The 288358-nt window shown below is 46.0% G+C and overlaps 1 protein-coding gene across 1 annotated transcript; it reads right to left on the bottom strand.

Moving 5' to 3' along the window:
* Nucleotides 1–93227: 93227 nt before the first annotated feature.
* Nucleotides 93228–282222, bottom strand: LOC137304569 (mucin-5AC-like). Its single transcript, XM_067973216.1, has 6 exons — nt 282146–282222; nt 196796–196856; nt 196624–196689; nt 96399–97226; nt 94590–96294; nt 93228–94540 (listed from the first exon to the last, which is right to left on the bottom strand). Exons 1-6 carry the CDS (start codon nt 282220–282222, stop codon nt 93228–93230), a joined length of 4050 nt encoding a protein of 1349 aa, XP_067829317.1.
* Nucleotides 282223–288358: the final 6136 nt, after the last annotated feature.

Raw genomic sequence — 288358 nt, 5'->3', positions numbered from 1 at the left:
TTTTTCAGATTGCACTCTAATCAAAATCCCATCTACCTGCTCAGGTGAGTATAAAAGATCCTATGGAACTAGTCAACAATGAGCAGGGAGTTCTTCTAATGCCTTAGTCCTCCATTATCCAACGCCACCCACAAACAAACAGATTCATTGATTAATCATTTCATTTGCTGTTTGTGGGGTCTTGATAGGTGCAAATTGTCTGTTACATTTGCCTAGCTAACAGTGACTACACTTCTAAAGTAACTCATTGGATGTGATGAGGTCCAAGGTTCTTTCTTTACTTGCACCACTTGTCAAACTGAGAGTACCAGAGTGGGGAGTAATGTTACTCACACTGTGTCTGCACCATGGAAGTGGCAATCAGAAATCCATCTCCGTTAAACTATCCAGACTAGAAACAGGGGCAAAACCCCTTTATTAAGCCTCTGATTGACTACTTTATTGCACCCCTAAAGTAACATTTTATTTTTACCTCCTGGTTTGTCGAGTCAGAAGTTCATTTGTCAAGTAAGACCTAAAGGTGCCCAGAGCACCCAAGAACCATTGAGATAATTTTGTGTAAGTTTTAGTTTGGTATTGGCTTCTGGGAATTTAAAAACAGTTACACTCATTTTGTTACAATTTGTTGTAATAATTAATCGGTTTGTCTGCAAACAGGCCCAAGGGAGAGACCAAGCTACTCAATTCAAATACAAACATTCTGGTTGAATTGTTCAGATATGTTTCTGGATTGGCAGCGCTTTTTGAAGTTTACACAATTTTTCAAGGCACTCTACACCCAACAGTCTCCATTACAGAATTTTACTGATCTTTTCATTACCCTTACATGTCAAATTGAAAATTGAGAGAATACCTTCCACCATTGAAACAGGGAATAGATGGGAAGCACAAAGGGCCATCACCAGAGGTTTATCACCAGAGGACCATCACCAGAGGGTCATCACCAAGTGGGGTCATCACCAGAGGGCCAACACCAGAGGGCCATCACCAGAGGGCCATCACCAGAGGGCCATCACCAGAGGGTTATCACCAGAGGGCCATCACCAGAGGGGGGTCATCACCAGAGGGCCATCACCAGAGGGCCATCACCAGAGGGCCATCACCAAGGGGGGTCATCACCAGAGGGCCATCACCAGAGGGCCATCACCAAGGGGGGTCATCGCCAGAGGGCCATCACCAGAGGGCCATCACCAATGGGCTATCACCAGAGGGTCATCACCAAGGGGGGTCATCACCAGAGGGCCATTACCAGAGGGCCATCACCAAAAGGCTATCACCAGAGGGTCATCACCAGAGGGACATCACCAGAGGGTCATCACCAGAGAGTCATCATCAAAGAGCTATCACCAAGGGGGGCCATCACCAGAGGGCCATCACCAGAGGGCCATCACCAAAGGGGTCATCACCAGAGGGTCATCACCAAAGGGGTCATCACCAGAGGGTCATCACCGGAGGGCCATCACCAGAGGGCCATCACCAGGAGTCATCATCAGAGAGTCAACGCCAAAGGTGAGAAGCAAAACGTGAGTTCACTGAAGAAAACCACAAAATCCACACATTAGGCCTTAACTTCAGTTAAGAAGATATTATTTAATCATCCTTCACCCATGTAACCCCGTCAGCTGGCACGAGATTTACCAACTCTATTAACTTTAACTAGTTCAAATTTCCACTCATGTATCAATGGTTGTCACTACTGATGCCCCTCGTGCTTTGCATCATTCCCAGTGGCCTTGCAATCTCCCTGGGTTAATGTTGGATGAAATCATAGAATCATAGAAAGGCTACAGAATGGAAGGAGGCCATTTGGCCCATTGAGTCTGTGCCAAATTGGTCTTTATTAATTTGAGGGAGAAGGTTTGGCTTGCGGGTTGGGGTTTTGCTGAGGGCTGGGGCTTGGGCTGAGGTTTATGGCTAGGCTGAGGGTTTGCACTTGGGTCAAGGGTTAAAGGTCAGGCTAAGGGTTAGATCTTGGGCTGTGGTTCAGGGCTTGGGCTGAGGGTCGAAGGTCAGGTTGAAAGTTAGGAGTCAGAATGTGGATCAGCTCATGAGCTGAGAGTCAGGACTTAGGATGGTGGCTCGTACCTCAGAACCAGGGCAGTTTTCTTGGGTCACTTATGCAAGAGTTCCATCCCTGAGCTGGAACTTCCATCCACTGATGCAGTAAATTGCGGAGTTAGCTTATTTAAATATTTATTGCTATTTTGTTAGCCTAACATCCCTGCAACATGGGCATTGCCTACTGGGGCTTGAAATATTGGTGTGCAAACTTTAAATAGCCAAAAATGGCTAGAGATTGCAGCAGGTAGAGAGGAAAATGTTTGGCTCAGTGAGCTGACTGTCAGGTACATGTAACGGACGGATCACGTGAGAATTTGTGGCACTTTTAAAGCACATCTTCAAATGGAGAATGATCAGGAGGAAGAGGAGGAAGAGCAGAAGGAGCAGCACCAGAAACAGGAGAGAAGAACATTCTTCCTCATGGACTATGATGATAATGATGACAGGGAGGACGATGATTTGAAGGAAGAGGATGTAGAGGACAAGGCCTGAAGCCTGCCTTTTCTCAGGACAGCAGGAACTGGCCTGGCCTCTGTCCTTCTCGGGCACAAGCTCCAGAGATGCAGCCTGCAGCGGCTCTCCGCCAGAGGCAAGGTTCCATGAGAGGACCATGAGCCTATTACAACGCAGCAGCAGCCAACCACCACTCGTGATACCGGCCTTCAGGCTGCACCTGGGGAAGCACGAGGAAGAACGGCACGTTTATAGACCCTGGGGAAGCATGGTGTGAGGAAAGAGTGGCTCACCCTGTGCTCACTGACCTGCATTGGCTCCTGGTCTAGCAACATCTCAAATTTAAAATTCTCATCCTCGTTTTAAAATCCCTCCATGGCCTCACCCCTATCTCTGTAACCTCCTCCAGCCATACAGCTCTCCGAGATCTCTGCGCTCCTCCAATTCTGGCGTCTGGCAGCCATGCCTTCAACTGCCTAGGCCCTAAGCTCTGGAATTCCCTCCCTAAACCCCTCTCTCCTCCTTTAAGACCCTCCTTAAAACCTACCTATTGACCAAGCTTTTGGTCACCTGTCCTAATATCTCATGTGGCTCGGTGTCAAATTTTGTCTGATAACGCTCCTGTGAAGCACCTTGGGACGTTTTACTATGTTTAAGGTGCTATCCGAATGCTAGTTGTTGTTGGTTATAGTCACCTTTGAGTTCATTGTGCTCTGTTATTCATGGAGATTATAGTCATCAGGGAAAGGGTGCTCTTATTTCATGCTGACTTATTCAATGATTGAGATTTGCATGGTCATTTTGGGCCAAAGAAGTCTAATAGGATGTGATATTGTGTGATGAGTATTAGATTGAAGGATTTGTCATTTCTTTGACGGTGGAGGAGAAGGAATTAATGCCGAAGGAATGGATGCATTGGTGATCATCTTCCAAAATTCTATAGACTCTGGAACAGTTCCTGCAGATTGGAGGGTGACAAATGTAACCCCACTATTTAAAAAAGGAGGAAGAGAAAAAACAGGGAATTACAGACCAGTTAGTCTAACATCAGTAGTGGGGAAAATGCTAGAGTCTATTATAAAGGATGTGATAACAGAACACTTGACCGGATTAGACAAAGTCAGCATGGGTTTATGAAAGGGAAATCATGCTTAACAAATCTACTGGAGTTTTTTGAGGATGTAACTAGTAGAATAGATAGGGGAGAACCAGTGGATGTGGTGTATTTGGATTTTCAGAAGCGTTTTGATAAGGTTCCACACAAGAGGTTAGTGTGCAAAATTAAAGCACATGGGATTGGAGGGAATATACTGGCATGGATTGGTTGACAGACAGGAAACAGTAGGAATAAACGGGTCTTTTTCCGGGTGACAGGCAGTGACTAGTGGGGTACCGCAGGGATCAGTGCTTGGGCCCCAGCTATTCACAATATATATCAATGATTTGGATGAGGGAACTAAATGTAACATTTCCAAGTTTGCAGACGACACAAAGCTGGGGTGGAATGTGAGCTGTGAGGAGGATGCAAAGTGGCTCCAATGTGATTTAGACAAGTTGGGTGAGTGGGCAAGAACATGGCAGATGCAGTATAATGTGGATAAATGAGTGGTTATCCACTTTGGTTGTAAAAACGGAAAGGCAGATTATTATCTGAATGGTGATAGATTGGGAAAAGGGGAGGTACAACGAGACCTGAGTGTCCTTGTACACCAGTCGCTGAAAGCGAGCATTCAGGTGCAGCAAGCAGTTAGGAAGGTGAATGGTATGTTGGCCTTCATTGCAAGAGGATTTGAGTACAGGAACAGGGATGTCTTACTGCAATTATACAGGGCCTTGTGAGACCACATCTGGAGTATTGTGTGCAGTTTTGGTCTCCTTATCTGAGGAAGGATGTCCTTGCCATGGAGGGAGTGCAACAAAGGTTTACCAGACTGATTCCTGGGATGGCAGGACTGACGTATGAGGAGAGATTGGGTCGACTAGGCCTATATTCACTAGAGTTTAGAAGAATGAGAGGTGATCTCATCGAAACATATAAAATTCTAACAGGACTAGACAGATTTTACTAGAGCAGAGAGGATGTTCCCGATGGCTGGGGAGTCCAGAACCAGAGGTCACAGTCTCAGGATACGGGGTATGCCATTTAGAAACGAGATGAGGAGAAATTTTTTCACTCAGAGGGTGGTGAACCTGTGGAATTCTCTACCACAGAAGGCAGTGGAGGCCAAGTCATTAGATGTATTCAAGAAGGAGATAGATATATTTCTTAATGCTAAAGGGATCAAGGGATATGGGGAAAAAGCGGGAACAGGGTACTGAGTTAGACGATCAGCCATGATCATTTTGAATGGCAGAGCAGGCCCGAAGGGCCGAATGGCCTACTCTTGCTCCTATTTTCTATCTTTCTATGTTTAAACAGATGAGAACACCTCATTGATCAGTTGAGTTCTGATGCCCCTTGGAGTAGTCACTGAGCTCAGTCCCCTTGATTCTATCCTTCATGTTGCTGTGCCTCCAAAGCAGCTAGGATCACCTTATCTGGAATCTCCAGTTCCAGGTCTTTTTGGATGGCAAAGTTGTGCAGGGTTATGCAAGCTACAACTCTGTGAGATCCATGATCTGTAGCATATTGCGAATCTCATCAAGGCAGCGAACGCGCCCCTTTGCGTTATCAATGACCGCTCTGGTTGAGCTGTGTACCATGCTGCTGCGTTCCTCAGCTGCTGCTCTTGCAATTTGTAGCAGCGTCCATCTTGATGGTCGCAAGGGTTACGTCTCGTCGTTCACAAGCCATCCGTGAACTTTCTTCTTTGAAGAGCTCAGGAAGAGCAGAATTCCTGAGGATGAAGACATCATGGCCACTTCCAGCAAATCTGGCATCCAAATCTGGCCGTGCACAATCTGGACATTCAGCAAGTGACATCTCCTTCTTTTAAGAAAGTTGAGGGAGTTAGCAGTAGGAACATGCAGTGGGTGCCATCGATTGTACCTTGGGGAACCCAGCAACGTTGCCTTGCTGTAATGCCAAACTGGATGAATTCCCCAACTCTCTGATAAGGTATGTCAGTTACCTGATGAATAAATGTTCGAACGGCTTCCTGGGTGATATCACACCTTTCCCCATGACTGCTTGAAATGAGCCTGTGATATAAAGGTTCAGCTGTCTGGGCAGATGATCTTGGCCCCCTGTTGCCTCTTTGGTGAAGCGCACTCTTCTAACACGGAGACCTCACCGAGGTCTTCATAGGATCTGTGTGACCTGTAAATTCTATGGGAAGGGTAATATCGTAGACGGCACAGTCTCCTCAGATGCTGCCTCACTCCCCTTTCCTCCATCCTGCACAACTTTGGTTACACCCTTGTTCAAAAAAGGGTGTAAGGATAAACCCAGTAACTATAGGCCAGTCAGTTTAACCTCAGTGGTGGGGAAACTTTTAGAAACGATAATCTGGGACAGAATTAACAGTCACTTGGACGAATGTGGATTGATTAGGGAAAGCCAGTATGGATTTATTAAAGGCAAATTGTGTTTAACTAACCTGATAAACTTTTTTGATGAGGTAACAGAGAGGGTAGATGAAAGCAATGCAGTTGATGTGGTGTACATGGACTTTGAAAAGGTGTATTGATAAAGTGCCACATGGTAGGTTTATCATCAAGATTGCGGCCCATGGAATAAAGGGAGCAGTAGCAACATGGATACAAAATTTGGCTAAGTGACTGGAAACAGAGAGTAGTGGTGAACGGTTGTTTTTCGGACTGGAGGGAGGTGTACAGTGGTGTTCCCCAGGGGTCGGTGCTGGGACCAATGCTTTTCTTGATATATATTAATTACTCGGACTTGGGTGTACAGGGCACAATTTCAAAATTTGCAGATGACACAAAACTTGGAAGGGGAGTGAACAGTGAGGAGGATAGTGATAGAATTCAAGAGGATATAGACAGGCTGGTGGGATGGGCGGACACGTGGCAGATGAAATTTAACGTAGACAAATGTGAAGTGATACATTTCGGTTGGAAGAATGAGGAAAGGCAATATAAACTAGAGGGCACAACTCTAAAAGGGGTACAGGAACAGAGAGATCTGGGGGTGTATGTACACAAATTGTTGAAGGTGGCAGGGCAGGTTGAGAAAGCAATTTAAAAAGCATAAGGGGTCCTGGGCTTTATAAATAGAGGCGTAGAGTACAAAAGTATGGAAGTCATGATGAACCTTTATAAAACACTGGTTCGGCCACAGCTGGAGTATTGTGTCCAGTTCTGGGCACCGCACTTTTGGAAAGATGTGAAGGCAGAGAGGGTGCAGAAGAGATTTACTAGAATGATTCCAGGGATGAGGGACTTTAGTTACGTGGATAGACTGGAGAAGCTGGGGTTGTTCTCCTTGGAACAGAGAAGGTTGCGAGGAGATTTGATAGAGGTGTTCAAAATCATGAAGGGTCTAGACAGAGTAGATAGAGAGAAACTGTTCCCATTGGTGGAAGGGTCAAGAACCAGAGGACATAGATTTAAGGTGATTGGCAAAAGAACCAAAGGTGACATGAGAAAAAACTTTTTTACACAGCGAGTGGTTAGGATCTGGAATGCACTGCCCGATGGGGGTGGTGGAGGCAGATTCAATCATGGCCTTCAAAAGGGAACTGGATAAGTACTTGAAAGGAAAACATTTGCAGGACTATGGGGAAAAGGCGGAAGAGCTGGATTGCTCTTGCATAGAGCCGGCATGGACTTGATGGGTCGAATGGCCTCCTTCAGTGCTGTAACCTTTCTATGATTCTACTTTCCTTCCTCCTTCATTAAAATTGCATGCAAGGGAACGGCCATAGGGAATCCCAAAGGAACATAGGAACAGGCCATTCAGCCCCTCGAGCCTGTTCTGCCATTCAATTAGATCATGGCTGTTCCGTACTCAACTCCATTTACCTGCCTTTGATATCCCTTACCTAAAAAAAGTCTATCAATATCAGTCTTGAAAATTTCAATTGACCCCCAGCATCCACTGCCTTTTGGGGGAGTGAGTTCCAGATTTCCACTATCCTTTGTGTGAAGAAGTGCTTCCTGATTTCACTCCTAAATGACGTAGCTCTAATTTTAAGATTGTGCCCCCTTGTTCTGGATTCACTCACCAGAGAAATTAGTTTCTCAAGGGAATACAAACCAAATTTATGCAACCTATTCTCATAATTTAATCCTTTAAGCCCAGGTTTTGTTCTGGTGAATCTGCACTATACCCCCTTCCAACACCAGTATATCTTTCCTGAGGTTCACTGGCCAAAACTGAATGCAGTTCTCCAGATGGGGTCTGACCAAAGCTTTGTACAACTGAAGCATCACTTCCTCACTTTTATATTCCAACCCCATTGCGATAAAGGCCCACGTTCCATTAGCCGTTTTGATTACTTTTTGTACCTGTGCACTAGCTTTTAGTGATTTGTGTACATGGACAGCTACATCCCTTTGCTCCAACATAGCTCCTAATCTCCTTTATCTCTCTCAGATTTAAAGTGGGTGATCTCACACTTCCCCACACTGAACTCTAACTGCCACAGTCCAGGTCCCTTTGTAACTTCCTACTCCCATCTACACAACTTACTGTGCCTCCTAACTTAGTATCATCTGTATACTTGGATATACAATTCGCTTTTCCTTCATCCAAGTCATTGATAAATATGGTGAAAAGCTGAGGCCCCAGTACAGACCCCTGGGGAACACCATTTGTCACATCCCACCAAAAGGAGAACATTCCCTTTATCCCTACTCTGTCTCATGTCACAAGGTTCTCTCCAATTCCACGCATTTTCACTTTTGATAATAATCCCTTGTGCTAAACTTTGTCAAGTATCTTCTGGAAATCCATATAGACAACATCCATAAACACTCCCCTGTCCACCATGCTAGCGACCTCTTCAAAAAATTCAACTCGATTATTCAGGCATGACCTACCCTTCACAAATCCATGCTGGATCTCTTTGATCAGCTCATACCTGCTCAGTCACTCTGCCTTGTGATAGATTCCAGTAACTTCCCCACAACTAATGTTAAGCTGACGTGTCTGTAGTAACTTGGTTTCTCCCTCCCTTCTTAACTAATGGAGTGACAATTGCAATTTCCCAATCCAAAGGCACAATTTCTGAATCTAGACAGCTTTGGAAAATTATGACAAATGCATCTTTAATTATTTGTAAAAGAAAGACTTGCAATTATATAGCGACTTTCGCGACCTCAGGACGTTCCAAAGCACTTTAGTATCCCATATAGCTGGTACTCAGAACCTCTCACTGTAGGTGGGCGTAAGATTTCCTGATGGTTTCCAGAGAGCCTCACTCTCGGAGGCAAGTCCAACCATATTAAGGTCACAGTCATAAAAGATCTCAGTAAAAGCTTTCTGTAACTCCAGCAATCTCTCTTGAAAGTTTCTTCAGGCTGCAGACTCCAAAATAAAGCATTCCCGCAGCCTCAGCTGATATTGGGAACTGATATGATTCTCTTATTTAGAGTGAAAATTGGACTGCCCGTCACTGACACTCCGGGAGCAATTTTAACCTAATCCATCCGTTGGGAAATGGACGGGATCGTGTGGAACGCTGGTTTTACACCCATCTGATTTTACTCTCCATCGAAGTTAGTGGAGAATAATATCAGGCAGGGGTGTAACTGACGTTCCACCCAATCCCGTGGGTTTCCCGCCCAGTGAGTTCGGTTAAAATTACCCCCCGTCTCTGACGCTGTTCGTCTTCATTTTCATATATGGTAATGAGCTCCTAGCATCCTCGGAGAGCACACATGGAAGGCCTCAGATCACACCAGGCACTACTGTGCAACCAAACCTGGGAGAAACAGGTCCCATCGCCAGGAGCCACCCACCATGTGGCTGGTACACCAATTTTACTGCAGAAACTTGGCAAAACTGGCAGGTAAACTCGGGGCCATTACCTCACGCTTCTCCACATTAAATTGCATCTACAACCTATCTGCTAATTCCCTGAATCCATCTTTATCTTCCTCCCTGTTTGCTAAACCTTCTATTTTTGAGTCATCAACAGATTTTGACATTGTGTTTCAGCCCAAATCCTTTTTTTATACTGAGAACCAAAAAACGACCCAGCTCTGACCCTTGGGGAACGCCACTCCCAACCCTCCCCCTGTCTCAGCAATGTCCCGTTTACCCTAACTCTTTGTTTCCTGTGTGTCAACCAACTTTCTATCCATGCTGTTACATTTCCTCTTACACCATATGGCAGAATACTTTAAAGAGCCTCTTGTGAGGCACCTTATCGAATGCCTTCTGAAAATCCACACCAACTCCATCGACTGCATTCCCTTTATCTATCCAATCAATCACCTCTGCAAAGAGCTCAATCAAATTTGTTTAGCTTGGGTTTAGGGTTAAAGTTGGACATTTTTAGGATTACAGTTGAGTTTAGGATTAGAGTGAATTTATTTCAGTGGGCAATGTTATTATGTTTAAGATTTTTTTTATTTTGATAGAGAGGTTCTGTACTGGATGAATTTGTTGGGATGAGAGGGGACCTGACACAGGATTAATTGGAATTCACAGCATGAATTAGCAAGTTTTGAGCTGGATGTAGTTGATGTAAATGGTTCACTTCAGTACTTGAAAACTACAGCATGGCTGAAATCAATAAGACCTGATCGCCCAAAATGGCCTGATTCGGCCTTTATACAACAGTGCTAAGAAACTATTGTTTGCAGACGACGCAAAGCTGGGATAGAATGTGAGCTGTGAGGAGGATGCAAAGAGGCTCCAATGTGATTTAGACAAGTTGGGTGAGTGGGCAAGAACATGGCAGATGCAGTATAATGTGGATAAATGTGAGGTTATCCACTTTGGTTGTAAAAACAGAAAGGCAGATTATTATCTGAATGGTGATAGATTGGGAAAAGAGGAGGTGCAACGAGACCTGGGTGTCCTTGTACACCAGTCACTGAAAGCGAGCATTCAGGTGCAGCAAGCAGTTAGGAAGGCGAATGGTATGTTGGCCTTCATTGCAAGAGGATTTGAGTACAGGAACAGGGATGTCTTACTGCAGTTATACAGGACCTTGGTGAGACCACATCTGGAGTATTGTGTGCAGTTTTGGTCTCCTTATCTGAGGAAGGATGTCCTTGCCATGGAGGGAGTGCAACGAAGGTTTATCAGACTGATTCCTGGGATGGCAGGACTGACGTATAAGGAGAGATTGGGTCGACTAGGCCTATATTCATTAGAGTTTAGAAGAATGAGAGGTGATCTCATTGAAATGTATAATATTTTAACAGGACTAGACAGACTAGATGCAGGGAGGATGTTCCCGATGGCTGGGGAGTCCAGAACCAGGGGTCACAGTCTCAGGATATGGGGTATGCCATTTAGAACCGAGATGAGGAGAAATTTCTTCACTCAGAGGGTGGTGAACCTGTGGAATTCTCTACCACAGAAGGCAGTGGAGGCCAAGTCATTAGATGTATTCAAGAACATAAGAACATAAGAACATAAGAAATTGGAGCAGGAGTAGGCCAATCGGCCCCTCGAGCCTGCTCCGCCATTCAATAAGATCATGGCTGATCTGATCCCAACCACAAATCTAAAGAACACAAGAAGTCGGAGCAGGACCCGGCCACATAGCCCCTGGGCCCTCTCCGCCACCCACAGGGCATTGACCGATCCGAACTCAGCTTCATGTCCAATTTCCTGCCCGCTCCCCATAACCCCTAATTCCCTTTACTTCTAGGAAACTGTCTATTTCTGTTTTAAATTTATCTAATGATGTAGCTTCCACAGCTTCCTGGGGCAGCAAATTCCACAGACCTACCACCCTCTGAGTGAAGAAGTTTCTCCTCATCTCAGTTTTGAAAGAGCAGCCCCTTATTCTAAGATTATGCCCCCTAGTTCTAGTTTCACCCATCTTTGGGAACATCCTTACTGCATCCACCCGATCAAGACCCTTCACAATCTTATATGTTTCAATAAGATCGCCTCTCATTCTTCTGAACTCCAATGAGTAGAATCCCAATCTACTCAACCTCTCCTCATATGTCCGCCCCCTCATCCCCGGGATTAACCGAGTGAACCTTCTTTGTACTGCCTCGAGAGCAAGTATGTCTTTTCTTAAGTATGGAGACCAAAACTGTATGCAGTATTCCAGGTGCGGTCTCACCAATACCTTATATAACTGCAGCAATACCTCCTTGTTTTTATATTCTATCCCCCTAGCAATAAAAGCCAACATTCCGTTGGCTTTCTTGATCACCTGCTGCACCTGCATACCAACTTTTTGATTTTCTTGCACTAGGACCCCCAGATCCCTTTGTACTGCAGTACTTTCCAGTCTCTCGCCATTAAGAAAATAACTTGCTCTCTGATTTTTCCTGCCAAAGTGCATAACCTCACATTTTCCAATATTATATTGCATCTGCCAAATCTCCGCCCACTCACCCAGCCTGTCTATATCCCCTTGCAGGTTTTTTATGTCCTCCTCACTCTCTACTTTCCCTCCCATCTTTGTATCATCTGCAAATTTTGATATGTTGCACTCGGTCCCCTCCTCCAAATCGTTAATATAGATTGTAAAGAGTTGGGGACCCAGCACCGACCCCTGTGGAACACCACTGGTTACTGGTTGCCAGTCCGAAAATGAACCATTTATCCCAACTCTCTGCTTCCTGTTTGATAACCAATCCTCCACCCATGCCAGAATATTACCCCCAATCCCGTGATTTTTTAGAATCTTTCTTAAAAGAAGGAGATAGATATATTTCTTAATGCTAAAGGGATCAAGGGATATGGGGAAAAAGCGGGAACAGGGTACTGAGTTAGACGATCAGCCATGATCATTTTGAATGGCGGAGCAGGCCCGAAGGGCTGAATGGCCTACTCTTGCTCCTATTTTCTATGTTTCTATGATATTGCACTATTTTAAGCTTACCTCAAAATCTGACCCTTTTTTATTACGCTGGATTATCACAACCCATGGAATCTCGTCCCCATCATCAGTCCAACAGAAGGGCAGTGCTTTGTTTCCATAGAAATATATAGAAATACTTAGAAGTTCCAACATAGAAACAGGCCATTCGGCCCAATCAGTCCATGCCAGCGTTTATCCTCCACACAAGCAAATGGTCCTCATCACATTTACCCATCTATTCCCATGTCCCTTCATTCTTTTTCCTCCATCCAACTATCCAATCTAATCTGGAATGTTGACAGTTTCTGCCTTAACTACTCACCCTGGAAGTGAATTCCACGGCCTCACAACTCTCTGTGTGAAGAAGTTTCTCCTGCCCTCTGTTCTAAATCACTTACCTTTAATCTTGTATCTACGGCCCCTCGTCCTAGACCCCTCAACCACTGGAAACAATCTGCTTCTTTCAACCTTGTCCCATCCTTTCATAATTTTAAACACTTCTATGATATCGGCCTGTAATCTGCATTGTCCTAATGAAAGAAGACCCAACTTTACAAATACTGCAGACGCTGGAAATCTGAAATAAAAACAGAAAATGCTGGAAACACTCAGTAGGTCAGGCAGCATCTGTGGAGAGAGGGAAGTGGGGTTAACCTTTCAGGTCGATGAACTTTGCTGAGTGTTTCCAGCATTTTCTGTTTTGATTCCCAACTTTTCAAGTCTTTCTTCATATTTATATTTCCTCATACCAGGCAGTATCCTGGTGAATCTACATTGTACCCTCTCTAAAGCTTCAGTGTCCATCCTATGTGTGGAGCCCAATCCTGCACATGGTACTCTAACTGTGGTCTTATTTTATAGTCCCTTCCATTTCAAAAGGGAAGCCAAGCTTTCTTAATCCCTGGTAGTTTCCAGGTGTAATTTAGATGGGCCCCACATATATCAGTTCAATGTGAAGTTGTGTAACATTTAGTTGGCCAACAGCATCCTGAGTGAAGACACTGTTTCTTCCCTGCAATGATCTTTGGTTGCATTGTCATAGTTTGACTCTCAGACTACAGATCCATAGATAAGTTCAAAACCAGATGACATTTGCCAATAGACCAACAAATATAAACGTGTTGAGGTCATTTTGACATCCTAGTTATACAGTTTTCATAATTGTCCAGTAGGGGGATGTTTCTTTGTATTAGTGCGGCACTGAAAACTGTACAATAAGAAACAGGTCAAAATGATTGAGCTGCAGCAGGTGCTAGAAACAGCTGTTTAAATCAAACAGTAAGAATATCAGTGGCGTGTTCAAATTGAACTCACTTCTGGTTGTATGCTTTGGTTCACTTATCAAAACTGGGTAACTTTTTGACTTTTTATCATGAGGAAACTTTCACTGTCAGACCCGATGATTGATTTTACTTTGGCCGTATTTTCCACCCTTACCTCAGACAAGTCCTGGTATCTGTGCAGCTTCCTGCATATTATATCGACTTGAAATATTGTCTTCTGTAATAAAGAAGAAAAATGGTTTACCGGCACATTCCGTAGCTGTTGTCAGGATAATCAATCATTTTTAAATACAGGCAAAAATGAAGCACAGCCACATTACACCAAATCCTTCTTGTACTTGCAGGCTATGCATAGTAGTATAATATATTATAGTTGTTACATGATAACGTTCATTTTTAAATGGAGCCTTGCTTTTGCGTTTTATTGCAGGGAGCTGTTATTTCAAAAACTTACTTTTTTATTCCACCAACTGTTTTATAATATGCAATAAATCACAAACCTAGCTCGAGCCAAACTTCCCAATTTGGAAAAAAACAAATTGGTCATTTGTTTCTTTTACACTTTTTACAATGGGAGCCAGCAATAAAATCAGCATGGCCACAACAAACGTATTTCTGTGTAGTACAATCCCATTCAAACTAAAACGTCACACATAAACGTTAATGCAATAAAAAACAGAAAATGCTGGAAACACTCAGCGGGTCAATCAGCATCTGTGCAGAGAGCGGACAAGTTAACTCTCCATCCCATTCCCACTCTGACCTCTCTCTCCTCGGCCTCTTACACTGTTCCAATGAAGCTCAAGGGATATTCGAGGAACAGCACCTCATCTTTCGATCAGGCACTTTTCCTTACTGACTCGACATCGATTTCAACACTGTTTTCATATTTAATGTTTCAGATCCATCAGAACTGGTTGTTACCTCAAACCACCTTTCAAAACCAATGGCATTTATTTTTAACAAAAGACCATATAACAGACTAGGAAAACCTTTCAAAGACTGGGTTTCATTCTCATTTGCCAATTCCCCCACCCACCCCGTATGGAGTGGCGAGACCAGCAGTGAATTTCTGTCTGTTAGTAGTTTGGACACTGACCTATCAACATACGGGAAATCCAGTACTGGGCATGAAGTAGAAATGGGGGATGTGGACCATGATGCACTCTCTGAGTCAGAAGGTCATGGGTTCAAGTCCCACTCCTGAAACTTGAGCAGATAATCCAGGCTGACATTCCAGTGCAGCACTGAGGGAGTGCTGCTTTGTCAGAGGTGCCGTCTTTCAGACCAGAGGTTATACCGAAGTCCTGTCTGTACCCTCAGATGAATGTAAAAGATCCCATGATACTATTTTGAAGAAGAGCTGGGGAGATCTCCCCGGTTCCTGGCCAATATTTATCCCTCAACCAACATCACTAAAACAGATTATCTGCTCATTATCACATTGTTGTTTGTGGGATCTTGCTGTGCACAAATTGGCTGCCGAATCTCCTACATTATAACAGTGACTGCACTTCAAAAGTATTTCGTTGGCCATAAAGCATTTTGGGACATCCTGAGGTTGTGAAAGGTGCTATATAAATGCAAGTTATCTCTGTTCTTTCTTTCTTACTCAAATCTGCCCAGTTTCAATTCGTAAGTAATTCTGATTTTTATCTTTTATATGAATTTGTAGCTTGGCCAAGGCATGGGGGTGCTTTAAGCAAAAGCCATAGCTGCTGTGATAATTAAAAGCCCCTTTGTCTTAGCCTTAGCTGGAAGGTAAAGTGCAATATACACTCAGTCTGGGAGAACTGCATATTAATGACAAATTCAGACTGGCCTTCTTAGTGGCATTGGTTTTTTTATTCACTGTTGGGATCTGGGCATCACTGGCAAGGCCAGAATTTATTGCCCATCTCCAGTTACCCTGAGAAGGTAGTGATGGACTTTCTTCTTGAACTGCTGCTTTAGGCCACATTTTAGAGGGCAGTTAAGAGACATCCATGTTGGTGTGAGACTGGAGTCTCATATAGACCAGACTGGTTAAGGACGGCAGGTTTCCTTCCCTAAAGGACATTAGTGAACCAGTTGGGTTTTTACGGCAATCACTGGTACATTTACTAGCAGGTTTTTCTTCAACTGAATTCAAATTCCAAACTGTCATGGTGGGATTTGAACTCACATTGTCTGGATTATTAGCCCAGGACTTTGGATTACTAATGCAGTAGCATAACCACTACACTACCATACCCATGACCTATTGTTAAAAATAAGCAAAGGAAATAAACCATCAAACTGTCTGGGACCTTAATCTAATTAAGTTAAATCCTATTTGGTGAGTCATAGTGCTGGGTAAGGTTATTTACACCGGTCTCTGGTTTGCCACTGCAGGAAGCAATTCAAAGTGGGTCAGTTTTTGCAATCTTTCTGCTAGCTGGGGCATTAAAAAGCATATAAACTAGACTGGTGCCCAAAGTTCTTCAGTTTCCTACATCAATGTGACATGATAGGAATTTGGGGGTTTGTTGGACTCCATATGGCTTCTTCACCACAAGGTTTTTCATCGCTGATTCATATTCAAAAGTTATTGAGAACTGCTAAGACATTGCACTCTTTCATTGTTCTAGAGCAGATAGTATTAACTGTTGTGTTTGTTACATTTGTGTGCTGATTTAAAGCTTGATTTTGTATAATTTAATGTTCCATCTAAACTTGAATTAGTAGTTTTAGCCTGAACAATATGGTCAATCAGCATGGCATTGTCCACTTACTCACAGTTCTGGCAGACATGGTGAGTATGCCATGCTATTTTTGCTCCCTATTTCAATGATAAAAGGGTTCATTGTGCACCCTGTGCTAACTCATATACTTAAAGCATCTGGTCAAGTGTCTGTTCATAAAAAGCACAGGCTTACCTGTGGAAGCTGACTTTTCCAGTTCAACACAAGAAAAGTCTCGGGAAGAAATCTGAATTGACACAGATTTAACAGAGTGTAATGCTTTTCTGCCAGTGGGTGGAAAACAATAATTAAAGGCCATAGAGTGAGTTGATTCAATACAATGTAGCTATAAATTGACACACACGTCACTCTTAGAACAAGGACATAAACTAACAACAGACCCAGTGAGCGATTAGCAACATGGCATTTGGTCCTATTCTGGTGGATGCGATGGGATGGTAGGATTGAACATACAGAAAGACACTATCATGAAAGAGCAATGTTAGGAGAAGAGGGTAGGCCCAAGACCAGAATGTTTTATCAAAGCCTAACAGAAGAGCTGTGGACAAGGAGGTTGAGACAATCCAGAGAGACACTTAGAGGTTTATGAAATGGCACCAAATGACTCTAACTTGCACTGTTCTGCCTCCGGTTGTGAAAGTCACAGCAGATTTGCTACCGATCATTGCTGTCACCAGGAGAGGAGGGCAGATTTATGGACATTAGCTAAAGTGTTATGTCTGCCTGCATCCCACAGATGATTGGTGCTATGCTTCTTTCAATTCTTCAAAGACACAGGCTCTATCAAGGCTTAAGAAGTTAAATTATGAGGAGAGGGTGAATAAACTCGGTTTGTATTCCCCTGAGTTTGGAAGGTTGAGGGGTAATCTAATTGCGGTGTTTAAAATGATAAAAGTGTGATAAAAGCATTTAATAGGATAGATATGGAGAAACTAATTCCTCTTATGTTGATATTCTGAGGGATTTGAGTGTCCTTGTAAATGAACCACAGAAAGTTAACATGCAGGTACAGCAAGCAATTAGGAAGGCAGATGGTATGTTAGACTTTATTGCAAGGGGGTTGGAGTATGAGAGTAAGGAAGTCTTACTACAATTGTACAGGGCTTTGGTGAGACCACACCTGGAGTACTGTGTACAGTTTTGGTCTCCTTACCTAAGGAAGGATAAACTTGCCTTCGAGGCGGTGCAACAAAGTTTCACTAGATTGATTCCTGGGTTGAGAGGGTCATCCTATGAGGAGGGATTGAGTAGAATGGGCCTATAGTGTCTGGAGTTTAGAAGAATGAGAGGTGATCTCATTGAAACATATAAAATTCTTAGAGGGCTTGACAGGGTAGATGCTCAGAGGCTGTTTCCATGGCCGGAGAGACTAGAACTAGGGGTCATATTCTCAAGATAAAGGGGTCGGCTATTTAGGACTGAGATGAGGAAAAATTTCTTCACTCAGAGGGTTGTGAATCTTTGGAATTCTCTACCCCAGAGGGCTGTGGATGCTCAGTCATTGAGAATATTCAAGACTGAGATCGATAGATTTTTGGACACTAAGGGAATCAAGGGATATGGGGATCGGGCGGGAAAGTGGAGTTGAGATCGAAGATCAGCCAATGATCTGATTGAATGGCGGGGCAGGCTCGAGGGGCCATATGGCCTACTCCTGCTCCTATTTCTTATGTTATTATGTTCTGGTGGGGGAATCCAGAACAATCTTAAAATTAGAGCTAGGTCATTTGGGAGTGAAATCAGGAAGTATTTTTTAACAAAAAGGATAGTGGAAATCTGGAATTCTCTCTCCCAAAAGTCTATGGATGCTGGGACAATTGAAATTTTCAAGACTGAGATCGATGGATTTTTGTTGGGTAAGGATATCAAGTGATATGAAAAGGACTGAAGAATTTTAGCTATGAGGAAATATTGGATAGGCTGGGGTTGTTTTCTTTGGAACAGAGGAGGCTGAGGGGAGATTTAATTAATAAATTAAATAAAATTTAAAATATAATATAAAATTATGAGGGGCCCAGATATAATGGGTAGGAAGGATCTATTTCCCTTAGCAGAGAGGTCAATAACCAGGGAGCATAAATTTAAAGTAATTGGTAGAAGGGGAGTTGAGGAGAAATGTTTTCAACCAAAGGGTGGTGGGGGTCTGGAACTCACTGCCTGAAAGGGTGGTAGAGACAGAAACCCTCAACTCATTTAAAAAGTACTTGGATGTACACTTGAGGTGCCGTAACCTACAGGGCTACAGACCAAGAGCTGGAAAGTGGGATTAGACTGGATAGCTCTTTTTCAGCAGGCACAGACATGATGGGCCAAATGGCCTCCTTCTGCACCGTAAATTTCTATGATTCTATGAAAGGCGGGTAAATGGAGTCGAGGTCCATGGATCGGTGAATCTGGATCTCCTCCATGTTCAATTCAAATTAGGCTAATGGGCAAGAAGATTCATCATCTGATGAGAAAGGGGTGGGTGAAGGCAAAGCAGAGTTTCAGGTAGAGGTAGCACAATGCTTTGCGGGTAGAGATGCAAGGGATGCTCAATGGTTCAGGTGTCCAGCTCCGTCCGCTCCCAGCAAAAAAAAAACCCTTTGCAGTAACAGTCCTCGGCACCTCAGTCACCACTCCCTTAACCCTGCACTCAGCCCATTTTTACATCACTGGCTTACCGACAAGGCAGATTCATAAGCTGCCCTAGAAACACTCTGCAGACCAAAGTGTCAAAAGTGATGAAACTATTGAAGTGCATCCAAACACAACCGTTTGCATCAAATCATCAAATGTCCAAGTGTCAACCCATAGTGCTTTTCTTGTTAAAAGGTTTACTCAATTCAACTACTTCTACAAAGTGCTCCCACAGTAGCTTCAGCAGAGCTGGTGGTCGGCTGCTGTGGGACCCTTGAGATGCTTGTGACCAGCGGCCGGTGTCCACTAGGAGCCCGAGCCCATGAGGGCACGGCTGCAGACAGGGCTGTCTGGCCTAGCTGTCTTTCAGGAGCCCTGGGGGTTAAGGGTGTGGTGAGGGAGCAGATGTGGTGACATGTGAGAGATGGCAGCACTAGCCTGACACATAGCGCCACCATCACTCCCATGGAAGTGTGGCTCTTCACTCCCACTGATGTGAGGGAGAGCAAACTGCAGGAGATGAGGGAAGCCTTGAAAGCCCCGTCCATGTGACCCACCAGCCGAGCCATCTGGTGCACTCTCCAAGGTGGAGCAGATGGTTCCTCAGGAGGGATGTCGTCCTCTGAAGTGTCTTCTCTTGGATCTTGTTCAGGAGGTTCTTGCTGCTGTGAAGGACCTAGAGGAAAGAAGAAAGGGACAATAGTTATCATGTTTCCCCAGGGTTTGCTCAGATCTTCCCCCAAAGTTACGGCAGGTGATCGAGATAAACTCACGGAGATTAGCCTTCATGGGTAGTTAGTGGGGTATATTCCTGACAGGATGAAAATGTAAAGTCACAGCTCCTTCATATAAAGCTGCTTTTCACATCCCTTCTCTTTATAAACTACCTGAAGTCGAAGTCCCTATGGGAGGACGGTGGTACCAGAAAGTCTTGTGATACAACTCCAGATGTTCCATTGCTTTCACCCTGTCCAACGTGCATTGAACCAGGGCCTCTCCAGGCTAACTCACGGTGAAGAGTTAGACCAGTTGCTGATGGGCTGACACCCTCTCAGTTTTGAGACTAACGGCCTCATTTTAAGGAGGCCGGTTAGAATATTTCTAAAATGTATTCAGAATATTAATGGGTTGAAACCGTGCTGTGTTATATCAGTAACGAAAGCTCAATGCATTCAATTGAAATTCCTTCGCCCACCACTATAACTAAATCATCAATCCAATTATTTTAAATAAACAAATTAATTTTGATATAAACTGAATTTTATTTATTCGTTCATGGGATGTGGGCGTCGCTGGCGAGGCCGGCATTTATTGCCCATCCCTAATTGCCCTTGAGAAGGTGGTGGTGAGCCGCCTACTTGAACCACAGCAGTCCATGTGGTGAAGGTTCTCCCACAGTGCTGTTAGGTAGGGAGTTCCAGGATTTTGACCCAGCGACGATGATGGAACGGCGATATATTTCCAAGTCAGGATGGTGTGTGACTGGGAGGGGAACGTGCAGGTGGTGTTGTTCCCATGTACCTGCTGCTCTTGTCCTTCTAGGTGGTAGAGGTTGCGGGTTTGGGAGGTGCTGTCGAAGAAGCCTTGGCGAGTTGCTGCAGTGCATCCTGTGGATGGTACACACTGCAGCCACAGTGCGCCGGTGGTGAAGGGAGTGAATGTTTAGGGTGGTGGACGGGGTGCCAATCAAGTGGGCTGCTTTGTCCTGGATGGTGTCGAGCTTCTTAAGTGTTGTTGGAGCTGCACTCATCCAGGCAAGTGGAGAGTATTCCATCACACTCCTGACTTGAGCCTTGTAGATGGTGGAAAGGCTTTGGGGAGTCAGGAGGTGAGTCACTCGCCGCAGAATACCCAGCCTCTGACCTGCTCTTGTAGCCACAGTATTTATATGGCTGGTCCAGTTAAGTTTCTGGTCAATGGCAACCCCCAGGATGTTGATGGTGGGGGATTCGGCGATGGTAATGCATGAGGTCCAAGTGCTGGTTAAGTATCATTGATCTATCACTACGATTCACTGCAATATCCCGATGAACATTTAGAAGCGAAAGCCCAACTAATCGGTTTTCACCGGTCCAATTACAGAACTGACCAGCTCTGGAAGAACATCCGTTGTTTTCTGTATTTCCATCAAGTGATCTAAGGCAGAGTGGTCCAATAAAAAAAATCCTAGAAATTTCTGGGGATATTTTAACACCGTGAACATCCCTTCCTCCAGCCTACGTCCCCAAGTTGAATCTATTAAAATCCTTTTCATGTTAAGAACACAGGACCATTTCCCAGCTCTGCGTATTGCTCATTGGAAATGAGAATTTTAGTTTAAGTCATTCACAAAACTAACCATACTACAAAAGATGTGAATGCATTTCAATCTGAGTTACTATTACTGATCAGAAATACTACCCCTGATGGAGGTCAGATCACCATCTCATTGGAATGCTGGAACTATGTTTCTTGAATAGTGACCTCCCCAAAAAGGATCAGTGAGAATTCCTTTCTGTATTCATAGTATCATAGTAGGTACAACACAGGACGAGGCCATTTGGCCCATTGTGCCTGTGCCGACTCTATCAAAGAGCTATCCAATTCCCTTGCTCTTTCCCCAAAGCCCTGTAATTTTTTTCCCTTCAAGTATTTATCCAATTCCCTTTTGAAAGTTACTATTGAATCTGCTTCCACCACCCTTTCAGGCAGTGCATTCCAGATCATCACAACTCACTGCATTAAAAAAAATGTCTCCTCATGTCGCCTCTGAACTTTTGCCAATCACCTTAAATCTGTGTCTTCTGCCATTGGAAACAGTTTCTCCTTATTTACTCTATCAAAACCCTTCATGATTTTGAACACCTCCATCAAATCTCCCCTTAACCTTCTCTGCTCTGAGGAGAACAATCCCCAGCTTCTCCAGTCTCTGCACATAACTGAAGTCCCTCATCCCAGGCACCATCCTCGTAAATCTCCTCTGCACCCTCTCTAGTGCAATCACATCCTTCCTGTAACGTGGTGACAGACACCAGAGGGGTCATTTTAACCCCCAAGGACAGGTTGTTTGGGGGTGGGCTGGAAGGTAAAAATTGAAAAAAATGCAAAACCCGCCTCCTACCCACCCACTTCCGGTTTTAATGGGGGCGGGTCAGGGGGCAGGCGACCAATCAACTCTTAGAATGTGGGTCGGTCAGTGAAAGATTTAAAGGGAGCTGCGGGCCTCCATTTTAATAGCTTTTCTATTTTTAACTCCTGGGGGCCGGAATTCCTGTAGGAGGAGGCGAGAAGGCCCAGATCAGCAGGCTGCCTTTACTGCACTGCTTGTGGGTCCAGAAGGAGCAGGAGTGCTTCCTCCAGGCCCAACTAGCTTACCTGTCGCGATCCCACACACGCGATCAGCCGACCCCCTCCCCATGTCCAACCCCTCGATATCTCCAGCCCCCCTGATTTATCTACGGCCCCCCCTGTCTGACACCCAATATCTCCGAGCACCCCTGATGTCTGACCCCTCCCCGATGACTGACCCCTCCCCGATGACCGACCCCACATGATGACCCATCCCCCCCGATATCCAACACCCCTGATGTCCGACCTCCCCCGATGTCCGCCCCTCCCCACAATGTTTGACCCCCTCCACGATAACTGACCCCCCCACGTTGTCCCATCACCCCCCACCCCGGTGACTGACCCCTCCCCCCTCCCAACAATGTCAGACTTACCCTGCATCCACTCCACAGCTGCTTTCCCAGCCTGTCAATCTGTCTGTGCCATGCAAGAATAAAAAAAATTTAAAGAATCTTGATGTCAAATGGGCAGGATATGCGGGATACCCGTACTTCTGGATTTCCCATCCCCAAATTCTTCCTCCCCCTCCCCCCACCGGCTCTCTCCACGGCTCGGAGTAAAAATCCAGGCCCATGTGCAGCCCGAGGGCTGGGGGATAGGGGCAGCTGGAAGAGTTGCCAGGCTCCAGGCCACAGATGGGCACTGCCACATGGAGTGGGGACGGGTGCTGAGGCTGGCCTGAGGCCTTCGATGGGTTCTGTTCCATTATTTTAATTTCATTCCGATTTTCCCAAAACACTTCTCTTTCCTGTTTCGGGAAACAGTCTTTCTTTATCTCCGTGGTGCAACTGCTCGTGTAAATCCTGAATCAATTTAAATCAGCAGAACAATAAAAATGGTGTCAAATGATGCAGGTCCCTTTGGAGAGTGGGTGCTGACAATGAATGCAGGGTTCAGGGAGGGATCACCCAGTGACCCTGAACGAACAGTGCGTTATTGCTGAAACACGCTGGGAGAACGTTCCCCGGCAGCAGCAATCCCAGTCCAGGGATCAGCCAACTCGGGAGTGAGCTCTTCCTGTTTAGATATAAATTCCAAACAGAAGTTCAAAACGATTTGAAGGAAGAACGAAAGACTTGTATTTATATTGCTCTTTTCACAACCTCAGGATGTCCCAAAGCCAATGAAATGCTTTTTGAAGTGTATTCACTGTTGTGATGTAATGTATCAGAAACACAATCCATTGCTGTCCTGCACACACCTGAAGTTCTGTTTGATATGAAGTGTGTAATACCAAGAGTCCACAGGTTGCTGCACAAACAGGGCTCTGATGGTGGTCGTTACAGTAACTTCCCACAGGAGGCACCTGGGGAACTTAAATTTAGCCTGGATTGTAAATAATGCCTTGCAGACGGTTGGACTGAACTTGTATTGATTGGAAAGAGCTGCTCGTTAGAGGGTGTGAGGTGAGAAGTGATGGGGATACTGGGCAGTTTCCTCCTGGGGAAAGGTTCCTGGGAATGTCAAATGCAGACTCCTCCCATTTCTGATCTGCATTCTAAGCAAATGTCCAATGGCCTTCATTATTCATTCCTTAACTCATTTTCACCTGAAACTTGATATAAAGCAGCTGTTTAAAATATAGAATGTTTGAACATCCCTTCCCATCAGACATTTTGCTGCCTTTTCATCTGTGTAAACCTCCCATTTAATGTATTCACTTTGTATCCTAACTCGTACCAAGTCCCGTTCACCTATAACCCCCTGTGCTCGCTGACCTACATTGGCTCCCGGTCCAGCAACGCCTCGATTTTAAAATTCTCATCCTTGTTTTCAAATCCCTCCATGGCCTCGCCCCTCCCTATCTCTGTGACCTCCTCCAGCCCTGCAACCCTCCCAGATCTCTGCGTTCCTCCAATTCTGGCCTCTTGTGCATCCCTGATTTCCTTTGTTCGACCATTGGCGACCGTGCCTTCCACTGCCTAGGTCCTAAGCTCTGGAATTCCCTCCCTAAACCTCTCCGCCTCTCTACCTCTCTCTCCTCCTTTAAGATGCTCCTTAAACCCTACCTCTTGTCAGGTGTCCTAATATCTCCTTATGTTTGATTATCACTCCTGTGAAGCACCTTGGGACATTTTACTACGTTTAACGCACTATATAAATGCAAGTTGTTGCTTGTGTGTAAACATTTTCTTTACAAGTGAAAATCAGATATTGCAGCTAATTGTACTCTAGTCGTCCAAAAGGTGTGTTTTCAAATATCCTTTCTTAAGTACTGATAAACTTTGCAAGATGATCATGAGCATTCACTGGAATTAATCATTAAATCAGAGTGTGATTCTATCCTCTAGCCACAAGTGAGGGCTGTGGGATGGAGGAGCATTCATTAAGATAAAGGCATGAAGGGCCATCATCTGAGCATCCTAACACTGGCCCAAGACACGCCTTATAGACCAGGACAAATTCTGTCCTTTAATGAACTGCTTCTCAAGATCGCACATTCTGCAGTATAAAAATATAAGATGGGACTGTACGGGAATAATATGATAACCCTTAAACCCAGAATGGGCACTGCAATTCCCGATACAAACATTTTCAGATCTTTTTGTTAAAATGTTCTCTCTGGCACTACATTTTAGGGGCCTCTTATTTCATTGCCTTTTGGTCCTGATGGTATTCTTTGTTTAGAGGTTTAGATTTATCTGGAAGGTTTATAATTACTTGGTGTAAAAATTTCCTCCATCAATCAGTGAAAGAATCTGTGAGTCTGTGATGGAGTTTGCTGCAGTAATCTGATTTTGGACGTACAATGCAGAGTCTGGTGAAGGGAGCTGCAGTATGTTCTTTTAATCCTGATGTGTCAGGTTATCTTAACTCGAGTCTCCTGTCACCTGCCACACACAGCTGTCAGTTTCCAGGACAGGTACAGCTCATTTGCCCAAACTAATGCTCTAGATTAAAGACAGTATTGTCATTTTTCAAAAATTGCCTGGAGTATATGTATTTAACAGCAGGGAATCGTTACACGGCTATTAAAAATAGGATCATTTCAATCAGCGAAATGGACAGACACATGGCAGATGAAATAAACGCAGAGAAGTGTGAAGTGATGCATTTTGGAAGGATGAGGAGAGGCAATATAAACTAAATGGTACAATTTTAAAGGGGGTGGAGGAACTGGGGGTATATGTACACAAATCTTTGAAGGTGGCAGGACAAGTTGAGAAGCCTGTTAAAAAAGCATATGGGATCCTGGGCTTTATTAATAGGGGCATAGAGTACAAAAGCAAGGAAGTTATGCTAAACCTTTATAAAACACTGGTTAGGCCTCAGCTGGAGTATTGTGGCCAATTCTGGGCACCACACTTTAGGAAGGATGTCAAGGCCTTGGAGAGGGTGCAGAGGAGATTTACCAGAATGGTACCAGGGATGAGGGACTTCAGTTATGTGGAGAGACTGGAGAAGCTGGGATGGTTCTCCTTAGAGTAGAGAAGGTTAAGGGGAGATTTAATAGAGGTGTTTTAAAATTATGAAGGATTTTGATAGAGCAAATAGGGAGAAATTATTTCCACAGGCAGGAGGGTCAGTAACCAGAGGACACTGATTTAAGATATTTGACAACAGACCAGGGGGGAGATGAGAAGAATTTTTTTTACGCAGAGAGTTGTTATGCTCTGTAATGAATTACCAGAAGGGGCGGTGGAAGCAGATTCAATAGTAACTTTCAAAAAGGAATTGGATAAATACTAAAAAAGGAAAAAAATTCAGGGCGACAGGGGAAAGAGCAAAAGAGTGGGACAAATTGGATAGCTCTTTCAAAGAGCTGGCACAGGCACGATGAGCTGAATGGCCTCCTTCTATGCTGCACGATTCTATGATTCGATGATTTCAAAAGTACTTCAATGCCTGTAAAACACTTTGGGACATCCTGAGGTTGTGAAAGGTGTGATAGAAATTCAAGTTCTTTCTTTAATTAACATTAAGAGAAGGCTTTCCTTACACTATCATTATCAATAGGCTATCCTTACACTATCATTATCAGTAGGATATCCTTACACTACTGTTAATAATATGATATCCTTACACTATCATTATCAGTAGGCTATCCTTACACTATCATTTTCAGTAGGATATCCTTACACTACTGTTAATAATATGATATCCTTACACTATCATTATCAGTAGGCTATCCTTACACTATCATTTTCAGTAGGATATCCTTACACTACTGTTAATAATATGATATGCTTACACTATCATTATCAGTAGGATATCCTTACACTATCATTATCAGTAGGATATCCTTACACTACTGTTAATAATATCATATCCTTACACTATCATTATCAGTAGGATATCCTTACACTACTGTTAATAATATGATATCCTTACACTACTGTTAATAATATGATATCCTTACACTACCATTAACAGAAGGCTATCCTGACACTATCACTAACCATCAAGTGTCCTTACACTACCATTAAAACCAATATGAGCAGGGTATCCTTACACTACCATAAAGAGACAGGCATCTTTACACTACTATTAACCACAGTGTCCTTACTCTACCATTAACCACACAGTGTCCTTACTCTACCATTAACCACACAGTGTCCTTACTCTACCATTAACCACACAGTGTCCTTACTCTACCATTAACCGCACAGTGTCCTTACTCTATCATTAACCACACAGTGTCCTTACTCTACCATTAATCACACAGTGTCCTTACTCTACCATTAACCACACAGTGTCCTTACTCTACCATTAACCACACAGTGTCCTTACTCTACCATTAATCACACAGTGTCCTTACTCTACCATTAACCACACAGTGTCCTTACTCTATCATTAATCACACAGTGTCCTTACTCTACCATTAACCACACAGTGTCCTTACTCTATCATTAATCACACAGTGTCCTTACTCTATCATTAATCACACAGTGTCCTTACTCTACCATTAACCACACAGTGTCCTTACTCTACCATTAACCGCACAGTGTCCTTACTCTATCATTAACCACACAGTGTCCTTACTCTACCATTAACCACACAGTGTCCTTACTCTATCATTAATCACACAGTGTCCTTACTCTACCATTAACCACACAGTGTCCTTACTCTACCATTAACCACACAGTGTCCTTACTCTACCATTAATCACACAGTGTCCTTACTCTACCATTAACCACACAGTGTCCTTACTCTATCATTAATCACACAGTGTCCTTACTCTACCATTAACCACACAGTGTCCTTACTCTACCATTAACCACACAGTGTCCTTACTCTATAATTAACCACACAGTGTCCTTACTCTATCATTAATCACACAGTGTCCTTACTCTACCATTAATCACACAGTGTCCTTACTCTACCATTAACCACACAGTGTCCTTACTCTATCATTAACCACACTGTGTCCTTACTCTACCATTAATCACACAGTGTCCTTACTCTACCATTAACCACACAGTGTCCTTACTCTACCATTAACCACACAATGCCCTTACTCTATAATTAACCACCAAGTGTCCTTACTCTATAATAAACCATGATGTGGAGATGCCGGTGATGGACTGGGGTTGACAATTGTAAACAATTTTACAACACCAAGTTATAGTCCAACAAATTTATTTTTAATTCCACAAGCTTTCGGAGGCTTCCTCCTTCGTCAGGTGAACGGTGTGGAAATGAAATTTTCGAATTCTTCGCATTTGAAAATCACAGAACAATGCCTGGTGATTACTGCCCGTTGCCAAGGCAACCACAGTGAGCAGACAGAAAGGTGTCACCTAAAAGGCCACTGAATATACAAACCCACCAAAAAAAAGAGAGAGAGAGAGAAGGAAGACAGTCAATGACCCGTTATATTAAAAACAGATAACATTTGTTCACTGGTGGGGTTACGTGTAGTGTGACATGAACCCAAGATCCCGGTTGAGGCCGTCCTCATGGGTGCGGAACTTGGCTATCAATTTCTGCTCGACGATTTTGCGTTGTCGTGTGTCTCGAAGGCCGCCTTGGAGTATGCTTACCCGAAGGTCGGTGGCTGAATGTCCATGACTGCTGAAGTGTTCCCCGACAGGGAGAGAACCCTCCTGTTTGGCGATTGTTGCGCGGTGTCCGTTCATCCGTTGTCGCAGCATCTGCATGGTCTCGCCAATGTACCATGCTCTGGGGCATCCTTTCCTGCAACGTATGAGGTAGACAACGTTGGCCGAGTCACAGGAGTATGAACCGTGCACCTGGTGGGTGGTGTCCTCTCGTGTGATGGTGGTATCTGTGTCGATGATCTGGCATGTCTTGCAGAGGTTACCGTGGCAGGGTTGTGTGGTGTCGTGGACGCTGTTCTCCTGAAAGCTGGGTAATTTGCTGCGAACGATGGTTTGTTTGAGGTTGGGTGGCTGTTTAAAGGCGAGTAGTGGAGGTGTGGGGATGGCCATAGCGAGGTGTTCGTCATCATTGATGACTTGTTGAAGGTTGCGGAGAACATGGCGTAGTTTCTCCGCTCCGGGGAAGTACTGGACAACGAAGGGTACTCTGTTGGTTGCGTCCCGTGTTAGTCTTCTGAGGAGGTCTACGCGATTTTTCGCTGTGGCCCGTCGGAACTGTCGATCGATGAGTCGAGCATCATATCCCGTTCTTACTAGGGCGTCTTTCAGCGTCTGTAGGTGTCCATCGCGTTCCTCCTCGTCTGAGCAGACCCTGTGTATTCGCAGGGCCTGTCCATAGGGGATGGCCTCTTTGACGTGGTTAGGGTGGAAGCTGGAAAAGTGGAGCATCGTGGGGTTGTCCGTGGGGGGTTTGTATATTCAGTGGCCTTTTAGGTGACACCTTTCTGTCTGCTCACTGTGGTTGCCTTGGCAATGGGCAGTAATCACCAGGCATTGTTCTGTGAATTTCAAATGCGAAGAATTCGAAAATTTCATTTCCACACCGTTCACCTGACGAAGGAGGAAGCCTCCGAAAGCTTGTGGAATTTAAAATAAATTTGTTGGACTATAACTTGGTGTTGTAAAATTATTTATAATAAACCACGCAGTGTCCTTACTCTACCATTAAACACAAACGGGGTTATGTTGAATAACCCCCGAAACTGGGCACGGGGATCGCGGTTTGCGATTAACCCGTACCCGATCTTTGGATGCAGGCAGCACGTAACATTTGTGCTGCCTGGTGATTTACCTGATTGCTGCGTGCAGCCAGCGCTACCTGTACTGTTGAGTGGCTGCTCACCAGCAGGGGGCCCCGATATCGGGAGTGGCTCGCACCACTTAAAGGCAGCCTGCACCTCTGAATGGGAAGGTGCAATGTTGCTGCAGGAAGTGGTGGAAGTCAATGGGGAAGTGAATCTGAGCTGCAATATAGTGCAGCATGGTGATGATGGGACATCTGGAATTTTTAATGAGCAACAACTGGGCTGCTCAACGTTTGCAGGACTCTGATATTTGCAAAAAATAAGATACGGGTCCACATGGAGTCTGGACGGAGATCAGACATTGCATGCGTAAAACACAGATGCAGGTCCCGTCCCTATGTTTACAAACTGTTGAGTTATTTTAAAACAATGAATAAAGGTTGCGCACTATTAATTCCTACATCCTCCAATCTGCACACCAGACTCACCAATCTGCCGATCTGTGTTTTTTTTTATTTGTTCATGGGATGTGGGCGTCGCTGGAAAGGCCAGTTTGTACCAGGCCTGCGAGAGAGCTTGCACCAAGGTTCTCTGATGATGCACTAAAGGCCTTGGTGCAAGAGGTGGACTGAAGGAGGGACATCCTATATCTGCAATGGGAGTGGCGGGGGGGGGGGGGGGGGCAAGAGACCCTCCAGACATATACTCCTGAGGCAGTAGGGGATGAAGTCAATGCCAGGCGCACAGCACCACGAACATGGATGCAATGCAAGAAGAAGTTCAATGCCTTGACATGAGCGGGCAAGGTGAGTGAGGTCAACTGTCAAGTGGCGTCTCCTACCAACTGCACCACACACTACACCCCCCCATCACCCACATACCAATAAACTCTTTCCATCAGTACTCAACTCTTCCAATCAGATGCTTCCTCTCGCCCTCACACATTACCACTGTTACAAGCCGCACACCCACAACTCACAAGTCACGCACACTGGCAGCTATTCAACCATGACAGTCACGTCACCCAAACATCCTGTAGAACACTCACTGACACACATCCTGCTTTCTTGCAGGAGAAGGTGATGCATAACAGGAGGCAACAAGAGGCAGTGGCTCCATGGAGCATGAACCTGCTGTCCTCTCTCAGGATGACAGTATTCCTGTCCTACCCCTGCCACTGTGCCAGTGCCCTTGCTGTTGCCTGTCAGCTAGCCAGCCCACTCCCTGTAGAGTACTGAAACTTTATTATAGGAACACAAGAAGAAGGAACAGTAGTAGGCTATTTAGACCCTCGAGTCTGCTCCACCATTCAATGAGATCATGGTTGATCTGTGACCTAACTCCATATACCTGCCTTAGCCCCATATCCCTTGATACCTTTGGTTAACAAAAATCTATCAATCTCAGATTTAAAATGAACAATTGAGCTAGAATCAACTGCCGTTTAAGGAAGAGCGTTCCAAACTTCTCCCACCCTTTGCGTGTAGAAGCATTTCCTAACTTCACTCCTGCATGTCCTGGCTCTAATTTTTAGCTTATGTCCCCTAGTCCTAGTATTCATGTATAGGAGACAGGTCCAAATGCATCAGCAGCCAAAAGTAATAAGACAGCAACTAACCTGTAACTCCTGCATGATCCCGTTAAATAGCGCTGATGGGGGGTCCTCCAGGCTGTTTACGACTTGTTCAGCTGTGTGAGGTTAAGACAATGTGTTGGCTGGAGCGTGAAGTTCCAAAATCGCAACTGTCCCTTTAAATCAGCGTTGCATACTAATCTACCGCATATTCTCCCTACTTCACACCGTGCCGGCGTTCTTAATCTGTGCTTGCGCGAAATTTTGAGTGGAACCACTGCCCCAATGGGATGGAGGGTGTGCAGGCATCACCGTTACCCCCACCTGTTCAACTATGTAAGTGACAGGTCCCTCGCTGTGGGAGGCATTCCACTGGCCACTGATTCCTGACCTTAGTAGGCATGTGACATAACCCTCGTTATATTCCCAAAACCGGGACCAACATATTTCCTCGGTGTTCGTGCTGCCAGTGCTATTTGTTCCAGTGGGAATTCCTTGTACACCTTCCTCTTTCGTTCTCCCAGGTTTAGTTTTATCCGGGATGTGGTTATCACTAGGCCAGCCCCAAAAATGTACACGTGGTGCCCCCGAAAAGGTTGTGTCTTGACCAACACATGAACACTTAACACAAACTCCCGACGCTTCCTGGATCTGATAAGTCGTCACTTTGGTTACATTCAGCATAAAGTACATAAGCTTTCTGTCCCCGTGATATAGTCCCTGTAGTGGCTGGTCCAGTTCTGTGTTGTTGCCTTTCTGAACTCCATCTCGTGATGTTGCATGCTTGATTCGTTGACTGTGGACTCGCCCACAGTCCGAACAGTAGATTCCATCCAATTTCCATTTTCAGTTTTTTTGGTTCTGTAAATCTCAGTTTAAAACCTAATTTTTAACCCTCTATTTTAAATCGGTTAATATGATACCATCTGCTACTTTTGACATTATTCTTCCTGGTGCTCTGAATCAGGTATATTGACGGGCTAGCTTTATCGGTTATGGGGAAGGTCCCTTCCATCAAGGTGCAAAGGATGTTCCTTTTTTCCATAATCTATTACCATTACTGTGTCACTGATCTGATACTCTAAAGGTCGTACCTTTTTGTCAAAGTACCTTTTCATCTGTTTTTTTGATTTGCCCAATTGTTTAACCATGTACATGTTTGTGGTCCTGATTGATTCGTTCATTTGTTGTACCCAATTTTCATTAATTGCTCCCTGCAACATTGGTGTAACTGTTGGGGTTAACAAGTGACCAGGTGTCCTCATCAACCTTCTGGTCAGAGCCTGGTATGGTGATATGCCAGGTGGAGGGAAGGGGGCTCTGTTAGCCATTAAACACAAAGGAAGCATATTTGCCCATTGTCCAGGGCGATCTGCAGAAAATTTCCTGCATGTTGTTTTAGGGTTCGGTTAGCACGTTCCATCACACCTGAGGATTGTGGATGATGGGAAATGTGTAACTTCTGTTTGATTTCCATCATTGTCTGTAACTCGGAGAAAATTTTCCCCGTGAAATGTGACTCCTGATCACTGTCCACCTGTATTGGTACTGAGCTCTGATCACTGTCCGTCTGTATTGGTAATGAGCTCTGATCATTGTCCACCTGTATTGGTACTGAGCTCTGATCACTGTCCACCTGTATTGGTACAGAGCCCTGATCACTGTCCGTCTGTATTGGTACTGAGCTCTGATCACTGTCTGTCTGCATTGGTACTGAGCTCTGATCACTGTCTGTCTGCATTGGTACTGAGCTCTGATCACTGTTCACCTGTATTGGTACTGAGCTCTGATCACTGTCCACCTGTATTGGTACTGAGCTCTGATCACTGTCTGTCTGTATTGGTACTGAGCTCTGATCACTGTCTGTCTGCATTGGTACTGAGCTCTGATCACTGTCTGTCTGCATTGGTACTGAGCTCTGATCACTGTTCACCTGTATTGGTACTGAGCTCTGATGACTGTTCACCTGCATTGGTACTGAGCTCTGATCACTGTTCACCTGTATTGGTACTGAGCTCTGATCACTGTCTGTCTGTATTGGTACTGAGCTCTGATCACTGTTCACCTGCATTGGTACTGAGCTCTGATCACTGTTCACCTGTATTGGTACTGAGCTCTGATCACTGTTCACCTGTATTGGTACTGAGCTCTGATCACTGTCCGTCTGCATTGGTACTGAGCTCTGATCACTGTCTGTCTGTATTGGTACTGAGCTCTGATCACTGTCTGTCTGCATTGGTACTGAGCTCTGATCACTGTTCACCTGTATTGGTACTGAGCTCTGATCACTGTTCACCTGTATTGGTACTGAGCTCTGATCACTGTCCACCTGTATTGGTACTGAGCTCTGATCACTGTTCACCTGCATTGGTACTGAGCTCTGATCACTGTCCACCTGTATTGGTACTGAGCCCTGATCACTGTCCACCTGTATTGGTACTGAGCTCTGATCACTGTCCGTCTGTATTGGTAATGAGCTCTGATCACTGTCCACCTGTATTGGTACTGAGCTCTGATCACTGTTCACCTGTATTGGTACTGAGCTCTGATCACTGTTCACCTGTATTGGTACTGAGCTCTGATCACTGTCCATCTGTATTGGTACTGAGCTCTGATCACTGTCCACCTGTATTGGTACTGAGCTCTGATCACTGTCCACCTGTATTGGTACTGAGCTCTGATCACTGTCCGTCTGCATTGGTACTGAGCTCTGATCACTGTCCACCTGTATTGGTACTGAACCCTGATCACTGTCCGTCTTATGGGTACTGAGCTCTGATCACTGTCCGTCTGTTTTGGACTGAACCCTGATCACTGTCCACCTGTATTGGACTGAACCCTGATCACTGTATTGGTACAGGCCCTTCGAATATGAGGACCAAATGTGACTCGTGGATCAGCAGAGTCGTACGGTAGGCACACAGCATGTGGAAGAGGTTTCCCTTGGTCGTGCCACTCACAAATCTGGCAGTAGGGCTCATACACATTCTGTAAGGTGCAGGTCAACAGTAGGTTGGTTTGGAGAGTCCACCACTAACACCTGCTGCGTGGGAGGAGGTTCCCATGGTGCCCCGTGCTGTGCTGCCGCCTCAGCATGTTGATCAGCCAGCCAGTTTCCCTGGGCATGTGGGGACACCGTTTTACTATGAGCCCTGACTTTTCCAAGGTGGATAGGCACCTTCCTATCCTGTAGCGCCACCCAAAGTTGGGAGAGCATCTCTGCATGAACCAGCGGTTTCCGGTCTGCAGTCCAGAAGTTATTCCAGTAGTAGAGCAGCAACAATAGAACTGTGTTGACGGCATAGGCACTGTCTGAATAGATGTTGGTGTCTACATTGGATGTAATGTGAACGGCCGTTAGTAAAGCCGCTAATCCAGTATACAATGCAGAGTGTGTGTTATATTACTGGTACACTCACCTAGTGTAATCACCATCAATCCAGTATACTGTGCAGAGTGTGTGTTATATTACTGGTACACTCACCTAGTGTAATCACCATCAATCCAGTATACTGTGCAGAGTGTGTGTTATATTACTGGTACACCCACCTAGGGTAATCACCATCAATCCAGTATACTGTGCAGAGTGTGTGTTACATTACTGGTACACCCACTCAGGGTAATCACCATCAATCCAGTATACTATGCAGAGTGTGTGTTACATTACTGGTACGCCCACTCAGGGTAATCACCATCAATCCAGTATACTATGCAGAGTGCGTGTTACATTACTGGTACGCCCACTCAGGGTAATCACCATCAATCCAGTATACTATGCAGAGTGCGTGTTACATTACTGGTACACCCACTCAGGGGGAACCTCCGTCAATCCAGTATACTGTGCAGAGTGTGTGTTATATTACTGGTACACCCACTCGGTAATCAATGCTAATCCAGTATACTGTGCAGAGTGCGTGTTACATTACTGGTACACCCACTCAGGGTAATCACTGCCAGTCCAGTATGTGGTTTCTCATTAATGTGATAGGATGAGCCGTTAATGTCACTGCTTTGCATATCATCTATTGCGGTCTTTAGGACTGGGTGGTGATCAAACTGTAAGGTGGGCAAGGAACATGTGTGTGTCTCCCCTTGGAACAATAAAAGATGGGGAATGAGCATTGTCTTTTTGGGGTGACCTGAAGGTCACGTTCCATCAGCAGCAACGTCCAGTGGTTCAGTCGTTGCGATGAGACCAACGTGTTATCGAGCTTTAGTAGCAAGTTCAGAGGGGTGTGGGGAGAGTCCAACACCAGAGTCTGGAGCCTGGTGATAGAAGTTAAATGCTTTGACTGCCCAGAAGGTTGCTAGAAGGTGTCACTCACATGGGTTGAATGTCTTCTCAACTCCAGTCAGGATGCGGGATGCTTAAGTGATCGGTGTTAATCAGCTGTGCACCTCCCGGCATTATACAACTGCTACGCTTTCGGATGTGATCGCCATTTCCAGGTGAAACAGCTGATTTGGATCTGGAGAGATCAAATACGTAGTCTGTGCAAACGCTTGCTTCAGCTTGGCTCCTGCATCGTCCAATCCTGCTGGACTGAATCATCATTCTCTTTAAGTCGTACAGCGGCTTAGCGAGTTCTGCAAACTGTGGAATGAACGATCGTTGGTCCCCCACCAGCCCCAAAAACGACCGAAAGGCCGTCTTTGACATTGGCAATGGTAGCCTCTGTATAATCTCCACTTTGTGGGTGTCAGGCGCCTTTACTGATCCCCAAAAAAGATACCTCTGATTGTAGTAGCTGAGCTTTCTTGGGGATTAATCTTTAGACGGGCCGACCTTAGTCTGCCCAGAACATCCCGAAGTATTATCAGATGTTGTTCTCACACCCTGGTGGCAATCAAAATATCATCCACGTATTGTAGAACAGACTGTGAGTGAGAACATCCCTTCAGTATAAACACCCTACACTTGTGGAAGATCGTAGGGGAGTTATGGAAGCCGTGTGGCAAGCACGTCCAGGTAGATTGTTGGTCGTTGAAAGTAAAGGATAAATTATACTTTCCTCTGGGTGAACTGGAACACTCCAGGATCCATTGGAGATATCGAGGGTGGAAAAGATCTTGGCCGTCCTCGGAATCTGTGCCTGCAACATGGGTCAATCGCTCGCAACAGGTGCACACGAAGGTGTGACTCAGTTCAATTTCCTGTAATCAATTGTTAATCACCAACTACAATCGGGTTTCTTTACCGGCCAAATCGGTGAATTCACCGTGAATGATCCCTGACCGACCACATTTTGCTCTAACAGAGAGTCGACTGCAGCTTGTACATAAGGACGGCTCGCAGGGAATCAGATATTGTTTACATTTACTGTGCGGTGGGCCGTTAACCCTTTCCTTGTCTAGCCTACCACAATCATATTTATGTGCGGCTGTCACCTCATCCATCTGGTCCAAGATCGTTTGAACGCCTGGGTCAGAATGAATAAGCTTTCTTAATTGTATATATGGCAAAAACATCGGATATAAGACACATTACGCTGTTGTCCTGTTACATCATTTATCCACAAACATTTGTTAATATATTCAATCAATATCCCAGACCGGGTAAATGCATCAGATCCCAATAACCCCCTACCCATCGACAGAGTCATCTGATTACCATCCATACTCAGATCAACATGGGGCAATTGTATAGGTTCCTGTACAGAGCCTTACGGTGAATGAATAACCCCTGTGGCCCCTGCCCAGTCAGAGGGGTGTAAAGTATGTAAGAGAGTGATATTAGAACCAGTGTCAACTGATAACGTCTGCTGTCGGCCCCCTCTGATCAATGGAGTGACGAGAGGTCAATTGTCTCGTGTCCTCCGGAACCTCACTACCGGATAATTATGGAGGCCAGAACCCCATCATTGAGAGCCCGGACGAATTGGCTCACCCTCCACCACAGGTGCTGAGGCCTGGACCGAATGAACCTGAGGGAGGCCGTCCACAGTTAATTGCTCAGTAGCCAATAATGCAATTAATTTGTCCAATCTTTGATCTGAGGGGGACGGATGTGGGGGTCCGCAGGGAGGAGGGCGGTTGGACCTTGGTCCTGAACCTCCACCTTCCCTCCCCACCCCCGGATCGAGTGAGTACACTGAGGCAATCTCTCGCCCAGTGTCCCAGTTTACCATGGTCAAAACATCCTTCCTCACCAAGGCAATTTCCGTTCCCTGATCAGGCACCATAGCCCTGTTGTCTGACCCCCGACCCCTGCCGCAACCACTAGCCCCCCCAGGGTACGGACCCTCGACCATATGGACCTCAGACCTCCCCCTGGGCTTGGCTCGGGTATTATCCCCGGTCCAAAGGCTTGTACATTCTGATGTGCCTGAAGTACAGTGACCATGATTGCGGCCGAGGCACTGCCACTCCCAGGGCTATTTTTAACTCTCGGGGTCAATTTTGAGAGGAACAACTTTTTCTATCCCTCCTGATTGCGATGACCGGTCCCTGCTGGGGCCAGTGGCTGGGACAAAACATACATCTCATGCAATCTTTGCTCGAACACCTGTGAGTGCTCTTGCTGTCCCTGATTACATTTACCAATCGCACCATAAACATCAATCTGACCGATTCCCAACGCTGTAAGAATAGCAGTTTTGGCAGCTTGAGAATTAGTGGCGGCTGTAAAGACCATTGGGTCCAACAATTGACGTCCGGACTCGAGCCATACAACAAAACGGGCTTAAAATCCAGATCGCTAAGTTCAGGGTGACCCTAGAGGAAGTCCCTGAATGTCTGAGCGAGCTCTAATGGGTCCCTTCCGTCTTTAATTGGACCTTTCTCTTGCACCATCGCCTGCTGTTCTACATGGGCGATCGGGCGATCCTTCTCATAATTACTCAATCCTTGATCCTCCGGATTAGTCCGGACTGTCTGGTATACCAGATATACCCCGTACACCACCTCCACCCCGTACACCACATATACCCCGTACACCACCTCTACCCCGTACACCGCCTCTACCCCGTACACCGCCTCTACCCCGTACACCGCCTCTACCCCGTACACCGCCTCCACCCCGTACACCGCCTCCACCCCGTACACCGCCTCCACCCCGTACACCGCCTCCACCCCGTACACCGCCTCCACCCCGTACACCGCCTCCACCCCGTACACCGCCTCCACCCCGTACACCGCCTCCACCCCGTACACCGCCTCTACCCCGTACACCGCCTCCACCCCGTACACCGCCTCTACCCCGTACACCGCCTCTACCCCGTACACCGCCTCTACCCTGTACACCGCCTCTACCCCGTACACCACCTCCACCCCGTACACCACCTCCACCCCGTACACCACATCTACCCCGTACACCGCCTCTACCCCGTACACCGCCTCTACCCCGTACACCTCCAATACCCCGTACACCTCCTCTACCCCGTACACCACCTCCACCCCGTACACCACCTCCACCCCGTACACCACCTCCACCCCGTACACCGCCTCTACCCCGTACACCACCTCTACCCCGTACACCTCCTCTACCCCGTACACCTCCTCTACCCCGTACACCACCTCCACCCCGTACACCACCTCCACCCCGTACACCACCTCCACCCCGTACACCACCTCCACCCCGTACACCACCTCCACCCCGTACACCGCCTCCACCCCATACACCGCCTCCACCCCATACACCGCCTCCACCCCGTACACCGCCTCTACCCCGTACACCGCCTCCACCCCGTACACCACCTCTACCCCGTACACCACCTCTACCCCGTAGACCGCCTCTACCCCATACACCGCCTCTACCCCGTACACCGCCTCTACCCCGTACACCACCTCCACCCCGTACACCGCCTCTACCCCGTACATCGCCTCCACCCCATACACCGCCTCTACCCCGTACACCGCCTCCACCCCGTACACCGCCTCTACCCCGTACACCGCCTCCACCCCGTACACCGCCTCTACCCCGTACACCACCTCCACCCCGTACACCACCTCTACCCCGTACACCGCCTCTACCCCGTAGACCGCCTCTACCCCGTACACCGCCTCTACCCCGTACACCGCCTCTACCCCGTACACCACCTCTACCCCGTACACCGCCTCCACCCCGTACACCGCCTCTACCCCGTACACCGCCTCCACCCCGTACACCGCCTCTACCCCGTACACCGCCTCCACCCCGTACACCGCCTCTACCCCGTACACCACCTCCACCCCGTACACCACCTCTACCCCGTACACCGCCTCTACCCCGTAGACCGCCTCTACCCCGTACACCGCCTCTACCCCGTACACCGCCTCTACCCCGTACACCACCTCCACCCCGTACACCACCTCTACCCCGTACACCGCCTCTACCCCGTACACCGCCTCTACCCCGTAGACCGCCTCTACCCCGTACACCGCCTCCACCCCGTACACCGCCTCCACCCCGTACACCGCCTCCACCCCGTACACCGCCTCCACCCCGTACACCGCCTCCACCCCGTACACCACCTCTACCCCGTACACCACCTCTACCCCGTACACCGCCTCCACCCCGTACACCGCCTCCACCCCGTACACCGCCTCCACCCCGTACACCGCCTCTACCCCGTACACCGCCTCTACCCCGTACACCGCCTCTACCCCGTACACCGCCTCTACCCCGTACACCGCCTCTACCCCGTACACCGCCTCTACCCCGTACACCACCTCTACCCCGTACACCGCCTCTACCCCGTACACCGCCTCCACCCCGTACACCACCTCCACCCCGTACACCGCCTCCACCTCGTACACCACCTCTACCCCGTAGACCGCCTCTACCCCGTAGACCGCCTCTACCCCGTACACCACCTCTACCCCGTACACCGCCTCTACCCCGTACACCACCTCTACCCCGTACACCGCCTCTACCCCGTACACCGCCTCTACCCCGTACACCGCCTCCACCCCGTACACCACCTCCACCCCGTACACCACCTCTACCCCGTACACCGCCTCTACCCCGTACACCGCCTCTACCCCATACACCGCCTCCACCCCGTACACCACCTCTACCCCGTACACCACCTCTACCCCATACACCGCCTCCACCCCGTACACCGCCTCTACCCCGTACACCGCCTCTACCCCGTACACCGCCTCTACCCCGTACACCACCTCTACCCCGTACACCACCTCTACCCCGTACACCACCTCTACCCCATACACCACCTCTACCCCGTACACCGCCTCTACCCCGTACACCGCCTCTACCCCGTACACCACCTCTACCCCGTACACCGCCTCTACCCCGTACACCGCCTCTACCCCATACACCACCTCCACCCCGTACACCGCCTCCACCCCGTACACCACCTCTACCCCGTACACCACCTCTACCCCATACACCGCCTCCACCCCGTACACCGCCTCTACCCCGTACACCGCCTCTACCCCGTACACCGCCTCTACCCCGTACACCACCTCTACCCCGTACACCACCTCTACCCCGTACACCACCTCTACCCCATACACCACCTCTACCCCGTACACCGCCTCTACCCCGTACACCGCCTCTACCCCGTACACCACCTCTACCCCGTACACCGCCTCTACCCCGTACACCGCCTCCACCCCATACACCACCTCCACCCCGTACACCGCCTCCACCCCGTACACCGCCTCCACCCCGTACACCGCCTCCACCCCGTACACCGCCTCCACCCCGTACACCACCTCTACCCCGTACACCGCCTCTACCCCGTACACCGCCTCTACCCCGTACACCGCCTCTACCCCGTACACCGCCTCTACCCTGTACACCACCACTGTCTGGTTCTGGCTCCCTTAGGAGGACCATCATCATAGTAAAGATACGGTAGATCCTCCAACACTCCCTCATTTATCTCATCATCTTCATCACTTTTAAAACCACAACTTCCCCGGGTCACTGCATCAACCATCTCCGTTCTCCACCCTAACTGACTCCCGAGCGCTTGTATCTGCTTCTCACACTGTCGATGGTCGGGTTTACCCATCTCCTGATTCCTTTCTGACTCTTCCCTCAGCGCTCCTCTTGTATCCTCTAACTGCTGATTTAACTTTTCCACTTCTTTTTTTAGCTTCTTTCTCTCACACTCCTGTGCTGCTTGTTCCGACTCTTGTGCAACTGCTAAGTTCACTGGCGCTGATTGGTTTCCTAACTCAGTGACTCGCAAGCGAAAACTCTCAATTGATTGCTGTAAATCCTTTATCTCACAGTCGCTCTGACACTTACCCTCCATCATTTCCTCCTTTAAACTATTCACCCTAACTTCATTTTGATTTGCGTGGAACCACACTGCACATCTGCACAAATGCTCTGTTTGCTTGCCTGCCTTTATTTCCTTAGCCCCGACCTGTTCTCGTATTCAGGCACATGCCTCCTTGTACAGCTCGTCCCCTTTGGACATAACCAGGATCATTTCCTTACCTAACTTGACTGCACCATCTTCCCATTTATTACTTATGCTGCCTAATTGTTGGAGGCTGGCACACCACCCTTGCTCCTCATCTCTTCAACTAGTTTCCTCCGCCAGCAGTCAGGCTATGGCCCTTTATAACCGGAAGGGATTCTGTTTCTGTTATGTTTTCCTCGTTATGTCCCACCAGAGTTACCAATTTGTTGAGATAGGGTCCCCCTGTTTGTGGGCCATCAGCCTCAGGTTACCCTTCCAATAATTCACTGGACGGTCCCAATTGGATATAACAAGGCTTTATTATAACATCAGCAGAATCATCAACACACAGTATTTAAGCGACAACAACAGAATACAAGGTTGGCATTACCTGGTTCCAAGTCCCCTGGACAGTGCCGCATTCATCCCATTCACACATCTTGTGCAGATTACTGAGTTCTTGTTTAGAGTGAAGTGTGAATTCCCTGTACTTGATTGATCCTTCCCAGACTGATTGCCTTTCTTTGTTGTTTATCAAGTAACAAGGTCAAAGGCCGCTAAAGTAATTTAACAGTTTACGGGATTATCCCTATTTCCTTTGTTTGATAAGGCAGAGATGGTGAAACTTCTTAAATTATACTTTTCCTGGGCACACATGTGATCTCGAGTGACACCATTTGCATCTAAACAATAGAAAGTCAGTTGCTAGGCGGGGACATGTTTTGACTTCTTTCATCTGACCATTTCCTTCTACAGGACATACATTGCTGACAATTGCTGCGGACAGACTGACCGTCTCGGTGACATCTGTTCACTGATCAATAGAAATCTCTTACCAGCACAACTGTCACGTCTTGATTTTCACATTGCATTCTTCTATTTGACCCTTTGTGTCCTTACCACAGTGTCCTTACTCTATCATTAACCACAGTGTCCTTACTCTATCATTAACCACAGTGTCCTTACTCTACCATTAAACACAGTGTCCTTACTCTACCATTAAACACAGTGTCCTTACTCTACCATTAATCACACAGTGTCCTTACTCTACCATTAACCACACAGTGTCCTTACTCTACCATTAAACACAGTGTCCTTACTCTACCATTAACCACACAGTGTCCTTACTCTACCATTAAACACAGTGTCCTTACTCTACCATTAACCACACAGTGTCCTTACTCTACCATTAACCACACAGTGTCCTTACTCTACCATTAACCACACAGTGTCCTTACTCTACCATTAACCACACAGTGTCCTTACTCTACCATTAACCACACAGTGTCCTTACTCTACCATTAACCACACAGTGTCCTTACTCTACCATTAACCACACAGTGTCCTTACTCTATCATTAACCACACAGTGTCCTTACTCTACCATTAACCACACAGTATCCTTACTCTACCATTAACCACACAGTGTCCTTACTCTACCATTAATCACAGTGTCCTTACTCTACCATTAACCACACAGTGTCCTTACTCTACCATTAACCACACAGTGTCCTTACTCTACCATTAACCACACAGTGTCCTTACTCTACCATTAATCACAGTGTCCTTACTCTACCATTAACCACACAGTGTCCTTACTCTACCATTAACCACACAGTGTCCTTACTCTACCATTAACCACACAGTGTCCTTACTCTACCATTAACCACACAGTATCCTTACTCTACCATTAACCACACAGTGTCCTTACTCTACCATTAACCACACAGTGTCCTTACTCTACCATTAATCACAGTGTCCTTACTCTACCATTAACCACACAGTGTCCTTACTCTACCATTAACCACACAGTGTCCTTACTCTACCATTAACCACACAGTGTCCTTACTCTACCATTAACCACACAGTATCCTTACTCTACCATTAACCACACAGTGTCCTTACTCTACCATTAACCACACAGTGTCCTTACTCTACCATTAACCACACAGTGTCCTTACTCTACCATTAACCACACAGTCTCCTTACTCAACCATGAATCACACAGTGTCCTTACTCAACCATCTATCTTTAAACTCCCAGTGTTGTTACTATACCATTGTACATACTCTACCATTATCCACAATATCCTTACTCTACCATTAACCCTATAGTATCCTTACTCTACTATTACCGTAGTGTGTCTTTTTCAACCATTTACCACACTATGTCTAAACTACAGAGTGTCATGGAATCATAGAATCGTAGAATGGTTACAGCACGGAAGGAGACCATTTGGCCCATCAAGTCAATGCCAGCTCTCTGCAAGAGCAATCCAGCTAGTCCCACTCCCCCGCCCTATCCCCATAGCCCAGCGATTTCTTTTCCTTTCAAGTATTTATCCAATTCCCTTTTGAAAGGCACAATTGAATCTGCCTCCACCACCCACTCAGGCAGTGCATTCCAGATCCTAACCATTGTGTAAAAACCATCGCTGTGTAAAAAAGTTTTTCCTCATGTCGCCTTTAGTTCTTTTGCCAATCACCTTAAATCTATGTCCTCTGTTTCTTGACCCTTCCGCCAATGGGAACAGTTTCCCTCTACTCTGTCTAGACCCTTCATGATTTTGAATGCCTCTATCAAATCTCCTCGCAACCTTCTCTGTTCCAAGGAGAACAACCCCAGCTTCTCCAATCTATTCATGTAATAGATGTCCCTCATCCCAGGAATCATTCTGGTAAATCTCTTCTGCACCCTCTCTAAGGCCTTCACATCCTTCCTAAAGTGCAGTGCCCAAAACTGGACACAATACTCCAGTTGTGGTCGAACCAGTGTTTTATAAAGGTTCATCATAACCTCCTTGCTTTTGCACTCTATGCTTCTATTTATAAAGCCCAGGATCCCGTATGCTTTTTTAATTGCTTTCTCAACCTGCCCTCCCACCTTCAGTGATTTGTGCACATATACCCCCTGATCTCTCTGTTCCTGTATCCCTTTAAGAGTTGTTTCCTCTAGTTTATATTGCCTCTCCTCGTTGTTCCTACTGAAATGATTCACTTTGCATTTTTCTGCATTAAATTTCATCTGCCATCTGTCCGCCCATTCCACTATCCTCCTCATTGTTCACTACACTTAGAAACATAGAAACATAGAAAATAGGAGCAGGAGTAGGCCATTCGGCCCTTCGAGCCGGCTCCGACATTCAATATGATCATGGTTGATCCTCTATCTCAATACCATATTCCCACTCTCTCCCCATACCCCTTGATGCCTTTTGTGTCAAGAAATCTATCTAGCTCCTTCTTAAATATATTCAGTGACTTGGCCTCCACAGCCTTCTGTGGTAGAGAATTCCACAGGTTCACCGCCCTCTGAGTGAAGAAATTTCTCCTCATCTCAGTCCTAAATGTCCTACCCCGTATCCTGAGACTGTGACCCCTCGTTCTGGACCCCCCAGCCAGGGGAAACATCCTCCCTGCATCCAGTCTGTCTAGCCCTGTTAGAATTTTAAATGTTTCATTGAGATCCCCTCTCATTCTTCTAAACTTGAGAGAATACAGGCCGAGTCGACCCAATCTCTCCTCATACAACAGTCCTGCCATCCCAGGAATCAGTCTAGTGAACCTTCGCTGCACTCCCTCTAAGGCAAGTATATCCTTTCTTAGGTAAGGAGACCAAAACTGCACACAATACTCAAGGGGGTGTGGTCTCACCAAGGCCCTGTATAACTGCAGTAAGACATCCTTGCTCCTGTACTCAAATCCTCTTGCAATGAAGGCCAACATATCATTTGCCTTCCTAACTGCTTGCTGCACCTGCATGTTTGCTTTCAGTGACTGGTGTACAAGGACATCCAGGTCACTTTGTACATTAACATTTCCCAATCTAACACCATTTAAATAATACTCTGCCTTTCTGTTTTTCAACCAAAGTGGATAACTTCGCATTTATCCCATATTATACTGCATCTGCTATGTTTTTGCCCACTCACTCAACTTGTCTAAATCGTCTTGAAGCCTCTTTGCATCCTCCTCACAACTCACGATCCCACCTAGTTTTGTGTCATCAGCAAACTTGGAAATATTACATTTGGTTCCCTCATCCAAATCATTGATACATATTGTGAACAGCTGGGGCCCAAGCACTGATCCCTGCGGTACCCCACTAGTCACAGTCTGCCAACCTGAAAAAGACCCATTTATTCCTACTCTCTGTTTCCTGTCTGTTAATCAATTTTCAATCCATGCCAGTATATTACCCCCAATCCCATGTGCTTTAATTTTGCACACTAACCTCTTATGTGGGACTTTATCAAAGGCCTTCTGAAAATCCAAATACACCACATCCACTGGTTTTCCCTTATATATTCTACCAGTTACATCCTCAAAAAACTCCAGTAGGTTTGTCAAACATGATTTCCCTTTCATAAATCCATGTTGACTTTGTCTAATCCCATTGATATTTGCTAAGTGTCCTGTTATCACATCCTTCATAATAGACTCTAGCATTTTCCCGACTATTGATGTTCGGCTAACCGGTCTGTAGTTCCCTGTTTTCTATCTCCCTCCTTTTTTAAATAGTGGGGTTACATTTGCCACCTTCCAATCTGCAGGAACTGTTCCATAATCTATAGAATTTTGGAAGATGACAACTAATGCATCCGCTATTTCTATCGCTACCTCTTTTAGTACTCTGGGATGCAGATTATCAGGCCCTGGGGACTTATCAGGGAGACCGAGACCCATAGAGAGAGAGAGGCCCAGAGAGAGAGAGAGACATGCAGAGAGAGAGGGAGAGAGAGGGGTTGGGGGGGAGACCCAGAGAAAGAGAGAGTGGGGAACCCAGAGAGAGAAAGAGGGAGAGAGAGAGAGCGAGACCCAGAGAGAGAGAGAGAGAGTGTGAGACCCAAAGAGAGAGAATGAGACCCTGAGAGAGAGAGAGACTTCCAAGTTTTGTGTCATCTGCAAATTTTGAAATTGTGCCCTGTACACCCAAGTCCAAGTCATTAATATATACCAAGAAAAGCAATGGTTCTAGTACTGACTCCTGGGGAACACCACTGTACACCTCCCTCCAGTCCGGAAGACAACCGTTCACCACTACTCTTTGTTGCCTGTCACTTTACCAATTTTCTATCCATGCTGCCACTGCCCCTTTTGTTCCATGGGCTTCAATTTTGCTGGCAAGCCTATTATGGGGCACTTTATCAAACGCCTTTTGAAAGTCCATATAGACAACATCAACTGCATTACCCTCATCAACCCTCTCTGTTACTGCATCAAAAATTCAATCAAATTAGTTAAACATGATTTGCCTTTAACAAATCCGTGCTGGCTTTCCTTTATTAATCCACACTTGCCCAAGTGACTATTAATTCTGTCCTGGATTATCGTTTCTAAAAGCTTTCCTACCACCGAGGTTAAATTGACTGGCCTGTAGTTGTTGGGTTTATCCTTAAACCCATTTTTTGAACAAGGGTGTAACATTTGCAATTCTCCAGTCCTCTGGCACCACCCCCGTATCTAAGGACGTTTGGAAGATTATGGCCAGTACCTCCGCAATTTCCACCCTTACTTCCCTCAGCAGCCTCGGATGCATCCCATCCGGACCGGGTGACTTATCTACTTTAATTACAGCCAGCCTTTCTAGTACCTCTTCTTTATCAATTTTTAGCCCATCCAGTATCTCAACTATATCTTCCTTTATTGAAACTCTGGCAGCATCTTCTTCCTTGATAAAGACAGATGCAAAGTACTCATTTAGTACCTCAGCCATGCCCTCTGCCTCCATGAGTAGATCTCCTTTTTGATCCCTAATCGGCCCCACCCCTCCTCTTACTACCCGTTTACTGTTTACATGCCTATAGAAGGCTTTTGGATTCCTTTTTATTTTAGCTGCCGGTCTATTCTCAACTCTCTCTTTGCCCCTCTTATTTCCTTTTTCACTTCCTCTCTGAACTTTCTATATTCTGCCTGGTTCTTACTTGTGTTATCAACCTTACATCTGTCATACGCCCCTTTTTTCAGTTTCATCTTACTCACTATCTTTTTTATCATCCAGGGAGCTCTGGCTTTAGTTGCCCTACCTTTCTGCCTCATGGGAATGTGCCTAGACTGTACCCGACCCATCTCATCCTTAAAGGCCGCCCACTGTTCAATTACAGTTTTGCCTGCCAATCTTTGATTCCAATTTACCCGGGCCAGATCTGATCTCATCCCATTAAAATTGGCCCTCCTCCAATTGAGTATTTTTACTTTAGAGTGGTCCGTGTCCTTTTCCATAACTATTCTAAACCTTATGATACTATGATCACTGCTCCCTAAATGCTCTCCCACTGACACTTGCTCCACTTGGCCCATCTCATTCCCCAGAACCAAGTCCAGCAATGCCTCCTTCCTCGTTGGGCCAGAAATGTACTGGTCAAGAAAGTTCTCCTGAACACACTTCAAAAATTCCTCCCCGTCTTTGTCCCTTATTCTATCATTAACCACACAGTGTCCTCAATCTACCGTTAACCACACTGTTTCCTTACTCTACCATTAACCACTTAGTGTCCTTACTCTACTATTATCCATAGTGTGTCCTTACTCTACCATTAGTCACACTCCGTCCTAACTTGACCATTAACTACACAATGTCTGTACTCTACCATTAACCACAGTGTGTCCTTGTTCTCCCATTAACCACACAGTGTCCTCACTCTACCATTAACCACACCGTGTCCTTACTCTACCATTAACCATGATGTGGAGATGCCGGTGATGGACTGGGGTGGACAAATGTAAGGAATCTTACAACACCAGGTTATAGTCCAACAAATTTATTTTAAAATCACAAGCTTTCGGAGATTATCCCCTTCGTCAGATGAATGAGTGAAAAGGTTCTCAAATCGCATATCTTATACTATGTTGGGACAGCATCACACCAATCAAAAGGTGTCGTTGTTATTCAAACAGGCCAGTCACGGAGAACAGCACGTCCCAGTACACTGGATATACATTGTGTCGATTACACAGGCAGGCAGAAAGAAACTCAAAATGGCAGAGAGAGAGAGAGAGAGAGAGAATTTTAAAAAACATATAATTTTTTTCCCCCTTTTTGCTGGTGGGGTAACGTGTAGCGTGACATGAACCCAAGATCCCGGTTGAGGCCGTCCTCATGGGTGCGGAACTTGGCTATCAACTTCTGCTCGACGATTTTGCGTTGTCGTGTGTCTCGAAGGCCGCCTTGGAGAACGCTTACCCGAAGATCGGTGGCTGAATGTCCTTGACTGCTAAAGTGTTCCCCGACTGGGAGGGAACCCTCCTGTCTGGCGATTGTTGCGCGGTGTCCGTTCATCCGTTGTCGCAGTGTCTGCATGGTCTCGCCAATGTACCATGCTCTGGGGCATCCTTTCCTGCAACGTATGAGGTAAGCGTTCTTCGGGTAAGCATTCTCCAAGGCGGCCTTCGAGACACACGACAACGCAAAATTGTCGAGCAGAAGTTGATAGCCAAGTTCCGCACCCATGAGGACGGCCTCAACCGGGATCTTGGGTTCATGTCACGCTACACGTAACCCCACCAGCAAAAAGGGGGAAAAAAATTATATGTTTTTTAAAATTCTCTCTCTCTCTCTCTGCCATTTTGAGTTTCTTTCTGCCTGCCTGTGTAATCGACACAATGTATATCCAGTGTACTGGGACGTGCTGTTCTCCGTGACTGGCCTGTTTGAATAACAACGACACCTTTTGATTGGTGTGATGCTGTCCCAACATAGTATAAGATATGCGATTTGAGAACCTTTTCACTCATTCATCTGACGAAGGGGATAATCTCCGAAAGCTTGTGATTTTAAAATAAATTTGTTGGACTATAACCTGGTGTTGTAAGATTCCTACCATTAACCACACAGTGTCCTTACTCTATCATTAACCACACAGTGTCCTTACTCTACCATTAACCACACAGTGTCCTTACTCTACCATGAACCTCACAGTGTCCTTACTCTACCATTAACCACACAGTGTCCTTACTCTACCATTAACCACTTAGTGTCCTTACTCTATCATTAACCACACAGTGTCCTTACTCTACCATTAACCACTTAGTGTCCTTACTCTACCATTAACCTCACAGTGTCCTTACTCTACCATTAACCACACAGTGTCCTTACTCTACCATTAACCACTTAGTGTCCTTACTCTATCATTAACCACACAGTGTCCTTACTCTACCATTAACCTCACAGTGTCCTTACTCTATCATTAACCACTTAGTGTCCTTACTCTATCATTAACCACACAGTGTCCTTACTCTACCATTAACCACACAGTGTCCTTACTCTACCATTAACCTCACAGTGTCCTTACTCTACCATTAACCACTTAGTGTCCTTACTCTACCATTAACCACACAGTGTCCTTACTCTACCATTAACCTCACAGTGTCCTTACTCTACCATTAACCTCACAGTGTCCTTACTCTATCATTAACCACTTAGTGTCCTTACTCTACCATTAACCTCACAGTGTCCTTACTCTACCATTAACCTCACAGTGTCCTTACTCTACCATTAACCACTTAGTGTCCTTACTCTATCATTAACCACACATTGTCCTTACTCTACCATTAATCACACAGTGTCCTTACTCTACCATTAACCACACAGTGTCCTTACTCTACCATTAACCTCACAGTGTCCTTACTCTACCATTAACCACACAGTGTCCTTACTCTACCATTAACCACACAGTGTCCTTACTCTACCATTAACCTCTCAGTGTCCTTACTCTATCATTAACCACACAGTGTCCTTACTCTATCATTAACCACACAGTGTCCTTACTCTACCATTAACCTCACAGTGTCCTTACTCTACCATTAACCTCACAGTGTCCTTACTCTACCATTAACCTCACAGTGTCCTTACTCTACCATTAACCACACAGTATCCTTACTCTACCATTAACCACACAGTGTCCTTACTCTACCATTAATCACACAGTGTCCTTACTCTACCATTAACCTCACAGTGTCCTTACTCTATCATTAACCACACAGTGTCCTTACTCTACCATTAACCACACAGTGTCCTTACTCTACCATTAACCACACAGTATCCTTACTCTACCATTAACCACACAGTGTCCTTACTCTACCATTAACCACACAGTGTCCTTACTCTACCATTAACCACATTGTCCTTACTCTACCATTAACCTCACAGTGTCCTTACTCTACCATTAACCTCACAGTGTCCTTACTCTACCATTAACCTCACAGTGTCCTTACTCTACCATTAACCTCACAGTGTCCTTACTCTACCATTAACCACACTGTATCCTTACTCTACCATTAACCACATTGTCCTTACTACCCCTAAGCCCTGAAAATGGCATCCGAAATCCGTGTGGACACTTCCGACGCGAAGTACGCAGGATGCCATCTTGGTAAATGAGTTTGCGTACGTGCACCTACCGAGCGCCAGCATCATGTAAAGTAGGGAGATTACGACGTAGATCAGTGCGCAACACTGATTTGAAGGGACCTCTGCTATTTTGGAACTCCAAGCTCCAGCCCACACACTTGATCTCGCCGAGCTAAACAGGTCTTAAACAGCATGGAGGACCTCCCCACCCCACCAGGGCTATTTAAAGGGATCATGCAGGAGTTACAGGTGAGTTGCTGGATTAGTTATTCTGGTGCTGGTACAATTGTGGGTGTTTTTGGAAGTTTCCTATACTTGGAGAAAGTTTCAATATTCTGTAGAGAGCGGTCTGGCTGGTCATGCAGTACCGTTAGTGGCGTTTAAAATAGTGTGCTGAACAAAGTTGGTTCCAGACATGGGTGGCCTGATAGCGCTTCCTCTGGGAATTGAACATGAGTGGGAGCATGCAGAGAGGCCACGTAGAGTGGGACAAACTGCCAGAAGAGGATGGGGGAGCAGGAGGAGGAGGGAGAGATGGAGGATGAAGTGGAGGAGGAGGAGGAAGAGACAGAGGAGGAAGTGGAGGAGGAGGAGGAAGAGACAGAGGAGGAAGTGGAGGAGGAGGAGGAAGAGACAGAGGAGGAAGTGGAGGAGGATGAGGAAGAGATAGAGGAGGAAGTGGAGGAGGATGAGGAAGAGATAGAGGAGGAAGTGGAGGAGGATGAGGAAGAGATGGAGGAGGAAGTGGAGGAGGAGGAGGGAGAAGTGCAGCAGGAAGTGAAGGAAGAGATCGGGAGGCAACAAGGTCGACAGGCCCTGTCTACCAGGGCTCTGAGAGATCAGATGATCAATGAGTGATACCAGTAACCTCAAGGACACCTCCTCATTCACCAATAGTCCCACACTCTTTACCTTGCCTCTCACACATGACCATCAAATAATTACACATTGCTTCCTCCGTCAGCTCATCACAGAAATAAAAACCAACACCAAATACAAATTCAAATACACATTTATAAATTAACACATGAAATGATTCAAACAAACTGGTATTATTCCCCCTTGTGCATTCCCTCAGTACCTGTCGTTCGTGTGCCTTTACCTATCCTAGTGCTCCTACGAGGTGCATCCCCAGAGGCTGGAGCATGGGTGGTGGGAGGCTGTGGCCTTCAATGGAGGAGCATGCAGGTGGCCTTGGAGGACGACCTCGAGTAGCTCTGGGTCAGGAGGGCTCGGCTTCAGATTCGTCCATCTCGGCCTGGGCTGCAGCAGTCTGGCCTGGCTGGCTGACAGGGCACTGGCAAAATGGCAGGGGTGGGAGCAAAAATGCTGTCATCATGAGAGAGGACAGCAGGTTCCCCTTCCATGGTGCCACTGCCACTCTCCTGGGGCTGTGCCTCAGCAATACTGGTGATCTGTGGGAGAACAGATTGCTCAACTGCTGTGAAGCCCTGGAAGCTCCGTTCCACAGTGGAATCCAGGGCCACGATAGCAGCAGTCTGAGCTAGTAAGGCAGGAGTCTGAGCTCCAAACAAAACAGTCAGACCTTGGATGGCAGATGTTTGTGCTGCATTGGAAGCCGCGACATCGGTCATCAGACGCTGCATCAAAGTGGGTTCCACCGGTGCGCTGATGGAGGTGACCACCCGTTCCATGTTGGAAAGGATGGGCTCCAAGCTCTGTACAAAGCCCTGTGCCAAGTTGGAGCTGGACTCCTCCATGCCTCTTCTCATTGTACACAGGCTTCCTGGCAGGTTTTTCAGTGCTCCAAGCATTTGGTGGCATACGCCCATCAGCCGTCTTCTGTAGCCTGGCCCATCGAAGTCCTCATCTGACTCCTCGGCAGCAGAACTAGTGTGCGAGCTGGCACCTGTGGTATCCGTTCCCCCCGCCCCGGCTCCTGTGCATTTATGCCTGGTGTCTCACCATGTGCAGATCCCTCCTCTATCCTAACCTCTAAAGTACGCGACGTGTCAGTCAAACAATCGTAGAATAGAATCATAGGATCATTACAGCACAGAAGGAGGCCATTCAGCCCATTGAGCCTGTGCCTGGTCTTTGTAAGAGCAATCCAGTTAGTCCCATTCCCCCGCTCTTTCCCCATAGCCCTGCATCCACCACCCTTTCAGGCAGCCCGTTCCAGATCATAACTACTTGCTGCGTAAAAAAGTTTTTCCTCATGTCGCCTTTGATTCTTTAGCCAATCATCTTAAATTTATGTCCTCTGGTTCTCGACCCTTCTGCCAATGGGAACAGTTTCTCTTAATTTACTTTATCTAAACCCTTCATGATTTTGAACACTTCTATCAAATCTCCCTTCAACATTCTCTGCTCTAAGGAGAACAACCCCAGATTATCCAGTCTATCCACGTAACTGAAGTTCCTCATCCCTGGAACTGTTCTAGTAAATCTTTTCTGCACCCTCTCTAAGGAACTTCACATCCTTCCTAATGTGCAGTGCCCGGAATTGGACAGAATACTCCAGTTGTGGCCGAACCAGTGTTTTATTTACCTGAACCATCTCCTCTTTAAAGGCTGCCCATGGTTCGATTACAGTTTTGCCTGCCAATCTTTGATTCCAATTTACCCAGGCCAGATCCGTTCTCATCCCATTGAAATTGGCCTGCCTCCAATTAAGTATTTTTACTTTAGATTGCTCCTTGTCCTTTTCCATAACTAATCTAAACCTTATGATACTATGATCACTGTTCCCTAAATGTTCCCCCACTGACACTTGCTCCAAGGTTCAACATAACTTCCTTGTTTTTGTACTTTATGCCTCTATTTATAAAGCCCAGGATCCCGAATGCTTTTTTAATCACTTTCTCAACCGGTCCTGCCACTTTCAAAGATTTGTGCACATATATCCTCAGATCTCTCTGTTCCTGCACCCCCTTTAGAATTATACCATTTAGTTTATATTGCCTCTCCTCATTCTTCCTGACAAAATATATCGCTTCGCACTTCTCTGCATTAAATTTCATCTGCCATGTGTCCGCCCATTCCACCAGCCTGTCTATGTCCTCTTGAAGTCTATCACTATCCTCCTCTTGTTTACTACACTTCCAAATTTTGTGACATTTGCAAATTTTGAAATTGTGCCCTCCACACCCACGTCCAAGTTATTGATATATATCAAGAAAAGCAATGGGCCCAGCACTGACCCCTGGGGAACACTACTGTACACCTCCCTCCATTCTGAGAAACAACCGTTCACCACAACTCTGTGTTTCCTGTCACTTAGCCAATTTTGTATCCATGCTGCCACTGAATCTTTTATTCCATGGGCTTCACTTTTTCTGACAAGCCTATTATGGTGCACTTTATCAAAAGCCATTTGAAAGTCCATATACACAACATCAACCGCATTGCCCTCATCTACCCTCTCTGTTACCGCATCAAAAAACTCAATCAAGTTAGTTAAACATGATTTGCCTTTAACAAATCCGTGCTGGCTTTCCTTTATTAATCCACACTTGTCCAAGTGACTACTGATTTTGTCCTGGATTAACGGTTCTAAAAGTTTCCCCACCACCGATAAACTGGGTTTATCCTCACACTCTTTCTTGAACAAGAGTATAACATTTTCAATTCTCCAGTCCTCTGGCACCACCCCTGTATCTAAGGATGTTTGGAAGATTATGGCCAGTACCTCCACAATTTCCACCCTTACTTCCCTCAGCAACCTAGGATGCATCCCATCCGGACCGAGTGACTTATCTACTTTAAGTACAGCCAGCTTTTCCAGTACCTCTTCTTTATCAATTGTCACCCCATCCAGCATCTCAACTATCTTCCCTTTTTCTGTGACTTTGGCAGCATCTTCTTCCTTGGTAAAGACAGGTATAAAGTACTCATTTAGCACCTCAGCCATGCCCTCTGCCTACATGCGTAGATCTCCTTTTTGGTCCCTAATTGGCCCCACCCCTGCTCTTACTACCTGTTTACTGTTTACATGCCTTTTTTTACAAGACTTTTGGATTCCATTTATTCTAGCCGCCAGTCTATTCTCATACTCTCTCTTTGCCCCTCTTATTTCCTTTTTCACTTCTCCTCTGAACTTTCTATATTCAGCCTGCTTCTCACTTGTATTATCAACCTGACATCTGTCATACACCCCCTTTCTTCGTTTCATCTTACTCTCTATCTCTTTCACATCCAGCGACCTCTGTCTTTAGTTGCCCTACCTTTCCCCCTCATGGGAATGTACCTAGACTGTACCCGAACCATCTCCTCTTTAAAGGCAGCCCATTGTTCAATTACAGTTTTGCCTGCCAATCTTTGATTCCAGTTTACTCGGGCCAGATTCGTTCTTAACCCACTGAAATTGGCCCTCCTCCAATTAAGTATTTTTACTCCAATTGCTCTTTGTCCTTTTCCATAATAATCTAAACCTTATGATATTATGATCACTGTTCCCTCAATGTTCCCCCATTGACACTTGACCCACTTCATTCCCCGGAACCAGATCCAGCAATGCCTCCTTCCTCGTTGTGCTGGTCTCTGAGCTGGTCGCTGTGAGTGTAAGATCGAGTGATGGTGTGAGTGCGTCATCACTGTCATCTTCCTCTGCCTGCTCTGACTGGGCCTGTTCCAGTTGTTGGGTTACTGCAATGATAAAAGGGCACGGGTTGAGTTGTGGCGCAGGGAGAGGAGAAAGTAAGACATGCGTGCTCACACCATCTGCAACACGTGAGACAGAAAAGATTGTGGGATTAGGGAGAAGCAGTAAACGAGAAAGAAGGTATGTTATGCAGAGACCTTCATCATCTCATCAATACCTCCAGCACTGCCAGTGACCACGGCCTCAGCGATGACCCACCCAATGATGTCCATCACTGTCTCCTCCATGGGAGTGAGGATGAGTACGTGCACATCTCCTCCTCCAGTTCTTTTTTACTGCCTCCTGTTATGTGCCACCTTCTCCTGCAAGAAAGAGGGAAGTGTGTCAGTGAGTGTCCTGCAATGTGTTTGGGTGATGTTTTTTTTTATTATTCGTTCATGGGATGTGGGCGTTGCTGGCGAGGCCAGCATTTATTGCCCATCCCTAATTGCCCTTGAGAAGGTGGTGGTGAGCCACCTTCTTGAACCGCTGCAGTCCGTGTGGTGATGGTTCTCCCACAGTGCTGTTAGGAAGGGAGTTCCAGGATTTTGACCCAGCGACGATGAAGGAACGGCGATATATTTCCAAGTCGGGATGGTGTGTGACTTGGAGGGGAACGTGCAGGTGGTGTTGTTCCCATGTACCTGCTGCCCTTGTCCTTTTAGGTGATAGAGGTCATGGGTTTAGGAGGTGCTGTCGAAGAAGCCTTGGCGAGTTGCTGCAGTGCATCCTGTGGATGGTACACACTGCAGCCACAGTGCGCCGGTGGTGAAGGGAGTGAATGTTTAGGGTGGTGGATGGGGTGCCAATCAAACGGGCTGCTTTGTCCTGGATAGTGTCGAGCTTCTTGAGTGTTGTTGAAGCTGCACTCATCCAGGCAAGTGGAGAGTATTCCATCACACTCCTGACTTGTGCCATGTAGATGGTGGAAAGGCTTTGGGGAGTCAGGAGGTGAGTCACTCGCCACAGAATACCCAGCCTCTGACCTGCTCTTGTAGCCACAGTATTTATATGGCTGATCAATGGTGACCCCCAGGATGTTGATGGTGGGGGAATTCGGCGATGGTAATGCTGTTGAATGTCAAGGGGAGGTGGTTGTAATGTTTGAATAGCTGCCGGTGTGTGTGACCTGTGAGTTGTGGGTGTGCGGCTTGCAACAGTGGTAATGTATGAGGGTGAGACGCAGCATCTGATTCGAAGGGTTGTGTACTGTTTGAAAGAGTTTGTTGGTATGTGGGTGATGGGGGGTGTAGTGCGTGGAGCAGTGGATGTGACTAGTGGTGCAGCTGGTAGGAGATGCCACTTGATAGTTAAACTCACTCACCTTGACCACTCGTGTCTGATCTTTGAACTTCTTCCTACATTGCATCCATGTCCGTGGTGTGATGGTCCTGGCATTTACCTCATCCGCCACAGCCTCCCACTGCCTTGTCAGCATATTTCTGGTAGACCTCCTGCCCCCCTGCGGATAAAGGATACCCCTCCTTCTGTTCACCTCTAGGGCACCATCCGAGATCCTTGGCGCCCGCTCTCTCACAGGGCAGCCATTCTTCAATATCTTCCAGCACTTCCCAAAGGACTTCCTGCAGCCACAGTGCACCTCCCCTTTAAGAGGTGCAAGCTACCTTTAAATAGTGCCAGCCACTCCCTATATCGGGGCGCCTCTGTTGGTGCATGCAGCCAATCCACAGTGCAGGTAGCGCTGGCTGCACGGAGCAATCATTGAAATCATCAGGCAGCACGAATGTTACCTGCTGCCTGCATCGCAACTAATGGGCGCGGGTTAATCGCACACTGCAATCCCAGCACCCATTTTCAGAGATTATCCAATATAACTCCCATTGTGCTCCTTACTCTCCCGTGAACCACTCAGTGCCCTTAATCTATCATTAACCAAATAAAAATTGTTGGACTATAACTTGGTGTTGTAAAATTGTTTACAATTAAGCACACAGTATCCTTGGTCTATAATAAATCACATAGTGTCCTTTCTCTATCATTAACCAAACAGTGTATTTACTCTATCATTACTTCTTCACAGTAAAAGACACAAAAAACATACCACAAATAGTGGGGAACCAAGGGTCTAATGAGAGTGAGGAACTTAAAGCAATTAAGCAGACAGGAAACAGAGAGTAGGAATAAACGGATCTTTTTCAGGTTGGCAGACTGTGACTAGTGGGGTATCGCAGGGATCAGTGCTTGGGCCCCAGCTATTCACAATCTATATCAATGATTTGGATGAGTGGACCAAATGTAATATTTCCAAGTTTGCTGATGACACAAAACTAGGTGGGAAGTGAGTTGTGAGGAGGATGCAAAGAGACTTCAAATGGATACAGACAGACTAAGTGAGTGGGCAAGAACATGGCAGATGGAATATAATGTGTAAAAATGTGAAGTTATCCACTTTGATAAGAAAAACAGAAATGCAGAGTATTTTTTCAATGGTGAGAGATTGGGAAATGTTGATGTTCAAAGGGACCTGGGTGTCCTTGTACATGAGTCACTGAAAAGTAACATGCAGGTGCAGCAAGCAATCAGGAAGGCAAATGGTATGTTGGCCTTAAATACAAGAGGATTTGAGTACAGGAGTAAATATTACTTACTGCAATTATATGGGGCCTTGGTGAGACTGCACCTGGAGTTTTGTGTACAATTTTGGACTCCTTACCTAAGAAAGGATATACTTGCCATAGAGGGAGTGCAACGAAAGTTCACCAGACTGATTCCTGGGATGGCGGGATTGTCGTATGAGGAGAGATTGAGTAGACTAGGCCTGTATTCTCTAGAGTTCAGAAGAATGAGAGGTGATCTCATTGAAATATTCAAAATTCTTACAGAGCTCAACAGGGTAGATGCGGGGAGGATGTTTCCCCTGGCTGGGGAGTCTAGAACCAGGGGTCACAGTCTCAGAATAAGGGGTCGGCCATTTAGGACTGAGATGAGGAGAAATTTCTTCACTCAGAGGGTGGTGAATCTTTGGAATTCTCTACCCCAGAGGGCTGTGGAGGCTCAGTCATTGAGTACAATCAAAACAGAGATCGATAGATTTCTAGATATTAAAGGCATCAAGGGATATGGGGATGGTGCAGGAAAATGGTGTTGAGGTGGAAGATCAGCCATGATCTGATTGAATGGCGGAGCAGGCTCGAGGGGCCGGATGGCCTACTCCTGCTCCTATTTCTTATGTTCTTATGAGAGTGAGGAACTTAAAGTAATTAACATTAGTAAAGAAAAAGAACTGGAGAAATTAATGGGACTAAAAGGTGACAAATACCCTAGACCTGATGGCCTACGTCCTAGGGTTTTAAAAGAGGAGGCTGCAGGGATAGAGGATGCATTTGCTTTGATCTTCCAGAATTCCCTTGATTCTAGAATGGGCCCTGTGGATTGGAAGGTAGCAAATGTAACCCCGCTATTCAAGAAAGGAGGGAGAGAGAAAACAGGGAACTCCAGGCCAGTTAGCCTGACATCAGTAGTAGGAAAAATGCTAGAATCTATTATTAAGGACGTAGTAACAGGGCACTTGGTAAATCATTACATGATTAGGCAGAATCAACATGGTTTTATGAAAGGGAAATCGTGTTTCACAAATTTATTAGAGTTTTTGAGGGTGTAACTAGCAGGGTAGATAAAGGGGAACCAGTGGATGTAGTATATTTGGATTTTCAAAAGGCATTTGGTAAGGTGCCACACAAGATGTTGTAACACAAGATTAGGGCTCATGGGATTGGGGGTTATATATTATCATGGATTGAGGACTGGTTAACGGACAGAAAACAGAGGGTAGGAAAAAATGGGTCATTTTTGGGTTGGCAGCCTGTAACTCGTGGGGTACCGCAAGGATCAGTGCTTGGGCCTCAGCTATTTACAATCTATATTAATGATTTAGATGAAGGGACCGAGTGTAGTGTATCCAAGTTTGCTGATGATACAAAGCTAGGTGGGAAAGTAAGCTGTGAGGAGGAGGCAAAGAGTCTGCAAAGGGATAGAGACAGGTTAAGTGAGTGGGCGAGAAGATGGCAGATGGAATATAATGTGGGGAAATGTGAGGTTATTCACTTTAGTAAGAAGAATAGAAAAGCAGAATATTTTTTAAAAGGTGAAGGAGACGAGGAAATGTTTTTCAGAGGGATTTGGGGGCCCTTGTACACAAATCACAGAAAGTTAACATGTAGGTACAGCAAGCAATTCGGAAAGCAAATGATATGTTAGCCTTTATTGCAAGGGGGTTGGAGTATAAAAGTAAGGAAATCTTGCTGCAATTATATAGGGCTCTGGTGAGACCACACTTGGAGTACTGTAATAAAAACAGAAAATGCTGGAGAAGCTCAGCAAGTCAGGCAGCATCTCTGGAGAAAGAAACAGAGTTAACATTTCAGGTCGATGACCTTTCATCAGAACTGGAAGATGATAAAAGAGTTAAAGTATTTGAACAAGTACAGAGCCAGGGGAAGGTGGGGGGGGGAAGGAGGGGAGGAAAGAACAAAAGGGAAGATCTGTGATAGGATAGAGGGCAAATGTGATTCAATGACAAAAGGGATGATGCAAGGAGGGTGGTCATGGGACACGGTAAGAAACACAAGATTGGTCAGGAGTAGCTGTAAATGGCAGCAGCAGAACCATTACCAGCACTGGCTGACCTAAAAAATGGGAGCGGTGGGTATGGTCTGAAGTTATTGAAATTGTCCTTACTCTATCATTAACCACACAGTGTCCTTACTCTACCATTAACCACACAGTGTCCTTACTCTACCATTAACCACACAGTGTCCTTACTCTACCATTAACCACAGTGTCCTTACTCTACCATTAACCACACAGTGTCCTTAGAACATAAGAACATAAGAAATTGGAGCAGGAGTAGGCCAATCGGCCCCTCGAGCCTGCTCCGCCATTCAATAAGATCATGGCTGATCTGATCCCAACCACAAATCTAAAGAACACAAGAAGTCGGAGCAGGACCCGGCCACATAGCCCCTGGGCCCTCTCCGCCACCCACAGGGCATTGACCGATCCGAACTCAGCTTCATGTCCAATTTCCTGCCCGCTCCCCATAACCCCTAATTCCCTTTACTTCTAGGAAACTGTCTATTTCTGTTTTAAATTTATCTAATGATGTAGCTTCCACAGCTTCCTGGGGCAGCAAATTCCACAGACCTACCACCCTCTGAGTGAAGAAGTTTCTCCTCATCTCAGTTTTGAAAGAGCAGCCCCTTATTCTAAGATTATGCCCCCTAGTTCTAGTTTCACCCATCTTTGGGAACATCCTTACTGCATCCACCCGATCAAGACCCTTCACAATCTTATATGTTTCAATAAGATCGCCTCTCATTCTTCTGAACTCCAATGAGTAGAGTCCCAATCTACTCAACCTCTCCTCATATGTCCGCCCCCTCATCCCCGGGATTAACCGAGTGAACCTTCTTTGTACTGCCTCGAGAGCAAGTATGTCTTTTCTTAAGTATGGAGACCAAAACTGTATGCAGTATTCCAGGTGCGGTCTCACCAATACCTTATATAACTGCAGCAATACCTCCTTGTTTTTATATTCTATCCCCCTAGCAATAAAAGCCAACATTCCGTTGGCTTTCTTGATCACCTGCTGCACCTGCATACCAACTTTTTGATTTTCTTGCACTAGGACCCCCAGATCCCTTTGTACTGCAGTACTTTCCAGTCTCTCGCCATTAAGAAAATAACTTGCTCTCTGATTTTTCCTGCCAAAGTGCATAACCTCACATTTTCCAATATTATATTGCATCTGCCAAATCTCCGCCCACTCACCCAGCCTGTCTATATCCCCTTGCAGGTTTTTTATGTCCTCCTCACTCTCTACTTTCCCTCCCATCTTTGTATCATCTGCAAATTTTGATATGTTGCACTCGGTCCCCTCCTCCAAATCGTTAATATAGATTGTAAAGAGTTGGGGACCCAGCACCGACCCCTGTGGAACACCACTGGTTACTGGTTGCCAGTCCGAAAATGAACCATTTATCCCAACTCTCTGCTTCCTGTTTGATAATCAATCCTCCACCCATGCCAGAATATTACCCCCAATCCCGTGATTTTTTATCTTCAGTAATAATCTTTTATGTGGCACCTTGTCGAATGCCTTCTGGAAGTCTAAATACACTACGTCCACTGGTTCCCCTTTATCCACCCTATACGTTATATCCTCGAAGAACTCAAGCAAATTTGTCAGACATGACTTCCCCTTCATAAAGCCATGCTGACTTTGTCCTATTAAATTATGCTTATCTAAATGTTCCGTTACTGTCTCCTTAATAATAGACTCCAAAATTTTACCCACCACAGATGTTAAGCTAACTGGCCTATAATTTCCAGCCTTCTGCCCTACTACCCTTTTTAAATAACGGTGTTACATTAGCAGTTTTCCAATCTGCCGGGACCTCTCCTGAGTCCAGGGAATTTTGGAAAACTATCACCAAAGCATCCACAATCCCTACTGCCACTTCCCTCAAGACCCTAGGATGGAAGCCATCAGGTCCAGGGGATTTATCCGCCTTGAGTCCCATTATTTTACTGAGTACCATCTCCTGAGTGATTTTAATCGTATTTAGCTCCTCCCCCCCGAGAGTCCCCTGTTTGTCCAGTGTTGGGATATTCTTAGTGTCCTCTACTGTAAAGACTGAAACAAAATATTTGTTCAGCATTTTTGCCATCTCCATGTTTCCCACCATTAATTTCCCGGTCTCATCCTCTAAGGGACCTATGTTTGCCTTAGCCACCCTTTTTCTTTTTATATAACTATAGAAACTCTTGCTATCTGTTTTTATATTTTTTGCTAATTTCTTTTCATAATCTAACTTCCCTTTCTTAATCAATCCTTTAGTTACTTTTTGCTGTCTTTTGAAGAATTCCCAATCTTCTATCCTCCCACTAAGTTTGGCTACCTTATATGTCCTTGTTTTTAGTCGGATACTATCCTTGATTTCTTTACTTAGCCACGGGTGGCTGTCATTTCTTTTACACCCTTTTTTCCTCAGTGGAATATATTTATTTTGAAAGTTGTAAAATAACTCCCTAAATGAACACCACTGCTCATGTACCGTCTTACCCTTTAATCTATTTTCCCAGTCCACTTTAATCAATTCCGCTCTCATACCATCATAGTCTCCTTTATTCAAGCTCAGTACGCTTGTTTGAGAATCAACCTTCTCACCCTCTAATTGGATATGGAATTCAACCATGTTGTGGTCGCTCGTTCCAAGGGGATCCTTAACTAGGACATTATTAATTAATCCTGACTCATTACACAGGACCAGGTCCAAGGTTGCCTGCCCCCTTGTAGGATCAGTTACATACTGCTCAAGAAATCCATCCCTGATGCACTCAATGAACTCGTCCTCAAAGCTGCTCTGCCCAATTTGATTTGTCCAGTTAATATGATAATTAAAATCCCCCATAATTATGGCTGTTCCCTTATTACATGCCCCGACTATCTCCTGATTAATACTTCTTCCAGCAGAGTTGCAACTATTAGGAGGCCTATATACTACGCCCACTAATGTTTTTTTTCCCTTATTATTCCTTATCTCCACCCAAACTGTTTCATTATCTTGATGCTTTGTCCCAATATCATTTCTCTGTATTACAGTGATTCCTTCCTTTATTAACATAGCCACCCCACCTCCCCTTCCTTCCTGCCTGTCCTTCCTGATTGTTAAATACCCTGGCATATTTAATTCCCAGTCGTTGTCACCCTGCAGCCATGTTTCTGTAATGGCCACAAGATCATACCCATACGTAGTTATTTGTGCCGTTAACTCGTCCATTTTATTACGAATGCTACGTGCATTCAGATAAAGAACTTTCAAATCTGTTTTGTGACGCTTAGTTCCTGCTTTTTCCTTTTTTAACACTTTACCTATTACTCCATACCTTCTGTCCCTTCCTGTTACGCTTTCCTCTCTCTCCCTGCTCAGGTTCCCAACCCCCTGCCACTTTAGTTTAAACCCTCCCCAACAGCACTAGCAAACACTCCTCCTAGGACAGCGGTCCCGGCCCTGCCCAGGTGCAGACCGTCCGGTTTGTACTGGTCCCACCTCCCCCAGAACCGTTTCCAGTGTCCCAGGAATTTGAATCCCTCCCCCTTGCACCATTCCTCTAGCCACGTATTCATTTGAAATATCCTCCTATTTCTACTCTGACTAGCACGTGGCACTGGCAGCAATCCTGAGATTACTACCTTTGAGGTCCTATTTTTTAATTTACCTCCTTACTCTATCATTAACCACACAGTGTCCTTACTCTACCATTAACCACACAGTGTCCTTACTCTATCATTAACCACACAGTGTCCTTACTCTATCATTAACCACACAGTGTCCTTACTCCAGCATTAACCACAGTGTCCTTACTCTATCATTAACCACACAGTGTCCTTACTCTATCATTAACCACACAGTGTCCTTACTCTACCATTAACCACAGTGTCCTTACTCTACCATTAACCACAGTGTCCTTACTCTATCATTAACCACACAGTGTCCTTACTCTACCATTAATCACACAGTGTCCTTACTCTATCATTAACCACACAGTGTCCTTACTCTACCATTAACCACACAGTGTCCTTACTCTATCATTAATCACACAGTGTCCTTACTCTATCATTAACCACACAGTGTCCTTACTCTATCATTAACCACACAGTGTCCTTACTCTATCATTAATCACACAGTGTCCTTACTCTATCATTAACCACACAGTGTCCTTACTCTACCATTAATCACACAGTGTCCTTACTCTATCATTAACCACACAGTGTCCTTACTCTACCATTAATCACACAGTGTCCTTACTCTATCATTAACCACACAGTGTCCTTACTCTACCATTAACCACACAGTGTCCTTACTCTATCATTAATCACACAGTGTCCTTACTCTACCATTAACCACACAGTGTCCTTACTCTATCATTAACCACACAGTGTCCTTACTCTACCATTAACCACACAGTGTCCTTACTCTATCATTAATCACACAGTGTCCTTACTCTACCATTAACCACACAGTGTCCTTACTCTATCATTAATCACACAGTGTCCTTACTCTACCATTAATCACACAGTGTCCTTACTCTACCATTAACCACACAGTGTCCTTACTCTACCATTAACCACACAGTGTCCTTACTCTACCATTAACCACACAGTGTCCTTACTCTACCATTAACCACACAGTGTCTTTACTGTATCATCAACCAGATATTGTCCTTACTCTACCGTCAACCACATTATGTCTTTACTCTATCATTAACCAGATATTGTCCTTACTCTATCATTAACCACACAGTGTCCTTACTCTACCATTAACCACACAGTGTCCTTACTGTACAAATAACCACAGTGTCCTTACTGTATATTCCATCATTAACCTCAGAGTGCCCTTAATCTACAATTAACTGAGTGCAGCGGGCACAGAGTGAGCAACTTGAGAGTTTGGTAAGTGTGGGAGTTTAAGGGTTAATCTCTTTTAAAATCTAGTAGTAATTGCTATTAGCTTTTAAGTAAGATCAACTGTTTAAGTTAAATTTTAAACTTTAAATTTTTAAGTTTGTCAAACTTAAGCAGAGATAAACAAACGAGCTCTCCTTCTGGAGAGTTGCTGTAGTTAGTTAATTAGTTAGCTAGATTAAACTGGTTCCTGTAGCAGAGCAGGGCTGACTCATCTGAGTCACAAACAGTAGAAATACAGGGGCCTGTGAGCACAACTGGCACTGAGTGCAGCGGGCACAGAGTGAACAACTTGAGAGTTTGGTAAGTGTGGGAGTTGGGGGATGGAGGTGCTCCTTTGCTTTTCCTAACTTTTTCTGCAGAGCGGTGGTGGACCTGAGCAGCAGCAGACTGAGAGCGGGGATAACCCGGAGCGCAGCAGGAGGCGGGAGCGGACCTACTGGAGCACAGGAATCAGCATCGGAGCGTAAATAAATGTCAGACTCAAGGGCCTACATTCACTCGGAGTGCGGCGGGAGCGGAGCCAGCGGGAGGCGGGAGCGGAGCCAGCGGGAGGCGGGAGCGGAGCCAGCGGGAGGCGGGAGAGGACCCAGCGGGAGGCGGGAGCGGACCCAGCGGGAGGCGGGAGCGGACCCAGCGGGAGGCGGGAGCGGAGCCAGCGGGAGGCGGGAGAGGACCCAGCGGGAGGCGGGAGCGGAGCCAGCGGGAGGCGGGAGCGGAGCCAGCGGGAGGCGGGAGAGGACCCAGCGGGAGGCGGGAGCGGAGCCAGCGGGAGGCGGGAGCGGAGCCAGCGGGAGGCGGGAGCGGAGCCAGCGGGAGGCGGGAGCGGAGCCAGCGGGAGGCGGGAGCGGAGCCAGCGGGAGGCGGGAGCGGACCCAGCGGGAGGCGGGAGCGGACCCAGCGGGAGGCGGGAGAGGACCCAGCGGGAGGCGGGAGCGGAGCCAGCGGGAGGCGGGAGAGGACCTAGCGGGAGGCGGGAGAGGACCCAGCGGGAGGCGGGAGCGGAGCCAGCGGGAGGCGGGAGCGGAGCCAGCGGGAGGCGGGAGCGGAGCCAGCGGGAGGCGGGAGCGGAGCCAGCGGGAGGCGGGAGCGGAGCCAGCGGGAGGCGGGAGCGGACCCAGCATTCAGTAGAAATCGAGGAAAAAGAATAAAAACAAGAGTGGCGTCATAGGGGAGCAGGTAGGTGATTGGCTGGTAAGTGTTACAGCTGTTTTTTTCCCCTCTGATTTAGGGAATTGGATACAATTAAAGTAAAAGCTGGGAGCATAAAAAGAAAACTTAAACTTGTTTATTAACGAGAGTAATAAAACTATAAATAACCGGTTTTAAGGCTTGATTTGCTTTAGTTTAGTTAATAATCTAAAACCAGAGGCATGGCAGGGCAGCTCAGACCCATGGAATACGCATCCTGTGCCATGTGGGAACTCCAGGATGCTTCCCGTGTCCTGGACAACCACAGGAGCAGGAAGTGTCATCAGCTGGAGGAGCCCGAGCTCCGGGTTTCGGACCTTGAGCAGCAGCTGGAGTCACTGCAGTGCATCCGCGAGGCTGAGAGTTTTGAGGATAGCACATTTCAGGAGGTGGTCACCCCGCAGCTTAAGAGAGTGCAGGCTGAGAGGGACTGGGTGACCGCCAGATAGAAAAGGAGGACCAGGCAGGTAGTTCAGGAGTCCCCTGAGGGCATCTCACTGTCTAAACAGTATTCAGTTCATAATATTGGTGGGGGAGAGGGTTCCTCTGGGGAATGCAGCCAGAGCCAAGTCCACAGCGCCATGGGTGGCTCAGCTGTACAGGGAGGAGGCAGGTCGGGAGAGCGATAGTGATAGTGGATTCTATATATAGGGGAACAGACAGGCGTTTCTGTGGCTGCAGGCGTGATTCCAGGATGGTGTGTTGCCTCCCTGGTGCCGATATGGACCCCCAGGGTCATGGATGTCACTGAGCGGCTGCAGAACATTCTGGAGGGGGAGGGTGAACAGCTAGAGGTCGTGGTCCATATCGGTACCAATGAAATAGGTAGAAAGAGGGATGAGGTCCTGCAGGAAGAGTTTAAGGAGTTAGGAAAAAGATTAAAAAGCAGGACCTCAAAGGTAGTAATCTCCAGATTACTCTCAGTGCCACGCGCTAGTGAGAATAGAAATAGGAGGATGGAGCAGATGAATGTATGGCTGAAAAGGTGGTGTAAGGGGAAGGGCTTTAGATTCCTGGGGTGTTGGGACTGGTCCTGGGGAGGTGGGACCTGTACAAGCCGGACGGGTTGCACCTCAACAGTACTAGGGCCAATATCCTTGCGGGGAGGTTTGTTAGTGCTGTCGGGGAGGGTTTAAATTAGCTTGGCAGGGGGATGAGAATCTGAGTGTGGATTCAGATGGGATAAAGTCGGAACTGGAAATGGAAGGCAGAAAATCAGTGATTGAGTCTGGAAGGCAGAGGGAATGAAGGTTAGAAAATAAACAACAGCGAATTTGGCAGTCCTTAAATGTATTTACCTCGATGCAAGGAGTATAGGAAATAAGGCGGATGAGATGAGGGCACAGTTAGCCACATGGCAGTATGATATCTTAACTATTACAGAAACATGGCCCAATGAGGGGCAGGACTGGCAGCTCATTGTCCCTGGTTACATGGTTTTCAAACGCGATAGACAGGGGGATAAAAAAGGAAGGGGGGTGGCAATTTTGGTTAAGGAAACAATTACAGTTGTGAGGAGAGATGATATTTTAGAAGGATCATCAAATGAGGCCATAGGGGTTGAGCTAAAGAACAAAAAAGGGGCAGTCATACTACTGGGAGTGGACTATAGACCCCCAAACAGTCAGAGGGAGATAGAAGAGCAAATATGTAGGCACATTTCTGAGAAGTGCAAAAACAATAGGGCAATAATAGTAGGGGATTTCAACAACCCGAATATTAACTGGGATACGAACAGTGTGAGTGGTATAGAGGGAGCAGAATTCTTAAATTGCATACAGGAGAATTTTTTTAGCCGGTATATAGCAAGCTCAACAAGAGGGGGGGCAGTTCTGGATTTAGTTCCAGGAAATAAAGCTGAGCAGGTGGAAGGAGTATCAGTAGGAGAGCATTTTGGTGGTAATGATCATAATCCAGTTAGATTTAGCATAGTTATGGAAAAGGAGAAAGACAGATCAGGAGTTAAAGTTTTCAATTGGGGAAAGGCCAATTTTACTAAACTGAGAAGTGATTTAGCAAAAGTAAACTGGAAACAGCTACTTGAAGGTAAATCAGTGTCAGAGCAGTGGGAGGCATTCAAGGGGGAGATTCAAGGGGTTCAGAGTAAACATGTTCCCACAAAGAAAAAGGGTGGGACTGTCAAATCTAGAGCCCCCTGGATGACCAGGAGAATACAGGGTAAGATAAGGCAGAAAAAGAAAGCCTATGATAGACACTGGGAACTCAATACTATGGAAAGCTTAGAGGAGTAAACAAAGTGCAGGGGTGAAGTTAAAAAGGAAATTAGGAAAGCAAAGAGAGGGCATGAAAAAATATCAGCAAGTAAAATCAAAGAAAACCCAAAAATGTTTTATAAATACATTAAGAGCAAGAGGATAACTAAGGAAAGAGTAGGGCCTATTAGAGATCAAAAAGGTAACCTATGTGTGGAGGCGGAATATGTGGGTATGGTTCTTAATGAATACTTTGCGTCTGTCTTCACAAAGGAGGGGGACGATGCAGGGATTGTAGTTAAGGAGGAGGAGTGTGAAATATTGGATGGGATAAACATAGTGAGAGAGGAAATATTAAGGGGATTAGCATCTTTGAAAGTGGATAAATCACCAGGGCCGGATGAAATGTATCCCAAGCTGTTAAAAGAAGCAAGAGAGGAAATAGCAGAGGCTCTGACCATCATTTTCCAATCCTCGCTGGATACAGGCATAGCGGAGGATTGGAGGACTGCTAACATTGTACTGTTGTTTAAAAAGGGAGCGAGGGATAGACTGAGTAATTATTGTCCAGTCAGTCTAACATCGGTGGTGGGCAAATTATTGGAATCAATTCTGAGGGGCAGGATAAATCGTCACTTAGAAAGGCACGGAGTAATCAAGGACAGTCAGCATGGATTTGTTAGGGGAAGGTCGTGTCTGACTAACTTGATTGAATTTTTCGAGGAGGTGACAAGGAGGATCGATGAGGATAGCGCAATTGATGTAGTCTACATGGATTTTAGCAAGGCTTTTGATAAGGTCCCATTTGGCAGACTGGTCAAAAAAGTAAAAGCCCATGGGATCCAAGGGAGAGTGGCAAATTGGATCCAAAATTGGCTCAGTGGCAGGAAGCAAAGGAGAATGGTCGACGGGTGTTTTTGAGACTGGAAGGCTGTTTCCAGTGGGGTTCCGCAGGGCTCGGTACTAGGTCCTTTGCTTTTTGTGGTATATATTAATGATTTGGACTTAAACGTAGGGGGAATGATTAAGAAATTTGGGGATAACACAAAGATAGGCCGCGCGGTTGATAGTGAGGAGGAAAGCTGTAGACTGCAGGAAAATATCAATGGACTGGTCAGATGGGCAGAAAAGTGGCAAATGGAGTTCAATCTGGAGAAGTGTGAGGTAATACATTTGGGGAGAGCAAACAAGGTAAGGGAATACACAATAAATGGGACGATACTGAGCGATGTAGAGGAAGTGAGGGACCTTGGAGTGCATGTCCACAGATCCCTGAAGGTAGTAGGACAGGTAGATAAGGTGGTTAAGAAGGCGTATGGGATACTTTCCTTTCTTAGCCGAGGCACAGAATATAAGAGCAGGGATGTTATGCGAGAACTGTATAAAACACTAGTTAGGCCACAGCTTGAGTACTGCGTACAGTTCTGGTCACCACATTACAGGAAAGATGTAATTACACTAGAGAGGGTGCAGAGGAGATTTACAAGGATGTTGCCAGGGCTGGCAATTTTAGCTATGATGACAGATTGGATAGGCTGGGGTTGTTTTCCTTGGAACAGAGGAGGCTGAGGGGTGATTTGATTGAAGTGTTCAAAATTATGAGGGGCCTAGATAGAGTGTATAGGAAGGACCTATTTCCCTTAGCGGAGGGGTCAATAACCAGGGGGAATAGATTTAAAATGAATGGTAGAAGGATTAGAACGGAAATGAGGAAAAAAATTTTCACCCAGAGGGTGGTGGGGGTCTGGAACTCACTGCCTGAAAGGGTGGTAGAGGCAGAAACCCTCAACTCATTAAAAAAATACCTGGATGTGCACCTGAAAAACCGTGACCTGCAGGACTATGGACCAAGTGCGGGAAAGTGGGATTAGGCTGGGTGGCTCGTTTCTCAGCCGGCACGGACATGATGGGCCAAATGGCCTCCTTCTGTGCCGTAAATTTCCTGTATCATTAAAATCACAGTGTCCTTACTCTACCATTAATCACACAGTGTCCTTACTCTATCATTAACCACACAGTGTCCTTACTCTACCATTAACCACACAGTGTCCTTACTCTACCATTAACCACACAGTGTCCTTACTCTATCATTAACCACACAGTGTCCTTACTCTACCATTAACCACACAGTGTCCTTACTCTACCATTAACTACACAGTGTCCTTACTCTACCATTAACCACACAGTGTCCTTACTCTACCATTAACCACACAGTGTCCTTACTCTACCATTAACCACACAGTGTCCTTACTCTATCATTAACCACACAGTGTCCTTACTCTACCATTAATCACACAGTGTCCTTACTCTACCATTAACCACACAGTGTCCTTACTCTACCATTAATCACACAGTGTCCTTACTCTATCATTAACCACACAGTGTCCTTACTCTATCATTAACCACACAGTGTCCTTACTCTATCATTAACCACACAGTGTCCTTACTCTACCATTAATCACACAGTGTCCTTACTCTACCATTAACCACACAGTGTCCTTACTCTATCATTAACCACACAGTGTCCTTACTCTACCATTAACCACACAGTGTCCTTACTCTACCATTAATCACACAGTGTCCTTACTCTATCATTAATCACACAGTGTCCTTACTCTATCATTAACCACACAGTGTCCTTACTCTATCATTAACCACACAGTGTCCTTACTCTACCATTAATCACACAGTGTCCTTACTCTACCATTAACCACACAGTGTCCTTACTCTACCATTAACCACACAGTGTCCTTACTCTACCATTAACCACACAGTGTCCTTACTCTACCATTAATCACACAGTGTCCTTACTCTACCATTAACCACACAGTGTCCTTACTCTATCATTAACCACACAGTGTCCTTACTCTATCATTAACCACACAGTGTCCTTACTCTACCATTAACCACACAGTGTCCTTACTCTACCATTAATCACACAGTGTCCTTACTCTATCATTAATCACACAGTGTCCTTACTCTATCATTAACCACACAGTGTCCTTACTCTATCATTAACCACACAGTGTCCTTACTCTACCATTAATCACACAGTGTCCTTACTCTACCATTAACCACACAGTGTCCTTACTCTACCATTAACCACACAGTGTCCTTACTCTACCATTAACCACACAGTGTCCTTACTCTACCATTAACCACACAATGTCCTTACTCTACCATTAACCACAGTGTCCTTACTCTACGATTAACCACACTGTGTCCTTACTCTATCATTAACCACACAGTGTCCTTACTCTACCATTAACCGCACAGTGTCCTTACTCTACCATTGAAAGGAGGGCACGCTGTCTGTTGAGAACAAGGTGGGAGTTTCAGACCCTGAGTGAGGCAGTCAGGTGCTGGGTCACTCTCTGCCCTACTCCACCCACCAGCATCCAAACACTGAAATGAATTTTCACTGATGGTCCTCTGCCAACATTAAAAGCAAAGATGGATGAGTTTAACAAGAGCTTCTCAGAGGTGGTCGCACACTGCTTGCTTGAAAGTGTCCTATGCTGCTTCCTTCAATATGAAGTGTGCATAAGAACACAAGAACATAAGAAATAGGAGCAGGGACAGGCCATTTGGCCCCTCGAGTCTGCTCCGCCATTCAATAAGATCATGGCTGATTTTCTACCTCAACTCCACCTTCCTGCCCTATCCCTATATCCCTTGATTCCCTTAGTGTCCAAATATCCATTGATCTCAGTCTTGAATCCATTCAACGACTGAGCATCCACAGCCCTCTGGGGTAGAGAATTCCAAAGATTCACAACCCTCTGAGTGAAGAAATATTTCCTCATCTTGGTCCTAAATGGCCGACCCCTTATCTTGAGGATCTGCATCAATGAAAAAGGGACAGTATGACTTGGAACACAGGTCCTAACCGGTCTGTCAGGTGTACTAGAGCCATGTATTGTGAGCCCAGCTCTGGCAGGTGTACTCGAGCCACGTTTAAGAGGCACTCAGGCAGCAGTCAAATGGACGATCTGACTATTTCACTTACTGCCACCTGTTCTCTCCTAACTCTGAATGACCCAGCTATCTGCAGTGTACATGAGATGTAGGGCATACTTGGTACAACTACAAATACCCATCAATATGCTGAAGGAGTTAGTCCTGGCTCTCAGTTCCAAACTGTCTCCATTCCATTCTCACAGTTTGTCAATCTTTCTCCCCGTTAAACTGCTGCCCTGAGATTCATCCCCAAGAATGCACTATTCAGTGGAAGGGGCAGCTTTATTGTAATTGTACTGGACTGGAAGTAGTGGCCACTGGCTGAGTGGTCGCGCTCCCACCGCTGAGTTAGGAAGTGAAGGGTTCGAGCCCCACTCCAGACAGTCCCAGCTCTGAATATTGGACTGATATCCCGCGGGAGTATTTGCGTCCGATGGGGACCTCCTCCTCCCCCCATCGTAAAGGGTATGTGGGGCTCTTTAGCCTTGTTTGTAGCCCAGCTCGGAGAAGGTATTCCGAAGATTAAAACCATGAGGAAGGCAATGGTTTAGCTACTCATCCCTAGTAAGTGGCTCGAGAATCTCCTGTGAGACTTGAGTCAGGAGCTGCCCTAGGGGCACAACACAATGGACGGACTGGGCTAGACAGTCATTTACTGGACTACAAACCACTAAAAATGAAGAAAAATGAAACATACCTACTAAATAAAGTAATACACCTGATCTGAGAAATTGTTTATTGTTACTGTGGCCATTTGATGGATCTAAATGTTAGTGTTTTACTGACGGTAATATTAGTGTTTCTGATGGGCATTTACTCTAATATGATACATTCAGTATAAAATTATTGCAAAGGGACAAACTATAGACGCAGTCGCCCTTGTATTTGTCGAGTGTCCCTCTATACTCTGTAAAGGAGTGGAATGTAACAGGCAGTTCCGTGATAGACCTGAGGTCCAATAAAGATGCCACATGGATCTTAACTTGGTAGAAATCTGTTTTGCCAAACGGTGGCGAATGATAAGCGCGGCCGGGGCAGGTTTGAAGCCAGGTCATTTTGCACCAGGTTGTCACATCTCCCTTGTTTTACTCTGAAATGAAACACAAATTTCCCATCGACACGTTTGATCTTCGTTCTCGTAAATCCAGTTAGTGGTTGAGAATGAGATTATTATACAGTGGTGGGGAATCTTTGCTTCTGTGTGTAAGTTTAAAGTAAAAAGGTACTTTACCGAACTATCACACACCTGGGACAGGTAAATAACAGAAAGGTTGTCTAGTTTCACAGGCGGAAACTTAGCGTTTCAGCAATCGGTTGCTGCAGCGTGTCCAGGTGACACCTCCCTGTGTATTTCAGCTCTCCGACCAAAATTACTGGCTGCAAATATATATTAAAAAGCAGTAAAGAGGGCTGGACTGGGAGATTTTAGGAAAGTGACTGACTGTATTTATTAAATGCAATCTCTCTGATGGAATTCCAACTGCGGCGTTTGATTTCATGTTTCCAAGTTAGTTTTGTATTTTAGTTCTGAGACGAACAAAACCACAAACAGCACTGCACGTTTCCGATTAAATCGATCAATCGGACATTCCGTAGAATTATTCTAAAGGAAACAGCGACCAAAGTTATTGATGGTACAAATAATATTTCAATCAGTTTCCCCTGTTTATTATTTCCACTGCCACTAAAGATTATGTGTGAGTACATCCTTGTAGCTATAAACTGGTGATATCACAGACCGCAGGGACATTGTTAGACAGGCTGAATTTGAATTTCAGCCCAAACACTTTGCATTAAATTAGCAATCGAAAAAGTTAGTCTGGGGAAAGATGATTAGGAGATAGACAGAAAACTATTGCTGTGGTTTATTACAATGAACACACACAGTGAGAAGTGATGCAAACTGGAAATGGCAATGAATAAATGTGGTTTGCATTTTATTTTTTTTATTTGCTGAGACTCGGGCTGTAATTCTCTGCAGATTGTGAAATGTTGATTATTTATGCAGTTCATTTTCCCTGTGAAACATGGCCTTGCCTCTCCCCCCAGTGAGTCGGGATGACGTGTGTTCGGTGCCTATGTAATGCTTTGCTTAGGTCGCTATCCCCTCTCTCCGCAGCACACACTCCCTGCTCCGAGTCCCTGCCTCTACCTGTGACCGTCACTCTCCCGCACACACCGACTCGGAGACTCACCGCAGCCGGCGGCAGCTCCCGCCCCCCGAGCTCCGCCAGTCCCAGGCTTTTCCCCGACCCTCGACAGCGACCTGCAACTAAAACATGGAGTCCGCTCACCCGACACCAGCTCCGGCTCCAGCCGCCAGCCCCGAGCCGGCCGCCTGCAGAACCGCTGACAGCCTCCCGAAAGCCGGCGAGCCAGCAGCGCCCGTCCGCCGCCAGAGCTGCTCCAGCACCAACAGAGGTAACGGATCCGAGGGGCCGGGAGCTGGGGGGAGGGAGAGGGGAATCCCCCCCGCCTCCTGCAGCAGGGCCGGGGGATGGGGGCCGGGGTCTGGGGTGACCCGGGCCAGGGGGTCTGGGGTGACCCGGGCCAGGGGGTCTGGGGTGACCCGGGCCAGGGGGTCTGGGGTGACCCGGGCCAGGGGGTCTGGGGTGACCCGGGCCAGGGGGTCTGGCGTGACCCGGGCTAAAGGATCTGGGATGACCCGGACCAGGGTGTCTGGGGTGACCCGGGCCGGGGATTTTGGGGTGACCCGGGCCGGGGATTTTGGGGTGACCCGGGCCAGGGGGTCTGGGGTGACCCGGGCCGGGGATTTTGGGGTGACCCGGGCCGAGGATTTTGGGGTGACCCGGGCCGAGGATTTTGGGGTGACCCGGGCCGGGGATTTTGGGGTGACCCGGGCCAGGAGTTTCTGGGGTGACCCGGGCCAGGAGTGGGGGCTGAGGTGCTGGGGGCTACTCCCGGGCCCCCGCTCAGTGTCTGTGATCAGGTGCCGGGCTTCTCCTGTATCCCGGGTGGACCACACCCCCTCCACCCATCCCCGGGGTACAAGCAGCCCCCCCGGCTCCTTAAAGGGGACCGGCCCGGGGATGGATGAATGGGATGGGCGGGAGAGACCGGGACTCCCTGCGGTCGGTGGCACTCCTCCACCCCCCACCCCCGGTTATATTAAAGCCGCTGCCCCGCTCCCTGTCCCGGTTAAAGTGGAAGCGCCGCTCCCGCCGCCTGGATCGGCCGGACTGACACTCCTAATCTGGCTGAGCGGGATTAAAGTGTGAACGCTCCTTATCCAAGAGCCGGAGAGTGACCAGTGACCGAGCACCTGGCCGGTCACTCACTCACCGGGCTCAGGGCTTGGCTGTTCGACCGGGTGTGTCTTCAGAAGGGGGTTAATTTGGAAGCATGATGTGAGGCGCTGGCCCCTGTACAGGAACAGGGGGCAGACTCGGGCTGCATTTAGTTTCAAAACAAGTCCTTTTACCTTTCTGTTGTCTCTGGCAGGCTTTATTTACACTGTGGGCGAGGTGAATGACAGCTCACTGCTCAGCACTAAAACAATGCAAACTAACAGGAACCATCCCCCAGCCCGTGGAGTCGCGGGGCTGTCCCCCAAATCTGGAAAAAAAAACCTTAACAATAAATATTTAACACAAACTGTTTAGACTGGAGCTTGGGCGATGAGCTGCCGCTCACCGAGCACCTGAAATCCTACACTTTGCAAGCGTTGACTTTAAAACACGTTTATTGCAAATTGATGGAGAAATTTGTCTGAAATGCAATGCTGTTTGCCCTGTGTTAAATGACATGTCATTCTCAGAGCGGGTGCCTTGGAAAGTTGACTTGATTGCGCTGTGTTTGAGTTCTGATAATGACATTAGTTGGTGACTGTTACTGGGCGCTGTCCCCTTTCATTATGATGTATGTTTGAGGCGATGAATTTACTGAACAGTTTATTCTTTGGCATCAAGCGCCTAACTGCTTTTTAATCTGTGGTTGGCAAATTGTCTATTCGCAGTGAAAGGTGCTGCACTTTGCTGACTGCTGTTTGTAACAACTGCCGTCGGAAGGTGGATTGTGTTGTGGTAAACTTGGGGGAACTTGTGGAATTGTTTTTGGTTGAATAAATGAAAATAAGCATTTTCTGTGGGTTTTTTTGGGAGAGCATTGCTGTATCGTCGGAAACCCTTCAATTCATGTGTTTTAAACATTACTTGTATGTGTTCTGGATTTGCATGTTGTGTATGATACAGTTCAGAGTGTGATATCATTCTGGAATAATGTAAATTGAAATGCCAATGAATCTTTTCTGAAACATCTCATAATGTATGTAGCGGAGCAGGGACCAGTTGAATCCCTGTGTCATTCTGTCTTGTTAACAGGAACATGCCATTTAAAGAATTGGTATCAAAACTGTGTAGTGAGTAAAATGTTTTAACAGAGAAAAGAATTGTTGGACATTTATTGGTTTAACTAGTTAAGATGTAACCCGCGCACGGTCCTTGTCACAACTTCTGGACAGATAGCTTTACGCTGTAGCCTTTTTTATTTTAAGTTTTGGAAGGTGAAATCTGTGCTGACATTGTAAGTGGAATCCAGGATTCTGAGGGTCTCGGGCGATGGGTTACGAGTTCTGATCTGTTTTTTGGGGAACTTATCCCGAGCCTATTGTAGGCCAGAAGACATGATGTTTTCTACACAATTGTGTTCTGTGGGTAGAATGATGTTTATCTGGTGCGTCAGTCTCTGAAGGCCTAATAAATGTTCTCAGCTGAGGAACACAATGAAGCAACAACCCAAATTCGACCGGTGTAAGTAAGGTCTTTACATCAAGAGTGGGGGACAGTTTTAGAGCACTGATCTGTACTGACTGAGATGGAGGTTAATCGAACACCACTCCACACCGATCAGGTAGGGGTTAACCCACTATATATTGACCAGGAAGATGTTAACACTTTAATCCACACCGATCAGGTAGGGGTTAACACAACAACACATGAGGCCAATACACTACTTCACACTGCTTATCATATTCATAAAACAATGAACACGCTCTCGTTCCTGCTCCATGGTATATTTTTTAAAGAGTAATAATGTATTCTTGAAAGGTTAAAAAGCTGGATTGTGTGCAGCCGGTGGATCCTAGTTCCGTACAGTCAGTTAGGGGTCAGATGAGTGACAGTTCTGACAGTGAGTGTAACATGTGCGGGAAATGGGACGGGGGCAGGTTGCAGCCGCGGGCTGATCGGCCTCCTCAGATGGAGTGTGACGGGATCGCAGGATCGCAGGATCCCTGCTCGGCCTTTAATTGTTCATATTTATTTGGCTGATTCTTACAATTGCAGTTTTTTTTTTAAAAAGCGATTCTACCCCCAACAATACCGAATGAAAGGTTGGTACATCTGTTAAATCCATGTGACAGAAACTGAAACCCTCGCCCCTTCCTGTGTTCACCCACCAGCTCGCCTCTCCTGCTCGGGAGCTGAGCGACTCGCAGGTGGACTTTGTGTGTGTGTTTACCGCCGGAGAAACGTTTCAGAATCGATTACAAGTATTACAAGATATGAGATAAAGTCACGGCGCTAAAGCTTTAAAAATTGGATAATGTTCAATCGGTCGGTGCGCAGTGTATTTTACTCGGTGGAAATATAAGGGAGATTCTCCTCACTTGGAATCTTGGAGACATTCCCCTAAATATCAGCACCCCCCCCACAATGTAACTTTGAAGGTTGTTCGGATTTGGACACCTCGGTGGATTAGCACAGAGGATGGGTTAGGTGCAGTGAAACAGCAGGATTCGGTACTCACTTGTTTGCTAGGTGATTTTAATTGAGATGCTAATCTTAATAACATGTACACACATTAAGGAGTCTGCGTTGTCGGGAAATATATAAATTCCAAACTAGGAAACTCTCGCCATTTTAGTTCAATGGGATTTTGATCTTTGGAACTTTAAAAAATCCTTGTGGGAAGCCGAAGGTGATACGGTCTGTTCCGCATCAGGCTTTGTGCCTGAAGCCCTGGCTGAGGATTAACAAAACCTCTCAGATGTGTTGCTGGGGGAGTTCAGAGTTTGGGGAGGGGGGAGCTGGGGCTTAGTCTGTTACTAACCACTCTGCCAGGCGAACACTCGTCCTTTTCGTCTCCTCTTCTGCTGGTCCTGCAATGCAAAGAACAGCTTTAGATGTAACCCTGAGAATCACAAAGTATCCTTCGACTGGGTACAACTGTCTAAAGGGTGGGGTTAGAAAAGGGTCCCGTCTGTGGGCTGGTGTAAGGAATGTCGTCTCTTTTATCTATTTTAGGAGAGTTTGTATGGTTCCAGGTGCACATTCTGATATCACGCCTTGTTCTCAAAATACAGCGCTTCCGATTAACACCTTTTGAAGTAAATATCAAAGGGTTTGCAGGGTTATCTCATTTTGCAGCGGCATCTCATTTAATATTAACAATTTGGTGTTTGCTTTGGATCGTAGTAAAGACATATTATTTTGATGTGAGTCCATCTTTGCAGTCCTAAGCACAATAACAAATCCATTCACCTCAATAAACATCTTGCTGGCGCAGGAAGCCTTGCACTTGGCAGATCAGTGAATGAGTCAATGTTAAAATCTGAATCTTATCTTTAAATGGTGAAGCCACTTTTTGTACCAGTCCCTTCAACAAGCTGCTCTGGGAAGTAATGCGCCCAAGGGCAGCATCTTCAGGTGGCCCAGAGTGATGTAGTTCTAAATAACCAACATTTACTCAGTCTCTACACTGTGTGGCCGGAGTAAGACTGGTTTCAGAGGCATGGGGGTGGTCACTCCTTTAATAATTAGCTGTAGGCTCCTGTTGCGCTTCACTGGCATTTCTGAACATTATAAAGAAAGTTGCAGCTGGAATTGCATCACATTCCGCCAGTGAAGCGGGGATATTAAGGACTGAAAGTGCTGCTCTTCAAAAATCTTCACTTACTCCGTTCCCCCAGAGAAGTTCTAGCCCAACCGAACAAGAGGATAAAGAATAAACACTAGGCTGTAAGATAACAAGAATGCTTTATTCTCTTTCTCGAGGTGAGTTTGATAACTGGGTGCTCGCCGACCATCGTGTTTTTGATGCACTTTATAAATTGCAGCACCTGACAGGCTACATAAAGCAGGAGTTACATAACACAGCCAGGAGGAAACTTTTGGTCCATCTAGCCCACTTATCTACAGTGTTCCCTTGGTGCATCTCTAATAACCCTGAGTCCCACCTGTCTAGTTCCTTCTTGAAACCCATTAAGGTTCCTCGTTCCACCTCCGTGCCTGCCTGTGATCTATTTATATTAATACAAGAGCGCAGTGTAGCAATGGACCTCTCAGTATATGGGGCTAGCGAGCCCCCAACAGGCAGCACAGATCGACATCATCGGTCCATTTTACTGGGGCGAATGTCCAGCTACATGTCAATCCCATTTGTAAATCTCAGACCATGTTAGCAATCACCTCCGATCTGTGAAAAGAACCCCCTGAATTTGTGATGCTGAATATTGTGTCTGACAATGAGAGATGTACAGAATCACACATTTCTAGATTCTAGGTACTTTAAAATGCAATCAAAATATATTTTTAGCAACCAAACTTTGATCTATATGCGTGAGGAACTGTGCGGTCCCGCAATGCTGGCGCACTTTTCATTATTTCTGTAATCTAACAATTGTGATCTCATAAAATATACATTTGTTGACAAAATGTTTAATTTGTGTGTTGCGTATACATGGCGGTAAGCAAAATAGGAAAATGAATGATTTTTTACCCTGGAGGCAAGCGTCACCGAGGTGCACCCTATAACTAAACCTCGGGAGTGGTTTGGTTAACAGCACCTGTATGTTTTGTATCTCTGTCGCTCTGATTCTACGATATCTGCTAATAAAATCTTGCTTTAATGCTTGAGCTAAACTTTTTATAATCTCCACTGGTCCACAAATTGGTCCCAATGTCTTGAAAGCAGATTTTAATCTAAGGACAGAATTATATGACCGAGAGCCCACCTGTTTGTGAAGCAGTCAGTGTTGCAGCTTTCAGAGTTAAGAATCAAACTGCAGCCTGTCATCTCTTCGTGAACTTGGAGTAACATTTATAACTCGATTGAGGTGTTGCGGTTTGACTTTCTGCAATAGTTTCATCGCAAATCATTTTCTCCAACTGTTATTCCACTGAAATAATCTATTTTATTTAGATAAATTGGTACAGATATTATTGGTAGGTTCATTTTAAATTTGTAAAGCTGACATGAAATTGACAACAAGATTGCTGGGAAGTAAATAGAAGAGGTTAATGTGCAATATTTGTGTCAGTTCGCCTTGAGTTTGACATGTTCATCTGAAGCAATAAAAGGCACTTTATCGAATACTGATTTAATCCACATACATGATGAGGCAGTCCATTGATATAAAGGCAGCAGGCTTGATCTTGTAGTTTATTTGGATCCCTGTAATCTCTGTACATAATGCAGCAATCTGTACAATGGATGTTCACTTTAGATTTCTGTGCACCATAATGTCAGCTTGGCTCAGTTGGTAGCACTCTCACCTCTGAGCAAGAAGGTTATAAAGCCCACTCCAGGACTTTTCATTGATTAGAATGGGGGTGACAAAGCTGTATTTTTAAAGAAGGAAAGACTTGCATTTATATGGTGCTTATTCACACCTTAGGGTATCCCAAAGCACTTTACAGTCAATTAAGTATTTTTGAAGTGTGGTCACTGTTGTAATGTAGGAGATGTAGCAGCCAATTTGTGCACAGCAAGATCCCACAAACAGCAATGTAACAATGACCAGATTATCTGTTTTAGTGGTGTTGGTTGAGGGATAGATATTGGTCAGGACACCAAGGAGAACTACCCTGCTCTTCAAATAGTGTCATGGGATCTTTTGTCCACCTGAGATGGCAGACAGGGCCTTGGTTTAAAGTCTCATGGAAAGATGGCACACTCTGACAGTGCAGCACTCCCTCAGTACTGTACTGGAGTGTCAGCCTAGATTTTGAGCTCAAGTCTCTGGAGTGGGACTTGAACCCACAACCTTCTAACTCAGAGGCGAGAGTGCTACCTACTGAGCCACGGCTGTCAACCCTACAAGTAGTTGCCCTGAGGGCATTAGTTAACAACATAGTGTGGGACTGGTGGGATTTGAACTCACTACCTCGGTATAGCTGGTCCAGTACCATAACCACTACACTATGGTATTTCACTTGAGCTCATAATCTACGCTGACACTTCAGTGCAGTACTGAGGGGTGCTGCACTGTTAGACGGACTACACTTCAGTATGAGACATTAAACTGAGGCCTCGTCTGCCTGCTTAGATTGGCACCATTTGGGAAAACAGTAGGGGAGTGCTCCTGATGTCCTGGCCAAAAACAGATTCACTATTCATTCATCTCACTGCAAACAACAAGGTCCCACAAACAGCAAATTGGCTGCCTTGTTTGCCTACACAACAGTGACTACATTTCAAAAGTAATTGACTATAAAGTGCCTTTGGACAGTCTGAGGATGTGAAAGTCCTTTCTTTCACTGTAATTACTTGTGCCTCAGTTGGTACCATTTTTTAAGTGGTGTAAATAGATGGCATTGAGTGATACTGAGTGCAGGTTCTGCTGACTGGCCTTTGACTGTTCAGGTTTGTCAGGTTAGATGAGAGTTAGCTGTTGTATCAGCTCTTTCTATTGAAGGAGCCTTAAAAGTGGTTCAGTTCACTGCCTGCATTCTTTTTAAACTTTAAAACTTGCTCCATGTTGGTCTCAGTTACACTGCAGTCAATGTGCTTTTTTTAAAATTCCAAAATATACTTTATTTCATAAAATTTAAAGATACACACGGTTTACACACATTTCAAATATTGGGCACAAAATGCAGCCCAGCAGTTCAAAGCAATACAGTACAGATCATATACACTGTGATCTCACTGTTACAATTTTAAAACACAGTACATATTTTCCAATACATTCTGTACAATACAAGGTGAGGTGGCATTAAGTGTTAGTGATCTGGTGGCCTGTCCCAGTGTCACAGTGCGGGATAAGCTCAATGAGTAGCTGGGTTATGCTCTGTCATGTGCTGGTAGAACATGAAAGACGGGGAAGTAGGGTTTCTGCTAGGGGCACAATCGGCAAAATGCGCACAGAATGCGCTGGATACTGCACAGGTGTTGCCGAGGTGAGGTTACGCTCTAGTTTCCGCGTAAACTCGTTAGCATAGGCCCGAACATAAAATCTCCCACGAATCAGCGCAATCAAGCAGCGTAATTGATTGGTGACTGGAACAAGGGCATTCTGCAGCATCGTGAGCCATTCTTCAAATGACTGGTTTAGTGCTCTTGGTCTGACTTTTTAATTGGCTTCAAATGACTGCTTTGTTCTGCCCTTTTTTCATAAGCCCTGTGACCAGCAGGTGAGTCCTGCTCTGCTGTAATTGACTGAATTTAAACTAATTTAAACTGAATTTAAAGTAATTGCAGCAGGAGAAACAGGTCGAGGTCAGGTTTAAATCAACTGTTGGTCACTGCAGGTAAAGGTGATTAATGCTGGATTCATGTGGTCACGGGTGCCTGTGCACCCAAGACTGTGGGCACAATGTGATGAACAGCCCCCAACGGGCGCAATGGGTGGAAACCTGTGGCATGGCCAGTTTTCTGGGCGGAGACTGCTTCGGGCAAAGGGACTTTTGAACCAGAGTAAAAGATCGTGGATACTCTAGTGTAAAGTGGTTATGGGCGCAACTCACTTACGTTTAAAATCCCGTGATCTTTCATGCTATTTCATTTGATTCCACAATGTTCCTGGTGGGATTGTGTGTTCATGCGCAGATACATGATGTTCCTGGTGGGATTGTGTGTTTGTGCGCAGATACAAGATGTTCCTGCTGGGATTGTATTGGTATATGGTGCTCCTGCTGGGATTGTGTGTTAGTGCATTGGTGCATGGTGTTCCTGCTGGGATTGTGTCTTACTGCACTGGTGCATGGTGTTTCTGCTGGGATTGTGTGTTAGTGCGGTGATACACAGTGCTCTTGATGGGACATGGGATGCTCCTCCTGGTTTCTCCACAAGCTGGGTGATTAAGGTCTTTTAAAAAGGGAGCAAATACCCTGGATGCTCTCATGTGCCTCCTAGTCACCAGTCAGTAGAGGTTTGTAACAGATCACCGTGTACCTTTGGCCAGAATATGTGGCACAGTTTATGGAGATGCTGAGAAAAATTAGCAAAATAGGGAAAAAATCAGAGAAAAATGATCCAATCTTTTTCTTGAAAGTTTTTTTGGAAGATAGAGTGCAGTGTTCGACCACAACAACTTCCCTCTATATAGCGCCTTTAACATAATAAAATGTCCCAAGGCACTTCACAGGCACAATTATCAAGCAAAATTTGACATTGAGTCTCATAAAGTGATATTAGGACAGGTGACCAAAAGCTTGGTCAAAGAGGTAGGTTTTAAGGAGTCTTAAAGGAGGAGAGAGAGTTTTTTTTTATTCGTTCATGGGATGTGGGCGTTGCTGGCAAGGCCAGCATTTATTGCCCATCCCTAATTGCCCTGGAGAAGGTGGTGTTGAGCTGCCTTCTTGAACCGCTGCAGTCCATGTGGTGAAGGTTCTCCCACAGTGCTGTTGGGAAGGGAGTTCCAGGATTTTGACCCAGCGACGATGAAGGAATGGCGATATATTTCCAAGTCGGGATGGTGTGTGACTTGGAGGGGAACATGCAGGTGGTGTTGTTCCCATGTGCCTGCTGCTCTTGTCCTTCTAGGTGGTAGAGGTCACGGGTTTGGGAGGTGCTGTCGAAGAAGCCTTGGCAAGTTGCTGCAGTGCATCCTGTGGATGGTACACACTGCAGCCACAGTGCGACGGTGGTGAAGGGAGTGAATGTTTAGGATGGTGGATGGGGTGCCAATCAAGTGGGCTGCTTTGTCCTGGATGGTGTCGAGCTTCTTGAGTGTTGTTGGAGCTGCACTCATCCAGGCAAGTGGAGAGTATTCCATCACACTCCTGACTTGTGCCTTGTAGATGGTGGAAAGGCTTTGGGGAGTCAGGAGGTGAGTCACTCGCCGCAGAATACCCAGCCTCTGACCTGCTCTTGTAGCCACAGTATTTATATGGCTGGTCCAGTTAAGTTTCTAGTCAATGGTGACCCCCAAGAGAGGCAGAGAGATTTAGGGAGGGAATTCCAGAGCTTAGGGCCGAGGCAACTGAAGGCACGGCCGCCAATGGTGAAGCAATGAAAATCGGGGGTGTGCAAGAGGCAAGAATTGGAGAAATGCTGCATAAAAGAATCTGTCAACCAGCCTTGCAACACTTTGATCAAGAGCATCACAAATAGATTCGAACTTCACACTCTGGTTTAAATTAGTAACCTGGAAAGTTGGGTATGTTTGACATCTGATAGTTTTAAAGGTGAGGGGTTTATCAATGCAGTGGATTAGTAAAGCATTGCTCAACCTCTGGGCCCCAGGTCTGAATGCAACAAAGACTGTTGGGGCGAATGTGCCTTCTATCTTCTTGACATTGCCCACCTTCATGAACACAAAAGAATCAGTAAACTTGAAAGGGTAAAAACGCCGAGCCCCCTTCATCCCTGTGGAGAGAGCGTTAGGGAACCAAGGCGGGGAAATAGAGCTAAGATACAGATCAGCCACGATCTGATTGAATGGCGGATCAGGCTTGAGGGGATGAATGGCCTCCTCCTGTTCCTATGTTCGAATGAACTGCACATTATTGGTGAGACGATGTCCCACGTGAAAAAGAAAGAACATTTTCACTGCAGTGCTTCAGTGTGTGTGTGTGCGTGTGTGTTTGACAAACCTCTCTGCTCTTTATTATGCAGCCAAGAATTAACAAGTGGGGGTGGGGAGAGGGAGTAATACCAATGAAACCAGAGATTAAAGTTTCGAGGTACGGGGCCTGCAGTCTGGGTCTCACTGATTGCCACCTCGACAAACGGAAACTATTTTCTGAAATCATTGGGATCAGTGGGTTGATAAACTGGTTTGGAGTCTGCCTCCCTGCAGCCTTCTCTAACTGTATGTGATTTGAAGCACTGATCGGAAAAAATAGAAAGTAAAAGGTGGCAAAGGAGGAAATAAAAGGCAAGAAGGCAAAATAAATGCAGGAAAAAGATAGGGTGGAAAGAAAATAGAAAAAAAATCGTCCTTGACACAATAAAGTGGAATGTCAGGAGATAGTCAGCGCGATTATTTTAATCAGGACCCAAGGACTCTGAAATCAGGTCGCTACACAGGTCCTGCAGGAGCCCAGAGAAGTGATGTGTGACCCCAGGCTGTGTGTGACGCCGGACTGTGGGTCTGTGTGTGACGCCGGACAACGCGAGACCCCGGGCCGCGGGCCAGCGCGAGACCCCGGGCCGCGGGCCAGCGCGAGACCCCGGGCCGCGGGCCAGCGCGAGACCCCGGGCCGCGGGCCAGCGCGAGACCCCGGGCCGCGGGCCAGCGCGAGACCCCGGGCCGCGGGCCAGCGCGAGACCCCGGGCCGCGGGCCAGCGCGAGACCCCGGGCCGCGGGCCAGCGCGAGACCGCGGGCCTGCGCGTGACCTCAGGCTCTACGCTGTGCTGGATTCTGACCTTTGGAGAATCGATATAGTGGTTCAACACTGAGACCTCAAATCTAAGCAAACTCTGATGTGAGTTAATGTTTTTGCTTGCTGTATATTTCTCTCGCCTGTGCTTTGAAAGAACCATTAGAAATGTACAGGTTAGTTTTGCAGTTGTTTATATGAGAGAAAATATTTTGAGTGTTAAATAATATCCATCAGCACTCTGGTTCCTTGTAATATCAGAATGTCACTGAGTACATGCTGAACATGGGATCTGCACAGATTCACGGGCATCGACCCACCAGTTACTGCAGGTCAGGACAATTACTAACAGCAGAATCAAAGTCTGAATTTACACAGCTATAGGATTCTTGGATTAATTTCTACATAAACTGAAAATGCTAAAGTGGCACTTTGTAACAGATATCGGGGGGGGGGGAACAGTTGTGTGTGAGAGAGAGAGAGAGAGAGAGAGCCAGGTGTGTGTGTGAGAGAGAGAGAGAGAGCCAGGTGTGTGAGAGAGAGAGAGAGAGCCAGGTGTGTGAGAGAGAGAGAGAGAGAGAGAGAGCCAGGTGTGTGAGAGAGAGAGAGAGAGCCAGGTGTGTGAGAGAGAGAGAGAGCCAGGTGTGTGAGAGAGAGAGAGAGAGAGAGGGAGCCAGGTGTGTGAGAGAGAGAGGGAGCCAGGTGTGTGTGAGAGAGAGAGGGAGCCAGGTGTGTGTGAGAGAGAGAGGGAGCCAGGTGTGTGAGAGAGAGGGAGCCAGGTGTGTGAGAGAGAGGGAGCCAGGTGTGTGAGAGAGAGGGAGCCAGGTGTGTGAGAGAGAGGGAGCCAGGTGTGTGAGAGAGAGGGAGCCAGGTGTGTGAGAGAGAGAGAGAGAGCCAGGTGTGTGAGAGAGAGAGAGAGAGCCAGGTGTGTGAGAGAGAGAGAGAGAGCCAGGTGTGTGAGAGAGAGAGAGAGAGCCAGGTGTGTGAGAGAGAGAGAGAGAGCCAGGTGTGTGAGAGAGAGAGAGAGAGAGAGGGAGCCAGGTGTGTGAGAGAGAGAGGGAGCCAGGTGTGTGTGAGAGAGAGAGGGAGCCAGGTGTGTGTGAGAGAGAGAGGGAGCCAGGTGTGTGAGAGAGAGGGAGCCAGGTGTGTGAGAGAGAGGGAGCCAGGTGTGTGAGAGAGAGGGAGCCAGGTGTGTGAGAGAGAGGGAGCCAGGTGTGTGAGAGAGAGGGAGCCAGGTGTGTGAGAGAGAGAGAGAGAGCCAGGTGTGTGAGAGAGAGAGAGAGAGCCAGGTGTGTGAGAGAGAGAGAGAGAGCCAGGTGTGTGAGAGAGAGAGAGAGAGCCAGGTGTGTGTGAGAGAGAGAGAGAGAGAGAGCCAGGTGTGTGTGAGAGAGAGAGAGAGAGAGAGCCAGGTGTGTGAGAGAGAGAGAGGGAGCCAGGTGTGTGAGAGAGAGAGAGGGAGCCAGGTGTGTGAGAGAGAGAGAGGGAGCCAGGTGTGTGAGAGAGAGAGAGGGAGCCAGGTGTGTGAGAGAGAGAGGGGAGCCAGGTGTGTGAGAGAGAGAGAGGGAGCCAGGTGTGTGAGAGAGAGAGAGGGAGCCAGGTGTGTGAGAGAGAGAGAGGGAGCCAGGTGTGTGAGAGAGAGAGAGGGAGCCAGGTGTGTGAGAGAGAGAGAGGGAGCCAGGTGTGTGAGAGAGAGAGAGGGAGCCAGGTGTGTGAGAGAGAGAGAGGGAGCCAGGTGTGTGAGAGAGAGAGAGGGAGCCAGGTGTGTGAGAGAGAGAGAGGGAGCCAGGTGTGTGAGAGAGAGAGAGGGAGCCAGGTGTGTGAGAGAGAGAGAGGGAGCCAGGTGTGTGAGAGAGAGAGAGGGAGCCAGGTGTGTGAGAGAGAGAGAGGGAGCCAGGTGTGTGAGAGAGAGAGAGGGAGCCAGGTGTGTGAGAGAGAGAGAGGGAGCCAGGTGTGTGAGAGAGAGAGAGGGAGCCAGGTGTGTGAGAGAGAGAGAGGGAGCCAGGTGTGTGAGAGAGAGAGAGGGAGCCAGGTGTGTGAGAGAGAGAGAGGGAGCCAGGTGTGTGAGAGAGAGAGAGGGAGCCAGGTGTGTGAGAGAGAGAGAGGGAGCCAGGTGTGTGAGAGAGAGAGAGGGAGCCAGGTGTGTGAGAGAGAGAGAGGGAGCCAGGTGTGTGAGAGAGAGAGAGGGAGCCAGGTGTGTGAGAGAGAGAGAGAGAGAGCCAGGTGTGTGAGAGAGAGAGAGAGAGGAGCCAGGTGTGTGAGAGAGAGAGAGAGAGAGCCAGGTGTGTGAGAGAGAGAGAGGGAGCCAGGTGTGTGAGAGAGAGAGAGAGAGAGCCAGGTGTGTGAGAGAGAGAGAGGGAGCCAGGTGTGTGAGAGAGAGAGAGGGAGCCAGGTGTGTGAGAGAGAGAGAGGGAGCCAGGTGTGTGAGAGAGAGAGAGGGAGCCAGGTGTGTGAGAGAGAGAGAGGGAGCCAGGTGTGTGAGAGAGAGAGAGGGAGCCAGGTGTGTGAGAGAGAGAGAGGGAGCCAGGTGTGTGAGAGAGAGAGAGGGAGCCAGGTGTGTGAGAGAGAGAGAGGGAGCCAGGTGTGTGAGAGAGAGAGAGGGAGCCAGGTGTGTGAGAGAGAGAGAGGGAGCCAGGTGTGTGAGAGAGAGAGAGGGAGCCAGGTGTGTGAGAGAGAGAGAGGGAGCCAGGTGTGTGAGAGAGAGAGAGGGAGCCAGGTGTGTGAGAGAGAGAGAGGGAGCCAGGTGTGTGAGAGAGAGAGAGGGAGCCAGGTGTGTGAGAGAGAGAGAGGGAGCCAGGTGTGTGAGAGAGAGAGAGGGAGCCAGGTGTGTGAGAGAGAGAGAGGGAGCCAGGTGTGTGAGAGAGAGAGAGGGAGCCAGGTGTGTGAGAGAGAGAGAGGGAGCCAGGTGTGTGAGAGAGAGAGAGGGAGCCAGGTGTGTGAGAGAGAGAGAGGGAGCCAGGTGTGTGAGAGAGAGAGAGGGAGCCAGGTGTGTGAGAGAGAGAGAGGGAGCCAGGTGTGTGAGAGAGAGAGAGGGAGCCAGGTGTGTGAGAGAGAGAGAGGGAGCCAGGTGTGTGAGAGAGAGAGAGGGAGCCAGGTGTGTGAGAGAGAGAGAGGGAGCCAGGTGTGTGAGAGAGAGAGAGGGAGCCAGGTGTGTGAGAGAGAGAGAGGGAGCCAGGTGTGTGAGAGAGAGAGAGGGAGCCAGGTGTGTGAGAGAGAGAGAGGGAGCCAGGTGTGTGAGAGAGAGAGAGGGAGCCAGGTGTGTGAGAGAGAGAGAGGGAGCCAGGTGTGTGAGAGAGAGAGAGGGAGCCAGGTGTGTGAGAGAGAGAGAGGGAGCCAGGTGTGTGAGAGAGAGAGAGGGAGCCAGGTGTGTGAGAGAGAGAGAGGGAGCCAGGTGTGTGAGAGAGAGAGAGGGAGCCAGGTGTGTGAGAGAGAGAGAGGGAGCCAGGTGTGTGAGAGAGAGAGAGGGAGCCAGGTGTGTGAGAGAGAGAGAGGGAGCCAGGTGTGTGAGAGAGAGAGAGGGAGCCAGGTGTGTGAGAGAGAGAGAGGGAGCCAGGTGTGTGAGAGAGAGAGAGGGAGCCAGGTGTGTGAGAGAGAGAGAGGGAGCCAGGTGTGTGAGAGAGAGAGAGGGAGCCAGGTGTGTGAGAGAGAGAGAGGGAGCCAGGTGTGTGAGAGAGAGAGAGGGAGCCAGGTGTGTGAGAGAGAGAGAGGGAGCCAGGTGTGTGAGAGAGAGAGAGGGAGCCAGGTGTGTGAGAGAGAGAGAGGGAGCCAGGTGTGTGAGAGAGAGAGAGGGAGCCAGGTGTGTGAGAGAGAGAGAGGGAGCCAGGTGTGTGAGAGAGAGAGAGGGAGCCAGGTGTGTGAGAGAGAGAGAGGGAGCCAGGTGTGTGAGAGAGAGAGAGGGAGCCAGGTGTGTGAGAGAGAGAGAGGGAGCCAGGTGTGTGAGAGAGAGAGAGGGAGCCAGGTGTGTGAGAGAGAGAGAGGGAGCCAGGTGTGTGAGAGAGAGAGAGGGAGCCAGGTGTGTGAGAGAGAGAGAGGGAGCCAGGTGTGTGAGAGAGAGAGAGGGAGCCAGGTGTGTGAGAGAGAGAGAGGGAGCCAGGTGTGTGAGAGAGAGAGAGGGAGCCAGGTGTGTGAGAGAGAGAGAGGGAGCCAGGTGTGTGAGAGAGAGAGAGGGAGCCAGGTGTGTGAGAGAGAGAGAGGGAGCCAGGTGTGTGAGAGAGAGAGAGGGAGCCAGGTGTGTGAGAGAGAGAGAGGGAGCCAGGTGTGTGAGAGAGAGAGAGGGAGCCAGGTGTGTGAGAGAGAGAGAGGGAGCCAGGTGTGTGAGAGAGAGAGAGGGAGCCAGGTGTGTGAGAGAGAGAGAGGGAGCCAGGTGTGTGAGAGAGAGAGAGGGAGCCAGGTGTGTGAGAGAGAGAGAGGGAGCCAGGTGTGTGAGAGAGAGAGAGGGAGCCAGGTGTGTGAGAGAGAGAGAGGGAGCCAGGTGTGTGAGAGAGAGAGAGGGAGCCAGGTGTGTGAGAGAGAGAGAGGGAGCCAGGTGTGTGAGAGAGAGAGAGGGAGCCAGGTGTGTGAGAGAGAGAGAGGGAGCCAGGTGTGTGAGAGAGAGAGAGGGAGCCAGGTGTGTGAGAGAGAGAGAGGGAGCCAGGTGTGTGAGAGAGAGAGAGGGAGCCAGGTGTGTGAGAGAGAGAGAGGGAGCCAGGTGTGTGAGAGAGAGAGAGGGAGCCAGGTGTGTGAGAGAGAGAGAGGGAGCCAGGTGTGTGAGAGAGAGAGAGGGAGCCAGGTGTATGTGTGTGAGAGAGAGAGAGAGCCAGGTGTATGTGTGTGAGAGAGAGAGAGAGACAGGTGTATGTGTGTGAGAGAGAGAGAGAGAGAGAGGGAGCCAGGTGTGTGTGTGTGAGAGAGAGAGAGAGAGAGAGGGAGCCAGGTGTGTGTGTGTGAGAGAGAGAGAGGGAGAGGGAGCCAGGTGTGTGTGTGTGAGAGAGAGAGAGGGAGCCAGGTGTGTGTGTGTGAGAGAGAGAGAGGGAGCCAGGTGTGTGTGTGTGAGAGAGAGAGAGGGAGCCAGGTGTGTGAGAGAGAAATATGGGTCTGTGAGAGAGAGGGAAAGAGAGAATGTTCTGAGAAGAAAAGAGGGGAGAGAGAGAGCCGGGTCAGAGAGAGCGAGAGAGAGGGAGCGGGGTCAGAGAGAGAGAGAGAGAGAGAGTGGGGTCAGAGAGAGAGAGAGAGAGAGAGGGAGCGGGGTCAGAGAGAGAGAGAGAGAGAGAGAGGGGTCAGAGAGAGAGAGAGAGAGAGAGAGAGTGGGGTCAGAGAAAGAGAGAGAGAGAGAGAGAGAGAGAGTGGGGTCAGAGAGAGTGAGAGAGAGGGAGTGGGGTCAGAGAGAGAGCGAGAGAGAGGGAGCGGGGTCAGAGAGAGCGAGAGAGAGGGAGCGGGGTCAGAGAGAGAGAGAGAGGGAGCGGGGTCAGAGAGAGAGGGAGGGAAAGGGAGCGGGGTCGGAGGGAGAGGGAGCGGGGTCAGAGAGAGAGGGAGGGAGAGGGAGCGGGGTCAGACAGAGGGAGAGGGAGCGGGGTCAGAGAGAGAGGGAGGGAGAGGGAGCGGGGTCAGAGAGAGAGAGAGGGAGAGGGAGCGGGGTCAGAGAGCGAGAGGGAGAGGGAGCGGGGTCAGAGAGAGAGGGAGGGAGAGGGAGCGGGGTCAGAGAGAGAGAGAGGGAGAGGGAGCGGGGTCAGAGAGCGAGAGGGAGAGGGAGCGGGGTCAGAGAGAGAGGGAGGGAGAGGGAGCGGGGTCTGAGAGGGAGATGGAGCGGGGTCAGAGAGGGAGATGGAGCGGGGTCAGAGAGGGAGATGGAGCGGGGTCAGAGAGGGAGATGGAGCGGGGTCAGAGAGAGAGGGAGAGGGAGCGGGGTCAGAGAGAGAGAGAGGGAGAGGGAGCCGGGTCAGAGAGAGAGGGAGGGAGAGGGAGCGGGGTCAGAGAGAGAGAGAGGGAGAGGGAGCGGGGTCAGAGTCAGAGAGAGAGAGAGAGAGAGGGAGTGGGGTCAGAGAGAGAGGGAGGGAGAGGGAGCGGGGTCAGAGAGAGGGAGAGGGAGAGGGAGCGGGGTCAGAGAGAGGGAGAGGGAGAGGGAGCGGGGTCAGAGAGAGAGAGAGAGAGGGAGGGAGAGGGAGCGGGGTCAGAGAGAGAGGGAGGGAGAGGGAGCGGGGTCAGAGAGAGAGGGAGGGAGAGGGAGCGGGGTCAGAGAGAGAGGGATGGAGAGGGAGCGGGGTCTGGGCCTGGGTTGCAGTAGAGGTGTGAAGTTGCAGATGTTGGGTAAGGATTTTGAGTTGACTTCAGAGGGTGGAATGAGGAGCAATTTAAAACTTTTAAACTTTCAGCATTGACCTGCTGCTTTGGAGATAAAACTGAGTTTGTTTCACACGGCGTGGCTGGATTTAATTTGGATGAAGTTGATATGAGGTATACACCGCCCAGTGGTCTGGCCTGGTTAATGCTGGGGAATAGGTTTCATTAAATGGGTTAGGATTCTGTGAATGGGTTTGGTGTCTGTGAATGGGTTTGGTGTCTGTGAATGGGTTTGGTGTCTGTGAATGGGTTTGGTGTCTGTGAATGGGTTTGGTGTCTGTGAATGGGTTTGGTGTCTGTGAATGGGTTTGGTGTCTGTGAATGGGTTTGGTGTCTGTGAATGGGTTTGGTGTCTGTGAATGGGTTTGGTGTCTGTGAATGGGTTTGGTGTCTGTGAATGGGTTTGGTGTCTGTGAATGGGTTTGGTGTCTGTGAATGGGTTTGGTGTCTGTGAATGGGTTTGGTGTCTGTGAATGGGTTAGGATTCCGTGAATGGGTTAGGATTCCGTGAATGGGTTTGGTGTCTGTGAATGGGTTGGTGTGTTGGAGCAGACCAGCGGTGGAGAGGGGAGTTGCCATGGTACAACAACAACAACTTGCATTTATATCACACTTTTAACGTAGTAAAACATCCCAAGGCTCTTCACAGGACGATTATCAAACAAAATTTGACACCGAGCCACATAAGGAGATGTTAGGACAAGTGACCAAAAGCTTGGTCAAAGAGGTAGGTTTTAAGGAGTGTCTTAAAGGAGGAGAGAGAGGTAGAAAGGCGGAGATGTTTAGGGAGGGAATTCCAGAGCTTCGGGCCGAGGCAGCTGAAGGCACGGCCGCCAGTGGTGGAGCGATAGAAATCATGGATGCGCATGAGGCCAGAATTGGTGGAGCGCAGAGATCTCAGAGGGTTGTAGGGCTGGAGGAGGTTATAGAGAAAGGGAGGGGCAAGGCCATGGAGGGATTTGAAAACAATGATGAGAATTTTAAAATCGAGGTGTTCCCAGACCGGGAGACAATGTAGGTCAGTGAGCACAGGGGTGATGGGAGAACAGGACTTGGTGCGAGTTAGGATACAGGCAGCAGAGTTTTGGATGAGCTCAAGTACAGTGAGGGTAGCGGGGAAATCAGAGGGAGAGTGACCGAGAGTCCTCTCCCGTAAGTACAATCAGCTAGTTCCTGAGCACTCTGTCAGGCCTGGGAACAGGTTTACTGCTCCCTGCCTTCAGTCTCTGACTGTGTGGTGTAAGGGCTCTCTGACCGTGCGGTGTAAGGGCTCTCTGACCGTGCGGTGTAAGGAGTCTCTGACCGTGCGGTGTAAGGAGTCTCTGACCGTGCGGTGTAAGGAGTCTCTGACCGTGCGGTGTAAGGAGTCTCTGACCGTGCGGTGTAAGGGGTCTCGGACTGTGTGTGGTGTAAGGGGTCTCGGACTGTGTGTGGTGTAAGGGGTCTCGGACCGTGCGGTGTAAGGAGTCTCGGACCGTGTGGTGTAAGGAGTCTCTGACCGTGTGGTGTCAGAGGTCTCGGACCGTGCGGTGTCAGGGGTCTCGGACCGTGCGGTGTAAGGAGTCTTGGACCGTGCGGTGTAAGGAGTCTCTGACCGTGCGGTGTAAGGAGTCTCTGACCGTGCGGTGTAAGGGGTCTCGGACCGTGCGGTGTAAGGAGTCTCTGACCGTGCGGTGTAAGGGGTCTCTGACCGTGCGGTGTAAGGGGTCTCGGACTGTGCGGTGTAAGGGGTCTCTGACCGTGCGGTGTAAGGGGTCTCTGACCGTGCGGTGTAAGGGGTCTCGGACCGTGCGGTGTAAGGAGTCTCTGACCGTGCGGTGTAAGGAGTCTCTGACCGTGCGGTGTAAGGGGTCTCGGACCGTGCGGTGTAAGGGGTCTCTGACCGTGCGGTGTAAGGGGTCTCGGACCGTGCGGTGTAAGGGGTCTCGGACCGTGCGGTGTAAGGGGTCTCGGACCGTGCGGTGTAAGGGGTCTCGGACCGTGCGGTGTAAGGGGTCTCTGACCGTGCGGTGTAAGGGGTCTCTGACCGTGCGGTGTAAGGGGTCTCTGACCGTGCGGTGTAAGGGGTCTCGGACCGTGCGGTGTAAGGGGTCTCGGACCGTGCGGTGTAAGGGGTCTCTGACCGTGCGGTGTAAGGGGTCTCTGACCGTGCGGTGTAAGGAGTCTCTGACCGTGCGGTGTAAGGGGTCTCGGACCGTGCGGTGTAAGGAGTCTCTGACCGTGCGGTGTAAGGGGTCTCGGACCGTGCGGTGTAAGGGGTCTCTGACCGTACGGTGTAAGGGGTCTCGGACCGTGGGGTGTAAGGGGTCTCGGACCGTGCGGTGTAAGGGGTCTCGGACCGTTCGGTGTAAGGGGTCTCTGACCGTGTGGTGTAAGGAGTCTCGGACCGTGTGGTGTAAGGGGTCTCGGACCGTGCGGTGTAAGGGGTCTCGGACTGTGCGGTGGAAGAGGTCTCGGACCGTTCGGTGTAAGGAGTCTTGGACCGTGCGGTGTAAGGGTTCTCGGACCGTGTGCGGTGTAAGGGGTCTCGGACTGTGCGGTGGAAGAGGTCTCGGACTGTGCGGTGTAAGGGGTCTCGGACCGTGTGCGGTGTAAGGAGTCTCGGACCGTGTGGTGTAAGGGGTCTCGGACCGTGTGGTGTAAGGGGTCTCGGACCGTGTGGTGTAAGGGGTCTCGGACCGTGCGGTGTAAGGGGTCTCTGACCGTGCGGTGTAAGGAGTCTCGGACTGTTCGGTGTAAGGGGTCTCGGACCGTGCGGTGTAAGGGGTCTCTGACCGTGCGGTGTAAGGAGTCTCGGACCGTGCGGTGTCAGGGGTCTCGGACCGTGCGGTGTAAGGGGTCTCGGACCGTGCGGTGTAAGGGGTCTCGGACCGTGTGGTGTAAGGGGTCTCGGACCGTGTGGTGTAAGGGGTCTCGGACCGTGCGGTGTAAGGGGTCTCGGACCGTGCGGTGTAAGGGGTCTCGGACCGTGCGGTGTAAGGAGTCTCTGACCGTGTGGTGTAAGGGGTCTCGGACTGTTCGGTGTAAGGGGTCTCTGACCGTGCGGTGTAAGGGGTCTCTGACCGTGCGGTGTAAGGGGTCTCTGACCGTGCGGTGTAAGGGGTCTCTGACCGTGCGGTGTAAGGGGTCTCTGACCGTTCGGTGTAAGGGGTCTCGGACCGTGCGGTGTAAGGGGTCTCTGACCGTGCGGTGTAAGGAGTCTCTGACCGTGCGGTGTAAGGAGTCTCGGACCGTGCGGTGTCAGGGGTCTCGGACCGTGCGGTGTAAGGGGCCTCGGACCGTGCGGTGTAAGGGGCCTCGGACCGTGCGGTGTAAGGGGTCTCGGACCGTGCGGTGTCAGGGGTCTCTGACCGTGCGGTGTAAGGGGTCTCTGACCGTGCGGTGTAAGGGGTCTCGGACCGTGCGGTGTAAGGGGTCTCGGACCGTGTGGTGTAAGGGGCCTCGGACCGTGCGGTGTAAGGGGTCTCGGACCGTGCGGTGTAAGGGGCCTCGGACCGTGCGGTGTAAGGAGTCTCGGACCGTGCGGTGTAAGGGGTCTCTGACCGTGCGGTGTAAGGAGTCTCGGACTGTTCGGTGTAAGGGGCCTCGGACCGTGCGGTGTAAGGGGTCTCGGACCGTGCGGTGTAAGGGGTCTCGGACCGTGCGGTGTAAGGTGTCTCGGACCGTGCGGTGTAAGGGGTCTCTGACCGTGCGGTGTAAGGGGTCTCGGACCGTGCGGTGTAAGGGGTCTCTGACCGTGCGGTGTAAGGAGTCTCGGACCGTGCGGTGTAAGGGGTCTCTGACCGTGCGGTGTAAGTGGTCTCGGACCGTGCGGTGTAAGGGGTCTCGGACCGTGCGGTGTAAGGGGTTTCTGACCGTGCGGTGTAAGGGGTCTCTGACCGTTCGGTGTAAGGGGTCTCTGACCGTTCGGTGTAAGGGGTCTCGGACTGTTCGGTGTAAGGGGCCTCGGACCGTGTGGTGTAAGGGGTCTCGGACCGTGCGGTGTCAGGGGTCTCTGACCGTGCGGTGTAAGGGGTCTCTGACCGTGCGGTGTAAGGGGTCTCGGACCGTGTGGTGTAAGGGGTCTCGGACCGTGCGGTGTAAGGAGTCTCGGACCGTGCGGTGTAAGGGGTCTCGGACCGTGAGGTGTAAGGGGCCTCGGACCGTGCGGTGTAAGGGGTCTCGGACCGTGCGGTGTAAGGTGTCTCGGACCGTGCGGTGTAAGGGGTCTCTGACCGTGCGGTGTAAGGGGTCTCGGACCGTGCGGTGTAAGGAGTCTCTGACCGTGCGGTGTAAGGGGTCTCGGACTGTTCGGTGTAAGGGGTCTCGGACCGTGTGGTGTAAGGGGTCTCGGACCGTGTGTGGTGTAAGGGGTCTCGGACCGTGCGGTGTAAGGGGTCTCTGACCGTGCGGTGTAAGGGGTCTCGGACCGTGCGGTGTAAGGGGTCTCTGACCGTGCGGTGTAAGGGGTCTCTGACCGTTCGGTGTAAGGGGTCTCGGACTGTTCGGTGTAAGGGGTCTCGGACCGTGCGGTGTAAGGGGTCTCGGACCGTGCGGTGTAAGGGGCCTCGGACCGTGCGGTGTAAGGGGCCTCGGACCGTGCGGTGTAAGGGGTCTCGGACCGTGCGGTGTCAGGGGTCTCTGACCGTGCGGTGTAAGGGTTCTCGGACCGTGTGGTGTAAGGGGCCTCGGACCGTGCGGTGTAAGGAGTCTCGGACCGTGCGGTGTAAGGGGTCTCGGACCGTGTGGTGTAAGGGGCCTCGGACCGTGCGGTGTAAGGGGTCTCGGACCGTGCGGTGTAAGGGGTCTCGGACCGTGCGGTGTAAGGGGTCTCTGACCGTGCGGTGTAAGGGGTCTCGGACCGTGCGGTGTAAGGAGTCTCTGACCGTGCGGTGTAAGGGGTCTCGGACTGTTCGGTGTAAGGGGTCTCTGACCGTGCGGTGTAAGGGGTCTCGGACCGTGCGGTGTAAGGGGTCTCTGACCGTGCGGTGTAAGGGGTCTCGGACCGTTCGGTGTAAGGGGTCTCGGACCGTGTGGTGTAAGGGGTCTCGGACCGTGTGGTGTAAGGAGTCTCTGACCGTGTGGTGTAAGGGGTCTCGGACCGTGTGGTGTAAGGGGTCTCGGACCGTGTGGTGTAAGGGGCCTCGGACCGTGCGGTGTAAGGGGCCTCGGACCGTGCGGTGTAAGGGGTCTCGGACCGTGCAGTGTAAGGGGTCTCGGACCGTGCGGTGTAAGGAGACTCAATTAAGAAATGGAGAAAAGACCTTTTGTAAAAAAAATCTGATTCCCCAAAATATCCTCATTTTAAAGTCCGATATTCTATTCTTATATTCCTATAATACTTTGATTTAGCTTTATTTATAGTTGAATAGAAAACCTTATAACAATAAATTCTTCTGCTGTTGAGGCTGAGGAGCTGGGCGAGGTCCCATAGTGCCATCGCTGGCAGGAGGGTGTAATTACAGTGTGACATTTATTTGGGTATTGCCCATTATAAATGTGGACACAGGAATTTATCATCGTAAAGTTGACAAAAATGTGACAATAGCAAGTCAGGTTTTGAAGACGGGAAGTGCGCACAGATGTAAGATTTTTAATCTATACACTAGCAGACCTCCTGTTGTGTTTTTCACGATGAGTCAGAAGATATGTTGAAGTGACGTGAGAAGTGTGATGTCTGAAATGTGACAGGAAGCACTTGTGATGCTTACAGGAAATTCGCACTACATGCAAACCTTTCAATATGCCCAGCAAATGTTCATGGTGTCGCCTGCATCTCAGATGATGCTCTGTTTTGTAAGGGTAAGAGTGTTATAGCATGTACTGCACAACCTATTACTCTGCTAAGATGGAGTTGTGTCATTTTAAGATCATGGTTTAATTGTTGTTATGGAAGCAGAGGTTTATGTCATTCAGAATTTAACTGTTGTTTGGTCTGAGAAGTTAGCATATTGGCGCATGCCTGTCAGATTCAGAATGGACATTAGAAGTAGAATCGTAGAAAGGTTTTCAGCACGGAAGGAGGCCATTTGGCCCATCGAGTCCGCACCGGCTCTATGCAAGAGCAATCCAGCTAGTCCCACTCCCCCACCCTATCCCTGTAGCCCTGCACATTTTTTCGTTTCAAGTACTTATCCAGTTCTCTTTTGAAGGCCATGATTGAATCTGCCTCCACCACCCCCTCGGGCAGTGCATTCCAGATCATAACCACTCGCTGTGAAAAAAAGTTTTTCCTCATGTCACCGTTGGTTCTTTTGCCAATCACCTTAAATCTATGCCCTCTGGTCCTTGACCCTTCCGCCAATGGGAACAGTTTCTCTCTATCTACTCTGTCTAGACCCTTCATGATTTTGAATACTTCTATCAAATCTCCTCGCAACCTTCTCTGTTCCAAGGAGAACAATCCCAGATTCTCCAGTCTATCCACGTAATTTAAGTCCCTCATCCCTGGAATCATTCTGTAAATCTATTCTGCACCCTCACTAAGGCCTTCACATCCTTTCTAAAGTGCGGTGCCCAGAACTGGACACAATACTCCAGTTGAGGCCGAACCAGTGTTTTACAAAGGTTCATCAAGTGTGGCTGAGGAGCACCCAGAATTGAGAGGATGCAACTTTCAGGAAAGATTGAGCAGCCTGGTGCTCTTTCTCTGAAAAAGAGAAGACTAAGAGGAGACTTGATGGTGGTCTTTAAAATTATGAAGGGGTTCAGTAGGGTGGTTGTGGAGAAACTGTTACCACTTGTGGGTGAGTCCAGAACAAAGGGCCATAAATATAAGATGGTCACTAACAAATCAAATGAAGAATTTGGGAGGAATTTCTTTACACAGATAGTGTGGTGAGAATGTGGAACTCGCTGCCATATGGAATGGTTGAAGCAGATATTGGTGCATTGAAGGGGAGGCTTGATGCATACGCTGAGGGAGAAGGGAAAAGAGGGATATTGGGGCAGAGTGGGAAGAGGTGGCTGGAGTGAGAGGAGGCTCGTGTGGAGCATAAACACCGGTGTAGACCAGTTGTGCCGAATGGCCTGTTTCTGTGCTGTAGATTCCATGTAATTCTACAATCACTGTTTTTAATTTCTCATGCCCGCTCTTTCTCTCTCAGCCAGCCTTTGTCTTTCTTTTCATTCTTGTTTCTTTTTTTTTCTTTCAAGTGAAAAATGAATAAAATTTTGCTACAGCCTGTGGGAAAAGATGTTTTGACTTTTGTGCTGGAAAAATAAATGTATCTTTATACAAGTAATTATTCTTTTTGAAATTACGGTCTAAACAGAATAAACTGCACCTGCTCTAATAATTCCCCTTTGACTCGATTTTCTTTTTCTCTGTGAGTCAGCCTCTCTCTCAAGTAAAAAATATAAGGACTTTTTAATAGATTTACTGTGCAATTTTACCTCAAAAGGTTATAAATTTCAACTTCTCGCTTGTTTTCAAATCATTTGGGAAAGCAAACTCATGAATATTGTTCCAGCTTGAATAAAGACATGCTTCCATTTGCACTGAGTGAATCATACTGATGCACACTGGGAGATTCTCCACACTGTAAAAAAGAAAGATTTGCATTTATATAGCACCTTTCACAGCCTCAGAACATCCCAAAGCACTTTACAGCCAATGAAGTACTTTTGAAGATTAGTCACTGTTGTAATGGGGAACGTGGCAGCCAATCTGTGCACAGCAAGGTCCCACAAACAGCAATGAGATAATGTTTTAGTGTTGTTGGTTGAGGGATAAATATTGGCCTGGTCCAGATCCAATGTAGTCTTCAGGTGAAGAGGGGTGAGAGGGTGAGGGATAAATACACTAGGGCTCACAATGTAATTCAGTCCCCATTTTAAATTCATACATTACTGTTTTTATTTTAAATTCCTATGTTCGCTTTTAAATTGCAATCTGCTTCTGAAAGTGTGTCACACCTTAATACAGCCTCCTGCCAGTGGTGGTGCTGCAGGGCTTCCAACGGGAAGGGTGTAATTACAGCGTGACGAGTTTATATAAAGAGATTCCATTATAAAAGTGGACAGGGGAATTTATAATGGAGAAAGTTGAGAGGAAGTGTGTGCAGATATAAGATTTTTAGTGAGTCACCCTTGGTCTTGCTCATCTTTATTTGGAGGATATGATGAGTCTTTCAACCGCATTTGTTGTAACAGGCTAAGGAGGCTACTGCGCCATCTATGGAGGAAGTAAGAATAGCAGGCCTTATCATTTCCACAATAGCACGACTTCCTGATTTCAAGATACAGGAGGGAGTGCCATAATTACCAGCTCAAGGATAGAAAGATGCATAGATGCACAAATGTGTCCCTTCATTAGACATTTTTAGGATCGCTCACAAGAGCAACGGGCTGATTGGTAAGTTACAATTCCTCTGGTGACAACTCATTTTATTTTTTAAAAATGGGTGAACTTCACTAAGGAGAAGGGTAGTGGGTAATTTTGTGCCAGTTTCTGTCACCCAGTGATGGCATCAAGCAGTCCCAACTTGGGTATGTCTCCATTCTACTTGGCACTTTCCCACAGTACAATACCTGCCATTAGTAGCAACTTAAAAAGATCTGGCAATCTGAAACAAAAATAGAAAGTGCTGACAAAACCCACCGTCTGTAACCAGAAAGACAAGTTGATGTTTCTTCAGAACTGGGACTCTGCAAAGTAGGAGATCAAACCTGTGACAGTACCATTTCATCTCTGACACACTGCCAGTATGTTGCCAGCACATATGAAATGAAGCCCCTTTAATTCTGGATTGTGACTGGTGCACTGGTTCCAAGCAATGAAACAGCTGTGAGTGAACTGGATTTGGGAGTGAGTGCGCGTGCAGCATATAACAAGAGCAGCTGTGGAATCTATTTATACATGTGTGAGTTTTTTTTAAAAAGTCACTGTTCAATGCATTTTGCATTTAAATTCATCTCGATTTGCAATTTCACTTTTCTCGTCCCAGTATCCTACATCTCCAATTCATAGAATCATATAGCTCAGAAGGAGGCCATTCGGCCCATTGTGTCTGTGTCGGCTCTTTGAAAGAGCTATCCAATTAGTCCCACACCCTGCTATTTCACCATAGCGCTGCAAATCTTTCCTTTTCAAGTATTTATCCAATTCCCTTTTGAAAGTTACTATTGAATCTGCTTCCACCACTATTGCAACTCTCTTGTATCCTGTCTCAAAGCACCTTGAAGCTCAAAGGTACATTGAAGCTTTTCGCAATCTATCTTTCACTCTGCATAGAGAAAGTTTTAACCTGTAACCCGCTGGAGTGAATTATGTGGGAAGGTGAAAAGCCTGGAATGGGGATAAGAAACTGATTGATTGTCTTTGTGAATTGGAACCTGGCCCAAGAAACTGTAACCAGTGTCAAATGTACAGAGTTTGTCACAGGGGTAAGGAGGAGGATGAGTACTTTGCAGTCAAGGGAGGCCCATTGGATTCAGGAGGTCTTGCTTCAGATGTGCACAAGTGAAACGTTGGAAGTGACCAAAACCTCGGTGCTTATATCGCAACACACAAGGGCAGATTTCCCAGACGTCATTGCGTAGTGGCAATTAGTTCAAGAGGGCAGCGAGATTTTCTGTCCATTGACTTCACCAGATGGAAAATCTTGCAGAGTTTACATAGAAATACACAGAATGTACAGCACAGACACAGGCCATTCGGCCCAACTGGTCCATGCCAGTGTTTATGCTCCATACGTGCCTCCTCCCTCCCTACTTCATCTAATCCTATCAGCATATCCTTCTATTCCTTTCTCCCTTGTGTGTTTATCTAGCTTCCCCTTAAATGTATCTACACTGGTCACTTTAACTATTCCTTGTGGTAGTGATTTCCACATTCTAACCACTCTCTGGGTAAAGAAGTTTCTCCTGAATTCCTTATTGGATTTATGAGTGACCATTTTATATTTATGGTCCCTAGTTTTGGTCTCCCCCATAAGTGGAAACATCTTCTCTACATCTACCCTACCAAACCCTTTCATAAAGATCTCCATCAGGTCACCCCTCAGCCTTCGCTTTTCCAGAGAAAAGAGCCCCAGCCTGCTCAGCCTTTTCTGATAGTTATAACTTTCAGTTCTGGAGTCCATTATTAAGGAGACAGTAGCAGAACATTTGAATAAACATAATTTAATAGGACAAAGTCAGCATGGCTTTACGAAGGGGAAGTCATGTCTGACAAATTTGCTTGAGTTCTTTGAGGACATAACGTACAGGGTGGATAAACGGGAACCAGTGGACGTAGTGTATTTAGACTTCCAGAAGGCATTCGACAAGGTGCCACATAAAAGATTATTGCTCAAGATTAAGAATCACTGGATTGGGGGTAATATTCTGGCATGGGTGGAGGATTGGTTATCTAACAGGAAGCAGAGAGTTGGGATAAATGGTTCATTCTTGGACTAGCAACCAGTAGCCAGTGGTGTTCCGCAGGGATCGGTGCTGGGTCCCCAACTCTTTACAATCTATATTAACGATTTGGAGGAGGGGACCGAGTGTAACATATCAAAGTTTGCAGATGATACAAAGATGGGAGGGAAAGTGGAGAGTGAGGAGGACATAAAAAACCTACAGGGGGATATAGACAGGCTGGGTGAATGGGCGGAGATTTGGCAGATGCAATTTGGTTATGCACTTTGGCAGGAAAAATCAGAGAGCAAGTTATTATCTTAATGGCGAGAAACTGGAAAGTACTGCAGTACAAAGGGATCTGGGGGTCCTAGTGCAAGAAAATCAAAAAGTTAGTATGCAGGTGCAGCAGGTGATCAAGAAGGCCAACGGAATGTTGGCTTTTATTGCTAGGGGGATAGAATATAAAAACAGGGAGGTATTGCTGCAGTTATATAAGGTATTGGTGAGACCACACTTGGAATACTGCATCCAGTTTTGGTGTCCATACTTAAGAAAAGACATACTTGCTCTCGAGGCAGTACAAAGAAGGTTCACTCGGTTAATCCTGGGGATGAGGGGGCGGACATATGAGGAGAGGTTGAGTAGATTGGGACTCTACTCATTGGAGTTCAGAAGAATGAGAGGCGATCTTATTGAAACATATAAGATTGTGAAGGGGCTTGATCGGGTGGATGCGGTAAGGATGTTCCCAAGGATGGGTGAAACTAGAACTAGGGGGCATAATCTTAGAATAAGGGGTTGCTCTTTCAAAACTGAGATGAGGAGAAACTTCTTCACTCAGAGGGTAGTAGGTCTGTGGAATTTGCTGCCCCAGGAAGCTACATCATTAAATAAATTTAAAACAGAAATAGACAGTTTCCTAGAAGTAAAGGGAATTAGGGGTTACGGGGAGCGGGCAGGAAATTGGACATGAATTCAGATTTGAGGTTAGGATCAGATCAGCCATGATCTTATTGAATGGCGGAGCAGGCTCGAGGGGCCGATTGGCCTACTCCTGCTCCTATTTCTTATGTTCTTATCATCCTAATAAATCTTTTTTTTTACTTTTTCAGTGGGAAAGGGTAGTGGAAATCTGGAACTCTCTTCCCCCAAAAGGCTGTGGATGCTGGGGGGTCAATTGAAACTTTTAAGACAGAGGTCGATAGATTTTTGTTAGTTAAGGTATCAAGGTAGCAAAGGCAGGTAAATGGAGTTAAGATACAGATCAGCCATGATTTAATTGAATGGTGGAGCAGGCCCGAGGAGCTGAATGGCCTCCTCCTGTTCATATGTTCCTTGCAGGGTAGTTAAGCCCATGTCTAGACAGAGTAAATAAAGAGAAACTGTTCCCGTTGGTGGAAGGGTCAAGAACCAGAGGACACAGACTTAAGGTGATTGGCAAAAGAACCAAAGGTGACATGAGGAAAAACTTCCTTATGCAGTGAGTGGTTATGATCTGGAATGCACTGCCTGAGGGGATGGGTGGAGGCAGATTCAATCATGGCTTTCAAAAGGGAATTGGATAAATAATTGAAGGAAAAAAATTTGCAGGGCTACGGGCAAAGGGCGGGGGAGTGGGGCTAGCTGGATTGCTCTTGTAGAGAGCCGGCACGGGCTCGACAGGCAGAATGGCCTCCTTCCATGCTGTAACCATTCTATGATTCCATGTTGCTCCAGTCTTTGCTGATAACTCAGACCCTATGACACCAGGGGTCGGCCTTATGGTTCTGCTCCTGCACCATCTCCAGGGCTTATATCTTTCCCCTGGGTCTTGATGCCAAAACTGGACACAATATTCAGGGTGCAGACTAACTGGGGAACTGCGTGGTTTCAGCTTCACTTCCTCCGTCTTTTGATATACGTTTATTTTCATTCTAATCATTGTTACAAAAGAGGTACACCTACGATGGCAGTGTATCCCCTAGCATAGGAACGTAGGAACATTAGGAACAGAAGGACTAGAATAAGTTAGCAGAATTTAAAAAAAAATCAAGATTGAAAAGACCATTTGCAAAGTTCCTGAGTTTTTGCAGCACTGTCTTAAATTTTTTCAGACAACTTAAAAGAAATACATTTCAGTGCAGCCACTGCTGTTGACAAGGATTACATCAATGCATCTCTGCCTCTGTGCTGTCAGACTGCTCGTTCTACATCCAGTCCTGGAGGAGCTGCAATTTCCTCCAATTAAACATTGGGAAGACCAAAGTCATCGTCTTCAGCCCCTGCCACAAACTCCGCCACTTCGCCACCGCATCTATACCCCTCCTGTCGCAGGCCAAGCCAGGCTGTTTGTAACCTCAGCGTCCTATTCCACTCCAAACTGAGCTTCTGACACCTCACAAAGACTTCTACTTCCATAATATTGCTCACTGTCCTCAGCCCATCTGCCACTGAAACCTCTCCTGGCTGGCCTCACATCTTCCGCATCTTGTAAACTTTAGCTTGTCCAAAACTCTGCTGCCCGTATACAATCCTGAACAATTCCCCCCCCCACCCCGAGAACTCTCTGTTACTCCGATACTGGCCCCTTGTACCCCCATCCCACCATTGGTGGTTGTACCATCAGCGTCTAGGACCCACAGTCTGGCATTCCGTCTCTAAACCTCTCCACCTCCCTCTTCTCCTTTAAGACCTTCCTTAAAACCCACCCCTCCTAATATCTCATTCTTTAGCTCATTTTTTTGATGACATTTCTGTGAAGTGTTTTGGGATATTATTCTATGTTAAAGGTGTTCGATGTTGATATGTAATTGTTTATACTCATTGGAATTATATTAGCTGATGACTGTTTAATGTGTGTGTGACAGTCTAGTGCCCTTTATTTTAGTGGAGGTGCCAACCTGTTTATTTTAAATGGCTTAACAGCAGGCGGGGAACACTGTACGACTCGGCGAGTTATCTACTAATGCCATCGCCAGTCATTTCTAGGACTGGCAGGTTCGCAGTTAACAAGGATCTTGCTGATGCCTGCAGCTCACTTTTAAATTCTGAACTTACTGGACACTGCAGCTCAGTCATTTATCACGAAGCTGGTTTGTATACCCAGAGGTGGAAAAGATAGCTGTTATTTTCAGAGCTATTTGTCACTGCTTTTAGTGAAAAAGGGTTGAGTTGCCAGTTCTGTGAGTCCTTGAGAGAGTACTTAAAAAAAAAAAATTAAATAAGAGCCTTACCGGTAAAAGGGATTTGCCCCAATCATCCCCCATTCCTCACTTCAGCAAAGACAGCTGTTAAAGGCACAGCGTATTTTGAAAGAAAGAACTTGTATTTATATAGCGCCTTTCACAACCTCAGAACGTCCCAAAACGCTTTACAGCCAGTGAAGTACTTTTGAAGTGGATTCACTGTTATGATGTAGGAAACGCGGCAGTCAATTTGCGCACAGTAAGGTCCCACAAACAGCAATGAGATAAATGACCAGATAATCTGTTTTAATGATGTTGATCGAGGGATGGTTGGCCAGGATACCAGGGAGAACTCCCCTGCTCTTCTTTGAAATAGTGTCATGGGATCTTTTACGTCCACATGAGAGGGCAGAGGAGGTCTTGGATTAATGTCTAATCTGAAAGACGGCACCCCAACAGTGCAGCACTCCCTCAGTATTGCACTGAACCCACGACCTTCCAACTATGAGGCGAGAGTGCAACCAACAATTCCTGAATTGCTTCTCGAAACATAATGAATTTAGTAATCAGACTGGATGGGGCACGGAGTTACTGCACTGGCTCTCTACCTCTGATGCTTGGATTTGAATCTACGGCAGGCCGATTGTAGAGGTCCTACGTTGAAATGAGTGAGCAATATCAATCCAATTCTTGACAGGTTAGGATCTTCAAACCAAAGTTCCAGTGATTTGGCCAATCTTGCGCAAAGAGGTCACAAAGAAGTTGGGTGTAAAATGGAAAGTGTCACAGACAGTGATTTTCCAAGATTGCCACTTAATCAAATAATTGAGGCAGCTGCATCTAACAGTGCTACACCAGAGCTTGGGGACTGACATTGAGTGCCCGAAGTGGAGATGTCTTCCAGTCCCCAACACTCATTCTCTTCATCCTGATTAGCACAAAAAAAATCACCAGAGAAAAACTGAAGAAAGGAGCTAGGGAGAGAAGGGCTGTTGCGAGGGATTTTATTTGTTTTGGTTCCTATCATTGCTGAATTTTTTTTGGAAGAGTAAATACATTCTTCAAATCCCCGCGGCTCTGTGTTGATTACAGGTGATATTTTTCAACTTGTTGAGTTGTGGGTTGAGCTGATAGGAACGACATCATCCAGATTATTCCAATAACAGCAAAAACAGGGTCCGCTGGACAGTCATCTCGTTATTGGTTGTGGGATCTTGCTGTGCACAAAAATGGCTGCCAAGTTCACCTAGTGAGCAACAGTGACTGCAGTTCAAAAAGTAATTCATTGGATGTGAAGTGTTTTAGGCCGTTCTGTCAACAGGAAATAGCACCCCCATCTTAAAGCCAAGTTATTTCACCTGTGGGTGATCATAGTATGTTACAGCACGGAAGGAGGCCATTCGGCTCATCGTGCCTGTGCTGGCTCTTTGAAAGAGCCTAACCCTAAACCTAACCCTAACCCTAACCCAATTAGTCCCACTCCCCTGCTCTTTCCCCATTGCCCTGTAATCTTTTCTCGATATGCAAGAAAGAATACAAACAAGGGATAGCCAGACACAATTTCATTGGATTGTCACTTGAAATACAACTGAAAATCAATCTCGCAAATAAAAATCAGACTTATACAAGTCTGAAAAATGAGTTTGGAGTTTGATCTGTTGATTCATTCCAGTTTCAATGATGTCAAGAGAAAAAGATTAGTGAAGACAAATGTAGGTCCCTTACAGTCAGAAATGGGGGAAATTATAATGGGGAACAAAGAAATGGCAGAACAATTAAACACATACTTTGGTTCTGTCTTCACAAAGGAGGACACAAATAACCTCCTGGAAATGTTAGGGAACTAAGGATCTAGTGAGAGGGAGAAACTGAAGGAAATCAGTATTAGTAAAAAAATAGCGCTAGGGAAATTAATGGGGCTAAAGGCTGACAAATCCCCAGGGCCTGATAATCTACATCCCAGAGTACTAAAGGAAGTGGCCCTGGAAATAGTGGATGCATTGGTGGTCATCTTCCAAAATTCTATAGATCTGGAACAGTTCCTACAGATTGGAGGGTGGCAAATGTAACCCCACTATTTAAAAAAGGAGGGAGAGAAAAAACAGGGAATTACAGACCAGTTAGCCTAACATCAGTAGTGGGGAAAATGCTAGAGTCTATTACAAAGGATGTGATAACAGAACACTTGGAAGGCATTAATGGGATTGAACAAAGTCAGCATGGGTTTATGAAAGGGAAATCATGCTTAACAAATCTACTGGAGTTTTTTGAGGAGGTAACTAGTAGAATAGATAGGGGAGAACCAGTGGATGTGGTGTACTTGGATTTTCAGAAGACTTTTGAGAAAGTCCCACACAAGAGGTTAGTGTGCAAAATTAAAGCACACGAGATTGGGGGGAATATACTGGCATGGATTGAGAATTGGTTGACAGACAGGAAACAGAGAGTAGGAATAAACGGGTCTTTTTCTGGGTGGCAGGCAGTGACTAGTGGGGTAACGCAGGGATCAGTGCTTGGGCCCCAGCTATTCACAATATATATCAATGATTTGGATGAGGGAACGGAATGTAACATTTCCAAGTTTGCAGACGACACAAAGCTGGGGTGGAATGAGAGCTGTGAGGAGGATGCAAAGAGGCAAGAACATGGCAGACGCAGTATAACGTGGATAAATGTGAGGTTATCCACTTTGGTTGTAAAAACAGAAAGACAGATTATTATCTGAATGGTGATAGATTGGGAAAAGGGGAGGTGCAACGAGACCTGGGTGTCCTTGTACACCAGTCGCTGAAAGCGAGCATTCAGGTGCAGCAAGCAGTTAGGAAGGTGAATGGTATGTTGGCATTCATTGCAAGAGGATTTGAGTACAGGAACAGGGATGTCTTACTGCAGTTGTACAGGGCCTTGGTGAGACCACATCTGGAGTATTGTGTGCAGTTTTGGTTTCCTTATCTGAGGAAGGATGTCCTTGCCATCGAGGCAGTGCAACAAAGGTTTACCAGACTGATTCCTGGGATGGCAGGACTGATGTTTGAGGAGAGATTGGGTTGACTAGGCCTATATTCACTAGAGTTTAGAAGAATGAGAGGTGATCTCATTGAAACATATAAAATTCTAACAGGACTAGAAGACTAGATGCAGGAAGGATGTTCCCGATGGCTGGAGAGTCCAGAACCAGGGGTCACAGTCTCAGGATACGGGGTATGCCATTTAGAACCGAGATGAAGAGAAATTTCTTCACTCAGAGGGTGGTGAACCTGTGGAATTCTCTACCACATAGAAGGCAGTGGAGGCCAAGTCATTAGATGTATTCAAGAAGGAGATAGATATATTTCTTAATGCTAAAGGGATCAAGGGATATGAGGAAAAAGCGGGAACAGGATACTGAGTTAGACGATCAGCCATGATCATTTTGAATGGCGGAGCAGGCCCAAAAGGCCAAATGGCCTACTCTTGCTCCTATTTTCTATGTTTCTATGTGCTGATGGTCAGCAGATCATAGTGGACCTGTCAGTGCCTCCTCGACTAATCAGGGAGGAAGGGTTTATGGGAAGGCAGGACAGGCAAGGAGGTTGTTGACAATCGCAGAGCATCTGTCTCAGCTCCAAGCATCATATTTTAGTGAAGTGAATCAACTCTTTCATATGTTTCCTACAACAAATGGAGACAGGTACAAGATAGGGTTGCCACCCCTCCAGGATTGTCCTGGCATCTCCAGGAATTAAATATTAATTTCCAGGACACTGCTGCGAGCAAACCAGGAGAAAAATCGAAGGGATATCAAAGAAACTTGTGTGTGATTTTTTTTCATTTTCTTTGAATATTTAATAGTTATAAAAATATCGGAGACGGGATAAAAAGGCTGCTTGACTGACAGTCAAGAATCATCCAATTGGGTAATTAAGGGCCTGTTTGCTTTCCAATTATCGTGGGAAGGCGGAGCGCGTGAGGATGAATGTGTTGGGCGACCAATGGCAGGAGCTTGGTTGGGGGGGGGGGGGGTGGCGCTCTGCGAGGATGGACATGTCAGGTGACCAATGGTGGGAGTGTGGGGGCGGGGCAGTTGGTCGTGTGATGAAACCTCCAGGAATACGTCCAACCAGAGTTGGCAACTCCTCGTATAAGATTAAATGTGCAGATTAATTTAGCACAGAGAGCACAGTGTTTTACACAGTGGGTTGTGATGCTGTGAATACTGGAGATTGTGATTGAAGCAGAGACTGTCAACATTTAAGAACTGGTTAGATAAGTGATTGAAGGAAAAGGGGATAAACGGAAATGGAAACAGGGCGGGCACATGGGATTAGGATACTGCTCGTCTGGAGGATAAACACCAACACAGAACTAGTTGGGCTGAATGGCCTGTTTCCATGTTAGAATTATGTAGAAATGATATATAAGGCCAACAAAATGATTGCAGTTTCCCCCAGTCATCTTGTGCCCCTCGTGTTTGTTGGTTAAGAGCCCTTCTTTGGGGAGTGTTATTCATTTCAAAGAGTCTCATCTTCAGGTGCAATATGTGAGCAGTTGGAATCCTGTTAGATTGGGAAGCAATGCATTTCCTATAGCTGCTCAGAACACAGCCTACAAGAGTAATTAATTCATTCAAAGACCATTCCTGGCACAGCCTGTCAGCTAACACTCCTGTGTAGAGACTGGAGCTCCGGGGATCACATTACTGAGTACAAATAATCTGACAACCACTGAAAATGTATCTGATGGATTGATTGGGAAGCTAATAAGTTTGTTGCATAGCACTGAGGAAAGCCTTTCAGTAGAACTGTTCTGTCAGCCGGGTTTATTAAACTATTCTGTTTTATGTACCTCAGCCTCTTTTTAAATTTGTAGGTTCAAGGCATTTTGGTCAGTCATTATTTTAAAAATTGAAAGATGCTAAAGCTGTGAGAAATGATGTGTTAGTCTGACTCTACAGTACAAGTAATTAGTTGGCTGCTATGAGTTGGACAAGGGCAGCCTTGTGCTGATTCTCCCCTTTGATTATTGTATTTGCTTGCTCTTTCTTTTCCTCTCGCTGTTTCTCTCTGTCTCTTTCCCTCCAGAGATGGGCAAGTACCTAGGAGATTCTAGACACCAACCCCTCCCACCAGCTCTCGCCCCACTATGTGCTGCCTGATTATCACACTGCCAAAAAACCCCTGAAATACATTGAATTATGTGGTCTGAAAGGTCAGCCATTTTGTTTCTGAGGTGAATGTATTGGTTGTGCAGCAGGAAACATTCGGGCAATGGTATCACTGACCAGGCTGCCAAGGGCTGCTGCCATCTCAGTTCCCAATGACATTGCTATGGAAACAACAGCCTGCTGTTAAACAGGAAGTTTAATGTTAATGCAAAGGATTTGAATGTTATTTGCTACTACAGTATACAGCTAGCCAAAAACAGTGAGAATATTGCCAATTTACAGCACTGGCCAGCCCAGACTTTAAGCAGACCGATGAACTGTACACAGCAATCTATGGGGATGTTGCTTCAGGATATCGCTCTCTGGTATGTGTTTACTAGCCTATCAAGCCTCCTGACATCAGCTGGTGACTCCAGGAACACTGCACTCCTGTGTGTTGCTCAGAGATCTGGCCATAACTTGCCTGTCCACTCTGGTGCTCTATTTGATCTTTGAACCCTAGGTGTAGTCACACACACAGGCAGTCTGTCAAACCTTTCTATGCTGGACATAAGCTTCTACCTTGTACATGCAGCATAGATCGACAGGAGTCCAGCTCTCAAGTGTATACTGGCAAGCAATCAGATTTATTTTTTAAAAAATCATATATGTGCTATCGCAGCAATAATCTTTGTTGGGTGATGCTGGTGAGGCACTATTTATTAACCATGCTTAGTTGCCCTTGAGAAGGTGGTGGTGAGCCGCCTTCTTGAACCGCTGCAGTGCGTGTGATGGTGGTGCTCCCTCAATGGTGTTGGGTAGTGAATTCCAGGATATTGACCCAGTGACAATGAAGGAATGGTGATATATATCCAAGTCGGGGTGGTGTGTGGTCTGGGGGAGATGGTGTTCCCATGCTATTAAGAAATACAACAATTTTACTGAACCCAGAAGAGGTCATTTCCTTCTCTCATTCTGCTTTCATCCAGTGAACATATTACACTAACATACACAAAGCACTGGTTCTAATTTGTAAAGTGTGTGCAGTACCACCCTTTAAATTCTGAGAGCCTTGTGTGCACTACCAACTGCAGAAGGTAAAACTGGTGATCTTCACGACAGCCAGAGCCCCAAGCACAAATGAAGAATCCAAAAGATTGTAGAAGAGAGATTAAGTACAGGGCAGCAGTAAGATAGGAAGAGATGAGCGACTATATACAAAAGAAATTGATGGAAAAGAACGTAAGTGATTACATGTATTAACTTTTAAAAGCACTTCTTCCCACTTGTTTACCCAGAAGCATTGGACCATCACCTGAAACCCTCACTTCAGTCAGAAAGCCCTGGGCATTGGAGCGCTGAATCTTCCCAGATGGATATTTATCTTCACCCATGTGCAACATGTTTAGAATTGAATTTATGATTTTTTTTATATAAGAATAAGTTTGCAATTTTGTGTTACACAGCCCCCTCCCCCGAGCTCTACGATGTGAGTGCAGCAGACATCAATGCTCTCCGATAACTTAGTTTGTTAGTCTGTTCCCAAACTCAGATTTGCTTTTGTCCTTTCGTGAAATTCTACAGTACAAAAACATATTCTGCTTTACCAATCTTAGACTTGTCTTCAGCATCAAGTGAGCCCAGAACTGACACTGTGATGAAGTGTCACTGTGCTGCAGCGGGAGCTCGGCCAAGGTTGAAAATGAGGTTCCATTAGGAGGACCGTGCGGGCAGCTCGGTGGTTATCAGTGACCTCTTCAGTGCTCCAGCCGGAGGTGCTTGGCACTGCCACTGGCTTTGCGATGAAACACAGTTCAGTTCTCCATCACTGCCATCCTTCATGTTAATGAGGCAGCCCGGGCAGGAATACATCTTTTGCTAGTGAGACATTTGGACAAAGTGAAGGAGCCTGAAGTTTTGCAATGCTTGTCAGAGTGTGCTTTATGAAAATTGATAGAGCCCACAGGCAGCAGTGCTAATTTTAGCAAAAATTCACCTAAATGGTTTTGTTAATTTTCTGCTTTCCCCAGATGCTTCCATCTGCATAGCGTGAAGGTACCTTGGTTTGACTTGAACAGAAGGATATTTTGTGCATAGCTGAGTATGAGAGGACTGCATAAGAAATAGGTTTTATTACCAAAAAGGAAATGGTGAGATTAGGAAAATGAGAGGAGCATATTGGAAGAACTGGAATGAATAACTTTCAATTTATACTGTTTAGCTTTTCTTTGAGAAAGGATTATTCCAGGAAAATCTGCCAGGAAATGGTAACATCATTCCAGAATTAACCTGAAAGAAAGGCAGGCAGTAACACCTTTCATAGAAGGTTTTAATAGAAAGTGTTTTTTAAATTCGATCCCCAAGATTGGAGGTGGGCGTAAAGGGTGGGGAGAAGATGATATTTGTATCTTTCCATCCCCCTTCCTGATGACAAGCAATTTCTTGGTCCACCAGTCCGTGCTGACCCTTGGTGTGAAGCTCTGCTCTGTGGTAATGATACAGGTCCACCTGTTCGATCATTGGCCCGTTATATCCTGACGACTTGGGGTTAGGGTTGGTCAAATTCTGTGAAAGGTTTGTAATTGAACCTAGGTTGGTCAGTAGAAAGAACTTTACAGCACCTGTCACGACCTCAGGATGTCCCTAAGCCCTTCACAGCCAATGAGGTACTTTTGAAGTGTAGACACTGTTGTAATGTAAATTGGGAGAATTGATCTCTAAAAGACAGAGAACACAACAGAATTAAAACCCAATAGTTTGCTAGGCTCTATTCATGTTAGTTTGAAAGCATTCACCCCGAAAATAAGTATTTGGCATTGAAGAGGAATCCAAGTTTCTTGGTTGCAGCTTTAGCGATTGAGGAGATAAGAGTCAGTTTGACTCAGTGGTAGCACTCTCCGCTCTGAGTCAGAAGCCCAACTCCAAGGCTTGAGCACATAATCTAGGCCAACACTCCAGTGCAGTACTGAGGGAGCACGGCACTCAAAGGTACTGTCTTTCAGATGAAACGTTAAACTGAGGCCCTGTCCACACTCTCTGGTGGCTGTGAAAGATTCCATGGCATTATTCGAAGAAAAGCAGGGGAGTTCTCCCCAGTGTCCTGGGCCAATATTTATTTGTTAACCAACATCACTAAAACAGATTATCTGGTCAGTCATTTTCTATGCACAAATTGGTTACTGTTGTAGCTTACATTACAACAGTGACGACCATTAGATGTCCTGAGGACCTCTTTAAGGAAGTTCCATTTGATGTTAGAGGAAGTAGCGAGGCCAAGAATGTCAATAGATGAAGAAGGACTTAGGATGGAGTCATGAAGAGGAGATGATCTCTGTTGGTTGGAATTGTGAGAGAAATTGTATCCTTCAAGAATTGAAAGAAAACAGATGTTCATTGTACTTTAAAAGGAGCAAGAGGAAAATCACAGAGATGGACGATTTAAAAGTGCAAGAGGGAACTGACAAGCTATAAAACTTACATCAGTGCTGCAACACCATTTTTTAATTAAAATGTATCGTTAGTATAAAATGTACAATCTTCCGTGGCACTCAAACTGTCATACATTAGCCCCAGTCAGCGGTAGCATTACAGGCAATGATACGCTGTATTAGGAAGTGTCGATTACATCAGTTAAATGGTATTAACCTGTGGGTTTGATTCTAGAAGTCCTTTTAAGAAACTCCCAGTCTTCTCTGTTGTCTAATTATGCAGAGAAATGTCCGGTTATAGAGTCTCGGTAGATGTTGCCTGAAAACTTGCAGCAGTTATCTCGAAACTCTGCTGAATATTGAGGCTTACTAATTTGTGGAAGGGACCCTTCATTATTCCAACTACAGTCACATGAGTATCATGCATCAGACAAAGAATTTTACCCACACGAGTCACTAAACAGAGCAAAGGGGAAATCCCTCCATGATAAACGGTCACTCAAGTGGATCACATAATAGATCACATGGGATAAGAGGATTCCAGGATGTAATTAGCAGAAAACTTTATCAACTGTAAGAAATAGCAAGAGTTGCTATTTAGGTGTCCTACAATTGCAATCTGCAGTGCACAGCGTGCAGTGAATTATAATACAAACCTTCAGAACCATAGAACCATAGAAAGGATACAGCACAGAAGGGGGCCATTCAGCCCATCATGTCTGCGCCGGTTCGAAGAACAACCAGGTGCCCATTCTAATCCCACCTTCCAGCACCCGGTCCGTAGCCCTGCAGCTTACAGCACTTTAGGTGCAGGTCCAGGTACTTTTTAAAAGAGTTGAGGGTCCCTGCCTCTACCACCAATTTGGGCAGCAAATTCCATACACTCACCACCCTCTGGGTAAAAAAGATTTTCCCTCATGTCCCCTCTAATCCTTCCGCCAATCAGCTTAAATCTATGTCCTCTAGTTCTTGAATTCTCCACTAGGGGAAACAGGTACTTCCTGTCTACTCTATCTAGGCCCCTCATAATTTTGTACACCACAATCAAGTCTCCCCTCAGCCACCTCTGCTCCAAGGCAAACAACCCCAGCCTATCCAATCTCTCCTCGTAGCTGCAATTTTTAAGCCCTGGCAACATTCTTGTAAATCTTCTCTGCACTCTCTCCAGAGCAATTACATCCTTCCAGTAATGTGGTGACCAGAACTCCAGCTGTGGCCTTACCAGCGTTTTATACAGTTCCATCATTACATCCCTGCTTTTGTATTCTATACCTCGGCTAATGACGGAGAGCATTCCGTATGCATTCTTCACAACCTTATCTACCTGTACTGCCACCTTCAGGGACCTGTGCGCATGCACTCCAAGGTCTCTCACTTCCTCTACCCCTCTCAATATATTCCCGTTTACTGTGTATTCCCTTTTACTGTTTGCCCTCCCTAAGTGCATTACCTCATACTTCTCCAGGTTGAACTCCATTTGCCACTTTTCCGCCCACTCCACCAACCCATTGATATCTTCTTGGAGTCTACAGCTATCCTCTTCACTATCAACTACACGGCCAATTTTTGTGTCGTCTGCAAATTTGCCAATCATGCCCCCTACATTCAAGTCCAAATCATTAATATATACCACAAACAGCAAGAGACCCAACACTGAGCCCTGTGGCACACCACTGGAAACGGATTTCCATTCGCAAAGTCATCCATCGACTTTTACCCTTTGTTTCCTGTTACTGAGCCAATTTTGGATCCAATTCACCACATTTCCTTGTATCCCATGGGCTTTTACCTTTCTGACCAGTCTGCCATGTGGGACCTTGTTAAATGCCTTGCTAAAATCCATGTAGACAACATCTACTGCACTACCCTCATCAATCCTCCTTGTCACTTCCTCAAAGAATTCAATCAGATTTGTAAGGCATGACCTTCCCTGAACAAATCCATGCGGACTATCCCTGATTAAACTATGCCTTTCCAAGTGACAGTTTATCCTATCTCTCAGTATTGATTCTAATAGTTTGCCCACCACCGAGGTAAGACTGACCGGCCTATAATTCCTCGTACCCTTTTTAAACAATGGTACTACGTTTGCAGTCTTCCAGTCCTCCGGTACCTCCCCTGTATCTAGTGAGGATTGGAAAATGATCCTCAGAGCATCCGCTATTTCCTCCCTGGCTTCCTTCAATAGCCTCGGAAACAATCCATCCAGCCCTGATGACTTATCAACTTTCAAGGATTCCAGTCCCTCTAGTACTTCCTCTCTCGTTATGTTTACCTTATCCAATATTTCACACCTCTCCTCTTTAACTACTATGTCTGGATCATCCCTTTCCTTTGTGAATACGGAGACAAAATATTCATTTAAAACCCGACCCACATCCTCTGCTTCTACACACAAGTTACCCTTATCATCCCTGATAGTTCCCACCTTTTCCTTAGCTATCCTCTTGTTCTTAATGTACTGACAAAACATCTTTGGGTTTTCTTTAATCTTACTAGCTAATATTTTTCATGCCCTCTCTTTGCTTTCCTTATTTCCTTTTTTACGCCATCCCTGTACTTTCTATACTCCTCTAGGCTTTCTGCAGTATTTAGTTTTCTGTGACAGTCATAAGCTTTCTTTTTCTGCTTTATCTTGCCCTGTATACTTCTAGACAACCAGGGGGCTCTAAATTTGGCAGTGCCACCCTTTTTCTTTGAGGGGAAGAGTCTGCATTGTACCCGTATAATTTCACTTTTTAGTGCCTCCCATTTATGAGGGTGAGGTGAGTTTCTGGGTGTCAGAGATTTGATCCTCTAATGCAACTGTTTGTCATAACCTGCAAAAAAAAATTCTGAACTGCTGGGACTGCCAGTTTCATCTTTACACTTTTGTGTTACCCAGTGTTCCTGAAGTTCAGCAAAGGCCACTGAAGCAATCGCAGCATCCAGTGCTTGGCACCTGAAAAGGCAGGACATCAACCCCTTGACCGCTATTTAAAAAGTAACTCCACCCCAGTACGGTTACACTAATGGACAACTTCAAGACCATGGCTGAAAGTTACACCAGATGTCGCCATTCACCAACACAGGACCTAATTTGATGGTGGAAGAGATACTGAAGAGGAGGGCAGCAAATCTGGCTCTGGGCAGCGCCCCTCCTCCCACCCACCAATCCACATGCAAGAAAGCAAGTCTGCGAGGAGCTCATCAACCAGGGTAACAGCATGTCCACCACCATAGAACCTGTCCAAAATAGAGATCCCAATGATGTGAAGCTAAACAAGCTCACTTCTAATCAGCAACCAAGCAAGATGGTGTGTCAAAGTGCGAACATCACCAGAAAAAACTAATGGCTTCGAAAATCTTGAGGGGGTGACAGAAGCTGATAAGACGGTCGCTACCAATAACCTCAGTCAATCTCTTCTCTTCTACCTTAAGTTTTTCAGAGCACCTTGCCAGATGAGAGGTGTAGTCTGCAAGAGTTAGGAAATATGCCGATACTTATGGTCTTGTTTATGGATAGCACTATCTGCCTTTCTCATCTAGAAGAACTACAGGACTCTGAACCTATCTCTACAGTCAACTGGTAATATCTACCTTTGTGCTCTCTCCACAGAACAAGCCGGATCATCAGGACTTAAGAGCACCCTGCACCACACACCTGGGTGAGAAGTCTCCCGCAGCCACCACTACTGCACTGGGCAGCAGCACAGAGGAAGAGCCAGCTGAACCAGTGCAATATAGTGAATCACTGCCTGGAAACATAAAGCACCAAGGAGGTAGAATCTCCACTAGCTGAAGGTGGTTTGAAGAAGCCAGTGAGAGGCCACAGATGACTTGAACAGAGGGTGTGGTAGGTATGAAGATCAGTGGGCCCAACTGAGGGCAGTGGAACACCAGCACCATGTGCAGAATGATTTGATGACTGTAAGGACTAAGAATTGGGTGAGGCGGATGCATCCATCTCCTGGAAGAATATCTGCATGTCAGATACACATAATGTGCTGAGGCAACAACTGTCTGGACTCCAGTCCAATGTTAAAGGAACAAAGGCCCAAACAAGTGGCTGCTTGATCCAGGGACTAAGCAATGTAGAGTCCTTGATCCTGACTGCTGCTTGGCCTGATGTGTGGTCTACTATCGAAGGAGGCCTGTGACCAAGGCTTGATAATCTTGGAGTGAGAATACAGTTAACCACAATGCAGAGCTTTGCTCACCTTATAGATAGTCTACTCACTGGAGCAATCAGTGGTAGCTATGGGGAGATCTCACCACCAGCGATCTAAGCAGGGCACTACCGAGGGCAGAAGGTTGAACCTGATGACAGCAGCATGTCCCTGATCTCGCATGGCCCTGCCCAGGTTTTCTCAGGCGCCTCAATCTGTGGCAGCTGTTCGAGATGCTGCTTGCCCTGGCCCCCTGCCCCTGTCATCAGTGAGTGCCACTGATCCCCTCCCGCCACCCGCTCTGAACAAACTTGGATGAGTTGCCTTCCACCAGTGGGACTGCTGCCAGAGAGAGTCCCACCGCGGCAATCTACCCAAGAGCTGTGAAGAATTACCTGGGTTTTACAGGACACCACGTAGTAACCACAGCAAGGTCACTTCACACTTAGAAAACACAATGAATGTTTCAAAACTTTATCTTCATCCTTTCCTGTCAATGCTCTTCTGATGAGCTATGTGGCAACAGAAAGTTTGGTTTTGGAAACTTTTGCTAAAATGACACTAAGTCACCTTAACATATATAACGCTGATAGGGTTAGATGAAGAGGGGAGGGAGGAGGCTCCTGTGGAGCATAAACACCGGCACAGACCAGTTGGGCCGAATGGCCTGTTTCTGTGCTGTAAATTCTATTTAAGTATAACACTCGCATTTCAATAGCAGTTAACTTACCGTATCAAATATTTACCTATAAATCTAGTTAATAATTCTTGCAGGTGGCATGTTCTGATTTAGCCAGACCATGAGCCTGATGTCAGCCGGTCCCTAATGTGCAGCGATTGTTAATCAGATTGCCCCTCACTTTCTGTGCACTTACTGGTGATAATTGTCCAAGTCTGTGCCATCGATCAGAGGCCTCATCTGCCCACAGTGCAAACTGGAAATTCAGTCTCGAACCACCCACGATTTTCTGAACATTCGTTTTAATAGACGGATAATGGCCTGAGTTTGGGCGAGCTCACACACGGGCAGTGTGGACACATAAAATCCCCACTACTACCTCACTGTTTATCAGTCCTGATACTGGAATCCCTTCTCATTGTCCAAATGGAGCCTTTTCTTAATGGGACAGTTCTGTGGAATCATAACCCTGCTATTCAAAAAGGAAGGGAGAGAGAAAACAGGGAACTACAGGCCAGTTAGCCTGACATCAGTCATCAGGAAAATGCTGGAATCCATTATTAAGGAAGTGGTAACAGTGCACTTAGAAAATCATATGATTAGGCAGAGTCAACATGGTTTTATAAAAAGGGAAATCGTATTTGAAAAATTGATTAGTTTTTTGAGGCTGTCACCACCAGGGTAAATAAAGGGGAACCAGTGGATTTTTAAAAATTATTCGTTCATGGGATGTGGGAGTCGCTGGCGAGGCCAGCATTTATGTAATATATTTGGATTTTCAAAAGGCATTCGATAAGGTGCTATACAAAAGGTTGTTACACAAGATAAGGGCTCATGGGGTTGGGGGTAATATATTAGCATGGATGGAGGATTGGTTAAAGGACAGAAAAGAGATTAGGGATAAACGGGTCATTTTCAGGCTGACAGGCTGTAACTAGTGGGGTGCCGCAAGGATCGGTGCTTGGGCCTCGGCTATTTACAATCTATATTAATGACTTAGATGAAGGGACTGAGTGTAATGTGTCCAAGTTTGCTGATGATACAAAACTCGGTGGGAAAGTAAACTGTGAGGAGGACACAAAGAGTCTGCAATGGAATTTAGACCGGTTAAGTGAGTGGGCAAGAAGATGGCAGTTGGAGGATAATGTGGGGAAATGTGAGGTTATTCACTTTGGTAGGAAGTTTAGAAAACCAGAATATTTTTTACATGGTGAGAAACTATTAAATGTTGGTGTTCAGAGAGACTTGGGTGTCCTCGTACAAGAAATAAAAAAAGTTACAGTGCAGGTACAGCACGCAATTAGGAAGGCAAATGGCATGTTGGCCTTTATTGCAAGGAGGTTGGAGTACAAGAGTAAGGAGGTCTTACTACAGTTTGTACAGGGCTTTAGTGAGACCTCACCTGGAGTACTGTGTACAGTTTTGGTCTCCTTATCGAAGGAAGGATATACTTGCCTTAGAGGCGGTGCATCGAAGGTTCACCAGATTAATTCCTAGGATGAGAGGGTTGTCCTATGAGGAGAGATTGAGTAGAAAGGGCCCATACTCTGTGGAGGTTAGAAGAATGAGAGATGATTTCATTGAAACATACAAGATTATGTGGGGGCTTGACAGGTTAGATACTGAGAGATTGTTTCCCCGGCTGGAGAGTCTAGAACTAGGGGGCATAATTGCAGGATAAGGAGTCGGCCATTTAAGACTGAGATGAGGAGGAATTTCTTTAATCGGAGGGTTGTGAATCTTTGGAATTCTCTAACGCAGAGGGCTGTGGATGTTCAGTCATTGAGTATATTCAAGGCTGATATAGATAGATTTTAGGACTCCAGGGGAATCAAGGGATATGGGGATCAGGTGGGAAAGTGGAGTTGAGGCAGAAGATCAGCCATGATCTGATTGAATGGCAGAGCAGATTCGAGGGGCTGTATGGCCTACTCCTGCTCCTATTGGTTATGTTCTTATGTAACAGTTTCAGGAAGGAGAAGGCCCCTCGATCCACCGAGACCACCTACCCACAGTGTTCCCTTGGTGCATTTTTAATAACCCTGAGTCCCATTTGTTGACCAGAACCTGTCTAGTTCCTTATTCAAACCCTTTAAAGGTTTCCTGTTCCACCACCTGTGCCATAATCACTTGACACCATTTGGTTTCCTCATCTTGTGAACCCCAATCCTCCTGGAACAGTGAATTGTCTCAGAAACCATGTGTAGAATCCTCTTTGTGCACCACACATGACTTCCACATTGAGGATTGAGATTGATCTTAGAAACAGTATTAAACCCAGGTGCTGTGATTTCATGTGTTTAACTGAATGTCACCTGAGACCATAGGGGAGGTAGTAATGGTGTAGCACTGTTCTCTGTGGAACTCATTAGCTCCTGAATTATTTGAAGGTAATACTTATAGGGTAGAAAAGAGAAATGAAAACAATAATACACACTTGGATTTCAAAGCAAGTTTTTGAGAACCTTCCACCCTGCTGACAAACGGCATTTTGAAGCCTCCTATAATTCTGAGAACCAAAAATAAATTCTCCTGGAACGGTTCTAGATATCTGAAATATGAACTAAAAGTAATTGTACAGACTTCAGTACACTTTTACAGAGTAAAGATAAAATAGACAGGTTAACATTCTCTTCCCCCCCCCCCCCCACCCCGGTTAAAATATTGGCAGGAGAAATGTCAAAAGAACACGAGCGTTCATGCACTGTGGCCAAAAACAGGAATTTCTGGCCTATTTTGCTGTGAGGACCTGATGGTTTCCACCCCAGAGTATTAATAGAAACAGGTGAGGAAATTACTGTTGCGTTAGTCATAATTTTCCAAAGCTCTCTAATTTGGAGAATCATTTGGATTGGAAAATTGCAAATGTCACTTTATTATTTAAGAAGGGAGGGAGAGAGAAAGCAGGAGACTACAGACCTGTCAGTTTAACATCAATTGTGGGGAAGTTATTGGAATCCATCAGAGAGAGTGACTGAACATAGACAAGTATGAGCTGATCAGAGAGAGTCAGCATGGGTTTGTGTAGGGCACGTCATGTCTGACTAATCTAGTTGAATTTTTTGAGATCACTAACAAGGTGGACAGGAGAGTGTCTACACATGTTCTGTACATGGGCTTTTAGAAGGCATTTGATAAGATTCTGCATAAGAGATTGTTAGCAAAAATATAAACACGTGGAATTGGAGGTAACCTTATAACATGTTGGTAATTGGTTGGGAGGTAGAAGACAGAGAGTAGGGATAAAGGGGACATTCTCTGAATGGTGGGATGTGACAAGTAATGTTCCCCAGGGATCTGTATTGGGGCCTCAGCTTTTCACCATATTTATCAATGACTTGAACGAACGAATAGAGAGCTGTATATCCACATTTGCTGATGCCATCAAGTTACTCCCCAAAGTCCTTCCACCATCTACAAGGAACAAGTCAGGAGTGTGATGGAATACTCTCCACGTGCCTGGATGAGTGCAGCTCCAACACTCAAGAAGCTCGACACCATCCAAGACAAAGCATCCCACTTGATTGGCACCCCATCCATCACCACTGGCACACCATGACTGCAGTGTGTACCATCTACAGGATGCACTGCAGCAGCTCGCCAAGGCTTCTTCGACAGCACCTCCCAAACCCACGACCTGTACCACCTAGAAGGACAAGGGCAGCAGGCACATGGGAACAACACCACCTGCACGTTCCCCTCCAAGTCACACACCATCCCAACTTGGAAATATATCACCATTCCTTCATTGTCGTTGAGTCAAAATCCTGGAACTCCCGACCTAACAGCACTGTAGGAGAACCTTCACCACACGGACTGCAGTGGCTCACCGCCACCTTCTCAAGGGCAATTAGGGATATGCAATAAATGCTGGCCTTGCCAGCGATGCCCGCATCCATGAACGAATATAAAAAGAGGAACAGTAAGTTGTGTAGATGGGAGAAGGAAGTTGCAAAGGGACATAAGGCAGATTAAGTGAGTGGGTAAAACTGGCAGATGGAATTCAGTGTGGGGCAACGTGAGGTCATCCACTTCGGCTCTGAGGAAGACAAATCGGAATATTTTCTTAATGGCGAGAAGCTAGGAACTGTGGAGGAGCAAAGGGATTTAGGTGTCCATGTAAACAAATCACAAAGTTAGTAGACAGATACAAAAAGTTAGTAGACAGATGCAAAAAGTAATCAAAAAGGCTAATGGAATGTTGGCCTTTACCTCAAGGACTGGAATACAAAAGGAAGTTAAGCTTCAGTTATGTAGAGCCTTGGTCAGACTCCATCTGACCCCAGTCCTGCGTTCAGTTCTGGGCACCGCACCTCAGGAAGGATATATTGGCCTTGGAGGGGGTGCAGTGCAGATTCACCAGAATGATACCAGGGCTTAAGGGGTTAAATTAGGTGGGCAAGTTGCATAAACGTGGCAGGTATTCACTTGAACTTGGCTGTTGATTTCAATGGACTAAAACACATGGGCAGCCTGCTCACCATTACCTGATCCGTGTTGGTGCCGGGAGAAGCACCCCCTGACCCCCACACACTTGGAAAACAAACCCTTCGAAGTAAAATTTGGTCATCTGGTGAGTATTCAGTAGGGAGAGAGCAAGGAGTGGCATTCTGCGGGGTGAGGGGGAGAGAGCAGGGAGTGGCATTCTGCGGGGTGAGGGGGAGAGAGCAGGGAGTGGCATTCTGCGGGGTGAGGGGGAGAGAGCAAGGAATGGCGTTCTGCGGGGTGAGGGGGAGAGAGCAAGGAATGGCGTTCTGCGGGGTGAGGGGGAGAGAGCAGGGAGTGGCGTTCTGCGGGGTGAGGGGGAGAGAGCAGGGAGTGGCGTTCTGCGGGGTGAGGGGGAGAGAGCAGGGAGTGGCATTCTGCGGGGTGAGGGGGAGAGAGCAAGGAATGGCGTTCTGCGGGGTGAGGGGGAGAGAGCAGGGAGTGGCATTCTGCGGGGTGAGGGGGAGAGAGCAAGGAATGGCGTTCTGCGGGGTGAGGGGGAGAGAGCAGGGAGTGGCGTTCTGTGGGGCGAGAGAGGGGAGAGAGCAGGGAGTGGTGTCCCGCAGGGAGTGGCGTTCTGCGGGGTGAGGGGGAGAGAGCAGGGAGTGGTGTTCCGCGGGGCGAGAGGGGGAGAGAGCAGGGAGTGGTGTCCCGCGGGGCGAGAGGGGGAGAGAGCAGGGAGTGGTTTCCCGCAGGGCGAGAGGGGGGGAGAGCAGGGAGTGGCGTTCTGCGGGGTGAGGGGGAGAGAGCAGGGAGTGGTGTTCCGCGGGGCGAGAGGGGGAGAGAGCAGGGAGTGGTTTCCCGCAGGGCGAGAGGGGGGGAGAGCAGGGAGTGGTGTTCCGTGGGGCGAGAGAGAGAGAGAGCAGGGAGTGGTGTTCTGTGGGGTGAGGGGGAGAGAGCAGGGAGTGGTGTTCCGCGGGGCGAGAGGGGGAGAGAGCAGGGAGTGGTGTTCCGCGGGGCGAGAGGGGGAGAGAGCAGGGAGTGGTGTCCCGTGGGGTGAGGGGGAGAGAGCAGGTTGCGGTGTTCTGCGGGGCGAGAGGGGGAGAGAGCAGGGAGTTTTTTTCCGCTGGGTGAGAGGGGGAGAGAGCAGGGAGTGGTGTCCCACGGGGTGAGGGGGAGAGAGCAGGGAGTGGTGTCCCGCGAGGCGAGAGAGGGAGAGAGCAGGGAGTGGTGTCCCACGGGGTGAGGGGGAGAGAGCAGGGAGTGGTGTCCCGTGGGGTGAGGGGGAGAGAGCAGGGAGTGGTTTTCCGCGGGGCGAGAGAGGGAGAGAGCAGGGAGTGGTTTTCCGCAGGGCGAGAGGGGGAGAGAGCAGGGAGTGGTGTTCCGCGGGGAGAGAGCAGGGAGTGGTTTTCCGCGGGGCGAGAGGGGGAGAGAGCAGGGAGTGGTTTTCCGCGGGGCGAGAGGGGTAGAGAGCAGGGAGTGGTTTTCCGCGGGGCGAGAGGGGTAGAGAGCAGGGAGTGGTTTTCCGCGGGGCGAGAGAGGGAGAGAGCAGGGAGTGGTTTTCCGCGGGGCGAGAGAGGGAGAGAGCAGGGAGTGGTTTTCCGCGGGGCGAGAGAGGGAGAGAGCAGGGAGTGGTTTTCCGCGGGGCGAGAGAGGGAGAGAGCAGGGAGTGGTTTTCCGCGGGGCGAGAGAGGGAGAGAGCAGGGAGTGGTTTTCCGCGGGGCGAGAGAGGGAGAGAGCAGGGAGTGGTTTTCCGCGGGGCGAGAGGGGTAGAGAGCAGGGAGTGGTTTTCCGCGGGGCGAGAGAGGGAGAGAGCAGGGAGTGGTTTTCCGCGGGGCGAGAGAGGGAGAGAGCAGGGAGTGGTTTTCCGCGGGGCGAGAGAGGGAGAGAGCAGGGAGTGGTGTTCCTGGGGCGAGAGGGGGAGAGAGCAGGGAGTGGTGTTCCGCGGGGCGAGAGAGGGAGAGAGCAGGGAGTGGTGTTCCTGGGGCGAGAGGGGGAGAGAGCAGGGAGTGGTTTTCCGCAGGGCGAGAGAGGGAGAGAGCAGAGAGTGGTGTTCCGCGGGGCGAGAGGGGGAGAGAGCAGGGAGTGGTTTTCCGCGGGGCGAGAGAGGGAGAGAGCAGGGAGTGGTGTTCCGCGGGGCGAGAGGGGGAGAGAGCAGGGAGTGGTGTTCCGCGGGGCGAGAGGGGGAGAGAGCAGGGAGTGGTGTTCCGCGGGGCGAGAGGGGGAGAGAGCAGGGAGTGGTGTTCCTGGGGCGAGAGGGGGAGAGAGCAGGGAGTGGTGTCCCGCGGGGCGAGAGGGGGAGAGAGCAGGGAGTGGTGTTCCGCGGGGCGAGAGAGGGAGAGAGCAGGGAGTGGTGTTCCGCGGGGCGAGAGAGGGAGAGAGCAGGGAGTGGTGTTCCGCGGGGCGAGAGGGGGAGAGAGCAGGGAGTGGTGTTCCGCGGGGCGAGAGGGGGAGAGAGCAGGGAGTGGTGTTCCTGGGGCAAGAGGGGGAGAGAGCAGGGAGTGGTGTTCCGCAGGGCGAGAGGAGGAAAAGAGCAACACCGTGTCTGGCGTTGACTATACATACAGTGGTGTTTGCCTACCGTGATTTCACCACGAGGTGAGCAGGCAGTAAATACAATGGTTCCTCCTGGGATTGCAGTACAAATCGAGCTGATACCTCAGTCCCGTATATTAGTGTCTCTCCATCTTTCACTTCTGTTTCTACTGGCTTCTCGTTTATCTCTCTTTTTTTTCTTCACTACATTTTCTTCACAGTGCCTTCAGGCTTCCAAAGCATCACTATGTCCTTGAAAAGTGTGGAGAGAAAGAATTTGATGGCTCCCATTGCTGGTTGAAAGCAGCTATTGACAGGGAGCGAAGGTTTTTAAATAGTCCCTCAGTCTCTGAAAATAAATTGCACCTTGGGGTTTACTGACGGGACTCAGCGACTGTCCTTGCTATCAAGGATAGTCAGGTATTCAGACTTTCCTCCCTGTCAGTGTCCCTGTCAAAGACTCGCCCCAGCTTTTCTGCTCAATGAGTGGGCATGATTCACGTGCCCATGGTGTGGATTTGGGATCTGCTGGCCCAATCCATTTGGCTCAATGGTGGTTTATTAGACACTGAAATGTCCTTTGTCAGTAACACAGGCTACTGTTTTAAGCTTCTAACGGTGAACTTTCAGCCGGTAAACTTTCTTTGGCCCAGTTTGGTGCCCCTCCCCCATCATGTGGTACCCTCAGCTTGAGGCTGGGTCATCTGCCCATTCATTGAGACAAGAAATGTCCCGTTCAGATCAATAAAGACAGGTGTAAAATTAGCGTGGTGGATGGCTACAGTAACAAAGGTAAAGACCGTGGAGTCAGGATGGGGATAGAATGTAAATCAAAAGACATTACTGTATGAGATGCCAGTTAGACCCCATTATTGGTGCTGTGTGCAGCACTGGTCACCATATTATGGGACGGATCGTCCTGGTCTTTAGAAGGTGTTGGGCAGTGAAACACTATGATCGATGTTGGCCTTGGCTCAGTGGCAGCACTCCTGTCTCTGAGCCAGAAGGTTATGGGTTCGAGCCCCACTCGAAGATTTAAGCGCTTAGTTTAATCTGACATTCCAGTGCAGTCCTAAGAGAGTGACACATTGCTGGAAGTGCCGTCTTTGAGAAGAAATGTTAAGCCGAGGCCCTGTCTGCCATCATAGGTGGATGCAAAAGATCAATAGATGTTATTTATCTCATTGCTGTTTGTGGGACCTTGCTGTGTTCAAATTGGCTGCTGTGTTTCCTACATTACAACAGTGACTACACTTCAAAAGTATTTCATTGGCTGTAAAGTGCTTTGGAACATCCTGAGGTCGTGAAAGGCGCTATGTAAATGCAAGTACTTTCTTTTCTCCTTCCTTCCTCAGCGTTCCTCAGACTGACCATCTTGCTCCAAGTTACGAAGTGTTTGTTGTTGCTCCAGTATTGATAACGACTCTCACTTCTGTACAGATTGGTCAGCTCGTTATCTGCAGGCTACCGGTGCTGGCTCCTCATTAATGGTAAATGCATATTGCACTGTTCAGATTAATGGAAATGTTAAATCTAAATATCATCCATCAGCTTCTCTGTATAAAGCGGGTCAGCAATTCCAAGACCATGAATATTTAAAGGGGCTCGCTCACATGTTTGAATGCAAAAGAAAAAAAATACAATAAGAATTCAAATTACTTCAAGGGCTGCTGGTTAACAAGATGTGAATTTGCAAATATGTGACGTTTCAGATGAATTGTTCTTTTCCTTGTGCTGCCAGGATGTAAAGTCTGTTCTGCACCATCGGGTATGTTTGGCAAAAGCCAGTGTATTATTTTAGATTTCTTTTAGCTCTCAGCCCTGATACCTGTGGTGCTGGGGAACGGGAGGATGAAGGATCTGTCCATGATTGGAATTGGTTGGAAACTATAAATTAATATTGTTATAATCTGGAACGCACTGCTTGAAAGGGTGGTGGAAGCAGATTCAATAGTAACTTTCAAAAGAATAGTGGATATATACTTGAAAAGGAAAAATTTGCAGGGCTATGGGGAAAGAGCAGGGGAGTGGGACTATTTGAATAGTTCTTTCAAAGAGCCGGCACAGGTACAATGGGCCGAATGGCCTCCTTCTGTGTTGTATGATTCTATGATAATACAAATAAATGAATATAAAAATGTGCGGAAGGTGTGTATTGCCAGTAATACATTACCAGAAGGAGAAGATTACCAGAAGGCTAGATATTTAAAGCCAACCATTTAATAAAATGGAAACACAACAATTAGCAGACAGCACAGTTTCTATAGAGATACAAAAATAGTGAATCTTGCACCGGGAATGTGTGAGTTAGCAGCAATTTGCACTTGTTCCAAAAGATTTGACTTTAGGAAACGGGAAAAGGCTGGTTGATCTCGACCCCACGTTATCATATCTCGTTGTCTGTTCATCGCACTTCCTATGTAACTTGTACTGGGTGTCTGTCACCTTTTGGGCTGCAAAGTTCTGCCTGAATTCCCTATTTGCTTCTAATTTCTTTGATAGTAACCTGTAGGCTGGAGGTTTTCTGGTCTGATATTATAAGACCGTGCAAAGTATTCGTTGGATTACGTTTTGCTATCCAGTATTCTAATAAAATAATTAACCGTATCAAAATAATTGGGTTAACTCCTCCATGAATATAGCAAACAGAGGAATGTCGTCTGAACGTGTTCAATGTTCGCTGCTAATATCCAAGCTTCCATCTTCTAGATTTTGAAACCTCTGCCAGTGTGAACAATTTGTCTGGATAAACTTCACAAATCCTCCTCATAATTGTGAAAGCCATCCATTATTTAACCTCTTAGTGTCTTCCTTTCTAATGAGAACAACCCCAACTCCCTTCAGAGACACAGTAATGTCTGATATTTCCCAGATTTTGGGATGAGCCTGTTGGACCATAATGGACATTTCTGCTCCGGTACATTCCTACGATCCTTTCCCTATACTGCAAGGTGGATTACTCATAAGAACATAAGAACACAAGAAATAGGAGCAGGAGTAGGCCATAAGGCCCCTCGAGCCTGCTCCGCCATTCAATCAGATCATGGCTGATCTTCAACCTCAACTCCACTTTCCTGCCCGATCCCCGTATCCCTTGATTCCCCTAGAGTCCAAAAATCTTTCGATCTCAGCCTTGAATAAATTCAATGACTCAGCATCCACAGCCCTCTGGGGTAGAGAATTCCAAAGATTCACAACCCTCTGATAAGACGTTAAACCATCTGCCCTCTCAGGTGGATGTAAAAGATCCCGTGGCACTATCCGAAGAAGAGCAGGGGAATTCTCCTGGTGTCCTGGCCAACATCACTAAAACCAACCAACATCACTAAAACAGATTATCTGGTCATTATCACATTGCTATTTGTGGGACTCTGTGTGCAAATTGGCTGCCACGTTTCCTACATTACAACAGTGACTACATTTCAAAAGTACTTAATTGGTTGTAAAGGGCTTTGGGATGTCCTGAGGTCATGAAAGACGCTATATAAATGCAAGTTCTTTCTTTTTTTCTTTAACTGAATCACAACTATCATACAACACCTCAAAGGCCACAATGACCTTCCTGTGGTGTGGCGACCAATACTCCAGACATAGTTAGATTTCAGCAAAGCTTTTGATACCATACTATCCAAGCGAGTAGCGTACAAGGTGAGAATAGGAGATAAGCCTCTGAGTTAACTTGAAAATTGGCAACACCAGCGAAAGCAAAAAGCGGTTGTGAATGGATGAGGAGGAATTTCTTCACTCAGAGGGGTGTGAATCTTTGGAATTCTCTACCCCAGAGGGCTGTGGATGCTCAGTCGTTGAGAATATTCAAGGCTGAGATCGATAGATTTTTGGATACTAAGGGAATCAAGGGATATAGGGATCGGGTGGGAAAGTGGAGTTGAGGTAGAAGATCAGCCATGATCTTATTGAATGGCGGAACAGGCTTGAGGGGCCGTATGGCCGACTCCTGCTCCTTTTCTTATGTTCGTATGACATGACTGGGGGTCACTAGTGGGGTGTCACTAGGATCAGAGCTGGGGCCATTGCTGCTTACAGTGTAGAGAAATGATTTGGAGCAGGAGAGAGAAATACAGCTGCCTGAGTTTGCAGATGACACCAAATTGGAAGATGGGAAGAGTTCTAACAATAGTGCAGAGGCAAATCAAATATAAAGAGAACTGTTCAGGTTGGAAAGGTAAACTAATGATTGGAAGGTGGCATTTGATGTGGATAAATGCAAGATATTAGACTGGAGAAAAGAAATAAACAGTGGGACTATGAATAAAATGATTCAGGACACAACGTAGGAGAGGGGTCTGGGGTATCGGTGAATAGCTCACTGAAACTAACAGTACAGTGTGCGAAGCAGTAAGGAAAGCTAATCAGATCTTGCGATGTGTCATTAGAGGAACAGAAGACAAGTCCCAGGAGGTGGTGATGAGTCTGTACAAGGAGTGCTGGGTCACCAGACTACAGCAAGGTTCTCCGGGCATTGGAGGCAGTGCAGGGAAGGGCAACCAAACTGACACCGAGCGCAAGGCATCGGAGCGGAGGAGAGGGTGAAGAGCCCGGGACTGTTTAATCTGGAGAAGGATCGGGGAGTATGAAGAAGTTTAAACCCACTCCTGTTATTTTAGGGCACTAGGATCATGGGAAATGGGTGATGGTTGCCATCAGCTCCCAATAAGTCATCCCAGGTGTCCCTAATTAAATAAACAAGAAAAGGTGGGGGGGGGGGGGTTATCAGTCCCAGTGGTTCAGACCAAAGGCAGACCCACAGGGAGGAGATACCTAGGTTTGTGATGAGTGTATTTTTTGTCTTTCAAAGAGTGCAGGAACTGAACTGTATTTAGTTGACTAGGTTGAGTTGGTGTTGAGGACACGAAGGGGTGACACAAGATCTGGCCATCCTGACACAAGGGGCACAATCACAGGATTTTAAAATTCTCATCCTTGTTTTCAAATCCCTCCATGGCCTCGCCCCTCCCTATCTGTGTAACCTCCTCCAGCCCTACAACCCTCCGAGATCTCTATGCTCCTCCAATTCAGCCTCTTGCACGTCCCTGATTTTCATCGCCCCACCATTGGTGGCCGTGCCTTCAGCTGCCTCGGCCCTAAGCTCTGAAATTCCCTCCCTAAACCTCTCTGCCTCTCTGTCCTCCTTTAAGACGCTCATATGAAGTCTTTATGAAGTCTACCTCATTGACCAATCTGTCCTAATGGGCCAGAGATTGCTTAGAAAATAATGGTGTGCTCAACAGTGTTCACCGTTGTTGGTGGTGAAATGGAGGAGCAAGTTCCGGTATTCGCACGGGAGCAGTGAAACGCGAAAATCCAGAACTTGCTCCTCCTGGTTCACCGGCGATGTGACAACTTCACCTTAAAGGGATATCGCCAGCTGGAATCAATGGACCTGCGCCAACTTGCTGTTCTGCCCAGCTGGAAAGTAACTAATATCGCCACAAAACAGGTAGTCTTAAAAATACCAGGTCTTAATGACTGCAAAACAACTAAAAATTAACTTTTAGAAATGTGGAATCTCATTTACTCCTTATTTTAATAGTTTTTGGTCATTAAAATTTTTAAAAAATGATAAAACTTTTTTTACTTCTTCCTTCTATCTCTTTTATTTAATTCGATTATTTCTTACACTTTTTTTTCGCTGTCTATAACTGTTTTTACATTGATTTTAATGTTGAACCTTTCACTTGTTGGATTTTACATTCCAGCTTGCAGAAACTGTTCGCAGCTTTTCAAAAATGCTGCGACCTGATTTGGCCGAGGGGAGAGATCGATCCTCTCGCTTCTCCCATGGGTCCTAGCTTCTCTGGAGCTAACGCTGGGCTCTTCTTCACTTCCCATTAGAAGAAGTGCACGTAGTAAAGACCCAGGTAAGTTAGTGGGTTGGTAGAAATCTATGGAGCGGCGAGCACTGTTGGTTCGACGCTCGGGCAATTTCTGGGCCAATATCTCCTTCTGTGGATCTGTGTCAAATTTTGTTCGATGACGCTCCTGTGAAGCGCCTTGGGATGTTTCACAATGTTAAAGGTGCTATATAAATGCAAGTTGTTGTTGTTGAAGTATTCAGGTTCCTCAAGGGACTAGATAAACTGAATGCTGAATATGTTCTCGATCGCCACAACCTCCAGAACTGGAGACAGAGGCTGAAGCTTAGAAGAGGGAGCTACCCAGACAATTTTGATTTAATTATTTTACACAGAGGAGGATGAACATGTGGAATGGACTGACCAGGGAGCGAGTTGGGAAGAGAGTGTGGGAACATCTACAGGGAGAATTGGAGAGATATTTGAGAGAGTGTACAATTGAGTGGGGTTGGTATTTGGGGCTGACCTGATGAGCCTCTTATTATATGTTCTGTGTCCAATTTTATCATCTGCAAACCTGGATACCCTCATCAAAATAATTCTCTCTCTTGCTTCCAGACACCTCTGGGTCAGTCCACTCATAACCCCTTTGCAGCTTAAAAAGTATCCATTGCTGTCTCTGCTCTATTTTGGTCTAAGCCAAATTTTCAGCAACTTTCCTATTCCATTCCTGTTTACCACAGCAATTTTACCCTCCAGTTTGCACCGAAACATAGAAAAATTTACAGCACAGAAGGTCATTCAGCCCATCATGTCTATGTCGGTCGAAAAAGAGCTACCCAGCCTAATCCTTCTTTCCAGCACTTGGTCCATAGCCTTGTAGGTTATGGCATTTCAAGTGAATATCCAAGTACTTTTTGAATGAGTTGAGGGTTTCTGCCTCTACCACCCTTTCAGGCAGTGAGTTCCAGACCCCCATCACCCTCTGAGTGAAAAAACTTTCCCCCAGCTTCCTCAGCTCCCCTCTAATCCTTCTACCAATTACTTTAAATCTATGCCCCCTGGTTATTGACCCCTCTGCTAAGGAAAATAGGTCCCTCCTATCCACTCTATCTGGGCCCCATATAATTTTGTACACCTCAATTAAATCTCCCCTCAACTTCCTCTGTTCCAAAGAAAACAACCCCAGCTTATCCACTCTTTCCTCATAGCTAAAATTCTCCAGCCCTGGCAACATCCTCGTAAATCCTCCATGTACCCCCTCTTGTGCAATCACACCTTTCCTGTAAAGTGGTGACCAGAACTGTAGCTGTGGCCTAACTAGTGTTTTATACAGTTCTAGCATAACCTCCCTGCTCTTATATTCAATGCCTCAGTTAATAAAGGAAAGTATCCCATATGCCTTCTTAACCACCTTATCTATCTGTCCTGCTACCTTCAGGGATCTGTGGACATGCACTCCAAGGTCCCTCTGTTCCTTTACACCTCTCAGTATCGTCCCATTTATCGTGTATTCCTTTGCCTTGATTGACCTCCCCAAATGCATTACCTCACACTTCTCCAGACTGAATTCCATTTGCCACTTTTCTGCCCACCTGACCAGTCCATTGACATCTTCCCGCAGTCTACAGCTTTCCTCCTCACTATCAACCACATGGCCAATTTTTGTATCATCTGCAAACTTCTTAATCATGCCCCCTACATTTAAGTCCAAATCATTAATAATACCACAAAAAGCTAGGGACCCCACTGGAAACAGACTTGCGGTCATAAAAACACCCGTTGACCATTACCCTTTGCTTCCTGCCACTGAGCCAATTTTGGATCCAATTTGCCGCTTTCCCTTGGATCCCGTGGGCGTTTACTTTTTTGACCAGTCTGCCATATGGGACTTTGTCAAAAGCCTTGATAAAATCCATGTAGACTACATCAAATGCATTACCCTCAATGACCCTCCTTGTTACCTCCTTAAAAAATTCAATCAAGTTAGTCAGACACGACCTTCCCTTAACAAATCCATGCTAACTATCCTTGATTAACCTGTGCCTTTCTAAATGACAGTTTATACTGCCTCTCAGAATTGATTCCAATAATTTGCCCACCACCGAGGTGAGACTGACTACTCGGTCTATCCTTTTCTCCCCTTTTAAATAACGGTTCAACGTTAGCAGTCCTCCAGTCCTCCGGCACCACACCTGTGGCCAGGGAGGTTTGGAAAATGATGGTCCGAGCCTCCGCTATTTCCTCCCTTGCTTCTTTTAACAGCCTGGGATACATTTCATCTGGGTCTGGCGATTTATCTACTTACAAAGATACTAAACCCCTTAATACTTCCTCTCTCACTATGTTTATCCCATCCAATATTTCGCACTCCTCCTCAAGTACAATCTCTGCATCGTCCCCCTCTTTTGTGAAAACAGACACAAAGTATTCATTAAGAACCATAGCCACATCTTCTGCCTCCACACATAGTTTACCTTTTTGGCCTCTAATAGGCCCTACTCTTTCCTTAGTTATCCTCTTACTCTTTATGTATTTATAAAACATTTTTGGGTTTTAGAATCATAGAATCATAGAAGTTTACAACATGGAAACAGGCCCTTCGGCCCAACATGTCCATGTCGCCCAGTTTATACCACTAAGCTAGTCCCAATTGCCTGCACTTGGCCCATATCCCTCTATACCTATCTTACCCATGTAACTGTCCAAATACTTTTTAAAAGACAAAATTGTACCCGCCTCTACTACTGCCTCTGGCAGCTCATTCCAGACACTCACCACCATTTGAGTGAAAAAATTGCCCCTCTGGACCCTTTTGTATCTCTCCCCTCTCACCTTAAATCTATGCCCCCTCGTTATAGACTCCCCTACCTTTGGGAAAAGATTTTGACTATCTACCTTATCTATGCCCCTCATTATTTTATAGACTTCTATAAGATCACCCCTAAACCTCCTACTCTCCAGGGGAAAAAGTCTCAGTCTATCCAACCTCTCCCTATAAGTCAAACCATCAAGTCCCGGTAGCATCCTAGTAAATCTTTTCTGCACTCTTTCTAGTTTAATAATATCCTTTCTATAATAGGGTGAGCAGAACTGTACACAGTATTCCAAGTGTGGCTTTACTAATGTCTTGTACAACTTGAACAAGACATCCCAACTCCTGTATTCAATGTTCTGACCAATGAAACCAAGCATGCTGAATGCCTTCTTCACCACCCTATCCACCTGTGACTCCACTTTCAAGGAGCTATGAACCTGTACTCCTAGATCTCTTTGTTCTATAACTCTCCCCAACGCCCTACCATTAACGGAGTAGGTCCTGGCCCGATTCGATCTACCAAAATGCATAACCTCACATTTATCTAAATTAAACTCCATCTGCCATTCATCGGCCCACTGGCCCAATTTATCAAGATCCCGTTGCAATCCTAGATAACCTTCTTCACTGTCCACAATGCCACCAATCTTGGTGTCATCTGCAAACTTACTAACCATGCCTCCTAAATTCTCATCCAAATCATTAATATAAATAACAAATAACAGCGGACCCAGCACTGAGGCACACCGCTGGTCACAGGCCTCCAGTTTGAAAAACAACCCTCTACAACCACCCTCTGTCTTCTGCCGTCAATCCAATTTTGTATCCAATTGGCTACCTCACCTTGGATCCCGTGAGATTTAACCTTATTTAGCAACCTACCATGCGGTACCTTGTCAAAGGCTTTGCTAAAGTCCATGTAGACCACGTCTACTGCACAGCCCTCATCTATCTTCTTGGTTACCCCTTCAAAAAACTCAATCAAATTCGTGACACATGATTTTCCTCTCAAAACCATGCTGACTGTTCCTAATCAGTCCCTGCCTCTCCAAATGCCTGTAGATCCTGTCTCTCAGAATACCCTCTAACAACTTACCCAATACAGATGTCAGGCTCACCGGTCTGTAGTTCCCAGGCTTTTCCCTGCCTCCCTCCAAAGGTACAACATTTGCTACCCTCCAATCTTCAGGCACCTCACCTGTAGCTGTCGATGATTCAAATATCTCTGCTAGGGGACCCGCAATTTCCTCCCTAACCTCCCATAACGTCCTGGGATACATTTCATCAGGTCCCGGAGATTTATCTACCTTGATGCGCGTTAAGACTTCCAGCACCTCCCTCTCTGTAATATGTACACTCCTCAAGACATCACTATTTATTTCCCCAAGTTCCCTAACATCCATGCCTTTCTCAACCGTAAATACCGATGTGAAATATTCATTTAGGATCTCACCCATCTCTTGTGGTTCCGCACATCGATGACCTTGTTGATCCTTAAGAGGCCCTACTCTCTCCCTAGTTACTCTTTTGCCCTTTACGTATTTGTAGAAGCTCTTTGGATTCTCCTTTGCCTTATCTGCCAAAGCAATCTCATGTTCCCTTTTTGCCCTCCGGATTTCTCTCTTAACTCTACTCCGGCAATCTCTATACTCTCCAAGGGATCCACTTGATCCCAGCTGCCTATGCATGTCATATGCCTCCTTCTTCTTTTTGACTAGGGCCTCAATCTCCCGAGTCATCCAAGGTTCCCTACTTCTATCAGCCTTGCCCTTCACTTTATAAGGAATGTGCTTACCCTGAACCCTGGTTAACACACTTTTGAAAGCCTCCCACTTACCAGACGTCCCTTTGCCTGCCAACAGACTCTCCCAATCAACTTCTAAAAGTTCCTGTCTAATACCATCAAAATTGGCCTTTCCCCAATTTAGAATTTTAACTTTTGGGCCAGACCTATCATTCTCCATAGCTATCTTTTCCTTAATTTTACTTGCCAGTATTTTTTCAAGCCCTCTCTTTGCTTTCCTAATTTCCTTTTTAATTTCACCCCTGCACTTTCTATACTCCTCTAGGCTTTCTGTGGTATTGAGCTCTCGGTGCCTGAAATAAGCTTCCCTTTTTTGCCTTATCTTACCCTGTATTCTCCTTGTCATCCAGGGGGCTCTAGATTTGGCAGTCCCACCCTTTTTCTCTGAATCCCTTGAATTGCCCCCTTGAATGGCTCCCACTGCTCTGACATTGATTTACCTTCAAGTAGCTGTTTCCAGTCCACTTTTGCTAAATCACTTCTCAGCTTAGTAAAATTGGCCTTTCCCCAATTTAGAACTTTTACTCCTGTTCTAACTTTGTCCTTTTCCATAACTATGCTAAATCTAACTGAATTATGATCACTACCACCAAAATGCTCTCTCACTGATACTCCTTTCACCTGCCCAGCTTCATTCCCGAAAACTAAATCCAGAACTGCCCCCCACCTTCTTGTTGGGCTTGCCACGTACTGGCTAAAAAAGTTCTTCTGAATGCAAGTTAAGAATTCTGCACCCTCTATACCTTTTACACTGATTGTATCCCAGTTAATATTAGGGTAGTTGAAATCCCCTACCATTACTGCCATATTGTTTTTGCACTTCTCAGAAATTGATGTACCAATCCCTGCAGTTTGCAGACGGGCTTCAGGCAAATTCGACGTACCAGAACTTTGTTCAGAACTTTGAAAATCGAACATATTAAAAGTTCTGAAAGTTAGACAGTGTTTGTTTGTCCAGAGTCTGGTGCACTTGAAACAAATAGCATTTTACTGAAAAATCACAGGGACAGTTGCTGTAAAAAAAAATCCTTTGAAAACAGGGGGCGATGCAATGTCTGTTTTCTTGCAGCCTCTGCAAAGCAGCAGATCAAAGATGCTGCACGGACCCAAATGGGATGGAGTCCTTGCAGACTGCATTTTTCAGTGGGGTTTTACAGTCAGTCGCGCAGGAGTCTGTGTGGTATGGTAAATATTTCACAAGTACCTCTGGCCTTGCAAACCGTGAGCAGGAACAGTGACAAATGAGTTGCATGAGTCAGACAGTGAAAAAGGGAATTTTAAACAGGCTTTACTCTCTCCCCAATTCCCACCTCTACAAAGTGTTGTGAAAACATTTCAGCCTGTCTTATCCCCTGAGCTCCACATCATTATCCCCTGAGTGTAGTGTTGTCAGTAGTCGTCTGGGCATTTCTCCATCAGACAGTAACGATACTGTCCAATTGCATGCATCCTGCTGTTTTCTAAGTAAAATCAGCAGGATGCATGCTGGTGTGCAAGCTTAGTGTTGACAACCCTCCCGGGTTGTCCGGAAGTATTCTGGGTTTGATCTCCCGGGCACTGCTGCGAGAAACCTGGGAGTAAACATTTGAAAAGTTAGCAAAAACTCACCTGATAATCTCAGCAATGTTTCCCCCCGGTCTCCATATTCTCAGGCCCGTCACTTTCGGGAGGTGGTGGCCGATGTGGGTTAGCGCATAGCGACAGCGGCTCTTGGGCAAGAAATAGCAACTCTCTGTCCCTGGGATAGAGCGATTTTTCTGCCGCTACGGATGCTGGGAAAAGTGTTCACCATTGACCTGCATTGCGCTGATGTCACCAGCCTCCAGGGCACGCAGACAGCAAGAGGGGGAAATCCCTTCTTTGGGAGTTTTCAGCTTTCACTCTTGCTGTCAGCCCAGTGCTATGGTAGGGATCGACCGTATGCATTCCCCAAGGTGCAACCTTGTTTTTGCTACTATTCTATTTGAATACATCCTATCTTCTTCTTTTGGATGAGGGAGAAGTGTCTATTTTATAAAAAAAATTCAAGTGCACTCATTAAAATAATGAGCCCCTGAAAAGTATCAGTGTAATTTGACATAGCAACATATGAAATTGATGGGCACAAAAAGACCAGCTAGTCCATCAAGCCGGTCCCACACATCCAATCAAAAGCAAAATACTGCAGATGCTGGAAATCTGAATTAAAACCAGAAAATGCTGGAAACACTCAGCAGGTCAGGCAGCATCTGTGGCGAGAGAAAGAGTTAATGTTTCAGGTCGATGACCTTTCATCAGAAATTGAAGGAGTTAAAGATTTAACAGTTTTTAAGCAAGTACAGAGCCAGGGAAAGTGGGGTGGTGGAGGAAGGGGAGGGGAGGAAAGAACAAAGGGGAAGGAATGTGATCGGGTGGAAGACAGGAGTGTTTAAATGACAAAAGGGATGATGGTACAAGGCAAGGAGGGTGGTAATGGGACAAGTAAAGAAGCAAAAGATGTGTTTAGAGGAGCTGTAAATGACAACAGCAGAACAATTACCAGCACCTGCTGTCCTGCTGCCCCCCCCACACCATCACCGGACATCATGACTAGACACTTTCTGCCTTTCCACAGCCGTGTAAACTCCTGGGAGAGGCAAAAAATCAGAGAAAAATGCAGGGCCAATAAAGGAAAAAATAATCTCCAATTGAAACCAGTCCAGATCACATGGAGCAAGTGTTATCTATTTTGAAATAATAAAAGCTTATGCTATTTTATTTAGGGGTCAACTGAACATGCCTATTACATAGAATTAAATACAGCACAGAAACACGACATTCAGACGAACTGGTCTATGCCAGCGTTTATGCTCCACACAAGCCTCCTCCCTCCCTACTTCATCTAACCCTATCAGTATATCCTTCTATTCCTTTCTCCCTCATGTGTTTGTCCAGCTTCCCCTTTAAATGCTATTCGCCTCAACTACTCCTTGTGGTAGCAAGTTCCACATTCTCAACACTCTTTGTCTAAAGAAGTTTCTCCTGATTCTCTATTGGATTTATTAGTGACTATCATATATTTATGACCTCTAGTTTTGCACTCCCCCATTTGTGTGTGGTACTTGGATAAGGAAGTGATTATGCTGAGTCAGAAATTGCCCTTCAATGAAAACACTTTAGCATGATTTGTTACCTAATTACTGCAAATATATACTTGAAAAGGAAAAATTTGCAGGGCTATGGGGAAAGAGCAGGGGAATGGGACTAATTGGATAGCTCTTTCAAAGAGCCAGCACAGACACAATGGGTCGAATGGCCTCCTTCCGTGCTGTATGATTCTGTGAAATGTTTCGTGTTTGGATTTAATTAAAAGGTGGTGCTTTGCTCCTGATCAGTTCAAACTGCTCTTGTGCTGTGGATAATCCCACCCACCCTTCAAAAGGAATTGATTTAGTGAGTCAAACTCCTGCTAACTGTACAGGTTAGCAAAATACTGTGGATTCTGGAAATCTGCAACAAACACAGGAGATGCTGCAACCACTCAACAGGTCAGGCAGCATCTGTGGAGCAACAGAGTTAACGTCCTGCTGTCTGTCTGTCTGTCTGTCTGTTTCTTTCTCTTGCTTGCTTGCTTGCTTGCTCGCTCGCTTGCTTTCTTTCTCTCTACAGACGCTACCTGACCTGCTGAGTGTTTCCAGCATTTTTGGTTTTTATTATATGCTGCTGGTGAGTGGTTCTATTGAAATGTGTCACATACAAAGTACTCCCCGATGCAACAAAGTGCAGAGAGTGTGGACCTAATTTCCATAGTTTTTTAACCTCTACCAGTTTTACACACTTTACAATTAGGGTGTGCCACTTTTTTGATTTCAGACATATGAATCAAGTCATTTTAAAGAGGTGAAAGAGATCACCTGTATGAAATGACAAAGATAAAGTGGTTGATTTTTACCTGTGGTGTGCATTCTGCTGGCAGTGGGCAAGATGCATCCACCTGTAACACCTGTGGGAAGTCTGATCCATTTCGGTGGTCAGGCCTCATTTAAATTTGATGGTCCGCTGCCAGTGTATTTACACCTGGTGTAACACGGGACTCTCTCCCTTTACCCAGTGTACTTACACCTGGTGCAGCCCTGGGCTCTCTGGGCTATAAATTAGGCCGTGTAGTGCCCGTTTTGTAGGCGCTATGCGGCCTCCTAAAGACCCAAAATGGCGTCCGGAATGCACATGCACACGTTTCTGGTGTGATGTGCGCAGGACGCCATCTTGGTAAAGGGGTTTGCACACGTGCAGATAACGAACACCTGCAGTATTTAAAGTAGGGAGAATATGCGTTAGACCAGTGCGCAATGCTGATTTAAAGGGACAGATACAATTTTGGAACTTAATGCTCCAGCCAACGCCCTGTCTTAATCTCGCACAGCTGAACAGGTCGTGAACAGCATGGAGGACCCCCCCCCAGCAGCATTATTTAAATGACCATGCAGGAGTTACAGGTTAGTTGCTGGATTGTTGCTTCTGGCTACTGAAGCATTTGTACTTGTTTTTGGAGGTCTCCTATATTTGAATACTAGGACGAGGGGACATAGCCTAAAAATTAGAGCCAGGACTTGCAGGAGTGAAGTTAGGAAACGCTTCTACATGCAAAGGTTGGTAGAAGTTTGGAACTCTCTTCTGCAAATAGATGCTAGCTCAATTGTTAATTTTAAATCTGAGATTGATAGATTTTTGTTAGCCCCATATCCCTTAATACCTTTGGCTAAGGCGGGTGTATGGAGTTAGGTCACAGTTCAACCATGTACTCATCGAATGGCGGACCAGGCTTGAGGGGCTAAATGGCCTACTCCTGTTCCTGTGTTCCTTTAATAAAGTATCAATGCTCTACAGGGAGTGGGCAGGCTAGCTGACAGGCAACAGCAAGGGCACTGGCGGAGTGGCAGGGGTAGGACAGGAATACTGTCATCCTGAGAGAGGACAGCAGGTTCATGCTCCATGAAGCCACTGCCACTTGCTGCCTCCTGTTATCCGCCACCTTCTCCTGCAGGAAAGCGGGACGTGTGTCAGTTAGTGTCCTGCAGGATGTTTGGGTGATGTGCTTGTCGTTGTTGAATAGCTGCCAGTGTGTGTGAGACCTGTGAGTTGTGGGTGTGCGGCTTGCAACAGTGGTAATGTGTGAGGGCGAGAGGAAGCATCTGATTGGAAGGGTTGTGTACTGATTGAAAGAGTTTGTGGGTAGGTGGGTGATGGGGGGTGTAGCGCGTGGAGCAGTGGATGCGGCTCGTGGTGCAGTTGGTAGGAGATGCTACTTGACAGTTGCTGGGAGATGCCACTTGACCTTGTGTCAAAGCATTGACCTTCTTCCTGCACTGCATCCATGTTCATGGTGCTATGCGCCTGGCATTGAGTTCATCCCCTACTGCCTCCCACTGCCTCTTGACTATATGTCTGGAGGGCCTCTTGCCCCCCTGTGGATATCGGATGCCCCTCCTTCTGTCCACCTCTTGCACCAAGGCCTCTAGTGTATCAGCAGAGAACCTTGGTGCACGCTCTCTCACAGGCCCAGTACAAACTCAGATCGGCAGATTGGTGAGGTCTGGCGTGCAGATTAGAGGCTGTGTGATTTAGTTGTGCACAACCTTTATTCAATGTTTTAACATAACTCAGTAGTTTGTAAACAGGAACGGGACATGCATCTGTGTTTTACATATGTAATTTCTGATCTCCGTTCAGACTCCGTGCGGACCCGTATCTTATATTTTGCAAATAAGAGGTGCAGGCTGCCTTTACGTGGTGCTGGCTGCCTTTACGTGGTGCTAGCCACTTGCGCGATAGCAGGGCCCCCTGATGGTGAGCAGCCACTCAACAGCGCAGCTGGGCCTGGCTCTTCGCAGTTATCAGGTAAATGACCAGGCAGCTTGAATCTCACGTGGTGCCTGCATCTCAACAATCGTGTGCGGGTTAATCGTGCACCGTGACTCCTGCGCCTGGATTAAGGGGTTATCGAATTTAACCTCCTCTCCCATTACCTAGTGCATTCGCACCTGGTGCAGCCCTGGACTCTCTCCCTTTACCAGATACTGTATAAGCTCGGAGGTTCAGTTTGTGCAGGGCATTTTACGGAGTGAGTTGATCCATTAAGTTTAATGACAGTGCCTTTTCCAAATTATCCGACGGTAGAATGTCACATGAGCACATTCGTTCGCTGAGAACAGGACGATTTGTGTCGATTTGAAGAGGTGAGGTGAAGTGCTGCAGACAAGAAACAGCAGGCAGCCATTAATCGGAGTTTTGACGCTGGAAGGCAGTTACAAATAAAGCCCAGCTTTCTGTTTTGGAATCCTTGGGGTTAATATTAATCTAAAGAAAGTGTCAAGTGATCCATTTTGCAGTCTCATTGACCAGTAGTGATGATGTGACCTTTCCAACTGCTGTCTAGCTGTTTGTCATGGTGATGAACGATGAAGGGCAGCAGGTGCATGGGAACACCACCACCTGCACGTTCCCCTCCAAGTCACACACCATCCCGACTTGGCCGTTCCTTCATCGTCGCTGTGTCAAAACCCTGGAACTCCCTTCCTAACAGCACTGTGGGAGAACCTTCACCACACGGACTGCAGCGGTTCAAGAAGGCGGCTCACCACCACCTTCTCAAGGGCAATTAGGGATGGGCAATAAATGCTGGCCTTGCCAGCGACGCCCCCATCCCATGAACGAATAAAGGAAAATGACATAACCCATCTCCGCCCCTTCCTCAGCTCATCTGCTGCTAAAACCCTCATCCATGCCTTTGTTGCATAAGAACATAAGAAATAGGAGCAGGAGTAGTCCATATGGCCCCTCGAGCCTGCACCGCCATTCAATAAGGTCATGGCTGATCTTCAACCTCACCTCCACTTTCCCGACCGATCCCCATATGCCTCGATTCCCTTAGAGTCCAAATAACCTCCAGACTCGACTATTCCAATGCTCTCCTGGCCGGCCTCTGACCTTCCACCCTCCGTAAACTTGAGCTAGTCCAAAGCTCTGCTGTCCATATCCTAACTCGCACCAAGTCCCGTTCACCCATCACCCCTGTGCTCACTGATCTACATTGGCTCCCGGTCCGGCAACGCCTCAATTTTAAAATTCTCATCCTTGTTTTCGAATCCCTCCAAGGTCTCACCCCCCCCCTCTATCTCTCTAACCTCCTCCAGGATCTCTGCGCTCCTCCAATTCTGGTCTCTTGCACTTCCCCGATTTTAATCGCTTCACCATTGGCGGTCGTGCCTTCAGCTGCATAGACCCTAAGCTCCCTCCCTAAACCTCTCTGCCTCTCAACTCTCTCTCCTCCTTTAAGACGTTCCTTAAAACCTACCTCTTTGACCAAGCTTTTGGTCACCTGTCCTAATATCTCCTTATGTATCTTGGTGTCAAATTTTGTTTGATAATCGCTCCTGTGAAGTGCCTTGGGACGTCTTACTATGTTAAAGGCGCTATATAAATGCAAGTTGTTGTTGTTACTCTTCGGTGACATAATTCTGCGTTTCGTTAGAGTGTTATGTCATTACTTTGTTCAGCATTGCACAGATCCCAGGTGTGAGATTTTTAGTCAGGAACCAATTATCTCCACTATGCCAGGAAACATCAATGTAACAAGAGCAACAAGTCATATCTGCCCCGTAGGTGCAGATGTTTAGGCATTATTAGAGAAGGTTGAGGGAACCAAGAGAGGTTTGAAATATTTTGAACTGTTTGGAGAGGGTGCGTAGTGAAAGGTTTCATTTCAGTAGGGTGATGAATTGGTAACAATGGGGCATGGACTGAGGACTATGAGGTGGGACGAACGCAGTGCCGGAATGAAGGGGGAAGGTACAAGGCATTTTTTGCACAGGTGATTATTAGAAATTGGAATGTTTCACCACAAGGCATTATTGAGGCAGAAACTATTAAAAGGGAATCGGATATGTGTTTGAAAAGGAAGACTATAAAAGGATATGGGGAAGAGACAGGGGAATGGAATTAGAGTAGACGGCTCTAATTGAAGAGTTAGTGCCTCTACAGGTGCGGTGAGCTGAACACCCTCATCCTCTGCTGGTGCTATGTGGGAGATTCTGATCCTCACATGGGAAGCTCCTGTCTAAAGTGACGAGTTGGCAGACCTCTTACTGTAAACAAATTTTTTAAAAAGGCTTTTCAAGATCCTCTTCATGAAGGCAGGGTCCCTTTAAACACAGCTGTGAAGGGGTCCTGAAAGAATTCTTCACAGAGCTTGTACTTGTCTCAATTGGTTGTGCACTCAAGTCTCACACAACCAGCAGTGAATTAAAATTATAGAATCATACAGCACAGAAGGAGGCCATTCGGCCCATCGTGCCTGTGCCAGTTCTTAGAAAGAGCTATTCAATTAGTCGGATTCTTTCCCCACAGCCCTGTAAATCTTTTCCTTTTTAAATATATACACAATTCCCTTTTGAAAGTTACTATTGAATCTGTTTCCACCGCCCTTTCAGGCAGTGAATTCCAGATCACAACAAATCGCTGCATAAAAAAATTTCTCCTCATCTCCCCTCTGGTTCATTTGCCAATTACCTTAAATCTGTGTCCTTTGGTTACCGACTCACCTGCCACTGGAAACAGTTTCTCCCAAAACTCGATCAAAACCCTGCATATTAAATCTCCCCTTAACCTTCTCTGCTCTAAGAAAAACAACCCCAGCTTCTCAAGTCTCTCCACACAATTGAAGTCCCTCATCCCTGGCACCATTCCAGTAAATCTTTTCTGCACCCTCTCTAAAGCCTTGATATCCTTTCTTAAAGTGTGGTGCCCAGAATTGGACACAATGCTCCAGCTGAGGCCTAACCAATGTTTTATAAAGGTTTAGTATAACTTCCTTGCTTTTGTACTCCATGCCTCTATTAATAAAGCCCAGGATCCCATATGCTTTTTTAACAACCTTATCAACTTGTCCTGCTGCCTTCAAAAATTTGTGTACGTAAACCCCCAGGTCTCTCTGTACCATTTAGTTTATATTGCCTCTCCTCATTCTTCCTTCCAAAATGCTTCACATCACACTTCTCTGTATTAAATTGCATCGACAATGTGTCTACCCATTTCACCAGTATGTTTATGTCCTCCTGAAATCTGTTACTATCCTCCTCACTGCTTACCACATTTCCGAGTTTCGTGTCATCTGCAAAGTTTGAAACAATGCCCTGTATACCCAAGTCCAGCTCATTAATATAGATCAAAAAGAGCAGTGGTCCTAATATCGGCCCCTGGGGAACACCACTGTACACTTCCCTCCAGTCTGAAAAACAACCGTTCACCATTACTCTCTGCTTTGTGTCCTTTAGCCAATTTTGTATCCACGCTGCCACTGTCCTTTTAATCCCACAGGCTTCAATTTTGCAAACAAGTCTATTTTGTGGTACTTTATCAAATGCCTAGTGAAAGTCCATACACACAACAGTACCCTCAGAGTGTGGTTAGATTGTGGAACTTGCTACCACAAGGAATAGTTGAGGTGAACAGTATAGATGCATTTAAGGGGAAGGTAGATAAACACGAGGGAGAAAGGAATAGAAGGATATGCTGATAGGATTAGCTGAAGAGTGGTGGGAGGAAGCTCGTGTGGAGCAAACACCGGCATGGACTATTTGGGCCGAATGGCCTGTTTCTGTGCTGTACATTTTATGTAATTCTATGTAATCAACCCATTCCATTACTTCATCAAAGAACTAGGAGGATTTGAATGATCACTGTATTGAGACATTCTATTTTTTTTTTATTTGTTCATGGGCTGTGGATGTCACCGGCAAGGCCAGCATTTATTGCCCATCCGTAATTGCCCTTAAGAAGGTGGTGGTGAGCCGCCTTCTTGAACATCTGCAGTCCGTGTGGTGAAGGTTCTCCCACAGTGCTGTTAGGAAGGGAGTTCCAGGACTTTGACCCAGCGACGATGAAGGAACGGTGATATATTTCCAAGTCGGGATGGTGTGTGACTTGGAGGGGAATGTGCAGGTGGTGTTGTTCCCATGTGCCTGCTGCTCTTGTCCTTCTAGGTGGTAGAGGTCGCGGGTTTGGGAGGTGCTGTCGAAGAATCCTTGGCGAGTTGCTGCAGTGCATCCTGTGGATGGTACACACTGCAGCCACAGCGCGCCGGTGGTGAAGGGAGTGAATGTTTAGGGTGGTGGATGGGGTGCCAATCAAGCGGGCTACTTTGTCTTGGATGGTGTCGAGCTTCTTGAATGTTGTTGGAGCTGCACTAATCCAGGCAAGTGGAGAGCATTCCATCACATTCCTGACTTGTGCCTTGTAGATGGTGGAAAGGCTTTGGGGAGTCAGGAGTTGAGTTGCTCGCCGCAGAATACCCAGCCTCTGACCTGCTCTTGTAGCCACAGTATTTATGTGGCTGGTCCAGTTAAGTTTCTGGTCAATGTTGACCCCCAGGATGTTGATGGTGGGAGATTCGGTAATGGTAATGCCGTTGAATGTCAAGGGGAGGTGGTTAGACTCTCTCTTGTTGGAGATGGTCATTGCCTGGCACTTGTCTGACGCAAATGTTACTTGCCACTTATCAGCCCAAGCCTGGATGTTGTCCAGGTCTTGCTGCATGCGGGCACGGGCTGCTTCATTATCTGAGGGGTTGCGAATGGAATTGAACACTGTGCAATCATCAGCGAACATCCCCATTTCTGACCTTATGATGGAGGGAAGGTTATTGATGAAGCAGCTGAAGATGGTTGGGCCGAGGACACTGCCCTGAGGAACTCCTGCAGCAATGTCCTGGGGCTGAGATGATTGGCCTCCATCAACCACTACTATCTTCCTTTGTGCTAGGTATGACTCCAGCCACTGGAGAGTTTTCCCCCTGATTCCCACTGACTTCAATTTTACTAGAGCTCCTTGGTGCCACACTCTGTGAAATGCTGCCTTGATGTCAAGGTCAGTTACTCTCACCTCACCTCTGTTATAAACTCTGAAGCTCATGAAATGCCTGGCATTCTCAGATCCTGTCCTGTCCAAGATAGGTGATCGTATCAGAGCCTTTATTTGAAAAGTGTCAGCATGTATATCGGCGTGTTCCTTGATGGAATACGGTGCCATGTCTGCCAATGTTCTAGTCAGCAGCTGGGAGACAGCCTAGCCAGTGTGATGAATTTAGGCACCCAGTATTGTATTTAAATAATGTAAAGCACCTCTTAGAACTCTTAATTCCGTGTAGTCTCTCTTACCAATGGCGCAATGGAAAATGTTTGGGTTGTGCAACAGATCGGATCTTTGAGAAGTCAGTTTGATTTCAGCCCTCGTGTGACCTGGGATCACCTCCTGACAGTGTAACATATCTGAGAGCCACAGTAACTGAGCAATACATGCTAAAAGGGGCAGTGTTTAGTGCAGGTATTTCTGACTTGCCAACTAGGTGGTTCTGTCATACTTGTTAGCAGGTATTACACAGTGAGCTGCTCACATCTTACACACTGTTCACAACCAAGGGTACGCGGGCCTTTTCTCATACTTTAATAATGCCCTCAAACCAACAGGGAAAGAAACACTGCCTTTTAATTGATTTGTGTCTGTGTCTGTGCAAATTGAATACCTTATAAATACTGTATGTTTATATTCTGTACGCGTATACTGTGTTTATTTATGCAGCATGTATATACTTCATATACCATTTGTTGCTTGTGCATTTTGTGCTGTGTCCAGTATTTTATGTATATTGTATCCTGTCCACTGTATCTGTACTCCTTCCGCACTATGTTTTGTTTGTACATTTGTACTGTGTATATACTGTTTTATGCAGTTTGATGTATATATATTGTTTGCATATGATTCATTCTGTATATACTTAGTGTACAGTTTGAGATTTATTATACATATATATATACACCGTTTGCTAAATATTCTATGTATAAATTTGTTCTGCACTGTGACATTTTGAAAATTTAGACAATATGAATTTGAATTGATTTGTTAATTGAAGAAACAGAAAATAAACTGCTATCTCTGACTCACTGGATACTCATGCGTGCAAACAGTTACACTCACCAACGTGGTGAGCTGCATGAGAGACTCAAATGGTATCCCACCATCCCTCCCTCGCGCCTGATCTGATAACTGCCCCGGTACTAGCTGTAAGGATGCCTGTATTGGTAGAATTTCCATTCACACCCAGGTTATTTTCACTATGAGCACCTGACCTTATGGGTAAATGGGACGAAGATGAACTCATAAGCTTGAAATCAGTTTTGTATGTGAAACATAATGAAGACATCAAATTATTATAAACCATAAAGGAATGAAGGATATGTGGCTCCAGCATACTCGGTGCCCAGAGTTAGTAGTGTAATTACATGAATGAATGCATAGGATCTTCCACAGTTCCCATTGAAAGAAATCTTCCAACAGACCCTGCAGGGCACAAGTGATAACAGTTCTCAGCAGTACAGAGTTTATATACGAGGTAACACACACAGTTTAGAACGTGATACCCACTGGGTAACACTCAGTCTAAAGAGTGATACACACTGGGTAACACTCGGTCTAAAGAGTGATACACACTGGGTAACACATGGTCTAGAGAGTGATACACACTGCGTAACACTCGGTCTAAAGAGTGATACACACTGCGTAACACTCGGTCTAAAGAGTGATACACACTGGGTAACACATGGTCTAGGGAGTGATACACACTGGGTAACACATGGTCTAGGGAGTGATACACACTGGGTAATATACGGTCTAAAGAGTGATACACACTGGGTAACACACGGTCTAGGGAGTGATACACACTGGGTAACACACGGTCTAGGGAGTGATACACACTGGGTAACACACGGTCTAGGGAGTGATACACACTGGGTAACACACGGTCTAGAGAGTGATACACACTGGGTAACACACGGTCTAGGGAGTGATACACACTGGGTAACACACGGTCAAGGGAGTGATACACACTGGGTAACACACGGTCTAGGGAGTGATACACACTGGGTAACACACGGTCTAGGGAGTGATACACACTGGGTAACACACGGTCTAGGGAGTGATACACACTGGGTAACACATGGTCTAGAGAGTGATACACACTGCGTAACACTCGGTCTAAAGAGTGATACACACTGCGTAACACTCGGTCTAAAGAGTGATACACACTGGGTAACACATGGTCTAGGGAGTGATACACACTGGGTAACACATGGTCTAGGGAGTGATACACACTGGGTAATATACGGTCTAAAGAGTGATACACACTGGGTAACACACGGTCTAGGGAGTGATACACACTGGGTAACACACGGTCTAGGGAGTGATACACACTGGGTAACACACGGTCTAGGGAGTGATACACACTGGGTAACACACGGTCTAGAGAGTGATACACACTGGGTAACACACGGTCTAGGGAGTGATACACACTGGGTAACACACGGTCAAGGGAGTGATACACACTGGGTAACACACGGTCTAGGGAGTGATACACACTGGGTAACACACGGTCTAGGGAGTGATACACACTGGGTAACACACGGTCTAGGGAGTGATACACACTGGGTAACACACGGTCCAGGGAGTGATACACACTGGGTAACACAGTCCAGAGAGAGATACACACTAACACACAGTCTAGAGAGTGATACACACTGGGTAACACAGTCTAGAGAGTGATACACACTGGGTAACACAGTCTAGAGAGTGATGCACACTGGGTAACACAGTTTAGAGAGAGATGCACACTGGGTAACACACACATAGAAGCATAGAAAATAGGAGCAGGAGTAGGCCATTCGGCCCTTCGAGCCTGCTCTGCCATTCAATGTGATCATGGCTAATCCTCTATCTCAATACCATATTCCCGCTCTCTCCCCATACACCTTGATGCCTTTAGTGTCTAGAAATCTATCTCGCTCCTTCTTAAATATATTTAGTGTCTTGGCCTCCACAGCCTTCTGTGGTAGAGAATTCCACAGGTTCACCACCATCTAAGTGAAGAAATTTCTCCTCATCTCAGTCTTAAATGTCCTACCCCATATCCTGAGACTGTGACCCCTCGTTCCGGACCCCCCAGGCAGGGGAAACATCCTCCCTGCATCCAGTCTGTCTAGCCCTGTCAGAATTTTAAATGTTTCAATAAGATCCCCTCTCATTCTTCTAAATTCGAGTGAATACAGGCCGAGTCGACCCAATCTCTCCTCATACCACAGTCCTGCCATCCCAGGAATCAGTCTGGTGAACCTTCCCTGCACTCCCTCGAAGGCAAGTATATCCTTTCTTAGGTAAGGAGACCAAAACTGCACACAATACTCCAGGTGTGATCTCACCAAGGCCCTGTATAACTGCAGTAAGACATCCTTGCTCCTGTACTCAAATCCTCTTGCCTTCCTAACTGCTTGCTGCACCTGCATGTGTGATTTCAGTGACTGCTGTACAAGGACACCCAGGTCCCTTTGTACATCAACATTCCCCAATGTATCACCAGTTAAATAATACTCTGCCTTTCTGTTTTTCCTTCCAAAGTGGATATCTTTACATTTATCCACATTATACTGCATCTGCCATATATTTTCTCACTCACTCAACTTGTCTAAATCGCCTTGAAGCCTCTTTGCATCCTCCTCACAACTCACGATCCCACCTAGTTTTGTGTCATCAGCAAACTTGGAAATATTACATTTGGTTCCCTCATCCCAATCATTGATATATATTGTGAATAGCTGGGGCCCAAGCACTGATCCCTGCGGTACCCCACTAGTTGCTGCCTGCCACCCCGAAAAAGACCGATTTATTCCTACTCTCTATTTCCTGTCTGTTAACCAATTTTCAATCCATGTCAGTATATTACCCCCAATCCCATGTGCTTTAATTTTGCACATTAACCTCTTATGTGGGACATGGTCTGGAGAGTGAGGCACACTGGGTAACACACGGTCTAGATAGTGATACACACTGGGTAACACACGGTCTAGATAGTGATACACACTGGGTAACACACGGTCTAGAGAGTGATGCACACTGGGTAACACACAGTCTAGAGAGAGATGCACACTGGGTAACACACAGTCTAGAGAGAGATACACACTGGGTAACACACAGTCTAGAGAGTGATACACACTGGGTAACACACAGTCTAGAGAATGATACACACTGGGTAACACACAGTCCAGTGAGAGATACACACGGGGTAAGACACAGTCTAGACAGTGATAAACACTGGGTAACACATGGTCTAGAGAGAGATACACACTGGGTAACACACAGTCTGGAGAGTGATACACACTGGGTAACACACAGTCTAGAGAGTGATACACACTGGGTAACACACAGTCCAGTGAGAAATACACACAGGGTAAGACACAGTCTAGACAGTGATAAACACTGGGTAACACATGGTCTAGACAGAGATACACACTGGGTAACACACAGTCTAGAGAGTGATACACACTGGGTAACACACGGTCTAGCGAGTGATACACACTGGGTAACACACGGTCTAGCGAGTGGTACACACTGGGTAACACACGGTCTAGCGAGTGATACACACTGGGTAACACACGGTCTAGTGAGAGATACACACAGGGTAAGACACGGTCTAGATAGTGATACACACTGGGTAACACACAGTCTAGTGAGAGATACACACAGGGTAAAACACGGTCTAGATAGTGATGCACACTGGGTAACTCACGGTCTAGAGAGTGATGCACACTGGGTAACTCACGGTCTAGAGAGTGATGCACACTGGGTAACTCACGGTCTAGAGAGTGATGCACACTGGGTAACACACAGTCTAGTGAGAAATACACACAGGGTAAGACACAGTCTAGACAGTGATAAACACTGGGTAACACATGGTCTAGAGAGAGATGCACACTGGGTAACTCACGGTCTAGAGAGTGATGCACACTGGGTAACACACGGTCTAGAAAGTGATGCACACTGGGTAACACACGGTCTAGGGAGTGATACACACTGGGTAACACACGGTCTAGAGAGTGATACACACTGGGTAACACACGGTCTAGCGAGTGATACACACTGGGTAACACACGGTCTAGCGAGTGATACACACTGGGTAACACACGGTCTAGAGAGTGATACACACTGGGTAACACACGGTCTAGGGAGTGATACACACTGGGTAACACACGGTCTAGAGAGTGATACACACTGGGTAACACACGGTCTAGCGAGTGATACACACTGGGTAACACACGGTCTAGCGAGTGATACACACTGGGTAACACACGGTCTAGTGAGAGATACACACAGGGTAAGACACGGTCTAGATAGTGATACACACTGGGTAACACACAGTCTAGTGAGAGATACACACAGGGTAAGACACGGTCTAGATAGTGATAAACACTGGGTAACACACAGTCTAGAGAGTGATACACACTGGGTAACACACGGTCTAGAGAGTGATGCACACTGGGTAACTCACGGTCTAGAGAGAGATGCACACTGGGTAACTCACGATCTAGAGAGTGATGCACGCTGGGTAACTCACGGTCTAGAGAGTGATGCACACTGGGTAACACACAGTCTAGTGAGAAATACACACAGGGTAAGACACAGTCTAGACAGTGATAAACACTGGGTAACACATGGTCTAGAGAGAGATACACACTGGGTAACACACAGTCTAGAGAGTGATACACACTGGGTAACACACGGTCTAGAGAGTGATACACACTGGGTAACACACAGTCCAGTGAGAAATACACACAGGGTAAGACACAGTCTAGACAGTGATAAACACTGGGTAACACATGGTCTAGAGAGAGATACACACTGGGTAACACACAGTCTAGAGAGTGACACACACTGGGTAACACACGGTCTAGAGAGAGATACACACTGGGTAACACATGGTCTAGATAGTGATACACACTGGGTAACACACGGTCTAGCGAGTGATACACACTGGGTAACACACAGTCTAGTGAGTGATACACACAGGGTAAGACACGGTCTAGACAGTGATAAACACTGGGTAACACACAGTCTAGAGAGAGATACATACTGGGTAACACACAGTCTAGAGAGTGATACACACTGGGTAACACACAGTCTAGAGAGTGATGCACACTGGGTAACTCACGGTCTAGAGAGTGATGCACACTGGGTAACACACGGTCTAGAAAGTGATGCACACTGGGTAACACACGGTCTAGAGAGTGATACACACTGGGTAACACACGGTCTAGAGAGTGATACACACTGGATAACACACGGTCTAGAGAGTGATACACACTGGGTAACACACGGTCTAGAGAGTGATACACACTGGGTAACACACGGTCTAGAGAGTGATACACACTGGGTAACACACGGTCTAGAGAGTGATACACACTGGGTAACACACGGTCTAGCGAGTGATACACATTAGTTAACACACAGTCTGGACAATGGCCCGTTAGTTGCTCCAAGCGGCGAATCAGCAGTGCTCGCCACTCGTTAGGTGTAAATTCACCCACTATGTTACCGCACTCTTGTTGATGGCAACGTCGTTAAACTGCGAGTTGAAAAAACAGTAGCGTTCTTTCCCGGACTGTGTGTGTGGTGAAAGGAGTGCTAAGGCCCCTCAACCAATCAGCTTGAAGCAAGCCAAGCAGTGAGAACCAGGAAGTGCAGTTCATTCACAAACCGCACAAACTAAAAACCCAGATGTGCCCGATAAAGTATCATAAAATGACACCGAGAAAGCTAAATAAAGAGAGGATCAGATTAAAAGACAGATAAAAGAGACAGAAGGAAAAAGTAAAAATTAATTGTTTAATTTAATATTTTTTTTAAATGTCCACAAACTATTAAAATCAGGAGTAATGAGAATCCACATTTTTAAAAGTTCATTTTTAGTGCCAGAGGGGTTGTTTGACAATCATTAAGACTTATCACGCTGTTAAAACTTAGTTTAGACTTAATAAACTGGCGAGATTAATTCGTTTCCAGCTGGGCAGGAGAGCAAGTTGACGCTGGTCAATTGATTCCACTGATTCCAGCCGGCGATATCCCTTTAAGGCAAAGCTGTCACATTGCCGGCGAACAAGGAAGAGCAAGTTCTGGATTTCCGCGTTTAACTGCGCATATGCGGTCGGCGGAAGAGAGTGATAGACACTGGGAAACTCAGTGTAGAGAGTGATACTGGGTAAAAAACAGTCTAGAGAGTGATAGACACTGGGAAACTCAGTGTAGAGAGTGATACTGGGTAAAAAACAGTCTAGAGAGTGATAGACACTGGGAAACTCAGTCTAAAGAGTGATACTGGGTAAAAAAACAGTCTAGAGAGTGATAGACACTGGGAAACTCAGTGTAGAGAGTGATACTGGGTAAAAAACAGTCTAGAGAGTGATAGACACTGGGAAACTCAGTCTAAAGAGTGATACTGGGTAAAAAAACAGTCTAGAGAGTGATAGACACTGGGAAACTCAGTGTTGAGAGTGATACTGGGTAAAAAACAGTCTAGAGAGTGATAGACACTGGGAAACTCAGTCTAAAGAGTGATACTGGGTAAAAAAAAACAATCTAGAGAGTGATAGACACTGGGAAACTCAGTGTAGAGAGTGATACTGGGTAAAAAACAGTCTAGAGAGTGATTGACACTGGGAAACTCAGTGTAGAGAGTGATACTGGGTAAAAAATAGTCTAGAGAGTGATAGACCCTGGGAAACTCAGTCTAAAGAGTGATACACACTGGATAACATACACTCCAGAGAGTGATACACACAGTCTAGAGTGCGATAAACACCGGGTAACGCACAGCTTAGAACGTGATTCACACCGGGTAACACATAGTCTAAAGAGTGATACACACCGGGTAACACATAGTCTAAAGAGTGATACACACCGGGTAACACATAGTCTCGAGTGTGATACACACAGGGTAACACACAGTCTAGAGAGTGATACACACGGGGTAACACATAGTCTAGAGTGTGATACACACCGGGTAACACATAGTCTAGAGAGTGATACACACCGGGTAACACATAGTTTAGAGTGTGATATCAGTTAATACACAATCTGGAGAGTGATACACAATGGCTAACACTTCGTAGTATCATAGTAGGTACAGCACAGAAGGAGGCCAATTGGCCCATCACGTCTGTGCCGGCTCTTTGAAAGAGCTATCCACAGAACAAACCCAGCTTCTCCAATCTCTCCACATAACTGAAGTTTCTCATCCCTGGTCCCATTCTAGTAAATCTCTTCTGCACCCTCTCTAAGGCCTTGATATCCTTCCTAAAGTGTGGTTCCCAGAATTGGACACAATACTCCAGCTAAGGCCTAAGCAGTGTTTTATAAAGGTTTAGCATAACTTCCTTGCTTTTGTACTCTATGCCCCTATTATTAAAGCCCAGGATCCCATATGCTTTTTTAACAGGCTTCTCAACTTGTCCTGCCACCTTCAAAGATTTGTGTACATATACCCCCAGTTCCTCCACCCCCTTTAAAATTGTACCATTTAGTTTATATTACGACACCTCATTTGCCCTTCCAAAATATATCACTTCACACTTCTCTGCGTTAAATTTCACCTGCCATGTGTCTGCCCATTTCACCAGTCTGTTTATGTCCTCCTGAAGTCTGTTACTATCCTCCACATTGTTTACCACATTTCCAAGTTTCGTGTCATCTGCAAATTTTGAAACTGTACCCTCTATACCCAAGTCCAGGTCATTAATATATATCAAAAAGAGCAGTGGTCCTAATACTGACCCCTGGGGATCATCACTGTATACTTCCCTAAAGTCTGAAAAACAATCTAGATTCAGGAACTGTCTCAGTAGATTGGAAAATTGCACGTCACTCCGCTTTTTAAGAAAGGAGAGAGAGGGAAACCGGGGAATTATAGACCAGTTAGCCTGACATCTGTTGTGGGGAAATTGCTGGAGTCTATAATTAAGGATAGGGTGACTGAACACCTCGAGAATTTTCAGTTAATCAGGGAGAGCCAGCATGGATTTGTGAAAGGTAGGTCGTGCCTGACAAACCTGATTGAATTTTTTGAAGAGGTGACTAAAGTAGTGGACAGGGGAATGTCAATGGATGTTATTTATATGGACTTCCAGAAGGCATTTGATAAGGTCCCACATAAGAGACTGTTAGCTAAGATAGAAGCCCATGGAATTGAGGGAAAAGTACGGACTTGGTTCGGAAATTGGCTGAGCGAAAGGCGACAGAGAGTAGGGATAATGGGTAAGTATTCACATTGGCAGGATGTGAGTAGTGGAGTCCCGCAGGGATCTGTCTTGGGGCCTCAATTATTCACAATATTTATTAACGACTTAGATGAAGGCATAGAAAGTCTCATATCTAAGTTTGCCGACGACACAAAGATTGGTGGCATTGTAAGCAGTGTAGATGAAAACATAAAATTACAAAGGGATATTGATAGATTAGGTGAATGGGCAAAATTGTGACAAATGTGAGGTCATCCACTTTGGATCAAAAAAGGATAGAACAGGGTACTTCTAAATGGTAAAAAGTTAAAAACAGTGGATGTCCAAAGGGACTTAGGGGTTCACGTACATAGATCATTGAAGTGTCATGAACAGGTGCAGAAAATAATCAAGAAGGCTAATGGAATGCTGGCCTTTATATTTAGAGGACTAGAGTACAAGGGGGGCAGAAGTTATCTGCAGCTATACAAAACCCTGGTTAGACCACACCTGGAGTACTGTGAGCAGTTCTGGGCACTGCACCTTCAGAAGGACATATTGGCCTTGGAGGGAGTGCAGCGTAGGTTTACTAGAATGATACCCGGACTTCAAGGGTTAAGTTACGAGGAGAGATTACACAAATTGGGGTTGTATTCTCTGGAGTTTCGAAGGTTAAGGGGTGATCTGATCGAAGTTTATAAGATGTTAAGGGGAACGGATAGGGTGGATAGAGAGAAACTATTTCCGCTGGTTGGGGATTTTAGGAGTAGGGGGCACAGTCTAAAAATTAGAGCCAGACCTTTCAGGAGCGAGATTAGAAAACATTTCTACACACAAAGGGTGGTAGAAGTTTGGAACTCTCTTCCGCAAACGGCAATTGATACTAGCTCAATTGCTAAATTTAAATGTGAGATAGATAGCTTTTTGGCAACCAAAGGTATTAAGGGATATGGGCCAAAGGCAGGTATATGGAGCTAGATCACAGATCAGCCATGATCTTATCAAATGGCGGAGCAGGCACGAGGGGCTGAATGGCCGACTCCTGTTCCTATGTTCCTATAACCGTTCACCACTACTCTCTGCTTTCTGTCCCTAAGCCAATTTTGTATTCCTTTTTCCCATGGGCTTTAATTTTGCTAAAAAATCTAATTGGTGGTACTTTATCAAATGCCTCTTGAAAGTCCATACACACAACATCAACCCCACTGCCCTCATCAACTCTCTCCCTTACTTCATCAAAGAACTCAATCAAGTTAGTTGAACACGATTTTCCTTTAACAAATCCGTGCTGACTTTCATTTATTAGCCCATATTCCTCCCCTCTTTGCCCTTTACACTGTTAAAATCCCAGTCTATGTTGGGATAATTGAAGTCCCCCATTATCACTACTCTATAGTTCTTCCATCGTTCTGTAATTTGCCTGCAAATTTGCCCCTCTATCTCCTCCCCACTATTTGGTGGCCTAGTATACACCCAGTCGAGTAATAGCTCCTCTAGTGTTCCTTAATTCCTTAAATAGATTCTGTCTTTGACCCCTCAACTGCATCATCCTTTTCCAGTGCAATAATAGCTTCTTTTGAACGGTTTTATGAAAGGGAAATCGTGTTTGAAAAATCTATTCGAATTTTTTGAGGGTGTAACTAGGATAAGGGGGAACCAGTGGATGTAGTATATTTGGATTTTCAAAAGGCATTTGATAAGGTGCCACACAACTTGTTGTTACACAAGATTAGGGCTCATGGGATTGGATATTTGCATGGATTGAGGATTGGTTAACGGACAGGAAACAGAGTAGGAATAAACTGGTCATTTTTGGGTTGGCAGGTTGTAACTGGTGGGATGCCGCAAGGATCAGTGTTTGGGCCTCAGTTGTTTACAACATATACCAATGATCTAAATGAAGGGACCGAGTGTATTGTATCCAAATTTGCTGACGATGCAAAGCTAGGTGGGAAAGTAAGCTGTGAGGAGGATGGAAAAAGGCTGCAAAGGGATATAGACAGATTAAGTGAGTGGGCGAGAAGGTGGCAGATGGAGTATAATGTGGGGAAATGTGAAATTATTCCCTTTGGTAGGAAGAACAGAAAAGCAGACTTTTTTAAAAGGTAAGAGACTAAGAAATATTGGTATTCAGAGGGATTTGAGTGTCCTTGTACACTAATCACAAAAAGTTAACATGCAGGTACAGCAAGTAATTAGGATGGCAAATGGTATGTCAGGCTTTATTGCAAGGAGGTTGGAATATAAGAGTAAGGAAGTCTTGCTGCAATTATATGGGGCTCTAGTGAGACCGCACCTTGGGTACTGTGTACAGTTTTGGTCTCCTTACCTAAGGAAGGATATACTTGCCTTAGAGGGGGTGCAATAAAGGTTCACTAGATTAATTCCTGGGATGAGAGGGTCGTCCTATGAGGAGAGATTGTGTAGAATGGGCCTATAATGTCTGGAGTTTAGAAGAATGAGAGGTGATCTCATTGAAATAGAACATTTTTTCGAGGGCTTGACAGGATAGATGCTGAGAGGCTGTTTTCCCAGGCTGGAGAGTCTAGAAAGAGGGGTCGGCCATTTAGGACCAAGAAGAGGAAAAATTTCTTTACTCAGAGGGATGTGAACCTTTTGAATTCTCTATCCCAGAGGGCTGTGGACGCTCAGTCGTTGAGTATATTCAAGACTGAGTTCAATAGATTTTTGGACACTAAAGAAATCAAGGGATATGGGGATCGGGCGGCAAAATTGAATTGAGGTAAAAGATCAGTCATGATCTTATCGAGGGGCCGGTATGGCCTACTCCTGTTCCTATTTTTTATGTTCTTTGATCAATACTGCCACTTCCCCTACTTTCTTTCCTTCCCTATCTTTCCTGAATACTTTGTAGCCAGAAATATTAAGTACCTAATCCTCCCCTTCTTTGAGCCAGGTCTCTGTGATTGCCACTATATCATAGTCCCACGTGGCGACTTGAGCCTGCAGTTCACCAACCTTATTTATCACGCTACGTGCATTTACGCACATGCACTCCAAACTCATCTTAGACTGCCTCACATTTGCCTCCAGTCTGATCCCTCCTGTTTCTGAACTATTTTTTACTCTAGTGCTACTTGTCCCTCCCAGTTCTCTGTGCACCTTGTTTCTCCTCTCTAATGTTTCATCCTGGTGCCCATCCCCCTGCCAAATTAATTTAAATCGTCCCCCACAGCACTAGCGAACCTCCCTGCGAAGACATTGGTCCCAGCTCTGTTGAGGTGCAACCCGTCCATCTTGAACAGATCCCTCCTGCCCCAGAACTGGACCCAATGCCCCAGGAATCTGAAGCCCTCCCTCCTGCAAAATTTCTCCAGCCACGCATTAACCTGTCTTATCCTACTATTCCTATACTCACTAGCGTGTGGCACTGGGAGTAATCCAGAGATTACTACCTTTCGGTCCTGCTTTTTAACTTCCTCCCTAGCTCCTGAAACTCACACTGCAGGACCTTGACCCTTTTCCTTCCTATGTCATTGCTTCCCACATGGACCACTATTTCTGGCGAACAGCCTCAAAATGTTCTGCACTCTCTCAGTGATGTCCTTTACCCTGCGTACACATAGTACACACTGGGTAAAACGCAATCTGGAGAGTGATTGACTCAGGGTAACACACAGTCTAGAGAGAGGTGCACACTGGGTAACACACAGTCTAGAGAGAGATACATACTGGGTAACACACAGTCTAGAGAGTGATGCACACTGGGTAACACACAGTCTAGAGAGTGATACACACTGGGTAACACACAGTCTAGAGAGTGATACACACTGGGTAACATCGGAACTGGAGTAGGCCATTCAGCCCCTCGAGTCTGTTTCACCACTCAATTAGCTCATGGCTGATCTGTATTTTAACTCCATTTACCCGCCTTGGTTCTGTAACCCTTCATGCCCTTGCCTAATAAAAATCTATCAATCTCAGTTTTGAAATTTTCAATTGACCCCCAGCCTCAACAGCTTTTTTTGGGGAGAGAGGTCCAGATATCCACTCCCCTTTATGTGAGGAAGTGCTTCCTGATATCACCCCTGAACTGCCTAGCTCTAATTTTAAGCTTATACCTCTTTGTTCTCATCACCCCAACCAGCGAAAATGGTTTCTCTCTATCTGCCCAAACAAATCCCTTAATCGTCTTAAACAGAATCTAGAGAGCGATACACATGGGGTAACACACGGTCTAGAGAGCAATACACACTGGGTAACACACGGTCTAGAGTGCAATACACAATTGGTAACACGCGGTCTAGAGTGCGATACACACTGGGTAACACACGGTCTAGAGTGCGATACACACTGGGTAACACACGGTCTAGAGAGTGATACACACTGGGTAACACACGGTCTAGAGTGCGATACACACTGGGTAACACACTGTCTAGAGTGCGATACACACTGGGTAACACACGGTCTAGAGGGCAATACACGCTGGGTAACACACGATCTAGAGTGTGACACACACTGGGTAACACACGGTCTAGAGTGCAATACACACTGGGTAACACACAGTCTAGAGTGCGATACACACTGGGTAACACACGGTCTAGAGGGCGATACACACTGGGTAACACACAGTCTAGAGAGTGACACACACTGGGTAACACACGGTCTAGAGTGTGACACACACTGGGTAACACACGGTCTAGAGTGTGACACACACTGGGTAACACACAGTCTAGAGTGCAATACACAATTGGTAACACACGGTCTAGAGTGCGATACACACTGGGTAACACACTGTCTAGAGTGCGACACACACTGGGTAACACACGGTCTAGAGAGTGATACGCACTGGGTAACACACGGTCTAGAGGGCGATACACACTGGGTAACACACAGTCTAGAGAGTGACACACACTGGGTAACACACGGTCTAGAGTGTGACACACACTGGGTAACACACGGTCTAGAGTGCAATACACAATTGGTAACACACGGTCTAGAGTGCGATACACACTGGGTAACACACGGTCTAGAGTGCGATACACACTGGGTAACACACGGTCTAGAGTGCGATACACAATTGGTAACACACGGTCTAGAGTGCGATACACACTGGGTAACACACGGTCTAGAGTGCGATACACACTGGGTAACACACGGTCTAGAGTGCAATACACAATTGGTAACACACGGTCTAGAGTGCAATACACACTGGGTAACACACGGTCTAGAGTGCGATACACACTGGGTAACACACGGTCTAGAGTGCAATACACAATGGGTAACACACAGTCTAGAGTGTGACACACACTGGGTAATACTCAGACTAGAGAGTGATAAAGTTACCTGGGCCCACTGCCCATCCCTGGACCTTGCCTGTTCTTTGTTTTCATGAGTGAGCCCTGGAACTTTGCTCAAATTTGGCTTCCAATTCCTAGACTACTCTGCCATCAAGACTACACTACTGCACTGGACTATACTGTAAGATTCAGCTGCTGTGACTCTGATCTGCTATTTAGTTGTTTAAGTTTTAAACTAGTTTTTTCTAGCTTACAGTCCATCTCCCACCGCTGCAGTTACCTGCTGAGTTTATGACTGTTCTACTGGTATTTCAGCTTTATTTTGCTACAGTGTGGTTCCTAGCCAGAAATTCACTCTCCTGGGCCGTAGTCCATTTCTCCGCCGCTTCTGGATCTTAGTGACCTCCAACTTCACCACTGTTTTTCTGCCCCATGATCGATTCTGTACTCCTCCTGGCTCTTCATTCCCATGGTAATACCTCCAGCAGTGCATCCTCTAATACTCTACCCTCAAATACCTTCTGGACTCACTCGCTCTCCACACCTGTCTCCAAACCTCGACATCAGTTTGCCAATGCTCCACGTTGATTCCACCCTATCTACGTCAACTTCGTCCCACCACGGGACCTCTGACTTTAACTTTGGACTCCCTCCTATTGACTCCTCTATTCTCCGTTTATTACCAGGACATATCTATCCCAATCTTGCTATGTAACCGTACCTATGTAACTGGAGTCTTCCTGTGTCCATTCGGATGCGGGCTTTGGTTGCCGCTCCGGACCCGAGTCCATTGCTTCTATTTCCCTTTTTTTCACCTCCTTTCTTCTTTTCTCTTCACCCTCCAAGCCCACTCTCTCCTGTCATCATGCCTCCTTTCATTTACCTCCTCTCGGGTACTCTGCCATCCAAATTCCTACACCGACCCTTCAGCACTCCTCGACCTTCCTACTCTCCTGCCACTGTCCCAGACTAGACTCCCTCTTAGATATATCTACAGCTTCCCTCTGTGCTTCTCTTGGCATCCTCCAAAGGGCCCGTCGAGGCACTCCTCGCTGCCTACTTATGAGCAGCACCCCCTACTGCCCCATTCTACTCTCTCGCCGACCTTCCAGCCCAGCGCGCCCAATGGGGGCTAATCTTGCCAATCTCCTACCCTCCCCACTCATCCCTCCCAGCACTGACTCTGTGGACTCTGCCAGTGGATCAGCTATCACTGCCCCTCTCCGCATCTCCCTCCAGATTGTCCGTTCACTTGTGAATAAGGCCCTTGCCATCCATAAGCTTATTGTGGACGATTTCATTGACATCATGGCCTTGATGGAAACCTGGCTGATGGGTGATGACACCTTCCCCCTTAATGAAGCCTCCCTGCCTGGCCATACCTTCCACCACTTGCCCCACCCAGACCACCATGGTAGTGGTGTGGCCCTTATACCAAATCACACTTTGGTCTGTCCCCCTACTCCTCTGGCATCTTCTCCTCCTTTGAGCATCTCACCTTGTTCCACCTCTCTCGCCTCCTTTAAAATTCTCATTCTCTACCGCCCACCCAAGCATCACATCAAGTTTCTCACCGAGATATCTTCACAGCTTTCCTCCCTCAGCCTCTGCACTGAGCGAGTTCCCATCCTCGGTGATTTCAACCTCCATCTCAATTCATTATGCTCTCTCTCCTCTGAGTTCACTGCCCTCCAATCCTCCCTTAATCTCTCCCTCCATATAAACTCCCCTACCCATATTCATGGTCACCCCCCTCAACCTTGCCATCTCACGTGGCCTCTCTACTCCCATCGTGTCAATCACAAATAAGGCCATCTCTGATCACTTCCTTGTATCCCTCTCCACCCACATCCCCCTTCCTCCCCTCAACCCCATTTCCTTCTGTGTCCAACCTGGAAAAAACTCCCCAAATCACTTACAACGGCACTTTCAAATTTCAAACAGTCTAGCCTTTGGCCCTCCATTTACCACATTTCTGCAGCTACCGACCTGCTCAATCACACCCTCACCTCCACCTTTGATGCCCGTGTCCCCGTTAAAACCATTACTCTCTCTAACCCTGGTTGTTCCCCCTGGTATGGCCCTCAGCTCAGCTCCCTTAAGTCCAAGGGACGCAGACTTGAACATTTATGGTTGACAACTGGTTTAGCTATTCACCGCCAGATCTGGATGGACCGCATAAAGCACTATCGGGTCCTGATCTCCTCTGTCAAAACTGCTCACTATTCCAGGATCACCCTGAAATGCAAAGATAACCCCTGGCTTCTCTTCACTACAAACCGTCTTCTTAAACCCCTCTCCCCTGCCCCCTCCACCCTCACCTCCAACAACAAGTGCAAGAAGCTCATGGACATCTTTGTCACTAAGATTGAGACCGTCGGTTCAGCTGCCTGTGCCGCTTCCCTCTCTTCCCCTAGCCCACCAAGCCAAATTTCCCCTAATGCTCCCCCCTGCCCTATCCCTGAACTCACATCTTTCTCTAGTTTCTCTCTTATCTCCCCTCAAGTCTTCTCTGAACTCATCTTGTTCATGAGACCCACCTCCTGCTCCCTCGACCCTATTCCCACCAAACTGCTGACCACCCAACTTCCCTTCCTGACCCCCATGTGAGCTGATATTGTTAACGGTTCCTTCTCCTCAGGACTGTCACCCTCCCCTTCAAATCTGCTGTCATCACCCTCTCCTCAAAAAACCCACCCTTGGCCCCTCTGTCTTTGCAAACTATAGCCCCATCTCCAACCTCCCTTTCCTCTCCAAAGTCCTTGAACGTGTTGTCGCCTCCCAAATCCACCTTTCCCACAACTCCATGTTTGAATCCCTCCAATCAGGTTTCCTCCCCTGCCACAGAACTGAAATGGCCCTTATCAAAGTCACAGATAACATCCTGTGTGACTGTGACCGTGGTAAACTATCCCTCCTTATCCTTCTCGAGCTGTCTGCAGCCTTTGACATGGTTGACCACATCATCCTCCTCCAACGTCTCTCCTCCGTTGTCCAGCTGGGTGGGACTGCGCTCGCCTGGTTCCATTCTTATCTGTCCAGTCATAGCCACAGAATCACTTGCAATGGCTTCTCTTCCCGCTCCCACACCATTATCTCTGGAGTCCCCCAAGGACCTATCCTTGGCCCCCTCCGATTTCTCATCTACATTTTGACCCTCGGCGACATAATCCAAAAGCACGACGTCAGGTTCCATATGTATGATGACAACACCCAGCTCTCTCGACCCCTCCACTGTCTCTCATTTGTCACACTGCTTGTCCGATATCCAGGATTGGATGAGCAGAAATTTCATCCAATTAAATATTGGGAAGACCGAAGACATTGTCTTCGGATCCCGCCACAAACTCCATTCCCTTGCCACTGACTCCATCCCTCTCCGTGACCACCGTTTGTGGCTGAACCAGACTGTTCGCAACTAAGACGTCCTATTTGACCCTGAAATCAGCTCCATCATCAAGACCGCCTACTTCCATCTCCATAACATCGCCCGTCTCTGCCCCGCCTCAGCTCATTTTAAGCTGAAACCTTCGTCCATGCCTTTGTTACCTCCAGAGTCGACTATTCCAATGCTCTCCTAGCCGGCCTCGCACCTTGCACCCTCCGTAAAATTGAGGTCATCCAAAACTCTGCTGCCCGTATCCTAACTCGCACCAAGTCCTATTCACCCATCACCCTGGTGCTTGCTGACCTACATTGGCTCCCGATCCAGCAACAATTTTAACATTCAATTTTAACATTCTCATCATTGTTTTCAAATCCCTCTATAGCCTCACCCTTCGCTATCTTTGTAACCTCCTCCAGCCCTACACCCCTCAGATCTCTGCACTCCTCCAATTCTGGCCTCTTGCACATCCCCAGTCTTTATAGGTCCACCATTGGCGGCCACGCCTTCAGCTGTCAAGGCCCTAAGCTCAGGAATTCTCTCCCTAAACCTCTCCGTCTCTCTACCTCTCTCTCCTCTTTTAAGAAGCTCCTTAAAACCTACCTCTTTGACCTGTCATGGTAAGTCATTATGTGGTTTGGTGTCAAATTTTGCTTGATAACGTTCCTGTGAAGCGCCTTGGGATGTTTTACTACATTAAAAGCACTATATAAATGTAAGTTGTTGTTGTTGTTGATACACACTTTGTAACACTCAGTCTAGACAGCAATACACACTGGGTAATGCTGAGTGTAGAGAGTGATACACACTTGATAACACACAGTCTACATTGCGATACACACAGGGTAACTGTCAGTCGAGAGAGGGATACAGACCAAGTAACGCACATTCGAGAGAGTGATATAAACTTGATAATGCACAGTCTACATTGCGATACACATTGGGTGACACTCAGTCTAGACGGTGATGCATACTGGTCAATACACATTCGAGAGAGTGACATGCACTGAGTAACATTGGGGGTGACTTTAAACCCCAAGAACGGGTGGGTTGGGGGCGGGTGGGAGTTGAAAATAGTTGTTTTTTGGGTCGCGACCGCAACCCGGCTTTATTTCCGGGTTTAACGTCAGCGCGTAAAAGTACAGGCTTCCCACTGGGAATGTCAAGTCCAAAGATTTTGCGGTCGCGACCCAAAAAAAACAACTATTTTCAACTCCCTTCCGCCCCCAACCCACCCGTTTTTGGGGTTTAAAATCACCCCAATTATGACGAAGCATTGATTCAGGATAATGCTCAGTCTAGGGAGTCAAATGCACTCGGTAACACGCAGTCTAGAGAGTTATATACACTGTGAAACACAGCCTAGAAAGCGAAACACACTGAGTAATGCATAATATAGAGAGCAATACAGGCTGACTAACACACAGTCTAGAGAGTGATACACACCAAGTAACACTAAGTCTACAGAGTGATTCAGGGTAATACTCTGTCTAGAGAGTCATATACACCAGGTAACACTCAGTCTAGACAGTAATACACTCAGTCCAAAGACTGTTACACACTGAGTAACACACAGCCTAGGGAGTGATATATACTGCAAAACGCAGCTTGGAGAGCGATGCACACTTGGTAACACACAGTCTAGAGAGTGATATAAGCTGGGTAACACACAATCTGGAGAGGGTTACGGGCTGGGTAACACTCAGGCTAGGGAGTGATACACATGGGGAGTGTTTTCCGGTTTCTCTAGGCTGCGTTTCGCAGTGTTTATCACTCTAGACTGGGTAACACGCAGTCTAGATTGTTATACAAAATGGGTAACACTCAAGTCTAAAAAGCGATACACACTTGGTAACACTCAGTTGAAAGAATGATGTACACTGAGTATTCCCGAGTGATTCCCAAGGTAAACTCATTCTCGAGAGTGATACACACTGGCTAACACACAGATTGACACGCACTGAGTAACACTAAGTCCACAGAGTGATTCAGGGTAATCCTCAGTCCACAGAGTCATACGCACAAGGTAACATGCAGTCCAGAGACTGATACACACTGGGTAACACACTGTCTAGAGAGTGATAGGTACTGCGAAACACAGTCTAGAGAACGATACAAACCGGGAAATACACAGTCTAGAGAGTAATACACACTGGGTAACACACAGTCTGGAGAGAGATACAGGCTGTGTAATACTCAATCTAGAGAGTGATACACAGTGGGTAACACACAATCTAGAGATTGACATGCACTGAATAACACTATGTCTCCAGAGTGATTCATGGTAATACTGATTTGAGAGAGTGATACATACTGGGTAACACTCGGTCTAGAAAATGATACACATTTGGTAACATACAGTTTAACGAGTGATAGAAACTGGGTAGCACTAGAGAGCCACAGACACTGGGCAGCACACAGTCTAGAGAGCGATACATACTGAGTAACACATAGTATAGAGAGTGATACCCAGTGAGTAACAATCAGACTACAGAGTTACCTGCACCGAGTAACACTAAGTCTCCAGAGTGATTCAGGATCATAGTCTGTCTAGAGAGTGATGCACACTGGGTAACACATAGTATTTATAGTGATAAGAACATAAGAAATAGGAGCAGGAGTAGGCCATACGGCCCCTTGAGGTGCTCCACCATTCAATAAGATCACGGTTGATCTTCGACCTCAACTCCACTTTCCTGGCCGATCCCCATATCCCTTGATTTCCTTAGAGTCCAAAAATCGATCGATCTCAGTCTTGAATATACTCATCGAATGAGCATCTACAGCCCTCTGGGGTGGGGAAATCCAAAGATTCACAACACTCTGAGTGAAGAAATTTCTCCTCATCTCAGGCCTAAATTGCTGACCTCTTATCTTGAGACTAAGCCCCCTAGTTCTAGACTCTCCAGCCAGGGGAAACAGCCTCACAGCATCTACCCTGTCAAACCCCCTCAGAGTCCGATATGTTTCAATGAGATCACCTCTCATTCTTCTAAACTCCAGAGAGTATAGGCCCATTCTACTCAATCTCTCCTCATAGGACAACCCTCTCATCCCGGGAATCAATCTAGTGAACTTTTATTGCACCGCCTCTAAGGCAAGTATATCCTTCCTTAGGTAAGGAGATCAAAACTGTACACAGTACTCCAGGTGTGGTCTCACCAAAGCCCTGTACAATTGCAGCAAGACTTCCTTACTCTTGTACTCCAGCCCCCTTGTAATGAAGGCCAACATGCCATTTGCCTGCCTAATTTCTTGCTGCACCTATAGAATCATAGAATGGTTACAGCACAGAAGGAGGCCATTTGGCCCATTGAGCCCATGCCAGCTCTCTGCAAGAGCAATCCAGCTCGTCCCACTCCCCTGCCCTTTCCCTGTAGCCCTGCAAATTTTTTCCCTTCAAGTACTTATCCAATTCCCTTTTGAAAGCCATGATTGAATCTGCCTCCACCATTCCCCCTGGCAGTGCATTCCAGATCATAACCACTCACTGCGTAAAAAAGTTTTTCCTCATGTTGCCTTTGGTTCTTTTGCCAATCACCTTAAATCTGTGTCCTCTGGTTCTTGACGCTTCTGCCAATGGGAACAGTTTCTCTCTATCTACTCTGTCCAGACACTTCATGATTTTGAATATCTCTATCAAATCTCCTCGCAACCATCTCTGTTCCAAGGAGAACAACCCCGGCTTCTCCAGTCTCTCCAGATAACTGAAGTTCTTCATCCCTGGAACCATTCCAGTAAATCTTTTCTGTGCCTTCTCTAAGGCCTTCACATCCTTCCTAAAGTGCGGTGCCCAGAATTGGACGCAATTGCCGTGTTGTGGCCGAACCAGTGTTTTATAAAGGTTCATCATATCTTCCTTGCTTTTGCACTCTATGCCTCTATTTATAAAGCCCAGGATCCCAAAAGCTTTTTTTAACCACTTTCTCAACCTGCCTTGCCACTGTCAACTATTTGTGAACATATACCCCCAGGTCTCTCTGTTCCTGCACCCCCTTTAGAATTGTGCCCTCTAGTTTATATTGCCTCTCCTCGTTCTTCCTACCAAAATGACTCACTTCGCGCTTCTCTGCATTAAATTTCATCTGCCATGTGTCTGCCCATTTCACCAGCCTGCCTATGTCCTCTTGAAGTCTATCTCTGTCCTCCTCACTGTTCACTACACTTCCAAATTTTGTGTCATCGGCAAATTTTGAAATTGTGCCCTGTACAACCAAGTCCAAGTCATTAATATATATCAAGAAAAGCAGTGGTCCTAGTACCGACCCCTGGGGAACACCACTGTACACCTCCCTCCAGTCCGAAAAACAACCATTCACCACTACTCTCTGTTTCCTGTACTTTACCAATTTTGTATCCATGCTGCCACTGCCCCTTTTATTCCATGGGCTTCAACTATGCTGACAAGCCTATTATGGGGCACTTTATCAAACGCCTTTTGGAAGTCCATATACACCACATCAATTGCATTGCCCTCATCAAACCTCTCTGTTACCTTATCAAAAAACTCAATCAAATTGGTTAAACATGATTTGCCTTTAACAAATCCATGCTGGCTTTCCTTAATTAATCTTTACTTATTCAAGTGACAATTAATTTTGTCCCGGATTATCATTTCTAAACGTTTCCCCACCACCGAGGTTAAACTGACTGCCCTATAATTGCCGGGTGTTTCCTTATACTCTTTTTTTGAACAAGAGTGTAACATTTGCAATTCTCCAGTCCTCTGGCACCACCCCTGTATCTAAGGATGATTGGAAGATTATGGCCAGTACCTCCACAATGTCCACCCTTACTCCCCTCAGCAACCTAGGATGCATCCCATCCGGATCGGGTGACTTATCTACTTTAAGTACAGCCAGCCTTTCTAGTACCTCCTCTTTATCAATTTTTAGCCCATCCAACTATCTCAACTAACTCCTCTTTTACTGTGACTTTGGCAGCATCTTCTTCCTTGATAAAGACAGATCCAAAGTACTCATTTAGTACCTCAGCTATGCCCTCTGCCTCCATGTGTAGGTTTCCTTTTTGGTCTCTACCCCGCCTCTTAACTGCATATTAACTTTCTGTGTTTCATGTGGTCAAGGACACCTAAATCCCTCTGAACAACAACACTGAATAATTTCTAACCATTTAAAAAATATTCTGTTTTTCTATTCTTCCTACCAAAGTGCATAACCTTACATTTCCCCACATTATATTTCATCTGCCACTTTCTTGCCCACTCACTTATCCTGCCTATATCTCTTTCCTACCTAACGCGTCGACAGCAAATTTGGATACATTATACTCGGTCCCTTCATCTAAGTCATTAACAAAGATTGTAAATAGCTGAGGCCCAAGCACCGATCCTTGCGGCACCCCACTAGTTACAGTCTGCCAACCCGAAAATGGCCCGTTTATTCCTACTCTCTGTTTTCTGTCCGTTAACCAGTCCTCTATCCATGCTAATATATTACCCCCAATCCCATGAGCCCTAATCTTGTGTAACAACCTCTTGTGTGGCACCTGATCACCTCTTTATCTACCCTGCTAGTTATAGCCTCAAAAAACTCGAATAGATTTGGCAAACATGATTTCCCTTTCATAAAACCATGTTGATTCTGCCTAATCACATTATGATTTTCTAAGTGCCCCGTTACCACGTCCTTCATAATAGATTTCAGCATTTCCTGACGACTGATGTCAGGCTAACTGGCCTATAGTTCCCTGTTTTCTCTCTCCCTCCTTTCTTGAATAGCGGTGTTACATTTGCTACCTTCCAATCCACTGGGACCGTTCTAGAATCTAGAGAATTTTGGAAGATCACAACCAATGCATCCACTATCTTTGCAGTCACCTCTTTTAGGACCCTAGGATGTAGGCCATCAGGTCCAGAGGATTTGTAGGCTTTTAGTCCCATTAATTTCTCCAGTACTTTTTCTTTACTAATATTAATGACTTTAAGTTCCTCACTTTCATTAGCCCCTTGGTTCCCCACTATTTCTGGTGTGTTTTTTGTGTATTCTACTGTGAGGACTGATACAAAATATTTGTTTAATGTCTCTGCCATTTCCTTATTCCCCAGTATAATTTCTCCTGTCTTAACCCAAAGGGACCCATGTTTACTTTTGCTACCCTCTTCCTTTTTACATACTGATAGAAGCTCTTACAACCTGCTATTATATTTATTGCTAGTTTACCTTCATATTCTATTTTCTCTCTCTTTATCAATTTTTTGGTTGTCCTTTGCTGGTTTCTAAAACTCTCTCAATCCTCAGGCTTACTACTCTTCCTGGCAACATCATCAGCCTCGTCTTTTAATCTATCCTTAACTTCTTTAGTTAAGGATAGTTAAGGCTCCAGACCTCGTTACAGCCTTGGTCCAAACAAGGACAAAAGAGCTGAATTCCAGAGGTGAGGTGAGAGTGACTGCCCGTGACATCAAGGCAGCATTTGACCGAGTGTGGCACCAAGGAGCCCTAGTAAAATTGAAGTCAATGGGAATCAGGGGGAAAACTTTCCAGTGGCTGGAGTCACACCTATCGCAAAGGAAGATGATAGTGGTTGTTGAAGGCCAATCATCTCAGCCCCAGGACTTCGCTGCAGGATTTCCTCAGGGCAGTGTCCTCGGCCCAACCATCTTCAGCTGCTTCATCAATGATCTTCCCTCTATCATAAGGTCATAAATGGGGATGTTTGCTGATGATTGCACAGTGTTCAATTCCATTTGCAACCCCTCAGATAATGAAGCAGTCCATGCCTGCATGCAGCAAGACCTGGACAACATCCAGGCTTGGGCGATAAGTGGCAAGTAACATTCGCACCAGACAAGTGCCAGGCAATGACCATCTCCAACAAGAGAGAGTCTAACCACCTCCCTTGACATTCAACGGCATTACCATCGCCGAATCCCCTACCATCAACATCCTGGGGGTCACCATTGACCAGAAACTTAACTGGACCAGAAACTTAACTGGACCAGCCACATAAATACTGTGGCTACAAGAGCAGGTCAGAGGCTGGGTATTCTGCAGTGAGTGACTCATCTCCTGACTCCCCAAACCCTTTCCACATCTACAAGGCACAAGTCAGGAGTGTGATGGAATACTCTCTACTTGCCTGGATGAGTGCAGCTCCAACAAGAAGCTCGACACCATCCAGGACAAAGCAGCCCGCTGGATTGGCACCCCATCCACTACCTTAAACATTCACTCCCTTCACCACCGGCGCACCGTGGCTGCAGTGTGTACCATCCACAGGATGCACTGCAGCAACTTGCCAAGGCTTCCTCAACAGCACCTCCTAAACCCGCGACCTCTACCACCTAGAAGGACAAGAGCAGCAGGCACATGGGAACAACACCACCTGCACGTTCCCCTCCAAGTCACACATCATCCCGACTTGGAAATATATTGCCGTTCCTTCATCGTTGCTGGGTCAAAATCCTGGAACTCCCTACCTAACAGCACTGTGGGAGAACCTTCACCACATGGACTGCAGCGGTTTAAGAAGGCGGCTCATCACCACCTTCTCAAGGGCAATTAGGGATGGGCAATAAATGCTGGCCTCGCCAGCGACACCCACATCCCATGAACAAATAAAAAAAGAAAAAAAAAGTTAGCCACAGGTGGATCACATTTCCCGTGGAGTTTTTATTCCTCAATGGTATGTATATTCGTTGAGAATTATGAAATATTTCTTTAAATGTTTGCCATTGCTTATTTACTGTCATATCCTTTAATCTAATTTCCCAATCTAGCTTAGCCAACTTGCCCCTCATACCTATGTAATTGGCTTTGTTTAAGTTTAAGACTCTAGTTTTGGACTTCAGTATGTCACTCTCGAACTCAATGTAAAATTCTATCATGTTATGATCACTGTAGCCCAGAGGATCCCTTACTATGAGATTACTAATTAACCCTGTCTCATTACACAAGACAAGATCTAAAATAACCTGTTCCCTGGATGGTTCCATGACATATTGTTTTGGGAAACTGTCTCGGATGCATTCCATGAACTCGCCCTCCAAACTACTTTACCCAATTTGATTTGTCCAGTCGATATGAAGTTAAAGTCCCCCACGATTATTGCATTACCTTTGTTACAAGCTCCTCTTATTTCTTGATTAATACTCTTTCCAACAGTATAACTACTGTAAACTACTCCCACTGGTGTTTTCTGCCCCTTGTTATTTCTTATTTCTACTCATACTGATTCTACTTCCTGATCGTTCAAGTCAAGATCCTTTCTCACAACTGTCTTTATGTCAGCCTTTATTATCAGGGCTCCCCCACCCCACCTTTTCCGTTTTGTCTGTCTTTTCAAAAATTCAAGTACCCTGGAATATTTAGTTCCCAACCTTCGTCACCTTGCAACCATGTCTCGGTTTTGGCTACTAGATGAAACCCATTTATCTCTATTTGTGCCATTGATTTGTCTATCTTGTTATGAATGCTTCGTGCATTCAGATAAAGAGCCTTAAATTTTAACTTTTTACTTTTTTCCCTGATTTGACCTTATTCACTGATACACTATTACCATTAAACTCTCTGTCCCTTCCTGACTCACTATGCTTATCTTTACCCAATCTGCTCTATGGCCTTAGCTTTTCTCTTTAGATTTATAAATTTAACCTTACCTGAACCCTCCCCCTTTTTTAGTTTAAAGCCCTATCTACCGCCCTAGTTATTCGATTCAATATGATATTGGTCCCAGCCTGGTTTAAGTGGAGCCCCTCCCAACGGAACAGCTCCCTCTTTCCCCAGTACTGGTGCCAGGTACACACTGGGTAATACACAGTCTAGAGAGTGGTACATGCTGGATAACACACAGCCTGGCAAGGGATACACAGTGGATCACACTAAGTCTAGAGTCATAACTTGGGTAACACACAGTCTAGAGCCTGACATGCACTCAGTAAGACTAAGTCTACAGAGTCATTCAGCATACTACTCAGCCTAGAGAGTTATATGCATGATGTAACACGCAGTCCAGAGAGTGATACACTCTGCAAAACACAGCCGTGGGAGGAATAAACACCATGTAACACACAGTCTAAAGAGTGATATACATTGGGTAAACACTCCTTCGACAATGTGATACACACTGGTATCATAGTATGGAGAGTGATACACATCGCATAACACTCAGTCCAGAGAGTGATATATACTGGGTAACACTAAGTTTATAGAGCGATACATACTGGGTAACACTCAGGCTAGAGATTGATACACATTGGATAACACAGACCGGAGAGTGATACACACTGGGAAACACTCAGTCTGGAGATTGATACACACTGGATAACACAGACTGGAGAGTGATACATACTGGGTAACACACGGTCCAGCAATCAATAAATACTGGGTAACACCTCGTCCACAGAGTGATACACACTGAGTAAAACACAGGCTAGAGAGTGATACACACTGGATAATATTCAAGTTGGAGAGTGATACAAACTGGGTAAAACTTAGTCTAGTGAGTGATACACACTGGGTAACTAAGTCTGGAGAGTGATACAAACTGGGTAACACTCAGGCTAGACAATGATATACACTGGGTAACACAGACTGGACAGTGATACACCCTGAGTGTGGCTCTGCCTAGAGAATTATACACATTGCATAACACTCAGTCTACAGAGTGATACACACTGGCGAATGAAGTCTCAAGAGTGATACACACAGAGTAATACAGTCTGGAGGGTGGCATACACTGAGTATCACAGTCTAGAGACTGATACATACTGGGTAGCACACAGTCCAGTGAACAATGCACACTGGGTAACACAGTCTAGACAGAGATACACACTGGGTAAAACACAGTCTATAGAACGATACACACTGCATAACACACTATCTAGAGAGCGATACAGACTGGGTAAAACTTAGTCTAATGGGTGTTACACAGTGGGTAACGAAGTCTGGAGAGAGAAACACACTGGGTGACACTCCTCCTACCAAATGATACACACTTGTAACATAACCTGGAGTGTGATACACACTGGGTAACACATCGTCCAGTGAACAATACACACTGGATAACACCTAGCCTACAGAGTGATACAGGCTGGGTAAAATGCATCAAAATGCAAGAAGACATTAATAAACTTACAGAATGGGCGTGTAATTGGCAAATGACTTTCAATATGGATAAGTGTGAGGTGGTGCATTTTGGTAGGAAGAATAAGGAGGTCACATACTGCTTGGATAATAAGAGTCTCAACGGGATAGAGGAGCAAAGGGATCTAGGTACAGATATACAAATCACTAAAAGTAGCGATGCAGGTTAATAAGGCCATAAAAAAGGCAAATTAAATACTGGGGTTCATTTCTAGATAGAAAGGAAAAGCAGAGAAGTTATGTTAAACTTGTATGGAACCTTGGTTAGGCCACACTTGGAGTACTGTGCACAGTTCTGGTCTCCATATTATAGAACTGATATAGAGGCATTGGAAAAGGTGCAAAAAAGATTCACAAGGATCACACCAGAATTGAGAGGATATTCTTATCAGGAAAGGCTGAACAGGCCAGGGCTCTTTTGTCTAGAAAAGAAAAGGCTGAGGGGTGACCTGATCGAGGTCTTTAAGACAATGAAAGGTTTTGTTTGGGTAGATGTAGAGAAAATGTTTCCACTTGTGGGGGCGACCAACACGAGAGGCCATAAATATAAAATAGTCGCTAATAAATCCAATAGGGAATTCAGGAGAAACTTCTTTACCCAAAGAGTGGTAAGTATGTGGAACGCGCTACCACAAGGGGTATTTGAAGCAAATAGTACAGATGCATTCAATGGGAGCAGAGATAAGCACGTGTGGGAGAAAGCAATAAAAGGCTATGGGCTGATAGAGTTCGATGAAGTAGGGAGGGAATAGGGTCCTGTGGAGCATAAATGCAGACATAGACCAGTTGGGCCGATTGGCCTGTTTCTATGCTGTAGTTTCGATGTAACTTGATGTAACACTGGGTAACACTCAGTCTACAGAGTGATACACACTGCATAACACTAAGTTTGAGAGTGATACACATTGAGTAACACATTCTGTAGAGTGACACACACTGGGTAACAAAAAGTCTAGAGAGTGACACACATTGGGTAACATACAGTCTAGAGAATGATACACAATGACTAACACAGACCAGAAAGTGATAAACACTGCATATCAGTCTACAGTGTGATACACACTAGTTATCACTAAGTCTAGCGAGTGATACACGCTGGATAACACTCAGTCTAGATAGTGATTCATGCTGGATAACAGTCAAGAGTGATACAGACTGGATAATGATCAGTCTGCTGAGTGATACAGACTGGATAACATTAAGTCTAGAGAGCAATAAACACTGCGTAACACAGTCTAGAGAGTGATACATAATGGGTAACAAAGTCTAGATCGTGACACACACATTGGATAACTCAGTCTAGACAGTGATACACACTTGGTAACACTCAGTCTGGACAGTGATACACACTGGATAACAATCAGTCTACAGAGTGATGCACACTGGGTAGCACTTAGTCTAGAGAGTGATACACACTGGGTAACACTCAGTCTTGAGAGCAATACACACTGGGTAACACTCAATCTGGAGAGTGATACAACTGGGTAACACACAGTCTAGAGAGTGATACAAACTGGGTAACACTCAGTCTAGAGAGTGATACACACTGGGTGACTCTCAGCCTACAGAAGCATGTAGTGTAGTGGGGAGAGTAGTCACCATAAATGATTGTTGCCTTACACAGCTTTTTGGTGAGAAAACGAGGGATAAACAAATCCTTGATGTGGTTTTTCAGTAGTGACCCTCGTGCTGTCTCAAACCTCCATGTGGGGAACACCTGGCCAGCTCTGATCATAATATCATTAGCTTTAATCTCATTGGTCAATCCAAGGCTGCCGCCAATCTACCACTGGTCCCAGGTTTTAAGAGGGCTAACTTTACAAAAATGGCTGAAGATCTGGCAAAAGTTGACTCGGCAATTCTACCAAATACGCAATCAAGTGCTGAGGACAAATAGGCTCTATTCAAAACCATTCTCAAACAGAATTAAACCATGTATGACCTAATGGTTGAAAGAAGGGCACATGATAAAACAAAACCATAAAGTTTGATGAGGAATGTACAGAGGAAAATTTGATTGAAACAGAAGGCATTCTACAGACTTAAGGCATTTAACTTGCAGGGAAAAGTATCGCTTGCATTTAAGAAAGACAAAAACAGCCATAAGATTAGCCAAGAGATCTCTGCAAAAGAAGATGGTGTGTAATTGTGGCAGTATTAACAAAAGCTTTTACAGCTATGTCAGTAGTCGGAGACCATAAAGGATCATATAGGGCAGAGTTGCTAAATAACTATTTTGCATCAGTCTACACTCATGCAGACGATGCTTATGTTCCAGATGAGGGGTTCTTAGTATTATTAATATTAAAATAGATAATAATGTCATCTTGAATAGGTTAGGAAAGCTCAAAATTGATAGGGCTCAGGTCCGGATAATATACATCCAAGGGTGATTAAAGAGATGGATAGGAGCTCTGTGAGCCCCTTGTCTGTATCTTTGATAATTCAATAGAGTCAGGGATAGTTCCCTTAGACTGGAAGCTCGCTCATGTAGTTCCTATTTTCAAAAAAGGGGACAAATAAGAGCCGGGGAACTACAGGCCTATCAGCCTGACATCCATTGTTGGGAAGATGCTCGAAGGGATGGTAAGTGATGCCCTTTTTGATCACTGGGAATGGAAAGGGGCCATTAGAAATTCACAACATGGCTTCTGAAAAAATAGGTTATGCTTAACAATTTTGATACAGTTTTTTGAGGAAGTCATTAGGGTAGTGGATGAGGGTAATCTGGTAGACGTTGTCTACCTGGACTTTCAGAAACCTTTGATAAGGTACCTCATGCTAAGTTACTTCACAAGATAGAATCTTGTGGTATCAGTACAAATTTGAAAAAATGGATTAGGAATTGGCTCCAATCCCGCAGCCAAAAGGTTGTGGTTAATGGATGTGGTTCAACTTCGAGACATGTAACTAGTGGAGTCCCCCAGGGATTGGTCCTGGGTCCGCTGCTCTTCATGGTCTTTATTAATGACCTGGGCAGTGATGTTGGGTGTATGATCAGTAAGTTTGCAGATGACACCAAAATCGGTGCAAAGGTTAAGATGGTAGAGGAGCGCAATCAAATCCAAAAAGATTTAGCTGTGCTGGGGGGGTGGGCCACACATTGGCAAATGTTGTTTAATTTAGATAAGTGTAGTGTCACACATGTTGGTAGGGCCAACACAGAATACATGTATCATTTACAGGGAATAATACTGAAAGATTTTGAGAGAGAAAAAGATCTTGGTATTATTGTGTGTAGATCACTATAGGTTCATGACCAATGTAGAGAAACTGTAGCTAAAGCTAATGAGGTATTTAGTTGTATTAATAGAACTATTCAATATAAATCAACAGACACCATTTTGACACTATACGGGTTGCAGGTCAGACCGCATCTAGAGCACTGTGCCCAGTTTTGGTCCCCCCCACATGGTGGGTGATATAGTGACCTTGGAAAAGGCCCAGAGGAGCGCTATAAGAATGATTCCTAGCTTAAAGAACCTCAGCTACTTGGATAGGCTCAAGGATCTTGGTCTCTTTACTTTAGAGCAGCTTGGACTTAGAGGTGACCTGATAGAGGTCTATAAAATAATTAAAGGGCTGGATAGTGTCCCTATTGATAGATTATTCCAGTTTAACAGGCTGGGAAGGACCAGGGGACATGAGTTTAAACTATGGAAGAGTAGGAATAGACTGGATGTTGGGCGATTCTTCTTTTCCCAGAGAGTAGTGAGCCCCTGGAATACATTGCTGGCTGGTGTGGTGGGTGCCGACTCTCCGCATGCTTTCAAGAGGGAGCTGGACCGGTTCCTGACTGGGGCAGAGATCGTACCATATAGAAGGTAAGAGTCTTTATAGATAACACTTGGTCCGAGTGATCTCCTGTAATGATTTCAATTGCCTGAGGGCGTTGGAGAGGAATTTTACAGTGTTTTTTCCATTATTTGTCATGGTTTTTTTCCTGATTTTTGCCTCTCCCAGGACATTACATGGCTGCGGGGGAGGGGGAGGTCAGGGGAGGGAAGAAGTGTTTAGCCATGATGGTTCGGCGATCGTGATGTGGGGCATGTTTGATGGACCAGCTGGGCTTTTACTGCCTGTAAATTTCACGTGTTCCTATGACACACTGAGTAACACTCAGTCTAGAGTGTGATACACATTGGGAAACTAAGTCTGGAAAATGATAAACAACGGGTGGAGCTCCATCTACAGAGTTATACACACTGGGTAACACAGTCTTGAGAGTGATACACACAGGGTGACACAGCCTGGAGAGTGATACACACCACGCAACTCTCAGTCTAGAGAGTGATACACACAGGGTAACAGCCTGGAGAGTGATACACACTGCGCAACACTCAGTCTAGAGAGTGATACACACAGGGTAACAGCCTGGAGAGTGATACACACTGCGTAACACTCAGTCTAGAGAGTGATACACACAGGGTAACAGCCTGGAGAGTGATACACACTGCGTAACACTCAGTCTAGAGAGTGATACACACAGGGTAACAGCCTGGAGAGTGATACACACTGCATAACACTCAGTCTAGAAAGTGATACACATTGGGTAACACTCAGTCTAGAGAGTGATACACGTTGGGTAACACTCAGTCTAGAAAGTGATACACGTTGGGTAACACTCAGTCTAGAAAGTGATACACGTTGGGTAACACTCAGTCTAGAGAGTGATACACGTTGGGTAACACTCAGTCTAGAGAGTGATACACGTTGGGTAACACTCAGTCTAGAAAGTGATACACGTTGGGTAACACTCAGTCTAGAAAGTGATACACGTTGGGTAACACTCAGTCTAGAAAGTGATACACGTTGGGTAACACTCAGTCTAGAGAGTGATACACGTTGGGTAACACTCAGTCTAGGGAGTGATACACGTTGGGTAACACTTAGTCTAGAGAGTGATACCTACTGGGTAATGAAGTCTGGAGAGTGAAACACACTGAGTAACACCATACAACCATAAGACCATAAGAGATAGGAGCAGGAGTAGGCCATTTGGCCCCTCGAGCCTGCTTCGCCATTCAATGAGATCATGGCTGATCTGATTTTTACCTCAACTCCACTTTCCCGCCCCTTCCCCATATCCTTTGACTCCCTTGCTGATCAAAAATTTGCCTATCTCAGCCTTGAATGTATTCAATGACTCAGCCTCCACAGCTTTTTGGGGTGAAGAATTCCAAAGATTCACGACCCTCTGGGAGAAGAAATTCCTCCTCATTTCCGTCTTAAACGGGCGACCCCTTATTCTGAGACTATGCCCCCTAGTTTTAGATTCCCCCATGAGGGGTAACATCATCTCAGCATCTACCCTATCGAGTCCCCTCAGAATCTTGTATGTTTCAATACGATCTCCTCTCATTCTTCTAAACTCCAATGTTCAATCTTTCCTCACAAGACAAACCTTCCATACCTGGAATCAACCTAGTGAACCTTCTCTGAACTGCCTCCAATGCAAGTATGATGCAACACTGTCTGGAGAGTGATACACTGTTCTTGGGAAGATTTTTGTTGACCATTTGCTGTGATGATATCCAGTGATGGCAGTTTGCTGTGTCAATTCTTGGGATTTATACTTTAGTGAATTAGACCCTTATTTTGTTGCATGTCACTGACTGTTTTTATTATTTACCATTGTCTTAACCAAAGGTACAGGCTCACCTAGTTCCACCATCACTTTCTGTTAGAAAGAAAGTCAAATAAATTGAAAGCAAAATTGAATATTAGATCTTATTTGTTGAAAGATTGTAAACAATTTTACAACACCAAGTTATAGTCCAGCAATTTTATTTTAAATTCACAAGCTTTCGGAGATTTCCTCCTTCCTCAGGCAAATGTTTCAAGAGCTCCTTGAAGCCTACGCATTTATACATATAGAACAATACATGGTGTTTACAGACTGCCCCTGCAACTGCCCGTTGCCAAGGCAATCACCGTGTTCAGACAGAGAGGTGTCACCTTCAGAACCCCCGAATACACATTCAACAAAAAAACAAACAGGGAAAAAAAAATAGAGAAAAAAAAAACAGAGAGAGGCAGAAACATCCGGAAGGCAGAGAGAGCCAGCAAATGACCCATTATATTAAAAACAGATAACATTTGTTCGCTGGTGGGGTAACGTGTAGCGTGACATGAACCCAAGATCCCGGTTGAGGCCGTCCTCATGGGTGCGGAACTTGGCTATCAATTTCTGCTCGACGATTTTGCGTTGTCGTGTGTCTCGAAGGCCGCCTTGGAGTACGCTTACCCGAAGGTCGGTGGATGAATGTCCATGACTGCTGAAGTGTTCCCCGACTGGGAGGGAACCCTCCTGTTTGGCGATTGTTGCGCGGTGTCCGTTCATCCGTTGTCGCAGCGTCTGCATGGTCTCGCCAATGTACCATGCTCTGGGGCATCCTTTCCTGCAACGTATGAGGTAGACAACGTTGGCCGAGTCACAGGAGTATGAACCATGCACCTGGTGGGTGGTGTCCTCTCGTGTGATGGTGGTATCTGTGTCGATGATCTGGCATGTCTTGCAGAGGTTACCGTGGTAGGGTTGTGTGGCGTCGTGGACGCTGTTCTCTTGAAAGCTAGGTAGTTTGCTGCGAACGATGGTCTGTTTGAGGTTGGGTGGCTGTTTAAAGGCGAGTAGTGGAGGTGTGGGGATGGCCATAGCGAGGTGTTTGTCCTCATTGATGACATGTTGAAGGCTGCGGAGAACATGCCGTAGTTTCTCCGCTCCGGGGAAGTACTGGACGACAAAGGGTACTCTGTTGGTTGCGTCCCGTGTTAGTCTCCTGAGGAGGTCTATGCGATTTTTTGCTGTGGCCCGTCGGAACTGTCGATCGATGAGTCGAGCGTCATATCCCGTTCTTACTAGGGCGTCTTTCAGCGTCTGTAGGTGTCCATCGCGTTCCTCCTCGTCTGAGCAGACCCTGTGTATTCGCAGGGCCTGTCCATAGGGGATGGCCTCTTTGACGTGGTTAGGGTGGAAGCTGGAAAAGTGGAGCATCGTGAGGTTGTCCGTGGGCTTGCGGTAGAGTGAGGTGCAGAACACGGTGATTGCCTTGGCAACGGGCAGTTGCAGGGGCAGTCTGTAAACACCATGTATTGTTCTGTATGTATAAATGCGTAGGCTTCAAGGAGCTCTTGAAACATTTGCCTGAGGAAGGAGGAAATCTCCGAAAGCTTGTGAATTTAAAATAAAATTGCTGGACTATAACTTGGTGTTGTAAAATTGTTTACAATTGTCAACCCCAGTCCATCACCGGCATCTCCACATTGTTGAAAGATGTCAGTTTAGACATGAGGAAAAATTATTTTCCACTTTTACGAGTGCAGGATTCTTATAAAAAGATTACTGTATAAAGGGGACCTGACTTAAGAAAGTCTGAAAAATATGTGATTGTTGACTATGGAGAAGCAAAAGCTCATGGGGAGAGAGTATTGAAGTATTCAAGATCTTTAAAAGGAATAGATAAATTGAACCCTGATAATGTGTTTGAGATTGCCACAAGCCCTAGAACAAGAGGGAAGAGATACAGGCAGTTTAGATTCATCTCTTTACACAGAGGGCGGTGAATGGATGGAATCGACTGTACAGGGAGCGTGTGGAGCAGAGGGTGTGGGAACATTTCAGGGAGAATTGCATCGATATTTGCAGGTGATGAAGGAGTATTAGTTTTTGGACAAGGCTGATGGACTGTGGAGTCTTCCAATTTTGTACTGTCCTATGTTCTTAGAAACATAGAAAATAGGAGCAGGAGCAGGCCATTCAGCCCTTCGAGCCTGCTCCGCCATTCAATATGATCATGGCTGATCCTCTAAATCAATACCATATTCCTGCTCTCTCCCCATACCCCTTGATGCCTTTTGTGTCTAGAAATCCATCTCACTCCTTCTTAAATATATTCAGTGACTTGGCCTCCACAGCCTTCTGTGGTAGAGAATTCCACAGGTTCACCACCCTCTGAGTGAAGAAATTTCTCCTCATCTCAGTCCGAAATGTCCTACCCCGTATCCTGAGACTGTGACCCCCTCGTTCTGGACCTCCCAGCCAGGGAAACATCCTCCCTGCATCTAGTCTGTCCAGCCCTGTCAGAATTTTATATGTTTCAATGAGATCCCCTCTCATTCTTCTAAACTCGAGTGAATACAGGCCGAGTCGACCCAATCTCCCCTCATATGACAGTTCTGCCATCCCATGAATCAGTCTGGTGAACCTTCACTGCACTCCCTCTATGGCTAGTATATCCTTTCTTAGGTAAGGAGACCAAAACTGCACACAATACTCCAGGTATGGTCTCACTAAGGCCCTGTATAACTGCAGTAAGACATCCTTGCTCCTGTACTCAAATCCTCTTGCAATGAAGGCCAACATACCATTTGCCTTCCTAACTGCTTGCTGCACCTGCATGTTTGCTTTCAGTGACTTGTGTACAAGGACACCCAGGTCCCTTTGTACATCAACATTCCCCAATCTATCACCATTTAAATAATACTCTGCCTTTCTGTTTTTCCTTCTGGAGTGGATAACATCACATTTATCCACATTATACTGCATCTGCCATGTATTCGCCCACTCACTCAACTTGTCTAAATCGCTTTGAAGCCTCTTTGCATCCTCCTCACAACTCACGATCCCACCTAGTTTTGTGTCGTCAGCAAACTTGGAAATATTACATTTGGTTCCCTCATCCAAATCATTGATATATATTGTGAATAGCTGGGGCCCAAGCACTGATCCCTGCGGTACCCCACTAGTCACTGCCTGCCACCCCGAAAAAGAATCATTTATTCCTACTCTCTGTTTCCTGTCAGTTAACCAATTTTCAATCCATGCCAGTATATTACCCCCAATCCCGTGTGCTTTAATTTTGCACACTAACCTCTTATGTGGGACTTTTTCCAAGGCCTTCTGAAAATCCAAATAAACCACATCCACTGGTTCTCCCTTATCTATTCTACCAGTTACATCCTCAAAAAACTCCAGTAAGTTTGTCAAACATGATTTCCCTTTCATAAATCCATGTTGACTTTGTCTAATCCCGTTGATATTTTCTAAGTGTCCTGTTATCACATCCTTTATAATAGACTCTTGCATTTTCCCTACTACTGATGTTAGGCTAACCAATCTGTAGTTGCCTGTTTTCTCTCTCCCTCCTTTTTTAAATAGTGGGGTTACATTTGCCACCCTCCAATCTGCAGGAACTGTTCCATAATCTATAGAATTTTGAAAGATGACAACTAATGCATCCACTATTTCCATGGCTACCTCTTTTAGTACTCTGGGATGCAGATTATCAGGCCCTGGGGATTTATCAGCTTTCAGTCTCATTAATTTCCCCAGCACTATTTTTTTAATAATATTAATTTCCTTTAATTCCTCCTTCTCACTAGTCCCTTGGTTCCCTAGCATTTCTGGGAAGTTATTTGTGTCCTCTTCCGTGAAGACAGAACCAAAGTATTTGTTTAATTGCTCTGCCATTTCCCTGTTCCCCATTATAAATTCTCCCATTTCTGACTGTAAGGGACCTACATTTGTCTTCACTAATCTTTTTCTTTTTACATACTTGTAGAAGCTTCTACAGTCCACTTTTATGTTCCTTGCAAGTTTACTCTCATACTCTATTTTTCCCCTCTTAATCAATCCCTTGGTCCTTTTTTGCTGAATTCTTATCTGCTCCCAGTTCTCACGCTTGCTACTTTTTCTGGCAACTTTGGATCTAATATTATCCTTAATTTCTTTTGTTTGCCATTGTTGGGTCGCATTTCCTTTTGTGTTTTTGCGCCAGAAAGGAATGTATAATTGTTACAATTCATGCATTTGTTCCTTAAATGTTAGCCATTGCCTATCCATCGTCATGCCTTTTAATGAAGCTTCCCAATCTATCATAGCCAACTCACTCTTCATACCTTTGTAGTTTCCTTTGTTTAGATTTAGGTCCCTAGTTTCGGATTGGACAACTTCACTTTCCATCTTAATGAAGAATTCTATCATGTTATGGTCACTCTTCCCTGAAGGACCCCGCACAACAAGATTATTAATTCACCCCTTCTCATTGCACAATACCCAATCTAGGATAGCCTGTTCCCTGGTTGGCTCCTCAACGTACTGGTCTAAAAAAACCATCTCGTACACACTCCAGGAATTCATCCTCCACAGTATTATTGCTGATTTGATTTGGCCAGTCTATATGTAGATTAACGTCACCCATGATTACTGTAGCACCCTTGTTACATGCATCTCTAATTTCCTGTTTGATCCCATCCCCTACATTACCACTACTGTTTGGAGGCCGATAGACAACTCCCACCAAAGTTTTCTGCCCCTTGGTGCTCCTTAACTCCACCCAGACTGATTCTACATCTTGATTTTCTGAGCCAATATCCTTTCTGACTGTTGCTCTGATTTCATCCTTTACTAACAATGCCACCCAACCTCCTTTTCCTTTTTGCCTGTCCTTAATAAAAGATTAGACCATTTAAAGGAGCGTTGAACTCTGTTATTAAATCTGGATAAAGGGACATGGGCTCTGTAAGTAGAAGATTACTATTTTACACTGCTGTAGGAAATCTGAGTGTCTTATGGTTAGAAGCATGCCCATACTGTTCAGTACCAATTTATTACAATAATGGGCTCGATTTTCGCACCCGCGATCGGGTGCTTTCGTGGCGGGGGGGCTGCGAAAATCTGGGATTCCTGGGACGGGTCTGGTTCCCCAGTGACGCGCTGACATGCGCGCGCAGCCCCCGCATGTGGGACTCCCGCCGGCAATTAAAGCCGGCGGGGTGTCACTTAAAGTACTTTAACAGGTACTTCAGGTCGTTTACAGACCTGATTGACCTGATATTTTAGGGGAGATGGGATTTTGAAATGAACTGAGACTGTTTCCCGTACTGTGGGAAACACTCCCAGTTGAAATGGACATATTGCAGCCATCAGCCTGTGGCAGCTGCAAAGGTCCATTTGACAGGTGGGGGTGGGGGAGACCCTCACTAATTGCAGGAGGCCACTCTGTCACTTTGGACAAAGTTTGGCCTCCACCACCCTCCTCCTAACAATAAAATTCACAAACTTGCACACTTATCCTGGTGTCTAGACACATTTATCTACCTTGCGGACCCCCTCAAACTTCCGGATGGGGGCCGCCGTAGCTGCAGTCATGACCTCGGAGGGCGAACAGCATCACCAGCCTCGCTGGCCACGCCATCCACTTCTGACACTTGGAGCTCCACAACACAGTGCTGTGACACATCCACCTGCACAGCAGGAGGGAGGGCAACCGCAGAGAGAGATGTGTTGCAGAGGGCACAACCCTCGCCACAGGGTCTACAGACCGAGGCTCAGCTTCCTGGACCTCTCTGAGCAGCAGTGCATATGGAGGCTCAGAGTCACTCGACATGTAGTCGTGGACATCTGCAGCCTCCTTCATGCCAAGCTGCTCCCGGCTGGCCCGAGCACCATCTTCTTACCTGTCGCTGTCAAAGTCACCGCTGCCCTCAACAACTTCTCTTCCGCATCCTTCCAGGGTGCCACCGGGGACATCGCCGACGTCTCTTAGTCGTCTGCACAAAAGAGCCCTGCAAATATACTACACCCACTCTGCAGTGACACAATGGGTGTCATCAAGTGTGTGTGTTCATGGTGAACCCCATGAAAGGGACCTATTCCACAAGCCAGTCAAGAATGGGCAAGACGTGGCAGTAGTGGTGATAATAATAATATTTATTGTGCACGTGGCAGAAAACAAATATAAATAAAAAACATGACAAATCGTCAGACACCCTTGTTCATTCCCTTTGTGCTCACAAAACCTTCGCCTTGCGTTTCCGGGAACCCCTACGTGGTGCTACCCCTGTAGCTTCAGCAGAGGTAGTGGCAGGTTGCTCTTGACCATGCCCTGACCGATGAGATGCTTTGGGCCGATGCCCTCTGGGTTTTGGTGCCCGTGAGGGCCGCTCCAAAGACTGCTCCACCTGCACCTGTTCAGGGGCAGACTCGGCCACCTGGAGAGGGGGCAGCATTGCGGGTACTGGTTGAGAGGGGGGCAACGGGTGAGACGTGGGAGCGCATTGAGTGGCGTCCCCACTTCCATGTCCTCTTTCACCATCATCCCTCTCGTGGCCCAGGCCCACATCACTCCTTCCACCCTGCTAGACGGCAGTTTGGAGGGCTTGTGTGAGGCCTTGGAAGGCCACTTGTAAAGTATCTGCCTGCCTGTTCAAGGCAGCAGAATGTTGCTCACCCTGAATCCGAACGGCCGTTGTCAGGGCCTGAATGGACTCATTGTTGAGCCATGCTTGACGCTCGAGGGAGGCTAGCCTTTCCTCCATCGCAGACATTCTCACATCTACCCGCGACACTATCTCAGAGATGCTTTCACGTCCCTGTGACACTATCTCGGAGATACCCTCCTGTACCTGTGCCACCATTCCCCTCATGCAGGGGTTGGACTCCTCCATCCTCTGCGCGATTGTGCAGAGTGCGCGTGGCACCTGTTCTAGTGCCTCGGCAATGTGCTGCTGCCCCTCGATGCCTCTCCTTTTCACGGCTGGCCCCCAGGGTTCAGCATCTAGGTCCAGCTGAGCAGAGCCTGGAGAAAAATGCTCCCATCGACGCGGACTCTCCACGGCTGTCCCTGCCACCAGCGTCTGCTCGTGCTTACATGTGCGTGGTGACTCACCATGTGCAAGCCCAACTAAGTGAGGACGGGGACCCACCAAGGTGTATGTATCTGCGCTGGTGGATGCATGGCTCAGATGTGACGATGGACCCTCAGAGGCCGGCAGGTCTTCTGAGGAATCGCCCTCCACGGTCATGGCGCTCACAGATGGCCCTGCAAGAGAACAGAAAGCAATATTAGGCATGTGGACAGATGTTGAGGTGCTGCAGATGCCAAGTGATGCTAAGATCATTCGCTATCATGAGTGCTGAGTGTTAGCTTTCTGTCACCGGCCGCTTGTGCAATCCCAGCCTCGGCATCCACCACGGACAGGCACTCCAACGTGCGGCTGATCTCCAATGCCTGCTGCTCCGCATCCGTTAGGACCACCTGGTGTGGCGGGCCCCCTCCGGTCCGTGCCCTCTCCCGGGCATTCTGGTATCTCTTCTCCTATCAAGGCAAAACACAGAGGCGTGATTGAGTGATGGTTGCATGGTGAGCCGCTGCATGCATTGGTGTGGGTGGGGTTGAGTGTGAGGGAGAAGCATGGGAGGGTGCATGTGCAACATAGCCACGATATTGTATGAGGATTGGGTTGCGTGGTAGTGTTCGAATGGGGACGGGGCGGTGAGTACGTGCAGGCAAGGTGAGGATGATAGTTGAGTGGATGTGAGGAGTGATGCGAGAGCGTTGTGGTGCCAGTGCAGAAGGGGTTGTGTGGTGGTGAAAGTGACATGGAAGACGGAGTGTGGGAGAATGCGTAAGTATACTCACTTTGCCTGACCTGGTTAGGTCATTAAATCTCTTCCTGCACTGGACCTAGGTTCGTGGCACATTGCCGCAGCTGGTGACCCCCTCGGTCACCTCCAGCCAGGCCTCCTTCGTAGTGGAGGGAGGGCACTTCCTCCCATCAGATGGGAAAAAGATTTCCCTCCTCCTCCTCACCCCATCCAGCAGCAGCTGGAGTGAGGAGTCCGAAAATCTTGGAGCAGCCTTCCCTCTGGCCTGCTCCATGGTTCAGCATTGGTTGTTTGCTGCAGGAGGAGCATTGGTGGACTGCCCCTTTAAATAGGGCTCCTCCAGCTGACAGACTTTGCTGCGCATGCGCAGTCTGCCTGCCGTGCAGCTTACCAGTGGGAAACCCGGAAGCAAAGGTAAGTGGCTCCAATTGCGATTGCGTGCGGAGCACATTGATTCCACCGGGCACGTTACCCACGCGCCCAGTCGACCCCCCGCTGAGAACCCGCCGCCCTCCTAATATCGAGCCCAATGTAACAGTTTGTGATCTGAGGTGGATGTCATGAAACACTTTCGTGGGACAAGGCCAGATATGAAGTGTTAAACTGCTTTATTTCACTGACAGTAAGTGAATGTACAGAGTGACAGCTTTCATCTCGATTGAACTAATTCCCCAAGAGCAAGAAAAATACTAAAATTATGCCATGCTATCTCTATTAGCTTAACTTTCCTGATCTACCTTCGGATTCTAACTGATTCTAGGCTTCAGCTAAGTGACTTTTCCCTTGCTCGGCGAGGCTTCCTCCACAGACCTGGTTGGTACTCCCTGTATCTCATTTTTTCCATACACAGGAAGTAGAATGGCAGAACCTCCAATTCCTTCCCCATTCAAGGATTCACCAGGAGGCCAGTCAACCAAACTAACCACATCCTCTACCAATAGTGTATTCTCGGCAGACAGCTCACCCTGCACTCACACAAATGGAAACATCTCCAACTCAAAGGTTTGAATATTCACTTGAATCTCTAAACAAACTGTCATTGTCTAAAGCACTCTGGTTCAGACTCCTCATCTGAATCCTAATCTACGTTTGTTACTTTAAAAAAATCATCCTGTTTAAAGGGACACACAAATATATTGATAGAAGAGCCCCAGTTAAAGTAACGTTGATATCATGAAACACTCTTAATAAAACGTTAGAATGACACAAGATTCTGTAAATAAATGATTACCTTAGTTAAAGGGGAACCAGCCTGTTAATAAACAATTGTCTCTTTAAAGTAACACAAGATTCTGTTGATAAAGTATTACACCTTTTAAAGGGCACTGCACTCTGTTATTTTGTTTTTGAAGTCCTGTACAAGTATTATAGAATCATAGAACATTACTGTGCAAAAGCAGATGATTTGGCTCTTAAAGTCTGTGGCCTAAATAAAGTCTTACAAGTTTAACATTTCACTTAATACCCTGTGCCATTATTTTTGCTATCAATCCCTTATGTGGTACCTTATCAAATGCTTTTTGAAGATCCATATAAACCACATGCACTGTATTTCCTGTAACTATCCTCTGTTAATTCTTCAATGAATTCTATAAGGTTGGTCGAGCATGACCTGCCTTTCAGAAATTTTGCCAAATAGTTCTGATTAATGCTTGTTTCTCCAAGTGTTTAATCATTTCATCCTGTATTATAGACTAGTAATTAAGCAACAACTGACACTGTTACTAAATGATTACACTGTTTAAATGGCACCAGACTGCGTTTATAAAAGATTATTGGTGACTAAAAGATTGCCCTGTTTAATGGGGAACCAGATTCTGTTAATAAAACATTAGTGTTTAAAGGGACACACGGCTCTATTTAATAAGAGATTAGACAGTTTAAAAGCCAGAAAATCCTGCTGATAAAAGATTACCCCGTATAAAGGGGCACTGGACTGTGTTAACAAATGATTACCTTGTAAAGAGGCACAGAACTCTTTTATAAAAGATTACCCTATTTAAACGTGCAGGACTCTGATAATGAAAAGTTGCTCTTTAAAGGGACTCTGGATTTGACAACAACTCTGGTCTCCTGTCCGGCCCCCACTTCCTTCGCTCCACCATTGCCGGCCATGCCTTCGGCTGCCTAGGCCCTGAGCTCTGGCATTCCCTCCCTAAACCTCTCTGCCTCTCTCCCTCTCTCTCCTCCTTTAAGACCTTCAAACTCCTTCAAACCTACCGGCTGAAGGGTCGAGAACCAGAGGACACAGATTTAAGGTGATTGGCAAATGAACCAAAGGCGACATGAGGAAAAAGTTTTTTATGCAGTGAGTAATTATGATCTGGAATGTGCTGCCTGAAAGGGCGATGGAAGCAGATTCAATCGTGGTTTTCAAAAAGGAATTGGATAAATACTTGAAGGGAAAACATTTGCAGGGCTACAGGGAAAGAGCGGAAGAATGGGACTAACTGGATTGCTCTTACAAAGAGACAACATGGGCTTGATGGGCCGAATGGTCTCCTTCTGCGCTGTAACCATTCTATGATTCTAACAACTTGCATATATATAGCACAGTTAACATAGTAAAACATCCCAAGTCACTTCACAGGAGTGTTATTAGACAGAATTTGACACCGAGCCACATAAGGAAATATTGTGACAGGTGACCAAAAGCTTGGTTAAAGATGGTAGGTTTGAAGGAGTTTGAAGGTCTTAAAGGAGGAGTGAGAGGTGGAGAGGCAGAGAGGTTCAGGGAGGGACTTCCAGAGTGTAGGGCCTAGGCAGCTGAAGGCACGGCCAGCAATGGTGGAGCAAAGGAAGTGGGGGATGGACAGAGTTGGACGAACGCTGTGATCTCGGAGGGCTGGAGGAGGTGACAGATATAGCCATGGAGGGTATTTGACTAATAAAAGATTACCATGTTTAAAGGGGCTGAATACCCTGTTAATATAACGTTCTTCTATTTAAAGGGGCACAGGACTCTGTTAGTAAAGGATCATGTTTGGGCCATTGTTGTTTATAATTTTTATAAATGACATAGAGGATGAAATATTGTCAAAAGTTCAGATTGGATGTAACGGCTAATGGTGTTAACCAATGTGCAATCACCTAAAGGATCAGAACAGAGGTCAGTGGGCAGAAAGGAAATAAGTGAAATTCAACACAGATAACGCAAGGAGATTAGTAAAAAGAAGCAAGAATGTGGATTGCATGTTAAATAGCAAAGTGTTTGAGGTAACATAGTAGGCAAGAGATCCGCGGGTTTTGTTGGACAGGTCATTAAAATTGTTGGCTTGGCAGTGGTGGTGAAATATAATATTTGGATGTGTAGTAGGGGCATGACTCATAAGTGGAGAGTCTAACCACCTCCCCTTGACATTCAACGGCATTACCATCGCCGAATCCCCCACCATCAACATCCTGGGGGTCATCATTGACCAGAAACTTAACTGGACCAGCCATATAAATACTGTGGCTACAAGAGCAGGTCAGAGGCTGGGTATTCTGCAGCGAGTGACTCACCCCCCGACTCCCCAAAGCCTTTCCACCATCTACAAGGCACAAGTCAGGAGTGTGATGGAATACTCTCTACTTGCCTGGATGAGTGCAGCTCCAACAACACTCAAGAAGCTCAACACATTCCAGGATAAAGCAGCCCGCTAGATTGGCACCCTATCCACCACCCTAAATATTTACTCCCTTCACCACCGGCGCACCATGGCTGCAGTGTGTACCATTCATAGGATGCACTGCAGCAACTCGCCAAGGCTTCTTCGACAGCACCTCCCAAACCCGCGACTTCTACCACCTAGAAGGACAAGGGCAGCAGGCACATGGGAACAACACCACCTGCACGTTCCCCTCCAAGTCACACACCATCCCGATTTGGAAATATATTTCCGTTCCTTCATCGTTGCTGGGTCAAAATCCTGGAACTCCCTTCCTAACAGCACTGTGGGGAGAACTTTCATCACATGGACTGCAGCGGTTCAAGAAGGGGGCTCACCACCACCTTCTCAAGGGTAATTAGGGATGGGCAATAAATGCTGGCCTTGCCAGCGACACCCACATCCTATGAACAAATAAAAAAAGGAAGTGCAGTTGAAATTTGTATCCGATCTTGTGAGGCTGTATCTGGGGTACTGTGTTCAGTTTGGGTCTCTGTAATACAGAATTATTTGAAGGAGGCTACAAGGCTGATTCCTGACCTTCGAGGGCTGAGTTATGAGGAACGACAGTTGATCGGCAAAAAAGCCAGAGGTGAGATGAGGAGAAATTTTTCGGCAGTGAGTTATTATGATCTGGAATGCACTGCCTGAAAGGGTGGTGGAAGCAGATTCAATAGTAACTTTCAAAAGGGAATTGGATAAATACTATTTGCAGGGCTATGGGGAAAGAACAGGGGAGTGTTACTAGTTGGATAGCTCTTTCAAAGAGCCAGCACAAGCACAATGGGCCAAATGGTCTCCTTCTGTGCAAAAAGATTTAAGATTCTATGGCGCGGATATTAACTCAGGATTGGGAAGTGAGCCGGATTTTGCCGGGAGGGGGGGAGCTTTCGGAAGGGAAACCTGAAAGTAAGGGTTTCCCGCACGTTGTGACGAGTTTGAAGGTGGAACGTCTTTAAAATTTTTTCAACAGGTTTCGCACCCGACAGCCAGCCAGCCGTGGAGAGGTCGGTGTCTTTGGGATTTGGATGGGGAGAGATCGGTGTCTTTGGGGTTTGGATGGGGAGAGATCAGTGACTTTGTTGTTTGGATGGGGAGAGATCGGTGACTTTGGGGTTTGGATGGGGAGAGATCGGTGACTTTGGGGTTTGGATGGGGAGAGATCGGTGTCTTTGGGGTTTGGATGGGGAGAGATCGGTGTCTTTGGGGTTTGGATGGGGAGAGATCGGTGTCTTTGGAGTTTGGATGGGGAGAGATCGGTGACTTTGGTGTTTGGATGGGGAGAGATCGGTGTCTTTGTTGTTTGGATGGGGAGAGATCGGTGTCTTTGGGGATGGATGGGGAGAGATCGGTGACTTTGGTGTTTGGATGGGGAGAGATCAGTGACTTTGGTGTTTGGATGGGGAGAGATCGGTGACTTTGGTGTTTGGATGGGGAGAGATCAGTGACTTTGGTGTTTGGATGGGGAGAGATCAGTGACTTTGGTGTTTGGATGGGGAGAGATCAGTGACTTTGGTGTTTGGATGGGGAGAGATCGGTGTCTTTGGGGATGGATGGGGAGAGATCGGTGACTTTGGGGTTTGGATGGGGAGAGATCGGTGTCTTTGGGGATGGATGGGGAGAGATCGGTGACTTTGGTGTTTGGATGGGGAGAGATCAGTGACTTTGGTGTTTGGATGGGGAGAGATCAGTGACTTTGGGGTTTGGATGGGGAGAGATTGGTGTCTTTGGGGGTGCCGATCGTGGAGGTGGGGGTGGGAAATCGGACACCGTGGCGGGGGGGGGGGGGGTGGGCGGATTGGCGAGACGGGGCGGGGGGAAAGCACTCCTGCTCCTCCTGGCCCACAAGCAGTGCAATAAAGGCGCTTACCACATGAATCCGCCCCTTCCCGCCTCCTTTTACCTGCCATGATTCCCGCGGCCATTAATTCTGATGCATGTTAAATTCAATTTAAAATCACCTCATTAACATGAGGTAAATTGCTATGATAAGTACCCACCTGCCTGTACTAATTATCGACCTGCCTCCGGCAAGTAGGTTACTCGAACGCAGCCAAACGTGCCTCCGTTAAACCCGGAAGTGGGAGTGTTCCAAAATTCTATTATTTTAACTTCCCACCCGCCCCCAACCTGTTCTTGGGGGTTAACATTACTCCCTACGATCGGAAAATAGAAAACTTAGGTAACATTTTTAATAAGAGAGTGATAGAGTTTGTGGAACACATTCCCATTGGGGGTGCGGTGGGGTGGGTGGTGGACAAGAAAACCACGGCAAGGCTTAAAGAAAGACCGGATGGATTCCTATCAGGGAAGGGGATACAGGGCTATAACTTTCATAGTGACATGAAGGAACCTGATGGAAGTTTTGGACAGGTTGGCTAAATGGACCAATAGTCATTTCCTACCCAAAAATTACTAGGTTAGTAGATATGTTTTAAGTGGTACAGGAGTCTCTTAATAATAGATTACCCTGATCAAAGGGGCAGGGGACACAATTAGATAAAAAAAATCACCCAATTTAAAGCAGTGTGAGAAATTGTTAGTATTGGATTACTGTTTAAAGGGACATGGAACTCATAAGAACATAAGAAATAGGTACAGGAGTAGGCCATCCGTCCCCTCGAGCCTCTGTTAATAAAACATTAAAGTGGTACAAAGTTATCGTTGTTACTGATAGTAATCAGCACTGCTTGCTCGCTGGATACTGCTATACCAAACCATTATTTCAAGAAGGCCCACCACCATCTTTTCAGGGCAACTCGGGATGGGCAACAAATGCTGGCCTAATTTTGTTTGTTGTCGGTCTCTATTTTGAGCATTCTGAAATGTCTTGGCAGCAGCGCCCACATCCCAAGAATGAATTTTTAAAAAATACTGCTCAGTGTACAATTCAAGGCGCTTCCCTATGATGAGGACATACTGACTCCACTCTTAGAATAATAAATGAGTTTGCTCGGACTGCGTACTTCTTGCTGGTTGGGAATTGTCTAGGGTGGATGTGTAATTTCAGACACAAAAGTGTGGTTCATCCCCATAATCTATTAGACAGAAGTCACTGAGTGAGCTGTCACACAGGCCAGGATGTAGAGTAAACAATTTGCTCTTTTTTGGCCACATTCCCTCCCATGTACTCATGGAAATATATCGCCGTTCCTTCATCGTCGCTGGGTCAAAATCCTGGAACTCCCTTCCTAACAGCACTGTGGGAGAACCTTCACCACACGGACTGCAGCGGTTCAAGAAGGCGGCTCACCACCACCTTCTCAAGGGCAATTAGGGATGGGCAATAAATGCTGGGCTTGCCAGCGACGCCCACGTCCCATGAACGAATAAAAAAAAGACTGAATCCGTCTGATATATGATGCTTTGCGTGAGAGTCCCCTTTAGTAAAGGCATGGAGTGAATTAATGGCCACTGTAGGGCGTCCACAGGTAGCTCATTTCATGTTGCGTTTAAAATAGTTAACATTGGTCACATCGCATCCTTAAAGACCAATATTTTTATTAGAATTGTGGGGTTTATGATTGTCTTAAAGTTGACATTCACAGTAACCCTCTCACTGACACTGTGAGGTGAAGTGTCACTGGGACAGGTGGTGGGTTGAGACTGTCAGAAACGCATCTTGCTGCAGAGTGAGAGGGTAGCAGAGATTCAGAGAAGGTACAGGAGTGAAGTCTGGGTGAGGGGATGGGTCAAAAAAAGTTTAACTGTGTAGGAACTGAAAGGTATCGCACACCAGGCTCGGGGATGTCCAATATTTTCCTGTCTCAGTCACATTCATTTTACGTTGCTGGGTTTTTTTGCATCAATTTTTTTGTTGTCAGTCTCCATTTTGAGCGTTCTGAAGTGTTTTGGCAGAACCCACGATTCTGGAGGGAGTATGGGTTGGGTTCACCTGCTGAAGAGTATCTGAGCAGTGAAATGAAAATGTATGACCTGAGGATGAATGTGTTTAGTGCAAGGAGTAGATCAGGTTTCATCCTTTCTCTAAAAATATGGATAGCAGCTAAATAACTAATTATTGCCAGCATCATTGTGCACTTTTATTTGTAACCCAGTGTAAAGGCTGTGCTCTATTTTTCACTGAGATTGCCAACGTTTGATGTCATCCTGCCATGGCAGGATAGTAATTCTGTAGCCTGTGCTCTTACGCAGAGTGTCACACCGAACAAATTAGAGTAATGCAACAATTCAGAGCTCAGTCCAATCTGTTTACTGACACAAGGGGCCATGGCAAGCTGAACTGTTTATTTCCTGTGGCAGTCCAATATTTATCTGTGGGAGTCCTAAGGTAAGTACTGTCAATAGTAATTATTAGATGCACTTTTGGGTTGCAACACTATATATTTTCCTCAGTTTCAGTATCACACAGCACTCCCATTGGCGAGTCCTTGCTCCCTAGGTAATTATAGAGAACCAAGGGTCATAATGAGAACTCCTGTCACTGCATTTAACTTACCTGATACTTCACATGTTGCCATGGTTCCTTCATCTTTGGAACTGCAGAAGAATACGTACTCTCAGACTATGGGTTAAGCTACAAATTACAAGTCAGATTTATTGAACAGTAAGCAGATAAATGCACAGTAGTAAAAAGAGTAGGTTTAGAGTAATCCTAGACTTTACCATACCTCCTCGGACCTAGAAAACGTCACACTTGCTTCTTCTCTGCTAATACTCATGAAACTGAACCTAGAAACAAAAAACATGCACCCTCGTTAGTCGTACATGTCACTGCGACCTAACATGGAGTCTCTCAACTGTTCCCATCTCAGATGGCTTCAGAATGACTGCTGACTTAGAATATGTAGAAGTTACAACATGGAAACAGGCCATTCGGCCCAAACAGTCCGTTTACCCTCCACGCGATCAAATGATCACATTTTCCTATCCTGTTCCTATATCCCTTCAACCTCATTTTTCTTCATCCACCTAATTAACTGATGCTTCCAATGGAAGAGTGGGTTATGAATGTTTAATCCCACTTGGTATTAAAATAAATGAACGTTTGTGCCTTGCATCAAACCAAACGCCTTTTACTGGATGTTTAAAGAGGCCCATCTCCACCTTGAGGATTGCACTTGTATCAAATGCCTCTCTCTGCTATTTTAACCGAGGGATTAACCTGCTGTTTTAAATGAGTTAAACTCTCTGCTAAAGAAGCAGAGGGATTTGAAACAAATATGTTCATTCACAGCAATTACCAGGTTTAAAAGTCTATCAACTGAAGAAAATAAAAGCTTGAAAATTAACCAGAATGTACCACTTTGAATACAAAATCGAGCACCTGTCATTTTCAATGCTGCGATATCAACACAAGAGACAGAAAGATGTTTGAGACAGTGATACGTTTTAACAGATTGTACCATCATGTTGAATGCTTGGCAAAGGTTTTCCAAAGAACTTTGGAAGACAACATCCATGCCAAAGAATGATAGGGTTGTAAATGTCACTCCCCTGTTCAAGAATATAAAAAGGGGTAAGCAAGAAATTATAGGCCAACTACTTTTATCTTTGATATGGGCTAGAATCCATAATATGGGATGAAATTAATGAACACTTAGAAAATAGATTGGTAAATATAGTTGGAGCAAATGAACCATAGAACCATAGAAAAGATACATCACAGAGGGGGCCATTCGGCCCATCGTGTCCACGCCGGCTCGAAGAACAACCAGGTGCCCATTCTAATCCCACCTTCCAGCACCCAGTCCGTAGCCCTGCAGCTTACAGCACTTTAGGTGCAGGTCCAGGTACTTTTTAAAAGAGTTGAGGGTCCCTGCCTCTACCACCAATTCAGGCAGCGAACTCCATACACCCACCACCCTCTGGGTAAAAAAGTTTTTCCTCATGTCTCCTCCAATCCTTCTGCCAATCAGCTTAAATCGATGTCCTCTAGTTTTGAACTCTCCACTAGGGGAAACAGGTACTTCCTGTCTACTCTATCTAGGCCCCTCAATGGTGGGGGATTCGGCGATGGTAATGCCATTGACTGCCAAGGGGAGGTGGTTAGACTCTCTCTTGTTGGAGATGGTCATTGCCTGGCACTTGTCTGGCGTGAATGTTACTTGCGTGGATGTTGGCCAGGTCTTGCTGCATGCGGGCTCGGCCTGCTTCATTCTTTGAGGGGTTGCGAACACTGTGCAATCATCAGCGAACATCCCCATATCTGACCTTATGATGGAGGGAAGGTCATTGATGAAGCAGCTGAAGATAGTTGGGCCGAGGACACTTCCCTGAGGAACTCCTGCAGCAATGCCCAGGAGCTGAGATGATTGGCCTCCAACAACCACTACCATCTTCCTTTGTGCTGGGTATGACTCCAGCCACTGGAGAGTTTTCCCCAATTCTCATTGGCTTCAATTTTACTAGGGCTCCTTGGTACCACACTCGGTCAAATGCTGACTTGATGTCAAGGGCAGTCACTCTCACCTCACCTCTGGAATTCAGCTCTTTTGTCCGTGTTTGGACCAAGTCTGTAAAGTGGTCTGAAGCCGAGTGGTCCTGGCGGAACCCAAACTGAGCATCGGTGAGCAGGCTATTGGTGAGTAAGTGCCGCTTGATAGCACTGTTGATGACACCTTCCATCACTTTGCTGATGATTGAGAGTAGACTGATGGGGCGGTAACTGACTGGATTGGATTTGTCCTGCTTTCTGTGGACAGGACATACCTGGGCAATTTTTCACATTGTTAGGTAGATGCCAGTGTTGTAGCTGTACTGGAACAGCTTGGCTAGAGGCGCAGCTAGTTCTGGAGCACAAGTCTTCAGCACTACAGCTGGGATGTTGTCGGGGCCCATAGCCTTTGCTGTATCCAGTGCACTCAGCCGTTTCTTGATATCACGTGGAGTGAATCGAATTGGCTGAAGACTGGCTTCTGTGCAGATATCGGGAGGAGGCTGAGATGGATCGTCCACTCGACACTTCTGGCTGAAGATGGTTGCAAATACTTCAGCCTTGTCTTTGCACCCACATGCTGGACTCCGCCATCATTATGTCCTTCATGTAATATGGTGACCAGAACTGCGCACAATACTCCAGCTGTGGCCTTACCAGCGTTTTATACAGTTCCATCATTACATCCCTGCTTTTGTATTCTATATCTCGGCTAATAACGGAGAGCATTCAGTATGCCTTCTTCACAACCTTATCTACCTGTACTGCCACCTTCAGGGAACTGTGCACATGCACTTCAAGGTCTCTCACTTCCTTTACCCTCTCAATATATTCCCGTTTACTGCGTATTCCCTTTTACTGTTTGCCCTCCCTAAGTGCATTACCTACACTTCTCCGGGTTGAGCTCCATTTGCCTCTTTTCCGCCCACTCCACCAACCCATTGATATCTTCTTGGAGTCTACACTATCAACTACACGGCCAATTTTTGTGTCGTCTGCAAATTTACCAATCATGCCCCCTACATTCAAGTTCAAATCGTTAATATATACCACAAACAGCAAGGGACCCAACACTGAGCCCTGTGGCACACCATTGGAAATGGATTTCCACTCGCAAAGACATCCATCGACTTTTACCCTTTGTTTCCTGTTACTGAGCCAATTTTGGATCCAATTCGCCACATTTCCTTGTATCCCATGGGCTTTTACCTTTCTGTCCAGTCTGCCATGTGGGACCTTGTCAAATGCTTTGCTAAAATCCATGTAGACAACATCCACTGCACTACCCTCATCAATCCTCCTTGTCACTTCCTCAAAGAATTCAATCAGATTTGTAAGGCATGACCTTCCCTCAACAAATCCATGCGGACTATCCCTGATTAAACCATGCCTTTCCAAGTGACAGTTTATCCTATTTCTCAGTTTTGATTCTAATAGTTTGCCCACCACCGAGGTAAGACTGACCAGCCTATAATTGTTCGGCCTTTCCCTCGTACCCTTTTTAAACAATGGTACCACGTTTGCAGTCTTCCAGTCCTTCGGTACCTCCCCTGTATCTAGTGAGGATTGGAAAATGATCCTCAGAGCATCCGCTATTTCCTCCCTGGCTTCCTTCAATAGCCTAGGAAACAATCCATCCGGCCCTGGTGACTTATCAACTTTCAAGGATTCCAGTCTCTCTAGTACTTCCTCTCTCTTTAACTACTACGTCCAGATCATCCCTTTCCTTTGTGAATACGGAGACAAAATGTTCATTTAAAACCCTACCCACATCCTCTGCTTCGACACACAAGTTACCCTTATCATCCCTGATAGGTCCCACCTTTTCCTTAGCTATCCTCTTGTTCTTAATGTACTGATAAATCATCTTTGGGTTTTCTTTAATCTTAGTAGCTAATATTTTTTCATGCCCTCTCTTTGCTTTCCTTATTTCCTTTTTTATGTCATCCCTGTACTTTCTATACTCCTCTAGGCTTTCTGCAGTATTTAGTTTTCTATGACAATCATAAGCTTTCTTTTTCTGCTTTATCTTGCCCCGTATACTTCGAGACAACCAGGGGGCTCTAAATTTGGCAGTGCCACCCTTTTTCTTTGAGGGGATGTGTCTGCATTGTACCCGTAGAATTTCACTTTTTAGTGCCTCCCACTGGCTTGCCACTGATTTCTCCTCAAGTAGTTGTGTCCAGTCCACTTCTGCCAAATCACGTCTTAGGTCTGTAAAATTTGCCTTCCCCCAATTTAAAACGTTTACTCCTGATTTAACTCTATCCTTTTCCATAATAATGCTAAAACTAACTGAATTGTGGTCACTATCCCCAATATGGTCACCCACTGTCACTTCACCCACTTGCCCATCTTCATTTCCCAGGACTAAATCTAGAATTGCATCCCCTCTTGTTGGGCTTGTCACGTACTGGCTAAAAAAGTTCTCCTGGACAAGAATTTTGCGCCCTCTGTGCCCCTCACACTATTTGAATCCCAGTTGATGTTGGGGTAGTTGAAGTCCCCTACTTTTATTGCCCTCTTAGTTTTGCACTCAGAAATTTGCCTACAAATTTGTCCTTCTATCTCCCTTTCGCTATTCGGGGGTCTATAGTACACTTCTAGTAGTGTGTCTGCCCCTTTTTTACTTCTTAGCTCAACCCATATGGCCTCGATGAGCCCGAGGTATACCATCAAAACCCTTTAAAGTTACACCAGGACAAAGGAAGTTAAAAATGTATTAATCAAAGATATATTACAATAAGACCCACATAATATTTGGGTTTGAATTGATGGGACAATCAATTGACATCTGTTAATAGCCGTGATTTATACACAATGGACCAAGCAGATATAGAGTTCCAGTTCACTTATGGAAGGCTCCCTGATATCTGCTTCAGAGCCAGGCATTTGCTCTAAAACTTTAAGGGTGCAGTTACACTGTCATTTTCAGGTCAATGTGCAGTGGTTTTATGTTCACATCTCTGCAAAAGTGGCACTAAGGAGACTCAGGAGTCATGAAATGTACTGACACCCTGAGGAGCAAGGCCTCCAACAGGAGGCTGCATCATGGTGTTTGAGTTTAAGTTTGCACCAAGTGTGGTATAACTGACGTCCAGAGTACACACAACATATCGTAAACCCTGAACCCCATGGAGATGCTTCTCCCCAGCACCATGGCAGTCTGATTGCTGTCACTGCAAAGGGGAAGATTAAGGTTCACTGGAGTTGATCTTGACGATGTTCGATAATGTAAAATGGGCGATAATGAGTCAGCAGCCTGTTTTACGTCTTTCCCCATTTTTATTTCCATTGACTTTGATTTAGAAGGCGACTTGCTATCACCGTTTTACACAATCTCAGAAAGCCAAGTTCTATCCCACTAACTCCTCACCGTCCCGTGATATAACAGGCAGTGCTCACAGCTCCCCCTGTAACAGAGAAACATAAGAAATAGGAGCAGGAGTAGGCCAGATGGCCCCTCGAACCTGCTGCGCCATTCATTAAGATCACAGCTGATCTTCAACCTCAACTTCACTTTCCCGCCCGATCCCCATATCCCTTGATTCCCTTGGAGTCCAAAAATCTATCGATCGCAGTCTTGAATATACTCAGCATCCACAACTTTCTGGGGTCAGAATTCCAAAGTTTCACAACCCTTTGAGTGAAGAAATTCCTCCTCACCTTAAATGTCCGACCCCTTATCCTGAGACTATGCTCCCTAGTTCTAGACTCTCCAGCCAGGGGAAACAGCCTCTCAGCATTTACCCTGTCAAGCCCCCTCAGAATCTTATATGTTTCAATGAGATCACCTCTCATTCTTCTAAACTCCAGAGAGTATAGGCCCATTCTACGCAATCTCTCCTCATAGGACAACCCTCTCATCCCAGGAATTAATCCAGTGAACCTTTGTTGCAACATTTTGGGCTCGCTCTGATCCCTGCCCCTACCACTGGCACCCATCAAGGACCTGTGCTACATGAAAAGCAGGAGGGCAGGCAGCAAGTTTAGAACACTCCTTCCATATACTGCCCCACTCACTTCGCTCACTGGCGCACATAATCCTGCTGGACCTGGGGAAATCCGGAAAGTTTTCAATTTTATATTCAATGTGGTACATTCTAGTTAATTTTCAAACTTTTTACTTTCTTCAGTTGATTTTTAAGCCTGGTAATTGCTGTGAATGAACATATCTGTTTCAAATTCCTCTGCTTCTTTGGCAGAGAGTTTAACTCTTTTAAAACAAGCAGGTTAATCCCTTGGTTAAAATGGCAGGGAGAGGCATTTGATACAAATGCAATAAATATTTGTACAATAACATTAGTGACAAAAAGAAAAAAATGCAAATGCTGGAAATCTGAAATTTTAAAAAATGACTTTAAATTAAATGTAGAGTATACTTTATAGTTAAAACACCACAGTCTTCATGAAAGTGTTTCCAATTTTTGTTTAATTGTGGAGTGAAAAGGGCTGCATATTAATTTGATCAGGAGGGTGTGAAATTTCAATAATGCAGTGACAGTTTGTGACGCAGTTTGGGTCATTGTACCTTATGTTTGCAAACAAACCAATAAGTACTTGCGGGATAGTTTGACATTCTGCCCCGTGACTGTTTTTTTATTCATTCTGAGGATGTGAGCGTCGCTGGCAAGGCCGGCATTTATTGCCCATCCCTAGTTGCCCGTTGAGAAGGTGTTGAACCTTCTTCTTGAACCGCTGCAGTCCATGTGGCGAAGATGGCCCGACATTAGGGAGGGTGTTCTAGGATTTTGACCCAGCGATGTTGAAAGAAGGGCGATATATGTCCAAGACTGGATGGTGTGTAACTGGGAGGGGAACTTGGAAATTATATTGTTCCCATGCACCTGCTGTCCTTGTCCTTCTAGGTGGTGAGGTGACAGGTTTAGGAGCTGCTGTCGACCAGGTTATTACCAGGCATAGACAGAGCAACAGAGTAGGCAATGGGGGGATTTAAAGAGTGATTGGCAAGGGCTGGAGAGCACAGGGAACCCTCAGAGATCCAAAAATGATGTCAGAAGATGTTTGTATCTGTGTCCAACTTGTGCATTGTCAAGAGCAAATATAGAAACATAGAAAATAGGAGCAGGAGTAGGCCATTCGGCCCTTCGAGCCTGCTCCGCCATTCAATATGATCATGGCTGATCTTCTATTTCAATACCATAATCCCGTTCTCTCCCCATACCCCTTGATGCCTTTTGTGTCTAGAAATCTATCTATCTCCTTCTTAAATATATTCAGTGACTTGGCCTCCACAGCCTTCTGTGGTAGAGAATTCCACAGGTTCACCGCCCTCTGAGTGAAGAAATTTCTCCTCATCTCAGTCCTAAATGTCCTAACCCATATCCTGAGACTGTGACCCCTCGTTCTGGACCCCTAGCAAGGGGAAACATCCTCCCTGCATCCAGTCTGTCTAGCCCTGACAGAATTTTATATGTTTCAATGAGATCCCCTTTCATTCTTCTAAACTCGAGTGAATACAGGCCTAGTCGACCCAATCTCTCCTCATATGACAGTCTTGCCATCCCAGCATCAGTCTGGTGAACCTTTACTGCACTCCTTCCATGGCAAGTATATCCTTTCTTAGGTAAGGAGACCAAAACTGCACACAATACTCCAGGTGTGGTCTCACCAAGGCCCTGTATAACTGCAGTAAGACATCCTTGCTCCTGTACTCAAATCCTCTTGCAATGAAGGCCAATATACCATTTGCCTTCCTAACTGCTTGCTGCACCTGCATGTTTGCTTTCAGTGACTGGTGTACAAGGACACCCAGGTCCCTTTGTACATCAACATTCTCCAATCTATCTCCATTTAAATAATACTCTGCCTTTCTGTTTTTCATTCTGAAGTGGATAACTTCACATTTATCCACATTATACTGCATCTGCCATGTATTTGCCCACTCACTCAACTTGTCTAAATCGCTTTGAAGCCTCTTTGCATCCTCCTCACAACTCACGATCCCACTTAGTTTTATGTCGTCAGCAAACTTGGAAATATTACATTTGGTTCCCTGATTCAAATCATTGATATATATTGTGACTAGCTGGGGCCCTAGCACTGATCCCTGCGGTACCCCACTAGTCACTGCCTGCCACCCCGAAAAAGACCATTTATTCCTACTCTCTATTTCCTGTCTGTTAACCAATTTTCAATCCATGCCAGTATATTACCCCCAATCCCATGTGCTTTAATTTTGCACACTAACCTCTTATGTGGGACTTTATCAAAGGCGTTCTGAAAATCCAAATAAACCACATCCACTGGTTCTCCCTTATCTATTCTACCAGTTACATCCTCAGAAAACTCTAGGTTTGTCAATCATGATTTCCCTTTCATAAATCCATGTTGACTTTGTCTAATCCCATTGAGCAAGTATGAAAACACATACAGACAGCAACTTATATTTTATACGTGTAGGGAACCCTTCGTCACCTCCAGACTCAACTAGTCCCTTGCTCTCCTGGCTGGCCTCCCACCTTCAATAAACTTCAGCTCATCTAAAACTCTGCTGCCCCATAACCTAACCTGCATCAGGTCCTGCTCACCCATCAGCCCCGACCTCACTGATCTACATAGGCTCTCGATCCTCCAATGCCTGAAATCTAAAATTCTCATCCATTTGCTTAAATCTCTGTCCCTATGTAAGATTCTCCTGCCCTATAACCCACTCCTGAATGCATCATTCCTCTGTCTCTGGCCTCTTTTGCACCCACCCCCCCCCCCCCCCAATCCCCCTTCGTCCGACCATTAGTGGCCATGCTTTCATCCGTCTGGGCCCTATGCTCCAGAATTGCCTCCCTAAACCTCTCCATTTCCCTTTCCTCCTTTAAGATTAAAGTTGCCAAGAGCTGGATGTAATCCTGGTGGTTTGATCACATGACCTCCTCCCTCCAACTGCCCCGCCCACACTCCCACCATTGGTCCATTCTCATGACGCAATGCCTACCCAAGCCAATTGGAAAGTGAATAGACTCTGTTACCCGATTGGATGATTCTTGACTGTTAGTCACACAGCCTTTTTTCTTTCTCAACTCCAACAATTTTATAACGAACAGATGTCTTGAAAGAAAATGAATTGTTTTTAATGCCCCGATGAATTTTCTCGAGTTTCTCCCAACTGTGTCCTGGACATTCATCTTCAAATCCTGGAGAATCCAGGACAATCCTGGAGGGATGGCAACGGTATTTAAAGCCCTTCTTGAAATCCACCTCTTTCACCAAGTTTTTGGACATCCCTCCTAACATCTTTTTTTTGGCTTACTGCCCTCTGGGAAAAGAAGAACCGCCTAACATCCCGTCTATTCCTACTCTTCTATAGTTTGAACTCATGTCCCCTGGTCCTTCCCAATCTGTTAAACTGGAATAATCTATCAATAGGGACGCTATCCAGCCCTTTAATTATTTTATAGATCTCTATCAGGTCACCTCTAAGTCTACACTGCTCTAAAGTAAATAAACCAAGGTCCTTGAGCCTATCTGAGTAGCTGAGGTTCATTAAGCTAGGAATCATTCTTATAGCTCTCCTCTGGGCCTTTTCCAAGGTCACTATATCACCCAGAACTGGGCACAGTACTCTAGAAACGGTCTGACCAGCGACATGTATAGTATCAAAATAGTGTCCTTTGATTTATATTGAATGGTTCTATTAATACAACTAAATACCTCATTAGCTTTAGCTACAGTTTCTCTACATTGGTCAATAACCTTTAGTGATCTGTGCACAATAACACCAAGATCTTTTTCTCTCGCAACCTCTTTCAGTATTGTTCCCTGTAAATGATACGTGTATTCTGTGTTGGCCCTACCAACATGTGTGACACTACATTTATCTAAATTAAATGCAATTTGCCAATGTGTGGCCCACTCCCTTAGCACAGCTAAATCTTTTTGGATTTGATTGCGCATCCCTACTGTCTTAACCTTTGCACCGATTTTGGTGTCATCTTCAAATTTACTGACCATACTCCCAACACCACTGTCCAGGTCATTAATAAAGACAGTGAAGAGCAGCAGGACCAGGATCGATCCCTGGGGGACACCACTAGTAACATGCCTTCAGGCTAAACCATATCCATTAACCACAACTTTTTGGCTGTGGGATTGGTGCCAATTCCTAATCCAGCTTGTCAAATTTCTATTGATACCATAAGATTCTATCTTTTCAAGTGAGCTAGTGTGAGGTACCTTATCAAAGGCTTTCTGGAAGTCCAGGTAAACAATGTCTACCAGATTACCCTTATCCACTACCCTAGTGACTGCCTCAAAAGGCTCTATCAAATTTGTTAGGCATGACTTATTTTTTCAGAAGTCGTGTTGTGTATTTCTAGGCCCTAAGCTCTAGAATTTCCTCCCTAAACATCACTGTCTCTCCACCTCTCTCTCCTCCTTTAAGATGTTCCTTAAAGCCAACCTCTTTGACCAAACTTTTGGTCACCTGTCCTAATATCTCGTTAATAACAAACAGAAAATGCTGGAAATACTCAGCAGATCAGGCAGCATCAATGGCGAGAGTTAACATTTCAGATCGATGACCTTTTATCAGAACTAATATCTCTGTGGCTTGGTGTCAAATTTTGTTTGATAAATCTCCTGTGAAGCGCCTTGGTATGTTTTACTATGTTAAAGGTGCTATATAAATTCAAGCATTTGGATGAGCACTTGAAATGCCATAGCATACAAGGCTACGGACCAAATGCTGGAATATGGGATTAGAGTAGACAGGGCTTGATGGCCGGCGCGGACACGATGGGCCGAAGGGCCTCTATCCGTGCTGTATAACTCTATGACTCTAAGTTGTTGTTGTTAAGATTTAAGTTGTTGCTGTTTGGGGTCGGACATTTAGGACTGAGATGAGGAGGAATTTCTTCACTCAGAGAGTCGTGAATGTTTGGAATTCTTTACCCCAAAGGGCTGTGGATGCTCAGTCGTTGGGTATATTCAAGGCTGAGAACGATAGATTTTTGGACTCTAAGGGAATCAAGGGATATGGGGATCGGGCAGGAAAGTGGAGTTGAGATCGAAGATCAGCCATGATCTTATTGAATGGCGGAGCAAGTTCGATGGGCGCAATGGTCCTATTTCTTATGTTAATGTTGCTAGTGCCACAGGGACTAGCCACAGGGAGAGGTAACCAGCATCTAGTTGCTCGTTGTGACAATCTCTAGGGAAGGGCAACCAGGGATGAAGGTCTCATTTGACCAAAAGCCAATTTAGGATTCAAGGAAGGAAAAAAAATCAACCTTACTGCATCAGTAGCAGGTTACTTTGAAGTAATTGGCTCTGCCTCTGGATGCTGGATTCCAGCCCTGTACTTTTCTGGTGTTCTTAGTTTGTCCCCGCCTGTTGGGGTTCAGTGTAGCGAATGCCGGTCATGTGTGGAGCTGCGACAGCTGTTGCAGCCTGCTTGGGGACGTTTCGAGTCGATGGATTAATCAATGTTATGAACCGAGTCTGTGGGGTTTTTATATTGTAATTGGTTTCAGATGACACTTTGCTAGTCAATCTGTGAAATATTGAATGTTGACACAGCTGAACAGTCACAGCTGTTTCCTTTCACCCCATCCCTGCTCCCTCCCTGCTTCCCTTTCAGCGCATTTTACTTTTCTTCGTACAGATTCTTCCATTTTTCCTTCTTAATGCCCATTGTGTGGATTCCGAACTCTCAGCATCAGTGCAGATTGCTGATGATTCTCTGTTCTTAATACACTCCAGATTGGTGACTTTCCTTTCCTCTTCCTTATCTTCCCCGAATGTTTTTCAGTAGTTTTCCCCTGGATCAATCCTCACTTCCACACTGCCCTCCTCAGTTGGGATAAGACTAGCTGCCTGCATTTCTTGGACATTCTTAATTCCTTTCCTCCCTCCCTCTAGCCACAGTAAATTGTCAAATAATGAAGTGACTGCAGTAATTTTTTATAAAATGTGGCTTGACTGAATGTAACACATGTACAACTCTCATTGGTTTTCACTCTACCTCATCAGTGTAAGGTTGAAAGTCAATTAAGAGAGGATGTTATTGCGTCAACAAGATTGAATAACCAATTATAACAATATAGTATTACATAGTATTTACAGTGCAGAAACAGGTTATTCGGTCCATCAGGTCCATACCGGTGTTTATGCTCCTCACGAGCCTCCTCTCACCTGACTTCATCTTACCCTATCAACATAACCTTCTATTCCTTTCTCCCTCATGTTCTTATCTAGCTTCCCCTTAAATGCATCTTTGCTATTCGCCTCAACCACTCCATGTGGTAGCGAGTTCCACATTCTCACCACTCTCTGGGGATAGAAGTTTCTCCTGAATTCCCTATTGGATTTAATAGTGACTATCTTATATTTATGGTCCCTAGTTTTGGACTCCCCCACAAATGGAAACATCTTCTCTACATCTACCCTATTGAAACCATTCATAATATTAAAGACCTCTATCAGGTCACCCCCTCAGCCTTAATGACAGGTAATCTTACTGTATTTGGCCAGTGGAATGGCCAGCTTAGCAACGGGGAGTCACATGTTGTGTGAATATACAGACCACACTTACAACTGTCACCAATACAACAGGCACGTGGCCCTAGGTTACAAGTAAACCTGTCATGAATCGGCCGAGGGTCTTGCCTCAGTAAGTAAGAAGAAAGTGGAGGAGCATTTAGGGAGCAGCGATCACAGTATCATAAGGTTTAGAATAGCTATGGAAAAGGACACAGACCACTCTAAAGTAAAAATACTCAATTGGAGGAGGGCCAATTTCAATGGGATGAGGACAAATCTGGCCCGGGTAAATTGGAATCAAAGATTGGCAGGCAAAACTGTAATTGAACATTGGGTGGTCTTTAAAGAGGAGAGGGTTCGGGTACAGTCTAGGTATATTCCCACGAGGCAGAAAGGTAGGGCAACTACAGCCAGAGCTCCCTGGGTGACAAAAGAGATAGTGAGTAAGGTGAAACGGAAAAAAGGGCATATGACAGATGTCAGGTTGATAATACAAATGAGAACCAGGCAGAATATAAAAAGTTCAGAGGGGAAGTGAAAAAGGAAATAAGAGGGGCAAAGAGAGAGTATAAGAATAGACTGGCAGCCAACATAAAAGGGAATCCAAAAGTCTTCGACAGGAATGTAAACAGTGAATGGGTGGCAAGAGGAGGGGTGGGGCCGATTAGGGACCATAAAGGAGATCTTCTCGTGGAGGCAAAGGGGATGGCTGAGGTACTAAATGAGTACTTTGCAGCTGTCTTTACCAAGGAGGAAGATGCTGCCAGAGTCTCAGTAAAGGAAGATATAGTTGAGATACTGGATGGGCTAAAAATTGATAATGAAGAGATACTAGAAGGGCTAGTTGTGCTTAAAGTAGATAAGTCATCTGGTCCGGATGGGATGCATCCTTGGTTGCTGAGGGAACTAAGGGTGAAAATTGCAGAGGTGCTGGCCATAATCTTCCAAATATCCGTTGATACGGGGGTGATGCCAGAGGACTGAAGAATTGCAAATGTTACACCCTTGTTCAAAAAAGGGTGTAAGGATAAACCCAGCAACTATAGGCCAGTCAATTTAACCTCAGTGGTGGGGAAACTTTTAGAAACGATAATCCGGGACAGAATTAACAGTCACTTGGACAAGTGTGGATTGATTAGGGAAAGCCAGCACAGGTTCGTTAAAGGCAAATTGTGTTTAACTAACTTGATAAGAGTTTTTGATGAGGTAACAGTGAGGGTAGATGAGGGCAATGCGGTTGATGTGGTGTATATGGACTTTCAAAAGGCGTTTGATAAAGTGCCACACGGTAGGCTTATCATCAAGTTTGCAGACAATGGAATAAAGGGGGCAGTAGCAACATGGATACAGAATTGGCTAAGGGACAGGAAACAGAGAGTAGTGGTGAACTGTTGTTTTTCGGACAGGAGGGAGGTTTACAATAGTGTTCCTCAGGGGTCGGTGCTGGGACCACTGCTTTTCTTGATATATATTAATGACTTGGACTTGGGTGTACAGGGCACAATTTCAAAATTTACAGATGACACAAAATTTGGAAGGGTAGTAAACGTGAGGAAGATAGTGATAGACTTCAAGAGGATAAAGACAGGCTGATGGCATGGGCGGACATGTGGCAGATGAAATTTAACGCAGAAAAATGCGAAATGATACATTTCAGTAGGAAGAACGAGGAGAGGCAATATAAACTGAAGGGCATAACTCTAAAAGGGGCATAGGAACAGAGAGATCTGGGGGTACATGTGCACAAATCGTTGAAGGTTGTCGGGCGGATTGAGAAAGTGGTTAAAAAAGCATACGGGATCCTGGGCTTTATAAATAGAGGCACAGAGTACAAAAGTAAGGAAGTCATGATGAACCTTTATAAAACACTGGTTCAGCACAACTGGAGTATTGTGTGCAGTTCTGGGCACAGCACTTTAGAGAGGGTGCAGAAGAGATTTACTAGAATGATTCCAGAGATGAGGGACTTTAGTTATGTGGATAGACGGGAGAAGCTGGGGTTGTTCTCGTTGGAACAGAGACGATTATGAGGAGATTTGATAGAGGTATTCAAAATCATGAAGGGTCTAGACAGAGTAGATAGAGAGAAACTGTTCCCATTGGCAGAAGGGTCAAGAACCAGAGCACATAGATTTAAGATGATTGGCAAAAAAACCAAAAGTGACATGAGGAAAAACATTTTTACACAGCGAGTGGTTAGGATCTGGAATGCACTGCCCAAGGAGGTGGTGGAGGCAGATTCAATCCTGGCCTTCAAAAGGGAACTGGATAAGTAATTGAAAGGAAAAATTTGCAGGGCTACGGTGAAAGTACGGGGAGTGGGACTAGCCGGATTGCTCTTGCATAGAGCCGCACGGACTCGATGGGCTGAAAGGCCACCTTCTCTGCTGTATCCTTTCTATGATTCTATGATTCTATAGCAACAATGGAATTTTGTCCTATTGTGACTTCCAGCAGGAATGGAATCAATATGAAGTCTGTGAAGTCCTGGTCACCACATATTTCAATTCCAAGCCCAGCTTCATCCCTCATACCCATTCCATGGCCGAGACTGCTGGAGACTTCTACCTCTGGAACAATGCTGGCCTTTCCTCACTCCCCCACCCCACACTGCGGTCAAAACTCTACTCCATGCTTTTATCACCTCGAGGCTCGACTTCTCTAATGGTTTCCTGCCCAGTCTCTTCAAATTATAACACCATTGGAATTTCCCATCACACCCTATCCTTTCCGAACCCCTCTCCAACATCCTCGTCCTTGCTTTCTTGGCTTCACTCCACCCTACATTGGTGATATCCAGCCATGCAGCCCTGCAGCTCTGTCGGCCACTATGGCCTTGCACTCTGGAACCCCCTCCCTCAGTCTTTCTATCTTGCCAAACTCCCTCCTACATAAGAACATAAGAAATAGGAGCAGGAGTAGGCCATACGGACCCTAGAACCTGCTCTGCCATTCAACAAGTTCATGACTGAACTTCGACCTGAACTCCACTTTACCGCCCGATCTCCATATCCCTTGATTCCCTTAGTGTCCAAATATCCATCGATCTCAGTCTTGAATATACTCAAAGACTGAGCATCCATAGTCCTCTGGGGTAGAGAATTCCAAAGATTCCCAACCACCTGAGTGAAGAAAATTTTCCTCATCTCGGTCCTAAATGGCCGACCCATGTGATTCCTAGTTCTAGACTCTCCAGCCAGGGGAGATGCCTCTCGGCATCTACCCTGTCAAGTCTTCTAAGAATTTTATACATTTCAATGAGATCACCTCTCATTCTCCTAAACTCCAGATAGTATAAGCCCATTCTACTCAATCTCTCCTCATAGGACAACCCTCTCAGCCCAGAAATCAATCTAGTGAACCTTCGATGCACCGCCTCTAAGGCAAGTATATACTTCCTCAGTAAGGAGACCAAAACTGTCTCAGCAGAGCCCTATATAATTGCAGCCAGACCTCCTTACTCTTATACTCCAACCCCCTTGCAATAAAGGCTAACATACCATGTACCTTCCTAATTGTTTGCTGTACCAGCATGTTAACTTTCTGTGATTAAATACAAGGACACCAAATCCAGGACTGCCAACATTTCTCAGCCTCTCACCTTTTAAAAGATATTCTGCTTTTCTATTCTTCCTACGAAATTTCATAGAATGGTTACAGAACAGAAGGAGGCCATTTGGCCCCTCTAGCCCGTGCCAGCTCTTAGTAAGAGCAATCCAGTTAGTCCCACTCCCCCGCTCTTTTCCCGTAGCCCCGCAATTTTTTTCCCTTTAAGTATTTATCCAATTCCTTTTTGAAAGCCACAATTGAATCTGCTTCCACCACCCTTTCAGGCAGCGCATTCCAGATCATAACTACTCGCTGCATAAAATGTTTTCCTCATATCGCCTTTAGTTCTTTTGCCAATCACCTTAAACCTGTGTCCTCTGGTTCTCAACCCTTCCTCCAATGGGAACAGTTTCTCTTTATTTACTTTATCTAAACTGTTCATGATTTTGAACACTTCTATCAAATCATAACTGAAGTCCCTCTTCCCCGGAACCATTCTAGTAAATCTTTTTTGCACCCTTTCTAAGGCCTTCACATCCTTCCTAAAGTACAGTGCCCAGAATTGGACACAATACTCCAACTGTAGTCGAAGCAGTGTTTTATAAAGGTTCAAAATAACTTCCATGCTTTTGCACTCCATGCCTCTATTTATAAAGTCCAAGATCCTGTATGCTTTTTTAACCGCTTTCTCAACCTGTCCTGCCACTTTCAAAGATTTGTGCATATATACCCCCAGGTCTCTCTGTTCCTGCCCCTCTTTAGAATTGTACTCTTCAGTTTATATTGCCTCTCCTCATTCTTCCTGCCAAAATGTATCACTTTGCACTTCTCTGTGTTAATTTTCATCCGCCTTGTTTCCATCCATTCCACCAGCCTGTCTATGTCCTCTTGACGTCTATCACTATCCTACTCACTGTTTACTACACTTCCAAGTTTTGTGTCATCTGCAAATTTTGAAATTTTGCACTGTACACCCAAGTCTAAGTGATTAATATATATCAAAAAAGCCATTCACCACCACTCTCTGTTTCCTGTCACTTAGCCAATTTCGTATCCACTGCCACTGCCCATTTTATTCCATGGGCTTCAATTTTGCTGACAATCCTATCATGGGGCACTTTATCAAATGCCTTTTGAAAGTCCATATACACATCAACCGCATTGCCCTCATCTACCCTCTCTGTTACCTCATCAAAAAACTCAATCAAGTTAGTTAAACACGATTTGCCTTTAACACATCCGTGCTGGCTTTCTTTTATTAATCCCCACTTGTCCAAGTGTCTATTAATTTTGTCCCGGATTATCATTTCTAAAGCTTCCCCGCCACCGAGGTTAAACTGACTGGCCTGTAGTTGCCAGGTTTATCCTTACACCCTTTCTTGAACAAGGATGTAACATTTGCAATTCTCCAGTCCTTTGGCACCACCCCCACATCTAAGTAGGATTGGAAGATTATGGTCAACACTTTTGCAATTTCCACCATAGGATGCATCCCATCCGGTCCGGATGATTTATCTACTTTAAGTACAGCCAGCCTTTCTAGTACCTCCTCTTTATCAATTTTTAGCCCAACCACCATCTCAATTCCCTCCTCTTTTACAAATTTTACTGACTTTGGCAGCATCTTCTTCCTTGGTAAAGACAGATGCAAAGTACTCATTTAGTACCTCAGCCATGCCCTCTGCCTCCATGCGTAGATCTCCTTTTGCTCCCTAATTGGCCCCACCCATCCTCTTACTACCCATTTATTATTTATATGCCTATAGAACCATTCAGCCTGGTTCTCACTTGTATTATCAACCTGACATCTGTCATACGCCCCTTTTTCTGCTTCATCTTACTCTCCATCTCTTTCGTCATCCGGGGAGCTCTGGCTTTGGTTGCCCTACCTTTCCCCCTCATGGGAATGTACCTAGACTGTACCCGAACCATCTCCTCTTTAAAGGCCGTCCATTTCCCCACATTATACTCCATCTTACACCTTCTCGCCCACTCACTTAACCGGTCTATACCCCTTTGTAGTCTCTTTGTGTCTTCCTCACAGCTTTCTTTCCCACCTAGCTTTGTATCATCAGCAAACTCTGATACATTACACTTTGTCCCCTCATCTAAGTCATTGATATATATTGTAAACAGCTGAGGCCCAAGCACTGATCCTTGCAGCACCCCTCTAGTTACAACCTGTCAACCCGAAAATGACCCGTTTATTCCTACTCTCTGTTTTCTTTCCCTTAACCAATCCTCAATCCATGCTAATATATTACCCCCAATGCCATGAGCTCTAATCTTGTGTGGCTCCTTCCTACGTTCAAAAGCCTCCTCAAAGCTCTTCTCTTTGACGGTGCCATTGGCCTTCCCACTGTAACTCCTCTGCTTTCCCTGTCTCCCACTTTCTCGGTGTCAATTGTTATTCCTCTCCTTGTGTAGCACTTTGAGACATCACTCTGGATGTGAGGAGCTGTATAGAAGCACACAGTGTTATTGTTGTAGTATTCAGGGAATCTTCAGCGTTGACATGAGAAACATCACGTTTCATTGATCAGTGCACCTGATACCACTTTCTCCTGTCTCACATACTCTCCGTCTCAGTCCCCTAGCATTCTCTCTTACTTGGCATCAACAACAAAAGAAAAATCAGAATAGGGATGCAAAAGATAAACTCACAGGTAACGACAGCAAAATGGCAGAAATACTGAATAGTTACTTGGTCTCTGTGTTTACCTGGGAGACTAACAAGTTGGAAGGATATTAGAAGAGATCGAAAAAGATATTAAAACATTTAAGGTAGTAAAGGGAGAGATAAATGATAAACTAATCAAACTCAGGGAAGATAAGAACCCTGGTCTGGATGGATTGCATCCGCGAATATTAAAAGAAGTTAGGAAAGAGATAGCAGAGGCACTTATATATATATAAAAATTAATTAGAAAAGAGTATAGTGCCAGAAGAGTATAGTGCCAGAGGACTGGCGGCAGCTAATGTTATTCCCAGATTTATAAAGGGAGAAAGGACGTGTCCAAGGAACTATAGACCAGTTAGCTTAATGTTGGTGCTAGGAAAGATAATGGAATCTTTACTCAAAGATGTAAAAGAAAAGCATCTAGAAAATGAAAATACAATAAAGAATAGTCAGCACGGATTTCAGAAGGGAAGGTCATGCATGACAAACCTTTCTGAATTCTTTGAAGAAGTAACAGAAAGAGTAGACAAGAGCAATGTAGTAGATGTAATATATTTGGATTTTAAAAAGGCTTTTGATAAGGTACCACATAGTAGACTCATGACTAAGGTCAGAGCATGTGGAGTCAAGGGACATGTAGCAGAATGGATAGCAAGTTGGCTACAAAACAGAAAACAGAGTAGGGGTTAAGGGTAGTGACTCAGACTGACAAAAGGTGGGAAGTGGTGTTCTACAAGGATCGGTGCTGGGACCACTGTTGTTCATAATTTACATCAACGATTTGGATTTGGGAATTGGAAGTACAATTTCAAAATTTGCGGACGACACCAAATTAGGGGGTATAGTTAATACAAAGGAAGAATGCGTCAAATTGCAAGAGGACATAAATAAACTTGCAGAATGGGCGTGTAATTAGCAAATGAATTTCAATATGAATAAGTGTGAGGTAGAGGATTTTGGTAGGAAGAATAAGGAGGTCACATACTGCTTGGGTAATAAGAGTCTAAACGGGATAGAGGAGCAAAGGGATCTAGCAGTACAGATTCACAAATCACTAAAAGTAGCGACGCAAGTTAATAAGGCCATTAAAAAGGCAAATCAAGTGCTGTGGTTCATTTCTAGAGGGACAGAATTAGAAAACAATGACATTATGTTAAACTTGTATAGAACCTTGAGTACAGTGGCATAGTGGTTATGTTACTGGACTAGTAATCCAGAAGCCTGGATTAATATTCTAGAGTCATGAGTTCAAATCCCACCACGGCAGCTGGGGAATTTAAATTCAATTAATTAAATCTGGAATTAAAAAAAACTAGTATCAGTAATGGCAGCCATGAAACTACTGGATTGTCATAAAAACCCATCTGGTTCACTAATGTCCTTTAGGGAAGGAAACCTGCCGTCCTTAACCAGGTCTGGCCTATATGTGACTCCAGACCTACAGCAATGTGGTTGCTTCTGAAATGGCCTAGCAAGCTGCCACCACTGGTGGCTTACCACCACTTTCTCAAGGGCAATCAGGGATGGGCAATAAATGCTGGCCTTGCCAGCAATGCCCATATGCCATGAACGAATAAAAAAAAGACCACACTTGGAGTATTGTGCACAGTTCTGGTTTGCATATTATAGAAAGGAAATAGAGGCATTGGAAAAGATTCACAATGATGATACCAGAACTGAGAGGATATACATACCTGAAAAGGCTGGGGCTTTTTTCTCTAGAAAAGAGGAGGCTGAGGGGTGACCTGATAGAGGTCTTTAAGATAATGATACGGTATAATAGGATAGACGTAGAGAAGATGTTTCCACTTGTGGAAGAATCCAAAGCCAGTGGTCATAAATATAAAATAGATGCTAATAAATCCAATAGGGAATTCAGGAGCACTTCTTTACCCAAAGAATGGTTCGAATGTGGAACGCGCTACCACAAGGAGTGGTTGAGGCAACTAGCATAGATGCATTTAAGGGGAAGCTGGATAAACACGAGGGAGCAAGGAATGGAAGGGTATCTTGATAGGCTTAGATGACGTAGGGAGGGAGCAGGCGAGTGTGGAGCATAAATGCCGGCACAGACCTGTTGGGCTGAATGGCTTGTTTCTGTGCTGTAGTTCGATGTAACTCGATATTTCACGCCACCTCTCTCCATCTTCTGCTTTTCTCTCTTTTTTTCTCATACCCTTAATTTCTTTCTCAAAATATATTTTTTCTCCTACTCTCGTGATCTCTCTCAGCCCTCATGTTTTTCTCTTCCGAGTCTCTTAACCTTGCACTCTTTCTCTCTATCTCTATCTCTTCTACTCTCATGCTCTCAGTCTCTCGTGCTGTCTCTCTCTCTCCCCAAGTCTCGTGCTATCTCTCTCTCCCCAAGTCTCGTGCTGTCTCTCTCTCTCCCCTAGTCTCGTGCTGTCTCTCTCTCTCCCCAAGTCTCGTGCTTTCTCTCACTCTCTTCCCAAGTCTCGTGCTGTCTCTCACTCTGCCCTGGTTTCTTGTGCTGTCTCTCTCCTCTAGTCTCTTGTGCTCTCTCTCTCTTCTCTAGTCCAGTCTCATGCTGTTTCTCACTCTCCCCTAGTCTTGTTCTGTCTCTCTCCCCTAGCCTCATGCTATCCTTCTCTCTCCCCTAGTCTCGTGCTGTCTCTCTCTCTCCCCTATTCTCGTCTGTCTGTCTCTCTCCCCTAGTCTCGTACTGTCTCTCTTCTCCAGTCTTGTGTTGTCTCTCTCTGTCCCCTAGTCTCGTTCTGTCTCTCTCCTCTAGTCTTTTGTGCTCTCTTTCCCCTAATCTCTTGTGCTCTCTTTCCTCTAGTATCTTGTGCTGTCCCTCTCTCCCTAGTCTCGTGTTGTTTCTCTCTCTCCCCTAGTCTGTTGTGCTGTCTCTCTCTCTCCTAGTTTCTCGTGCTGTCTTTCTCTCTCCTCTAGTCTCTTGTGCTCTGCTTTATCTTGCCTTCCATCACTTCCTGGTTCCCCATATTTTCAAAGCTGTTCAGATGCTCCTAGTTCAGTAGTAATTCCTTTTTGCTCCTCCTGGCATCACAAAGGAAAGTTTAAACTTACCTCACATGGCTCCTCATTGCTCCGACCAGGTTGTTGCTGTTTGGGAGCACCCTGTCCCTTTCAGGTGAACCTGCCGTTGAGGTTCTATTGTCATAAGAGGAGCCCGCTTTGCCTCAATGTGTGAGGCTCTCGCCTGACTCCAGCAGGCACCTCATACGTCTAAAAATTCAGGCAGATCAAAATCTCAGCCAAGCGGGAACGGTATTTCACCCACTGTGGGTAAATTTGACTTTGTGTAATAGTGTAAAATGGGTGCTAGCCAATCAGCAGCCCATTTTACATCTCTCCCAATATTGAAGTCAATGGAAATGAAAATGGGGAGAGATGTAAAACAGGCTGCTAACTCGCTATTGCCTGCTTTACACTATCTCACAAAGTCAAAATTACCTTCACTCCGTTTAACTGCCCCCCTCCCACCCGATTTTCGTCAGGCAAGAGGAGTTAAAATTGCCCCCTATGTTTTCTCAAATGATTTCATGTTTGCTCATGTGTAAACCATGCTTCTTGCACCCAGTGTCTTTACCAGCGCTCATGACTCCAATGTTCACACCAAAATTGTCCAGTTTTGGCCGTGCCAGATCGATGTTGTTGTTTGCTGCTGCACGGGAACAGGTTTCAGCAGTGGCTCGTCTCATGAATAAAGTGTCCTGTCCTCCAAATGCTGTCAGCAATAACACATTGACCGGGAACACTGCTCAAAGTCATGATGCTGTCCATTTTTGTATTAATGAAATGAAAGGATATTTTCATGGGGTTTTATTGATTAAGTCCAGCTAAATTGCAAGGAGTGGAAGGTGCTGCAGTTTGAAAGTTCCGAGCTGGTGAAAGGTATGATTTATCTTTTCATAACATCGATCTCTGGGAGGTGATGTCATGGATCGGAGGAAAGAAGGAAAGTCTGGAGCTGTTGAGTTGGAGAAGGAGGGTAAACCCAGTGTGTACAAGTGCTATCACCAGTGGTTGGTGCCTCCTTTCTACCTTTGTAAAATATCAAGCCAAAAAAATGGTGACATCCTGAGTTTCTTTCTGCTCTGCCCTGAGCACCTCTGGACCCATGAACCAGCCGGTCAGGTTCACAACATCAGTCATATTTGCATTTCACTGCAAGTACTTCCTTGGGCCTCTCCACACACCTAATCGGCACATCTCTGTGCCTCACAGTAACCCATATAGCTCCTGCAAGGAATCTGATCCTTCCTTTTGTTACATTGTTTTTACACTGCATTTTTGATGTTGGCGCATGCCACTATTAGTGCCATATTGCCTGCCTCTCAGTCGGACGTAAAAGATCCCACGGCACTATTTGAAGAAGAGCGGATGAGTTCCTTCCGGTGTCCTGGCCAATATTTATCCCTCAACCAATACCTAAAATAGATGATCTGGTCATTATCTCATTGCTGTTTGTGGGATCCTGCTGTGCACAAATTGTCTGCCGCGTTTCCTACATTACAACAGCGACCACACTTCAAAAATACTTCAGTGGCTGTGAAGCACGTTGGGACGTCCTGAGGTCATGAAAGGCGCTATATAAATGCAAGTCTTTCTTTTTTCTTTTATATAAAATGGGCAAATGGATGTAATTGCACTGTTTGGGAAGGTGGCTGGAAGAGATGGTCCCACAGCAGCAGGGGTGAGCATCAGCACCAGTATTTGATGCCAACGCCCACCAATGAATGTTGGTTACAAAACTAAAGGCAAGCTCTGGTGGCTGACTGTACTTCCACTCATGTCTTCAGTCATCACACTGGCAGTGTGCAGCGGTGAGCAGCACTGAACAGCGGTGAGCAGCATTGAACAGCATTGAGCAGCGGTGAGCAGCACTGAACAGCGGTGAGCAGCATTGAGCAGCACTGATCAGCGGTGAGCAGCACTGATCAGCGGTGAGCAGCAGTGTGCAGCGTTGAGCAGCGGTGAGCAACAGTGTGCATCATTGAGCAGCGGTGAGCAGCATTGAGCAGCAGTGTGCAGCATTGAACAGCATGCCATGCCCATGTTTGAGTACCACATGAGGAGTTCTGTCTTTCCTGCTGATTTGTCATAAGTTTGATAACATACACAGTAACACTCAAGTGCTCATCATGCATTCCAACATGTGTGTGAGTGAATGGACCTGCACAATGCAGTTGTGTGTTCTCCTCTCATCCTTATAGGTGCAAGTGCACCAATGGCTCCAGTGTTAAGTTACAGCTGGAAAGTGTGGCCCCTGCCTCAGCATGGAGGCTGGGAATGATTGCATTAAAGGTGTGAGGTTGTGAAGAAAGACTATGTGATGTGTATACTTTGCTTATTTACTTGGTTTAGGGAAATACCGGGTCATATTATAGACATCCTTTCGGAAGGATATCAAGGCCTTGGAGAGGGTGCAGAGGAGATTTACTAGAATGATCCCAGGGAAGAGAGACTTCAGCTATGTGGAGAGACTGGAGAAGCTGGGATTATTCTCTTTAGAGCAGAGAAGGTTAAGGTGAAATTTAATAGAGGTGTTCAAAATTATGAAGGGTTTTGATAAGTAAATAAAGAGAAACTGTTTCCACTGGCAGGAGGGTCGGTAACCAAAGGACACAGATTTAAGATAATTGGCAAAAGAACCAGAGGGGAGACGAGGAGAAATTATTTTGTACGCAGCAAGTTGTTATGATCTAGAATGCACCGGCTGAAAGGGTGGTGGAAGCAGGTTCAAAATGCTCACCAACCCCCTCCTTTGATGGCTGGCAAAGTAGAAAAGCTGCTGTTTGCGGGGGGCTGCCCTGTTTGTCACTCCAAGGTATGCTTGACCAGAGATGATGGCAAAAAAGTAGAGGGAGAAGGTGACCTTCACTGTCTCTGGCAATGCTATCCCTATGGTGTAGGATGGCTGCAAGTGTCCTTGCAGCAAATGGCATAGCTCTGTTATTAGTTCTGCAAGAGATGCCATAAAAAAGCTAGATGGTTGTGCAAGTGCTTGACACAGGGGTAAATGTGGAACAGGTTGACCGGCCACACTTTATAGATACGATCTTGGGCTATCTATCCAGCAGAGGGTGCTATTGGGTAGTCTTATCTTGTCAGATTCCTTAAAATGAACCATTTTCTCCCATATCTGTTCCCAGGTCCTGCAGTTACCATGCATTGCATTGAACCAACTCCTCACAAGGACAGTGCATTGCAGACTTTCAGGGAGTGGCCTTGAGCACCAAAGAGTGCAATCCTCCTTCCATCCACTTCATGCAACAGACCATCCACTTACATACGAACATATGAAATAGGAGCAGGAGTAGGCCATACGGCCCCTCGAGCCTGCTCCGCCATTCAATAAGATTGTGGCTGATCTTTGACCTCAACTCCATTTTCCTGCCCTATCCCCATATCCCTTGATTCCTTTAGTGTCCAAAAATCCATTGATCTCAGTCTTGAATATATTCAACGACTGAGCATCCACAGCCCTCTGGGTAGAGAATTCCAAAGATTCACAACCTTCTGAGTGAAGAAATTTTCCTCATCTCAGTCCTAAATGGCCGACCCCTTATCTTGAAACTATGAACCTTAGCTCTGGACTTCTCAGCCATTGGTTGTTGTGTCTCTCCAACAGTTGCCCACAGACTAACTAATTTTGCCAGACACTTCTCTCCGACAGGTGATAGAATTTTTGGGCTTCTGGGCAACACACTTTAGGAAGGACATCAAGGCCTTAGAGAAGGTGCAGAAGAGATTTATTAGAATGGTGCTAGGGATGAGGGACTTCAGTTATGTGAAGAGACTGGAGAAGCTGGGGTGGTTCTCCTTAGAACAGAGAAGGTTAAGGGAAGATTTGATAGAGGTATTCAAAATCATGATCGGTTTTGACAGAGGAGAAACTGTTTCCAGTGGCAGAAGGGTCAGGAACCAGAGGACACAGATTAGCAAAAGAGTCAAGGTGACATGAGAAAACATTTTTTGCATCTCTGCAGTCCTGCCACATCCAGTTGTGAATGGTGGTGGACAATTAAACAACTAATGGGAGGAGGAGGCTCTGTGAACATCCCCGTCCTCAATGATGGCAGAGTCCAGCACATGAGTGCAAAAGACAAAGCTGAAACGTTTGCAACCATCTTCAGCCAGAAGTGCCGAGTGGTTGATCCATCTCGGCCTCCTCCCGATATCCCCACCATCACAGAAGCCAGTCTTCAGCCAATTCGATTCACTCCACGTGATATCAAGAAATAGCTGAGTGCACTGGATACAACAAAGGCTATGGGCCCCGACAACATCCCGGCTATAGTGCTGAAGACTTGTGCTCCAGAACTAGCTGCGCCTCTAGCCAAACTGTTCCAGTACAGCTACAACACTGGCATCTACCCGACAATGTGGAAAATTGCCGAGGTATGTCCTGTCCACACAAAGCAGGACAAATCCAATCCGGCCAATTACCGCCCCATCATGCTACTCTCAATCATCAGCAAAGTGATGGACAGTGTCGTCGACAGTGCTATCAAGCGGCACTTACTCACCAATAACCTGCTCACCGATGCTCAGTTTGGGTTCCGCCAGGACCACTCGGCTCCAGACCTCATTACAGCCTTGGTCCAAACATGGACAAAAGAGTTGAATTCCAGAGGTGAGGTGAGAGTGACTGCCCTTGATATCAAGGCAGCATTTGACTGAGTGTGGCACCAATGAGCCCTAGTAAAATTGAAGTCAATGGGAATCAGGGGGAAAACTCTCCAGTGGCTGGAGTCATACCTAGCACAAAGGAAGATGGTGGTGGTTGTTGGAGGCCAATCATCTCAGCCCCAGGACATTGCTGCAGGAGTTCCTCAGGGCAGTGTCCTTGGCCCAACCTTCTTTAGCTGCTTCATCAATGACCTTCCCTCCATTACAAAGGTCAGAAATGGGGATATTCACTGACGATTGCAGTGTTGATTTCCATTCGTAAGCCCTCAGATAATGAAGCAGTCCGCGCCCGCATGCAGCAAGACCTGGACAACATCCAGGCTTGGGCTGATAAGTGGCAAGTAACATTCGTGCCAGACAAGTGCCAGGCAATGACCATCTCCAACAAGAGTCTAACCACCTCCCCTGACATTCAATGGCATTACCATCGCTGAATCCCCCACTATCAACATCCTGGGGGTCACCATTGACCAGAAACTTAACTGGACCAGCCACATAAATACTGTGGCTACAACAGCAGATCAGAGGTTGGATATTCTGCAGCGAGTGACTCACCTCCTGACTTCCCAAAGCCTTTCCACCATCTACAAGGCACAAGTCTGGAGTGTGATGGAATATCTCCACTTGACTGGATGAATGCAGCTCCAACAACACTCAAGAAGTTCGACACCATCCAGGACAAAGCAGCTCACTTGATTGGTACCCCATCCACCACCCTAAACATTCACTCCCTTCACCACTGGCGCACCGTGGCTGCAGTGTGTACCATCTACAGGATGCACTGCAGCAACTCGCCAAGGCTTCTTCGACAGCACCTCCCAAACCTGCGACCTGTACCACCTAGAAGAACATAAGAAATAGGAGCAGGAGTAGGCCAATCGGCCCCTCGAGCCTGCTCCGCCATTCAATAAGATCATGGCTGATCTGATCCTAACCTCAAATCTAAATTCATGTCCAATTTCCTGCCCGCTCCCCGTAACCCCTAATTCCCTTTACTTCTAGGAAACTGTCTATTTCTGTTTTAAATTTATTTAATGATGTAGCTTCCACAGCTTCCTGGGGCAGCAAATTCCACAGACCTACTACCCTCTGAGTGAAGAAGTTTCTCCTCATCTCAGTTTTGAAAGAGCAGCCCCTTATTCTAAGATTATGCCCCCTCGTTCTTGTTTCACCCATCCTTGGGATCATCCTAGGATGGTACCCCATCCAAGGGCAGCAGGCGCATGGGAACAACACCACCTGCACGTTCCCCTCCAAGTCACACACCATCCCGATTTGGAAATATATCGTCGTTCCTTCATCGTCGCTGGGTCAAAATCCTGGAACTCCCTTCCTAACAGCACTGTGGGTGAACCTTCACCACACGGACTGCAGCGGTTCAAGAAGGCGGCTCACCACCACGTTCTCAAGGGCAATTAGGGATGGGCAATAAATGCTGATCTTGCCAGCAACACCCGCATCCCATGAACGAATAAGAAAAACATTTTTTTACGCAGTAAGTTATAATGATTTGGAATGCGATGCCTGAAAGGGTGGTGGAAGCAGATTCAATAGTAACTTTCAAAAGGGAATTCGATAAATACTTGAAAGGAAAAAAAATACAGAGCTATGAGGAAAGAGCAGGGGAATGGGACTAATTGGATAACTCTTTCAAAGAGCCGGCACAGGCCTGATGGGCCAAAAGGCCTCCTCCTGTGCTGTACCTACTATGACACTATGATGCTATGTGTGGACGATTCACATTTGTCCAATGCGAGGCATTCTTCTGAGATTTCGGTTAAAGTACATTGTTAGGATCATGTAGGGGGAGCTTTACTCTGTATCTAACCCGTGCTGTAGCTGCCCTGGGAGTGTTTGATGAGACAGTGTAGAGGGAGCTTTACTCTGTATCTAACCCGTGCTGTAGCTGCCCTGGGAGTGTTTGATGAGACAGTGTAGAGGGAGCTTTACTCTGTATCTAACCCGTGCTGTAGCTGCCCTGGGAGTGTTTGATGAGACAGTGTAGAGGGAGCTTTACGCTGTATCTAACCCGTGCTGTAGCTGCCTGGGAGTGTTTTATGTACTGTGTAGAGGGTGCTTTACTCTGTATCTAACCCGTGCTGTACCTGCCCAAAGAGTGTTTGTTGGGACAGTGTAGGGATGCTTTACTCTGTATCTAATCTGTGTTGTACCTGAACTTGGAATGTTTGATGGGACAGGGAGCTTTACTCTGTATCTAACCCGTGCTGTACCTGCCCTGGGAGTGTTTGATAGGACAGTGTAGAGGGAGCTTTACTCTGTACCCAATGCCATATATGAAAGGCCAATGATGAGCTCCCATTAGTGACACCATCCAGCCTCACTTTTAATATGATTAATGTTTTGCCTCTACTTCCCCAGCTATCAGATTGTTCCAAACAGCACCTGTTTCCCAATATTTGTTTGAAACTATTTCAATTCATGTCGTTCTTGTTGCCCTTTTATCACTGAATATTAAACACGAGGCTCCAAATACAGTCAGACCTGGGAGTGCGTGATGCTCACATTGAGTTAAGAGGAGAACTGATAGAGGATTTCAAAATAATGAATATCTTCTTTGATAAGATAAATTGGGCAAAAACTATTTCCACTGTCGGTGAGTCAGTAACCAGATCAGCACCAAAAGAACAAAGAGTGAGGTTGGGCGATTGTTTTTACACAGTGAGTTGCTTCAATACCGAATGTCCGACCAGAAACAGTGGGGGAAGCAAAATCCATGATAGCTTTTAAAAGGGAAGTAGATAAATATTTGAAATAGAAAAAATGAAAAGGGTCTGGGGAAAGGACAGTGGAATGGGACAAAGCGAGCTGGCATAGGTGTGATGGGCTGAATAGGCCGGTTCAATGCTATTAGTTTACATGATTTGATTGAAGCCAATATAGATGGTGCCTTTGCCATGTATAGCCATTTATTGTTTTTGTTTTACTTATTTACAGCTTAAATGAAGAGGTTTAAAATACAGCTGCTTGGATATACTTGCTGTAGCACTAATGTGACCAGAATTGTACTCAGTACTCTGGCTGTGACCGTAGCAGACTCAGTGGCTCCAAGTTTCCTTGCCTGCTCCTTCAGATGGACACAACCCAAACAGTCAGTGCTGTGTCTGCCCTGCCCTAATCCGCTTGTATTTGTGGGTTCAGGGTATGTGCATAACGCCAACACACCCCAGTTGCAGACCTGCAGTGCTGCCAATGGTCACTGGCTTTGTCTAAAAACAGCAGCGAGCAGGCCTCCAGCCTGATGATGCGATGGGTCCCCGGGGCGGGGGGGAGGGGGGAAAGACCACTTACCTTTTTTGACTTTCACCGCCTTGTTGCCTGCGCTCCCTCAGATTCTCCGACCTCTGAGGCCTAGGTTCAAGGGCTACCACCAATTTCTTCTGGGTGGCACTCGAAGTGGGCAGCCACCTGTATAACTGGAGGGAAACAAGGCAGGAGATCCTGTCGTGGCACTGACTGGGTCATGGCTAGACCTGCTCTCTCCTTTCCCCGCCCCCACTGGATCCCCAGTAAATCCCTGGATATCATAAAGGGGATATCTGTTTCTTTTCTTCTCCCTTTCACCCAGGAACTGAGCGTTCCCCGCATACAAATATCAGGGCCATTATTGAGAGATTTGTGTTCTCTCGCGCCAGCTCTACATCCCTAAGATCCGGTTAGCTGTTGAACACTGCGCTGTTCATTTCTATCCATCATAACACTGCAGATCCCTCTCCTTAAACAAGGCTTCAGTATATCTGCCAGAGCTCTTAAGAGTTCCATGTGACGACACTTGTAATCCCCTCACTCCTTGATGTTAGATCCCAGCTAGTAGTCATTGTGCTCACTGTGTAGCCTCTAACAACAACCAGGCTTTGTATCCATGATTAAAACTTATTTTGTTCCTATAACTTACGAGCAGTGACAGCTTAAAGAGCACTGCACCTCCCAAAGCCACAATCTCCACCATCTAGAAGGACAAGGGCAGCAGGTGCATGGAAACACCATCACCTCCACGTTCCCCTTCAAGTCACACACCATCCCAACTTGGACAAATATCACCGTTCCTTCATCATCGCTGGGTCGAAGTCTTAGAACTCCCGACCTAACAGCACTGTGGGAGCACCTTCACCACAAGGACTGCAGCGGTTCAAGAAGAAAGCGGCTTACCACCACCTTCTCAAGGGCAACTAAGGATGGGCAATAAACACCGGCCTTGCCAGCAACGCCCACATCCCAAGAATGAATTTTTAAAAACTGTCTTGGGGCTGCAAGGGGAGTGGATGTATTAATTTGATAATAATAGGAGACATAGCCTGTGAATACTATAAACAAGGGTACTGAGCCTTTTATTTTGGACATTTTTCATGATCGTATTTGCCCACAGAGCTCAACTGAGCCTTTGCTGGTGACTGCAAGCATGAGGAGGTTGTGATGCAACATTGTGTCTGATTCCAATATGGCTGCCGTCCACCAAAGACCAGACAGACCCACTGTACAAAACCGAGGACTCTGAATGGGGTCCAGATTCGGCAAGATCTACCCGTACTGGACAGTCCACTCTTTGCTGAACGTGCTGCAAGGCTCTCCGTCAAACATTTCACAAGTGACTCCAGTTTTCCATTTTGTTAAAAGTTGTGTATTTTTTAACCATTTTTTGTGTCTGAAACTCGACAAAAATAAAATTCCTCAGCACTTTGGGGAAAAACGGATCGAATGCCCGATAGTGTACACCTGTCCCCTTATTCCGAGAGACCTTAGATCTCCCTGCATTCCCTAAAGTATGACTTGGCACTCTCTCAGGTACCCAGTTTAGTCAAAGCAAATCAATCTCCGGTGAAGTCAGCTTTGATGTTTCTCCCACACAAATCACATCACAACATGAGGCGTTGTTCCTTGTTTTGTGTGAAAGACCAGGAAAGGTTACTTATAGTCTCATCTCTTTTAACCTTTCAGGCACAGAACTTGCAGCTTGCAAAACATCTCTCAGCGACAGCAGCTGGACTGTAATAACACTTCTGCAACCTCCGTCTCCATGTTACCCCCAGTAATATTCAAAGTATTCCCACTTTCAGACCATTCCCCATCCTCCTCCACTAGATCTTCAGCCTCCATCTTGAAATTCATCACAGGAAGGTATCAGATCAACTCACCTGGTGCCCCAAATTATGTTGGCTTTTTTTTTCTGTATTACCTCCCTCTTCCTGTCTCTTCTCCTGAATCATCTGCAGCCCTTCAGGACCCAAGCCCAATAATTACTGTAATCCTAAACTGTGAGGCCCCATGACTCAGGCAGAACCCCCCGTGAAAACAAGTGGAGACTCGGTTGTCTCCACCTGGCTGACTTGTAATGGGTGGAATGTCCGTCCATCCCTTGCAAGGCTGATGGCTGAGGAGGGCTGGTGGGGGCCGAGCCTGGGCAAGAATTCCCAAGCTGGAAGTTCCCAGTACAGTAGTGGGAGCCTGTATGTCGTGAACAAACTTACTGGCCTCCACAAGGGGGGCCATGAGCCCCACCGGTGGGCCTGGACCCCATAATAATTAAAATTTAGCCTACTTTCTCAGGGAGTCATTAGGACCATGGGATGAGCCACCATTACTATTCCAGGACCCCTTCCTCTTCCTTCTCTGGGACACAGTTTCTAGAGTCGAATGTGTAGAATCCAACTCCACCTGGATCTTCTGTTCACACAAGTTCTCTCACCTTCCTTTATCTCAGACACTTGTATAGTTGAGTGACAATCTCATCTCTTCCTGTATCTAGCCATTCAATTTGACTTCTAGGCCACCTTTCTCTCTGTCCTGAATATACTTTTATACTTGTGAAAGTACCTTTTACATCTGCTAGGTAAAGATTACTACAGAAGAAGACAAAGAAAGTCTTCTTCTAACTACAAAGAGGAACCACATGTAAGGAAGACAAAAAGAATCGTCTTCTACTTCCTCTACTATTGACTAGTGGTGTGCCAAAACTCTCTCTTATTACACCTTGACTTCAAAGAGAAGCTTTTCACATTCAATTGACCAATCTAAGTTACACACGTGTTAGAAGGGTTCATCCCTTTTGGTGTCAATCACTTCTAATAAATATGGAGGGGCCGGGAGATGCCTTTGAGTCACTACAGCGTGGATGTGACAAGGCTATGTATCTCCGTTGCCAACTCAACTTCCTCCCATCAAGGTTTCTCACACAAATGGCTTTCTATCATTAGTAAACAATTTTACAACACCAAGTTATAGTCCAGCAATTTTATTTTAAATTCACAAGCTTTCGGAGATTTTCTCCTTCCTCAGGCAAATGCCTGAGGAAGGAGAAAATCTCCGAAAGCTTGTGAATTTAAAATAAAATTGCTGGACTATAACTTGGTGTTGTAAAATTGTTTACAATTGTCAACCCCAGTCCATCACCGGCATCTCCACATCATTTCTATCATTAGTAAGTAGTGTTTTGTTTATCTACACTAGCCTTTATGATATAATTAGCCTTGAAGTCTCTACGGTCTTTAAATAGAATAAAACCTCAACTCCTTATTTTTGTAGCTCTGAAATCTTTTTGTTTCCCCTCTTACCTCCTCATTTCCACCACCTCCCTAGGCCATGTACTGACTGTGGCCAAGAGGGTGAACGGGGAAATTGACCACCTGCTCACAGGCCTCGGCCAATACTGCTCAGAGACACCTGCTAGGGTCTCCTACCCCAAGCACAGCTGTCAGGGCTTCACTCAACATCTTGCCCCATCCATGGTGGTCAGGTTGACAGCACAGCAGGATGGGGGAATCAGAGCTGCCTATCACCATCCTGAGCACCATGTCCTGGTTGCAGTGTTATATCATCAGCATGAACATTTCATCAATGACCTTTCCTCCATCATAAGGTCAGAAATAGGGATGTTCGCTGACGATGGCACAGTGTTCAGTTCCATTAGCAACCTCTCAGATAATGAAGCAGTCCATGCCCGCATGCAGCAAGACCTGAACAACATCCAGGCTTGGGCTCATAAGTGGCAAGTAACATTCGTGCCAGACAAGTGCCAGGCAATGACCATCTCCAACAAGAGAGAGTCTAACCACCTCCCCTTGACATTCAACGGCATTACCATCGCCAAATCCCCCACCATCAACATCCTGGGGGTCACCATGGGCCAGCCACATAAATACTGTGGCTACAAAAGCAGGTCAGAGGCTGGGTATTCTGCGGCGAGTGACTCACCTCCTGACTCCCCAAAGCCTTTCCACCATTTACAAGGCACAAATCAGGAGTATGATGGAATACTCTCCACTTGCCTGGATGAGTGCAGCTCCAACAACACTCAAGAAACTCGACAACATCCAGGACAAAGCAGCCCACTGGATTGGCACCCCATCCACCATCCTAAACATTCACTTCCTTCACCACCGGCGCACCGTGGCTGCAGTGTGTACCATCCACAGGATGCACTGCTGCAACCCGCCAAGGCTTCTTCGACAGCACCTCCCAAACCCACGACCTCTACCATCTAAAAGGACAAGGGCAGCAGGCACATGGGAACAACACTATCTGCACGTTCCCCTCCAAGTCACACACCATCCCGACTTGGAAATATATCGCCGTTCCTTCATTGTCGCTGGGTCAAAATCCTGGAAGTCCCTACCTAACAGCACTGTGGGAGATCCTTCACCACACGGACTGCAGCGGTTCAAGAAGGCGGCTCACCACCACCTTCTCAAGGGCGATTAGGGATGGACAATAAATGCTAGCCTTGCCAGCGATGCCCACATCCCATGAACGAATAAAAAAAAGCATTTCCTGTGCGAGATGGTTAAAAACTGTAGAATGGCACTCCTAGAACAGGCCGGCCCGTGTAATATTTGTTCTATTTATGATGTTTTGTGGTGAAAATATCTTTAGGCCTCCAGGGAGTAAGCATTTTATCAACAGGAATCTGTAAAGCTGCTTGCTCTAGTGTCTAATGGACTGGCAGTGAGTACTCGTGTACAGACAGATGTTCCCTATGGAGAGCTTTCATTTCCCTTCTCTCAGTGCCCCTGGGGCTGCGGCACAGTGACATACAATGGTGACCCCAGGTGACCTGCACTGTGGTCCATCAAGAGCAGCCTGCACAGAAGGACTGTTACCTCATCATAAATTTAGGCAACTGTAATTAAAACAAGGATTCTGAAAGGTGGGAGAAAAACTCAGTGGAAGTGACTGACAAAGGCAAATCTCCTTGTATCTACTGCCTAAATAAAAGGCACCTACCAGACTCATCAGACTGTAATAGAAATGCTGTTGAAACATTGTTGTGAAAACAGAGGGGCTAAAAAAGAAAGTGCATGTGGCGTCAGACTGTGCCATTCAGAAATAATGCACACAGCTAACCCCATATCCTTCCCATCACCAAGACTGCCTACTTCCACCTCCGTAACATCGCCCCTCTTCATCCCTGCCTCAGCTCATCTGCTGCTGAAACCCTCATCCATGCCTTTGTTAACTCCAGACTTGACTATTCCAATGTTCTCCTGGCCGGCCTCCCATCTTCCACCCTCCATAAACTTGAGCTCATCCAAAACTCCGCTGCCCGTATCCTAACTCGCATCAAGTCCCACTCACCCTTCACCCCTGTGCTCGCTGATCTACACTAGCTCCCGGTCCAGCAACACCTCGATTTTAAAATTCTCATCCTTGTTTTCAAATCCCTCCATGGCCTCACCCCTTCCTATCTCTGTAACCTCTCCAGTCCTTCAACCCTTCGAGATCTCTGCACTCCTCCAATTCTTGCCTCTTGCGCATCCCCGATTTTCATTGCTCCACCATTGGCGGCCTTGCCTTCAACTGCCTAGGCCCTAAGCTCTGGAATTCCCTCCCTAAACCTCTCTGCCTCTCTACCTCTCTCTCCTCCTTTAGGTTGCTCCTTAAAACCTACCTCTTTGACCAAGCTTTTGGTCACCTGTCCTAATATCTCCTTATGTGGCTTGGTGTCAAATTTTGTTTGATAACGCTTTGGGATGTTTTACTATGTTAAAGGCGCTATATAAATGCAAGTTGTTGTTCTGTTCATTGGTGTTGTATACAGAGAGGTGAGAAATATAATTCAATATCTACATCTCATGGATCAATCATACTACATTTGGAGCTCCTATCAATCTGTCAGTCTGTGTCAGTATATATAGGTGTCTGTATGTATTCATATGCCTGGATATGTTATTCATGTATATGTTTGTGTTTATGTGTATATCCGTATATATGTGTCTGTATGTGCAGTTCACTGTATGTTGGCATGTTTCAGTCATTTTGCATATCTGTGGAGGGGTGTGTTTGTAAAGGGTGCGTCTGTGTGGAGATTTGTGTGTGGGTTTGGGTGTGTAGGTGTGTGTGTTCTATGTCTGCGTGATTGTGTGAATGTGTGTGTATATAAGGGTGCAGATACATGTGTGTTGTCCAAGTGTGTGTCTGTGTGTGCATTTTCCATGTGTGCACATGTGTGTCTGTGTGCATATTTTCCATGTAGGTGTGTGTTCAATGTTTGTCTCTCTAGAGGTGTGTGTGTGTTTGTGTATGTCTGTGTATGTGTGAGTTTCATGTGTGTCTCTCTTGAGTTGTGTGTGTATTTGTGTGTCGGTGTGTCTTTGCATGTGTGTTTGTGTCAATTTGCGTGTGTATGTGCGTATATGTGTCTGTATTCCCACAGTGTTATTTTGAGGAGATTGATTTAGTTGAATTTTTCTTTAGGTGCAGCTGATTATTTATATCACTCCAGCCAACTGAAGGCAGCCGCTGTGAATGAGCCGACTGCACTGTATCCTGGTGCAGTCCCTCCTGTCTGCTCCTCTACCCAAACCACTGCCGCCTGCCACAAGCCTGCTATCCCCCTTTCCCAGTCACCATTGCTACCCTCTATGAAGCAGTCGCTGCCTCCGCCTCTGGCCCTCTGTCTCCGCTGATTTCTCTGCCCATGGCTGCGGTCACTGCTCCCCCTAGGGTTTCTTTCCCTTTCCATAATGACACCCTCTCTGCTTTATTAAACCCAATCAGTGTCATACATCTAAACAAAGCTGCCGCCTTTTCACAAAGATAAGTAGAAATGAGGGAAGCCGTTCGGCCCATCTAGCGCATGCTTCTGCAGGAACCTGTGATTTCCCATCACATTGAATCGTTCCAGAGTGTTTGCCTCCACTCTCTTACCCGAAGACCATCCCAGGTGTTGATCCTTCTGTCTGAGGAATGCTTCCTAACGGCAGTCTTGAACTCGCCGTTTACCTGTTTATGGCTCTGTTCCCTTGTCCTGCTGTTGTGCTTTAATCTGAAATAGCGCTCAGGATTAACCTTTTCGATTCCATTTACTATCGCACATACCTCTCTAAGTTTTCCTCTAATTTGCCTCTTTTCAAGACTGAAGAGTCAAAGACCCAGAATTCCCTTGGATCTGCTACCTCTGCGCCACCGTAACGTCACTGAACGTGCAGCGGAAGCACCGTTTACACGGAGTTTCCGACGCACTTCCGATAAAGTTACGGCAGCAGAACTGGAGCAGCTCCGAGGGAATTCTGGGCCCAAGTTTCTCTAACCTTTCCTCATAAGTCAATCCCTCGGACACCGGGCATCAGCCTCGTGGCCCTTCTCTGCACCTCTTCCAGGGTTTGGATGTTCTCCTTGTGCCTCAGTGACCAGACTGACCACAGCACTGTACAACCTCAGTGTGATGGCCTCAGCTTTAGACAGTGTAGCTGAGCATTCTGTTTGCTTTAATTGCTGATCAGCAGTGACTGGACAGGTACAGTATTGAGTCCACTATAACTCCTCACTTTCTTTCAGCCTCTCCCATAGCCGCTTCAACATCATTCATTGAGTAAGTACAAGCCCCCTTTGTCCCCGCCTGAAGTACTAGGTACAGTTATAGTCACCCTATTATGAGGAAGACTTGCAGGCATTGGAGAGAGTGCAGTGAAGGACAACTGAGCTGATGGTTGGGATTAGGTGCACGTACACTCTGGAGCCTGGGAATGTTTACACTGCAGAAGAGAAGGCTGACCTTATAGAAGATTCAGGATCATAAAGAATAAAGACAAGATAGATGGCAATACAGCAAAAGGGCATAGCCTCAAAGAGGGAGGATGAAAAGACTTAAGATTTAACAGCTTTACACAGAGAGTAGTGAATTTAGAATCATAGAAAATTTACAGCACAGGAGGAGGCCATTCGGCCCATCATGTCCGCGCCGGCTGAGAACGAGCCACCCAGCTTAATCCCACTTTCCCGCATTTGGTCCGTAGCCCTGCAGGTCACGGCTCTTCAGGTGCACATCCAGGTATTTTTTAAATGAGTTGAGGGTTTCTGCCTCTACCACCCTTTCAGGCAGTGAGTTCCAGACCCCCACCATCCTCTGGGTGAAAATAATTTTCCTAATTTCCGCTCTAATCCTTCTACCATTCATTTTAAATCTATGCCCCCTGGTTATTGACCCCTCTGCTAAGGGAAATAGGTCCTTCCTATCCTCTCTATCTAGTCCCTTAAAATTTTGTACACCTCAATCAAATCACTCCTCAGCCTCCTCTGTTCCAAGGAAAACAACCCCAGCCTATCCAATCTGTCATTATAGCTTGTAAATCTCCTCTGCACCCTCTCTAGTGCAATTACATCCTTCCTGAAATGTGGTGACCAGAACTGTAGGCAGTACTCAAGCTGTGGCCTAACTAGTGTTTTATACAGTTCCAGCATAACATCCCTGCTTTTATATTCTATGCCTCGGCTAATAAAGGAAAGCATTCCATATGCCTTCTTAACCACCTTATCTACCTAACCTGCTACCTTCAGGGATCTGTGGACATGCACTCCAAGGTCCCTCACTTCCTCTACACCTCTCAGTATCCTCCCATTTATTGTGTATTCCCTTGCCTTGTTTGCTCTCCCCAAATACGTTACCTCACACTTCTCCAGATTGAACTCCATTTGCCACTTCTCTGCACATCTGACCAGTCCATTGATAGCTTCCTCCAGTCTACAGCTTTCCTCCTCACTACCAACCGCACGGCCTATCTTTGTGTCATCCGCACATTTCTTAATCATGCCCCCTACGTTTAAGTCCTAATCATTAATGTATACACAAAAAGCAAAGGACCTAGTACCGAGCCCTGTGAAACCCCACTGGAAACAGCCTTCCCGTCCCAAAAACACCCGTCGACCATTACCCTTTGCTTTCTGCCACTGAGCCAATTTTGGATCCAATTTGCCACATTCCCTTGGATCCCATGGGCCTTTACTTTTTTGACCAATCTGCCACGTGGGACCTTGTCAAAGGCCTTGCTAAAATTCATGTAGACTACATCAATTGTGCTACCCTCATCGATCCTCCTTATATCTGGAATGGGCTGCCCCAAGGGGCAGTGGGGACTGATTGTATCAGCACATTCAGGAGAGAGTCGGACAAGTACCTGGAGAAAAATTGATAAAGGGTGAGAGAGGTGTTCAAATTCCTTCATGGCCTCGCCCCTCCTTATCTCTGTGACTTCCTCCGGCCCAGATCCTCTGGGATCTCTGTGCTCCTCCGATTCTGGCCTCTTATCCATCCCCGATTTCCTTCACCCCAACTTTGGCAGTCGTACCTTCAGCCGCCTAGGCACTGAGCTCTGGAATTCCCTCCCTAAACCTCTCCACCTCTCTCTCCTCCTTTAAGTTGTTCTTAAAAACCTACCTCTTTGACCAAGCTTTTGGTCACCTATCCTTATACCTCCTTATGTGGCTTGGTGTCAAATTCTGTCTGATAACGTCCCTGAAAAGTGCCTATGTTAAAGGCGCTACATAAATGCAAGTTGTTGTTGTAGGATCTGATGTTTCATAGACACTGGGACTGGCCAGAAGGCCTGCAGTGCCTTCCAGTCTTGTTCTTGACTTCAATGCCTTTCACTCATTTGTGTTAATTTTTATCTGCCATGTCATTCTGTCCCCTTGCAAATTTTGCCTGGGCACTTCCAACTTATTATCAGCTCTGAATCTGACCAACTTGCATTGTGTTTCTGATCCAGGTCATTTACATAAATTAGCAACAACAGGGCCCCCAGCACTGGCCCCTGATGTAGTACCAGTGCTGGGGGTCCTGCTGGTCCCAACCTGACATCACTCCCCTGACTAGGACTTGCTGATTCCTCTCTTTCAGCCAACTCCTATCCACAGCCAAGATTTACCTGGGACACCCAAGGCCTAAAACATGTGTAGTAGTCTTTTCTGTAGCACCTTCTGGAAGTCTACATCATGGGGCTTCCTAGCTTCCTCTTGAGAAATCCTTAAACCCAACAATTATAATAAAAACTCAACTTGTACCAGCCACAATGAAGCTGTTCTCCCTTGGCCCTATTCTCATTCACTTTTTCACTCTCTCTGTTTCTTGCCTTTCTCTCTTGCACTCTGACTCTCTGTTTCACTCTCGCTCCCTCTGTCTCTCTCTCTCTCTCACTTTGTCTCTCTCACATGCTGAATCTCTCATTTCCTCTTTCTATCTCTCACATTTGTCATGGCATTCAAAAGCAAGGAAGTTATGCTAAACCTTTATAAATCACTGGTTAGGCCTCAGCTGAGTATTGTGTTCAATTCTGGGTATCACACTTTAGGAAGGATGTCCAAGCCTTAGAGAGGGTGCAGAGGACATTTATCAGAATGGTACCAGGGATGAGGAACTTCAGTTATGTGGAGAAACTAGAGAAGCTGGGGTTGTTCTCTTTGCAGCAAAGAAGGTTAAGGGGAGACTTAATAGACGTGTTGCAAATTATGAAAGGTTTAGATCGAGAAGATAGGGAAAAACTGTTTTCCATTGGCAGGAGGGTCAGTAACCAGAGGACACAGATTTAAGATAATTAGCAAAAATTTCAGGGGGCGGATGAGGAGACTTTTTATCATACAGCTAGTTGTTGTGATCTGGAATGCGCTGCCTAAAGGGGTGGTGGAAGCAGATTCAATAGTAACTTTCAAAAGGGAATTGAATACTTAAAAAGGAAAAATTTGCAGGGCTATGGGGAAAGAGCAGGGGAGTGGGACTAATTGGAGCTGGCACAGGCACGATGGGTCGAATGGCCTCCTTCTGTGATGCATGATTTCTTAAAGTAGTTTCTTTATATTTGAATTGATTTTTTTTGATCAACATTAGGACTCAAACCGGTGAATTATCGCAACTGCAAGCTTTACAGATTAACACTACAGACCCCCACAGTAAACATAGGGGGAAGCAAATAGCTCTGCTTCACCAGGGGGAGGAACTTGCGTTCGGTACACTGACCCACCTGTGACCCCATCCCAAGTGGCAGGGAGGGGGTGAAATGAACAATGGGGGCGGGCACCAGCGCTTGTAGCAGTGCAAATCAACCCAAAGGGGGCAGTGGAAGTCAGAGGGTAACACTGCCACTCTGCTAGGAGGTGCAAGAGGTCGAACCAGCCTGAAGACAGGAGTCAGCTGAGTTTTCTCACATTTTCTCCTTGGAATGGAAGGGTCACCCTGCAACAATTATCGATTACAGCTGGACTGCTCGCGCGAGGCCTTTACTAGGCCCAGAAGGGGAACTCGCCGGGCTTTTCATGGGTGCTCCATGGGTAGCTGGAAACACTCCCAGACACCACCCCCCCCCTCCAAAGTGTTACAGCGATGTAAGTGGGGTGAGTGGACAAGGCAGCAATCCTCCAGAGAGCAATTTACTGGGGCAGCGACCAGGAAGTACATCCGGATTCAGCCCGAATTCCAGCCCCCCCTCGCTCCCAATTATAATTACCCCAGGGTTTCATGCAATTTCTGGGCTAGGACGCTTTAGGAAGGAGAAAACCCCTGCAAACTTGTCCGTTTTTTTTGATTGATCTCAATCTCACCATATCCATCGAGCGCATCCTTCGGAAAAACACATTTAGTGGCTTTCTTTCAAGACAATTTTCTCCACCAGTTTTTCTCCCCTCCACTCCTGTGTTGATTTCTCATTTAATACAAGTTCACAGATGCCAGTCACTCCCTCATACCTCATCCAAGGGGCCATTATTCATGGAGTTTGACTGTTGAGACCCAAGCCGAGCCTGACCGATACCCGCACCCGCACTTCCAGCAGCGGTCACTGAACAATAATCAGGAGCTGGAACTCTAGTTGTTTAAAAACCCAGGGACGTACAGGCCAATTAGAGCAAATTGCGGGGGGGGGGGCTCCAAGCGGGAACTGTTCTTATCTATATCACTCAGCTAGTCACTGATCAATTTGCTGGGTTCTTGGGGGAGTTCGGGTTGTCTCTTGAATCCATGTCTACTATTTGTTTCACTGACCTTCCCTGGTAACTAATTCCATGGGCAGAATTTTGACTTAGAGCTGGGAAGGGAGCGGGGAGGAAGATTTTCGGGTGTGAAACCCGGAAAGTAAGTGATCGCAACCTTAATGAGGTCAGCAAATTTTACTTCCGGGCTTCACGCCCGGCAGCCAGCCTGATTGACAGAATGTCTGGCTGTGGGGCGGGAAGGCCTGCGGTAGCAGGTCACAGCCGGGAATCGGGGGGAGGGAGGGATCATGGGCTGGGGAGGACATCAGATGGCCGAGATGGAGTCAGAGATAGGTGGGGGGCCACCATCTGGGGTGGGGGTGGGGGTTGGCCAATAGCGGGGGTCCTGTCGGCCAGGTGAGCGTGTTGGGCCTAGATGAAGCAGTCCTGCTCTTCCAGGCCCACAAGCAGTGCAATAAAGACCCTCACTCACCTCATGGATCCGGCTCGTCCCACCTGCATTCACCTGATGTGAATCAGAAGTGATGGGAAACCCAAACAAGTAAGGTTAAATACATTTAAGTTTTCCAATACACAAAGAATTAAGTACCTCAAATATTTCAATGAGGTGCATTGCCTGCTGGCTTTTAGTGGGGGTGGGACTTTCTGGTGCCTGTTCTTGAAGAATTGTGTAACCTGTACAGTTGACAAGGACCTTGTGCAGTAAAGTGTGTACTGGGCCCAGAGGAATATCGTGCTCACTTTGGAAATAGCAGAATATTAAAGACAAAACAGAATTTCTTCCAGGTTAAACCAATTAAAATATTTATGACATTTAGTAACAGATTAAATGGAATCCTGAAGCATAAAATAATTTGAGAAATTCTGCTGATACATTGCATCACAGAGTTTGCAATGGGATAATTACCATTTTCAATCACTTCTGTTCTGTACAATAAATCCTGTACTGATACACCTACACCACCGAATCCTCTCTGTTTCTACAATTAAGAACTTCCCACCAATGAACACTGACTTTCAAAAGCTCCCCAGTATTTTTTTCACTGGGCCTTTTTAACTATTCAATCTCAAATTAGGTAGTCAGACAGAATTTGATGAGATCACATCCAGAAATACAATTAACAATGTTCAACAACAAACTCGAGATACATATTCATATATATAATGTATATATACATACTGTTATATGGAGAGACTGGCGAAGCTGGGATTTTTTGTCTTAGAGCAGAGAAGGTTAAGCAGAGATTTAATAGAGGTTCAAAATTATGAAGGATTTTGATAGAGTAGATAGGGAGAAATTTTCCACTGGCAGGAGGGTCAGTAACCAGAGGACAGAGATTTAAGATAACTGGCAAAAAACCCAGGGGGGAGATGAGAAATTCTTTTACTCAGCGAGTTGTTATGATCTGGAATGCACTGCCTGAAAGGGAGGTGGAAGCAGATTCAATAGTAACTTTCAAAAGGGAATTGGATAAATACATAAAAAATGCAGGGCTGAAAGAGCAGGGGTGTGGGACTAATTGGATAGCTCTTTCAAAAAGCTGGTACAGGCACGATGGACTGAATGGCCTCCTGTGCTGTATGATTCCATGATCTATATGTAAGTGGAACTCACGTTACACAACCTCGCCTACGGAGGTGCCAAACTCCCTTAACGGGTTCTTATCAATCATTCAGTCATGGAAACGAAGCACTTTGAATGTCCTTTTTGATCTCTTACTCAGAAGCTACAACCTGAACTTTTAATCAGAAACAACACGAGCAGATCTACACATTTGTGACAGGTAGACTCTTAAGTGATGTCGTGCAAGGTGCTCAGGAAGACTGCTGACTGCAGTTAGTTCAATGATGATACCTTGGCTGTTATAGAAATGATTTTGATGAGGATATCAAAAGCAACTTCCCATATTTTGCAAATAATACTATACTTGAAGGCAGAGCAAGTAATGAGGAAAAATCCAACCAGATTTGGAAGGACTTGGATCTTTTGGAAAAGGGCCAATAGATGGTGAATGCAGTTCAACGTAGACAAGTGTAAAATAATTAGTAAGGAAGCAAGGAACCAAAATATAGAATAATTATTGAGTGGAGCAGTTATGCAAAACACAGAGCAAGAGATTTGGGGTTGTTACGACAAAATTCTTGAAATAATTCACATAGTATTAATAAGGGGATAAAAGAAAGAACTTGCATTTCTATAGCACCTTTCATGACCTCAGGATGTCTCAAAGCACTTTACAGCCAATTAAGTACTTTCGAAATGTAGTCACTGATTTAATATAGGAAACGCAGCAGTCAATTGCGCACAGCAAGATCCCACAAACAGCAATGAGATAAATGACCAAATCATCTGCTTTAGAGATGTTGGTTGAGGAATAAGTATTGGTCAGGATACCAGGGAGAATTCCCCTGCTCTTCTACCAATTGTTCTGATGGGATCTTTTACATCCACTTGAGAGGGAAGGTGGTTTAATGTCTCATCTGAAAGACAGCAGCTCTGACAGTGCAGCACACCCTCAGTATTGCACTGAACTGTCAGCTTGGATTATATGTTCAAGTCTCTGGAGTGGGACTTGAACCCACAACCTTCTGACTCAAGTGCGAGTGTTACCCACTGAGCCAAGGCTGACACCTATAGAATGCAAATCGAAAGAGGTAACGTTATTATTGTTTTAGACCCTTGTTCGACCTGATCTGGTGTGAGTATTGTGTATCGCACTGGCCACCACACCATAGGAAAGAAATAGTGCCCTTGAGTGAGGTGCCACATAGAGTAATCAGTATGTTACCCAGGCTGGAGAATTGAAATTACCAATAAAGGTTAATGATTTTGTGATTTTCATCATAGAAAAGAAGGTCTCAAGGTAACCCATCAGGATTATGGAGGGAATTGATAAAACCAAATTGTTCACTGGAATCTGGAATCATAATTTAAAACTAAGAAGGAAATAAAGTATATAGACAGAACTACTCGACACAAATTATAACGGACATATGGGGGGTAATTTCAACCTCCAAGAACAGGTGGGTTGGGGAGGGGTGGAAGGTTAAAATAACAGCTTTTTGGAGCGGGACCGCATCCCGGCTTCAACTCGCCCACTTCTGGGTTTAACCCAGGCAGGTTTGTGGGCGTGTGATGCAATGTACCAGCAGAATTTCTCAAATTATTTTATCCTTCAGGATTCCATTAAACTGTTACTAAATGTCATAAATATTTTAATTGGTTTAACCTGGAAGAAATTCTGTTTTGTCTTTAATATTTTGCTATTTCCAAAGTGAGCACGATACTCCTCTGGGCCCAGTACATACTTTACTGCACAGGGTCCTTGTCAACTGTACAGGTTACACAATTCTTCAAGAACATACAATTAGTAAAATATATCTGCTCCAATCATGGAACTTGTTGAGAGGGAAAAGGCTCTATGAAAAGCTGGCGTTGTCATGCTGTCCTTCGTAATACGGCCCAATCTGAATTTGGATCAGTTTTGCAGGAACCTGGAATGAAGGACAGACAGTACTGCTGTAAGTATGATGTGGAGATGCCGGTGATGGACTGGGGTGGACAAATGTAAGGAGTTGCACAACACCAGGTTATAGTCCAACAGCTTTATTTGAAATCACAAGCTTTCAGAGCTTTGCTCCTTCGTCACCTGACGAAGGAGCAAAACTCCGAAAGCTTGTGATTTCAAATAAAGCTGTTGGACTATAACATGCTGTAAGTATGGCGTTGGATGTAGTCAATTATGTGTGAGGCCAGCAGATGGCAATTCTGCTGTTTTTAAGCTGTTAAATAAACCCCAGCCAGTAGCCCTATCTAGAGAGATCACTGTATGTAAAGACAGAAAGAGCCTCCATTTATATACAACAACTTGCATTTATATAGCGCCTTTAATGTAGTAAAACATCCCAAGGAGCTTATATAGCACCTGCTCATGTCCTCAAGATAACAAAAACATTTCACAACTACTAAATTATTTTTAAAGTGTAGTCACTGTTGGCGCATAGAGCATCCAATTGCACACAAGATCCCACAAACGGCAATTGAGCAGTGATTCTGTTTTGTTAGTGCTGTTGGTTAAGGGAGGTATGTTTGCCAGGATCTTCTTGCTCTTCTTCAAAAAGTGAAATAGGATCATTCACATCCCCGTGAACAGGCAGCTAATGTATCTTCTGAAAGAAGGCACTGAAAATAATGTAGCACTCCTTCAGTACTGCAATGAAGTGTCAACCCAAATCATGTAGAGTGGGTTTTGAACCCACAGCCTTCAGACTCAAAAGTGACAGGAGCAGAAACTGAGCCTTGTCTGCTATGTGTAACACTCGAGAAACAGCCTCTGTTTAACACTCTAGAAACAGCCTATGTTTAACACTCTAGAAACAGTCTCTGTAACACTCGAGAAACAGCCTCTGTTTAACACTCTAGAAACAGCCTCTGTTTAACACTCTAGAAACAGCCTCTGTTTAACACTCTAGAAACAGCCGATGGTTAACACTTTAGAATCAGCCTATGTTTAACACTCTAGAAACAGTCTCTGTAACACTCGAGAAACAGCCTCTGTTTAACACTCTAGAAACAGCCTCTGTTTAACACTCTAGAAACAGCCGATGGTTAACACTTTAGAATCAGCCTATGTTTAACACTCTAGAAACAGTCTCTGTAACACTCGAGAAACGGCCTCTGTAACACTCCAGAAACAGCTTATGTTTAACACTCCAGAAACAGCCTATGTGTAACTCTTTAGAAACAGCCTATGTTTAACACTCTAGAAACAGCCTCTGTGTAATACTCTAGAAACAGCCTCTGTAACACTCTAGAAACAGCCATTGTTTAACACTCTAGAAACAGCCTCTGTTTAAAACTGTAGAAACAGCTTATATTTAACACTCTAGAAACAGCCTCTGTAACACTCTAGAAACAGCCTCTGTGTAACACTCTAGAAACAGCCTCTGTAACACTCTAGAAACAGCCTCTGTTTAACACTCTAGAAACAGCCTATATTTAACACTCTAGAAACAGCCTATGTTTAACACTCTAGAAACAGCCTCGGTGTAACACTCTAGAAACAGCCTCTGTAACACTCTAGAAACAGCCTATGTTTAATACTCTAGAAACAGCCTCTGTGTAACACTCTAGAAATGGCCTCTGTGACATTTTAGAAACAGCCTCTGTGTAACACTCTAGAAACAGCCTCGGTAACACTCTAGAAACAGCCTATGTTTAATACTCTAGAAACAGCCTATATTTAACACTTTAGAATCAGCCTATGTTTAACACTCTAGAAACAGTCTCTGTAACACTCGAGAAACGGCCTCTGTAACACTCCAGAAACAGCTTATGTTTAACACTCCAGAAACAGCCTATGTGTAACTCTTTAGAAACAGCCTATGTTTAACACTCTAGAAACAGCCTCTGTGTAACACTCTAGAAACAGCCTCTGTAACACTCTAGAAACAGCCATTGTTTAACACTCTAGAAACAGCCTCTGTTTAAAACTGTAGAAACAGCTTATATTTAACACTCTAGAAACAGCCTCTGTAACACTCTAGAAACAGCCTCTGTGTAACACTCTAGAAACGGCCTCTGTAACACTCTAGAAACAGCCTCTGTTTAACATTCTAGAAACAGCCTATATTTAACACTCTAGAAACAGCCTATGTTTAACACTCTAGAAACAGCCTCGGTGTAACACTCTAGAAACAGCCTCTGTGTAACACTCTAGAAACAGCCTCTGTAACACTCTAGAAACAGCCTATGTTTAATACTCTAGAAACAGCCTCTGTGTAACACTCTAGAAACGGCCTCTGTGACATTTTAGAAACAGCCTCTGTGTAACACTCTAGAAACAGCCTCGGTAACACTCTAGAAACAGCCTATGTTTAATACTCTAGAAACAGCCTCTGTGTAACACTCTGGAAACGGCCTCTGTGACATTCTAGAAACAGCCTCTGTGTAACACTCTAGAAACAGCCTCTGTGTAACACTCTAGAAACAGCCTCTGTGTAACACTCTAGTAACAGCCTATGTTAACACTCTAGAAACAGCCTACCCTGGAACGTTTGTCTCCAGATTGCGAGAGATGAGTGTGTTACAGGATCCACCATTGTGACATGCACACATTTTGATTGTGCAGCAATTGATGCTGATTATAATAAAAGTAGTTTTACCAGGAGTCCCTGAACACGTGACGGTGCTTCAGTTACTGTGTGTCAGCTGTCTGTTGTATGCACGATTTAAACACAGAATTACAAGGAACAGTATCAGCTTTAGTATGGGGAAGTTTCTGTAGCCAGTCAGTGCTCCGTGTGTCCACATCTTCACACTGCAGGAAACATAATCATTTCCCAGTTAGAAACAAGATTTAAATAGATCTGATTTAAATGTTACCTTTTATCTTTCACTAATTTAAACTGCCAATGCTAACTAAAATTCTGCACTTTCCTGGCTCTAAAGGGAGCATTTATTTACTTTTTTCCTGCCGGATTTAGACAGAATAATATATCCCTTACATTGAGCCATAACCATTCATTGTTGGAGTTTGCACTTGGTGCCAGACCAGCTGTTGCTGGCCCTGTGCCAAGTGGCTGCAAAGGTTCAGGAAGTTTCCTCAAGGATGCCTGCACTCGCCGCCTGAAGTTCCTTTCTGGAAACGGCTTGTGTCATTGATGTGTTTTGTGATGCAGTTAAAGAGTCTGAAATCAGTGCTGCCACAGTCAGACAACCGGAAACAATCAGTTTTTTAGATGAAAAAAAAAGCACTGCAAGTGCTGGAAATATACAGCAGGTCAGTCAGCATCTCTAAGGGGAATGGACTTGTTACTGATTCAGTTCTGGTGCTCGAAGTGTTGACCCATCTTTGCTCTTTACAGATGTTGACTGACCTGTGTATTTGCAGCATTTCAATTTTTATGTCAGTTTTTAAATAAACGTTGACACAGTTTGTAAACCCAATGAAGTGAAGAGAGAAGTTTTTTTTTAAGTGAGACTATAATGTAGTGAGATTTGACATCCTGGGATACGTTTCAGAGCTTGTACAAGATTGTAGCATTGAAGAGGTCACACACCAGCCAGTGAGTACCAGGTAATTCAGTCTGGGTGGGATCTGGGTCTGCACTAGACAACCCTTGTTCTTCTGATAATTGATATTCACAGATCTCTAAGGTGCAAATGACTAACTCAGGTTCCTTATTTACAAGCACTGTCTTTTCAAAAGGCTATTTGATTCTGGCTATTGTTCACCTGAGGCAGCTGAGAGTTGGAGTGCCAAGTTTCATTAAATACCCTTTCCTCTAAAATGATATGAACCTCAGATATAAAACGGATAAGTGACTTCCAGGTGAAGACTTATCACGAGCCTTTGGGATAAGAGGGGAAGGGAGAGAAGTCGTAAAGCTGAGTCAAGCTTTTGTGGAGGAGGGGAGATTAATTGAGTAGGGGGAAGATGTTATATGTAGTACACTGGAACAGGGATAGGCCATTCAGCCCCTCGCTTCTGTTCCACCATTCAATGAGATCATGGCTGACCTGCATCCTGACTCCATTTACCCACCTTGGCTCCATATCCCTTAAGATCCTTAGTTAGAAAAATCTATCGACCTCAGATTTAAAATTATTAATTGAGCTAGCATCTACTGCTTTTTGTGGGAGAGAGTTCCACACTTTTACCACCCTTTGAGTGAAAAAGTGTTTTCTAACTTCTCTCCTGAAAAGCCTGGCTGTGATTTAAAGGTTATTTCCCTTGTCCTAGACTCCCCCACCAGCAGAAAAAGTTTCTCTCTATCTGCCCTATCAATTCCTTTCAAAATCCTAAAATCCTCAAATCACCCCGTATTCCAGGGAATAGCACAATAACAACAACAACTCACATTTATTTCGTGCCTTTAACGTAGTAAAATGTCCCAAGGCGGACGATCCAGGTGCGATTATCAACCAAAAATTTGACACTGAGCCATATAAGGAGATTTTAGGACAGGTGACCAAAAGCTTGCTTGAAGAGGTAGGTTTTAAGTAGTGTCTTAAAGGAGGAGAGGTAGGGAGGCGGAGAAATTTAGGGAGGAAATTCCAGAGCTTAGGGCCTAGGCAGTTGAAGGCACGGCCGCCACTGTTGGAGAGGTGAAAACCAGGGATGTGCAAGAGGCCAGAATTGGACGAGCGCAGAGATCTTGGAGGGTTGTTGGGCTGGAGGAGGTTACAGAGATAGGGTGGGCTGAGGGCATGGAGGAATTTGAAAATAAGGATGATAATTTTACAATCGAGGCATTGCTGGACCGGGAGCCAATGTAGGTCAGCGAGCACAGGGGTGATGGGTGAACGGGACTTGGTGCGAGTTAGGATACAGGCAGTAGAGTTTTGGATGAGCTCAAGTTTATGGAGGGTGGAAGATGGGAGGCCGGCTAGAAATAGTCAAGTCTACAGATAACAAAGGCACGGATAAGGGTTTCAGCAGCAGATGAGCTGAGGCGGGGCGGAGATGGGCAATGTTTTGGAGGTGGAAGTAGGCAGTTTTGGTGATGGAGTGGATATGTGGGTTGGAAGCTCATCTCAGGGTCAAGTAGGATTCCAAGGTTGCAAATAAGCCTAGCTTATTTAATCTCTTCTCATAATTTAACCCTTGGAGCCCTGGTAACATTTTGGTGAATCTGCGCTGCACTCCTTCCAAGTCCAATATATCCTTTCTAAGGTGCGGTGCCCAGAACTGTACACAGTACTCCTGATGTGGTCAAGTTAGGGCTTTATATAGCTGTAGCAAAACTTCCTTTTATATTCTAGCCCTCTTGATATAAAGGCTAGCATTCTATTAGCCTTTTTGATTATTTTTTGTACCTGACCACTACATTTTAGTGATCTGTTTTCATGGACCCCTAAATTTCTTTGGACCTCCTCTGTTCCTAGCTTTTCAACATTTAAAAAATACTCGGATCGATCCTTTTTTGGTCCAAAATGGATGACCTCACATTTACCTGTGTTGAAATCCATCTGCCACAGTTTTGCCCACTCACTTAATCTATCAATTTCTCTTTGTAATTTTATGTTCCCCTCTGCTCTACTTGCCACCAATCTTTGTGTCATTGGCAAACTTGGATATGTGGCTCTCTATTGTATTATCTAAGTCATTAATAAATATAGTGAATAGTTGAGGCCCAGCACAGATCCTTGTGGGACACCACTAGTCACTTCTTTCCAATTTGAGTACATACCCTACTCTCTGTCTTCTACCGCCTAACCAATCTCCTAACCAGGTCAATAATTTGCCTTCAATTCCATGAGCTTTAATTTTAGCTAACAGTCTCTTATGTGGAACCTTTTCAAATGCCTTCTAGAAGTCCATATAAACTCTATCTATAGACAGTCCCCTGTCTACTACTTTAGTTATTTCCTCAAACAATTCAATTAGGTTCATTAGACATGACCTACCTGTTACAAATCCATGTTGGCTCTTTCTAATCAGCTCAGATTCCTTTAAATGCTCATTCACATTGTCCTTAACTACAATTTCCAATAACTTCCCTCCAACAGATCTATAATTTCCTGGTTTCTCTCTCTCACGTTTCTTAAATAATGGAGTTATATTTGCAATTTTTCAAACTAAAGGGACAATTCCTGAATCAAAAGTGTTTTGGAAGATTATGGTTAAAGCATCTGCAATTTCCTCACCTACTTCCTTTAACACCCTGGGGTGGAAACCATCAGGTCCTGGGGATTAGTCAGTCTTTAGTGGCATTATTTTTTCTAATACTATTTTCATGCTTACATTAACTTTAATGAGTTCCAGCCTTTGATTCATTATTCACTTCCCTGGAATGTCAGCTATATTATCCTCTTCCTCTACCATGAAGACTGACACAAAGTAATTATTCAAAAAGTCTGGCATTTCTTTATTTTCATTTGCAATATTAACCGCATCTGTTTTTAAAGGGCCCACATTACCCTTGACTACCCTTTTTTCTTCTAATATAATTGTAAAATCTTTTTGTGTTAATCTTGATATCCCTTGCAAGTTCCTTTTCATATTCCTTTTTGCAGCTTTTACTATCTTTTTTGTCTTCCTTTGCTGTTCTTTATATCTCTCCTCATCCCCTGGATCTACACTATTCTTTGCACTTTGTATGCTTTCTCCTTTAGTTTTATGTTATCTCTCACCTCTTTTGTCGATCATGGTTGATTTATTTGGTAAGTTGAGCTCTTGCCCTTTAGGGGTATATGCTGGTCCTGTATTAAGCTAAATTCTTTTTTGAACACCTCCCACTATTCATCTGTAGTTTTACCCGATAACAGTTTTGACCAGTTTGCTATCATCAGTCTCTGTCTTATCCTGATAAAGTTAGCTGTACCAAAATCTAGAATTTTAGTAACTATGTTACGTTTCTCCTTTTCAAACTTAACGTTGAATTTGATCATATTATGATCAATGTTAGATAAATTTTCCCTTTTTGTTAGATTAGTAACTAAGTCTGATTCATTACTCATTATTAAATCTAGTATGGCCTGCCCTCTTGTTGGTTCTGGAACATATTGCTCCAGAAAACTATCTTGAATGCACAAAAGAAATTCATAACCTTTCTGACTTGAGCTACTTTGCTCTTCCAAATCTATATGAAAATTACAGTCTCCCATTAAAATAATTCAACTTTTGCTACAAGCCTCTCTAATCTCTTAATTAATACATTCTGACACTTCATTGATGCCATGAAGAGGCCTGTAGACAACTCCCATTACAGTTTGAAGTCCTCTTTTACCTGTGTACTCTCTAATGTTATAATAGTAGCTTTAATCAATAAGGCTACCCCCTCCTCCTCTTCCAGTTTCCTTATCCTTTCTGAAGACCTTACAACTCCCAAACAGGACCAGCTTGCAGCCATATCTCAGTAATGGCCATCATGTAATACCCTCTAAGCTGCATTTGAGCCTTTAATTCACTCAATTGTTTCTTATACTCTGTGTGTTAGTATATAAATCTCTTATATGGGCAAGAGACCCTAACCTATCCTACTACCCTGATGCTGTCTTTCTCACAACATTTAACTTAACAAGTTTTTAAATGGGGGAGAGGAGGGGAGGTCTGCTGAGCCGGGGAGAAGCTTACATATCTGAGTGGGGAGGAAGTTTATATATGAGTGCGGGAGGGGAGGTCCTATCCCCATTCTCAGGTATATAACCTCCTCCCCATATTAAGCTGACATCCCTCATTCAGAAAATATAGCCTCGTCCCCCACTCAGCTGATCTCCTCCCCCATACCCAGACATATAACTTACTTCCCCTCATTCATTTAGATATATAACCTCCCCGATCCAGCTGACCTCCTCCAGTATTGGTGTTACCGAGCCACTCTTGGTGATAGACATTGAATTCCTCCACCCAGAGTACATTCTGTGCCCTGGCTCCCCTCAGTGTTTCCTCTAAGTGGTGTTCAACATGGTAGAATACTGATTCATCAGCTGAGGAAGGGCGGTAGGTGGAAACGAGCAGGAGGTTTCCTTGCCCATGTTCGACCTGAAGCCGCGAGATTTCATTGGTCCTGAAGTTGATGTTGAGGACTCCCAGTGGCCACTCCCACCTGACTGTGCCTCACTGTGCCTCCACCCCTGATGGGTCTGTCCTGACGGTAGGACAGCATACACCCAGGGATGGTGATGGAGGAGTCTGGGCCATTGGCTGATAGGTATAATTCTGTTAGCATGACTATGTCAGGCTGCTACTTGACTAGTCTGAGGGACAGCTCTCTCAACTTTGGCACCAGTACCCAGATGTTAGTGAGGAGCATTTTGCATAGTCAACTGGGCTGGGTGTGCCTTCATCATGTCCCCAATGGATACCTAGGTCGCAGCCGAGTGGTCCATCTAATTTTATTCTTATTCTTTGAAGCAGTTCGATACAACTGAATGGTATGCTAGGCCACTTCAGAGAGCATTTAAGAGTCAATCACGTTGGTAAAGGGACTGGAGTCACGTATAAGCCAGACCAGGTAAGGAAGGCAGGTTTCCTTCCCTAAAGGACATTAGTGAACCAGTTGGGTTTTTAACAACAGTCCGACAGCTTCATGGTCACTTTTACTGATTGTAAACAATTTTACAACACCAAGTTATAGTCCAGCAATTTTATTTTAAATTCACAAGCTTTCGGAGGCTTCCTCCTTCGTCAGGTGAATGATGTGAAAATTTTTTTTTTTACAGATTTTTTTTTATAGCTCACTTACAGCCGAGTGTGGGGTTTATGTTGCTGGGTGTGGGGGTTACGTAGCCAAGTGTGGGGGTTATGTCGCTGGGTATGGGGGTTACGTAGCCGAGTGTGGGGGTTATGTCGCTAGGTACGGGGGTTACGTAGCCGAGTGTGGGGGTTATGTTGCTGGGTACGGGGGTTACGTAGCCGAGTGTGGGGGTTATGTTGCTGGGTGTGGGGGTTACGTAGCCAAGTGTGGGGGTTATGTCGCTGGGTGTGGGGGTTATGTCGCTGGGTGTGGGGGTTACGTAGCCAAGTGTGGGGGTTATGTCGCTGGGTGTGGGGGTTACGTAGCCGAGTGTGGGGGTTATGTTGCTGGGTGTGGGGGTTACGTAGCCGAGTGTGGGGGTTATGTTGCTGGGTACGGGGGTTACGTAGCCGAGTGTAGGGGTTATGTTGCTGGGTGTGGGGGTTACGTAGCCGAGTGTGGGGGTTATGTCGCTGGGTGTGGGGGTTACGTAGCCGAGTGTGGGGGTTATGTCGCTGGGTGTGGGGGTTACGTAGCCGAGTGTGGGGGTTATGTTGCTGGGTACGGGGGTTACGTAGCCGAGTGTGGGGGTTATGTTGCTGGGTACGGGGGTTACGTAGCCGAGTGTGGGGGTTATGTCGCTAGGTACGGGGCTTATGTCGCTGGGTGCGAGGTTAAGTAGCCGAGTGTGGGGTATATATTGCTGACCCAAGCTGTGATGTAAAGGTGAACAACGTGACAGTTAATGTACATTTCAAAACTTCTTACTTCCAGCAATTAGCCCCCTGCTCCTTCACCAACAAGTGAAGGTTTCCCCCCTTCGATATGGCAAAGAATTTAAAATCCTTCATGGAAAGGGACAGAATTTTCCGCTGTTCTGTTAAAGGTTCAAGTCCTTTCAGGAGTTGGTGTGAGCCCGGTGTAAATATTTAACAGGAGTCATAGCTGTGTCTGTGGGCCCATTTTGACCTACTTCTAATTTTAAAGGGCTGACAGTATGATTTTAGTGCACGTTGGCACCATTGCCCTGCACTATCAGGAGCTGAGCATGGAGGCAAAATACAGGGCATACAATATCACATGACCTAGAGCACATGGCTCATTACAGGCATGGACATTATTCAGATTAACAGATTGCCACATTATGCACTTGGAGCCCCTGAAGACCCCCTCAAACAAATGCCTTTTTGTAATGGGTGCTACAGTGAAGAACCTTCCCCTCAGTCGGGTCCTGTAACTTTACTTTGTTGGCAGTTGTAGTTGTGTTTGTTTCCATCTTCCCCTTCCAGGTGCTGGGCCCTGCCAAACGGCAGGCGGTGCTGGGGAATGTTGGGAGCAAGCAGCTGACTTGAGGCAGAAAATCCAGGTGTCTTCAGGTCAAGTTATGCACCTGCTTCTAACATCTTTGCAATTTTGAGCTAGTTACTCTTTAAGGTGACCAGCAGCCCTTGAAGAACTGCTGGTACCGAATATCCCACCCTCAACCTTTGATCCTGAACAGCAGTTGGGCAAAGACTGCATTCTTGGCCTGGGGCGTAAACTTTCTGAATATTTCCAACTCTTTGAATGAAACATCTGAATTCACAATATATAAAACTCACTTGTGAGATTCAGCCATGGGCTTGAAGTTCTTATTGCTGTAGGTTATTCCTAATGTATATCATGGGCACCGATTGCACAGAGAGATATACACACACAAAAAGTGAAGGAGAGAAGAAAGTGACAGAGCGAGAGAGAGAGACATACACAGAGAGGCATACACAGAGGGATAGTCAGAAGAAAGAGACGTCAAGAGACAATGTAATAATGTAACACGTTTCCACCCAACATATTTGAAAATCAGTTATCCATATTACACTGTATAGTATAATTAGCATATCACTCTTTACACCCAGAAGAGTCACAGCTTTGACAGATACACACCAGTGTGTTTATTGATTCTTGCAGTGGTTAATTGAAGCGCTTGTAAAGCGCCAAATGTTTGTTTAATTCTCTACAGTGTAGTTCCCATAAAATCCAACAACCTGCTTGCAATGCAGTGCCGTCAGCCAAGTCAGGAGGGATGTGATTAACAACAGTGTAAGCGTCATGCAGCAAGTAACAATCAAATATTACACAAAGGGATCATAAGAACATAGGAACAGGAGTAGGCCATTCAGCCCCTTGAGCCTGTTCCATTCAATTAGATCATGGCTGATCTGTACATCAACTTCATTTAACTGCCCTTGTTTCGTATCCCTTGATACCCATACCGAACAAAAATCTATCGAACTGTCTTGAAAATTTCAATTGACCCCCAGCATCCACAGTCTTTTGGGGGTGCAAGTACCTGATTTACACTACATTTTGTGTGAAAAAGTGCTTCATTATTTCACTCCTAAATAGCCTAGTTTTAATTTTCAGATTATGCCTTCTTGTTCTGGATTTCCCCACCAGAGGAAATCGTTTCTCTGGGGTAGAAATTTGTTGTGGGCGGTAGTGCAAAGTGGGCAATATCGCATCAGCTGCCCATTATACACCTGCCCGTTATACACCTGCCCGTAATACTCTCTGCCCGTTATACTCCCCCCGTTATAAGCCATGTCTGTAATACATCCCGCCCGTTGTACTACCCCGCCCATTATACTCCCCCCGTTATATACCACGCCCGTTATACTTTCCGCCCATTATACTCTCCTGTTATAAACCACACCTGTTATACACCCCGCCTGTTGTGCTACCCCGCCTATTATACTTCCCCCAGTATAAACCACGCCCATTATACAACCCCCGTTATAGACCCGCCCGTAATACTCTCCCCCTTTATACACCCCGCCCGTCATACACCCACCCGTTATACTCTCTGCCGGTTATGCTTCCCCCATTATACAGCCCGCCCATTAACGCCCCCCATTATTTATGCCTTGTATACACCCCTCGATATACACCCCTGTTATACTACCCCCTGTTATATACCCCAACCATTATACACCCCGTCCATTATACATCCAGCCCATTATACTCCCTCCGTTATACTCACCACCTGTTATACGCCCTGACCGTTATACACCCACCCCCGTTATACTCCCCACCATTATACACCCCCCCGTTATACACCTGCCCGTAATACTACCCCCCCCCCCGACATTATACTCCCACCCGTTATACTCCCCACCCGGTATACTCCCCACTCCTTATACTCCACCCGTTGTACTCCCCCCATTATACTCTCTGTCTGTTGTACTCCCCACATTATACCCCCCCCCCCGTTATACTACCCCCCATTATACCTCCACCCCCCCACCCCCCGTTATACTCCTCTCCCATTATACTCCCCATCAGATATTCCCTTCCACTGACTTCATAAAACTGGATATCGGGTGGGGAGTATAATGAGCTGGGCGTATAATGGGCAGGTGTATAATGGCCGAGTGTATAACGGGGGGAGTATAACGGGCAGGTGTATAATGGCCGAGTGTATAACGGGAGGAGTGTGTAATGGGCGGGTGTCTCACTGGCCAGGTGTATAACGGGTGGGTGTCAAATGGGCGAGGAGTATAATGGACGGGGGGATAACTGGGGAGTGTAACGGGAGTGGTGTGTAACACAGAGGAGTATAATGGGCGGGGTATGTAACAGGCGGGGAGTATAACAAGCAGGGTGTATAACGGGCGGGGCGTATAATGGGTGAGTGTATAACGGCGGAGTATAATGGGCGGGGTATATAACGGACGGGGAGTATGATAACGGGCAGGGTGTATAACAGGTGGGGCATATAATGGGTGGGTGTATAACACTGGGTGTATAACTGGCTGGGTGTATACCGGATGGGGGTATCACGGGGGGAGAATAATGGGCGGGATGTATAACGGCGAGTGTATAACAGGGAGGTGTATAACGGGTGGGGTGTATAACGGGCGGGTGTATGACGGGCGGGCTGTATAACGGGCGTGTGTATAACGGTGGGGATTACAACGGGCGGGAACATAGCAGGCAGGTGTCTAATGGGGAGAGTATAACTGGCAGGGTATATATTGGGCAGGTGTATAATAAGCGGGGAGTATAAAGAGCTGGTGTATAATGGGTGGGGCGTAAAACGGGTGGGGCATATAGCGAGGCAATATAACGGGCGGGGTGTTTAATGGGCAGGTGTATAATGGGCGTGGCTTATAACAGGCAGGGCGTATAACGGCCAAGTGTATAATGTGGGAGTATAATGAGCAGGGCATATAACGGGCGGGTGTATAAGGGGCGGGGAGTATGAGAGGGGCATATAACGGCGGGCGTATAACGGGCGGGTGTATAATGGGCGGGCCTATAATGGCGGGTGTACAACGGGCGGGCCTATAACAGGCAGGCGTATAATGGGCGGCTGATACGATACCACCTGAGACACATTTCTACCCCTCTGTTTCTACCCTATTGAATCCCTTAGTCATTTTAAACACCTTGATTAGATCACCCCTCAACCTTCTAAACTCAAGAACAAGCCATGTCCTCATCAGTTAACCCTTTAAGACCTGGTATCATTTTTGTGAATCTGCACCCCCTCCAACATCAATTTATTTTTCCTGAGGTGCGTTCCCCGGAATGCAATACTGCAGATGGGGTCTGACCAAGGCTCTGTACAACTGATGCATCACTTCCCAACTTTTGAATTCCAACCCCCTTGAGATAAAGACCAACATTCCATTAGCCTTTTTGATTACTTTTTGCACCTGTGCACTAACTTTTAGTGATTTGTGTACAAGGATACCTAATTCTCATTGCTCCTCCACAGATCCTAGTCTCTCGGCATTAAGTTAATGTTCCGATTTGTCTTTCTCAGGTCCATCCCCCATAGTATTGCCCACTCACTTCGTCTGTCTATGTCCCTTTGTAACTTCCTCCTCCTATCCACACAGTTTACTGGGGATGGAATCTATCTTGGACAGATAGCGCAAAACGTATGGTAGCGAATCAGCCGTCTGTTTAAACATCTCACCTGCTTTTCGTTTCCACTGGGGATAATAATCGGGTGGTGTGTAAAACAAGCGGCCAATCCGTTACCATCCAAGACGGATTTAAAGCCCATTGTGCCTCATATCAGCGTCATCAGCAAACTCGGATATACAGCTCTCTATTCCTTCACCCAGGTCATTGATAAATAGGGTGAAAAGCTCAGGCCCCAGTACAGATCCCCGGGGAACACCACTTGTCACATCCTGCCAATCAGAGAAAAAACCCTTTCTCCCTACTCTCTGCCTTCTATCTCCCAACCAATTTCCAACCCATGTCACAAGGTTACCTCCAATTCCATGCATCATCATTTTTGTTAATAATCTCTTGTGCGGATCCTTATCAAATGCCTTCTAGAATTCCATAGACAACATCCATAGACATTCCCCTATCCACCATACTAGTGACCGCCTCAAAAAATTTAACTAGATTAGTCGGACATGACCTATCCATCACAAATCACAAAGGTGCAGGAGGGAGGGCTTCAGGTTCTTGGGGCATTGGGACCAGTTCTGTGGCAGGAGGGACCTGTTCAAGACGGACGGGTTGCACCTCAACAGAGCTGGGACCAATGTGCACGTGGGGAGGTTCACTGATGCTGTGGGGGAAGGTTTAAACTAGGGGGATGCGCACCAGAATGTAGAATTAGAAAGGAGAAACAAAGTGCACTAAGGATTGGGAGAGACAGATAGCACTAGTGTAAGAAATAGTACAGTAGTAGGTGGGATCAGACTAAGAGACAATACGAGAAGGTCTAAGATAGGTTTGCAGTGCACGTATGTAAATGCACCAAGTAAATAAGGTTGGTGAGCTGCAGGCGCAAATAGCCACATAGGAATATGATGTTGTGGCGATAACGGAGATCTGGCTCAAAAAAAGGCAGGATTGGGTACTAAATATTCCTGGATACAAGGTGTTCAGGTAAGATAGGGAAGGAAAAAAAGTGGGGGGGGTTGGCAATATTGATTAAGGAGAATATTGCAGTGCTGGAGACAGAGAAGGGGTCGAGGACAGAATCTATTTGGTTAGAGTTAAGAAACAATAGAGGTGCCATTACACTACTAAGTGTATTCTATAGGCCACCAACTAGTGGGAAGGATATAGAGGAACAAATTTGCAGGGAAATTACAGAGGTGCAAGAATATAGAGTAGTGACAACGGGGGACTTAAACTATTTTAATATAGACTGGGATAGTAATAGTGTAAAGGGCAAAGAGGGGGAGGAATTTCTGAAGTGTGTTCAGGATAACTTTCTTGATCAGTACGTTTCTGGCCCAACAAGGAAGGAGGCATTGCTGGATCTGGTTCTGTGGAATGAGGTGGGTCACATGGAGCAAGTGCCAATGGGGGAACATTTAGGGAACAGTGATTATTATGGAAAAGGACACAGAGCAATCTAGAGTAAAAATACTTAATTGGAGGAGAGCCAATTTCAGTGGGTTGAGAACGAATTTGGCCCGAGTAAATTGGAACAAAGATTGGCAGGCAAAACTGTAATTGAACAATGGGCGGCCTTTAAAGCGGAGATGGTTCAGGCACAGTCTAGGTACATTTCCACGATGGGAAAGGTAGGACAACCAAAGCCAGAGCTCACTGGATGATGAAGGAGAAAGAGAGTAAGATGGAGCAGAAAAAGGGGGCGTATGACAGATGTCAGGTTGATAATACAAGTGAGAACCAGGCTGAATATAGAAAGTTCAGAGGAGAAGTGAAAAGAAAACAAGAGGGGCAAAGAAGGAGTATGAGAATAGACTGGTGGCTAACATAAAAGGGAAAACAAAAGTTTTCTATAGGCATAAAAATAGTAAATGGGTAGTAAGAGGAGGGGTGGGGGCGATTAGGGACCAAAAAGATCTATGCATGGAGGCAGAGGTACTAAATGAATACTTTGCATCTATCTTTACCAAGGAAGAACATGCTGCCAAAGTCACAGTAAAAGGGAAGATACTGGATGGGATGAAAATTGATAAAGAGGAAGTACTAGAAAGGCTGGCTATGTTTAAACTAGATAAGTCACCCAGTCTGGATGGGATGCATCCTAGGTTGCTGAGGGAAGTAAGGGTGGAAATTGCAGAAGTGCTGGCCATAATCTTCCAATCCTCCTTACATATGGGGGTGGTGCCAGAGGACTGGAGAATTGCAAATGTTACACGCTTGTTCAAAAAAGGGTGTAAGGATAAACTCAGCAGCTACAGGTCAGTCAGTTTAACTTCGGTGGTGTGGAAAATTTTAGAAACGATAATCCGGGATAAAATGAATAGTCACTTGGACATGTGTGGATTAATAAAGGAAAGCCAGCACGGATTTGTTAAAGGCAAATCATGTTTAACTAACTTGGTTAAGTTTTTTGATGAGGTAACAGAGAGGATTGGTGAGGGCTTTGCGGTTGATGTTGTGTATATGGACTTTCAAAAGGCGTTTGATAAAGTGCCACATAATAGGGTTGTTCTCCTCAAAGCAGAGAAGGTTGTGAGGAAATTTGATAGAAGCATTGAAAATTAGATGGGTTTATATAAAGTAAATAAAGAGAAACTATTCCCATTGGCAGCAGGGTCGAGAACCAGAGGACAGAGTTTTAAGGTGATTTACAAAAGAACCAAAGGCGACGTGACCTTTTTTACGCAGCGAGTAGTTATGATCTTGAATGCGCTGCCTGAAAGGGTGGTGAATGCAGATTCAATCATGGCTTTCAAAAATGAATTGGATAAATATTTGAAGAGAAAAAATTGCAGGGCTACGGGGAAAGAGCGGGGTAATGGGACTAACTGGATTGCTCTTACAAAGAGCCGGCACAGGCTCAATGGGCCTAATGGCCTCCTTCTGTGCTGTGATGATTCTATGAAATCCATGCTGATTCACTTTGATCAACTGATACCTGTCCAAGTGTTCAGTCATTCTGTTTGATGATAGATTCCAGTAAGCTCCGACAATTGATGTTCAACTGACAGGTTTGTAGTTATTTCGTTTCTCTCTCCATCCCTTCTTAAATAATGGAGTGCCACTTGCACTTTTTGAATCCAAAGGCACAATTCCTGAACCTAGAGAATTTTGGAAAATTATGATTAATGCTTCTGCAATTTCCTCACCTATTTTTTTAAATAGGCTGTGGTGGAGACCAACAGGTCCTGGAGATTTGTCTATCGTGAGTCCCATTATTTTCTCCATTGCCATTTTTAAAATTTGTTTTAATCCCGCCAAGTTCCTCCCCCTAATGTATTTTTAGGTTCCTTTGTACTGCCAGTACTTTTTCCTCTTCCTCCACTATGAAAATGGATACTCATTTAACAAGTCTGCCATTTTTTTTTCATCCGTTACTGACTTGCCGACATCTGACTTTCATGAGCCCACATTTCCCTTTTACCACTCTCTTTCTTAATATATTTATAAAAACTTTTGCTGTGAGCTTTGATATCCCTTTCAAGCTTTTGTTCATATTCCCTTTGTGCACTTCTTTTTACTTTCTTTATATCCCTTTGTGGCTCTTTATAATTCGATCAGTCTGCTGGATTTCCACTTTCCCTTGTATTTGTGATGTGGAGATGCCGGTGATGGACTGGGGTGGACAAATGTAAGGAGTCGCACAACACCAGGTTATAGTCCAACAGCTTTATTTGAAATCACAAGCTTTCGGAGCTTTGCTCCTCCGTCAGGTGAAGTGAAGAGATGCATATAGACACAGCATATATAGTCAGAGAACAATGCTTGGTGATTACAGATAATCTTTCTAACTGCCCTTTATCACACCTCGGCAGAGAGATAATCACAGCAATCAAAGGAGTGAATGGTGTTCAAACAGGTTAGTCAGGGAAACATTACATCCAAGAATACTGAGGTGGGGTCACAAGGGGTCAAATGTAGCAGATGCTGGGGTTTGTATTAAAAACAGATAACTTTTTTTTGCTGGAAATCGCAGCAGGTCCGGCCACATCTATGTATGGAGAACAAGCCAACTACGACTTGAGTCTGGATGACTCTACGTCAGGTGGGGTTACATGTAGCGTGACATGAACTCAAGATCCCGGTTGAGGCCATCCTCATGGGTGCGGAACTTGGCTATCAATTTCTGCTTGACGATTTTGCGTTGTCGTGTGTCTCGAAGGCCGCCTTGGAGAACACTTACCCGAAGATCGGAGGCTGAATGTCCTTGACTGCTGAAGTGTTCCCCGACTGGGAGGGAACCCTCCTGCCTGGCGATTGTTGTGCGGTGTCCGTTCATCTGTTGTCGCAGTGTCTGCATGGTCTCACCGATGTACCATGCTCCGGGGCATCCTTTCCTGCAACATATGAGGTAGACAACGTTGGCCGAGTCACAGGAGTATGAACCATGTACCTGGTGGGTAGTGTTCTCTCGTGTGATGGTGGTATCTGTGTCGATGTCAAAAAAGTTATGTTTTTAATACAAACCCCAGCATCTGCTACATTTGACCCCTTGTGACCCCACCTCAGTATTCTTGGATGTAATGTTTCCCTGACTAACCTGTCTGAACACCATTCACTCCTTTGATTGCTGTGATTATCTCTCTGCCGAGGTGTGATAAAGGGCAGTTAGAAAGATTATCTGTAATCACCAGGCATTGTTCTCTGACTATATATGCTGTGCCTATATGCATCTCTTCATTTCACCTGACGAAGGAGCAAAGCTCCGAAAGCTTGTGATTTCAAATAAAGCTGTTGGACTATAACCTGGTGTTGTGTGACTCCTTGTATTTGTGTAAGCCTTTTCTTTTGACTTGATACTGTCTCTTACCTCATTTGTTGATTGTGGTTGCTTAACTACACAAATGAAGCCTTTGCCTTTTAGACATAGGTGCTGGTTTTGTATCATACCAAATACCTTGAATACTTCCCACTGTCTGTCTGTGGGTTTACCCATTAATGATTCAGTCCTGTTTACAGATGTCAATTTATTTCTCATCCCTTCGAAGTTTGCCTTACATAATTTTAAAACACTTAAGACCAGATGCCGAAAATAAAACATACTGAATAAACAGAGCTGAAATTATAGGAACTGCCCCTAAAGTAGTCATGATTAATGGTATGTTTCCTATATCAAGGGAACTCTGAACTGTGATGGTTTCATAGAATGATAAGGGTGGGCACAGTGTCACAATTCTGTAACCGAAGCCATCACAGGGTGGTGAGCTGTGTTATAAAGTTATCTCAACTCAGATTGTATTCCTGCCTTATATTGTTGACAGGCTGTGATACACCCTGGATCTCGCTGTTCATGCAGTCTGCCATCAGCACACATCGAGAATAAATGGAAAACTGTAAGAAATCCTTGTGTTTGTGCACATTCAAAAGACTAACACACACCCCAGTTTGTTACAAGGAAATAACTTCACTACGACTCTCTCCATCCCTCAGTGCTTTATTTCCTTGCAGTAAGCTGCAGTCTCTGTGACTCTGTGCAGCCTGTCATTAATCTGCACAATTCACAACACAAACCTAGGCATCTATAATTTTTTAAAATTTAGAGCCGATTAGAAAAACACCCCAAGGTGCTTCATAGAGGCTTAATCAGGAAAAAAATGAATGCTGAGCCAAAGAAGGAGATACTTGGAGGGGTGACCAAAAGCTTGGTCAAAGACGTGGGCTTTAAGGAAGTTCTCAAAGGGGTTGAGGGAGGTGGAGAGGCGAGGGAATTCCAGAGTGTGGGGCTTAGAACAATTGTGGGGTGAAAGTGGGGGATGCACAGAGGCCTGAGTTGGAGGAACGGAGAGTTAGGGTGTTTTGGGCCAGAAGAGGTCATGAAGGGATTTCAACCTGCAGATGAGAACATTAGGACCACTTGTGTTCAGAACTGGATATGGTGTCTTTTGCACATTCCCTCACATGCACTTCCTCAATCATTTCGATGCTGGAATGAAAAATCACTTTTGTGAGAGGAGGCCAGATACGAATAATTAAGCTGCAAACAGCCAGTAAATGTACAGAGTAACAGTGAAAGCAAATTTTACTTAAATCACTCAATCGCATTTTTCTCCTCTTCTTCTATAACTGTTGATAAAGCTGACCTCCTGTACCTTAGCTTCCAGCCTCAAGCCCAAGACTTCCCCTCACAAACCTTTGTTCCAAGTCCGACTGCTTTCTCACCCCCCTACGTGGTTGTCCTTCTTCCGGTTAATTCTGACTCCAGGAATCAAAGAGGTGGTGTCTCCGACACCTTCCCCATCCAGGGATTCGTCAGCAAGCCCATCAACCAAGCCAACTACCTCTTGAATGAGAGGAGGCAATATAAACTAAATGGTATAATTTTAAAGGGTGTGCAGAAACAAAGAGACCTGGGGTATATCTGACCGGAAAGAATGTTTAAATCTATTGAACCTTAGGAGCAGTCTTGCTCCCTGTTCAACTTGCTAGAGCTTTTATTCTATCGAATGAAACACCATTAGATCACTGATCAATATTAGTGTGTTCTAGGGCTTGAATTAATAGTCAGAGCTTTGAAGCTTCAACAAAATAGAAAAGCTTTGATACTTTATATATTTTTTCCTTAGAAGGTGGCAGAATAAGTTGAGGAGGCTGTTAAAAAAGCATATGGGATCCTTGGCTTTATAAATAGAGGCATAGAATACAAGAGCAAGGAAGTTATGCCAAACCTTTAGAAAACACTGGTTAGGCCTCTACTGGAGTATTGTGTTCAATTCTGGGCACTGCACTTTAGGTAGGATGTCAAGACCTTAGAGAGGGTGCAGAAGAGATTTACTAGATTGGTACCAGGGATGAAGGACTTCAGTTATGTGGAGACTGGAGAAGCTGGGGTTGTTCTCCTTACAGCAGAGAACCAGAGGCGACATGAGGAAACATTTTTTTTTTATGCAGCTAGTTGTTATGATCTGGAATGCACTGCTTGAAAGGGGGGTGGAAACAGATTCAATAGTAACTTACAAAAGGGAATTGGATAAATACTTGAAGGGAAAAATTGCAGGGCTATGGGGAAAGAGCAGGGGAGTGGGACTAATTGGATAGCTCTTTCAAAGAACCGGCACAAGCATTATTGGCCGAATGGCCTCCTTCTGTGCTGTACCTGCTATGATTCTCCTCATGCTTTGCATGTGTGAACGGAATCAACCTCACTGCCCACATATACCAAGTATAGTACTCGATGGGAATCCCTTCAGGAGGGGAAAGATCAGTCGAAGTGCGCGAGTCTGTCGGCACTCAGGAGGGGTATTAAACCATTCATAGAATTACATAGAATCTACAGCACAGAAACAGGCCATTTTGCCCAACTGATCTAGGCCGGTGTTTATACTCCACACGAGCCTCCTCCCACTCTAATGACCTCTTCCTACCTTGCCTCTATTCCCTTCCCTCTTTTGTATGCGTCAAGCCTCCCATTAAATGCACCAACACTATCTGCTTCAACCGCTCCATGTTTCAGCAAGTTCCACATTCTCACCACTCCCTGTGTAAAGAAATTCCTCTTAAATTCTTCATTTGATCTGTTAGTGGCTATCTTTGTTTTTGATTCACCCACAAATGGAAACAGTTCTCCACATCCTAATGATACTTGTGACCTAAGGGGCTGCGAAAACCACTATCCCTGCCATTACCACCAGTCTCACTTCAGGAACTTTTTTTCTCCACAGCTACTTTATTCTGCCCACCTCAAATGAACACACATCACAGTACAATTTAACTCAAACTTTATTTTATTCACCCTAATGATATGTGGTGCAGGTGTAGTCAGTGTTTTCCCTTAAGCGAGTATATGGAGCATGCCTTCTACTTGTTAACCAAGTGCTCCTTCAAAGTGTTTCCCCAATGGGAGGAGGAATGAGCAGGATGGCTGCTGTGTGTCAGTATCTGCTTTGAGGATGGAAATGGTTCAGTGTCTCCTTGTGCTTGGTCAGTAAATGGCCCTGCAACTGCAGGTGCCAAGGGTTATTGCTGCCGTGGCTGCATAAACCTGTACATCAATATAATCATGGTAACTTAGAATTAGGGTACGAACATAAGAAATAGGAGCAGGAATAGGCCACACGGCCCCTTGAGCCTGTTCCGCTATTCAGTAAGATCATGCCGAATCTTCTACCTCAACTCCACTTTCCCACCCTATCCCCATATCCCTTGACTCCCTTAGTGTCCAAATATCCATCGATCTCAGCCTTGAATATACTCATTGACTGAGCATCCACAGACCTCTGGTTAAAGAATTCCAATGATTCACAACACTCTTGAGTGAAGAAATTTCTCCTCATCTTGGTCCTAAATGGCTGACCCCTTATCTTGAGACTATGACCCCTAGTTCTTGACTCTCCAGCCAGGGGAAACAGCCTCTCAGCATCTACTCTGTCAAGCCCTCTTAGAATCTTATATGTTTCAATGAGATCACCTCTCATTCTTCTAAACTCCAGACAGTATAGGCCCGTTCTACTCAATCTCTCCTCATAGGACAACCCTCTCATCCCAGGAATCAATCTAGTGAACCTTCTTTGCACCGCCTCTAAGGCAAGTATATCCTTCCTTAGGGAAGGAGACCAAACTGTACACAGCGCATGTGATTGGCAAGAAAGCAGATATGGAAGACAGTGGGTGAAATTGAGTATAAAAGTAGGGGCAAAAAGCCAAGTGGTGTGGCAGGAGCAGAAAGAAAAAGATCCTCTCTGAGTATCGGGTAACATTGCTTTCTCTGTAGCTATTGCTTAAATCTTAAGTAGATTACACTGTATATTCCATGATTCAATAAACCACACTTGTTATCCACGAACCAATTGGTCTCTCGAACCCCCTCCCCCCTGATTTTGTCACAGTTGCCAAGTCCTATGTGCATGTTAATTAAGCAGGGCACCCGGGTATTACGGAGTGGCTTCACTGAGAGACAGCTCCATTGTCTGTGCCTGCCCTTCCCCTGCTGCTAGGCACTGCCTCACAGATGTGTGTGGGAGCTACGAGTGATATGGCTACCTCAATCTGGGTCCCCAATATGGTGTAACCAAGCAAGGCAGACTGTAGTTTTCAGTCTGAGTCACAGCAATCACCATGGAATCTGCACCTGAACTTAGGAGCTCGGTCAAGGTTTAGGGCCGCTGCATAGGGCCCAATTGGCTGTGTTCTCCATGATAATCGGCAGCTCAGTTAGATGGGCCGGCAGGTATGCACAGATACAGGTCCTATACTCTCCCACAGATACTGGCACAGCACTGGCTAATTGCACGCACTCAAATGATTCTAAGCTACAAAACTGTGTTTGTAGGCAGGGAATCCCCGAAAAAGACCTCAAGCAGATTCTCTGCCTACGAGGCTGAGGTTTCTGCACTTCCAGGTGCATCTGCTCCTCACTCTGTGTTTCACCAGGCGCTGCCTCCTGCAACTCACTAATTGGACCCAATGGAGATATCCCTGTACTGGTGCTCGCCACTGTAGCAGTGGGTGAGGCAGGGTGCTGCGTGCTGTTTGGTTAATGCTGCACCGGGTCTTGCCCCCTTCTCCATCTGCAGCAAAAGAAAAAGATGCTGTTGAATGCTGGCAGTGAGGCCCCCTTGAAATAAAACTTACACGGCACAACATTGTAGTACGTTAATCTGCATTGCTGCAACGTGTTTAGGCCAGATTTTAACTTCCGGCGTTGAGTCGGAGGCCTGATAGGTTTAAACTGGCCTCATTTGAATGCTGCTCCTCAGCTGTTTGCCTGATTTGAGCGGATAGGGGCATCTGGTCGGTGGACAAAGATTGGATGGTCTGGAGGCAGCCTGGCAAGTTAAGTCTGGGAGAGGGGATCACGCGAGAATCTCGCAGCTGGACGGGGGATTCCAGGGCCACAGCGGCCTGGGGGTAAATTTTAACCCCCAAGAACGGGTAGGTTGGGGGCAGGTGGGGAGTAAAAATACTCCGTTTTCAGAGCCCAACTGCATTCCGGCTCCAACACACCTGCTTCTGGGTTTAACACTGGCAGTTTTGCCTGCACGTGGAGAGCAGACACCAGGAAGTCCCGCCTCCACTTAAAGCCGGCGGGCCGATTCCTCACTGAGAAACTTGAGGTACTTAATATTTTGTGTACTGAATTTAACCCTTACCTATTCAGGTTTCCCATCGCTTCCGATTCATGTCAGGTGAAAGCAGGTGGGAAGGGCCGGATACATTAGGTGAGTGAGGGCCTTTATTGCATTGCTTGTGGGCCCGGAGTAGCAGGACTGCTTCATCCAGGCCCAACCAGCTCACCTGGCGACAGTACCCCGCAATTAGCCGACCCACTCCCCACCCTGCCCCATGGTGGACTCTGACCTCCAGCGACCGATTTCTTCCTCAGCCCACCGATTTTCTTCTAAGCTCCCGATCTTCTTCTCAGCCCCCCGATCTCTTCCTCAGCCCCCCGATCTCTTCCTCAGCCCCCCCGATCTCTTCCTCAGCCCCCCCGATCTCTTCCTCAGCCCCCCCGATCTCTTCCTCAGCCCCCCCGATCTCTTCCTCAGCCCCCCCGATCTCTTCCTCAGCCCCCCCGATCTCTTCCTCAGCCCCCCCGATCTCTTCCTCAGCCCCCCCGATCTCTTCCTCAGCCCCCCCGATCTCTTCCTCAGCCCCCCCGATCTCTTCCTCAGCCCCCCCGATCTCTTCCTCAGCCCCCCCGATCTCTTCCTCAGCCCCCCCGATCTCTTCCTCAGCCCCCCCGATCTCTTCCTCAGCCCCCCCGATCTCTTCCTCAGCCCCCCCGATCTCTTCCTCAGCCCCCCCGATCTCTTCCTCAGCCCCCCCGATCTCTTCCTCAGCCCCCCCGATCTCTTCCTCAGCCCCCCCGATCTCTTCCTCAGCCCTCTGATCCCATCCTCAGCCCCCCTGTATCAGGCCTTCTTGCCCCACAGCCTGTCAATCAGGCTGGCTGCCAGGCACGAAACCCGGATGTGCAATTGATGGACTTCACTAAGAGCACGACTGCCCTGCCTGCTTACCTTCCGGGTTTTGCACACGGAAATGTCCCCCCCGCCCCTGTTCACTTCCGGGCTGGAAGTTAAAATTTACCCCCTGGAGTGTCCTTATGGGGTTCAGAGGAGAATTTCTGCTCCTCTTGACCCCGCTAAGGTAAGCTTTTCTCACTTACCTTCAGTGGCCGCACAGTCTTCCCGACAGCTTTACCTGGCGGGCCAGCTGTGGCAGGAACCCTGGTCAGGAGCGGGTTAAAATCACATCCCATGTATGTCCGGCAGGAGCCTCATCTATAGCCAACACCGGCAGTGTTAAAATCGCCGCTGTCCTGTCGATCTGGGAGAGTTCAAATTCCGCCTTACGTGAGTGAATAAAGAATTAAATCCAAACGAGGATACGAGCCGTGAGCTTGGGGTGGCGTTGCCAATATCTGGTTGGACGTATTCCTGCAAGTTTCATTACGTGACCTCTTGCATCCAACTGTCCTGCCCAGTCAAACAGCCTTTTTCCTCCATCTCCAATATTTTTGTAACTAATAAATGAGAGCGTTCAAAGAAATTGGAAAAAAAAACAATTTTTTTTAATGCCCCTATGATTTTTTCCCCCCTGGGGATTAATCTTTAACTTCTGGAGACTCCAGGACAATCCTGGAGGGTTGGCAACCTGAGCTCGGGGAGGCCTTCCACCTCTCCTCCACCACTCCGTCAAGGCCCAGACTCTCCCCTTGTAAGGAGTAGATGAAGTCACTCCCCTCTGGTTGGCATGTACTACTCCTGTTAAGTGTAGCCTTTACCTAGGAGCAGATAGGAAAGGGCCGTTTTCTGGACATGAGTCTGTGAACATACAACTTGCAGGTACTTTATGTGCTTGGTATTTGTTGCTAGGCACATGGACTAATCTAGAGTAGGCATGTTATTGCAGCAATGCTGAGAGCCCTGATGAAAGGTGGGTATTCCTTTGCATCTGAAAAGTTTATGAACAGATGCCAGAGAGCCGTGCACTCTCCAGCTGTGACGCTGCATGAAGCTTACAGTGATGTGCTGATGAGATGGATTATAAGGCAACATGGAAACTCACCTCGGCAACCTTCCAGAGACCAGCGATTCTCTTCCTCGCCTAGCCTCAGGGTTGGTGAGGCAGGCTGCTGTAACACTGTCCTTCACTCAGAAAGTGGTCGTAAGTTATTAATGGACTGCCCTTCTTTGCAGGATCTCCTCCAATGTTGCCTCACTGAAAGGAGCTGCTCTGCCTCATTGCTCCAGCCATTTCCCCCTCTAAGGCGAGGAGAAAACCTCTCTGGACTTTCCGGGTAACCTGATCCTTGGCCCAAATCCTCAGCCACAGCAACGCGCACTGTGCCCAGGAACGCCAGGCCAAGATTTAACTCGGCTAACCTCATATTGCAGGGGGAGGACAGACTCAACAATTCCAATGCTCTCCTGGCCGGCCCCCCATCTCCACCCTCCATAAACATGAGCTCATCCAGAACTCTGCTGCCCATATCCTAACCTGCACCAAGTCTCAAGGCCGATTTTAAGGAGTTAGGAAAGAGATTAAGAAGCAGGACCTCAAAGGTAGTAATCTCCGGATTACTCCTGATGCCACTCGCTAGCGAGTATAGAAATAGGAGGATAGAGAAGATGAATGCATGGCTGGGGAGATGGTGTAGGAGGGAGGGCTTTAGATTCCTGGGGCATTGGGACCGGTTCTGGGGGAGGTGGGACCTGTACAAGCCAGATGGGTTGCACCTCAACAGGGCTGGGACCAATATCCTCGCGGGGAGGTTTGCTAGTGCTGTTGGGGAGGGTTTAAACTAGCTTGGCAGGGGGATGGGAACCTGAGCATAGATTCAGAAGGGAGAGAAACAGAGCTGGAAATGGAAGGCAGAAAATTAGTGAATGAGTTTGGGAGGCAGAGGAAACAAAGGTTAGAAACTAGACAACAAAGGAGTTTGGCAGTGCTTAACAGTATATACCTCAATGCAAGGAGTATAGTGAATAAGGTTGATGAGCTAAGGACACAAATAGACACGTGGCAGTACGATATCTTAGCTATTACTGAAACATGGCTTAATTAGGGGCAGGAATGGCAGCTCAACATTCCTGGTTACGGGGTTTTTAAACGAGATAGAGAGGGGAATAAAAAGAGGGGGTGGCAATATTGGTTAAAGAAACAATTACGGCTGTGAGGAGGGATGATATGTTAGAAGGATCATCAAATGAGGCCACAGGGGTTGAGCTAAAGAACAAAAAAGGGGCAGTCACACTGCTGGGAGTGTACTATAGACCCTCAGTCAGAGGGAGATAGAAGAGCAAATATGTAGGCAAATTTCTAAGAAGTGCAAAAACAATAGGGCAATAATAGGAGTGGATTTCAACTATCCTAATATTAACTGGGATGCAATCAGTGCAAAAGGTATAGAGGGTGCAGAATTCTTAAATTGCATTCAGGAGAACTTTTTTAGCCAGTTTGTAGCAAGCCCAACAAGAGGCGGCGGTGGGGGTGCGCAGTTCTGGATTTAGTTTTAGGGAATGAAGCTGGGCAGGTGAAAGGAGTATCAGTGGGAGAGCATTTTGGTGGTAGTGATCATAATTCAGTTCGATTTAGCATAGTTATGGAAAAGGACAAAGATTGAACAGGAGTAAAAGTTCTAAACTGGGGAAAGGACAATTTTATTAAGCTGAGAAGTGATTTAGCAAAAATGGACTGGAAACAGCTACTTGAAGGTAAATCAATGTCAGAGCAGTGGGAGGCATTCAAGGGGTTCAGAGTAAACATGTTCCCACAAAGAAAAAGGGTGGGACTGCCAAATCTAGAGCCCCCTGGATGACAAGATGCATAAGATAAGGCAAAAAAGGGAAGCTTATGTCAGATACCAAGAGCTCAATACTGCAGAAAGCCTAGAGGACTATAGAAAATGCAGGGGTGAAATTAAAAAGGAAATTAGGAAAGCAAAGAGGGGGCTTGAAAAAATACTGGCAAGTAAAATTAAGGAAAACACAAAAATGTTTTATAAATACATAAAGAGCAAGAGGATAATTAAGGAAAGAGTACGGCCTATTAGAGACCAAAAAGGTAACCTAAGTGTGAAGGCGGAAGATGCGGGTATGGTTCTTAATGAATACTTTGCCTATCTGTCTTCACAAAAGAGGGGGACGATGCAGAGATTGTAGTTAAAGAGGTGAAGGAGTGTGAAATATTTGATGGGATGAACATAGTGAGAGAGGAAGTATTAAGGGGTTTAGCATCTCTGAAAGTAGATAAACCAGGCCTGGATGAAATGTATCCCAGGCTGTTAAGAGAAACAAGGGAGGCAATAGCGGAGTGACTGACCATCATTTTCTGATCCTCCCTGGCTACAGGTGTGGTGCCGGAGGATTGGAGGACTGCTACTGTTGTACCATTGTTCAAAAAGGGAGAAAGAGATAGACTGAGTAATTAAAGGCCAGTCAGTCTAACCTAGATGGTGGGCAAGTTAATGGAATCAATTCTGAGGGACAGAATAAATTGTCATTCAGAAAGGCACAGGTTAATCAAGAACAGTCAGCATGGATTTGTTAAGGGAAGGTCGTATCTGACTAACTTGATTGAATTTTTTGAGGTGGTAACAAGGAGTGTCGATGAGGGTAGCACGTTTGATGTAGTCTACATGGATTTTAGCAAGGCTTTTGATAGAGTCACACATGGCCGACTGGACAAAAAAGTAAAAGCCCATGGGATCCAAGGGAAAGTGGCTCAGTGGCAGGAAGCAAAGGGTAATGGTTGACGGGTGTTTTTGTGATTGGAAGGCTGTTTCCAGTAGGGTTCTGCAACACTCAGTATGAGGTCCCTTGCTTTTTGTGGTATATATTAATGATTTGGACTTGAATGTGGGGGGCTTGATCAAGAAGTTTGTAGATCATACAAAAATTGGCCATGTGGTTGATAGTGAGGAGGAAAGCTGTAGACTGCAGGAAGATATCAATGGACTGGTCAGGTGGGCAGAAAAGTAGCAAATGGAATTCAATCCAGAGAAGTGTGAGGTAATGCATTTGGGAAGGTCAAACAAGGCAAGGGAATACACAATAAATGGGAGGAAGTGAGGGACCTTGGAGTGCATGTCCACAGATCCCTGAAGGTAGCAGGACAGGTAGATAAGTTAAAAAGGCATATGGGATACTTTCCTTTATTAGCCAAGGCATAGAATAGAAGAACAGGGAGGTTATGCTAGAACTGTATAAAATGTTGGTTAGGCCACAGCTTGAGTACTGTGTACAGTTCTGGTCACCACGTTACAGGAAAGATATGATTGCACTAGAGAGGGTACAGAGAAGATTTACAAGGATGTTGCCAGGGCTGGAGAATTTTTTTTATGAGAAAAGATTGGATAGGCTGGGGTTGTTTTCTTTGGAACAATGGAAGCTGAGGGGAGATGTAATTGAGGTATATAAAATTATGACTGGACAGATAAGAGGACCTATTTCCCTTAGCAGAGGAGTCAGTGACCAGGGAGCATAGATTCAAACTAATTGTTGTAGGATTAGAGGAGAGCTGAGGAGAAATTCTTTCATCCAGAGGGTGGTGGGGGTCTGGAACTCACTGCCTGAAAGGGTGGTGGAGGCAGAAACCCTCAACTCATTTAAAAAGTAGTTTGATGTGCACATGAAGTGCCTTAACCTACAGGGCTACGGACCAAGTGCTGGAAAGTGGATTTAGGCTGGATAGCTCTTTTTCAGCCGGTATGGTCACGATGCACCGAATGGCCTCCTTCTGTGCCATAACTTTCTATGATTCTATGAAGTCCCGTTCACCCGTCACCCCTGTTCTCCATGACCTTGGTTCCCAGTCTACCAATGGCTCATAGAATCATAGAATGATACAACACAGAATCCATTTGGCCCATTGTGCCTGTGCCGGCTCTTTGAAAGAGCTATCCGATTAGTCCCATTCCCCTGCTCTTTCCCAGTATCCCTGCAAATTTTTCCCCTTCAAGTATTTATCCAATTCCTTTTTGAAAGTTGCTATAGAATCTGCTTCCACCACCCTTTCAGATAGTGCATTCCAGGTCATTACAACTCGCTGTATAAAAAAGGTTTTTTTCCTCATGTCGTCACTGGTTCTTTTGCCAATTACCTTAAAACTGTGTCCTCTGGTTACTGACCCTTCTGCCACTGGAAACAGTATCTCCTTATTTACTCTATTAAAACCATGATCTTGAACACTTCCATTAAATCTCCTCTTAACCCTCTCTGCTTTAAGGAAAACAACCCCAGTTTCTCCACATACTGAAGTTCCTCATCCCCAGTATCATTCCAGTAAATCTCTGCTGAACCTTCTCTAAGGGTCTTCCTAAAGTGTGGTGCCCAGAATTGAACACAATACTCCAGCTGACGCCTCACCAGTGTTTTATAAAGGTTTAGCATAATTTCCTTGCTTTTGTACTCTATGCCTCTATTTATGAAGTCAAGGATCCCGTATGTTTTTTTAACAGCCTTCTCAACTTGTTCTGCCACCTTCGAAGATTTGTGTACATGTACCCCAAGTCTCTCTGTTCTTGCACCCCCTTTAAAATTGTACCACTTAGCTTATATTGCCTCTCCTCATTCTTCCTATCAAAATGTATCACTTCACACTTCTCTGCATTAAATTTCATCTGCCATGTGTCTGCCCATTTCACCAGTTTGTCTATGTCCTCCTGAAATCTATTACTATCCTCCTCATTGTTTACTACATTTCTGAATTTTGTGTCATCTGCAAACTTATGCCCTGTATACCCAAGTCCAGGTCATTAACATATGTCAAAAAGAGCAGTGGTCCTAATACCGACCCATGGGGAACACCACTGTACATCTCCCTCCAGTCTGAAAAACTGTTCATCACTACTTTCTGCTTTCTGTCCCTTAGCCAATTTTGTATCCACGCTGCCACTGTCCCTTTGGTCCCATGGGCTTCAATTTTGCTAACAAGTCTATTACATGGTACTTTAAAATTCTCATCTTCGTCTTCAAATCCCTCCATGGCCTCGCCCCTCCCTAGCTCTGTAACCTCCTCCAGCCCTACAACCCTCTGAGATCTCTGTGTTCCTCCAATTCTGGCCTCTCGTCCAACCCCCCACTCGTTTCACCCTCAATTGGCGGCCATGCTTTCATCCATATAGGCCCTAAGTTCTGGAATTCCCTCACTGAACCTTTCTGCCTCGCCACAAAGCTTTCCTCCTTTAAGTCCCTCCTTAAAACCTACCTCTTCAAGCAAGCTTTCAGTCACCCGTTCTAATATCTCCTTCTTTAGCTCGGTGTCAATCTTTTTCTTGTGAAGCGCCTTATGACATTTTCCTATGATAAAGACGCTATATAAATGCAAGTTGTTGTTGTTAAAAGATTTCTTATATTTGCTGTTGAAAAATGGAGTTGTAATTCTGTCGTGTCTTTTTGAGATTGCCAAAATGAAATCTGTGCAGTGCCAAATCTGTAGCAGTACGACAGTGTTGACGCTTGGCACCCTCAATTACAGACAATTAGAACATGTGTCCCTCCCTTTGCAGTGCAACCAAACATTCGGCCACAGTTCTGCTGTCTGTACCATGGTGCTGCCACCAATCTGTGCCCACAGCGGGTTTGGGATTGTACCCTGAATGTGCTATCAATGGCAACTCCTGATCAATGTGTTCAGGAGTCACAGAACAGCTGATATACGTGCAACAGATCAGAATGACAATGATGAACTAGATGGGAGAGTAAGAGTGAAGGACATATGCTACTGATGTAACTGAACGTCCTGCCTCATTACTGCACTCATTACCTTTCCTCGCGTCACCACTATTCACCTTGAAAGGAATGTAGAGGTTGATTAACGCCTTAGGTTTTAAGGGGGGGAAAAAGTAAACGTTTCACTATTACTATTGAAGATATTTAGCTGAGAGCCTGTCAAAAGCGTAACCAGCGAATAGACTGACATTATGAATGATTGGTCCCTAACTGCTGCAGACAGTGAGTGATTGAGCACAAAATCCACCCAAACTCATTGCTTCTCCAATTGAATTCAGGTTACTTCTAATGTATTGTTCCTATGGAAACGTTAAACGTGTAAAGTGGATGTTGTTACATGGGATGGTACAGAAGTAGTGTTGTGTGATTAAGCATTAGGGAAGTGGGTCGGACAGGAAAGGGAAAAGGAGGTGAAGCTACACCCCAATTGGGAGTGCTTGATGTTGACATAGTGCCTGAAATGTAAAAGTGCACCGGTCTTCAGGGCTGACATCCCTTCCTTCGATTAGCATAGAAATTCACCAAGATATTCAGGTACAGTAAGGGAAAGGCAGGCAGACAAGTGAGAGAGAGAGAGAGACAAGGAGGGACACAGGTAGGCAGTGAGTGTACAGACAGGTAGGGAAGTGGTTAGGTGTGCAAATGTAGGGAAGGTGACTGGGAGGGATTGAGGGAGGCAGACAGGTGGGGAGTTAGGCAGGGAGTGAGGAAAACAGGTAGGCAGGGAGTGAGGGAGTGAGGCAGACGGAAAGGGTCAAGCAGGCAGGGAAGGGGTGAGAAAGAAGGGGTGCGGCAGGTGGAGAGGGAGGAAGGGAAACAGACAGGTTTATAGTGAAATAAAACAAAATGCAGGAAACATTCAGCAGGTCGGTCAGCATCTGTGGAGAGAACAGAGGAATTAACGTTTCAGATGTGAACCCTTTGTCAGAACTGGATGGTATTACTGATGTACAGCCTTTAAAAAGGAACAGAACAAGGGAAAAAGCATAAACACACACAGTGCTCCTCTGCAAGCATTAAATGCTTTCCTTTCCACCTGCTTATCCCCCAACTGTGTCTTGTATACCTCTTCGATTTCTCTCATTGCGCCTCCTTTCGTCCCCTGCTAACATCACTACTGATTTTTAACCAGCTCCTGTTCTCTGTTTAACCACTTTACAGCTCATTGTGTGTGCGTCTTTTTTCCGTGTATGTGTGTGTGTGTGTCCCTCCCCCTTGTTTTGTTCCTTTTTAAATGCTGTTCATCAGAAATTAACTCCAGTTCTGGAGAAGGGTCCACACCTGAACAGTTAACTCCTCTGATCCCTGCACTGGTGCCTTTTTCTAATAAGCCATAAGGATGCACTGGGTTGCCTCAGCGTTGTCAACAGAAGACTAATTTTAAAAGTGCCCCCCCCACTTTTTTTTAAAAGGGGCACAACTAATAAACATAGGAACAGGAGTGGGCCATTCAGCCCCTTGAGCCTATTCTACCATTCAATGAGATCATGGCTGATCTGTATCCTAACTCCAGTTACCCACCTGGGCTCCATATCGCTTAATACCCTTGGCTAGCAAAAATTTATCAATCTCAGATTTAAAATTATTAATTGAGCTGGCATCTACTGCTTTATGTGGGAGAGAGTTCCACACTTCTACCATACTTTGCATGAAAAAATGTTTCCTAACTTCTCTCCTGAATGGCCTGGCTCTGATTTTAAGTTCCTAGACTTTCCCACCTACAGATACAGTTTCTCTCTATCTACCCTATCAATTCATTCAAAATCCTAAAAACCTCAATCAAATCACCCCATAACCCTCGATATTCCAGGGAATACAAGCTGGTTTATGTAATCTCTCCTCATAATCTAACCGTTGGAGCCCTGGTAACATTCTGGTGAATCTGCGCTGCACTCCTTCCAAAGCCAATATATCTTTTCTAGGGTGCGGTGCCCAGAACTGTACACAGTACTCCAGATGTGGTCAAACCAGGACTTTGTATAACTGTAGCAAAACTTCTTCCCCTTCATATTCTAGTCCTTTTGATATAAAGGCTATCATTCTATTAGCCTTTTTGATTATTTTTTGTACCTGACCATTACATTTTAGTCATCTGTGTATGTGGACTCCTAAATCTCTTTTGACCTCCACTGTTCCTAGCTTTTCACCATTTAAAAAATATTTGGATCGATCCTTTTTTGGTTCAAAATGGATGACCTCACACATGCCTGCATTGAAATCCATCTGTCACAGTTTTGACCACTCACGTAATCTATCAATGTCTCTTTGTAATATTATGCTCCAGTCTACACTACTTACTATGCCACCACTTGTGTCATCGGCAAACTTGGATATATGGCTCTCTAATGGTCCCAGCATAGATTCTTGTGGGACACCACTTCCTTCCAACCCATTATCCCTACTCTCTGTCTTCTACCGCCTAACCAATCTCCTAACCAGGTTAATAACTTATCTTCAATTCCATGAGCTTTAATTTTAGCCAACGGTCTCTTATGTGGAACTTTATCGAATGGCTTCTGGAAGTCCATATAAACTACATCCATAGACATTCCCATGTCTATTACTTTAGTTGTTTCTTCAAAAAATTAAATTAGGTTCCTTAGACATGACCTATCCTTTACAAATTCATGTTGGCTCTCTCTAATCAGTTCAAATTTCTCTAAGTGCTCAGTCACGCTGTCCTTAATTATAGATTCCAATAACTTCCCCACAACAGATGTTAGATTAACAGGTCTATAATTTCCTGGTTTCTCTCTCTCACTTTTCTTAAATAATGGAGTTACATTTGCCTAGAAATTATAACACGGAAACAGGCTGTATGGCTCAACCAGTCCATGTTGGTATTTATCCGCCACACAAGCAGTAGTTCTAATCCTAGTGCTTGTCCTGTTCCAATATTGCTTTATCTCCCTATCCTTCAACAACCTATCTATTAAATTCTGACCTGGTCTCTGTTTCAATCACTAACTCCGTATTGCATTCCACAGCCCGACAACACTCTGTGTAAGGAAGTTTTTCCTACTTTTTATCCTAAATCACTTACTTTTAATCTTCTATCTGTCCCCTTGTTCCAGACCTTTCAATCACTGGAAACAGTCTGTTTCTATCTACCCTGTCCCATCCCTTATTGGTTGACAAGACAATAAAGGCAACACCTCAAGTGGGAAAGGTCGGAAACAAAGCTAAGATGTGATGATGGATTTATATAAAAACCTCATAAGACCATAGTTCGAGTATTGTGTGCAAGTATTGGGCTCCACACAAAAGGAAGGATGTTGAGGCAATTAAGAGGGTCAGAACAGATTCAATAGGATGCAGCCGGGGTGAGGAAATACAAATACCAAGAAAAACTTGACAATTGGGCAATTTTCATTAGTACAGAGAAGATTACTGGGTGATTGATAGAGGTGTTTAAAATCATGGATGTCAATTGAAGTAGACAAATTGATAACAATTGAATGGGGAAGTGAATGGCAATTAAGGGAAGAAGAAAATAGATAGTTATGAGAGGGCAAAGGAAGGTGCAGATCTAGAAACTTTGCTTTGGAGTGGGGGAGGAAGAATAATTCCAGCAATAACTGAGAGGGAGAATGCCATTGAATTTGTGGAGCAGTGGATGGAAGGTGCTTGCGATGGTGGAATGAAAGTAGCGCAATAGCTTAACTGGATTAGAGAGGGAAAAGAGTTCTAGTATGAACTCGGAGATCTGGAGAAATCACTGTGGAAGAGTGGGGAGTTGGATGGACCACGGTGTCTCTATGATACGGTTAGGAGTTGGATGGAGTACGTGTCTGTGGAAAGGTGGGCAGTTGGATGGTCGACAGTGTCTCTGTGAAAAGAGTGGGGAGTTGGATGGGGTACAGTATCTCTGTGAAAAGGTGGGGAGTTGAAAGGGTACAGTGTCTGTTTGAAAGGGTGGGGAGTTGGATGTGGTACAATGTCTCTGTGAAAGGGTGGGGAGTTGGATGGGATACAGTGTCCGTTTGAAAGGGTGGGGAGTTAGATGGGGTACAGTGTCTGTGAAAGGGTGGGGAGTTGAATGGGGTACAGTGTCTGTGTGAAAGGGTGGGGAGTTGGATGGGGTACAGTGTCTGTGTGAAAGGGTGGGGAGTTGGATGGGGTACAGTATCTGTGAAAGGGTGGGGAGTTGGATGGGGTACAGTGTCTGTGTGAAAGGGTGGGGAGTTGGATGGGGTACAGTGTCTGTGTGAAAGGGTGGGGAGTTGGATGGGGTACAGTGTCTGTGTGAAAGGGTGGGGAGTTGGATGGGGTACAGTGTCTGTGAACTGGGTCTGAAGGGTGCGGTATGCCTTTGTGAACTGGGGTGGGAGTTGGATGTGGAGAGTGGCTGTTGAGGTATCTTTTGGTGAATTGATGGTCTGATTGTTCCATTAAAAATCCAAATGTCACATTTCCTTTTTTTAGATTGTGCATCTATTAATTATGAAGTATTAAAGTGCTTAAAAGGAATCAGAATGCAATCAGTTTTTCAAGGGACCCGGACTGCCTGGAAATGCACCACCAATTTTGTCCCTTCAACATTTGGATTTTCATGTACTTATGTTTTTCCCTCCAATACAAGTGATAGAATGTTGTGTATTTCTACAGCTTAAGGTGCGCAGACTGTGTAACTATTTGTTTTCACGTCAGGGCCATTCTTGAGTTGATGGCTCGTTGGGGGTTGGGCTGTTGATTGGCTTTTGCTAGTTTTCTAGGTTGGGGTGGATATTGGGCTTCCCCTAGAACAAAATGAAAGCCTCTACTGGACAAACCATCTTCCATCAGTGTTCCTGCTACCAGAAGGAAAGCACAGGTGGGTCCTCCACAGGCCACATGGTGTGGAGTAGCGCACAAGTGTCACAGGGAGGGTCTGTCAAAGTACTCACTGAATGCGCAGTAACCGAGTTCTCTCAAAGAGCAAGTTAAACTTTTTTAAATCCCCCATCATTGCCTGTCTCCTCTCACATGAAGTTCTTCCGGTAATAGGAATGATTACTGGTGGAACAAAAGTAGGAAGCCAGCTGCACCTCTCTGAGGCTTGCACCACCTACCAACCAAAGCTCCACATCCCAGCTCACTCCCTCCACTCTTCTGACTCCAATCTATTCCCCCTCCCTCTACCATCAGTAACAAAGCTCTCAGTCATCTCTATCCACACTCTGGAACTCTCTTCCTCTACCTTTCTGTCTTGTTATTTCTCTCATCACCTCCAAAGTCCACCTCAAACCCCTCTCCCTCCCCTCTATTACCATACCTTTGGTCATCTCCTCCCTTAGCTCTTCTCCCAATTCTTGCTCAGTATCTAACTGTCCCCCCCCTCCTCCCCTGTGATGTGCCTTGGGATAGCTCACTGTTAAAGTCTCTATACAACAGCAGATTGTTGTTATCTACTTATGGGGGAAATCCAAAACTAGAGGCTATAAATATAAGATCGTCACTAATGAATCCTGTAAGGAAATCAGGAGAGCCTTCTTTACCTAGAGAGTGGTGAGAACGTGGAAATCGCCACCACATGGAGTGGTTGAAGCAAATCAACCATATTAAATGGCACAGATAAGGTAAACCCAGAATGCTACTTCACAGTAAGTGAGCCCAACAGATCTAGAGGAATCAATTTGAATGAGTGAAAAATCAATTTAAAAGCACATTCCAGGAAAAAAACATCTTCACTGAAAGTGTGAGAAATGTTTGGAATAATCTGCGAGGTAGACAGTAGAGACAGAAGCAGTCAGGTGTTTAAATGCAGTTAGGTGCTAGGGTGGGTGGATTAGGTATTAACATAGTAAATAGGTTATTCAGTACATAATAGGAGACTGGATGGGCCATCCTTGTCCTTGAGTGATCTTCTGGTATTGTTTTATATGGGTGCAGGGTTGCTATTGTGGACCAGGATCAGTGAGGTCATGCACTGACCCCGATACAAAAGCTGCAGAGTCATGAATGGCATTTCTCACCTTAGAATGGGAGACTGACTTAATTGAAGCGGGTGGCAATTAGATTTCCCCACACACTTTATGCTAGTCTTGCTTCAGTTTCTGTTGGCAACGGCACCTGGTAATGGCAAGGATGTGTTCTTCATTCATTTTGAGATGCAGCTCCCTACGAACAATGAGATAATGCAACAGACAGCAGCCCGCATTCTTTCTGCACACTTTAACGCCTCCCCCCTTTTCCTACAGCATTTGAAGGTTGTGAGATTGGGGGTGGGGGAGGTGCAGAAGTCATGCTCTATATTATTAGGTTATAGCCCACACCCCCCAGCAGTCAGCCTTGCAGCTGGTCATCGTGTTCAGATTCTGCAAGCAGAGATGACTGATTAGTGACGGCAAAGTCATGTTATCCTGGGTATCGCATTGAGACTCTCCATCCGCCATTGACTACAATCGATGTAGGTCGCAGAATTAACAATGAGTGCCCTTATTTCCAATGTAAGCACGTGTATTCACACCTGAAACCCAGGGAGGCACAGCAACAGCAAAGAATTGTTGCCGTTTCTCCAACTTCTGACCTGCAGTGGTATAGAAGGGGATGAGCACACAACCAAAGATTCAGTTACCTCAAGATTGTGGTTAGACACGGGGCTCTATTTCCCACTGTGTGTTAAAATGAGCAGCCATGAATTAGACTATTACAATGGGTGCAAAACTGGGCGACGTGCGGCAACAGAGCCTCGTGTTGTTAATAAGACTGAGTTTTCTACTTGTTCCAAAAACTGAATGCAAACTTAACAAATCACTATGAAAAAAGTAAACACTTGCTTGTTGAAGCATATTAGGACCTTGGTTTCCTTGCACCTGTAGAGAGACAGATGGGACATTATACTTACATACCAATAAGTGCTTGTACTCTGTGGGTAAACACTGTATTCACATAGAGACATAATTGTCTCTTAATCAGTGTAACTTGCACCTATCGGTGTGTCTGTAATGGTCTCAAACCTGGGAAGAATCTGCTCCTCAGAGAAGCTTTAGGCCAATGAGCTCCCCCAGGCGAGTTTCGAAGTCACGCACATTCTTCTTTCAGAAAGTGCCTCTTTCTCTATTGCTCCTTCATTGTGAATTGTAACATAGCTTTGCCCGCAACGAATAGAGCACTGGTGATTTAGACGCAGTGATTGCAATTCGGATTTCTGGTACAACAAAGAAAGAACAAACTTGCATTTATATAGCGATTTTCCATGACCTCCGGACATCCAATGTCTTCACAACCAATAATGATGATGGTGGTTTGTCCATCATTGTCAATGGTGACAGCCTATGGTTCATCTCCAATTTAATAAGGTTATGGGTTCTCATATGACTGTAAAGCCTGATTTTTGTGTTTCCCCACAGACAGGGCATTGGATGTCAGATTGACCCAAGGACTGATCTTGGGTCAATCAAGGATTTCCTTTGGGCTCTCTTTTCTATGGTTAGCTGGATATGACTTGCTCAAGCTTTGTCATGGCATTGTGAATCATCTTTTTCCTGTCACAAGCATTATGCTCCCATGTGTCAGTAGAACAGCCAATAGAAGCACTTTCCAAGTGTAGTCACTGTTTTAGTGATGTTGAAGGATACATATTGGCCAGGACACCGGGAGAACTCACCATGCTCGTCTTCAAATCGTACCATTGGATCTTTTACATCCGAGAGGGCAGATGGGGCCTCGGTTTAACGTTTCATCTGAAAGGCTCCACCATCAATGATGCAGTGCTCCACTGGAATGTCAGCTTAGATTATGGACTCAGTCTCTGGAGTGGGACTTGAACCCACAACCTCTGACGCAGAGGCAAGAGTCCTGCCACTGAACCAAGGCTGGCACTATGGGCAGAATTTTAAAAGGGAAAAATGGGTAGGTTGGGAGTAAATCAAAATCGCTATTTTTGGGAGCGGGCAGATATCCCGGCTGGAACCTGCACATTTTTGAATGAGACTCAGGCAAATCTGTGTGCATGCGTACAGTAGTCAAAAGGAAGTCCTGCCCCCACTTAAATCCGGCTGGCTGATAATTAAAGGGGCAAATGTATCTCATTGAGTTACTTAAGGTAGCTTATTTTTTGTGTATTGGCCACTTAAAAAGATTTTAACGTTACATGGGTGACTTTCCCACGGCTTCTGATTCACGACTGGTGAAACCAGACGGGCAGGGCCGGATCAGGCAAAAACAGACAAAATAAATAAAATAAAATTACATTTTCCATTGTAAAAAAAGTAAATAAACATACCTTGAAAACAATGTTGCCTTACCCCCCCTCCGATGTCTCCACTCTGATCCCGATGTCTCCAGTCTAATCTTTGTTTCCCCCCCAACCTCATCTCTAACCTAACTGCTGATGAGGTCTCTCTCTCTCTCCCCCACACCCCCCAACCTCGGATTTGCAGCTCCCGTCGGCAGTCAGTCTATCAATCAGGTTGGCTGCCGGGCGCGAAACCGGGAAGAGGCTTTGATTGGCCTCATTAGGCTCGCAATCACCGGTACCTTCCGGGTTTCGCACCTGCAAATCACCTCCCCCTATTCTGGCCCGGACTCTTCCCACCAGCATATTAAAATCCTGCCCTATGAGTATAATTACAATGATTGGGTGACAATTTTTTTATTTGTACAGCACTTGTGCCATTGATTCCCTGTCTCACCTAGTGACACAAACAATACCACCCTGCTACCACGGTCAATGGGGAAACCATTCATTGTGGCATTACTCCCACTGGTCTGAGAAAGTGGGGATTCGGATGTTCAGCCTTTGTCTGGGATGTGCTGCTGTAACATAGTCAGTCCTGTCTCTATCTGCCGGACAGTGCGGTTCTTTGGGGCATGTAAGGTACTGTTGAAATCCATGTATCAGCAGAACTTAGCTGCACCATTCGAGCAATAAAACATTGATATCTCCTGGTGTTATCCAAGCAGAACACATAGCTAGTAATTTTCATTACAAGCCATGTGTGAGCAACTTTTAACCCAGGGGTGTCAAACAGACAGGCCGCATCCCATCCGGCCGCCGACTTCCCCTCAGAGGCGGACTGGCCATCAGGAAATTTTCCCGAGTGCCCCCCCCCGAAACCTTGACAGCTGAATTTGGAGCGCTCTAACCTTCCAAAGCCGGTCTGTGCCGGGGCTCTGAGGCCTTTTCCGCGCTCCTCGCCTCCCGCCCGCACTTCTTGCTGCGCTGCTTGAGCTCGGTGCGCACTTCTTCCCCGCTCGTGCTCGCTCATCCTCCAATCACAGCTTCGCTTTTTTCCCGCTCTCCCTCCGGCCGCTCGCGCACTTGCCGTTGGGTTTGGGCGCTGAGCGCGCGCCCATCCTTCCATCACCTTCGCTCACGGGGCATCGCACTCCTCTGTTCTGCAGTTAAACAACGTTTTAAATGAAATAAAACTGATCATAAAAGGAGGCGCAGGGAAATGAAAAATGAGGCCAAATCCAGCGACCACTTACATTGAGAGACCAAATCCAGCGACCACTTACATTGAGAGACCAAATCCAGCGACCACTTACATTGAGAGACCAAATCCAGCGACCGCTTACATTGAGAGACCAAATCCAGCGACCACTTACATTGAGAGGCCAAATCCAGCGACCACTTACATTGAGAGACCAAATCCAGCGACCACTTACATTGAGAGACCAAATCCAGCGACCGCTTACATTGAGAGACCAAATCCAGCGACCGCTTACATTGAGAGACCAAATCCAGCGACCGCTTACATTGAGAGACCAAATCCAGCGACCGCTTACATTGAGAGACCAAATCCAGCGACCGCTTACATTGAGAGACCAAATCCAGCGACCGCTTACATTGAGAGACCAAATCCAGCGACCGCTTACATTGAGAGACCAAATCCAGCGACCGCTTACATTGAGAGACCAAATCCAGCGACCGCTTACATTGAGAGACCAAATCCAGCGACCGCTTACATTGAGAGACCAAATCCAGCGACCGCTTACATTGAGAGACCAAATCCAGCGACCACACCAAAGTGCCTCAGTATGGGGAGTGGTCATGGTGTTGAAACCAGCTCTAAGTGAAGGTGAAAGGTGAGTAATGGATGAAGATGTGATGGTGGAATCAGATGGCGACTGATGGTGAGGTGTGATTGTCAGAAGCCGTTTGCAGGCAGGCCGGCCGATGATTGGATGTAACCTGTGCAACAGCTGGATCCGTCTGTTCTTGTGCCAAAATCTAACATCCCTGATGTGTTTATCTGTGTGCTGGAATCCCGTAACGAGGTACGGTAGTTCCTTTTAATCAATTCGACCCGACACCGTATTGGTAAAGAATTGAGACTTTATTGTTTACAGACAGCAAATAATACACACATCATCGAGCGATAACCAACAACCCCAGACTGGAAATATGTTACCTGTCCAGGACTGGACAGCCGGCACGGTGGCACTTCTATATTCCTCGCTACGTCTGCCTCTGTTACATTTCCCCTTTTAGACCACAAAGGGTTAGGCCATTTTGCCAGCATTCACGTCCCCTGGAAGTATCTGATCCCTTTGACATTCCGACTGTGCTTCTGGTAGCTATGGATCAATCTTTATACTCTGTTTTCTGCCTGGGGCTCGCCCAGTCCTGCTCGTACTGTCGTGCAGGTGATTTGACCAGGTAGGGGGTTGTTCCCTCGAAAACTGTGATAAGCTGATCTTCGCTGTCTCCATTGCAGGTTTTTGATACATAACCACATTCCTCTCAATGTTTTAATATTTCCCCAGGTGGCTGACCCATTGTGTGTCTGCATTCTTTCAGAGTGAGCTAATGGCTTGATCATTTCTGGTGCCTTCATCTCCCTCCTTTTAGCAGGGTTAATGAGGCTGCTGGTTCATAGTTTTTTGCACACTCCTGGTTTGGCTGCTTAATCTTAGTTCCTTTAACCTGTCTACAGTTAATTTCATATTTCATTGTTTCTTAGCTTATTCGCCTTTTCTCACATGTGGGAAATGTAGAGATGTCAAAGAAGGGAAAAATTGGGCTTGGGCCAGAAAGAAGGTTCCTTGAATGAAGAATTCATGAGCCTGTTTTGTGACTCATCTACCCAAGGTAAAAAAGACGTGAAATAAAAAAGGACGCATCTAGTGACAATGGCGTTGTCAATAGTGGATATAGATTCCTTTGGAAAGGAAGGGCTGCTCTTTTCTCCTCTTCTTGCAGTTTTCATCCTCATTGTGGAGGACCCAGAGTTAATGCTTACAAGGTGTGTGCAGCAGAGAGTGTAATGTGCTTGTGGTTTATAACTAATAATCACCGAGGCAGCCAGTTGTGGTTAAATAATAGATTAAGAGTACTGGAAATCAAACAAGATGGATGCATTCCTGACCAGAATGGTAGGTGGATCAGCCTCAGGCCCATTTTGACTCCATGCCCTTTCTGTTAGTATTCATCCTTCTCATATTCGACACATATTCCAGGACAATACAATAGAAATGTTTAAAATGATGAAGGATGGAATGGGTAGATAGAAGTCTGTTCTTTCCAGTGGTTGAGGGGTCAAGGCAAGGAGCCATAGATAAAAAATTAAATGTAAAAGATTTAGAACAGTGATCAAGAGAAACTTCTTCACACAGAGTTGTGAGGCTGTGGAATTCACTTCCAGGGTCAGTGATTGGGGCACAAAGTTCTGTAGTGCCAAGTGGTCTTCATGTTTTTATCCCAGTCAGGCCTCAGCTCAGTCATTTGCTCCAAATGTTGATGCAATGGTTCAAGTTCCTCCAATTTTGGCCTCTTGCGCATCTCCGATTTCCTTCGCCCCACCATTGGCGGCCGTGCCTTCAGCTGCCTAGGACCTAAGCTCTGGAATTCCCTCCCTAAACCTCTCTACCTCTCTCCCCTCCTTTAAGATGCTCCTTAAAACCTACCTCTTTAATCAAGCTTTTGGTCACGTCCTAATATCTCTTTATGTGGCTCAGTGTCAGATTTTATCTGATAATGCTCCTTTAACGTTTTACTACATTAAAGACGCTATATAAATGCAAGTTGTTGTGCCAGGTATCAGGGAGCAGCAGTAGCAGTAAGTAAAATCTAAATATAAGTAAGCACCAATATAATTTATCTTCAACTATTTCTATTTTAATAACTTTTGCTGAATGTGGCCCAGGCCAAGTGCCAGGATATTGGATCAGGCCCACCATAGAAAATGATTTTGACACCCCTGCTTTAAACTTTGTAAGTTTGTATTTCTCAGTTAGCATTTTTATATAACATAATTTTTTTAAATGTTTTTTCTTATTTAAAATTCACTTTCTTTCTCTGCCCTTTGTACTCTCTCATGACAACTCACCATGGCTGTCTCTATCCTCAGACTACCTAGGCCTATTCCCTTTACCCTTCCAGAGAGCATCAGTTTAGAAATGAATCTATTTTGATCAATACTAAATCGGCCTGCTACCCACCAAAGTGTGGGGAACCACACTTTGTTCAGCTCCCTGTACTTTTCCCCTGCCAAGGAGTAAGTGGCCTCTTCTCAAGACACCGTTATGGCAGTGAAGTTGAGATCAGCAACTCTTGATCTCAGGAACCACAGAGATGAGCGGGCATCTTACTTCCATTAAAACATCACTAAGCCATGCCACCAAAAATGGCACTTCAGTAAATCCATCGTTAAGCATTTGTTGAATGTATTTTTATCTCCACAAAATCCGTTGAACAGAATTGATTATGACTTGTATTGCTGGCTGTGTTGTAAGCGTGTGACATTATCAGCTTCTGTGTCTGAGGTTAGAAGACTGTTATCAGCAGATTTGTCTTTTGCCTGCTATTCCACTGTAGCTTCAAACTGACTGACCTTCACATTTAGTACAAGTATATTAGATGAAAATAAATGTCACAGCTGTTGAATTCCACTTTTATTTGAAATCGGAAGATATATGGGTGTTGGGCATTGCTCAATATGTACGGCGACTGTCCTCAGCTCAGGTATGTGAAATTCATTCTCATCTGCTGGAGGTTCTGCCCACGCTAAAAAAAAATGAAAGGAGAGGCCTCCTTCCTGTAGGGCAGTCAGAGCAATGAGGTCAGCGAGAGCAGCTCGAGGGCTTGTGTTACTCCCACGTGGAAAACAAACAGAAAAAGGTAAGTCAGTAATGGACCCTGTCCTCAACAAATTGCTTGCTTTGAAGCTGTTTTTCTGTTGGTGTTGGAGAGGTACCTGGGCCGGTGAGTCCTGAGGGGTGGAGATTTTAACTCTTCCTGCTGGGTGAGCAGTTAAAATGGAGTGGATCCATTTCCCACCCTGCTCCCGCCGATTTTAATGCTGTTGGTTTTGGCAGTGGATGAGGTGTTCGCCAGACTCAGGCAAGAAGCCTCATACATAAATTCTAATCGGGGTCCGATGATATCAATAGGATCCCGTTGGCATTTTAACCGGGGCCTGAGCAGGAAAACCCACTGTGGCTTCTCCACCGAACAGAAGCAGGTCGACAGCTGGTGGGAAGGACAAAGTGGCCTTCCAGGTAAGTAGAAAACTTCCTTTTGTGGGGCCAAGAGGAATAGGAAGAAAGTCACGGCATCCCCTGCTCTGGACCACTCCCCACCTTTCTTTGAACTTTCCCTATCCCTCAACCAACATCACTAAAACAACACAGATGATATGGCCACTTATTTCATTGCAGTTTGTGGGACCTTGCTATGCACAATTTGGATGCCAGGTTTCCTACATTGCAACAGTGAATATAATTTAAAAGTCCTTAATTGGCTGTAAAGCGCTTTGGGATGTCCTGAGGTCGTGAAAGGCGCTATATAAATGCAAGTGTTTCTTTCATTCTCTTTTCTGAGCTGCTTCCTTTGATTCCACTGCCCCTCCTAGTTTGGTATCATCAGCAAATTTAAATAATTTGCATTAAAGTTCTAAATCTAAGTTCTTGATATAAATTGGCAGTCCCAACACTGAGCCCTGAGACACCCCAATCAGTACTTTCCCCCCACCCTGACATACAGGGCTCAATTTTAAAATTAATTTTTTGGGGCGGGTGTGCTGCGAAAATGGCAAAAATCCCCAGCCGGCTCCAACCCCCCGACTTCTGGGTTTCCCACAGTCCCCTGTGTGCACGCTTCCCGAATCCGGAAATCCAGCCGGCAATTAAAGCCGGCGGGATGATGGTTAAAGAGGTACTTAAGGTAATTTATTTGTAATATATTAGGTAGTTAAAACAATTTTAAACTTACCTGGACAGCTTTCCCATGGCTTCCAGTTCACGCCTGGTTGGGCCGGATCAGGCAAAAATAAAGTAAATAAATTAAATAAAAAACCATTGCATAAAGTTAAAAAACAAAATAAAACTTCCTTTCCACCCTGCTCCGATGTCTCCCTCTCCGATGTCCCTCTCAGCCCCCGATGTCCCTCTCCGATGTCCTCATCTTCCCCTCCCCGATGTCCCCCGATCTTCCCCTCTGCCCCTGATCTTCCGCGCTCCCCCCCCCGATCTTCCGCTCTCCCCTCCGATCTTCCGCGCTCCCCCCCGATCTTCCGCTCTCCCCTCCGATCTTCCGCTCTCCCCCCTCCGATCTTCCGCTCTCCCCCCTCGATCTTCCGCTCTCCCCCCCCCCGATCTTCCGCTCTCTCTCTCCCCCCCGATCTTCCGCACTCTCCCCCTCGATCTTCCGCTTTCTCCCCCCCGATCTTCCGCTCTCTCCCCCCCCCCCGATCTTCCGCACTCTCTCCCCCCCCCCGATCTTCCGCACTCTCTCCCCCCCCCCGATCTTCCGCTCTCTCCCCCCCCGATCTTCCGCTCTCTTCCCCCCCCCCCGATCTTCCGCTCTCTTCCCCCCCCCCCGATCTTCCGCTCTCTTCCCCCCCCCTGATCTTCCGCTCTCTTCCCCCCCCGATCTTCCGCTCTCTCCCCCCCCCCGATCTTCCGCTCTCTCCCCCCCCCGATCTTCCGCTCTCTCCTCCCCCCGATCTTCCGCTCTCTCCTCCCCCCGATCTTCCGCTCTCTCCTCCCCCCGATCTTCCGCTCTCTCCTCCCCCCGATCTTCCGCTCTCTCCCCCCCGCCGATCTTCCGCTCTCTCCCCCCCCCCGATCTTCCGCTCTCTCCCCACCCCGATCTTCCGCTCTCTTCCCCCCCCGATCTTCCGCTCTCTCCCCCCCCCGATCTTCCGCTCTCTCCCCCCCCCGATCTTCCGCTCTCTCCCCCCCCGATCTTCCGCTCTCTCCCCCCCCGATCTTCCGCTCTCTCCCCCCCCGATCTTCCGCTCTCTCCCCCCCCGATCTTCCGCTCTCTCCCCCCCCCGATCTTCCGCTCTCTCCCCCCCCCGATCTTCCGCTCTCTCCCCCCCGCCGATCATCCGCTCTCTCCCCCCCCGATCTTCCGCTCTCTCCCCACCCCGATCTTCCGCTCTCTTCCCCCCCCCGATCTTCCGCTCTCTCCCCCCCCCCCGATCTTCCGCTCTCTCCCCCCCGATCTTCCGCTCTCTCCCCCCCCCCCCCGATCTTCCGCTCT

Source organism: Heptranchias perlo, chromosome 38 (assembly GCF_035084215.1).
Source record: "Heptranchias perlo isolate sHepPer1 chromosome 38, sHepPer1.hap1, whole genome shotgun sequence".
NCBI lineage: Eukaryota > Metazoa > Chordata > Chondrichthyes > Hexanchiformes > Hexanchidae > Heptranchias > Heptranchias perlo.
This window is presented reverse-complemented; position numbering and strand designations above follow the sequence as displayed.

Coding starts and splice junctions, on each gene's coding strand:
- LOC137304569 (XM_067973216.1), bottom strand. CDS start 282,222: ATGGGCGCGCGCTCAGCGCCCAAACCCAACGGCAAGTGCGCGAGCGGC. Junction 196,857..282,145: donor AGCGGGAAAAAAGCGAAGCT/GTGATTGGAGGA, acceptor TTTTGTTTCTAG/GTTCAGTTTCATGAGTATTA. Junction 96,295..96,398: donor GGTCCGAGACCCCTTACACC/GCACGGTCAGAG, acceptor TACACCGAACAG/TCCGAGACCCCTTACACCGC.